At 48.3% G+C, this 248,514-nt stretch overlaps 2 protein-coding genes and 1 non-coding gene across 4 annotated transcripts in view; 2 read left to right on the forward strand and 1 right to left on the reverse strand.

The window, feature by feature from the left end:
- Window positions 1-65,853, forward strand: part of ESF1 (ESF1 nucleolar pre-rRNA processing protein homolog) — a 72,396-nt gene extending 6,543 nt beyond the window's left edge. Inside the window, exons 5-14 of the mRNA XM_060230831.1 lie at window positions 2,825-2,925; window positions 6,365-6,517; window positions 11,806-11,920; window positions 14,616-14,751; window positions 21,989-22,150; window positions 31,722-31,846; window positions 38,954-39,044; window positions 55,269-55,342; window positions 59,239-59,388; window positions 64,694-65,853. Coding sequence (XP_060086814.1) covers window positions 2,825-2,925; window positions 6,365-6,517; window positions 11,806-11,920; window positions 14,616-14,751; window positions 21,989-22,150; window positions 31,722-31,846; window positions 38,954-39,044; window positions 55,269-55,342; window positions 59,239-59,388; window positions 64,694-64,981 — 1,395 coding nt within the window. The 3' untranslated portion in view covers window positions 64,982-65,853. The remainder of the gene's footprint in view (window positions 1-2,824; window positions 2,926-6,364; window positions 6,518-11,805; window positions 11,921-14,615; window positions 14,752-21,988; window positions 22,151-31,721; window positions 31,847-38,953; window positions 39,045-55,268; window positions 55,343-59,238; window positions 59,389-64,693) is intronic.
- A 22,287-nt stretch (window positions 65,854-88,140) lies between these two features.
- Window positions 88,141-200,688, forward strand: TASP1 (taspase 1). 2 transcript variants are annotated; one of them, XM_060230890.1, is made up of 14 exons: window positions 88,141-88,269; window positions 97,782-97,998; window positions 101,236-101,303; window positions 105,263-105,331; window positions 110,991-111,111; window positions 112,847-112,931; window positions 116,609-116,688; window positions 135,938-136,044; window positions 141,945-142,064; window positions 142,907-142,985; window positions 165,890-166,000; window positions 182,218-182,328; window positions 187,389-187,462; window positions 199,667-200,688. In XM_060230890.1, exons 2-14 carry the CDS (start codon window positions 97,854-97,856, stop codon window positions 199,757-199,759), a joined length of 1,263 nt encoding a protein of 420 aa, XP_060086873.1. In that variant the 5' UTR covers window positions 88,141-88,269; window positions 97,782-97,853; the 3' UTR covers window positions 199,760-200,688. The 2 variants fall into 2 exon arrangements, with proteins under 2 accessions (XP_060086873.1, XP_060086864.1); XM_060230881.1 differs by lacking the exon at window positions 88,141-88,269 and adding an exon at window positions 88,494-88,563.
- Window positions 200,689-208,655: 7,967 nt separating this feature from the next.
- Window positions 208,656-208,722, reverse strand: TRNAT-AGU (transfer RNA threonine (anticodon AGU)). The gene has a single exon. It is a non-coding gene; the product is annotated as a tRNA-Thr (tRNA).
- Between the last annotated feature and the right edge of the window lie 39,792 nt (window positions 208,723-248,514).

The raw sequence follows: 248,514 nt of genomic DNA on the forward strand, positions 1-248,514 counted from the left end.
CTCCTCAGACCCTGAAGGTAAGCAGGGTTGGCCTTCGTTAGCGCTTGGGTGGGAGATCTCCAAGGAAGGCCAGGGTCACAGGCAGTGGCAGACCATCTCTGAACGTCTCTTGCCTTTGCGTGGAGCGCCCATCGTAGCCTGGTCTCCTCAGATTTCAGATGCTGAGTAGGGTTGGCCCCAGTTAGTACTTGGGTGGGAGACCGCTGAGGACGTCCAGGGTTGCTGTGCAGAGCAATGACAAACCACCTCTGAACCACCTCTGAACGTCTCTTGCTTTGAAAACCCTACAGGGCCAGTGTAAGTTAAAACAGAATAAGGACTGACTTGCCATTATCCTGCTTTCCTTAGCCTGGCTGGCCTTAAGGCCTGCCTGGTCACTTGTGCTGAGGACTGGGCCTGTGATGTCATAGAGAGCTTGTGTTGCCAGGGAGTGTCATTGGCTGTCGCTAGTGGGAGGGGGCAGGGGGGTCCTTTTTCCCTCTGACCTCCTTGCCTGCCTCATCTCCTTCGTGAGAGCTTGTGTTGCCAGGGAGCGTCATTGGCTGTCTCTAGTGGGAGGGGGCGGGGGGGGTCCTCTTCCCTTCTGACCTCCTTGCCTTCGTCACCTCTTTTGTGATGTCAACAGGGCCTGTGATGTCATAGAGAGCTTGTGTTGCCAGGGAGCCTCATTGGCTGTCGCTAGTGGGAGGGGGCGGGGGGGGTCCTCTTCCCTTCTGACCTCCTTGCCTGCCTCTTCTCCTTTGTGATGTCAACAGGGCCTGTGATGTCATAGAGAGCTTGTGTTGCCAGGGAGCGTCATTGGCTGTCTCTAGTGGGAGGGGGCGGGGGGGTCCTTTTCCCTTCTGACCTCCTTGCCTTCGTCACCTCTTTTGTGATGTCAACAGGGCCTGTGATGTCATAGAGAGCTTGTGTTGCCAGGGAGCCTCATTGGCTGTCGCTAGTGGGAGGGGGCGGGGGGGGTCCTCTTCCCTTCTGACCTCCTTGCCTGCCTCTTCTCCTTTGTGATGTCAACAGGGCCTGTGATGTCATAGAGAGCTTGTGTTGCCAGGGAGCGTCATTGGCTGTCTCTAGTGGGAGGGGGCGGGGGGGTCCTTTTCCCTTCTGACCTCCTTGCCTTCGTCACCTCTTTTGTGATGTCAACAGGGCCTGTGATGTCATAGAGAGCTTGTGTTGCCAGGGAGCCTCATTGGCTGTCGCTAGTGGGAGGGGGCGGGGGGGGTCCTCTTCCCTTCTGACCTCCTTGCCTGCCTCTTCTCCTTTGTGATGTCAACAGGGCCTGTGATGTCATAGAGAGCTTGTGTTGCCAGGGAGCGTCATTGGCTGTCTCTAGTGGGAGGGGGCGGGGGGGGTCCTTTTCCCTTCTGACCTCCTTGCCTTCGTCACCTCTTTTGTGATGTCAACAGGGCCTGTGATGTCATAGAGAGCTTGTGTTGCCAGGGAGCCTCATTGGCTGTCGCTAGTGGGAGGGGGCGGGGGGGTCCTCTTCCCTTCTGACCTCCTTGCCTGCCTCTTCTCCTTTGTGATGTCAACAGGGCCTCTGATGTCATAGAGAGCTTGTGTTGCCAGGGAGTCTCATTGGCTGTCGCTAGTGGGAGGGCGCAGGGGGGTCCTTTTCCCTTCTGACCTCCTTGCTTGCCTCATCTCCTTTGTGATGTCAGCAGGGCCTGTGATGTCCTAGAGTGCTTGTGTTGCCAGGGAGTGTCATTAGCTTAGTGGCTCTGCTTTTTTTTTTTAAGTTCATAACTTGGGGGCCACCTTGACCTGGATGGCCCAGGTTAGCCTGATCTTGTGAGATCGCAGAAGCTAAGCAGGGTCTGCCCTGGTCAGTATTTGAATGGGAGACCAGCAGGGACGTCCAGGGTTGCCACGCAGAGGCAGGCAACGGCCAACCACCTCTGCTCATCTCTTGCCTGGGGAAAGCCAAGGGATTGCCAGTAAGGCAGCGGGGACCTGAGAGCACTTTCCACCACCCCCTTCCTCCAAGGCTCTTCGCACCTTTGTTTTATCCTCAGAAAAACAACCCAAACACAGTTTGGCTCCCACCACCCTAGAGAGTGTGGTTTATCATCTCCATAGAGGCGCAAGAGAGCTTTGGATGCAGAGGATCAGCAGAAAAATGGCATTGTGACATTCCTGCTCTTAAGAGAGCATTCTTGTTCACTGCCCTCCGCTTTCAAGCACCTCCCTCCCTTCCTTGGGTAATCACTGCCCTTAGGTCAAGCCTAATTTCCATCGTTCCCTATGGGCAAAGCTGTACCAGTTTCGCACTAGAGCTTTAATCCTGGTTTAACTTTGTCCCCAAACTAACATCCCATACTAGAATCACAGAATCAGAGAAACCAACTTTATGACTGTATGATTCTATGACGTTAGTGTAGAATGTCAGCTTGGGGACAGAGTTAAACCAGGATTAAAAGTCTAGTGTGAAATTGGTCCTGGTCTCCATTAATCCTTATGGGGAAGCATGGATTCTCTATTAGCAGTCAAGTATAGTCTTATGGGCAATTGCTGTCCTTAGGTCAAGCCTAATTTCTAGCCCAGCATCCTGTCTCACACAGTGGTGAGGAAGCCACGCAACGAATTAAGTCTGCCCTAAAGACTCTCGTCAAAAGAAGAAAAGATGAACCAGTCCCTGCTAGTTTTTACAGTTTTGGGTTCGCAACGTTGGATTTTTCTGTGATTGTGTTCACATTGCTACGTGGGTAGCAGGTGCTGTATCATCGTGGTTTGGCGGCTCTGTGTGCGAGAGACGATCGAAGCCTTGCGCGGCTTCCGGGCCTCTTTGATGACGCAGCCAGTCTGAACCTCTTTCTGCGGCTTCTAGATTTATCCTTCCGAGTTTGGGAAAGAGAGGATGAAAGAAGAGGAGGTGAACGGGCCCACAGAACTGTTAAGCCTTCCCGCAGACATCACGGAGAAAGACAGGTATTTGATACAATTTGAGTTTCCATCCCTCTAAGCCTCCAATCTTGCACCTGCATGGGAGTAAGCTCTATTGGACTCCATGCAATTCACTTCTGAGAAAGTATGCACAAGCGTAGAACGTTGATCTATGAGGTTTAAGGCAAGGAACAGAGTAGTAAGCTGCAGTACTGCGGTCTGTTCATAACCTGAGTTCGATCCCCGGTGGACGCTGGGTTTTAAGGTAGCCAGCTCAGGTTGACTCAGCCTTCCACCCTTCCAAGTTCGGCAAAATGAGGACCCAGCTTGCTGGAGGGAAAGCATAGATGACTGGGGAAGGCAATTGCAAAGCACCCCATAAAAAGTCTGCCATGAAAACTTTGTGAAAGCAAGGTCACCCCAGAGTCAGAAACGACTAGTGCTTGCGCAGGGGACTGCCTTTACCTTTTTGCCTTAAGAATATTGTTAGAGTGATATCTCATTGTCATGATAAGTGTAGCATCTGAATTCCTAGCTTCCAAGAAACAAGCGAGTCTCTAGCCCTTTCCCATGTGAAGATATGCCTTTTCCCTTCTATCTCCACAAAGAAAGGGTCCAGAGAATTTATTTTAAAAGAGCTGGGAATTCAGAGCAACTGCTGCACCTATCATTACTACGGTGTATCGATATAATGGTAATGATATTCTAATGCCAACTTTTAAAGAAACGGCAGAAGCCTCAGATGCCCAGAGAAGGGGGGCAGAAGCCTCAGATACCCAGGGGGTTGGGTGGGGAGACTGCAAGGTAGCCTGCCATGTGAAACCCCCGTTACTGGTTTTGAGTCCAGTAGCACCTTTAAGACCGACAAAGTTTTATTCAAGGTGTCAAATGAGTCTGATTCCCCGCTCCTCCACTTGCAACTGCTGGAATGGCCTTGGGTCAGCCGTAGCTCTCATAGGAGTTGTCCTTGAAATGGCAGCTGCTGGGAGATCCCTCTCAGCACCCACCTCACAGGGTGTCTGTTGTGGGGGAAGAAGGTAAAGGAGATTGTGAGCCGCTCTGAGACTCTGATTCAGAGAGAAGGGCGGGGTATAAAACTGCAGTCTTCTTCTTCTTGTCTTCTTCGCTTTCTTGTGCCTGCACACCTCTTGTGCACAGAAGTCCATGCCTTAAAATAAAACTTTGTCTGTCCTAAAGATGCCACTGTGCTCGAAACTCAGACCAGGACGGCTGCCCTGCCCGAATCCATCTGCTGTTATTTTGCTGTGGGCTTATTGCCACTAGATGGCGCTTTCCTCCAGGTTTGGCTGTCCAGCGGTGCTTTCCCAGTGCCAAAATTGCTCGGTCTGTTCGACCTCGAAAATCCACAGAGGGGAAAACGTTTACTGGTTGAAGCACTTCTGCTGGTGGCTCGCTTAACGTCTTCCCCACGGCAGGCGATTTGGGGGGATCGAGTGGCGCTTGCCCAGAGAGCAAGGAATTCTCAGAGTAGCAACCTCTGCGGACAGGCTGTCGTTTGCCCGCAAAGCTGCGCTTCGAGGGAGAACGTGGAAGAAGTTATCGTTGCTTCTCGTTGAAGTGCTGCTTTCTTGGCTGGTCAATAAAACGGAGGGCACGTCCACCTGCAGAGGGCGGTTGGTCACTAGATTTGCACCATCGTGCAAGTGAGCACTCACCAGGAGGGACGCCCAAACAAGATTCCAGCAGCTGGATCCTAACATTTGGGAGCAGAGTTCTGTGTGTGGAACAGGGCCTCCCTGGTTCCTTTTCTGCTGCGGCACCTTGCATGCCATGAAGAGCAGTTTCTTTGTTTTTCCCATTTAAATTTGATTGAATTTTTTTAAAACTTAGCTTACATAACATGTCAGGCGAATGCAATTTTGGGCTGTATCAACAGAAGTCTAGTGTCCAGATCACGTGAAGCGATGGTATCGTTTTACTCACCTGGAGTCTTGTGTTCACTTTTGGGCACCACATTTTAAGAAAGATATAGACAAGCTGGAACGGGTCCAGAGGAGGGCAACGATGGTGAGGGGTCTGGAGACCAAGTCCTATGAGGAAAGGTTGAAGGAGCTGGCATGTTTAGCCTGGAGAGGAGGAGGCTGAGAGGTGATAGGATCACCATCTTCAAGTACTTGAAGGGTTGTCATATAGAGGATGGCATGGAATTGTTTTCTGTGGCCCCAGAAGGTAGGACCAGAACCAATGGGTTGAAATGAAATCAAAAGAGTTTCTGGCTCAACATTAGGAAGAATTTCCTGACCGTTAGAGTGGTTCCTCAGTGGAACAGGCTTCCTCAGGAGGTGGTGGGCTCTCCTTCCTTGGAGGTTTTTAAACAGAGGCTAGATGGCCATCTGACAGCAATGAAGATCCTGTGAATTTAGGGGGAGGTCTTTGTGAGTTTCCTGCATTGTGCAGGGGGTTGGACTAAATGACCTTAGAGGTCCCTTCCAACTCTAGGATTCTATAACAAACAAAACAAACACAGGGTTTCATTCCAAACATTCCAAACAATTAGTGTGTGATATCAACATATGCATCCATAAATCGACATGCAAACAAAGTTACAAAGGAAGTTACATATTAGTATATTGATCACTCAAAAAAAAAAATTTCCCCCCATAGCACCAAATACCTACTTTTAAAATTATTTGTACATGTTTTTATAATTTTAAAACTGTAATTCAGATTGTTTTTTACCATCGCTGTTGGCCGCCCGGAGTCCACTTGCGGAGTGGGCGGCATTTAAATCCAAAGTAAATAAAATCTTTTTCAAATTTATATTTTAGGTTTCCTGAATAGTTAATGAAAAGCTAATGATCCTTAGTCTTATATCAGTGTTTAAAATACTGATAAGAAATAGAATAAACGCATTTATGTAAACAGCCATATATTATAATCTGATTGATTTGGTAGAACATTGCTGGATTTAAGATAAACAATAACTGGATCCCAAAAGTATTGCATATCGTTAGTTGTTGATAACAAAGAGTCTCCTAAAAAGAATACATTTTGAGTAATTTGAGAAATAAGCCCCACTCTTCCACTTTCAGCTGCTGGAATGACCTTGGGTCAGCCATAGCTCTTGCAGGGTTGTCCTTGAAAGGGCAGCTTCCGGGAGAGCTCTCTCAGCCCCACTCACCTAAGAGGGTGTTTTGTGGGGAAAGAAAATACAGGAGATTGTAGCCCACTCTGAGACTCTGATCCAGAGAGAAGGGTGGAGTATAAATCTACGTTCTTCTTCTTCTATAGCCCATCTTTATCTTTCTTTAGGTAGGTTAGGTTGAGAATGTATGATTGACCTGAGGTCGCCCAATGAGCTTCCGTGGCAGGATAGGGATTTGAACCCGAGTCTCCCAGATTCCAGGCTGACACCCTAGCCTCTACGCCATATTGGCTATAATAAAGGAGTTAAATTTCTGGAGCATTCCTTTCCATCACCTTAATTCCTGTCACGTTGCCTTAACTCTCTCCGTTCTTGCAGCATTTATAAGGAGAACCTGAGAGACTATCAGTTCAAGCGACTGAAATATTTCTACGCTGTCGTGGAATGCGACTCTGCGGAAACGGCCAATAAAATCTACGAAGAATGCGACGGGCTGGAATTCGAAAGCAGCTGTTCGTTTGTGGACCTGAGGTATAGCAAACCAATTGTCCCTGTAATATTTGGAGAAACTTAGTTAAAAACGATTCGATTTAACCGTCTTCTGGAGCCGATGCTAGGGTTTAAAGTTTCCGGCACAACAGGGATCTTCAAGCATCTTCAGAGAACTCATATCTGAATTATAAGTACTCTTATTTATTTCATTTACCTTAGATTTATATCCTGTCCACTCTGCAAGCAGACTCAAGGCGGGTAACAGCCATGTTAAAACAACAGTTGCCATTGCAATTTTTAAAAGCGATAAAACTTGAACAAAGAACAATTTAAACTAAAGAAGTACTTTTCTCCCTTTCTCACAATACGAGAACTCGTGGGCATTTAATGAAATTGCTGAGCAGTCAGGGTAAAACGGACAAACGGAAGTACTTCTTCACCCAAAGAGTGATTAACATGTGGAATTCACTGCCACAGGAGGTGGTGGCAGCTAACAAGCATAGCCAGCTTCAAGAGGGGATTGGATAAAAATATGGAGCAGAGGTCCATCAGTGGCTATTAGCCACAGTATGTGTGTGTGTGCGCGCACACATATATTGGCCACTGTGTGACACAGAGCATTGAACTGGATGGGCCATTGGCGTGATCCAACAGGGCTTCTCTTATGTTCTTATGTGATACAGAGTGTTGGACTGGATGGGCCACTGGCCTGATCTAACATGGCTTCTCTTATGTTCTTATGTGACACAGAGTGTTGGACTGGATGGGCCATTGGCCTGATCCAACATAGTTTCTCTTATGTTCTTATGTGGCACAGAGTGTTGAACTGGATGGGCCATTGGCCTGATCCAACATGGCTTCTCTTATGTTCTTATGTGATACAGAGTGTTGGACTGGATGGGCCATTGGCCTGATCCAACATGGCTTCTCTTATGTTCTTATGTGATACAGAGTGTTGGACTGGATGGGCCATTGGCCTGATCCAACATGGCTTCTCTTATGTTCTTATGTGACACAGAGTGTTGGACTGGATAGGCCATTGGCCTGATCCAACATAGTTTCTCTTATGTTCTTATGTGGCACAGAGTGTTGAACTGGATGGGCCATTGGCCTGATCCAACATGGCTTCTCTTATGTTCTTATGTGACACAGAGTGTTGGACTGGATGGGCCATTGGCCTGATCCAACATGGCTTCTCTTATGTTCTTATGTGATACAGAGTGTTGGACTGGATGGGCCATTGGCCTGATCCAACATGGCTTCTCTTATGTTCTTATGTGGCACAGAGTGTTGGACTGGATGGGCCACTGGCCTGATTCAACATGGCTTCTCTTATGTTCTTATGTGACACAGAGTGTTGAACTGGATGGGCCATTGGCCTGATCCAACATGGCTTCTCTTATGTTCTTAAATATTTGGTGCTATTCAAGAATTTCAACATGGGTGGATCAGATTATATCGATGTCCTAAGTCTTCTGTTTATTGGTTAGTGATCCTTCTGATGGTATCGCTCAGCAGCACAGAGTGGCAGCCTTCTCCGACTTAGTTATTATAGGCCTGTCGGAAAAGTTCAATTTTACAGGCCCTGCGGAATTGGAAGAGATCCCTCAGGGCTCTTACGGCCTCTGGGAGAGCTTTCCACAGCATCGGTGCTGCCGCTGAGAAGACTCTGGCCCGTGTAGAGCTTCGTCTGGCCTCCCTTGGTCCAGGGATGGACAGCAGATTTTGAGCTCCTGAACGCAGCGCTCTTGTCGGAACATACGGGGAAAGGCAGTCCCGTAGCTAGGCAGGTCCTCGGCCATATAGGGCTGGAAGCTTGTACAACAGAATTTCATCCCCCCCCTTCAGAAAAAAGGGTATAACTTCAAAAAAACAGCACAGAGATGGAAATGTTGACCTTCTTGTGCATGTGTCTGAAATTCATTGGCTGTTTGGTTGGAGGAGGTAGGACGGAAAGAGCGGTATGACGGGTGAATTGTATACGTTCGTTTTAGAGGACTCTGGCCACAGATTTCTGCCATAACTTCCACGGTTAATATTTTGCACAAAGCTGCCATCCCGTGACACGAGAGCGAGAACCCCAGGGCATTTTCAGTATCCTTTTGTTTTAAAAGCATCATTAAAAGTCAGTGATATTTCATTACAAGTTAATGTAATCAGCAGCAGTCAAATATAGGAAGGCCCGAAGTCAGATCCGACAGCAAAGTCTGCATACAGGAGACACAGCCGTGGCCACGAGGATAGATAGCTTTAAAAACGAGAGTTTAGACAGACAACAGAGGAGAGGGGCCTCAGGGCTACTAGCTGCGGTGAGTAAAGGGAACCTCCACATTCTGGGGCAGCAAATCTCTGGATACCATTACTGGATTCCAGCAGTTTCTATATCTTATCTGTTTGGCCCTCCAGAGGAACTGGTTGGCCACTGGGTGAGACAGGAGGCTGGACTAGATGGACCCTCACTGGTCTGACACAGCAGGGCTCTTCTGATGTTCCTTTCAGGGGAAGGCCTCGGTCTCTGTGCCCTATTGTTGGCCCTCCAGAGGAAATCGTTGGCCACTGTGTGAGATAGGAGGCTGGACTAGGTGGACCCTCACTGGTCTGACCCAGCAGGGTTCTTCTCAGGGGAAGGCCTTGGCCTCTATGCCCTGTTGTTGGCCCTCCAGAGGAACTGGTTGGCCACTGTGTGAGACAGGAGGCTGGACCAGATGGACCACCGGTATGATCCAATAGGACTTACCTGAAGTTCTTATGAAGGCCTCAGCCTCTATGCTCTGTTGCTGGCCCTCCAGAGGAACTGATTGGCCACTGGGTGAGGCAGGATGCTGGACTAGATGGACCCTCACTGGTCTAATCCAGCAGGGTTCTTCTGATGTTCCTCTCAGGGGAAGGCCTCGGTCTCTATGCCCTGTTGATGGCCCTCCAGAGGAACTGATTGGCCACTGGGTGAGGCAGGATGCTGGACTAGATGGACCCTCACTGGTCTAATCCAGCAGGGTTCTTCTGATGTTCCTCTCAGGGGAAGGCCTCGGTCTCTATGCCCTGTTGATGGCCCTCCAGAGGAACTGATTGGCCACTGGGTGAGGCAGGATGCTGGACTAGATGGACCCTCACTGGTCTGATCCACCAAAGCTCTTCTGATGTTCTTACAAACCGCTGAATACCAGGGCTTTTTTTTTGTAGCAGGAACGCCTTTGCATATTAGGCCACACCCCCTGATGTAGCCAGTCCTCCAGGAGCTTACAGGGCTCTTCGTACAGGTCCTACTGTAAGCTCCAGGAGGATTGGCTACATCAGGGGGTATGTGGCCTAATATGCAAAGGAGTTCCTGCTACAAAAAAAGCCCTGCTGAATACCAGTATACCAGGTGGTAACATCAGAGAAAGACCTCAGCCTCAGTGCCCTGTTCTTGGATCGTCAGAGCAGCTGGTTGGCCCCTGTATGAGAGAGGATGCTGGACCAGATGGACCCTCACTGGTCTCATCCAGCAGATGTCCTTCTAATGTTCTTACGAGGGACTCGACCTTTCTGCCCTATTGTTGGCCCTCCAGAGGAAATGGTTGTCTGCTGTGTGAGGCGGGATGCTGGACTGGATGGATTACTGGTCGGTTCCAGCAGGGCTCTTCTTATCGTTCTAGAGTCCCCTCACCAGAATTACAACAGAAAAGAGAAGCCACGTCGGATCAAACTAGTGGCCCCTCTAGTCCAACACTCTGTGTCCCACAGTGGCCAAAAAAACCCCAGGTGCCATCAGGAGGTCTACCAGCAGGGCCAGCACTCTAGAAGCCCTCCCACTATGCCCCTCAAACACTCAGAACACAGAGCACCACTGCCCCCCAGACAGAGTGTTCCATCTATACCCTGTGGCTAATAGCCACTCATGGACCTCTGCTCCATCCGTTGCAGGCCTAGAATCCATGTAGTCAGTTGATCCTAAGTTAGATCTGGAGCATCATCAGCTGATTGAAGATGGTAGCCCCCTCTCCTCACTCCGCCTGCTGCCCTCCAGGAGATGCCAGGAACTGATGTTTCAGCTTCATCCCTACGAAGAAAAGGCCGAGCTCTGGCCTTTGTTCTCCAGGGCCTTATCACATGTTCCAGTTTGTGAAGGTTGCTCTCTGTATTCTTCGGTTCAGCACCAATAAAAAGAACATAACCAGGGCTTTTTTTTTTGTAGCAGGAGCTCCTTTGCATATTAGGCCACACACCCCTGATGTAGCCAGTCCTCCTGGAGCTTCCAGTAGACCCTGTATGAAGAGCCCTGTAAGCTCTTGGAGGATTGGCTACAGGGGTGGAATTCTAGCAGGAGCTCCTTTGCCTATTACGCCACACACCCCTGATGTAGCCATTCCTCCTGGAGCTTCCCATAGGCCCTGTACGAAGAGCCCTGTAAGCTCTTGGAGGATTGGCTACAGGGGTGGAATTCTAGCAGGAGCTCCTTTGCCTATTACGCCACACACCCCTGATGTAGCCATTCCTCCTGGAGCTTCCCATAGGCCCTGTACGAAGAGCCCTGTAAGCTCTTGGAGGATTGGCTACAGGGGTGGAATTTTAGCAGGAGCTCCTTTGCATATTAGGCCACACACCCCTGATGTAGCCAATCCTCCTGGAGCTTCCCATAGGCCCTGTACGAAGAGCCCTTTAAGCTCTTGGAGGATTGGCTACAGGGGTGGAATTCTAGCAGGAGCTCCTTTGCCTATTAGGCCACCCACCCCTGATGTAGCCAATCCTCCTGGAGCTTCCCATAGGCCCTGTACGAAGAGCCCTGTAAGCTCTTGGAGGATTGGCTACAGGGGTGGAATTTTAGCAGGAGCTCCTTTGCCTATTAGGCCACACACCCCTGATGTAGCCAATCCTCCTGGAGCTTCCCATAGGCCCTGTTCGAAGAGCCCTGTAAGCTCTTGGAGGATTGGCTACAGGGGTGGAATTTTAGCAGGAGCTCCTTTGCATATTAGGCCACATACCCCTGATGTAGCCAATCCTCCTGGAGCATCCAGTAGGCACTGTACTAAGAGCCCTGTAAGCTCTTGGAGTATTGGCTGCAACACAGGGGTGTGGCCTAATATGCAAAGGAGTTCCTGCTATCAAAAAAAGCCCTGAACGTAACAATTTACAGCGGAGGTTTTCTGGAGCCGGCCCGACATCCCCAGTGGTCAGCGAGAGGGTCACCGGTCCCTGCCTTACTTAGCCTGAACAACGAGTCTCCGTTTATCTGGCAGCTCATAGGTACAACCTTAATTGGAAAGAAACCAGGCCGATGGTCATTTTCTTCCTTGGAAGGCTCACGCCACGCCATTCGAATAACACTTCATTTTCTTTTGCCTTTCAAGATTTATACCAGATGACGTGACGTTTGACGGGGAGCCAAAGGACGCGGCCTCCGAAACGGACGGAGCGCCGTACAAACCCAAGTTCTTCACGTCTGCCGCCGTAGCAACATCAAAGGTGCCTTAACAGTGTTTTTCCAGCCCTTCGGGACAGCTCCGGCACTGCGTGTTCTTAATTTGTCGATTATGTAAATACAGCAGTGATTGCGCTCGAGACGGAAGGGGCGTTGGAGTTGTCAAAGGCCAGGAGTGAATTGTTTATAGTCCCCCGTCTTGGGGGGGGGGGGAAGGGCCTTGTGCCCGCAATTCCCCTGGGCCCATCTGGTCATCGCACCAGTGCCACGGTACAGTTGACAGCCCTGATTGGCTGTGGGAAGGACTGAAAATGTAACAAAGGGATTTTGTTTTGTCGCCCTGTTTCCTTTTTTGAAATGCGTGCTGAAGTACAGAACTCCAGAGGCATTTAGATGTTCAGCCGCGCCTCCTGGACTCACGATGAAGATGTTTCTGTGCCTGAAAACAAAATAATTTAATCCCCTTGTTTAAAAAAAAAAAAGAAAGGAAGGAAGGAATAGCAGTTTGATGTGGAACACATTCCGGAATTGGCTTCTTAAAGGCTCGCTTGCCGTTTACGGGTAGAGTTTATTTCCCTCCCAAAGAATTAAGTACCCCTGTCAGCGAAGGTGGCGTGTGCTCTTGAAATCTCTTGTCCCTTTTGGCGCAAGTCGTTTGTCACGCAATTTCGACCTTTAAATCTTGGAAATATGAAAAATCAAATAGAAACCCATAAGAGAAGATGCTCTTCAGTTGCTCTCGTGATGTCAGACAGCTGACGAATAAACAGAAACGAGTGTCCTAGACACATTTGGTATTTATCTAGCCAGCGTGGGAGGGTTGGATGAGGATGTGGGAGACCCAGGTTCGAAGGTGCACTCCATCACAGAAACTGGGTCAGTCGCCCAGTCTCAGCCTAACCTACCTCACAGGGTTGTTGTGGGGAACCCAGCCGAGGAAACGGCTGCAGCAGTGTCCTCGACAGAACAAGGGAAGAAAACAGCCCTGAACACCTAAGAATGTAAAAACATAATAACATGAGAGAAGCCATGTTGGATCAAGACAATGGCCCATCCAGTCCAACACTGTGGTAAGAACATAAGTCAAGCCATGTTGGATCAGGCCAGTGACCCATCCAGTCCAACACTCTGTGTCACACAGTGGCCAAAACCCAGGTGCCATCAGGAGGTCCATCAGTGAGGCCAGGACACCAGAAACCCTCCCACTGTTGCCTCCCCCTCTCAAGTGCCAAGAATACAGAGCATCACTGCCCCAGACATAAGAACAGAAGAGAAGCCATGTTGGATCAGGCCAATGACCCATCCAGTCCAACACTCTGTGTCACACAGTGGCCAAAACCCAGGTGCCATCAGGAGGTCCATCAGTGGGGCCAGGACACTAGAAGCCCTCCCACTATGCCCCCCCAAGCACCAGAAAGATACAGCATCCCTGCCACAGAGAGTTCCAATGATGAACTGTGGCTAATAGCCACTGATGAACCTCTGCTCCATATGCTTATCCAATCCCCTCTTGAAGCTGGCTATGCTTATAGCTGCCACCACCTCCAGTGGCAGTGAATTGCATGTGTTAATCACCCTTTGGGTGAAGAAGGACTTCCTTTTATCCGTTCTAACCAGACTCCTCAGCAATTTCATGGAGTGTCCACGAGTTCTCATATTGTGAGAAAGGGAGAAAAGGACTTCCTTCTCTTCTTTCTCCATCCCACGCATAATCCCGTAAACCTCTGTTACCCCCCAGTTGACGTTTCTCCAAGCTAAAGAGCCCCAAGTGCTTTAACCTTTCTTCATAGGGAAAGTGTTTCAACCCCTTAATTACTTCCTTTGCCAACTCCTGTGACCTCTTCCCACCCTGCAAGAGCAGCCTCGGGCCTTTTAGATTGTTCAGCTGGCAGCATCTTTTGCAGCACCCTAATTCTCATTGTTACGTTTGAATCTTTATGGCTCAGAATTAGAACTCTGAGGTGTGTGTGTGTGTGTGTGTGTGAGAGAGAGAGATTTCAAAGAGCACAAATATATAGCAGAGGTCCATCACTGGGTGTTAGCCACAAGGTGTAGATGGAACACTGTGACACAGAATGTTGGACTGGATGGACCATTGGCTTGATCTAGCATGGCTTCTGTCTGGGGCAGGGATGCTCTGTCTTCTTGGTGCTTGGGGAGGGCACAGTGAGAGGTCTTCTGGAGTTCTGGCCCCGCTTTTGGACCTCCTGATGGCACCTGGGTTTTGGCCGGTGTGTCACACAGGGTGTTGGACTGGATGGGCTATTGGCCTGATCCAACATGGCTTCTCTTATGTTCTTATGTCTGGGACAGTGATGCTCTGTCTTCTTGGTGCTTGTGGGACAAGGGTGGGAGGGCTTCTGGAGTTCTGGGCCCACTGGTAGACCTCCTGATAGTCCCTGGGTTTTGACCACTGTGCGAGACAGCATTGGATTAGATTAGATTAGATTAGATTAGATTAGATTAGATTAGATTAGATGGGCCATTGTCCTGATCAAACATGGCTTCTCTTATGTTCTTCATTGTATGTCACAGGTGGCCAATGGTAGCTCTCCAGATGTTTTTTTGCCCACAACTCCCATCAGCCCCAGCCAGCATGACCAATGGCTGGGGCTGATGGGAGTTGTAGGCAAAAAAACATCTGGAGAGCTACCGTTGGCCACACCTGTTGTATGTGATTTCAGAAGTGCGTATTGAGTGTGTGAGACCTCACAGAGTTCTTTTTTGCTTTTCCTTCAGGTAGACATCACATGGGATGAGACGGATCACGAAAGAGTTACATCCCTAAGCAGAACTTTCAAGAAAGACGAACTGCTGGACATGGACTTCCAGGCATACTTGGCTTCATCAAGTGAGGAAGAGGAGGGGGAACAAGGTACATCTAATTGTCCATGTTCTGTGTCATTCAGGAGCGAAAAGCTAGTCCACAAATTTGTTTCTTTGTCTTCCTCTCCCGAAAGAGAGAATTAAGTAATACTCTCTCTTTCAGTAATGAAACTTTTAGGGTTTTTAAAATCCCCCAATCTCTTGCTCAGTGCAATTGCAGTCCAGTTTGGCAAATCACACGGACAGATTTAAAACCTATAAAACAGAGGCCTTGGTTAAGGGACCAAGGCTTCCTGCTTCCCACGTAATCCTAAAAGAATGCGTGTCCTCTCGCCGTCAGTCTGAAGAAAACAACCTTTGCGAACATGCTAACATTCAAAGCAGTCAGGGATGCTACGATTACTGTCTTGTCTCCCTCACCTACCTCCGTTTTCTGCAAATCACTGCTGGGGTAATTTTGCATTTGGCTTTCGGGCGTTATTTGAATATACGATCTCAAGTTCTAACATAATAGAAAACCAAGCGGGCAGCCGTGTTGGTCTGAAGCAGTGGAACAAAGTAGGAGCCAAGGTGCTCTTTCAAGACCAACAAAGTTTTATTCAGAATGCAAGCTTTCGTGTGTGCGTGCACACTTCAGATGAGGGGTCAGGTGCAGGGAGAAGAACAACATATAGCTGGTAAGCAGTGGTTTAGAATGCAGAATGGTACACATTTAAAATCCAATGACAGCATTGCCAGTTTGGTGTAGTGGTTAAGTGTGAGTCAGTTTGGTGTAGTGGTTAAGTGTGCGGACTCTTATCTGGGAGAACCGGGTTTGATTCCCCACTCCTCCACTTGCACCTGCTGGCATGGCCTTGGGTCAGCCATAGCTCTAGCAGAGGTTGTCCTTGAAAGGGCAGCTGCTGTGAGAGCCCTCTCCAGCCCCACCCACCTCACAGGGTGTCTGTTGTGGGGGAGGAAGGGAAAGGAGATTGTGAGCTGCTCTTAGACTCTTCGGAGTGGAGGGCGGGATATAAATCCAATATCTTCATCTACCTCACAGGGTGTCTGTTGTGGGAGAGGAAGGGAAAGGAGATTGTGAGCCACTCTGAGACTCTTCGGAGTGGAGGGCGGGATATAAATCCAATATCTTCATCTACCTCACAGGGTGTCTGTTGGGGGGGAGGAAGGTAAAGGAGATTGTGAGCCGCTCTGAGACTCTTCGGAGTGGAGGGCGGGATATAAATCCAATATCTTCATCTACCTCACAGAGTGTCTGTTGTGGGGGAGGAAGGTAAAGGAGATTGTGAGCCGCTCTGAGACTCTTTGGAGTGGAGGGCGGGATATAAATCCAATATCTTCTTCATAGTTTGTTCAGTCTGTTAATTTTACTATTCTGTCATTGGATTTTAAATGTGTACCATTCTGCATTCTAAACCACTGCCTACCAGCTATATGTTGTTCTTCTCCCTGCGCCTGACCCCTCATCTGAAGTGTGCACGCACACACGAAAGCTTGCATTCTGAATAAAACTTTGTTGGTCTTGAAGGTGCAACTGGACTCTGTTATACTAGAAAGCCATGAGTTTTAAACTGTTGCAACTGGGATTAACATTTTTTTTTTTTAATTAAGCATCAAAACTCGGTCTTTTGTCGAAAATGCTCAGAACCTGCTTGTAACGGTTAGAGCAACAGAAGAAAATTACCTTAAATGTAGAGAAAACAGGTAGTATTTTGCAGAACCCACCAGTGTTCCCTCTAAACCAGGGGTGTCAAACATGCGGCCCATGGGCCAGATCAGGCCCTCACAGGGCTCCTGTCAGGCCCACGAAGAATTCACTGTCATCTGCTTCCTTCTCTCTCTGTCGCTTCCTTCTGCATCACAGCTTGCTTTGCCAGGCTGGCTCAATCGCACAGGAGCTACAGAGCAAAACCTCTGTTTTCTCCATCGGCTGACCAGCACATGAAGCAATTTATGTCCAAAAGCATCCATTGAAGCTGTTGGGCAGTAGGCTCAGGATGGACAAAAGAGAATACCTCTTCACACAGAGAGTGGTTACAATGTGGAATTCGCTGCCAGAGGGTGTAGTGATGGCCACGGGCATAAACAGCTGAAAAAGGGGACTAGATAGAGTCATAAAGGATAGGTCTGTCAGTAGCTACTAGCTATGTTGATTGAGTGGGAACCTCCACATCCAGAGGCAGGAGGCAACATCAGGGGAAGGCCTCAGCCTCTGTGCCCTGTTGTTGGCCGTCCAGAGGAACTGGATGGTTGATGTGTGAGATAGGAGGCTGGACTAGATGGACTATTGGGCTGATCTAGCAGGGTTCTTCTGATGTTCTTATGAAGGCCTTGGTCTCTATGCCTTCTCGATGACCCTCCAGAGGAAGTGGTTGGCCACCGTGTGAGATGGGATGCTGGACTAGATGGACCCACGCTGGTTTGATCCAGCAGAGCTCTGGTGCTTGGGGGGGCACAGTGGGAGGGCTTCTAGCCCCACTGGTGGACCTCCTAATGTCACTTGGTTTTTTTGGCCACTGTGTGACACAGAGTGTTGGACTGGATGGGCCATTGGCCTGATCCAACATGTTCTTCTTATGTCCTTATGAAGGCCTTGGCCTCTTTGCCTTGTTGTTGGCCCTCCAGAGGAACTGGTTGGCCACTATGTGAGACAGGATGCTGGACTGAATGGACCTTCACTGGTCTGATCCAGCAGGGCTCTTCTGATGTTCTTCTCAGGAGAAGGCCTCGGCCTCTCTGCCCTGTTGTTGGCCCTCCAGAGGAACTGGCTGGCCGCCATGTGAGATAGGATGGTGGGCTAGAGAGACCCTCAGTGGTCTGATCCCGCAGGGCTCTTCTGATGTTCTTATAGATAGATTCGTGGAAGATAAACCTATTAATGGCTACTACCCACGTTCAGAGACACTAATCCTCTGTATCCCAGAGCCAGGAGGCAACATCAGGGGAAGGCCTCGGCCTCCATGCCCTGTGGCTGGCCCTCCAGAGGAATTGGCTGGCCACTGGGTCGATCAGCCAAGTCACATAAATAAATATAATGCCATCCGGAACAGTTTCGATTATTGTTTTAAATGTTCCTCCAGCTCTCTAATACTGTGTTTGTTGGAGCGATAAGAGTGCATTTATTGAATGCTGTGAAATGCCCTGAGCCCTATTGGGCGAGGGAGTCTACAAAACAAACAAAATAAAATGAAATAAATTATGGTGACTTAAGAAATTCCATGCTGACCCGGAACATAGCAGCACCCACCCTCCTCCCGGCAACACTGCCCGTTTCCAGTTCCATTCGAACGAAGCTTGATAACTTAGCGCTCTTGTAAATTTGAGAAGTCTTGTAATTTCTCCTGTATTATTTTCACTGCGTTCCCGCGGGCGACACAAAAATGCCCAGTCAGCAGCAGTTAAAACTCCTGTTTTCAGCTGTGTCACCGGGCCAGACACAGGCTGTTGTGTTTTCAATCTGGAACGTTCTGGAATTTAACGTTTTTAAAAAAAGCTTTCAGCAGAACAATACTCAGCCGTTTCTTTAACAGATTCCTGATGTTTCATCCATGGAGCTATAACGCACACTACAGAATTCTGGGCAGTGTGTTTATTGTGACGTTGAGTAAAACGGGGCGGGCAGGGGAGGAACGACTCTTAGCCGTTTGACAAAAAATGTAAAAACTGTGACACATACTTGCATGTATGTGTAAAATACATGCAGCTATTGTACATAAAAATGGTAAATCTTTAATTTACTTCTTTTATGCCTCACCCCTGTGGGAACCCAAAGTGGGTTACATCATTTTAGTCTCCTTACAACATCCCTGTGAGGTGGGCTAGACTGAAACAGCGCAATGGCCCAAAGTCACTCAGTAAACTTTCACAACAGAGTGAGGATTCAAACTTGGGTCTCCTGGTTCCTAGTCCAGTAGTGTAACCACCACACCACCTGCAGCAGTCATTTCATGATTCTTCTATATCAGGGGTGGCCAGCAGTAGCTCTCCAGATGTTTTTTGCCTACAACTCCCATCAGCCCCAGCCATTGGCCATGCTGGCTGGGGCTAATGGAAGTTGTAGGCAAAAAAAAATCTTGAGAGCTACCGTTGGCCACCCCTGACATACAATGAAGAACATAAGAAAAGCCATGTTTGATCAGGACAACAGCCCATCTAAACTAATCCAATGCTGTCTCACATAGTGGTCAAAACCCAGAGGCCATCAAGAGATCTACCAGTGGGCCCAGAACTCCAGAAGCCCTCCCACTCTTGTCCCACAAGCACCCAGAAGACAGAGCATCACTGTCCCAGACATAAGAACATAAGAGAAGCCATGTTGGATCAGGCCAATAGCCCATCCAGTCCAACACCCTGTGTCACACACTGGCGAAAACCCAGGTGCCATCAGGAGGTCCACCAGCTGGGGCAGAACTCTAGAAGCCCTCCCACTGTGCTGATCCAACATGGCTTCTCTTATGTTCTTATGTTTGGGACAGTAATGCTCTGTATTCTTGCTTTGGGAGGGGCACAATAGGAGGACTTCTGGTTCTGCTGGTGGACCTCCTGATGGCACCTGGTTTTTGGCCACTGTGTGACATGGTGTTGGACTGGATGGGCCATTGGCCTGTGTGGAGAAACGCCATCTTAGTAAATGGTGGTGCTTGGTTGGGAGGGAACATGAAACTGCTAGGCAGGCTTTGGGGCCTAGCCTTCCCTTCACTCCCCCCCTTCCTTCCGGAGTTAAACCATCAACTCTAGGGGGAAAGCCTCCTAGAGGGGCAGGAAGTTCTTTTGTTTTATTGGAGTGAGGCGGGAAAAGTTCAGTTCTCAGCTGGCCCTCAAGGAGAGAGGTTGTCAGTCTGTGGACTCCTGACTGTGGGAGAGGCCTACTCAAGAGGAAGAGGACCCCAGGCAGTGAGACCGAGTAAGTCATCCACAAGGCAGGGCAAGTTTAGACCAGGGACGGGAGGATGCGTTTAAATCCACCTTTTATTTGTCATTCTGATTGCTCTTCGGGTGCTGTGCTGTGCTAAACTTTTACATGCAACTGCTTTTTTTTTCTTTTGTTTTTCTCTTCTAATTAAATATTTTTACTGTTTTGAATGCTGGCAGTCAAACTTTGTACCACATAGATCCCCAACCGCTTTAGACCACGCTTTATGAAGGGGGCCCTGGGGAAAGGGGGAAGGCCTGTGGTTGGATAAGGTGCCAATCCTCCAGGGGCTCCCCGAAGAAGTGCTGTGTGATACCCAAGTACAGGGTGGCAGAGGACCTTCAGGCCTGGCCTCAGAGCTGGAGAGGGGGATTGGGAGTCCTGCTCCTCTCAATCCGAACCCCTAGACTGAGCAGGTGGTGGCAGCGAGCCCAAGTGGCCGGAGGAGAAATAGCTCCCTCCAGGAGTTGGCGACTCAATAGGGAGTTGACGGGACCAGGTCTGAAGGCAGAATCGGGCCGGTTCCGCCACAGCCTGATTCAACATGGCTTCTCTTATATTCTTAAACATTTTTGTGGTTCCAGCCTATAATCACTAGCAAGAGCCGGTAAGCAGCTCCATTTTTAGCGTGATAGTTAAGGCATGTGAAAAATAAGTGTTACATCTCTGAAAGAAGGTTCACAGAAAGGGGTCCCTTATATTAATTCATTTCAAAGCATAAGATTTTGTCCGGGGAAGACTCTTGTTTGACCAAATTCTGTGCTTGCTTATGACTCCCTTACTATGCAGTCAGGAAACGGTTTTGTTATCATCTTGCTCTAATACAGAACAGAACCGGATCAGGCCCCCAGAGGGCTCCTATCAGGGCCGCAGGCAACTGGCTGTCATCTGCTTCCTTCTCCATCACAGCTTGCTTTGCCAGGCTCTCTCAATCGCACAGCAGAGCTACTGAGCCAAGCCTCTCTTCCTTCTATTGCCTGAGGCTCCTCCCGCTCCTGGTCCCCTGGGGAAGGAAGGAAAGCGCCAGTTCCCTGGATTGCACAGGAGAGATACAAAGAAAGTACTGCTAAGATCAGCAAGTGCTAATGTTTTAAAGATGTTTTATTTGTGTTTGTCTGTGTCCTTTATAAAGTTTATATCTCTGCTACTTGGTGTTACGTTTCATGACACATGTAGCCTGGCCTGACAGGGTCTCATTTATGTCATATCTGGACCTCGTGACAAATGAGTTTGACACCCCTGCTCTAGCCTGCTTCTTGGGTGTTTGTCTTCATCTGCCCCAGCCGTATTGCCTAAAATAGTGAAAGTTAAGAACATAAGAGAAGCCATGTTGGATCAGGCCAGTGGCCCATCAAGGCCAACACTCTGAGTCAACATAAGAGAAGTCATGCTGGATCAGGCCAATGGCCCCTCTAGTCCAACACTCTGAGTCACATAAGAACATAAGAGAAGCCATGCTGGATCAGGCCAGTGGCCCATCCAGTCCAACACTCTGTGTCACATAAGAACATAAGAGAAGCCATGTTGGATCAGGCCAGTGGCCTATTCAGTCCAACACTCTGAGTCACATAAGAACATAAGAGAAGCCATGCTGGATCAGGCCAGTGGCCCATCCAGTCCAACACTCTGTGTCACATAAGAACATAAGAGAAGCCATGTTGGATCAGGCCAGTGGCCCATCCAGTCCAACACTCTGTCACATAAGAACAGAAGAGAAGCCATCCTGGATCAGGCCAGTGGCCCATCCAGTCCAACACTCTGTGTCACATAAGAACATAAGAGAAGCCATGCTGGATCAGGCCAATGGCCCCTCCAGTCCAACACTCTGTGTCACATAAGAACAGAAGAGAAGCCATGTCGGATCAGGCTAATGGCCCATCCAGTCCAACGCTCTGTGTCACACAGTAGCCAAAAAAACCCAAGTGTCATCAGGAGGTCCACCAGTGGGGCCAGGACACTAGAAGCCCTCCCACTGTTGCCCCTCCAAGCACCAAGAATACAGAGCATCACTGCCCCAGACAGAGAGTTCCAACAATAAGCTGTGGCTTATAGCCACTGATGGACCTCTTCTCCATAGGTTTATCCAATCCCCTCTTGAAGCTGTGTATGCCTGTAGCTGCCGCCACCTCCTGTGGCAGTGAATTCCACGTGTTAATCACCCTTTGGGTGAAGAAGGACTTCCTTTTATCCGTTTTAACCTGACTGCTCAGCAATTTCATTGAGTGCCCACGAGTTCTTGTATTGTGAGAAATGGAGAAAAGTCCTTCTTTCTCTACCTTCTCATGCGTGATCTTGTAAACCTCTATCATGTCACCCCGCAGTCGACCTCGAGATTCTCATATTTTGGGGGGTTTCTTTCCCCCCTTCTTTACAGAGGAAGGTGTAACACCCTCATCAGACCTTGATGGGTGCAAACATCATCACAAGGATGAAGAAGAACAAATCGCCAAATACAGGGAACTCCTGCAGAGTATCCAGGAGAAAGAGAAGAAACATCAAGAAACTGATATGGGCATGGAGATCAAATGGGTTTCAGGTGGGTTGTTTTTCTTATTTGCTGTGCTAATTTTTCAAGTCCGTTCCCTTTCTAGCACCCGTCAGCGTCAGATCCTCTGTAGAAAAATACGCAGTCATTCCTCCACGGGAACTGGCGTCGCTTTATTTAATTCTCCATCCAAAAACATGCTAGCAAAAATACTGAAATAGCGGTCCAAGGCTAAGCTTTCACGCTCTGCATTTGCTAATATCATTCCACTGAGATTGAAATCACTGACATGTCTGAGTAAAAAGAAATTGAGACACGAGGTCTACCAAAGTTTGCTTTGAACAGAAACTAAGAGTACTTCTTGGCTATTAACATGCAGTTGAGATTATTCCCTCCCCTGGAAGTGAAATGGATTGCCAGCTACTGACTGACAGAGGTCTTTGTGTTTTCAATACGTGTGTGGAAGAGGTTCTCAATAAGTCTGGCTGTTCCCACAATGGTGCTGCACAAATAGTTAAACTTATCCTTCCTTGTATCCAGGGCTCACTTCGTAACAGCAGCTCCTTTGCATATTAGGCCACACACCCCTGATGGAGCCAATCCTCCTGGAGCTTACAGGGCCTTCTGTAACCTCTTGGAGGATTGGCTACATCATGGGGGCGTGGCCTAATATGCAAAAGAGCTCCTGCTACAAAGTGAGCCCTGCAACCTGTATCAATTAAGTAACCTTTCTTTCTTAGTAAGAGCCAGCATTCACTTGGGTCTTTTGTGTTAAACGGAGGAAAATACTTTTAAAGCAGACAGTGTAATAAAGTGGGAGACGTACAAAGACCTGGGGGGGGCGGGTATCTCATTTTGCTTGTAAATGCTTCCCGGCTATTTCTTCTTTCCCTCCTCCTGGCTGCTCCTATATCCTCTTCCGTCTCTTAGCTTCCTTCTCTCCTTCTCAACCACCAGCCAAACCTACCTTTTGTCAGTTCCCTCCATCTTCAGCTACATCAATTATTTATTTAGTTCATTTATACTCAACCTTTTCCCCAAAGGGGACCAAAGACTAGAGGGCTACACCGCTCTCCTCCATTTTATCCTCTCAACACTCTTGTTAAGTAGGTTACACTGACAGTAGATGACTGGCCCATGGTCACCCAGTGACCAAGTGAGGATTCGCACCTGAGTCTCCCAGTTTCTAGTCTGAACCTCTAATCACTACACAGCTCTGACTTTCATGAGGTGGCTACTGTTGAACAATAGTGAGCCAGCTGGGGCTGCCTGGCCGTAATGACTCTTCTCTCCAAGGCCAACACAGCCCTGAAAAGGGCCCTGCCTCCCTTTCCCCCAGCTTTTACTGACAGAAACCCAGGCATGCGTGCTGGCAATACTGCTGCGATTGCCTAGCAACTCCCACAGTGGCCACTGCTGAAGGTATTCATTTCTTAAAGGTACATGATGATGACATTGTATTTTGCCGCAAACCTTCTCTTGTGTTAATAGAAGGATTAATCTTGTCCGTCCATGGTCCCAGTCTTTGGATTATTCACCCTTGGGGCCACACTGAGAATTAGATATATTGCTGATTCCAAAGAGTCCTTTATCTCAACCCGTTTAAATTTGAGTCAGCCACTTCTTGACACCTCCGGGAAATGTCTTCTCGGATGAAAGAAGGACTAAACTTTTGAGGAAACTTCTGTCCTCCTGCTTGGGGTGGAACAAATTCCACCACACCTTTTGAGAAGGCCTAATTAGCGGGAAGAGTATGACCAGTCTGACTTTGGCAGAGAGGTGCATGCAAGGAAATTGACTATAATAATAATAATAATAATAATAATAATAATAAAGTGCTGTCAAATTGCAGCCAATTTATGACAATCCCTTGTAGGGTTCTGAAGGCAAGAGATGACATATGGACATATGAAGCTGCCTTATACTGAATCAGACCCTTGGTCCATCAAGTCAGTATTGTCTACTCAGACTGGCAGCAGCTCTCCAGGGTCTCGAGGGCATGAGCAGAAGGGCGTGGCAGGGAACAGGCTTGCTTGAGAATGTGTTGTGTTTGGGGTGTTTTTTTGGGGGAGGGGGAGCCCTTAAGACATGAAACCGATCAGTTTAAGTGGACCAGACGAGAAACAGCGTGCATAGCTTTTACGTTAATGTGTTAGAGGACCCCTGTTAAGAAACAAGTCATGTCACATATTCTTGAAGCTTGATAGATCACTTGAAAAGAGTAGGTTGCACTATTGGCAAAATACTGATATTAAAAATGGCACTGTGAGACCAAGGAGGGGGGAATGAGATGCGCACCACTTGTCTGGGATAATGATTGGTCCGTAACTCCATTTGTCATCTCAACCGAAAAGTTGGAAGTATTGAATTATGACACACGTTTGAAGGACAGGCGCAAGACTGGACAGTGATGTTGCCAATATCCAGGTGTGGGCAGGGGGTCCCCCAGTTTGGAGGACCTCCCCCCACTTCACAGTCATCAGTGGGGGGGGGGGGAGGAAATGTCTGCTGGGCAATCCAATTTTCCCTATGGAGAACGATTCCCATAGGGGATAATGGAGAATTGATCTGCAGGTATCTGGGGCTTGGGGGGCTGCTTTTTGCGGTAGAGGCACCAAATGTTCAGTATAGCATCCAGTGCCTCTCCTCAAAACATCCTCCAAGTTTCAAAAAGATTGGACCAGGGGGTCCAATTCTATGAGCCCCAAAAGAAGGTGCCCCTATAATTTATTATTTCCAATGGAAGGAAGGCATTTAAAAGGTGTGCTGTCCCTTTAAATGTGATGACCAGAACTCCCTTTGGAGTTCAGTGATGCTTTTTACAACCTTGCTTTTGGGGCTTCCCCCCCCCCCAACGTCTCCTGGCTCCACCCCCAAAGTCTCTTGGCTCCACCCCCAATGTCCCCAGATATTTCTTGAATTGAACCTGGCAACCCTATCGGACAGCCACATAATGGCTTTCGTGTGAGGTGGTAAAGGTTTAATATGATGTTACCACCTCAGTCTGATGTGGAGAACTATTTTTGTGAAATGCTCTCCATGTGGAAGAAAAATAATAGTAAACAGCACTTCCACCCACTCGCCCCAGTGTTATTTTTTTGCTCTGGAGTTCATGGCTCCCATTTCCCCCTAAAGTATCTTTCTCTTCTTTGTTAGGGGGAACAAAAATCCCAGTTCTTTGAGGGAAAAAAATAATTAAACCTTACATGTGTTAACGGACACACACACATTCTGAGGTGTTCATTATTGTTCTTTGGTGTGTTTGAACTTCCTCACAGATGAATAAGTGATTTTTTTTTATTGCGGGTTGTTTTTTTAATCAGCGAACATGTGCATTTTGTAACCATAAGCTTTGTTAAAAGCAAGCGGCTCCTTTTATTCCTTCAGCTCTGTGTTGCTCAGCCCTCCCCCTCAGACAAACCGTTTCATTACTTGGAAATGGTTTGGGCAGCAGTTTCTGAGAGAATCTAATCTTGGCGGGGGGAGTTGAATCCCTTTCTGGCTCTGTTATCCTTCAAGCCCAACTATTCCAGATGGAACAACTGATTTTATTTTCGACACAGCTGAATAAGAGATCTCGAAAACTAGTGGGTTTTTTTCTTTTTTAATACTCCCTCATGATCTAGTTCAGTGCATAAGAACATCGGAAAAGCCTTGTTGGGTCAGACCAGTGGTCCATCTAGTCCAGCATCCTGTCTCACACAGTGGCCAACCAGTTCCTTTGGATGGCCAACAACAGGGTATGGGTCAAGGCCTTCATAAGAACATCAGAAGAGCCCTGCTGGGTCAGACCAGTGGTCCATCTAGTCCAGCATCCTGTCTCACACAGTGGCCCACCAGTTCCTCTGGAGGGCCAACAACAGGGCAGAGAGGCTGAGGCCTTCATAAGAACATCAGAAGAGCCTTGTTGGGTCAGACCAGTGGTCCATCTACTCCAGCATCCTGTCTCACACAGTGGCCAACCAGTTCCTTTGGATGGCCAACAACTGGGCATAGAGGCCGAGGCTTTCCCCTGAGAAGATCAGAGCCCTGCTGAGTCAGACAAGTGGTCCATCTACTCCAGCATCCTGTCTCACAAAGTAGCCAGCTATTTCTTTTGGATGACCCACAACAGAACAGAGAGGCTGAAGCCTTCCCCTGACGTTAACTCCTGGTTCTGAGAGTCAGAGGATTAGTGCCCCCAGTCGCTATGACTAGTAGCCATTGATAGACATCTCCTCCCTCAGTCTGTCTATAACAGGGGTGGCCAAACTTGCTTAACGTAAGAGCCGCATACAATAAACATCAGATGTTTGAGAGCCACAATACATGAATGTCAGATTTTTGACAGCTGGAAGGAAGGAAAGTAGGTAGGTAGGTTGGTAGGTGAGGGGTCTGGAGACCAAGTCCTATGAAGAAAGGTTGAAGGAGCTGGACATGTTTAGCCTGGAGAGGAGGTGGCTGAGGGGTGATAGGATCACCATCTTCAAGTACTTGAAGGGCTGTCATCTAGAGGATGGTGTGGAATTGTTTTCTGTGGCCCCGGAAGGTAGGACCAGAACCAAGGGGTTGAAATTAAATCAAAAGAATTTCTAGCTCAACAATAGGAAGAACTTCCTGACTGTTAGAGAGGTTCCTCAGTGGAACAGGCTTCCTCCTTGGGAGGTGGTGGGCTCTCCTTCCTTGGAGGTTTTTAAACAGAGGCTAGATGTCCATCTGATAGCAATGAGGATCCTGTGAATTTAGGGGGGAGTGTTTGTGAGTTTCCTGCATTGTGCAGAGGGTTGGACTAGAAGACCCTGGAGGTCCCTTCCAACTCTATGATTCTACTCTGTGAGCTACTGGCATTAAATTTGCGAATTACTGGCTTTAAAGTTGTGAGCTGCTGCTTAAATTATTGTGCTCTGGGGCTATCCTTCCAGAGCGAAGACAAAAATGTGTGATCTGGAAGCTAAAAATCTGTGAGCTAGCTCACGCTAACTCAACTTAGAGGGAGCACTGCCCCAGATGTGTCTGGGTGTGTTTTAAGATTTCAGATTTTTTTTTAATGCAGACTTGGGGAATCACCCAAGTTTGCAGAAAAACCTGTTTTTTATAAATACGGTTCCGATCCACAGATTTAGGTATCCATAGATGGGGACCACGCTTGAGAAAAAGGATATATAGATGGTTTCTATTGAAGATATTGGATTTATATCCCGCCCTCCACTCCGAATCTCACAGTCTCAGAGCGGCTCACAATCTCCTTTACCTTCCTTCCCCACGACACCCTGTGAGGTGGGTGGGGCTGAGAGAGCTCTGACAGAAACTGCACTTTCAAGGACAGAGTCTCAGAGCCGCCTGCAATCTCCTTTCCATTCCTTCCCCACAACAAACACCCTGTGAGGTGGGTGGGGCTGAGAGGGCTCTCACAGCAGCTGCCCTTTCAAGGACAACCTCTGCCAGAGCTATGGCTGACCCAAGGCCATTCCAACAGGTGCAAGTGGAGGAGTGGGGAATCAAACCCGGTTCTCTCAGATAAGAGTCTGCTCACTTAACCACTGCACCAAACTGACTCTCTCTCTCTCTGTAATGTCTCACCCCCTCCCTCACCCCCAGCCCATTAACTTTAAGATGTCAATTGCTGTGGGAAAAGAGGATGTTTCTTTCAACCCGGTGCTTAACTTGATATCCAAGTTCTTCGGCCTGTTGACAGGCTGGGATACAGAAACTTTGACTGTTTCTTAGAATTCAAACATGACACAAAGGGGCACCACGCAGATGAGAATCTGCGTTAACAGTTTGATGCTTTCAGCTCCTTGCTAAGCATGCTGGGGTGGAGAAAAGCAACCGCACATCCTTTTGGTCTTTCCGTTCTTACAGCTGCTAAATATAAGCTGGCTTATGAATCAACTTGATAAATTCAAGCCAACGAGAAGATAATTGTTTGACTCGTTTAATTCTTTTCCCCACTTTTCCCTGGCCGCTCTAGAATGATTTATCTGTGTGGCGTTCTGCGATTTCCATAGTTATGCTAACAAATACATTTTATGGTCATCAGATTACTTTCGAAGCTTTGAATCTTGGGTTCCCTTTTCTTCCGGAAGTCCTCTGTTTCTAATTTGTGAAATGCTCTTCCGCAATCAAAGCAGCCGTTAAGGCCTTATAAATAACAATGTGTTATGAACTTGTCATCTTTTCCCCCAGCAAAATTGGTTGTTCACATGGGGGGGGAAAAGGGTGTACAGATAAGATTTATCTGGAGAAATTAAAGAAGTTTTGAAATGACTTATATATGCATAAAAAAGGTAAAGGTAGTCCCCTGTTCAAGCACCAGTCGTTTCCGACTCTGGGGTAACGTTGCTTTCACGACGTTTTCACGACAGACTTTTTACGGGGTGGTTTGCCATTGCCTTCCCCAGTCATCTACGCTTTCCCCCCAGCAAGCTGGGGACTCTTTTGACCAACCTCGGAAGGATGGAAGGCTGAGTCAACCTCGAGCCGGCTACCTGAACCCAGCATCTGCCGGGATCAAACTCAGGTCGTGAGCAGAGCTTAGGACTGCAGTACTGCAGCTTTACCACTCTGTGCCATGGGCTCTACATGTGCATACTGCCTTGTTTTTGCTTCCTGATCCCCTGTGGCGCATGGCATATCACCAGTTATTAAAACTCACTCTTTGTACCTGTCTTTGCTTCAGATGGATTAGAAACTTCTTAAAAGTATTGAGTAGTCCATTGATTCCAGCAAAATGCATTTAATTCATCTGTACCCTGCCATTCTCTCCGGTGGGAAGTAACTTAGATTGTTCTCTTCTCCGATTTATTCTCACAAGAACCCTGCGGAGTAGATTAGGCGGAGAGTGTGTGACTACCCCACGCTTATCCAGCAATCTTTCATGGCACGAGTTGGGATTGGAACGCAGCTCTCCCAGATACCGGTCTGACACGCTTAACCCCAGGATAAAATCTACCCTAGGTTTATTCATTGGCCACAGAGGAGATAAAAAACAAGAGAAGACCTGGGCAGGATTGGTCTAGAGGGAGAAGAGAACTTCGAGCTAACCATGTATTGGTCACCCCAAACTCCTGCTTGGCCTAATGGCCTCATGTATGTATTGAATAGGAAAGGTAGTAAGATGGAATTCTGCAGAATTCTGCAGATCAGGTTCTGGGGAGGTAATGAATCACAGAATCATTGAGTTGGAAGGGACCTCTAGGGTCATCTAGTCCAACCCCCTGCACAATGCAGGAACTCACAAACACCTCCCCCTAAATTCACAGACTCCTCATTGCTTTCAGATGGCCATCTAGCTTCTGTTGAAAAAACATCCCAGGAAGGAGAGCCCACCACCTCCTGAGTTGGAAGGGACCTCCAGGGTTACCTCGTCCAACTCCCTGCACCAATGCATGAAACTCACAAACATCTCCCCCTAAATTCACAGCATCTTCATTGCTGTCAGATGGCCATCTAGCCTCTGTTGAAAAACCTCCAGGAAGGAGAGCCCACCACCTCCTGAGTTGGAAGGGACCTCCAGGGTCACCTCGTCAACTCCCTGCACAATGCAGGAAACTCACAAACATCTCCCCTAAATTCACAGGATCTTCATTGCTGTCAGATGGCCATCTAGCCTCTGTTGAAAAACTTCCCAGGAAGGAGAGCCCACCACCTCCTGAGTTAGAAGGGACCTTCAGGGTCATCTAGTCCAACCCCCTGCACAATGCAGGAAACTCACAAACACCTCCCCCTAAATTCACAGGATCTTCATTGCTGTCAGATGGCCATCTAGCCTCTCTTGAAAAACCTCCAAGGTAGGAGAGCCCACCACCTCCCGAGGAAGCCTGTTTCACTGAGGAACAGTCATAGAATCCTAGAGTTGGAAGGGACCTCCAGGGTCACCTAGTTCAACTCCCTGCACAATGCAGGAAACTCACAAACACCTCCCCCTAAATTCACAGAATCCTCATTGCTTTCAGATGGCCATCTAGCCTCTGTTGAAAAACCTCCCAGGAAGGAGAGCCCACCCCCTCCTGAGTTGGAAGGGACCTCCAGGGTCACCTAGTCCAACCCCCTGTACAATGCAGGAAACTCACAAACACCTCCGCCTAAATTCACAAGATCTTCATTGCTGTCAGATGGCCATCTAGCCTCTGTTGAAAAACCTCCAAGGAAGGAGAGCCCACCACCTCCCGAGGAAGCCTGTTCCACTGAGGAACCGCTCTGACGGTCATAGAATCCTAGAGTGGGAAGGGACCTCCAGGGTCACCTCGTCCAACTCCCTGCACAATGCAGGAAACTCACAAACATCTCCCCCTAAATTCATAGGATCTTCATTGCTGTCAGATGGCCATCTAGCCTCTGTTGAAAAACCTCCCAGGAAGGAGAGCCCACCACCTTCCAAGAAGGAAGCCTGTTCCACTGAGGAACCGCTCTAATGGTTAGGAAGTTCTTCCTAATGTTGAGCCGGAAACGCTTTTGATTTAATTTCAACCCATTGGTTCTGGCCCTACCTTCTGGGGCCACAGAAAACAATTCTGCCCCATCCTCTATATGAAGAAGATATTGGATTTATATCCTGCCCTTCACTCCGAATCTCAGAGTCTCAAAGTGACACAATCTCCTTTACCTTCCTCCCCCACAACAGACACCCTGTGAGGTGGGTGGGGCTGAGAGGGCTGACACAGCAGCTGCCCTTTCAAGGACAAGCCCTACCAGAGCTATGATTGACGCAAGGCCATTCCAGTAGCTGCAGGAGGAAGAGTGGGGAATTAAATCCGGGTCTCCCAGATAAGAGTCCGCACCCTTAACCAGTGCCCCAAACTGACTTGCTTGACAGCTCTTCAAGGACTTGAAGATGGTGATCATATCACCTCTCAGCCACCTCCTCTCCAGGCTAAACATGAGGGGTGGACCATCTTTTGTTACCTCCCTGCCAGGTAAGTATGGAACCACTTAAGAGCAGGTCTGTCAAAGTTCGTTCGGCCCTATGCCTTTGAATCATCAATTAAAAAGGTAAAGGTCAAGGTAGTCCCCTGTGCAAGCACCAGTCGTTTCCGACTCGGGGGTGACGTTGATTTCACAATGTTTTCACGGCAGACTTTTTACAGGGTGGTTTGCCATTGCCTTCCCCCAGTCATCTCCGCTTTCCCCCCAGCAAGCTGGGGACTCATTTGACCGACCTCAGAAGGATGGAAGGCTGAGTCAACCTTGTATTCATATAATATTTTCCCCAATGTATTGTTGTTACAAGAGCCCCGTGGCGCAGAGTGGTAAAGCTGCAGTACTGCAGTCAAACTCTTTGCTCGTGACCTGAGTTCGATCCCAGTGGAAGCTGGGTTCAGGTGGCCAGCTCCAGGTTGACTCAGCCTTCCATCCTTCCGAGGTCGGTCAAATGAGGACCCAGCTTGCTGTGGGGGGAAGTGTAGATGACTGGGGAAGGCAGTGGCAAACCACCCCGCAAAAAGTCTGTTGTGAAAACGTTCTGAAAGCAATGTCACCCCAGAGTCGGAAACGACTGGTGCTTGCACAGGGGACTACCTTTACCTTTTTTTTTTATTGTTGCTACAGTGCTGTAATGCATCTCCTCTCCCAAACTTTTAAAAAGTACAGGTCTTAATTAATTGCTTTCTAGACTATGTTTTTTTTTCTTCCTGGTTGACCCTAGGACTTAAAGAAACCGCTGAGGAAATGGTAAGAAACAAACTGGAAGGAAAGGACCAGCTGACCCCATGGGAACAGTTTTTAGAAAAGAAGAAAGAGAAGAAGAAGATGAAGAAGAAAAAACAGAAGGTAGGGTATGTCGGGGTGAAACTTCCCAGCTTCGGGAAACTGTTGCCACATAAAAGTTGTCCCAACAAACAGCATATTTCATGGCTCACCCTGTTCATGCCACATTCTTGTTTCTGTTGGATAATTTATACCCCGCCTTTATACCTCCACTTGCACCTGCTTAGCATGGCCTTGGGTTAGCCATAGCTCTGGCAGAGGTTGTCCTTGAAAGGGCAGCTGCTGTGAGAGCCCTCTCCAGCCCCACCCACCTCACAGAGTGTCTGTTGTGGGGGAGGAAGGGAAAGGAGATTGTGAGCCGCTCTGAGACTCTTCGGAGTGGAGGGCGGGATATAAATCCAATATCTTCATCTACCTCACAGGGTGTCTGTTGTGGGGATGGAAGGGAAAGGAGATTGTGAGCCGCTCTGAGACTCTTTGGAGTGGAGGGCGGGATATAAATCCAATATCTTCATCTACCTCACAGGGTGTCTGTTGTGGGGATGGAAGGGAAAGGAGATTGTGAGCCGCTCTGAGACTCTTCGGAGTGGAGGGCGGGATATAAATCCAATATCTTCATCTACCTCACAGGGTGTCTGTTGTGGGGGTGGAAGGGAAAGGAGATTGTGAGCCGCTCTGAGACTCTTCGGAGTGGTGGGCAGGATATAAATCCAATATCTTCATCTACCTCACAGGGTGTCTGTTGGGGGGGAGGAAGGTAAAGGAGATTGTGAGCTGCTCTGAGACTCTTCAGAGTGGAGGGCGGGATATAAATCCAATATCTTCATCTACCTCACAGGGTGTCTGTTGTGGGGGAGGAAGGTAAAGGAGATTGTGAGACGCTCTGAGGCTCTTCGGAGTGGTGGGCGGGATATAAATCCAATATCTTCTTCTTTCTGCCCTCATAAGGGCCAAGAAATTGAAACATACATAACAAAACCACATCTGAAAAACGATAAAAGCAACAAAAAGCACGCCATTAAAACGATTAAAACTATGCATCCCAAACACTATGAAAACAACTGAAACGTCGGGTAGGAAGGAGGGATCGCTGAGGGAAGTGCCAAACTAAACGGGAAGAGTTGTCACCCGCTGGCAGAAGATGGCCGCGAAAGGGAGAGGCTTCCGGAATGGTAGGGCCACGCCCACGCAAGGCAGGCCATGCTCCACCTCGCCATCTCCTCACACTGAATCGGAGTGTGTTGCAGAACACAGCGGTCTTTCTTCTGCCACTGTGCTTTGGGTTGGATCCAGCAGAAAAGCTCACAGAACGGGCTTCAGGAGTGGATTTCTCCACTGCTGTTTGTCTCGAAAATCCTCTCCAAGGTTTGGGAGAGCCTCAAACCAAAGAGTCTTGACCTAGCTAGCTGGGAAGGGTTAGCCCTGATTAGTGTTCAGCTGGGAGACCACTGAGGAAGCACAGACACAGGCAACAGCAAACCACCTCTGGACATCTCTTGCCTCGAAAACCCCTTGATGGGCTGCCCAAAGCATTTGCGGATTGACGGCTCTTTCCACCACCAGAAACAAAACACACCACATCGGCTTTTTTTTTCTGTAGCAGGAACTAATTTGCATCTTGGGCCGCACCCTGTGATGTAGCCAATCCTCCTGGAGCTTAAAGTAGGCCCTGTACGAAGAGCCCTGTAAGCTCTTGGGGGATTCACTACTTCAGGGGGTGTAGCCTAAGATGCAAAGGAGCTCCTGCTACCAAAAAAGCCCTGCATCGCATTAACAAGGTTCTGCAGTGATGAGAGAGAAGTTGGGTAAAACCACCTCCTTGCTGCTCAGCTGATAACTTCCGTCAGCAGGCAAAAGCCCCATCTAACCCTGACCTATTTTCAATGAACACATGGCAGGCACCACGTTGGAGACGTCTTGTGCAGAGAACTTTAGAAACCCATGAATTCCCCAGTTTAAAAAAACCGTTCTGTTCCTTTAGGTCAGCAGTGTTGAACATGCGGCCCAGGGGCCGAATTAGGCCCCCAGAGGGCTCCTGTCAGGCCCCCGAGCAACTGGCTCTTGTCTGCTTCCTTCTCTCTCTCTCTTGCTTCCTTCTGCATCTCAGCTTGTTTTGCCAGGCTTGCTCAATTGCACAGGAGCTACAGAGCAAAACCTCTATTTTCTCCATTGGCTGAGGCTCCTCCCCCTCCTGGTTCCCTGGGGAAGGAAGGAAAGAGCCAGAGCTTCCTTTGCCCAGTTCCCTGGATCGCACAGGATAATTGCAAAGAAAGCACCTTGAAGACCAACAAGTGCTAATGTTTTAAGCATGTTTTGTTTTCAGTTTTTTTTAAAAAATAGCCGTGTTTGTCTGTGTTCTTTAAAAAGCTGACATCTCTGCTACCTAATCTTTAACAGGCGCACACATGGCCTGGCCGGACAGGGCCCAGCCGGCCCGACGAGGTCTCATTTATGTCAGATCCGGCCCTCATAACACATGAGTTCGACACCGCTGCTTTAGGTATCTGATTTTAAAGCTCCAAAGTTCTTGGCGCGTTTGCAGAAATCATCAAGGTGGCCAAACGATTGACCTGAAGTAGCTCTAGTCACATCCTGCCTGCCCACTTTTCATTTGCCTTTGGCAGCCAAGCTAAATGAAGGGGAAGGGAGACGGTTCCGATTAAAGGAAAATAAATGCATTCTCCAATCCAGGACAGAAAGAAAAAAAATCCTTCTTTGATCTTGTGTCCTTGATAATTTCTCCATTGCTCAAAGGAACGGCCGTTCGCGCTGCTGAAATATCATTTATATTGACTGCCAAGCCTTGGAAAGGGATTATAGCGTTGCGCGAATAATAGTAAAAAAAGATGAGCACATTTCGCCTGCAGAAATTTTAGAAGAGCTTTAAAAAAACAACAACAATGGGAAAGCCTTCAAAGAAATACTTGTTTTGGAGATTCTATTTTGGAAGGCCGATGCTGTTGTCTTCTGTAACGATTGGCTTTCTCCGTCGCTTAACATCAGCAATAGGGTTTCCAGACACTAACCATGTTAAAGGCTGCCTTTTTTGGTCTCTGTTGCATTTTGACTCCAGACAGGTGGCTCCTTTTCTCTCCCTCTCTCTCCTTCTCTCTCTCTCTCTCTCTCTCTCTCTCTCTCTCTTTTAAAGTTTATTGACGAAAGAATGTTATAATATAACAATACTAACATAATCTATAATAATAAGCATACTTTAACGAAAAGATTTCTCTTCATCTCTTCTTCGTCTTCTTTCTTCTCTCAAAAGCATCTTCACAGAGTTATAGTGTTATCAGACTTAACCTAGTCCGTTATAATAAATATACAATAAGTCATAAAATTAACCTTCAAACTGATTTAGTTTGCAATTGATTAAACTCCATTCTAGGAGACCACTGGGGTCCAGAGGGGAGTAAAACCCTGGCATCCAAAGAGTAACAAAACAATATTGGGGGAACGTATCCAAATGTCCGCCACCCACTGCTCTAGCCTAAAAAAAAAAAATCTATTATCCAGTTCCTATGTTATAAAGCAGGGGTGTCAAACATGCAGTTTTGGGGCCGAATCAGGCCCCCATAGGGCTCCTATAAGGCCCCCAAGCAACTGGCTGTCCTCTGCTTCCTTCTCCCTTTATCTTGCTTCCTTCTGCATCACAGTTTGCGTTGCAAGGCTTGCTCAATCGCACAGGAGCTACAGAGCAAAACCTCTATTTTCTCTATTGGCTGAGGCTCTTCCCTTGGGGAGGGAGGGGGGGAGGGAGGGAGAGCTTGCTTTGCCCGGCTCTCTCAATCGCACAGCAGAGCTACTGAGCCAAGCCTCTCTTCCTTCTATTGGCTGAGACTCCCCCCTCCCCCCCCCCCCGCAGTTCCTTGGATCCCATGAGAGAAATACAAAGAAAACATCTTTAAGACGAATGAGTGCTAATGTTTTAAGCATGTTTTAAGTTTTTAAAATATATATATTTGTGTTTGTCTGTTTTCTTTATAAAATTTATATCTCTGCTACCTAATCTTAAATAGGTACACTCATGGCCCGGCCCGACAAGGTCTCATTTATGTCAGATCCGGCCCTCATGGGTTTGATACCCCTGGTTTAGAGGCTGCCATCTTTGTTGCTTGTCCACTTCAAAGCAACTGTTGTGGCTCAAAAGGACAAAGTGTGGGAGGAGGAGGAGATCCAGTCTCGTTGGTAATAATTTTCCCCAAAGCTGAAAAAGCATCTGAAGGATTTGGGTTTTTGCACGTGCCGTTCTTACCAAGCCCATCCTGAAGCCTACTGTAGTTCCATCAACTTCAACGAACACGCTTACGGGAATCACTTTCCTCTCACGTTCTAGCTCGGAGCCCAGAGGTTACTGCTTCAAACTCATACGTGCAAACCAGCGGAGGAAACCGTGCAACTGGAAGCAGAAAACAATGCAAAAATGCTCCCGATCACAAAAGCTGAAAATGTAAAAAAACCAAAACCCTATTAAATGTGATAAAGAACTGCACATGGAGATCTAACACTGTCGGCAACGGGTTACAATTTCAATCCCATATGCACATTCCTCGACAAGGCTCATCAGAGAGACCATGTCCTTGTAGCAAATTTTTCTGTTTTGAGGGAACTCCCGTTCCTTTTCATACATTGGAATGGAACTGATGTCTTCAGATTCCATTGTTTCTGGTGGGTGAATTTGATTTCGAAGCCCAAGAAGAGAATAGCAGCTATCAAAATAAGGAACATTACCAGAGGGTGGAACAAAAGGAAACGGAAAAACGATGCAGAAGAACAGATCTCTGTAGAATTGGTTGACACCGGAGGAAGCACTGTAAGTTTGCTGTATCCTGGCCAAGCCGACGCTTGTTGGAACTTGAGGAGTGCTACAGTTGACTGTCCATTCTTCCACTTGGCAGTAGAATAGCCCAGAATCACCCATCTCCACTTCCTGTATTGTCAGATGAAAGTCACCATCTTCACATTGCCATACTCAATTATGCCATTGCACCTGCTGGAATGGCCTTGGGTCAGCCATAGCTCTGGCAGAGGTTGTCCTTGAAAGGGCAGCTGCTGTGGGAGCCTTCTCAGCCTCACTCACCTCACAGGGTGTCTGTTGTGGGGGGAGAAGCTAATTATTGTAAGCCGCTCTTGAGTCTCTGATTCAGAGGGGAGGGCGGGGTATAAATCTGCACTTCTTCTTCTTGATGAACTGCCTTCAACGATCCCCGCACGCAGGATTGCCGCGACGGAGGAGCTAGCAAAACCAAGCCGTTTCCCAGAAGGCTTCTTCAGGCGTGCACACTGTTGGGATGCATTTCTCAAAACCACAGTTGCTTCAAGTCATGCTGATTGCTATAAGGACATTGTCTCTCTGAGGAACCTTGTTGAGTCTGTGAGAAATGTGTATATGGGATTGAAATTGTAACCCATTGTCCGCAGCGTTAGATTTCCAGGTACAGTTCTTTATCACATTTATTAGATTTTTTTACATTTTCCACTTTTGGGACCGAGAGCATAAAACTCATATGTGGCACCCTTGTTCACTCAATGATATGTAATCTTTCATTGACATCTGCCTCCGTTCCTGAGGACTGGAAGGTAGCAAATGTCACCCCCATCTTTAAAAAGGGTTCCAGAGGAGATCCGGTTAACTACAGGCCAGTCAGTCTGACTTCAGTACCGGGAAAGTTGGTAGAAACCATTATCAAGACAGAGTGAGTAGGCACATTGATGAACACGAGTTATTGAGGAAGACTCAGCATGGGTTCTGTAAGGGAAGATCTTGCCTCACTAACCTGTTACATTTCTTTGAGGGGGTGAACAAACATGTGGACCCAATAGATATTGTTTACCTTGACTTCCAGAAAGCTTTTGATAAAGTTCCTCATCAAAGGCTCCTTAGTAAGCTCGAGAGCCATGGAATAAAAGGACAGGTCCTCTTGTGGATTAAAAACTGGCTAATTAATAGGAAGCAAAGAGTGAGTATAAATGGGCAGTTTTCGCAGTGGAGGACGGTAAGCAGTGGAATGCCGCAGGGCTCAGTACTGGGTCCCATGCTCTTTAACTTGTTCATAAGTGATTTGGAGTTGAGAGTAAGCAGTGAAGTGGCCAAGTTTGCGGATGACACTAAATTGTTCAGGGTGGTAAGAACCAGAGAGGATTGTGAGGAACTCCTAAGGGATCTGTTGAGGCTGGGTGAGTGGGCGTCAACGTGGCAGATGAGGTTCAATGTGGCCAAGTGCAAAGTAATGCACATTGGGGCCAAAAATCCCAGCTGCAAATACAAGTTGATGGGGTGTGAACTGGCAGAGACTGACCAAGAGAGAGATCTTGGGGTCGTGGTAGATAACTCACTGAAAATGTCAAGACAGTGTGCGATTGCAATAAAAAAGGCCATCGCCATGCTGGGTATTATTAGGAAGGAATTGAAAACAAATCAGCCAATATCATAATGCCCCTGTATAAATCGATGGTGCAGTCTCATTTGGAATACTGTGTGCAATTCTGGTCACCGCACCTCAAAAAGGATATTATAGCATTGGAAAAAGTGCAGAAAAGGGCAACTAGAATGATTACAGGTTTGGAACACTTTCCCTATGAAGAAAGGTTAAAACGCTTGGGGCTCTTTAGCTTGGAGAAAGGTCGACTGCGGGGTGACATGATAGAGGTTTACAAGATTATGCATGGGATGGAGAAGGTAGAGAAAGAAGTACTTTTCTCCCTTTCTCACAATACAAGAACCCGAGGGCATTCAATGAAATTGCTGAGCAGTCAGGTTAGAACGGATAAAAGGAGGTACTTCTTTACCCAAAGGGAATTCACTGCCACAGGAGGTGGTGGCGGCTACAGGCATAGGGGATTGGATAAAAATATGGAGGGGATTGGATAAAAATATGGAGCAGAGGTCCATCAGTGGCTGTTAGCCACAGTGTGTATATATATGTGTATATATATGTATATATATATGTGTATATATATCAATTTTTGGCCACTGTGTGATACAGAGTGTTGGACTGGATGGGCCGTTGGCCTGATCCAACATGGCTTCTCTTATGTTCTTATGTGACACAGAGTGTTGGACTGGATGGGCCGTTGGCCTGATCCAACATGGTTTCTCTTATGTTTTCTAATGAAGTTTTATTGGCATAACTAGTAATTGACGTTCACTTTGGGGGTTTTTTTTCTTTTCAGGCCACTGCTGAGGAAACACTGACTGACGATGAATGTCCTTCTGATGTTGATCTGAACGACCCATACTTCGCAGAGGAGATGGGGAAGCCAGGTTAGATGTAATTCTTTCTGTGCCTTCCACAGAAGGGCAATTCAGGAGAGCGGAGTTCTTTTTTGCAGAGACAACCGAGAAGGCTTTGTGGTCTCTTGAAAAGGCCCGTCTTAGTTTTTGGTGACTGGCTGAAAGAGTGGGAGACAATGGGGCAAAATTAAGAAAAAGTGGAGGCAGCACATGGGGGGTTTATTATCTGCGCAGCAAGAAAAACGTTTACGGGTATAAAAAAGGGTAAAGGTAGTCCCCTCTGCATGCAACAGTCGTTTTCGACTCTGGGGTGACGTCGCATTACTACATTTTCACGGCAGACTTTTTACGGGGTGGTTTGCTACTGCCTTCCCCAGTCATCTACACTTTCCCCCCAGCAAGCTGGGTACTCATTTTACCCACCTCGGAAGGATGGAAGGCTGAGTCAACCTTGAGCCAGCTACGTGAACCCAGTTTCGACTGGGATCAAACTCAGTTCGTGAGCAGAGAGCTCAGACTGCAGTACTGCAGCTTTAACACTCTGCGCTGCAGAGCTGCTGTTTTGCAGGTAAAGGAGAGTTTTAAAAAATGCCAGTGTTTCCTTCCCCTTGAGATGGTGGAAAGGGCAACAGAATTGAAGAAGTTGGTTCAAAATAAGCGTAAATTCATACCTCCTCAGACAAAACGTGGTTCTGATTTATGCCGATGGGAGTCCAAATTGGCGATATCTGGACAAGGGAGTTGTGGTGACTGCTGAAAGTGTGCTGAATGACGGCTCGGTTTATCCCAGTGGTGAAGGAACGCCGAGGAAAGAAGCCGCACACAAAATGGCAAAGGCGATATAAATTTGCGATGCGCCAACATGGGAATTGCTCCATGCAGTTCTGGTCATGAACAGACTAAAAAAAGATGAGCAGGGGTGGTTTGCCCTTGCCTGCCTCTGCGTTGCTACTCTAGACTTCCTTGGTGGTCTCCCATCCAAGTTCTAACCAGGGCTGACCCTGCTTAGCTTTCAGGATTTAACAAGATCAAGCTATCCTGGGCCATCCAGGTCAAGGCAAGAGACCTAGAGGTGGGTTGTCTTTGCCTGCCTCTGCGTAGCAATCCTGGACTTCTTCGGTGCTCTCTCATCCAAGTACTAACCAGGGCCAACCCCGTTGAGCTTCCAAGATCTGATGAGACTGGACGGGTTGAAGACACCTATGACGTGTCATCCCAAAAGATATGGGTGTTATTGACTTTCTGCAATAGTTTGATTGTGCTGGACGAATGTGTGCGTGGATTAAAAAAAAGCAGAAGTAAAAAATTAGAACGTATGAAAAATATACATAATGGCCCTGTATAAATCGATGGTGTGGGCTCATTTGGAATACTGTGTGCAGTTCTGGTCGCCGCACCTCAAAAAGGATATTATAGCATTGGAAAAAGTGCAGAAAAGGGCAACTAGAATGATTAAAGGTTTGGAACACTTTCCCTATGAAGAAAGGTTAAACTGCTTGGGCCTCTTTAGCTTGGAGAAACGTCGACTGCGGGGTGACGTGATAGAGGTTTACAAGATAATGCATGGGATGGAGAAAGTAGAGAAAGAAGTCCTTTTCTCCCTTTCTCACAATACAAGAACTCGTGGGCATTCGATGAAATTGCTGAGCAGTCAGGTTAAAACGGATAAAAGGAAGCACTTCTTCACCCAAAGGGTGATTAACATGTGGAATTCACTGCCACAGGAGGTGGCGGTGGCTACAAGCATAGCCAGCTTTAAGAGGGGATTGAATAAGCATATGGAGCAGAGGTCCATCCGTAGGTATTAGCCACAGTATATTTGTATATATGTGTGTGTGTGTGTGTGTGTATACACACACACACATATATTGGCCACTGTGTGACACAGAGTGTTGGACTGGATGGGTCATTGGCCTGATCCAATATGGCTTCTCTTATGTTCTTATATTCTTAGGCTCACAGCTGATTCCCTAAACAGATTATAAAGTCACTAGAAGTAAAGCCTGTTGTGGGAAGAAATACAATGGGCCGTAGAAAAATATTCAAGAGGGGTGTGATGAATGTGTAGGTGGCAGCACGGCTGGCTTGTGGGAGTAGGCCATGTAGGTGACTGCTAGGCACCCCCTCCCTACATGCTGCCTGGTGTCTTGCCTCCCGTTCTGCCCACCTGTCTTGGGTGGACAAAAGAGGCGGCGAGGCCTCATTCTGAGACTGCCTCCCCTGCAAGGGAAGGCAGCCTCAGAGCAAGGCAAAGGCGCCACACCGCCACTTTTGGGCACCCGGGAAGCGGGCAGATGAAAGAGGCAGCACGGCCTCGTTCTGAGACTTCCACCCCTGCAAGGAAAGGGAGACTGCCTAAAGGGAGGTTCACCGCTTCCTAACCAACGCCATGCAAAAAAAAAAAAGTGTAGAAAAATAAATCTGGGTCAAAAGAAGTCCCCTTCCCAAAGAAAACCCCACTTCCCAGCAGTCTGACTTCAGGCTTGGCTTTTGCCGCAAGCTTAAAAATATATCCTTCGACTCGCCTCTTGCACGGAGCTCCCACCGGCCTCCCGTCCAAGAGGCCGATCGTATCCGTGCCTGCTTAGTGTCAGCAGACCTGTTTCCGCAAGTGCTTCCTCAGCCATTCATGAGACCTTTAAACTTTAATCGTTCCAAATGTTCGGTTTCATTGAAAACCTAACGTTCTGAAACCAGGAAACTAGCAAAGCCAGACTCACAACAAGGGTGGGGGGGGGAGAGAGAGAGAGAGAGAGAGAGAGAAAATGGCTTATTAAAAGCCAAGAGACAGAAAAGGAGGAGCACCAGCATGCCATAGCAGGGCCTGAAACAAAATTCTGGAAGACCCCAGTTCAAATCCCACTGCTTCAGGGCCCCCCTCTGCCCTGAAGCTTGTTGGGCAACCTTGGAGCAGTCACTATCTGTTTGCCGGGATTCGGGAGGGTACAAAATGTACCGTCTTGGGCTTGCTGGAGAAAGAAGGGAGTAGAAACATGCTAGACAAATAGCCTTCGGGAAACAGTAAGTGTAGCCAAAAAAGTGGAACGGTTTGCCTTGCGTTGGAAAACGTGCAGAAAAGGGCTACTAGAACGATGAAAGGGTTCTAGTACACTTGCCCTATGAAGAAAGGTTAAAATGCTTGGGACTCTTTAGCTTAGAGAAACGTCGACTGCGGGGTGACACGATAGAGGTTTACAAGGTTATGCATGGGATGGAGAAGGTAGAGAAAGAAGTCCTTTTCTCCCTTTCTCACAATACAAGAACTCGTGGGCATTCAATGAAATTGCTGAGCAGTCGGGTTAGAATGGATAAAAGGAAAGTACTTCTTCACCCAAAGGGTGATTAACATGTGGAATTCACTGCCATAGGAGGTGGCGGCAGCTACAAGCATAGCTTCAAGAGAGGATTGGATATACATCTGGAGCAGAGGTCCATCAGAGGCTATTATCCACAGCGTATTGTTGGAATTCTCTGTCTGGGGCAGTGAAGCTCTGTATTCTTGATGCTTGGGAGGGGGGCAACAGTAGGAGGGCTTCTAGTACCCTGGTCCCGCTGATGGACCTCCTGATGGCAGCTGGGGGGGGGGGGGTTGGCCACAGTGTGACACAGAGTGTTGGACTGGATGGGCCATTGGCCTGATCCAACATGCCTTCTCTTATGTTCTTATGTGACACAAAATGTTGGACTGGATGAGAACATAAGAGAAGCCATGTTAGATCAGGCCAATGGCCCATCCAGTCCAACACTCTGTATCACACAGTGGACAAAAAAAATTATACCGGTGTGTGTGTGTGTGTGTGTGTATACACATACATACATACACACACACACACACACACACATACATACACACATACACACACACTGTGGCTAATAGCCACTGATGGACCTCTGTTCCATATTTTTATCTAAACCCCTCTTGAAGGTGGCTATGCTTGTGGCCGCCACCACCTCCTGTGGCAGTGAATTCCACATGTTAATCACCCTTTGGGTGAAGAAGTACTTCCTTTTATCCGTTTTAACCTGGCTGCTCAGCAATTTCATCGAATGCCCACGAGTTCTTGTATTGTGAGAAAGGGAGAAAAGTACTTCTTTCTCTACTTTCTCCATCCCATTCATTATCTTGCAAACCTCTATCATGTCACCCCGCAGTCGACGTTTCTCCAAGCTAAAGAGCCCCAAGCGTGTCAACCTTTTTTCATAGCGAAAGTGTTTCGAACCTTTAATCATTCTAGTTGCCCTTTTCTGCACTTTCTCCAATGCTATAATATCCTTTTTGAGGTGCGGCAACCAGAATTGCACACAGTACTCCAAATGAGACCTCACCATTGTTTTATACAGGGGCATTATGATACTGGCTGATTTGTTTTCAATTCCCTTCCTAATAATTCCCAGCATGGCGTTGGCCTTTTTTATTGCAAACGCACACTGTCTTGACATTTTCAGTGAGTTATCTACCACGACCCCAAGATCTCTCTCTTGGTCAGTCTCTGCCAGTTCACACCCCATCAACTTGTATTTGTAGCTGGGATTCTTGGCCCCAATGTGCATTACTTTGCACTTGGCCACATTGAACCGCATGAGCCATTGGCCTGATCCCAACATGGCTTCTCTTATGTTCTTATGATTGCGTGAGAAGAGAATTTGGGGGCACCTTCGAATATCTCATCTCCAAATGCTCTGTGGTGCTAGGATTTGGTGGAAATCAGAGCGCGAAGCCAGTGCCTCTTTGCCAGAGTGATGGAAGCCCGCTTCCTCTCATTCCCCGTCCTTAAGAAATAAAAGCCCAAGAAGGGCTGCAGTGAATTCAAATGACAACAGTGTGCCCTGACCTGTATAATCCAGGCAAGCCCAACCTCAGCAGATCTTGCAAGCTGAATAAGGTCTACTCTGGCAAGTCCTTGGATGAGAGACCTTCTTGGAATACCAGCAGTTGGGAGGGCAGGGCAGGCTTTATTCGGCCACCTCCCTGAATATCTTCCAGACCTCCAGTTGGGGTCACTCGCCAGAGGTTGCCGTGACTTCCAGGTGCACACACACTCGTACATGCACATATAAATACAAAGATTACCCCCCCCCCCCCAAATGACAACAGTGCAGATTTCTTTATTCCTCTGCTTGAAGGAGAAGATGAGTGGTCGTTATCCTGAGCTGCCGCTAACAGGACAAGTAGTTCATGTTCGTCTTCCTGTTCTTTTGACTCAAGGGTCTTTTTGTTTTAAACAATTTTATTGATAACATATGGTAACAATATCAAGTTATATCATTGCTATCCCTAACCCATATGATATTTTCCAATCCCTCCTCCCTCCGTTACTAGACTCCCGCCGAGGTTATATACTTAAATTCAGTTATAAAGGTACTCTTAACCAATCAAAGTTCAATATCTTTCTTTTCCCATATCCTTGTTAAAAAATTGTCCAATGTCTTTTTACATTCCACTCTTTCTCTATATATCCTCTAAATTTCTTCCACTCCTTTTTAAACACCTCCAAATCATAGTCTCTTAGAATTCTTGTTAACTTGTCCATTTCACTCCACGATAAAACTTTCACAATCCAATCCCATTTTTCTGGTATTTTTTCTTGCTTCCACAACCATGCATACAATGTCCTAGCAGCTGAGAGCAAGTACCAAATTAGAGTTCTATCTTCTTTTGGAAATTTTTCCATTTGTAATCCCAACAGAAAAGTCTCTGCAACTTTCTTAAAGTCGTATCCCAAAATTTTAGAGATTTCTTGTTGTATCATCTGCCAAAACTTTTTCGCTTTTCCACAAGTCCACCACATATGATAGAAAGAACCTTCATGTTTCTTACATTTCCAACATCTATCCGGCATCTTTTTACTCATCTTTGCCAATTTTTTCGGAGTCATATACCACCTGTACATCATCTTAAAACAGTTCTCTTTAATACTCTGACATATTTTCATCGAGTTCTTCCAAAGATACTCCCATGTATCCATTTGAATTTCCGTGTTCACATTAATTGCCCATTTAATCATTTGAGATTTTACTACTTCTTCTTCTGTAGACCATTTCAATAATAATTTATATACTTTCGAGATTAATTTTTCGTTATCTCCAAGCAGAACTCTTTCCAATTCCGTTTGCTCACGTCTTATTCCAACAGATTTAACATCATTTTCCATCAAGCTTTTTATTTGTTGCATTTGAAACCAGTCATATTTATTATTTAACCCTTCTGCAGATTTTAATTCAATTTTATCTCCTTGAATCTTTAGCAGTTGACTCAAGGGTCTTGAACAGATAGCGATCCAAGCACTTTATGGGCAATCCCTGCAGCTAAATATTCACTGACTGCTAGGGTGGTTTTCCAGTCCTCATTGACAAGGAACAACTGGATTTATTTATTTTTTTAGATGGTAAAGTCACACAGCCTGTTAAGAGGGAGGACAAATATCTTTCTCTCAAATCAAGAGTTTGTGTTTATAGATTTCAAGGGGGAGTGTACCTCCATTTCTTGGCCAGGCCAAGATTCTGTTGCTTCCGTGCTCATCGGTCCTACGCCCTGCGATTTGAACTTGCTGTCTCACTTAAGAGCTTTGCGAAATTCCTGGAAACACAATTACTTATTTTATTTATTTAAAACATCTGTTAGCTGCCTTTCTTCCTTCTGGGGCTCAAGGTGGCTTGTAAACATTGATGAAACACAGAACAAGCAAGATTATCGCATTTTAAAAAAGGTAAAAGTAGTCCCCTGTGCCAGCACCAGTCGTTTCCAACTCTGGGGTGACGTCCCATCACGACGTTTTCACGGCAGACTTTTTACAGGGTGGTTTGCCGTTGCCTTCCCCAGTCCTGTACACTTTCCTCCCAGCAAGCTGGGTGCTCCTTTTACCGACCTCGGAAGGATGGAAGGCTGAGTCAACCTTGAGCCGGCTACCTGAACCTCCCTAACCCTAACCCAGCTTCTACCGGGATCGAACTCAGGTCATGAGCAGAGAGCTCAGACTGCAGTACTGCAGCTTCACCACTCTGCGCCACAGGGCATAAAACCCGCATTTGAAATCATTACTCAGGACCCGAAACTTAGCCAAATACAGTCCTGAATAAAACCATCTTCAGCTGCCTTCAGCAGCAGTAATGGGGCCAGGTTCACCTCCCTGTGCAGGTTTTTCCTTGATCACGGGGCTGCCACCAAAAAGGCCCTCTCTCGTGTATCCATGAAATGAGCTTCTTTGATCGATGGTATAGTCAGGACAGCCCTGCTATCTTAATTCCCGGGCAGGAAGTGCAGCTCTCAAAGTCATAAACAAATGGAAAGAGAATATGTGGATCAGAAAGCAGACCCCCCCCCCCTGCATACACACTGTCCCCCCCCCCCCCTTAGAAATGGTGACATCTGAGCCCTGGTAGGCACGGGTCTTTTAACTTGCTGCTGAAAGTACCGAGACGTTGCGCAACACAGATCCGCATCCAGCCAGCTACCACTGCAATAAATGTGTCTTTCTTCCTAATAATGTCTGAAAAGGTTTCGTTCACATGTCGAAGGCACGTTTTTATGGTTTGGAGTAAGCAATCTGTTCTGTTCGAAATACCAAAGAAACACAAGAGAACGGCTGCAGCCAAACAATGCTCCAAGGCACTGCTATTTTAAAAAAAAAAAAATTCACGACTGTTCCAGCCTAGATTATTAACTTTTCAGTAGTAAATTTATTTTTTTTTGCCACAGAAGGCAGAATGGATATTTCCTACTGGCCGAGGACGACGGAAAACGAATTCAGATGAATGGGCCCTGGTGGGCTTATAAAAGAGTTCATACAAATTTAAGAGGGGAAAGGCGCACTGGAATTCTTACCCGTCGCTTAATATATATTCAGCTTTTTATCATACCCAAATGGTTGCTTTACAAGAGGGTGAATTTAATGGCTGTTCTTCTTTGATTCCTGGAAACGAGCATCTGCGTAGGAAGCCCACGCTGTGCTGGGGTTGGCGCGCTCCGAAACTTTTCTTACCGGGGCCGACTTTTATGTTGTTTTGATAGGCAAATGGGTTTCCCCGGGGGAATTTGCGACAATGAGTTCTGCTGGTGGGGCAAAAAGAATTGCTTTAAATACAACGAACCTTTAAAAACACAACAGCATCCGTGCTGGATCAGACCAGTGGTCCATCTGGTCCAGCATCCTCCTTCATGAGTGGCCAACCACTGGTTCAGTGGGCGGACTCTTATCTGGGAGAACCGGGTTTGATTCCGCACTCCTCCACTTGCAGCTGCTGGAATGGCCTTGGGGCAGGCATAGCTCTCTTATCTGGGAGAAGTGGGTTTGATTCCCCACTCCTCCACTTGCAGCTGCTGGAATGGCCTTGGGTCAGCCAGAGCTCTCTTATCTGGGAGAACGGGGTTTGATTCCCCACTCCTCCACTTGCACCTGCTGGAATGGCTTTGGGTCAGCCAGAGCTCTCTTATCTGGGAGAACGGGGTTTGATTCCCCACTCCTCCACTTGCAGCTGCTGGAATGGCCTTGGGTCAGCCATAGCTCTCTTATCTGGGAGAACCGGGTTTGATTCCGCACTCCTCCACTTGCAGCTGCTGGAATGGCCTTGGGGCAGCCAGAGCTCTCTTATCTGGGAGAACGGGGTTTGATTCCCCACTCCTCCACTTGCAGCTGCTGGAATGGCCTTGGGTCAGCCAGAGCTCTCTTATCTGGGAGAACCGGGTTTGATTCCCCACTCCTCCACTTGCAGCTGCTGGAATGGCCTTGGATCAGCCAGAGCTCTCTTATCTGGGAGAACCGGGTTTGATTCCCCACTCCTCCACTTGCAGCTGCTGGAATGGCCTTGGGTCAGCCAGAGCTCTCTTATCTGGGAGAACCGGGTTTGATTCCCCACTCCTCCACTTGCAGCTGCTGGAATGGCCTTGGGTCAGCCATAGCTCTCTTATCCGGGAGAACCGGGTTTGATTCCCCACTCCTCCACTTGCAGCTGCTGGAATGGCCTTGGGTCAGCCAGAGCTCTCTTATCCGGGAGAACGGGGTTTGATTCCCCACTCCTCCACTTGCACCTGCTGGAATGGCTTTGGGTCAGCCAGAGCTCTCTTATCTGGGAGAACGGGGTTTGATTCCCCACTCCTCCACTTGCAGCTGCTGGAATGGCCTTGGATCAGCCAGAGCTCTCTTATCTGGGAGAACCGGGTTTGATTCCCCACTCCTCCACTTGCAGCTGCTGGAATGGCCTTGGGTCAGCCAGAGCTCTCTTATCTGGGAGAACCGGGTTTGATTCCCCACTCCTCCACTTGCAGCTGCTGGAATGGCCTTGGGTCAGCCATAGCTCTCTTATCCGGGAGAACCGGGTTTGATTCCCCACTCCTCCACTTGCAGCTGCTGGAATGGCCTTGGGTCAGCCAGAGCTCTCTTATCCGGGAGAACGGGGTTTGATTCCCCACTCCTCCACTTGCACCTGCTGGAATGGCTTTGGGTCAGCCAGAGCTCTCTTATCTGGGAGAACGGGGTTTGATTCCCCACTCCTCCACTTGCAGCTGCTGGAATGGCCTTGGGTCAGCCAGAGCTCTCTTATCTGGGAGAACCGGGTTTGATTCCCCACTCCTCCACTTGCAGCTGCTGGAATGGCCTTGGGTCTGCCATAGCTCTCTTATCTGGGAGAACGGGGTTTGATTCCCCACTCCTCCACTTGCAGCTGCTGGAATGGCCTTGGGTCAGCCAGAGCTCTCTTATCTGGGAGAACGGGGTTTGATTCCCCACTCCTCCACTTGCAGCTGCTGGAATGGCCTTGGGGAAGCCGTAGCTCTGGCAGGAGATAAAACAGTGGCAGCACAGTATAGATGAGCAACCAAAAACCATGCCCAAAAAACCCTGAAATACTAATAAATTAGAAAAAAATGTTTCGTTCATTTATGAGGGGTTTTTTTCCTTTTTTTATTCTAATTTATTACTTTTTTCTAATTTTTTCTAATTTATTAGTTTTTCTGGGTTTTTTGGGCACAGTTGTTTTTGGTTGCATAGCTCTCGTAGGAGCAGAAGAAGAAGAAGGAAGATGATGATATTGGATTTATATTTATAAATAAAATATATATTATATCCCAACCTATACTCTGAGTCTCAGAGTCTCAGAACGGTCACAATCTCCTTTACCTTCCCCCCCCCCCCACCACAACAGACACCCCGTGAGGTGGGTGGGGCTGAGAGAGCTCTCCCAGAAGCTTCCCCTTCAAGGACAACTCCTACGAGAGCTGTGGCTAACCCAGGGCCGTTCCAGCAGCTGCAAGGGGAGGAGTGGGGAATCAAACCCTGTAAGGTGGGTGAGGCTGAGAGAGCTCTCACAGAAGTGGCCCTTTCAAGGACAGCTCTGCGAGAGCTATGGCTAACCCAAGGCCCTTCTAGCAGCTGCAAGTGGAGGAGAGGGGAATCAAACCCTGTGAGGTGGGTGGGGCTGAGAGAGCTCTTCCAGATGCTGCCCCTTCAAGCTCTCCCAGCAGCTGCAAGTGGAGGAGTGGGGAATCAAAGCCTGTGAGGTGGGGTGGGACTGAGAGAGCTCTCCCAGAAGCTGCCCCTTCAAGGACAGCTCCTACAAGAGCTATGACTGACCCAAGGCCGTTCCAGCAACTGCAAGTGGAGGAGTGGGGAATCAAACCCTGTGAGGTGGGTGGGGCTGAGAGAGCTCTCCCAGAAGCTGCCCCTTCAAGGACAGCTCCTACAAGAGCTATGACTGACCCAAGGCCGTTCCAGCAACTGCAAGTGGAGGAGTGGGGAATCAAACCCTATGAGGTGGGTGGGACTGAGAGAGCTCTCCCAGAAGCTGCCCCTTCAAGGACAGCTCCTACAAGAGCTATGACTGACCCAAGGCCGTTCCAGCAACTGCAAGTGGAGGAGTGGGGAATCAAACCCTGTGAGGTAGGTGGGGCTGAGAGAGCTCTTACAGAAGCTGCCCCTTCAAGGACAACTCCTGCGAGAGCTATGGCTGACTCAAGGCGATTCCAGCAGGTGTAAGGGGAGGAGTTGGGAACCAAGCCTGGTTCTCCCAGATAAGAGTCTGCACACTTAATCACTCGCTCTCCTCACCAAACTGGCAACCGGGGAATGCCTACCCCTAGTGAAGTGTGGGCTTCCCCGCTCCCCATATGAACAACTTCCCTCCGAGGACATAAAAATACTCCCTGTGAATGGCTGAAGCCACAGACTAGGAGGGCTCAGCAGAAAGATCTACAGATGTGGGTTTTCTGTGCACAAAGGACTCTGGATGTGGCTGCGAACACAGATGGGGTGGCAGATGGGGGTATAAAAATGGAGCTTAAATTAGAGTCTGCCTTACGGGAAACGGTCTGCGAAGGGGGGGAGGCCTGTCTTTAAAGAAGTATTTTTAGGCTTTTCAGCCCTGCTTCTCGTCTTCTCCCATTCACACTTGGCGTGCTCTAGGCCAGCTCTTAAAAAGATACGCTCTGCTGTGCGCTGAACCTTCACAGAGTGATGTGACCAAATGCAGAGCCCGTTCGGTGTAGCGGTTAAGGGTGCGGACTCTTATCTGGGAGAACCGGGTTTGATCCCCCACTCCTCCACTTGCACCTGCCGGAATGGCCTTGGGTCAGCCATAGCTCTGTCAGAGATTGTCCTCGAAAGGGCAGCTGCTGTGAGGGCCCTCTCAGCCCCTCCCGCCTCACAGGGTGCCTGTTGTGGGGGGAGAAGATATAGGAGATTGGAAGCCGCTCTGAGTCTCTGATTCAGAGAGAAGGGCAGAGTATAAATCTGCCATCTTCTTCTTCTATGCAACAGAGCTGCTGTGACCTGTGACCGTATTTGGATCGCGACAGTCTTTAAAATATCTGTGATCCGGGCATTTATACTTCCACTGGTTTCTGGTGCGATATTTCTGGTGCGACGGTGTAGAATTTATAAAAGAGCTTACAAGACGTTCTGGTGTACTTCTCCATTTGCTTCCTTCTGTTTTTCGTTTTGTCACATCGCTGAGAAACGTCTCTTCTCAGGCAGCCCTGTCTTTTCCTTCTGTACTGCTAATTTATTTCATCATTCGCCTCTGACTTCTCATAGGTAGTTTTATTCTTTAATTTTTCTGGCAGCTTGGATTCTCAAAAAATCCGAAAATCGTGGTTGTCGCTGAGTTGCTCCTGGGCTCAAATCTAGCTGGGTTTTTTCCCCCGTAGTTGTTCTCTGTCCCTGTATTTTCTCCCTCCCCTCCCCCCGGATTGCTGCATAGTGCAGAAATTTAGCAATGGGAATGGCATTATGGCAGGGATATCAAACATGTGGCCCCGAGGGCCGAATCAGGCCCTTGGAGGGCTCCTATGAGGCCCCTGAGCAACTGGCTGTCTTCTGCTTCCTTCTCCCTCTCTCTTGCTTCCTTCTGCATCACAATGAAAGAAACAAATACTGCGACGTGCTGGCTAACAATGTTTAATAAAACCATTTAAAAATCTTTTTCAATATTGTCGTATACCTCACTAGAAATATCCATTCACGTGACAGTATTATCACAAAGGTCCATTCTCACATTCCAATATTACAAGAAAGGCCCGGGTATAGGTTCATTTTGTCAGTGGACTTCCTCAGGAGTAATCCTTCCTATATTTTTTCCGAGGTTACCAGCCTCTTGTAACAACCCAATATTAATGCTCTTCTACGGTATTGGGAAAAGTGCAGAAAAGGGCAACTAGAATGATTAAAGGGTCGGAACACTTCCCCTATGAAGAAAGGTTAAAACGCTTAGGGCTCTTTAGCTTGGAGAAACGTCGCCTGCAGGGTGACATGATAGAGGTTGACAAGATTATGCATGGGATGAAGAAGGTAAAGAAAGAAGTACTTTTCTCCCTTTTTCACAATACGAGAACTCGTGGGCACTCAATGAAATTGCTGAGCAATCAGGTTAGAACTGATAAAAGGAAGTCCTTCACCCAAAGGATGATTAACAGTGGAATTCACTGCCACAGGAGGTGGTGGTGGCTATAAGCATAGCCAGCTTCAAGAGGGGATTGGATAAACATCTGGAGCAGAGGTCCAACAGTAGCTATTAGCCACAGCTTATTGTTGGAACTCTCTGTCTGGGGCAATGATGCTCTGTATTCTTGTGCTTGGGGGAGGGTAACAGTGGGAGGGCTTCTGGAGTCCTGACCCACTGACGGAGCTCCTTATGGCACCTGATTTTTTTGGCCACTGTGTTGACACAGAGTGTTGGACTGGAAGGGCCACTGGCCTGATCCAACATGGCTTCTTTTATGTTCTTATGTGACACAGAGTGTTGGACTGGATGGGCCATTGGCCTGATCCAACATGGCTTCTTTTATGTTCTTATGTGACACAGAGTGTTGGACTGGATGGGCCATTGGCCTGATCCAACATGGCTTCTTTTATGTTCTTATGTTCTGCAACGTATTGTATCTCAAGTTTTCTCATCCACTCAATAACACTCAAGGTCATATATTTATATTAAGGAGCTTAAGCCAGTACTAACTTATTTTTTTAACCAGATGCACAAGCCTTCTAGATTTTGCTGGTCAAGAGTTTGCTGGCTCTGCAATATTTTTTTTATTTCTCGTTTCCTTGACTGCAATGTTTGTCATGGGTGTTGCAGACTCTCTTAGATGCCATTGGCCAAGCAGATGAGCTTCTTTGTCATTGGCTGGGCTGCTCTGAGTCACGGAGGGACGTGTAATTGTTGTATTAGACAACTTAGGGACAGATGGTCAGTTGGATCCTCTCTGAATTCTGCACACAGAAGTGTTTCTGTGCCCCCCCAGCTCTATAGCCTGAAATGCCCCCTTCAAGTGTTGGTCCCAAAAAATTGGAGGAAAACTGGAGAAAATTGACTTCACTCCTGTGTGCCCTGATCTTTTTAACACTGGGAATACTGGGGGAAACATTTAATTTTCCGTTTCAAACCCCAATTTTAGGCTATGTATAATCTTTTACTGGTGTTTAGCTCATTGCTGTTTGTTGAGCTGCCTTTATGATGGAAATCGGTGGCACAGATTTTTCCAAATAATTGGAATCAGAAAAGTTTCTGGAAAAATTATCCACCATCCTAAATAGAAGGTGCTTGGGTCTAGCATGTTTGTTTTGACTTGTTTGTAGGAAAGAAACGTAAAAAGCGCCTCCTATTAATTTTATGGCTCAATAGCAACGAAGGCTTTTAACTGAAGCGTTTGATGGAGGGAAGAAAAAAACAACAACTCCGCTGTGTTTTCAACGTTCAAACAAACTCAGAGCCTTATATGGAAATTATTTTTTGTTAGAATAATACTTGTAAAAAATGATTTAGTCTTTTATTCACTGTGGCTGAGTGTAGAACATCTGCTTGGCATGTAGAAAGTCCCAGGTTCGATCCCCGGCATCTCCAGTTAAAAGGATGAAGTAGGAGATGACGGGAAAGATTTCAGCTTGAGACCCTGGAGGGCAGTTGCCGCTCTTGAGTAACACTTCTGACCTTGAACAAAGTTTTAGTTCAGTGTCACCTTTAGGACCAACAAAAACTTGGAAGAAGAAGAAGAAGTTGTTTGTTGTTGTTGTTGCTTGGAAGAAGAAGTTGTTGTTTGTTGTTATTGTTGTTGCTTGGAAGAAGAAGAAGTTGTTGTTATTAAATTTATATCCCGCCCTACCAGGGGTGGAATTCTAGTAGGAGCTCCTTTGCATATTAGGCCACACACCCCTGATGTAGCCAATCCTCCAAGAGCTTACAAAAAAAAGCCTTGCAAGCTCTTGGAGGCCTGGCTACCTCAGGGGGGTGTGGCCTAATGTGCAAAGGAGCTCCTGCTAGAATTCCACCCCTGCGCCCTACACTCCGAATCTCAGAGCGGTCCACAATCTTCTTTACTTTCTTCCCCCCACAACAGACACCCTATGAGGTAGGTGGGGCTGAGAGAGCTCTGACAGAAACTGCCCTTTCAAGGACAACTCTTGCAAGAGAGCTACGGCTGACCCAAGGCCATTCCAGCAGGTGCAAGTGGAGGAGTGGGGAATCAAACCCGGTTCTCCCAGATAACAGTCCACGCACTTAACTACGACACCAAAATGGCTCTCAGGATTATACCCAGAATTAAACTTTGTTGGGCTTAGAAGTGCAACTGGACTCCAACTTTGTTCTTTTACTTCAGGACAACATGGCTGCCCACCTGGATCTATCCCGACCTTGATGGACCAAGGGTCTAATTCTGTATAAGGCAGCTTAAAGATGCAGGAATTATTCTCCGTCATTAAACTAACAGTAATTCAAAGTCCTGAGAGAATATTTTAGATGACAAAAATCGGCAGCAATTGGCTGCAGTTTTGTTTTTTTTTTAAACCAAACCTTTAAGCGGTAAGAAATCGGTAAGACGGGAATAATTATAACTATGCACAGCCTCTTCTTTCATTTGATTTGTGAACTAGATGAGTTGTTTTCTCTGTATGCTAGTTCTGACAATGTACTGCTCAGCTTTAATAACCTTTTTAAAGGAAAAAATGAAGAAATGTCTAGTTGGTGGTGGAGAAAAGTTCTATTATGTCACTGCCGACTTAGGGCGACATCTGTTGGGGGAAGGGGTCCAGGCGAGAGACCAACAGAGGTGGTTTGCCATTGCTTCCCTCTGCAGAGTGTTCCTTGGTGGTCTCCCATCCAAGCACTAACCACAGCTTCCAAGAGCTAATGGGATCGGGCTAGCCCGGGCCATCCAGCTCACATGAAGTATCTAGGTACAATCCCTGGGGTCCCGCATCCATGCGTTCCCCCACCACATATGAGAACAGGCAGCAGACACGTGCGATGTTTCCTTTGAATTACAGTTTCTCACGCCCTACAGAATGCTGCTCTCGTGAGCCTCTGAATCTGAGCGGTGCTTTGGGGAGCCATAAGGGGGAGGCTTCCATTGGGTAGGGGAGCTGAAAGACCTCTGTACACAAATGGAATTCCACCTCTCTGGAGCTTGGCCAAGAAGTGGTGGATAGTCTAACGATTATTGCACTTTTGGTGGATCCCATACTCAGCCCCAGTGGCTGGATCTTACTAATAGTTGTCAGAGAACACTGGGGAAGATTTTCACGCTCTTCTGTTGTTGACACCTCCTCCTCCTTCCTTTTAGCTTGAATAGTTTTGCGGTTGAAGAATTTTCCATGAAGATGGGGCGCTTGATCTAGACGCCGTTTTTTTGTCACTGAAGTTGCCTTTGAGCCTCTGGCGTTGAGAGGAGGGAGGGAGAGAGAGAGCTTCGTGCTTTCTTATATTTTCCCACTGGGAAAAATTATCCTTGCACGTATTAATCCTCCTCCTTATCTGCTCTGTGTTTACGATCAGGTTTGAATAAGAAGTCGCAGAAGCTCAAGAGAGAAGAAGATGCCCAAGAAGAAGATGACACGGAAAAACATAAGGTAGAAGACCAAATCTGCTAAAGCGGGGACGGCCAAACTTGTTTAATGTAAGAGCCGCATAGAATAAATGTCAGATGTTTGAGAGCCGCAAGTCATGAACGCCAGATGTTTGGGAGCTGCAAGGAAGGAAGAAAAATAGATTGGAGGAGGGAGGGGTGGAAAGAAAGCAACTTTAACTTTAAATGCATTCTCCAAGCCAGCCAACGGAGCAGTGGGGGCTTCAAGAGCCACGCAATAGATGTGAAAGAGCCACATGCGACTTCTGAGCCTCAGTTTGCCCACCCTTGTGCTAAAGTTATGTTAAGAATTAGACATAGGAATGCAGCCCTGTGCTTACACATTTTGTGCACAGGAGTTTGGTGTCGTTCCTTTAAACCCGAAAGCATTATATTGGGCCCTCAGGTGTGCGGACTTGACGGTTGTATTGGGTGAAAAGTGCTTTGAATGTTTTTTCCCCCCATTTTGATTGCTATTCTTTTAAAACATGCCTGCCGTAACCTGCTTTTAGGAATCCGGGGATGGCGTGGAGATCTGATGAAAGCTGCAACTCTGGTTTTTACCATTGCTACAGAATTAGTTGATCCCATATCCCTGAAGATGGTTTCAGACGGCAGCCATGTTTGATTTTCAGTACAATAGCCAGATTTGAGTCCAGGACTACCTGAGAGACCGACGAGATGTATTTATTTCACCCAAAGGGTGATTAACATGTGGAATTTTTTTTGGCCACTGTGTGACACAGAGTGTTGGACTGGAGGGGCCATTTGCCTGATCCAACATGGCTTCTCTTTTGTTCTTATGTGACACAGAGTGTTGGACTGGATGGGCCACTGGCCTGATCCAACATGGCTTCTCTTCTGTTCTTATGTGACACACAGTGTTGGATTGATTGGGCCACTGCCCTGACCCAACATGGCTTCTCTTATGTTACGTTCTTATTTGCTTATTAGATTCAGGTCAGTTTAGTACAGTGGCTAAGGACGCAAACTCCCTTGATTGGCGAGCCCTTTAAATGGCACGGGAGGAGCAGCAGATGCTCCTGGGTATCCCTCCTGCACAATTTAAATCACGAGGGAGGGAGTGGACAGCCCCCGGCCTCTCAGTTTTAATCCCTGCAGCCCCTCAAACGCTGGTGTGGGGGCGGGAGGGAAGGCCAGGTGCTCTGAGTCATTGCAGTAGCGGCCAGGGAAGGGAACCGCTATGTGCTCTCCAAACTTTTTACGTGCCCCAGCTTGGCCAGTTTGGTGTAGTGGTTAAGTGTGTGGACTCTTATCTGGGAGAACCGGGTTTGATTCCCCACTCGTCCACTTGCACCTGCTGGAATGGCCTTGGGTCAGCCATAGCTCTGGCAGAGGTTGTCCTGGAAAGGGCAGCTGCTGTAAGAGCTCTCTTAGCCCCACCCACCTCACAGGGTGTCTGTTGTGGGGGAGGAAGGCAAAGGAGATTGTGAGCTGCTCTGAGACTCTTCGGAGTGGAGGGCGGGGGTATAAATCCAATATCTTCTTCTTCTTCTTTAAAAATCCTGGCTGCGGGCTTGGCCGAATGCATTTTTCGGCAGTCCGAAAATTCGGCAGCTAAATCTCAATATTCGGGGATCTGCGTACGCATTGACTTTAGCTCTGCAGTGGAGCCCTATTAACTCCCATTAATCTTTCTCGACGCAGTTCTGAAGAGCATTTGCGGAGACAAATGGGCTCCTGCTGTGACCATCCACAGCTCCCCGCCACTCATGTATGTTGTCTACTTCAAAAAAACCCACAAAATTGGCTGACCGTGTCTTTAAGACCTTGAGAATTAACGAGAGCCGACGTTTGACTAATCGAAGGAAATCCTGCTAAGAACACGTTGGAAAATAAGAGACTCGCTCAAAGCACACTGGAACCGTTGACTCAGTGTGGTGTAATTAGTTGCAGAAGAGGACAACCGAAGCTAAAGGGGATAGAACACCTTCCCTATGAAGAGAGGTTGAAGAGATTTGGCCTCGTTAGTGTGGAGAAATGACAATTGAGGTGTGACGTGATAGAGATTTACAAAATTATGCATGGGATAGAGAAAGCAGAGAAAGAAGTACTTTTCCTTTCTCACAATACAAGAACTCGTGGGAATGAAATTAATGAGCCAGTAGGCTTAGAACAGATAGAAGGAAGTACTTCACCCAAAGAGTAATTAAATTGTGGAATTCACTAACACAGGAAGTAATGCCAGTTACATGCATAGACAGCTTTAAGAGGGGGTTGGATAAACGTATGGAGCAGAGGTCCATCAGTGGCTGTTAGCCACAATGTATAGATGGAACGCTCTGTCTGGGGCAGTGATGCTCTGCCTTCTTGGTGCTTGGGGGTGGGGTCAAGATTGGGAGGGCTTCTGGAGTTCTGGCCCTCCTGATGGACCTCCTGATGGCCCCTGGGTTTGGGCCACTGTGTGACACAGAGTGCTGGGCCTGATAGGCCTTTGGCCTGATCTAACATGGCTTCTTTTATGTTCTTATGTCTGGGGCAGTGATGCTCTGTATTTTTGGTGCTTGCGGGGCTACAGTGGGAGGGTTTCCAGAGTTCTGGTCCCACTGGTGGACCTCCTGATGCCCCTGGGTTTTAGCCACTGTGTGACACAGAGTGTTGGACCGGATGGGCCATTGGCCTGATCCAACATGGCTTCTTTTATGTCCTTATGCCTGGGGCAGTGATAGTCTGTATTCTTGCTGCTTGAGGGGCAACTATGGGAGGGCTTCTGGAGTTCTGGCCTTGCTGGTGGACCTCCCGATGCCCCTGGGTTTTGGCCACTGTGTGACACAGAGTGTTGTACCAGTTGGGCCATTGGCCTGCTCCAACATGGCTCTTCTTACTTTCTTAATTGCTCCTCTGCCCAAATACTCCTAACCATACTTAATTGTTATTCATGAGGTCTCTGGATTGGCTCAAACTGGATGTGGACTCTGCACGCTGTGAGTCACAAGAACTAGTTCTGGCCTGTAACTGGAACCATTATGTAACTGTAACTGGAACCATTATGTTCCGACCCGGGACATCTGCACCATCCGGGTGAAGTTTAACCTTTTACATATGTAAGTCCCATGTGCCATCTTTTCCAATCCAAGCTACGTCATTCAGAACATGGCCTTAGGGGTGCACGATAACATCGTTAAAATTAACCAGATCTCCCACCTCGGCAGTGTCTGGTCCGAAAACGATCTGATAACCCTGGTGTTAAGGGCTCTTAAGCTTCCCCAAGGAAAAAAGAAGTGAAAATACACTAAATTACAGAAGGGTTAGGGTTGGGGTTAGGGTTAGGGTTGGGGTTAGGGTTAGGGTTGGGGTTAGGGGTTAGGGTTGGCCCGAGAATGATAATAATAATAATAACTTTTATTTCTTCCCCGCCTAGGCGGCTCAGGGCGGCTAACAACAACTTACATATTAACATAAATAATAAAACTTTAACAATTAAAATTAAACATAAAAACCAGTCAGTTAAATTAAAATACATGATTTTCATTAGACTAAATATATATGAGTATATCTGGCAGCGATAGAGCTGTTATGGCGCTGGTTCTGCCAGTTTAGGTAGTCTTATGGATGGCGGTTCTTACACCAGCAACTCAGCAGTCAGTGTCATTATAGGCTTGCCTAAAAAGGGCGGTCTTGCAGGCCCTGTGGAACTGGCCGAGGTCCCGCAGGGCCCGCACCTCCTCCGGAAGCTGGTTCCACAATGATGCTCTTAATTGCGCAATAAAGGGGTCTCATCCTTGTCAATAAAAATATTTGGTAAACAGATAGGCCCATCGTAGCGGTTCCTGTTACGCATTACTAACGTAGTCCTCCGACGGGACGTGGCAGCATCTGCAACCCGTATCCTACGAAACGTTGCGCTGACCGAACCCCGTCTCTTTCTGTCCGCCACAGGCCGAAATGGCTCTGCTGATGATGGAAGAGGAGGAAGAGGAGGGAAGGAGGCACTTCAATTACGACAAGATCGTGCAGCAGCAGAACCTGAGCAAGAAGAAGAAGAAGCTGTTAACGAAGAGGAAGGAACTGCTGGAGGACAACTTCCAGGTAACGCTAGGGTGACCATAATGTCTAAAGGCCAGCCAGGGACACCTTGGGTGTGGGGGGGAAGGTAGGGGTGTGCGCGCGCAAAGCGCGTGTGCGGTCGGAAACAGGAAGTGACGTCACTTCCAGTGACGTCACTTCCGGTGATGTCATGCCACCGCCGGGAACAGGAAGTGACACCACTTCCTGTGACATCATCCCCCCCCCCACGTCACCTGCCGGAAACGGGAAGTGACATCACTTCCTGTGACATCACTTCCCCCAAATGACATCATTTCCCCCAAATGCCACTGCCGGAAACAGGAAGTGACTTCACAGCACTTCCTGTGACGTCCCCAAAAATCCCCCAAATATCACCGCCGGAAACAATTTTGTTCTCAAATCCTGTATATACTTCATCAGTATATGGGATAAGGCACTTTCTCAACTGTGCTGCATAATGCAGCCTATTTATTTTGTCCTGTTTGCTCTGTTGGCTCTATCTGCGCCACCTTCATCACTTTCGGGGTGTGGATCCCCCAGTGGGGTGGTCTCCTGACTCCCTCCGCCGGCTATTTCTGATAGCCCTGCGCCCCCTCTTTCATTTGATATGTGTCCCGTGCGGGTGCCACCCTCCCGCCGGGAGATGCCGCAAAATGAGCCCCCTTGAGGCTTATGGCGGCAGGGCTCGGGGGAAGCGAGCTAGACTGCTGTTCTTTTGAGGGGTTATAGAGTGTTTCGAGCCCGTCCCTATGGCATCGGTCCCATCGTTGTGGGACCCAGGGGGCCGGCGCAGCGGCACGCCGAAGCAGCCTGTCACTAATAACACAGGTCGAGATGCAGGACAGGAACCCGGAAGTGACCGACAGGCTGCTTCAGCGTGCCGCTGCGCCGGCCCCTATGCCACAGGGACGGGCTCGAAACACTCTATAACCCCTCAAAAGAACAGCAGTCTAGCTCGCTTCCCCCGAGCCCTGCCGGGGGAAGGATGGAAGGGAGGGAGGGAAGGAAGGAAGGAAGGAAGGAAGGAAGGAAGGAAGGAAGGAAGGAAGGAAGGAAGGAAGGAAGGAAGGAAGGGAGGGAGGGGGGAGGGAAGGAAGGAAGGAAGGAAGGAAGGAAGGAAGGAAGGAAGGAAGGAAGGAAGGAAGGAAGGAAGGAAGGAAGGAAGGAAGGAAGGAAGGAAGGAAGGGAGGGAGGAGGTTGGGAGGGAAGGGAAGGAAGGGAGGAGGGAGGGAAGGAAGGAAGAAAGGAAGGGAGGGAAGGAAGAAAGGAGGGAAGGGAAGGAAGGCCGCCCCCTCCCGCCAGCCCCCCCCCGCTTTCGGCCCCCACCCTCCCAGCTTACCTTCTTCCAGGGGGGCGGGGGGCGGCCTCTCCTCCCGGCGTCTGGTGCTGCTGGCAAGGCTGGCGGCGGCTGCGGAGGCCGGGGAGGGCCTGCGCTGGTCTCTGGAGGGCCTCCAGGGACCAGCGCCGGCCTCTCCGTGGCCTCGGCTGGCCGGCGCTGATCGCTGGAGGCCCTCAAGAGTCTCTGGAGGGCCTCCAGGGACCAGCTGTTCGGCGCTGGTCGCTCCGCGGCATCTCCGCGGCCTCCGCTGTTCGGCGCTGGTCGCTGGAGGCCCTCCAGAGTCTCTGGAGGGCCTCCAGGGACCAGGGCCGGCCGCTCTGCGGCCTCTCCGCGGTCTCCGCTGGTCGCTGGAGGCCCTCCAGAGTCTCTGGAGGGCCTCCAGGGACCAGCGGAGGCCGTGGAGAGGCCTCAGCTGTTCGGCGCTGGTCGCTGGAGGCCCTCCAGAGTCTCTGGAGGGCCTCCAGGGACCAGCGGAGGCCGCGGAGAGACCTCCGCTGTTCGGCGCTGGTCTCTGGAGGCCCTCCAGAGTCTCTGGAGGGCCTCCAGGGACCAGCACCGGCCGCTCCGCGGCCTTTCCGTGGCCTCCGCTGGTCGCTGGAGGCCCTCCAGAGTCTCTGGAGGGCCTCCAGGGACCAGCGGAGGCCGCGGAGAGGAGAGGCGGAGGCCGCGGAGAGGCCTCACCTGTTGGGCGCTGGTCGCTGGAGGCCCTCCAGAGTCTCTGGAGGGCCTCCAGGGACCAGCGGAGGCCGCGGAGAGGCCTCCGCTGTTCGGCGCTGGTCGCTGAAGGCCCTCCAGAGTCTCTGGAGGGCCTCCAGGGAGCAGCGGAGGCCGCGGAGAGGCCTCAGCTGTTCGGCGCTGGTCGCTCCACGCCCTCCGCTGGTCGCTGGAGGCCCTCCAGAGTCTCTGGAGGGCCTCCAGCGACCAGCGGAGGCCGCGGAGAGGCCTCCGCCACCGCCGCCGGGCCCCGCGCGCGGGCGGGGAAGGCGGCGAGTAAGGGAGGGAGTGTCCCTGCGCGTACGCAGGGGCCCTGCGCACGCGCAGGGACGCTCCCTCCCTCACTCGCCGCCTTCCCCGCCGGCGCCCGCGGCCCACCGCCTCCGGGGCTGGCTAAACCGGGACCTTTAATGGTCCCGGTATAGGCAGCCTGGGAGGCGGGAATTGGTGGCCAGAACCGGGAAAGTCCCGGGAGACCGGGACGGTCTGGCCACCCTAGGTAACGCCGAGGGGGTTCCGGGTTTTTGGAACCCGACGAAAAACGCTGGTCGTTTTTAGTTGGCGGATCAACAGCTGCGGGATCGCGTACACGAAAACACTTTTTTTGGGGGGCCTATCTTTAGGGAAAGGGCTGGGAAACTTGGAGGACTGAATTTCATGTTATAACGCAAAGCGCTTTTGCTTCAAACCACCAGATTGGGAAAGTTAGAACTTGACGCCGTGCATCTAGTGTAGGGGCGGCCAGCGTTGCGGAACATAAGAGCCACATAGAATAAACGTCAGACGTTTGAGAGCCGCAAGGCAGGGAGGGAGGGAGGGAAGGATGCAGATAGAGGGGGGGGAGGGTGGAAAGAAAGCAACTTCAACTTAAAATGCATCCTTGAAGCCGCTGACTGGCTTGGCTTGGAGAAGCAATTTGAAGAAACAAATATCTTCTCCAGACTGGCCTGTGTGGTGCTGGGGGCTCCTGAACCACAGTTTGGCCACCCCCGATCTAGTGTGTTTCACTGGTGAGTCTTTTCCTCTTTCCTCTCCCACTGAGTCCCTGTGAGATTTGCCTGGAGTCAGCAAGAACAGCATGGGTTCCGCAGTGTCTGCAAACAGCTTTCCTGGCGCCCACCATGTATTTTTAGAAAGTGGATTTGGCCTCGTGGGCCTTTTGCCTGACAGAGCTGGCCACTGGAGATTTGAAACGCATTTTTTTTTAAACGCATTTTTTTTGAAACGTCGCTTCGGTCGCAGCAGCCACCGCAGCACAAGGGTATGAAATAAAACGAATCAATACATAAGTATTCCCTGGGCGAGTGGAGGTAAGCGACGACAGCCATTTTGCGGCTGGCCCCGCCTCCTGCGGCAGCCGTTTGAGACAGATGTTTTGTGACTGCCCACCACGCGGTGTCAGAATTCCAAAAGCCCCCACAGGCTCAAAAAGGTTGAGGGACCCTGTTAGAAACCGTATTTTTCATGTTGTATCTGATTTGAGCGTAGGAAAATACCCTGGGTAAGAGCGTGGTAAAGCTGCAGTACTGCGGTCTGAGCTCTCTGCTCACGGCCTGAGTTCGATCCCGGCAGAAGCTGGGTTCAGGTAGCTGGCTCGAGGTTGACTAAGCCTTCCATCCTTCCGAGGTCGGTCAAAGCTTGCTGAGGGGAAAGTGTAGAGGACTGGGGAAGGCAATGGGAAACCACCTCGTGAAAAGTCTGCCGTGAAAACATTGTGAAAGCAACATCAACCCAAAGTCAGAAATGACTGGTGCTTGCACAGGAGACTACCTTTTTTGCCTTTTAAATACGCTGGGGCTCCTTGGAGAATTGCGTGGGTGGAATAATATGATGGGCTCCCCCCCAAAAAAGAACTTTTTTCAAAGCTCTTAGGGGCTTGAGCAAACTAATTTTCCTTCCTCTGTTGTCTTCCTTAACCAACACTCATCTCACGCTCCTGAAGTATATTCCAATATTGTAAGACCAGTTTTGGGAAGGTTTTTTCCCCCGTCTCTCTAGCTAATTTACAAAGTTTATTGTCCTGCTTACCTGGGGAAACACGCCCCACCCCCACCCCACCCTCCCAAAATGTAAAGGTTTCTATTTTGTTTGAGAGCAGTCAAATCTTGCTGCTTTTATCCACATAAATGCCGGCCGGTTTACTATTAGGGATAAAAATATCAACCATCGTGTACAAACTGCTGGTGTGCAAATGTTTATTTTTCCGTGACTGTGAAGGTTGGAAGCCAACACAGCAAAATAAGCGCGTTTGCTGTGTTTCATCTCTGAGAACACGAATGCTGTTTCCTGCTACTGCGATTTCCTTCTTTCTCCAAGAATTAAGAAGTCCCAGTGTAACTAACACTCTTGGGTATAATCCTTGGGTATAAGAAGTTCCAACGTCATTGACACTCTTGGGTATAATCCTTGGGTATAAGAAATTCCAACGTAATTGACACCCTTGGATATAATCCTTAGGTATAAAAAGTTCCAACGTAATTGACACTCTTGAGTATAATCCTTGGGTATAAGAAGTTCCAACGTAATTGACACTCCTTGGGTATAATCCTTGGGTATAAGAAGTTTCAACGTAGTTGACACTCTGGGTTTAATCCTTGAGTATAAGAAGTTCTAACATAATTGACACTCTTGGGTATAATCTTCTATCTACTAATGGATTAGTGTAGTTCTGTATTGATACAGTCAGGGCTTTTTTTTGTAGCAGGAACTCCTTTGCCTATTAGGCCACACACCCCTGATGTAGCCAATCCTCCTGGAACTTCCAGTAGGTCCTGTACTAAGAGCCCTGTAAGCTCTTGGAGGATTGGCTACAGGGGTGGAATTTTAGCAGGAGCTCCTCTGCATAATAGGCCACACATCCCTGATGTAGCCAATCCTCCTGGAGCTTCCAGTAAGCCCTGTACTAAGAGCCCTGTAAGCTCTTGGAGGACTGGCTACAGGGGTGGAATTTTAGCAGGAGCTCCTCTACATAATAGGCCACACATCCCTGATGTAGCCAATCCTCCTGGAGCTTCCAGTAGGCCCTGTACTAAGAGCCCTGTAAGCTCTTGGAGGATTGGCTACATCGGGGTGGGGGTGGCCTAATATGCAAAGGAGTTCCTGTTGCAAAAAAAGCCCTGGACACAGTGCTTTATTTTACCTGAACTTCACCTGGCTGGAAACTGCTGCCTAAAGAAGGCAATTGAATTTAATTGTTAAGTTTGACATTGTCTAGTTTTCCCCTTTCCTCTAAATGCAGCAATTAAAAATAATCCTTTATTGTACTGTTCTTAGGTAAATGTTGCTGATGCCAGGTTCCAAGCCATGTATACTTCTCACTTGTTTAATTTGGATCCTTCCGATCCAAACTTTAAGAAAACAAAAGCCGTGGAAGAGATTTTGGAAGAGAAGGCTCGCCGGAGACAGCAGGGAAATGCAGAGGCGGCGAAAGGACGAGAGAGCATGGCAGAGAGGGACGCCGTCGCTAAGAACTCTGTCGATCCTGCGCTATTGATGCTGATAAAATCCGTGAAGAATAAAACTGAAGAGTTTCAAGCAAGGAAGAAACAGAAAGTCAAATAAATGGGACTTCATTTTTACTGACAATGCGGATGAAAGGCAGCTGTGAGTTTCTAAAGGAATCCAAGCTAATATTTCTGGGGTAAACACCGTTTTCATCCAGAACTCTTTATTTTTCCATCTTTTTTTTGCCAATTCAGACGGGGAAAAAATTAGTTGCCAAGTCGATCTCGACTGGGCTTACTCTAAAAACAGCGTAAGACTTCCTTAAAACAAACTCCCGCTGTTTGATTTTTTACAAATCGACGTTGTCGTTTCTATGTTATGCCTGACCATCTAGAGCGTCGGTGAGCTTCCAATAAGTTATTTTTTAAAAAATTTCTACTTAAGATTCAAGAGCTGAAAAGGTTGTAGGATTCCCTCAACGTGTGACTTCACCACGCTAAGGAGAAATACTGGATTATTACTTGAGTCCAGCGCACTTTTAAAACCTACAAAATATTATGCTGGGCATAAACTTTTGTGCGCGCGCATATATCTGAAGAGGCGTGCATGCACACGAAAGCTTACACCCGCAGCCTAAAACTTCGTTGGTCTTCAAGGTGCCACTGGACTCAAGCTGTGTTCTGCTGCTTCAGACCCACACGTCTAACCCCCGGATTATTATTGCTCACTTAGGCAGTTATATATATATATTTTTTAAAAACACAAATTCATCCCCAAGCTTCAAAATAATTTAATAATAATAAATGGCCTCCCCAAGCTTCGAAATAATTTAAATATAAAAACTAAAACAACCAAGTGAAATTCTATTATACGCTTTCCGGCTCATGTATATTCAGTGTCCTTTGCACTTGGAGGTTGATTGTCCTATTTTCATTGGCTGCACACTTAAAGTGGAGGGTGAAATGTGAAAATAAAAATATGAAAAATTAGACTTTTGACTAAGTTTCCCTCTTCTTTAAAAAATATAATAATCCAAGCTTTTCTTCTGTTTTTCCTAGAGGCTCTCAATGTACTGTTTGTTCTGCTTATTTATGCATGAGGCCAGTTGTTTGAAAGAAATGCACTGTTCTCCCTTTACTAGACATAAAGAACTTAAATACCAAATAGGCAAATAGGTGTGAAAAACCTCAGCTTGAGACCCTGGAGAGGCACTGCCAGTCTGAGTAGATAATACTGACTTTGACGGACCAAGGGTCTGATTCAGTGTAAGGCAGCTTCTTATGTCCACCAAGCTCTTCATATAGGCTGGACTACTTCATAAGAACATAAGAGAAGCCATGTTGGATCAGGCCAGTGGCCCATCTAGCCCGACACTCTGTCACACAGTGGCCAAAAGCACCAAGAATACAGAGCATCACTGCTCCAGACAGAGAGTTCTGAAAATACGCTGTGGCTAAATTTCCGGACACAAGTTTGTACAGCCAGGAGAGTTCCACGGGCCTGCTGTATTGGAGTCTTATTTTGGTGTGTTTGTTCATGAATATGTAGATTATGTTGCTAGAATATTTAGTCCCATGTATAGCTCTAGAGGAGAAGTGATAGGCTTAAAATGCAACTAGAAATTAGGTTGGCATGAAAGAAATGTCCAGATTTGGATGGCCCAGACTAGCCCGATTTCATCAGATCTCAGAAGCTCAGAGACCACCAAGGAAAAATGCCACTCAACGGCCATGTAAAATACCTCTCACATGAACGGCGAACCTATGTAAAATGAAACGGGATGATATTTGATTTGTAATATTAAATTTTATATTGAATATGTAAAGTTGAGGAATTACAGTGTGGGTTGGCATTTTGTCCTTTTGTTCATGAGATGGGAGGGAGGGAGGGAGAGCGAGGTGGAAAGAAAGCAACTTTAACTTTAAATGCATTCTCCAACCTGCCGGCTGGGTTGGCTTGGAAAAGCGATTTACAGAGAAGATTTGAATTTATATACCGCCCTATACTCTGAGTCTCTGAGCGGTCACAATCTCCTCTACTTTCCCCCCCCACACACACAACAAACACCCTGTGAGGTGGGTGTGGCTGAGAGGGCTTTCTCAGCAGCTGCCCTTTCAAGGACAGCTTCTGTGAAAGCTATGGCTGACCCAAGGCCATTCCAGCAGCTGCAAGTGGAGGAGTGGGGAATCAAACCAGGTTCTCCCAGATAAGAGAGCTATGGCTGACCCAAGGCCATTCCAGCAGGTGCAAGTGGAGGAGTGGGGAATCAAACCCCGTTCTCCCAGATAAGAGAGCTATGGCTGACCCCAGGCCATTCCAGCAGCTGCAAGTGGAGGAGTGGGGACTCAAACCCGGTTCTCCCACTACACCAAAATGCCTTCTCCAAGTTGGCTGTTGGGGTGGGGTTTTGAGAGCCACATAATATGCATGAAAGAGCCACAGTGTGGCCAACCTGGTTAAAGAATAACAAAATTTGGGGCAGGGGAGGAGGTTTTGTGGGTCTCTGCTGTCTTCTAATACAGCTAGAATGGGAATCCATCTGTCCTCACATCTTCAATCTGAAACCACTCCACTCTCCAAGATATGAGGACAGATGGACTCTCATTCTAGTTGTGGAAGAAGTCTCAACTGTACTCGGATTGGAGACCATCATGGAAGTCCAGGGTTGCTATACAGAGGCAGGCAATGGCAAACCACCTCTGAACATCTCTTGCCTTAAAAACCCTAGGACAGGGGTGTCAAATATGCGGCCTGGGGGCCAAATCAGGCCCCCCCCCCCGAGAGCTCCTATTAGGCCCCCGAGCAACTGGCTCTTGTCTGCTTCCTTCTCCCTCTCTCTTGCTTCCTTCTGCATCACAGGCTTGCTTTGCCAGGCTTGCTCAATCGCACGGGAGCTGCAGAGCAAAACCTTGATTTTCTCCCTTGGCTGAGACTCCTCCCTTGGGAGGAAGGGGGGAAGGAATAGCTCGCTTTGCCAGGCTCTCTCAATCGCACAGCACAGCTACTGAGCCAAACCTCTCTTCCTTCTATTGACTGAGGCTTCCCATCCACCCCTGTCCCTCGGGAAAGAAGGAAAGAGCCAGAGCTTCCTTTGCTCAGTTCCCCGGATCCCGTGGGAGAAATACAAAGAAAGCACCTTTAAGACCAATGAGTGCTAACGTTTTAAGTTAAAAAAAAATAGTCATGTTTGTGTCTTTTAAAAAGTTTATATCTCTGCTACCTATCTTAAAGCAGCCCCGTGGTGCAGAGTGGTAAAGCATTAGTAATGCAGTACTGTGGTCTGAACTCTCTGCTCATGACCTGAGTTCAATTCCGGCGGAAGCTGGATTTGGGTAGCCGGCTCGAGGTTGACTCAGCCTTCCATCCTTCCAAGGTCAGTAAAATGAGTCCCCAGCTTGCTGGGGAGGGGGGAGTGTAGATGACTGGGGAAGGCAATGGCAAACCACCCCGTAAAAAGTCTACCGTGAAAACATGGTGAAAGCAGTGTCGCCCCAGAATCAGAAATGACTGGTGCTTGCACAGGGGACCTTTCCTTTCCTACCTATCTTAAATAGGTACATACATGGCCTGGCCCGACAAGATCTCATTTATGTCAGATCTGGCCCTCATGAGTTTGACACCCCTGCCCTAGGGGGTTGTCATATGCAGGCTGAGTCCTGAAGGCACCACCGTTGAGTTTGTCCTGACATTAGACTGACCTTGTAAGATCTCAGAAGTGAAGTATGGTTGGCCTTTCTGATGTCCCCATCCTCATCCTGCCTCTTTAGCCTGGTTGGCCTTTTCCCTTCTGACCTCTTTCCCTGCCTCATCTCCTTTGTGATATCGACTGGGGCTGTGATATCATAGAGAGCTTGTGTTGCCAGGGAGTGTCATTGGCTGTCGCTAGTGGGAGGGGGCGGGGGGGTCCTTTCCCCTACTGACCTCCTTGCCTGCCTCATCTCATTTTGATGTCAGCAGGGCCTGTGATGTCATAGAGAGCTTGTGTTGCCAGGAAGTGTCATTGGCTGTCCCTAGTGGGAGGGGCAGGGGAAGTCCTTTTCCCTTCTGACCTCCTTGCCTGCCTCATCTCCTTTGTGATGTCAGCAGGGCCTGTGATGTCATAGAGAGTTTGTGTTGCCAGGGAGTGTCATTGGCTGTGGCTAGTGGGAGGGGCAGGGGAAGTCCTTTTCCCTTCTGACCTCCTTGCCTGCCTCATCTCCTTTGTGATGTCAGCAGGGCCTGTGATGTCATAGAGAGTTTGTGTTGCCAGGGAGTGTCATTGGCTGTGGCTAGTGGGAGGGGCAGGGGAAGTCCTTTTCCCTTCTGACCTCCTTGCCTGCCTCATCTCCTTTGTGATGTCAGCAGGGCCTGTGATGTCATAGAGAGTTTGTGTTGCCAGGGAGTGTCATTGGCTGTGGCTAGTGGGAGGGGCAGGGGAAGTCCTTTTCCCTTCTGGCTTCCTTGCTTGCCTCTTCTCCTTTGTGATGTCAACAGGGCCTGAGATGTCATAGAGAGCTTGTGTTGCCAGGGAGTGTCATTGGCTGTGGCTAGTGGGAGGGGCAGGGGAAGTCCTTTTCCCTTCTGGCTTCCTTGCCTGCCTCATCTCCTTGGTGATGTCGACTGGGGCTGTGATATCATAGAGAGCTTGTGTTGCCATGGAGTGTCATTGGCTGTCGCTAGTGGGAGGGGGCAGGGGGGTCCTTTTCCCTTCTGACCTCCTTGCCTGCCTCATGTCCTTTGTGATGTCATCGTGGCCTCTGATGTGATAGGAGTGTGTCTTGTCAGGGAATGTCGTTAGCTTAGTTGCCTTAGTTTTTTTTTTTTTTTTAACAACACTTTCTACCTTTAGGCCCAGTGTGGATGGCCTGGATGACCCAGGCTAGTGATCTCGTGAGATCTCAAAAACTAGTTTGGTGTAGTAGTTAAGTGTCTGGACTCTTATCTGGGAGAATCAGGTTTGATTCCCCACTGCTCCAGTTGCAGCTGTTGGAATGGCCTTGGGTCAGCCACACGTTCTTTCAGAGCAGTTATGGGAGAGCTCCCTCAGCCCCACACTGTTGGGGGGAAGGGAAGGAAAAAAAGGTTGTGAGTTGCTCTGAGACTCCACGCAAACGGCAAGGTATAAATCCAGTCTTCTTTGTCACCGTCTTCTTCCAGTCTTCTTTTTCCAGTCTTCCAGTCTTCTTCCAGTCTTCTTCTTCCAGTCTTCTTCTTCCAGTCCTCTTCTTCCAGTCCTCTTCCAGACTTCTTCTTCCAGTCCTCTTCTTCCAGTCCTCTTCCAGACTTCTTCTTCCAGTCTTCTTCTTCCAGTCCCCTTCTTCCAGTCCTCTTCCAGTCTTCTTCTTCCAGTCCTCTTCCAGTCTTCTTCTTCCAGTCTTCTTCTTCCAGTCCTCTTCTTCCAGTCCTCTTCTTCCAGTCCTCTTCCAGTCTTCTTCTTCCAGTCCTCTTCCAGACTTCTTCTTCCAGTCCTCTTCTTCCAGTCCTCTTCCAGTCTTCTTCTTCCAGTCCTCTTCCAGACTTCTTCCAGTCTTCTTTTTCTTCTTCCAACTGAATATCTGGCTATCCTTGATAGTTTGCAGGAAGGAGGGTCATAGACTACAAATTTAGAATGCCTTGGGGTGCCCAAACCTCTTTTCTGCCATGGCAGTATTTCTCTGAAGTCAAGAGTTTTCAAAATTCTCTGGGGAACCTTCCCAAATGCCAAGCCTGATTTAAATGCAAGGCAGAAAGTCCAAACCCGCCCCCACACCTCTGGGTGGGCTCTCCATCTCACTGAAAGCATGCTCCTTCAGAGCAACAGCGTGTACTTAGTTTGCACAGCAGAGAGCTTTCGTCCTTGCAGATGATGCCCCGGGTTGCTAACGAAGCGTGTGTTGTTATATAAAGTAGGGTTGCCAATCCCCAGGTGGGGGCAGGAGACCCCGGGGTTTGGAGGCCTCAGGGTCATCAGAAAGCAGGGGGAGGGGAATGTCTGCGGGGCATTCCTTGGGGATCTGGGGTGTGGCGAGGCTGTTTTTGAGGTAGAGGCACCAGATTTTCAGCATAGTATCCAGTGCCTCTCCTCCAAACACCCCCCCCCATGTTTCAAAAGAAGGTGAGCCCCAAAAGAAGGTGCCCCATCCCTCATTATTTCCAATGGCGAGAAGGGATTTAAAAGGAGTGATGTGATGGCCAGAACGCCCTTGGGAGTTCAATGATGCTTATCACAACCTTGCTTCTGGCTCCTCCCCCAATGTCTTCTGGCCCCACCTCAACGTTTCCTGGCTCCACCCCCAAAGTCCCCAGATATTTCTTGAATTGGACTTGGCCAGCCTACCCTAGAGGGGGATGCAGCCTATGCAGAAGGTCATATTTAAATCGGACAAGCGGAGTCTCGCCTGTGGTCAGTACTTGGACGGGAGTCCCCAAGGAGGACTAGGGTTGCTACGTAGAGGAAGGCAGTGGCAAACCACCTCTGCTCGGCTTTGGCCTGAATGCCCTGTGGAAGAAGTCCCAACGGTGATTCGGTGGCACTGAGAGCCAGTTTGGTGCAGTGGTTAAGTGTGTGGGCTCTAATCTGGGAGAACCGGGTTTGATTCCCCGCTCCTCCGCTTGCAGCTGCTGATGTGACTTTGGGTCAAGAGCAGTTCTGTCAGAGCTCTCTCTGTCTCACCTACCTCACAGGGTGTCTGCTGTGGAAAAGGGATTGTAAGCCGCTCTGAGACTCCTTTGGGAATTGAATTGAAAACAAATCAGCCAGTATCATAATGCCCCTGTATAAATCGATGGTGCGGTCTCATTTGGAGTACTGTGTGCAGTTCTGGTCGCCACACCTCAAAAAGGATATTATAGCATTGGAAAAAGTCCAGAAAAGGGCAACTAGAATGATTAAAGGTTCGAAACACTTTCCCTATGGGGAAAGGTTAAAACGCTTGGGGCTCTTTAGCTTGGAGAAACGTCGACTGCGGGGTGACATGATAGAGGTTTACAAGATTATGCATGGGATGGAGAAAGTAGAGAAAAAAGTCCTTTCCTCCCTTTCTCACAATACAAGAACTCGTGGGCATTCAATGAAATTGCTGAGCAGTCAGGTTAAAACAGATAAAAGGAAGTACTTCTTCACCCAAAGGGTGATTAACATGTGGAATTCACTGCCACAGGAGGTGGCGGCGGCTACAAGCATAGCCAGCTTCAAGAAGGGATTGGATAAAAATATGAAGCAGAGGTCCATCAGTGGCTATTAGCCACAGTGTGTGTGTGTGTGTATTGGCCACTGTGTGACACAGAGTGTTGGACTGGATGGGCCATTGGCCTGATCCGACATGGCTCCTCCTATGTTCTTATGGGTAGTGAAGGGTAGGGGATAAATTCAATCCCCCCCTCCTCCTCCCGGAGGCAACAATCCTTTCCACGAGGCTGTTCGATCCTCTGCTTTGCAGCTAACATAGTGACACATAGAGGATTGGGGCCAACGTTCACTCTAGGCTGCAGAGTCTTGTGAGCCTAAATTCTACGTTGTGAGCTCCGGGCATTAAAGTGGTGAGCTCCTGCATCAACGAGTGTGCTCTGGGGCCATTTTTCCTGAGCTGAGACAAAAATGTGTGAGCTGGAGGCTAAAAATCTGTGAGCTAGCTCACGCGAACTCAGCTTAGAGCAGGAGTGGCCAAAGTTGCTTAAAGTAAGAGCTGCGTAGAATAAATGTCAGATGTTTGAGAGCATTTGTGGCGCAGAGTGTTAAAGCTGCAGTACTGCAGTCCTAAGTTCTGCTCACGACCTGAGTTCGATCCCTGGTGGAAGCTGGGTTTTCAGGTAGCCGACTCGAGGTTGGCTCAGCCTTCCATCCTTCCGAGGTCGGTAAAATGAGTACTGGCCATGGTGACTGAAGGGAACCTCCACATTAGGGTTCATCCCAGCTTCAGGGTCATCAAAAAGGGTGGGGGATGTCTGCTGGGCACTATGGAGACCAATTCTCACAGGGTATAATAGTAATGTATGGCTGTGAGAACTGGACCGTAAGGAAGGCCGAGCGCAGAAGAATAGATGCTTTTGAGATGTGGTGCTGGAGAAAAACCTTGAGAGTCCTTTGGACTGCAAGAAGATCAAATCAGTCAGTCCTAAGGGAGATCAACCCGGACTGTTCCCTGGAAGATCAGATGCTGAAGCTGAAGCTCAAATCCTTTGGCCACCGAATGAGAAGGGAGCACTCCCTGGAGAAGACCCTGATGCTGGGAAAGACAGAAGGCAAAAGGAGAAGGGGACGGCAAAAGAGGAGATGGCTGGACAGCGTTACTAACACGAATTTGAGCAGACTTAGGAGGATGGGCCTGGCGTGACTTGGTCCATGGGGTCGCAAAGAGTCGGACAACAAACAACATAATGGAGAATTCATCTGTGGGTTTCTGAAGCTCTGGGGGGACTGTTTTTTGGGGTAGATACACCACTTTTTCAGCAAAACATCCAGTGCCTCTCCCCAAAACACCCTCCAGGTTTCAAAAAGATTGGACCAGGGGGTCCAATTCTATGAGCCCCAAAAGAAAGTGCCCCTATCCATTATTTCCAATGGAGGGAAGGCCGGAGTTTCCTTTGGAAATGTGATGGCCAGAACTCCCTTTGGAGTTCAGTTATGCTTGCCACAATCTTGCTCCACCCCTAATATTTCCTGGCTCCACCCCCAAAGACTTCTGGCCCCACCCTCAAAGTCTCATGGCTACACCCCAAAGTCCCCAGATATTTCTTGAACTGGACTTAGCAACCCAATTCAGAGGCAACCAACTCCCTCGGTTCCTCAGTGGAACAGGCTTCTTCCTTGGGAGGCGGTGGGCTCTCCTCCTTTGGATGTTTTTAAGCAGAGGCTCGATGGCCATCTGACAGCGATGAAGATCCCGTGAACTTGAGCAGACCACGAGAAGGAGAACAGGAAGGGTTGCATCAGTGCCTAGCTCTCATGGCCCTTTCTTACACGCTCAGGGAATTGCTGTTGGCCACGCTGGGTTGAGACGGCAATTTTTCTCAAGGGAATGGATCCTGCAGTGGTGTGTGGGGTAATTTTTTTTTTTGCCATTTCTGAGCTTGGAATGCCACACCCACAGGGAGGCTGTGTACAAAAGTACTACAAAAAGCCGAAAGGCACACGACCCACAGTCTGCTGCAAAATTATAGAACGATCAATAACAAAACTTAATAGTCATTGCGCATGCTGACTCACTAAGCAACCTCAGTTGAGTAATGAATACTGTGTGTGCAGCAAACGCTCTGTTGTTCTCTTGAATGAAGGCTCAACGAAGGCTCTATAACGTTCCACCATAGTCCAAATAAGATCCAAATGAAGTTTAAAGCAAGTCCGAAAGAGTCCCAAAGTCTACCATGGGACGTACCAGTACAACAGTACACCGGTAAGTATTTGTTTCTCGGTTCGCTTCGTCAGGCGTATGTGTACTTCGGGGACTTCCAAACCTAGTGATACAATCACAGAATTCTCAAGAGTCAAGCACAAATGGCTGGCGTTCCAAACCGCTCAGCTGATTTTGATCCCCAATGCCAGGAAGCCAAATTGGAGAAAGGCCTCGGCCTCTCTGCCCTGTGGTTGGCCCTCCAGAGGAATTGTCTGTCAACTGTGTGAGCCAGGATGCTGGACTAGGTGGACCCTCACTGGTCCAATCCAGCAAGACTCTTGTGATGTTCTTATGAAGGCCTCAGCCTCTCAACCCTGTTGTTGGCTCTCCAGAGGAATTTGATGCTGGACTAGATGGACCCTCACTGGTCTGACCCAGCAGGGCTCTTCTGATGTTCTTAGGAAGGCCTCAGCCTCTCTACCCTATTGTTTGCCCTTCAGAGGAACTGGTTGGCCACTGGGTGAGGCAGGAGGCTGGACTAGAAGGACCCTCACTGGTCTGATCCAGCAGAGCTCTTGTGATGTTCTTCTAGGGTTGCCAAGTCCAATTAAAGAAAAATCTGGGGACTTTGGGTGCGGAGCCAGGAGACATTGGGGGTGGAGCCAGGAACAAGGATGTGACAAGCATAATTGAACTCCAAGGGAGTTCTGGCCATCACATTTAAAGGGACAGCATGCCTTTTAAAATGCCTTTCTTCCATAGGAAATAATGAAGGATAGGGGCACCATCTTTTGGGGCTCATAGAATTGGACCCTCTGGTCCAATCGTTTTGAGACTTGGGGGGTATTTTGGGGAGAGGCACTAGATGCTATACTAAAAATCTGGTGCCTCTACCTCAAAAAATAGCCCCCCCAGAGCCCCCAATACCCATGGATCAATTCCCTATTATTCCCTATGGGAATCGTTCTCCATAGGGAATAATAGAGTGCCTAGTAGACATTTCCCTCCCCCCACGCTTTCTAAAGGGGGGGAGGGCCTCCATACCAGGGAATCCCCCCTCCCTGCCCCCTCCCTCTCTCTCACACACAAATACTTACTTGGTCTTCTTCCAGCAGAACTTTGCTTGCTGTGAAAACGAAAGCAAGGCTGCACAGGAAAAGAAAGGGAGGGGCCGTTCTCCATGGAAACTGTTACTGACCCTTTCCCATGAAGCCCTTCCTGTTTCCTGTGCAGCCTTAAAGGGGCACACATTTTAAAAACGGATCAGAAGCTCTACAACAACATGATGCCTACAGGTATGTTCTCTCTCCCCGCCCCCCGCTGCTTCCAGATTTTTTGAGAGCGGGGGAGGAGGCTACAGATTCGGGGGTCCCCCGCCAGGGCGGGGGGGGGGGTTGGGAATCCTATGTTCTTCTCAGGGAAGGCCTCTGCCTCTCTGCCCTGTGTGAGACAGGATGCTGGAGTAGATGGACCCTCACTGGGCTGATTCAGCAGGGCTCTTCTGATGTTCGTATCGCCTAATCAACGACACAGAAACTGGGGCTCAATTTGACAGTGCAGCATTGTTCTATTGATTCTCTCACATCCTGCCAATAAAGACCCAACTCCTATTTTGCAAGCCATCATTAAACAGAAACCGATGGGGTCCGCAGTGCTTTCTCCTTGCTATTCTAAAAATTGCTGTGCCGCTTTCACTCACAGCTTGGTTGGCTGGCTAACCTGGTTCTGGTAGCCCTCTCTCCTCTCCTCGTTGGTGTTGTTTTTTGGCATGAGGATTACGCGTGAAACAAATGGGTGCCGGGCCAAGGGACAGAAGGCCTTGATTCGGTTTCAAATATGTTCTGGGATGGCGTGCTTCGCAGCGCAGAATGGAGCGCTCAAAGGTTTCCCTTTGAAAGGAATTGGCTTCGGAAACCCGTGGGCCAGGTCAAATCATTAGTATCTGGAAACCCAATAGGGTTGGAGCGATCGCAGCTGTTTGGTTTGGGCCAGACCGACTTGCAGTGTCGTGGGTTGGAATGCTTTCGTGGCAGCGATTTAGGAAGAAAGTTGACTTTAAGGAAATGCATAAAACACACTTGAATCCATGTGCCTTTTTTTCTTTTTCTTTTGGAAGTCCCTTCCCTCATCAGAGTTTGATGGGATTCCTCCTGCAATTGTTCCGTGTTCATAATGTTAGCTATGTAGGGTCTTTGAAGAAGAAGAAGATATTGGATTTATATCCCGCCCTCCACTCCGAAGAGTCTCAGAGCGGCTCACAATCTCCTTTCCCTTCCTCCCCCACAACAGACACCCTGTGAGGTAGATGAAGATATTGGATTTATATCCCGCCCTCCACTCCGAAGAGTCTCAGAGCGGCTCACAATCTCCTTTACCTTCCTCCCCCACAACAGACACCCTGTGAGGTAGATGAAGATATTGGATTTATATCCCGCCCTCCACTCCGAATAGTCTCAGAGCGGCTCACAATCTCCTTTACCTTCCTCCCCCACAACTGACACCCTGTGGGGTGGGTGGGGCTGGAGAGTGCTCTCACAGCAGCTGCCCTTTCAAGGACAACCTCTGCCAGAGCTATGGCTGACCCAAGGCCATGCTAGCAGGTGCAAGTGGAGGAGTGGGGAATCAAACCCGGTTCTCCCAGATAAGAGTCGGCACACTTAACCACTACACCAAACCGGCTTTGCTTCTAGCATTCACCTGGAAGGAAACCGGAGTAAGAATGTCTTTATATAACCCTTGTTCTTCGGTTTCCTATTTGGTTCGGGGCTAGGCAGTGCCTCTGGGTGCCAAACTGAGACCCTCCAACAAACACAAAGGAAAAAAGCCCTGTATGTTGCTGTACCGTCTTTGGAGGAAGGGTGGAACAAAAATGTAATAGGTGCAGGAGTGGAATTCTAGCAGGAGCTCCTTTGCGTATTAGGCCTCACACCCCTGATGTAGCCAATCCTCTAAAAGCTTACAAAAAAGAGCCTTGTAAACTCTTGGAGGATTGGCTACATCATTGGGGTGTGGCCTAATATGCAAAGGAGCTCCTGCTAGAATTCCACCCCTGAATAGGTGGACAGTATCATCATCAGTTTAGAATTGGTTTAGAATAGGAAAAGGAGTTCGACAAGGATGTATATTGTCACACTGCTTATTTAATTTATATGCAGAGTACATCATGCGGAATGCTGACCTGGATGAAGCACAAGCCGGAATTAAGATTGCCGGGAAAAACATCAACAACCTCAGATATGCAGATGACACTACTTAACGGCAGAAAGTGAGGAGGACCTAAAGAACCTCTTGTTGAGGGTGAAAGAGGAGAACACAAAAGTAGGCTTGAAATTCAACATCAAAAAAACATCTGGCCCCATCACACCTTGGCAAATAGAAGGGGAAGACATGGAAATAGTGACAGATTTCACATTTCTGAGATCCAAGTTCACTGCAGATGGTGACTGTAGCCATGCAATTAAAAGACGTTTGCTCCTTGGGAGGACAGCTGTGGCGAACCTGGGCAGTATAATAAAAAGTAGAGACATCACCCTGCCAACAAAAGTCCATATAGTCAAAGCGATGGTTTTCCCAGTAGTAACGTATGGCTGTGAGAGCTGGACCATAAGGAAGGCTGAACGCAGAAGAATAGATGCTTTTGAGCTGTGGTGCTGGAGAAGACTCTTGAGAGTCCCTTGGACTGCAAGAAGATCCAGTCAGTCAGTCCTAAGGGGAATCAACCCTGACTGTTCCCTGGAAGGTCAGATGCTGAAGCTGAAGCTCATATACTCTGGCCACCAAATGAGAAGGTGTCATGGGTGCTGGGGACCCTGCAGAAGAAGCCGAGCCTGCAGAAGGAACTGTGCCCCTGCCACCTGCACCAGTGCCCCTGCCTCCTGCTGAAGAAGATCCAAGCCCCCCTGCCTCGCCCTCTCGGGTGGCTCGTGTGCGTGACCGCCTGCGTTGGGACCTCAGGGATCGGAGGAGGGCGGCACGCTCACAAGCAAGATGCTCCCTGAGCCCTGAGTGTTGAAAGGATTCTGGCCCTTCTAAGTGTGAGGATGCTTAAGTTTCGGCAGGATCCTGGCTGCTGCTCTGAGACAGCAATTAGCCCAAATGAGCAACAGGCAGCAGAGGGCTATATAGCTGTGGGCTTTGGGAGGAGGCTTTGTGGAAGCAACTAGTCACATACCTGACATCCTAGCATCCACTCCGGCTCTTGACTTTGGCTTTTGGATTCCTGACTTTGGCTTGGACCTCTGGACCCCCTGACTTCGGCTTCGGCACCTCTGACCTGTGATACCTGGATTACGATTCTGTTTTGGCGCCTTGGACCCACCTTGCTCACCAGTTGCAGACCCTGGACCGCCCCTGGACTTTGCCTGACTCAGCCCCAGCTCGTGACAGAAGGGAGCACTCCTTGGAGAAGATCCTGACGCTGGGAAAGACAGAAGGCAAAAGAAGAAGGGGACGGCAAAAGAGGAGATGGCTGGACAGCATTACTGATGTAACAAACACAAATTTGGGCAGTCTTCGAAGGATGGTGTAAGACAGGAGGGCCTGGCGTGACTTTGTCCATGGGGTCACAAAGAGTCGGACTCGACTGTGCGACTGAGCAACAACAAATCATCATTAGTAATAAATGAAAGCCCAACCGTGGTGGCCAATCTGAAATGTTCTTACGAAGGCCTCAGCCGCTGTGCCCTGTTGTTGGCCCTCCAGAGGAATTAGTTGGCCAGTGTCGCCGTCTTCCTTCTTGAAGCTGGCTATGTTTGCAGCAGCCACCACCTCCTGGTGCAGTGAATTCCATGTGGTAATCACCCTTTTGGTTGAGGAAGTATTTCCTTCTATCCGTTCTAACCCGACTGCTCTGCAATTTCATTGAGTGTCCACGAGTTCTTGTATTGTGAGAATAAAGTCGGAGTTACTGTTAGAGGAAAAGGAAATAAAATGAGCAGAAAAAGGCAACTGAAATGATTAAAGGGATGGAACATCTTCCCTAGGAAAAAAGGTTAAAGAGGTTAGGGCTCTTTAGCGTGGAGAAATGATGATTGAAGGGGCGACATGATAGAGATTCTTAAAATTAGGGCTAGAGAAGGTAGAGAAAGAAATACTTTTCTCCCTTTCTCACAATATGAGAACTCGTGGACATTCAATGAAGAAGACCGCAGATTTATACCCCGCCCTTTTCTCTGAATCAAGAGTCTCAGAGTGGCTTACAATCTCCTTTATCTCTTTCCCCCACAACAGACACCCTGAAAGGTAGGTGGGGCTGAGAGGGCTCTCACACCAGCTGCCCTTTCAAGGACAACTCCTACGACAGCTATGGCCAACCCAAGGCCATTCCAGCAGCTGCAAGTGGAGGAGTGGGGAATCAAAACCTGGTTCTCCCAGATAAGAGTCTGTGCACTTAACTACTACATGAAGAAGAAAAAGAAGACTGCAAATTTATACCCTGCCCTCCTCTCTGAATCAGAGACTCAGAGCAGCTTCCAATCTCCTATATCTTCTCCCCCCACAACAGACACCCTGTGAGGTGGGTGAGGCTGAGAGGGCTCTCACAGCAGCTGCCCTTTCAAGGACAACTCCTACGACAGCTATGGCCAACCCAAGGCCATTCCAGCAGCTGCAAGTGGAGGAGTGGCGAATCAAACCCCGTTCTTCCAGATAAGAGTCTGTGCACTTAACCACTACACCAAACTGGCTCACCCAAGGTCAATAACAAGTTACACAACGAGTTCATGTTGTGTAAGCCTGGGGGGGGGGGTAGGTTTAGGCAGAACCTCTGCACCCCCACATCATGGGATACTGTACTTTAGGCTATAGTGGTTACTTGCTACTGGACTGCCTTGTTTGCGAAGAATAACCAAGCAGTAAACGATCGCCACTGCTCAGCAACACTGTAATACCCAAGAATGTGCAGCTGCAAACTTCGTCTTGGTTCCCGGTAGCCTTTGGCCGCACGGTAAGGAATATAGTTTAAAGATGAAAGCCGTGCAAACTTCCCTCTGAAGCCATAAAGAAACAGGCTCTTTCCAAAGTCAGGAAACAGACCAAAAAAAAAAATGGCCGCCTAATAATAAATACCTGTTTAAAAACTCAGTAAAAAGCAACCTTGCAAATGTGAAATTGTATCTGTATGGCGTGTGGGTGTTTTAAAAGTGATTTGGTGCCCAGCCGTTTCCCTCCAAAGTTGGCGGCCGTCGTGGCTATTACTGAATGAGTGAGTCCGGCATGGAGACATCTAATGTTACTGGTTGGAACCCGCAAGAGGTTTTGATTTATTTAATAACACAAAGAGAAAGATCAGACGATCGGAGATAAACAGGGACGCATGTTTTCTATTATTTCTGCTCTCCAGAATTAAATTTATTATTTCCAATCAACAGCGACAGTTGGCTTTTATTCTTTTTCATATTCCTGCCGCCTCCAAAAACAACATTGCTAAGCCCTGCTGACACATAGTTTAAATAAATGGTGCTATTGAAGGATTTAAAAAACACACACACACACAGAGTAACTAAAAATGTTGCCGTACCTAGCAATCCGCATTTCACATTTAGTCACAGATTTACATCAGATTAATAGATACATGTTTCATGCTCAATTGAAGTCATTTTCAAAACTCTTCTTAACATTTATTTCAGATCTGTGATTCTAATATTTTGTATTGTAGAAGAAGAAGATGAAGATATTGGATTTATATCCCGCCCTCCACTCCGAAGAGTCTCAGAGCAGCTCACAATCTCCTTTACCTTCCTCCCCCACAACAGACACCCTGTGAGGTAGATGAAGATATTGGATTTATATCCCACCCTCCACTCCGAAGAGTCTCAGAGCGGCTCACAATCTCCTTTCCCTTCCTCCCCCACAACAGACACCCTGTGAGGTAGATGAAGATATTGGATTTATATCCCGCACTCCACTCCAAAGAGTCTCAGAGCGGCTCACAAACTCCTTTACCTTCCTCCCCCACAACAAACACCCTGTGAGGTAGATGAAGATATTGGATTTATATCCCACCCTCCACTCCGAAGAGTCTCAGAGTGGCTCACAATCTCCTTTACTTTCCTCCCCCACAACAGACACCCTGTGAGGTAGATGAAGATATTGGATTTATATCCCACCCTCTACTCCGAAGAGTCTCAGAGCGGCTCACAATCTCCTTTACCTTCCTCCCCCACAACAGACACCCTGTGAGGTGGGTGGGGCTGGAGAGGGCTCTCACAGCAGCTGCCCTTTCAAGGACAACCTCTGCCAGGGCTATGGTTGACCCAAGGCCATGCTAGCAGGTGCAAGTGGAGGAGTGGGGAATCAAACCCGGTTCTCCCAGATAAGAGTCCGCACACTTAACCACTACACCAAACTGGCTCTCTTGTAAGGTCTTTGGAGTAAAAAACTGTGGTTTTGTTCTTTCTGAAGGTCCATGAACAACGAAAATGTATGGTGGTGGTGGTAATGACGATGATGGTGATGATGGTGAATTGTCAGTCAGATATTTCACTGGTAGATGGTGTTCTGCAATTTGAGATCGAGCCAAGTTCTTGGGAATTGTAGATGTATCTTGGCAGAATTCTTGCTGTTCCAAGCAACACTGTTCTCTGGAGCTGAGTTGGTGTTTCCTCAATTTCCAGAATGTCATAGTGTTTCTTGAGGTTCCTGGGCACTGCTACAAGGACTCCAATGACAACTGGCACACTGGCATTCTTCTACTCCCAGAGGCGCTCTAACTCTATTTGTAGGTCTTGGCACTTGGTGATCTTCTCCTGTTCTTTCTTTTCTGTTCTGCAGTTTCCTGGTAGTGCAGTGCCAAACCCTGTTTCTCATTTTGCCTACAATTGGGATATCAGGGGTGATATGCTCTACGTATTTATCTGTTTGTAATCAGAAGTTTTCATCATTCTCCATAATCTTGTCGGGTTTGCGCTTCCATGATAGACTTGTCAGTCCCCAGCTCCCAACGGGGATCCCATTTTTCTGGCTCCTCCCTGCCACCAGCTAATTGGCTAGTGGGGGAAGCCCCACCCCAGCAGCCACCATGTGCTTTTAAATTGGTAAGCTGTGTTTTGGAATGTGTGTGTGTCTTCAAATCTCAATAAATCTCTTCCTGGTGAATGGGTAAAACTGTGCGAAAGGAAGAGAGCACAGTCCCTATGTTGGTTTTGCATCCATTGATACCTCTGAGAATGCCGATCACAGCTGCTGGCGAAACGTCAGGTTCTACAATGCAAAGACCACGGCCACACAGCCCAGGAAAATCTACAACTAATTTCCCAAATCCTTTGAGTTGTGAGCTCTGGGCTGGCAAATACCTGGCGATTTTTTGGGTTGGTGCCAGAAGAGGGCAAGGTTTTGGGAGGGGAGGGTCTTCATTACGCCATAATGCCATAGAATCCACGCTCTAAAGCGGCCGTTTTCTCCAGGGGAGCTGATTCTCTGTCAATAGTGGGGGATCTCCAGCTAACCCCTGGAGGTTGGTACCCCTAGCAACTGGGGACCATGCTTTCATCAGGTGACTTATAGGAATGTTCACAGCAGGCCTGGGATTCATTGGGAGCTCACAGGAGCACAGCTCCTGAAGCTTTCTGAAAGTTCAACCTCCTCCTTCTGAGAGTCCCAGCTCCTGCTTCTGAGAGCTCCACCTCCTTGTCCATTGAATAGTAGGTGCAGCTGCATAACATTCCCTGGATGAGCTCCACCACCTATTTTCCTACAAAATGACCCCTGTTTCACAGGATGGAAAACCATAGCAAGTTCAAGACCTTTAATGGCATAATAAAATAATAAATAAAAATACAAACAGGGACTAAAATGAAAGAAGCAATTAAGACAATGTCACTGAGGGGAAAAAAAAACAGAATTAATCAAATACTCATTGCCTTTCCCTAGATATAGAGTAACCCTTATACTGGACAATAGCCAAACAGTAAAGGTAATAGTCCCCTGTGCAAGCACCAGTCGTTTCCGACTCTGGGGTGACGTTGCTTTCACAACGTTTTCACGGCAGACTTTTCATGGGGTGGTTTGCCATTGCCTTCCCCGGTCATCTACACTTTCACCCCAGTAAGCTGGGTACTCATTTTACCTACCTCAGAAGGATGAGTCAACCTGAAAACCCAGCTTCCACTGGGATTGAACTCAGGTCGTGAGCAGAGCTTGGACTGCAGTACTGCAGCCTTGAAACTCTACGCCATGAGCCAAATGTTGTTGTTCAGTCGCACAGTCGAGTCCGACTCTTTGCGACCCCATGGACAAAGTCACACCAGGCCCTCCTGTCTTCCACCATCCTCCGAAGACTGCCCAAATTCGTGTTTGTTACATCAGTAACACTGTCCAGCCATCTCATCTTTTGCCGTCCCCTTCTTCTTTTGCCTTCTGTCCTTCCCAGCATCAGGGTCTTCTCTGGTGACTGCTCCATTCTCATTGGGTGGCCAAAGTATTTGAGCTTCAGCTTCAGCATCTGACCTTCCAGGGTTGATTTCCCTTAGGACTGACTGATTGGATCTTCTTGCAGTCCAAGGGACTCTCAAGAATCTTCTCCAGCACCACATCTCAAAAGTGTCTATTCTTCTGCGCTCGACCTTCCTCATGGTCCAGCTCTCACAGCCATACATTACTACATACATTACGAGCCAAACACTCAGTCGCTATTGCAGTCAAACTGGCAGATTTATCAGCAAGTAAACACTGGGTAATTCTCTCTGGGGGGGGCCAGAGAGGTTCGAAATAACAGGATCAAGAAGTTGCTGGTGAATCTTACAGAACATGGGGCAACGGAGAAGAATATGGAGAATTGAATCTGCTTCCAGTAGACAATATTTACACGATCTGTTCTCGAAAGGGATATTATGGTATCTGCCAGAAAGAACAGATGAGGAAAACCGCAGCATGCAAAGCAGCCTACAGTGTTCCCCATTGGACTGCCAGGAGTTCAGCAATGTGTTCACATATACAGCCGTTTTGACTGAAGTAAGTGTAATGAAACAAAGCAGAACTCCAATCCGCAGTACATTGACCTTCCCCCCCCACCACACACACCTTGGTTTGGCCCACAGTGAACCAGGATTGCGAAAGCGAGGATAGAAAAAAGGCCCCATTTTAGTTAGGAACACGTTGCCCTGCTGTGGTTCGTGCCCTGGAAAGACTAGCGAGTGGGTGTTGAACCACTGGGAGTTATAAAGAATGCTCTTTAGTTTAGCAGGTCCAGGGAAGGGAACCAAAGCGTTTGGGTCCTGCCAAAAAGCTGATTAGCTGAAGGAAGCATTTCGGGTTGGCCGACAGAGTCTCGGGGCAGAAGCCTTTCGCGCTCCAGGGTGAGGAACGACTCCTAAATAGCAGAGCCCTTCGAAGTTGCTGCAAGGAGAGTGCGGCAAGAGGGCTGAATGGGACAACGACGTCACGGACAACGACCCGGTCAAAGCCTCAGTCCAAGAGGGAAGGGATTTTTCCAGAGGCTGCCAGCCTAGGGTTGCCAAGTCCAATTCAAGAAATATCAGGGGACTTTGGGGGTGGAGCCAGGAGACTTTTGGGGGTGGAGCCAGGAGCAAGGGTGTGACAAGCATCACTGAACTCCAAAGGGAGTTCTGGCTTCACATTTAAAGGAACCACTGCACACCTTTTAAATGCCTTTCCTCCATTGGAAATAATGAAGGATAGGGGTATCTTCTTTTGGGGCTCACAGAATTGGACCCCCTGGTCCAATCTTTTCGAAACTTGGAGGGTATTTTGGGGAGAGGCACTGGATGCTATGCTGAAAATTTGGTGCCTCTACCTAAAAAAAAAACAGCCTCCCCAGAGCCCCAGATACCTGTGGATCAATTCTCCCTTATACCCTATGGGAATCGATCCTCATAGGGAATAATGGAGTGCCCAGCAGACATCCCCCCGCCCCGCTTTCTGATGACCCTGAAGTGGGGGGAGAGCCTACAAACCGGAGGATCCCCTTCCCCCACCTGGGGATTAAGCACACAGAACCAAACACTGCGAATAATGCACTTCAACTATTTGTATTACAGCATTTGTTCACATACAACTCTTTACCAACACATTTGTGTCCTTATAAAATATTTCAGTGTCTCAAAGTCCATTTTAATCACAAAAAAAGTCCAAATAATCCAATCCTGGATGCTAAAATGATGAAAGGTACCAGCTCCTGCTGTTCAGTGAAGCTTCTAGCCTAGGGTGGCCAGACCGTCCCGGTCTCCCGGGACTTTCCCGGTTCTGGCCACCAATTCCCGCCTCCCGGGCTGCCTATACCGGGACCATTAAAGGTCCCGGTTTAGCCAGCCCCGGAGGCGGTGGGCTGTGGGCGCCGGCGGGGAAGGCGGCGAGTGAGGGAGGCGGGGAAGGCGGCGAGCGCGGGGCCCGGCGGCGGTGGCGGAGGCCTTTCCGCGGCCTCCGCTGGTCGCTGGAGGCCCTCCAGAGAATCTGGAGGGCCTCCAGCGACCAGCGGAGGCCGCGGAGCGACCAGCGCCGAACAGCTGAGGCCTCTCCGCGGCCTCCGCTGAAGCAGCCTGTCGGTCACTTCCGGGTTCCTGTCCTGCATCTCGACCTGTGTTATTAGTGACAGGCTGCTTCGGCGTGCCGCTGCGCCGGCCCCCTGGGTCCCACAACGATGGGACCGATGCCACAGGGACGGGCTTGAAACACTCTATAACCCCTCAAAAGAACAGCAGTCTAGCTCGCTTCCCCCGAGCCCTGCCGCCATAAGCCTCAAGGGGGCTCATTTTGCGGCATCTCCCGGCGGGAGGGTGGCACCCGCACGGGACACATATCAAATGAAAGAGGGGGCGCAGGGCTATCAGAAATAGCCGGCGGAGGGAGTCAGGAGACCACCCCACTGGGGGATCCACACCCCGAAAGTGATGAAGGTGGCGCAGATAGAGCCAACAGAGCAAACAGGACAAAATAAATAGGCTGCATTATGCAGCACAGTTGAGAAAGTGCCTTATCCCATATACTGATGAAGTATATACAGGATTTGAGAACAAAATTGTTTCCGGCGGTGATATTTGGGGGATTTTTGGGGACGTCACAGGAAGTGCTGTGAAGTCACTTCCTGTTTCCGGCAGTGGCATTTGGGGGAAATGATGTCATTTGGGGGAAGTGATGTCACAGGAAGTGATGTCACTTCCCGTTTCCGGCAGGTGACGTGGGGGAAATGATGTCACAGGAAGTGGCGTCACTTCCTGTTTCCAGCGGTGGCATGACATCACCGGAAGTGACGTCACCGGGAGTAACGTCACTTCCTGTTTCCGACCGTGCGCGCGATTTGCGCGCGCGCACCCCTACCTTCCCCCCCCCCCCAAGGTGTCCCTGGCTGGCCTTCAGACATTATGGTCACCCTATTCTAGCCGCAGAAAGTACCACGGATTCAAATTCCTTCAGGCAGAGAGATTGGTCCTACCAGCCAATGAGAGATATTTCTCATATTATTTCCGCTTTATCTATCTGTAGTACAAAAAGCGCACATGGTAAAAAACCGGGATTAGAAAAACAAAACAACTCTCCACCAATGTTCCCTCTAAGCTGCAGAGTCTTGTGAGCAAAAATTCTACTTTGTGAGCTCCTGGCATTAAAGCTTTGAGCTGCATAAATGAGTGTGCTCTGGGGTCATCCTTCCTGAAGAAAGACAAAAATGTGTCAGCTGGAGGCTAAAAAAACTATGAGCTAGCTCACGCTAACTCGGCTTAGAGGGAACACTGCTCTCCACAGCCTTGTTTTATTTCAAGTTACAGGCCTGCCGCTCTCCAAGAGGTTTGGCAAAACTTACAGAAAGCACTGTTACAAAATTACACTAATCAATAAATTCCAATTTTACAAAAGAAGAAAGAAAAAGTCATTTCCGTTACTTTCGTTTTTAAGTTTCACTGTATATTTTTGGCATCGCAAGTCCACCATTGGTGTTGTTCCCATTCCAAACTATAAAGTACAGCAGTCACCAGCCTGCTAAGATACACCATGCTGGTAGCAGATAGTTGCTGTCTGTTTCCAGTAAGGCAGGTGATGAGGCCAAAGATAAGTTAATTTCATTCATTCATATCTGTGAGCACATGTAGGAGTCCAGTGGCACCTTTAAGACCAACAAAGTTTTATTCAGAATGTCAGCTTTCGTGTGCACGCAGACTTCTTCAGACGAGGGGATGGGGTACAGTGGGCTGAAATACTTGTAGCTGGTGGGTTAGAGTGTAAACTGATGCACAGTTAGGATCAAATGGCCAAAGAGCTTAATAAATTGGAAGACCATTTGGTCTGGATAGCAATAAAAGGTAATAAAAGTTGCCTGTTAATTGCTGTTGCTGCAAGGACGTGTATTTCCTAGTGATGTTCTTGTCCACCTAAGCACAGAGTTGTGTAGACTTTTGCACTGTTAGACTTCTTCAGTGATTGCGTTTTGTAACCAGCTGCTTTTCTGGAAGCATGACTATACGTTTAAATGTTAACTCTTTGTCACTAAAATATATGTTTGTACACACTTTGGTGTGATAGTAAGTATATTTATATATTTCCAGTGTTGATTGTATTGTCCCCTGGAGAAAATGGTTGCTTGGAAGGGTGGACTCTATGGCATTGTACCATCCTGAGGCCCCTCACCTCTGCAAACCCCCCTTCTGCTAGGATTGCCAATCTCTAGGTGGGGCCTGGAGATCTCCTACTTTTCCAACTGTTCTCCAGCTGGCGGAGATCAGCTCCCCTGGAGGAAATGGCAGCTTTGATGGGTGGACTCAGAGTCTAGGGCATTGCACCATGCTGAGGCCCTTCCTCTCCCCAAACCCCACCCTCTGCTAGGGTTGCCAGCCTCCAGGTGGGGCCTGGAGATCTTCCACTCTCACAACTGATCTCCAGCTTGCACACCAAAACCCCAGGCATTTGCCACCCCGCAACCGGCTTCTCTCCATCGCGCCCTTCTTTGCCACTCTTTCCCCCCACAACCCCGTACATGGCGGCGGCGGTGTCCGAATGGCAACCAGAAGTGTGTCTTCTGCACCGCTCTGCTTCCGCCCCGTTCCTCTTTGCTCTCTTCCGCCCGGCCGGCCGCGGAGGGCGCCGCAGTGACGATGACGACGACAAACCCGCGGTGCGCGTGCGCGTGCCGGGCAGGACGCGCGCCCGCCCGCTAACGACGCGTGATCCCGCGTGAGTGAAAGGGCCGCCTCGGCTTTTTTCTTCCCACCCCCCCCCCCCCCGTCACCCGGGGAGGCGGTGGCACTGGGAATGGCGGTGACGTCACACGCGCGACGCGACGAGCGCGAGCGCGCCTTCCTTCCCTGTCGGTCGCCCCGGCAACGCCCTCCTGAGGCAGAGAGAGGGCGGAGCCTGGGCAGGTGGAGGAGGTGGGCGGGGCTTCCGTTCCTGCCCCTGGAGAGCGGAAGAGGAGGAGCTAGCGAGGCCAGGCCGGGGAGGCTGCTCCCTTCTGTGGGCCCCACCCAGGTTGGCTGTTCCTCCACCTGCCCGGGGGCAAAGGAGGGGGTTGCCAGCTCCAGGGCGGGGGACTCCTGGGGGATGGGGGGGCAGGGACCCAGAGCCCACCCTCCACAGCAGCCCTTTTCTCCAAGGATTCCAGGGTTGGGGGATGGGTTGCCAGCTCCAGGGCGGGGAACTCCTGGAGATTTGGGGGTGGAGCTTAGGGAGGACAGGGACCTCAGGGGGTGCGGGGGGAGAGAGCCCACCCTCCAAAGTATCCATTTTCTCCAAGGGGTCTAGGGTTGCAAAGTCCTCTCAGCCATTGATGAGGCTTTGCGGGGGTGGGTTGCCAGCTGCAGTTTGGGGAAGTCTTGGAAATTTGGGGGTGGAGCCTGGGGAGAACAGGTTGCTCAATGCAGGGAGGTGTGCAGTGACCCCAAACCCACCGTCCAGAGAAGCCATTTCCCCCAAGGGGTCTAGGGTTGCAAGCTCCCCTCAGCCATTGATGGGCGTTTGGGGGGCAGGGGTGCCACCTCCAGGTCAGGAAACTCCTGGGGATTTGGGGGTGGAGCCTGGGAGCGCAGGGACCTCAGTGGGGGACAAAGCCAGAGAGCCCACCCTGCAAAGACACCATTTCCCCCAAGGGGTGTAGGGCTGCTAGGTGCCTCCTAGCCTTTGGTGGGGGGGGGTAGGGGTGCCAGCTCCAGGGTGGGAAAGCCCTGGAGGTTTGGGGAGGGACCTGGGTGGGGGGCACAAGGGCACAGAGTCCCCCCTCCAAAGCCTCCCTTTTCTCTATAGGGTGTAGGGTCGCAAGGTCCTCTCAGCCAGTGATGAGGCTTTGGGGAGCTGGGGTGCCAGTTCCAGGTCGGGAAACTCTTGGAGATTTGGGGGTGGAGCCTGGGGAGACAGGGACCTCAGTGAGTGTGCAATGCCACAGAGAGCCCACCCTGCAAAGCAGCCATTTCCCCCAAGGAGTCTAGGGTTGGCAGGTCTCCCTTAGCCATTGATGGAGGGTAGGGGTGCCAGCTCCAGGGTGGGAAAGTCCTGGAGGTTTGGGGAGGAACTTGGGTGGGGGGGGCACAAGGGCACAGAGTTCCCCCTCCAAAGCCTCCCTTTTCTCCAGAAGAACTGATCTGTGTAGTCTGGAGATGAGCTGTAATTCCAGGGGATCCCCAAGTCCCACCTGAAGTCTCAAATCCCTATAACAGGGGTGGCCAACGGTAGCTCTCCAGATGTTTTTTTGCATACAGCTCCCATCAGCACCAGCCATTGGCCATGCTGGCTGGGGCTGATGGGAGTTGTAAGGCAAAAAACATCTGGAGAGCTACCGTTGGCCACCCCTGCCCTATAAAATCAACCTGATACCCAGCAAAAGGGTGATTCAGGTGGGAATGTTCTGATCTTCGCTCCTAGAGAGCCAGTTTGGTGTAGTGGTTAAGTGTGCGGACTCTTATCTGGGAGAGCCGGGTTTGATTCCTCGCTCCTCCACTTGCACCGTCTGGAATGGCCTTTGGTCAGCCATAGTTCTCATAGGAGTTGTCCTTGAAAGGACAGCTTCTGGGAGTGCTCTCTCAGCCCCACCTACCTCCCAGGGTGTCTGTTGTGGGGGGAGAAGACATAGGAGATTGTAAGCCGCTCTGAGTCTCAGATTCAGAGAGAAGGGCAGGGTATAAATCTGCAGTTCTTCTTCTTCCTTTCTTGGTTTCTGTGAGCATTAAATTGAATTATGTACTCTCCCCCCCCTCCCCGTTTACTGTTTACTGGTTTTAACGTGGATTGCAATTCTGTGTCACCAGTATGCGGGTATTGTAAGGGTGGGGGAAGTTAACATTTTAATCTTGAGCGTGACAGTTCTTTTAGAGGGAGGTGCACCTGTGGTTGGATGTTGTGCAGTCATCAGAAAAAACACTTTTGCCTTCTGGGTTGTCTTGTACGCACAGCTGAAACTGGGACCAAGCTATGTGATTTCTCCATCGTTTAATGTGTTGTGGTAAAGCTTACACTTTGTTTCAGTTCGGTTTTTAAACTTGTGGTTGGTTCCACCACCTTAATTCTTACTGGGTCGTGTACGGAATGTCCCGTTTTGTGAATGGCACTGACTTACTCTGTGCAATCCTTTTTGAGTCTGTGTAGGGATGCCAGCCTCCAGTTGGGACCTGGGGATCTCCTAGAATTACAGCCCATCTCCAGATTACAGAATAAAGAAAGATGCTTTGAAGGGTGGGATCTATGGCCTTGTCCCCCACTGGAGCCCCTGTCCTCCTCGGGCTCCAGCCCCAAATCTCTAGGCGTTTCCCAGCCTGGATGTGGCAAAACCACCCCTCAGTTTCCTGCCATTGACCATGGGGGACCGGGGCAACTCTAAATCCAAGTGAGAAAGACAGGATATAAATAATGCAAAGAAAATAAATTTTAAAAGTTGTGAGCACTGCCGCAGGAGGTGGTGACGGCTTCCAGCATAGACAGCTTCAAGAGGGGATTGGATAAACATCTGGAGAAGAGGTCCATCAGTGGCTATTAGCCACAGCATATTGTTGGAACTCTCTGTCTGGGGCAGTGATGCTCTGTATTCTTGGTGCTTGTGGGGGGGCACAGTAGGAGGGTTTCTAGTATCACCTGGTTTTTTTGGCCACTGTGTGACACAGAGTGTTGGGCTGGATGGGCCATTGGCCTGATCCAACATGGCTTCTCTTACGTTCTTATGTCTGGGGCAAAGGATGCTCTGTATTCTTGGTGCTTGTGGGGGGCAACAGTGGGAGGGCTTCTAGTGTCCTGGCCCCGCTGGTGGACCTCCTGATGGCACATGGTTTTTAGCCACTACGTGACATGGAGTGTCGAACTGGATGGGCCTTTGGCCTGATCCAACGTGGTTTCTGTTATGTGACACAGAGTGTTGGACTGGATGGGCCATTGGCCTGATCCAACATGTCTTCTCTTATGTTCTTATGACACAGAGTGTTGGACTGGGTGGGCCATTGGCCTGATCGAACAGGGCTTCTCTTCTGTTCTTATGTGACATAGAGTATTGGACTAGATGGGCCACTGGCCTGATCCAACATGGCTTTTCTTATGTTCTTATGTGACACAGCGTGTTGGACTGGGTGGGCCATTGGCCTGATCCAACATGGCTTCTCTTATGTTCTTCTGTGACAAAGAGTGTTGGACTGGATGGGCCACTGGCCTGATTCAACAGGGCTTCTCTTATGTGACACAGAGTGTTGGATTCGATGGGCCACTGGCCTGATCCAACATGGCTTCTCTTATGTTCTTCTGTGACACAGAGTGTTGGACTGGATGGGCCACTGGCCTGATTCAACAGGGCTTCTCTTATGTGACACAGAGTGTTGGACTGGATGGGCCTTTGGCCTGATCCAACATGGCTTCTCTTATGTTCTTATGTGACACAGAGTGTTGGACTGGATGGGCCACTGGCCTGATCCAACAGGGCTTCTCTTATGTTCTTATGTGACACAGAGTGTTGGACTGGATGGGCCACTGGCCTGATCCAACATGGTTTCTCTTATGTTCTTATGTGACACAGAGTGTTGGACTGGATGGGGCATTGGCCTGATCCAACATGGCTTCTCATATGTTCTTATGTGACACAGAGTGCTGGACTGGATGGGCCACTGGCTTTATCCAACATGGCTTCTCTTATGTTCTTATGTGACACAAAGGGTTGGATTGGATGGGCCATTGGCCTGATCCAACATGGCTTCTCTTATGTGACACAGAATGTTGGACTGGATGGGCCACTGGCCTGATCTAACATGGCTTCTCTTATGTTCTTATGCGACACAGAGTGTTGGACTGGATGGGCCACTGGCCTGATCCAACAGGGCTTCTCTTATGTTCTTATGACGCAGAGTGTTGGACTGGGTGGGCCACTGGCCTGATCCAACAGGGCTTCTCTTATGTTCTTATGACGCAGAGTGTTGGACTGGGTGGGCCACTGGCCTGATCCAACAGGGCTTCTCTTATGTTCTTATGTGACACAGAGTGTTGGACTGGATGGGGCATTGGCCTGATCCAACATGGCTTCTCTTATGTTCTTATGTGACACAAAGGGTTGGACTGGATGGGCCATTGGCCTGATCCAACATGGCTTCTCTTATGTGACACAGAATGTTGGACTGGATGGGCCACTGGCCTGATCCAACATGGCTTCTCTTATGTTCTTATGTGACACAGAGTGTTGGACTGGATGGGCCACTGGCCTGATCCAACAGGGCTTCTCTTATGTTCTTATGTGACACAGAGTGCTGGACGGGATGAGCCACTGGCTTTATCCAACATGGCTTCTCTTATGTTCTTATGTGACACAAAGGGTTGGACTGGATTGGCCACTGGCCTGATCCAACATGGCTTCTCTTGTGTTCTTCTGTGACACAGAGTGTTGGACTGGATGGGCCATTGGCCTGATCCAACATGGCTTCTCTTATGTTCTTATGTGACACAGAGTGTTGAACTGGATGGGCCTTTGGCCTGATCCAACATGGTTTCTCTTATGCCATCGTGCTCATCCCCAGAATTAAACTTGGCTGGTCTTAAAGGTGCTGCTGGACTCAGCCTTGATGATATCGAGTGGTGTGTGACTGCAGCCGAAGTCATCTGCTGCCTCTCCACCGTCCTCTTTGACCTATACATGCCAACTCTGTAGGGTTGTTGTGATGTAAATACAGCCTCACACTCAGTTATAGTTGCGGTGGGCACAAATATGTTGCAGTTCTTGAACAGTTCTGCTGACTGACCAAACTCCTGGATTGTTGTTTGAAGTCATAGAATAGAACCATAGAATCCTAGAGTTGGAAGGTACCGCCAGGGTCATCTAGTCCAACCCCCGCACAATGCAGGAAACTCACAAACACCTCCCACTAAATTCACAGGATCTTCATTGCTGTCAGAGGGCCATCTAGCCTCTGTTGAAAAACCTCCAAGGAAGGGGAGCCCACCACCTCCCGAGGAAGCCTGTTCCACTGAGGAACCGCTCTAACTGTCAGGAAGTTCTTCCTAATGTTGAGCCGGAAACTCTTTTGGTTTAATTTCAACCCGTTGGTTCTGGTCCGACCTTCTGGGGCCACAGAAAACAATTCCACACCATCCTCTCTAGGACAGCCCTTCAAGTATTTGAAGATGGCGATCCTATCACCTCTCAGCCGCCTTTCAGTCGTACGGGCTGAAAGTAATTGCAAATAAGCTGTAGAAGGAATAGGAGAGATACGATGTTCTGTCTCCAAAATGCATTCTTTTTCTATGAATTGTCAGGGATTTTTGAGGCTAGCCTATTGAGATTTTTCTAAATGACTGTTCCCTGTTGGCTCTTAGTCGCCTCGTTTTGTGTGCTGTTCCTTTTTCCCTGCAGAGCAGTTCCCCTTGATGTGTTTTGCTTCCATAATATGGACCTGTGCACACTGCAGAGCTATTATTCGTTCTGGCCTTGATCACAGGTATGCAGGGACAGCAGCAATCTGAAAAGTGATTTCTGAGATGCATAAGTAACTCAACGGTAAATCGTAGCTGTTTTTATTTATATTTATTGCTCAGTGATCTTTCTCGTTCCTGGCGACACCCCCTTCTCCCTCTACCCATATGGAATGGTTGGTGACTTCTATCTCAGTGTGTCTGAAGTTGTGTCCATGCGCACAAAAGCATATACCCACAATTACACTTCAAGTAAAAGTGTCTTGTCAGCTCCCCCCCCCCCCATCTTTGAACTTTATTGAATAGATTCAGTCTTACAAATACCACTTCAATCATTGGTGGTAGCAAAGTACAATAAACATAGAGCTCTTCGTTTAGAAAAACAATATAGGGTAGGTCATTCTTGGCAATAATGTATATGCATATACTTAAAAACAGCTTTAAAAAAAACCCCATTTCGCTATGTTATATCCTTTTTCAATAAATAGCATCGATAGCTTCGAAGGAACTACTGTGTTCTGCTTCGTTGGCTAAAAAATCCAAAAAAGGATACCAGACAGCCATGAGTTTTGATTCATAATGATCTCAGTCTTGTTTTGTCAAGGAAAAAGTGATTTTATCCAAAATGCATATTTCTTGTACCTTCTAAAGCCAATCTAGGGTCTTGAAGAAGACCACAGATTTATACCCTGCCCTTCTCTCTGAATCAAAGTCTCAGAACAACTAACAATCTCCTTTATCTTCTTCCCCCACAACAGATACCCTGTGAGGTGGGTGGGGCTGAGAGAGCTCTCCCAGAGGCTGCCCTTGCAAGGACAACTCTGCGAGAGCTATAGCTGACCTAAGAGAATTTCCAGTGTTTGGCTTAAAAACTGTCACTTGACGCAGACTTTGTTTTGCAGTGCATTCAAGCATTGTTAATTTAACAAAGCTTTGATCCACTGGAATTTATTTTGTTACTAGGATTTCTAAAAACCTCTTTTGCTTGCCTCTTTTGAATAAACCTGGACTGCATGGATATCGCGCTATCATTGGACTACAGCAATCCCTTTGAAACCTGATTATCCTGCATAGACAAGCCAGTCCAGTTGCAAACAACTGCTGTAGCTTTACTGGAGATCAAGTGCTGTGAGGAAAGGTTGAGGGAGCTGGGTAAGCTTAACGTGGAGAGCAGACGACTAAGAGGTGATATAATCACCATCTTGAAGTACTTGAAGGGCTGTCCAGGGTAATTCTCTTGGGACAGAATCAAATGCGCCCTTAAGGCCGCAAATTGTTCAGAGCCCTGTGCTTTTTTATACTTACTGACAAGATGATCAAGAATTATGCAATGGTCTAATGATCGAATTATGCAATACTTCTTGGAAGAGTCCATAAAACTCCCTATACTAACAGACTGTGCACTTGTGCATGTCCAGAGACAGAATCTTTAGAACATGTACTTTTTAAAACTGTACTTTTTACTCTGACCTGCACGCCATACTCCCTGACCCCCGTTTGAGCAAACAGCGAAGCCCGACAAATATAAAATTGTCTTCTTGTTGTCAACTCGGAACCAATTGGTAATTGAAACCAACGTCGCAATGTTTTTATATCTAGGAGGTGCTTAATGGATTTGCAATTTGCCATTTGATGGATGGATTGGTTCCCTGTTATGTTCGATATCATGCCAGTAAAGGTTATTGTATTGTGTTGAAGGGCTGGCATATCGATGATGGTGCAGAGTTGTTTTCCATTGCTCTAAAAGGGCGGACCAGAACCAATCACTTGCAATTAAATCAAAAGAGATTAACGTGGAGAGGAGGCGGCTGAGAGGTGATAGGATCACCATCTTCAAGTCCTTGAAGGACTGTCATATAGAGGATGGTGTGGAATTGTTTTCTGTGGCCCCGGAAGGTAAGACCAGAACCAGTGGGTTGAAATTAAATCAAAAGAGTTTCCAGCTCGTCATTAGGAAGAACTTCCAGACCGTAAGAGTGATTCCTCAGTGGGAAAATTCTGGGACTACCCAACTGTGTTCCTTATGCTGCAATTTGCATGGAAACTGGACTGTTGCTGCTGGAAACTCGCGCCTGGCTTTTGACCTTTAAGTTTTGGCTGCGCCTTTTATTTAATTCTGATCAGAATTCTTTCACCTTTTTGATGCTGATGGACCATCATGCATCCAAATGGTTGACCCTGATCCAAAAGAAAATCACATCCATAGGAATTTCCTTGGATGCATTTTATCTATCCTCTGCTTCTGCGGTATTTCAATCCATCAAACGTAGACTACTAGATATCCAGTTGCAACGTCTAACTGAGGCAGCTTGGAAAACTTGCTCCCCAAGCTATCTGGGTTTATCCCAGATTCCTGGGCTTTTAGCTCCCTATTTCCTCTTTTTAACTGATCCTCCCCAAAGAAGAGCATTCATGCTGGCTAGATTTAATGCATTACCATCGGCCATCCTTTTCAGAAGATACCACAGAATCCCCCGCAATCTTAGACGATGCCCTTGTAGTCAAGGAGTCATCGAAACGGTCCCTCATGTTCTTTTGGACTGCCCTTTTTATAGCAGTCCACGTGCAAGATATCTAGATGCACTGCTCTCTGACCATCAAGGCCTTTCTGACAATGCCAAGGTTCGTTTTTTACTCCACGGGAAACACAACTTTGTCACTACTCACGTTGCTTGCTTTTTACAGGTTGCGATCCAAATCAGAGAGGCTTTTACTCATGCATAGCCCACAGCTATTTTATGTCATTTAACTTTTGCTGGTTTTTAAAGGTTTTATTATATTCTATAGTGTCACTGTTGGTTTTAAAGTATACTGTATTCTTGTGTTAATGCCAATAAAGGTCTATGGTATGGTATGGATTCCTCAGTGGAACAGGCTTCCTCTTTGGGAGGCGGTGGGCTCTCCTTCCTTGGAGGCTTTTCAGCAGAGGCTAGATGGCCATCTGACAGCAATGAGGATCCTGTGAACTTGGGCAGATCATGAGAAGAAGGGCAGGGGGGAGGTACTTGTGAGTTTCCTGCATTGTGCAGGGGGTTGGACTCAATGACCCTGGAGGTCCCTTCCAACTTTATTCTACTTTAGCACAATATCTAATGAAGCATGAATGCATCTTCTTTCATCTACAGCAGCTTGGTGTAGTGGTTAAGTATGTGGATTCTTATCTGGGAGAACCGGGTTTGATTCCCCACTCCTCTATTAGCACCTGCTGGAATGGCCTCGGGTAGCTCTCGTAGGAGTTGTCCTTGAAAGGGCAGCTGCTGTGAGAGCCCTCTCAGCCCCACCGACCTCACAGGGTGTCTGTTGTTGGGGGAGAAGATGTGGGAGATTGGAAGCCGCTCTGAGTCTCTGATTCAGAGAGAAGGGCGGGGTATAAATCTGCAGTCTTCTCCTCCTCCACTTGGACCTTCTGGAATGGCCTTGGGTCAGCCATAGCTCTCTTATCTGGGAGAACCGGGTTTGAGTCCCCACTCCTCCACTTGCAGCTGCTGGAATGGCCTTGGGTTAGCCATAGCTCTGGCAGGGGTTGTCCTTGAAAGAGCAGCTGCTGTGAGAGCCCTCTCAGCCCCAACCCACCTCACAGGGTGTCTGTTGTGGGGGGAGAAGATATAGGAGATTGGAAGCCGCTTTGAGTCTCTGATTCAGAGAGAATGGCGGGGGTATAAATTTGCAATTCTTCTTCTTCCTAAATAATAACAACAATAATATGTAGTCAAGTGACTTTCCTGAGAAGGACAGGCATGCTCGTGCATTCCTAAAATTATTTTCATGAAGAAATCTCCACTTGACAATCATTGTTTTGTATCTGCTTATGGTTCTTCTTCCAGGGAGAGTGCAATACCGTTTCTTCCTCTGGATGGGAGCATGCTCTCTTCCTCAGAAGATGGTCACCTTGAAGTATGATCATGGAGAAGGGGATAAGCTCGGTGGACGTTTTACCCTCCCGGTCCTCCCCGGCTGCCTCAGTCCGGGCCCTGGTGAAAGAACACGAAGCGAAGCAAGCCCAGAAAGTGAGGCGGGTCGGATTTGTACTTGTACACGCAGGTGAGACTGAACGAGCCAAGCGGGGCAGGTGGAGGTCTCGGTAACGTAGCGATCGATTTGGCGAGTGCCTTTGCCGCTTCAGCGGAGAGCTGCTGGAGGCAACGGACAGCTAAAGCAGCAAAACAAAACGGTTATAGCTCAGCCGCTAAGAAAGGAATCAGAGCCGAGTAAAACAATCTGGGGCACAGTAACAGCATAAAGCACACGTCGCTCAGCCCAAAGCGATATTGATAAAGCATTTCTCGGGCCGGGAGCAGACTGTAAAACAGCTAAAAGAGATAAAATCTCCTTACAGCTAAAAGAAGTGAAAAGCTGGAGAGTGAGTTTGGGGTCGTAGTTAAGAGCGGCAGACTCTAATCTGCAGAACCGGGTTTGATTCCCCGCTCCTCCTCCTCCACGTGCAGCCAGCTGGGTGATCTTGGGTCAGCAGGGAGGGACCCGCTTGAGACCCGAGTAGACAGTACTAACAAGGGGAGGGACGGTGGCTGAGTGGTAGAGCATCTGCGTGGTAAGCAGAAGGTCCCAGGTTCAATCCCCGGCATCTCCAACTCAAAAGGGTCCGGGCAAGTAGGCATGGAAAACCTCCGCTTGAGACCCTGGAGAGCCACTGCCAGTCTGAGTGGACAGTACTGGCTTGATGGACCCAAGAGGGTCTGATTCAGTAGAAGGCAGCTTCATATGTGTTCATATATATATGTCCACAGTTCTCTCCGGGCTCTCTCAGCCCCACCTACCTCACAGGCGAACAAAATAAGCAAACCGAGTGTCTGCTGTGGGAAGAAGTAAGGGAAGGTGATTGTAAGACGCTTCGAGACTCCTTTGGGTAGCGAAGGGCAAGCTATAAAACCAACTCCTCCTCTTCCTCGTCTTACTTATTCTGTGATGGCAGAAAGTGCCGTCATGTCACAGCTGCCTTACGGTGACCCTGTGGGGTTTTCAAGGCAAGAGACGTTCAGAGGTGGTTGGCCTTTGCCTTGCTCCATGTCATGATTCTGGAGGTCTCCCATCCAGTATTAGCCAGGGCCAGCCGTGCTCTGAGATCTGATGAGATTGGGCTGTCTACCCTGGACCACCCAAGTCACGGATGGTGCTTCCGGGTCACAGCTGGTTTATGGGGTTTTCAAGGTAAGAGGTGTTCAGAGGTGGCTGGCCATTGCCTGTCTCTGCCTAGCAACTGCTTAGCTCCCCAGATCTGAGAGGACGGGGTTAGCTTTGACTGTGCAGGTCGGGACAATCTATAGCAGGGATGTCAAACTCATTTTGTTGTGAGGGCCGAATCTGACATAAATGAGACCTTGTCGGGCCAGGCTGGGCCATATCAGGCCGGGCCTTCTGCATACCTATTTAAGATCAGGTAGCAGAGAAGCTCAGATACTTTGGCCACCCAATGAGAAGGGAGCACTCCCCGGAGAAGACCCTGATGCTGGGAAAGACAGAAGGCAAAAGAAGAAGGGGACGGCAAAAGAAGAAGGGGACGGCAAAAGATGAGATGGCTGGACATTGTCACTGATGTGACTAACATGAAATTAACCCAGACTGTTCCCTGGAAGGTCAGATGCTGAAGCTGAAGCTCAGATACTTTGGCCACCCAATGAGAAGGGAGCACTCCCTGGAGAAGACCCTGATGCTGGGGAAGACAGAGGGCAAAAGAAGAAGGGGACGGCAAAAGAGGAGATGGCTGGACATTGTCACTGATGTGACTAACATGAAATTAACCCAGACTGTTCCCTGGAAGGTCAGATGCTGAAGCTGAAGCTCAAATACTTTGGCCACCCAATGAGAAGGGGGAACTCACTGGAGAAGACCCTGATGCTGGGAAAGACAGAAGGCAAAAGAAGAAGGGGACGGCAAAAGAGGAGATGGCTGGACATTGTCACTGATGTGACTAACATGAAATTAACCCAGACTGTTCCCTGGAAGGTCAGATGCTGAAGCTGAAGCTCAAATACTTTGGCCACCCAATGAGAAGGGGGAACTCACTGGAGAAGATCCTGATGCTGGGAAAGACAGAAGGCAAAAGAAGAAGGGGACAGCAAAAGATGAGATGGCTGGACAGCGTTACTGATGTAACAAACACGAATTTGAGCAGACTTTGGAGGATGGTGGAAGACAGGAGGGCCTGGCGTGACTTTGTCCATGAGGTTGCAAAGAGTAGGACTCCACTGTGCGGCTGAACAACAACAAAGCAGAGATATAAGCTTTATAAAGGACACAGACAAACAATAATTTTTTTAAAAAACCCTTAAAACACGCTTAAAACTTTAGCACTTGTTGGTCTTAAAAGTGTTTTTGTATTTCTTCCGTGGGATCCAGGGAACTGAGCAAAGGAAGCTCTGGCTCTTTCCTTCCTTCCCCTGGGGACCGGGGAGGGAGGAACCTCAGCCAATAGAAGGGAGAAAGGCTTGGCTCAATAGCTCTGCTGTGCAATTGAGAGAGCCTGGGAAAACAAGCTCTTCCTCACCCCCCTTCCTCCCTAAGGGAGGAGCCTCAGCCAATGGAGAAAATCGAGGTTTTGCTCTGTAGCTCCTGTGCAACTGAGCAAACCTGGCAAAGCAAGCTGTGGTGCAGAAGGAAGCAAAAGAGAGGGAGGAGGAAGCAGACAAGAGCCAGTTGCTCGGGGGCCTGATAGGAGCCCTCCGGGGGCCTGATTCAGCCCCTGGGCTGCATGTTTGGCACCCCTGAGCTATAGCATACTTCAAAGGGGAAAACTATTTTAGTACAGTGCTAAACTGAGCAACCCCCTCTTTGTTGTCCACATCATAACTCTGCATACAACTAACACTGTCATTCCAATTTGGTGTGGAGAGCCAGTTTGGTGTAGTGGTTAAGTGTGCGGACTCTTATCTGGGAGAACCGGGTTTGATTCCCCACTCCTCCACTTGCACCTGCTGGAATGGCCTTGGGTCAGCCATAGCTCTCTTATCTCGGAGAACCGGGTTTGATTCCCCACTCCTCCATTTGCAGCTGCTGGAATGGCCTTGGGTCAGCCATAGCTCTGGCAGAGGTTGTCCTTGAAAGGGCAGCTGCTGTGAGAGCCCTCTCAGTCCCACCCACCTCACAGGGTGTCTGTTGTGGGGGAGGAAGGGAAAGGAGATTGTGAGCTGCTCTGAGACTCTTCGGAGTGGAGGGCGGGATATAAATCCAATATCTTCTTCTTCTTCTTCATTAACTTTGGGGAGGGATAATTCTAAACGCCGGCGTTGATTTTCTTTCCCTCTGAATCTCTTTTATTCTTAGGCGCAGGGTATCATTCTGAATCCAAAGCCAAAGAATATAAGCATGTGTGCAAACGAGCTTGTCGGAAGGTAAGAGCTGGTCTGTTTCTGATTATTTTGATTGGGGGGCTTTTTATTACTTAAATAAAAAACCCCGATTTTTCTGTGTGCCCCTCCTCCCCCAGTTAACAATAAATGTGAAGTGTTCAGACTTTGGGGGACAGATGGATGTTGTTAAAGCATGGACACTGAAATACATCATTGGTAAGTATTGGTATATACAGGGCTTACTTGGTAGCAGGAACTCTTTTGCCTGTTAGGCCACACCGGCCTGACGTAGCCAGTCCTCTAGAAGCTTCCGGTAGGCCCTGTAAGAAGAGCCCTGTAAGCTCCAAGAGGATTGGCTACATAAGAGGGGCGTGACCTAAGATGCAAAGGAGGTTCTGCTGCTGCTGCTGCTGCAAAAAAAGCCCTGCTTACACGGCTCTTCGTGCAGGACCTACTGTAAGCTCCAGGAGGACTGGCGACATCAGGGGGTTGTGGCCTAATAGGCAAAGGAGTTCCTGCTAAAATTCCACCCTGTAGCCAATCCCCCAAGAGCTTTCAGGGCTCTTCGTGCAGGGCCTACTGTAAGCTCCAAGAGGATTGGCTGCATCAGGGGGGCGTGGCCTAAGATGCAAAGGAGCTTCTGCTAGAATTCCACCCCGGCTTACAGGACTTTTCGTACAGGGCCTACTGGAAGCTCCAGGAGGATTGGCTCCATCAGGGGTGTGTGGCCTGATATGCAAAGGAGCTCCTGCTACAACAAAAAGCCCTAGGGAAATACAAGCGCGGCATTGATCTGCTGCGGCAAGGGTGGAAAGGGCTGTCAAGTCGCGGCTGACATACGGCAGCCCCATTAGGTTTTGAAAGCAAGAGATGTTCAGAGGTGGTTGGCCACCGCCTGCCGCTGTGTGGGGACGCTGGACTTCCTTGATGGTCTCCCATCCAAGTACGGATCAGGGCTGACCCAGCATCGCTTCCCAGAGCTGATGAGATCAGACCAGCCCGGGCTATCCAGGGCAGGAGGCCCGACTTAAGTCGACCAGAGACAGGGCCTTTTCAATCACAGCCCCTTGCTGGTGGAACCAGCTACCGGAAGAGGTGAGGGCCCTGCGGGACCTTGGGCAGATCCGCAGGGCCTGTAAGACAGTTGGCATACAACTGACCGGTACTTGAAAATTTCGAATAGAAGGCTGTAGTATGGTACTTTGGTAAATGGCTTTGTTTTACTGTTTTGACTGGTTTGTTGTTTAAACGTTGTAAATTGATGTATTCTAAAACTTAATCCTATGTTAGAACTTTTGTGTTGTGAGCCGCCCTGAGCCGTTTTGGTGGGAAGGGCGGGATATAAACTAAATAAAATGAAAATGAAATGAAAAAATGGAAGTGTCCTCCCTCAGTGCAAAAATGCATTGCATTCTCAGCATAAAGGCACGCTGGAACGCTTGTAGGAGAGGGCGCCTCGCATTTCTGGATAGGATGTTAGATTTATGGCGGAGCTCGTCAGGAATTCGTCATCTTGCCTGGTCGTTCTGGTGCCGAGGTCAAGAAAATGCTGAATTTATTCAGAAATTAACTCTTTTGATTTGTCATTTTCTGGCCGTAGTTGGGAGCAGGGTGGATTGGGGTGCGCCTGTCATAGAGTGTGTCTGTACAGTGGCCTCTTAGCAAGCGGCTGCGAGTTGGGTAATTATTTCATTATATATTACAATGTAGTAAGAAGAAGAAAAAGGAAGACAACGACGTTAGATTTATACCCTTCCCCTCCACTCTGAATCTCAGAGTGGCTCACAATCTCCTTTATCTTCTTCCCCCACAACAGACACCCTGAAAGGTAGGCGGGGCTGAGAGGGCTCTCCCAGAAGCTGCCCTTTCAAGGACAACTCCTACGAGAGCTATGGCTGACCCAAGGCCATCCCAGCAGCTGCTAGTAGAGGAGTGGGGAATCGAACCTGATTCTCCCAGGTAAGAGTCCTCACACTTAACCACCGCACCCAAATAAAGTGCAGAATTGTATCATCCCGACACCATCGTCCCCTGCCCAGGTCCATGGAAAAATCATCTTCCACAAAACTGGTCCCTGGTACGGATAAGGTTGGGGACCGCTGATACAGAGGAGGGTGTGGAATTGTTTTTTGTGGCCCCAGAAGGTCGGACCAGAACCAATGAGATTAAATGAAAAGAGTTTTTGGCTCAACATTAGAAAGAACTTTCCAACCGTTAGAGCGGTTCCTTAGTGGAACAGGCTTCCTCCTCGGGAGGTGGTGGGCTGTCCTTCCTTGGAGGTTTTTCAACAGAGGCTAGATGGCCATCTGACAGCAATGAAGATGCTGTGAATTTAGGGGGAGGTGCTTGTGAGTTTCCTGCATTGTGCAGGGGGTTGGACTAGAAGACCCTGGAGGTCCCTTCCATCTCTGTTATTCTATGACTGTTAGAGTGGTTCCTCAGTGGAACAGTCTTCCTCTTTGGGAGGTGGTGGGCTCTTCTTCCTTGGAGGTTTTTCAACAGAGGCTAGATGGCCATCTGACAACAACGAAGATCCTGTGAATTTAGGGGGAGGTGTTTGTGAGTTTCCTGCATTGTGCAGGGGGTTGGACTGGATGACCCTGGAGGTCCCTTCCAACTCTATGATTCTGTGCTTCTAAGTAAGTAACCTCCCATTCTGCCTTGACCTGGGTAAGCCAGGCTAGCCTGATCTCGTCAGATCTCAGAAGCTAAGCAGGGCTGCCCTGGTTAGTCTTTGGAGGGGGGACCACCCAGGAAGTCCAGGGTCGCTACGCAGAGGCAGGCAAGGGCAAACCAGCTCTGACCATCTCTGTCAGGCTTCCCCCCCTCCCCCCCGAGTACTCAATAAACAGTCTGTTCGGTTCCAAAAGGCTCCATTTATTAAGAATTCCAGGTAAGTTTAGCCTCAGACGGGGCCTGAGTCAGAACTGCCATGCATCACTAGGTCAAGCAATAATATAGGTTCAGCAAAAGGCATAGCAGGCAATGATAAACCCAGTTTGGTGTAGTGGTTAAGTGCGCGGACTCTTATCTGGGAGAACCCGGTTTGATTCCCCACTCCTCCACTTGCGGCTGCTGGAATGGCCTTGGGTCAGCCATAGTTCTCGTAGGAGTTGTCCTTGAAAGGGCAGCTGCTGTAAGAGCCCTCTCAGCCCCACCTACCTCACAGGGTTTCTGTTGTGGGGGAGGGAAGGGAAAGAAGATTGTAGGCCGCTCTGAGACTCTGTCCTTGAAAGGGCAACTCCTGTGAGAGTTCTCTCAGCCCCACCCTCCTCACAGGGTATCTTGTGGGGGAGGAAGATAAAGGAAATTGTAAGCCAATCTGAGGCTCTGATTCAGAGAGAAGGGTGGGGGTATAAATCTGCAATTCTTCTTCTTCTTCTTCTTCTTTTACCCATAGCATTTCTTTGGCACTTAGGTTTCTCTTCCCACCATTCCCAAGGTCAGGGTTGGGATGATACCATTGTGCACTTTATTTCTGCTAGTTTGGTGTAGTGGTTGAGTGTGCGGGCTCTTATCTGGGAGAACCGGGTTTGATTCCCCACTCCTCCACTTGCACCTGCTGGAATGGCCTTGGGTCAGCCAGAGCTCTGGCAGAGGTTGTCCTTGAAAGGGCAGCTGCTGTGAGAGCTCTCTCAGCCCCACCCACCTCACAGGGTGTCTGTTGTGGGGGAGGAAGGGAAAGGACATTGTGAGAAAGTCTGAGACTCTGAAATTTGGAGTGGAGGGCAGGATATAAATCCAATGTCGTTGTCTTATTATTATTACTACATTGCAATATATAATGAAATAATTATACAACTCAAGGCCCGGTTGCTAGCAGGCCACGTACCGGTACCGGTCAACGGACCGGAGGTTGGGGACCCCTGCTGTAGAGAATGGCACCCTCTTAAGTCCATTGAAGTCCATGGACTTAGAAGGGCATGGCTCTGTTTAGGACTGCGCCATCAGCGGGCACGTATCTTACAGAAGGTTAATCCCATGGAAATTCTGTCTCCTAGGCGATCGAAAAGCTACAAGCTGGTGCCCTCGTAACGGACGCAGTGACCGCCGCGCTGGTTGAACTAGAGGTACTTCCAGTGATTCAGAAATTCACTCTTTTGATTGTCATTTCCTGGCCGTCGTTGGGGGCGGGGTTGACTGGGGTGTGTCTGTCCAGTATTGGATGCAGTAATCGAGGAAGCTGATTTAGATATCTTCCATATGTTCAGAGAGCGTTTCACAACTTAGCAAACTCCAGAGCTGTTCTTTTATTATCGCCATGTGACTTTTTTCCGAGCAGTGCAGATACGTGCTTTTGTGGAGATAGTTCTCTGGTCCTTTCACACAGGAGGTTTTTGAATAGGCTCCACGCTGATAGAATCTGCCCTTGTGGCCTTAAGAGCATGGATACATCCTTTCACAAACATATTAAAATTAAATATATAAAAAAACATTTCCGTGCGTATTAAAAATCCGAGACGGCAAGCTTCTGATTTCCATTATATTCGTTCAGTGAGATTGTCCATGCTGATGGGGGAGGGACGGTGGCTCAGTGGTAGAGCACCTGCTTGGGAAGCAGAAGGTCCCAGGTTCAATCCCTGGCATCTCCAAAAAAGGGTCCAGGCAAATAGGTGTGAAAAGCCTCAGCTTGAGACCCTGGAGAGCAGGGGAGGGATGGTGGCTCAGTGGTAGAACATCTGCTTGGGAAGCAGAAGGTCCCAGGTTCAATCCCTGGCATCTCCAAAAAAGGGTCCAGGCAAATAGGTGTGAAAAGCCTCAGCTTGAGAAACTGGAGAGCAGGGGAGGGATGGTGGCTCAGTGGTAGAACATCTGCTTGGGAAGCAGAAGGTCCCAGGTTCAATCCCTGGCATCTCCAAAAAAGGGTCCAGGCAAATAGGTGTGAAAAGCCTCAGCTTGAGACCCTGGAGAGCAGGGGAGGGATGGTGGCTCAGTGGTAGAACATCTGCTTGGGAAGCAGAAGGTCCCAGGTTCAATCCCCAGCATCTCCAACTAAAAAGGGTCCGGGCAAGTAGGCATGAAAAACCTCAGCTTGAGACCCTGGAGAGCCGCTGCCCGTCTGAGAAGACAAGACTGACTTTGATGGACCGAGGGTCTGGTTCAGTAGAAGGCAGCTTCATATGAATAAGGTAATAGCCGCCTCCCCCTAACAGTTAAAGGCAAGTTTGAATAGTTCGGTCTTACAGGCCCTGCGGAACCGTGGCAGGTCCCGCAGGGCCCCGATGTTTTCGGGGAGGGCATTCCACAAAGTGGGGGCTATTACCGAGAACTTTCTGACTGTCGTGCTGGTCAGTCGAGCTTCTTTCGGTCCAGGGAAGGAGATTTGGAGACCCTGAACGTAGTGCTCTCTGGGGTATGTATGGGGAAAGGCGGTCCCGAAGGTAAGACGGGTTCCAGGCCATATAGGTACGGAGAAAAGGAATGGAAGTTCAGCTAGTAGCTACTGGTGACGCTGTCCTCCATCACTTCCCTCAAATTCCCTACGTTTTGCAGCGTTCCTTGTAGCCATGGATAGAACAGGGTTTACTTTTCTCCCTTTCTCACAATACAAGAACTCGTAGGAATTCGATGAAATTGCTGAGCAGTCAGGTTAGAACGGATAAAAGGAAGTCCTCCTTCACCCATAAGGTAATTAACAGATGGAACGCACTGCCACAGGAGGTGGTGGCGGCTACAAGCATAGACAGCTTCAAGAGGGGTTTGGATAAGCATATGGAGCAGAGGTCCATCAGTGGCTCTTAGCCACAGGGTATCTGGGGCAGTGATGCTCTGTATTCTTGGTGCTTGGGAGGGGCAACAGTGGGAGGACTTCTAGTGTCCTGGCTCCACTGGTGGACCTCCTGATGGCGCCTGGTCTTTTGGCCACTGTGTGAAACAGAGTGTTGGACTGGATGGGCCATTGGCCTGATCCAACAGGGCTTCTCTTATGTGACACAGAGTGTTGGACTGGATGGGCCATTGGCCTGATCCAACAGGGCTTCTCTTATGTTCTTATGTGAAACAGAGTGTTGGACTGGATGGGCCATTGGTCTGATCCAACATGGCTTCTCTTATGTTCTTATGTTCTTACTGCTGGTAGGAAAAAGCATATCAGCTAGAACGGAAAGAGAATTTGCGATTTGATCCCCTCTGTAACGGAGCTGAGTCAGAAAGATTCTCTAGATAAAAGCAGACTGGTCTCTAGATAAAAGCAGATCTTTTGCAAGGAGAGAGCTTTCTGGTCACACAAATGCTGTGGATAAGGGAGCCATTGTACACTGTGAAACCCATTAAGATGTTTCTGTACAGGCCTGAAATATCTGAATACTTTTAACTGAGAGCCAGTTTGGTGTAGTGGTTAAGTGCTCGGACTTTATTCTGGGGGAACCGGGTTTGATTCCCCACTCCTCCACTTGCAGCTGCTGGAATGGCCTTGGGTCAGGCATAGCTCTCGCAGAGTTGTCCTTGAAAGGACAGCTTCTGGGAGAGCTCTCTCAGCCCCACTGACCTCACACGGTTTCTGTTGGGGGAGAAGGTATAAGAGTTTGTATGCCGCTCTGAATCTCGGATTCAGAGAGAGGGGCATGGTATAAATCTGCAGTCGTCTTCTTCTCCTCCTTTAGAGCAAATTACCAAAACGTCTTTCTGGAAACCTGTACCGTGTTGCACCAGCCTAAACCCATCCATTTCAGTAGCCTTGGATTGGCATAACTGCATAGGATTGCGTTGTTTGGACTGTCCAGAAAAGTTGTTCAGAATTTTAAAACGACTCCATTTCACCTAGTTGGATACAAGACGACAGGAGAGAACAATCGTTTCTCCCTCGTCTGGTCTGCAAACTCTCCCCCCCTCACCCACCCACCGCATCCTTTCATTTCTGCTTAGTTTACACATTGCCAATTACAGCATCGCAGCTAGTCCAAGAGGCAGAACTTCAAAGACGTGTCAGAGAGCAGGGCTTTCCATTGATCTTTTATGAGCCGACTGACAAGTTTGCTTGTGTGATACGCTGGCTGTTCGTCCTTCATCTTCTGCATGGAAAGAACACTCGCTTCTCCTGCCAGAGGGGGTGGACTTCACAGAGGGGTCCGCCAGCTGCTACCATGCCTCGGAGAGCGCAGAGAGCGGTTGTTGCGTATGTCAAGGAAACATGTTGCAGCACTTAAGCCGCTCTATCCCTTGCCGCTAACGCCGCCGCTCCCAGGGCAGCAGGTGTCGGCCAGATGGGAGCGCAGTTTAAATAAATCTCTCCCCCCCCCCCCCCGAAGATTGCGTGAACAGAAGGTGGGAGAGCTGTTTGGTAAATACGGCTTTAAGAAAGCTTGAACCCAACCGATAGGTCAGGCAGATCAAACAGAAAACGTGAGTCTGGTGAGTGTGGAGAACCCCTCTGCGCCCAGAGTGCCAGAAATCTGAATGAAGCACGAGTCAGTGTGAAGATTTGTATCAGGCGTGCCCTAAAATCTGGTTCTTTCCAGAGAAAGTTCCTTTGGAAAAGCACTTAGAAGAAGAAGAAGAAGACTGCAGATTTATACCCCGCCCTTTTCCCTGAATCAGAGACTCAGAGCGACTCACAATCTCCTATATCTTCTCCCCCCACAACAGACACCCTGTGAGGTGGGTGGGGCTTGGAGGGCTCTCAGAGCAGCTCCCTTTCAAGGACAACTCCTACGAGAGCTGTGGCTCACCCAAGGCCATTCCAGCAGCTGCAAGTGGAAGAGTGGGGAATCAAACCCGGTTCTCCCAGATAAAAGTTCTCTTCCCAGCAGCACAGAAGGCTCTGACAGTCGCCATCATGAGGCTTGATGAGGTGTCCTTTCCTCCTTCAGTGCCTGGGAGGAGGAGAGGAGACGACTCCTTACGTCTTGCCTAAAGTCCTCGAGGCTTGAATGCATCAGTAAGAGCATCAAAAGAGCCCTGCTAGGTCAGACCAGTGGGCCATCTAGTCCAGCATCCCATCTCACATAGTGGCCAGTCTGGAGAGCCAACAGCAGGGCATAAAGGCTGAGCCTTCATAAGAACATCAGAAGAGAACTGCTGGATCAGACCAGGGAGGGTCCATCTAGTCCAGCATCCTCTCACACAGTGGCCAACCAGTTCTTCTGGAGGGCCAACAACAAGGTAGAGAGGCTGAGGCTTTCGTAAGAACTTAAGAGAACTGCTGGATCAGACCAGTGATCCATCTAGTCCAACATCATAACATCAAAGAAGCTGTGTTGGATCAGGCCAGTGGTCCATCCAGTCCAACACTCTGTGTCACACAGTGGCCAAAAAACCCAGGTGCCATCAGGAGGTCCATCAGTGAGGCCAAAAGGTCCATCAGAGGCCCTCCCACTGTGCCCCCCCAAGCACCAAGAAGACAGAGCATCACTGCTCCAGACATAAGAACATAAGAGAAACCATGTTGGATCAGGCCAATGGCCCATCCAGTCCAACACCCTGTGTCACACAGTGGCCAAAAACCCCTGGTGCCATCATGAGGTCCATCAGTGTGGCCAAGAGGTCCATCAGAGGCCCTCCCACTGTGCCCCCTCAAGCACCAAGAAGACAGAGCATCATTGCTCCAGACATAAGAACATAAGAGAAGCTGTGTTGGATCAGGCCAATGGCCCATCCAGTCCAGCACTCTGTCAGACAGTTGCCAAAAAACCCAAGCATCATCATGAGGTCTACCAGTGGGGCCAGGACACTAGAACATCCTCTCACACAGTGACCAACCAGTTCTTCTAGAGGACCAGAAATAGGGCATAGAGGCCAAGGCCTTCCCCTGATAAGAGCATCAGAAGAACCCAGCCAGATAATTGTTCCGGAGTAGTCTTCTGTTAAATTGACATTGTGATTCTAGAATTCTCTTGACTCCCTGGGGTTTTTTTTACCCCTCTGTACCTTTCAAGTACTCCTCCAATTTTAATGTCAGTCATTACTGAGTAAAACATGGGGAGAGGCTGTGGCTCAGTGGTAAAGCATTTGCTTGGCATGCAGAAAGTCCCAGGTTCAGTTCTTATCTGGAAGAACTGGGTTTGATTCCCCACTCCTCCACTTGCACCTGTTGGAATGGCCTTGGGTCAGCCATAGCTCTCTTATCTGGGAGAACCGGGTTTGATTCCCCACTCCTCCACTTGCACCTGCTGGAATGGCCTTGGGTCAGCCATAGCTCTGGCAGAGGTTGTCCTTGAAAGGGCAGCTGCTGTGAGAGCCCTCTCCAGCCCCACCCACCTCACAGGGTGTCTGTTGTGGGAAGGAAGGTAAAGGAGATTGTGAGCCACTCTGAGATTCTTCAGAGTGGAGGCCGGGATATAAATCCAATATCTTCTTCTACCTCACAGGGTGTCTGTTGTGGGGGAGGAAGGGAAAGGAGATTGTGAGCCGCTCTGAGACTCTTTGGAGTGGAGGGCAGGATATAAATCCAATATCTTTTTTCTTCTTCTTGCTCACAGGCCTGATCCGGCTCCTGTGCCGCGTACTTGACACCCCTGATCTAAGCTGTGGTGTCTTGTGAGCAAAAATTCTACTTTGAGAGCTACTGGCATTAAAGTTGTGAGCGAGCGATTTGGCTGCTGCGTAACTTTGTTTGCTCTGGGGCTGCGTTTCCTGAGCAAAGACAAAAATGTGCGAGCCAGAGACTAAAAACCTGTGAGCTAGCTCACACTAACTGAGCTTAGAGGAAACGGTGCCCCTGTCGAATGCTATTGCAATCGTGGATGTTTGGTTTTTAGATCTGTTCTTTTTTTTTTTTTAATTTCTTTGTAGGATTCACCCTTTACAAATGCAGGAATGGGGTCTAACCTGAACCTTCTGGGCGAGATAGAATGCGATGCCAGCATTATGGACGGGAAGTCGCTAAATTTTGGAGCGGTCGGAGCGCTCAGCGGTACGTTGATCATGCTCCGAAAAGCAGAAATGTTGAAACGGAAGGCGGTATTTTAGAGTGTCTTCTTAGACTCACGACCCGTTGAAACGCTATCAGTAATGGTGTGCAGCAGTATCTTAGATCTTCTTAAGGTGGGCAGGACGCAGTTCATGACAAGCACATGCTTCTTATATGCCTTGGAAATGAAAGTTTATGGGTTGGATTCCATTACTCTTATGGCAAGCCTTCTCTTAAGCCTTGTTTCAAGGGGGGAAAGGCCCTGCGATGCAGAGTGCCTAATTCCAACGGTGAAAGACTTTTGATGAAGAAAAGACTTTGTTGAAGTCTTCCTCTCCTCCCCTGATGGTGGAAGATTTGGTGGCAGGGTTTTGCAGGATCCAGCGTAGCTGAAAAGAATAACTGGATCCGGCGCTACGTCTGCTTGAACCATCCTTCCTTTGTCTACAGCTCTTCCAGCTATTTAATTCTTGAACTTTGTGCCTCCATTTCTTTAGCATCTGTTTAGTCTGAGCGACTTTGGCTTCCCTGAAGTTGGAACGAAACAATATAGCTTATTTTGAGATGCTGATTGAAAAACCAGGAACCAAGAAAGCATCCCCCCCCCCCCCCGCTTATTGGTAATTGGATCATATTCTTAACAGCGCACTGCTGGCTTGCCGTACGGGTGGTTTCTCCGCCCCTCCTCAATCAGTCTTAAACCTTTATGAAGTCAGTTTCACAGCACAGACGGGGGAAGCGGAGCTCGAATGCCCCAAACCGTTATGTGGGTTCAGGGAAAAGGCAGGTTTTCGGTCAAGACGTCCAGTGTCCAGAGGAGGGGCGGCCAAACTGTGACTCAGAAGCCACATGTGGCTTTTTCATGCATATTGTGTGGCTCTTGAGGTCCCCGCCACCCCCACTGGAGAAGGCATTTGTCTCTTCAAATGCATCCTCCCAAGCCAGCTGGTGGCTTGGAGAATGCATTTAAAGTTAAAGTTGCTTTCTTTCCACCCCTCCCTCCTCTTGCGGTTCTCAAACATCTGGCACTCATGTCTTGTGGCTCTCAAACATCGGACGTTTATTCTATGTGGCCTATGGGAACCAGTCTCCAGTGAGTACAATGAAGCGACCAGCAGCTATTTCCTTCCCTCCCTCCCCCCGCCCCACACTTTCTGATAGCTCTGAAGCTGGGGGAGGGGCTCCAAACCAGGGGATCCCCTGCCCCCAACTGGGGATTGGCAACACTATTAATCAGGCCTCATATTCAGCAGGAGCTCACAGGGGCACAGCTCCTGAACCTTTCTGACAGCCCCCCTCCTCCCTACCTACCTTGTCCATTGAATAGGAGGTGCAACTGCATGACAATCCCTGGATGAGGAGAGCGGGCAGCCAGCCAGCCAGCCACCAGGGACTTTGCCACACCCCCAGCAGCCCTCATTAACCCCTGAAGCAGCCCACACCACCTTTTCTCCACTTCTTACGTGATTTTGGGCAGTGGGTGGCTTGCTGGCCTTTTGACTGTGGGGGGGGGGTGCCCAGGAGAGCCCCAGACGAGCGAAGCCTGCTTGTGCTGGCTGAATCTCCAGCCAGCCCAAGCAGGCTTCACTCGCCCGGGGCTCTCCTTTCTTGCATTGGGTTGCTTTTGGCTGGTGTGTGTGGGGGGGCGGCATATGCTAATGAGCTCCACCATCTATTTTTCTACAAAACAACCCCTGTACGTCGTCGTAGCATTCCTAAACATCTCTCCTCTTTTCAGGAATCAAGAATCCTGTTTCCGTCGCGAACCAATTGCTGTGTGAAGGACAGAAGGGGAAACTCTCAGCTGGCCGGATTCCACCTTGGTATTTGCTTTTGCTCTTGTTTGTTTTTCCCCTTTTTAACCTTTTAGTCTTATCAGAAGGAGCCCTGTGCTACTTGTCGCTAATCCGCCCCAACCCTGCTTTTAAGGAGGAAGGCTTTGTTCGTTGACTTTGGAACATCCCGCGCACTTAATCACAGATATAAATAGATGGAGTGTTGAAGATAAAAAAAGGTTTCTTCCGTTGCGTTTCAGCTTCTTTCTTTGCGGTTGTTTGTATAAATATTTACTCTCTCGCTAAGCTTTCGTTTCTGATGTTTTGGCTGGAAGTATAAAAGTCTGATAAATCAGACTTCAGAGCTAAACATAAGTTGTTGTTGAGAAATGTTCCATTTGTACTCTTCTTTTAAACTTTGAGTAACGGGTTGGATCCAGCCGGTTTTTGCCCTGTTGGAAAACAGTGGAGGTTTTCCTGGTGGAAAACAGCGGAGGAGAGCCAGTTTGGTGTAGTGGTTAAGTGTGCCGACTCTTATCTGGGAGAACCGGGTTTGATTCCGGGTTTGAACCGGGTTTGAGGGGAGGGACGGTGGCTCAGTGGTAGAGCATCTGCTTGGGAAGCAGAAGGTCCCAGGTTCAATCCCTGGCATCTCCAAAAAGGGTCCAGGCAAGTAGGCGTGGAAATCCTCAGCTTGAGACCCTGGAGAGCCGCTGCCAGTCTGAGAAGACAATACTGACTTTGATGGACCGAGGGTCTGATTCAGCAGAAGGCAGCTTCATATGTTCTTCATATGTTCCCCACTCCTCCACTTGCACCTGCTGTAATGGCCTTGGGTCAGCCATAGCTCTGGCAGAGGTTGTCCTTGAAAGGGCAGCTGCTGTGAGAGCCCTCTCAGCCCCACTCCCCTCACAGGGTGTCTGTTGTGGGGGAGGAAGGTAGAGGAGATTGTGAGCCGCTCTGAGACTCTTTGGAGTGGAGGGCGGGATATAAATCCAATATCTTCATCTGCTTCTCTTGATCACACAAAAAAAGGCTAAGCTAGGGATCATGGGACCTCTCTGGACGTTGGAAGAAGTGCAGAAAAGGACAACTAGAATGATTCAAGGTTTGGAACACTTTCCCTATGAAGAAAGGTTAAAGCGCTTGGGACTCTTTAGCTTGGAGAAACGTCGACTGCGGAGTGCCATGATAGAGGTTTACAAGATTATGCCTGGGATGGAGAAAGTAGAGAAAGAAGTCCTTTTCTCCCTTTTCAATGAAATTGCTGCTCAGTCGGGTTAGAACGGATAAAAGGAAGTCCTTCTTCACCCCAAGGGTGATTAAAACATGGAATTCACTGCCAAGTAGGTGGTGGCAGCTACAAGCATAGCCAGCTTCAAGAGGGGATTGGATAAGCATATGGAGCAGAGGTCCATCAGTGGCTATTAACCACAGTGTATTGTTGGAACCCTCTTTTCTGGGGCAAGTGATGCTCTGTATTCTTGGTGCTTAGGGGGGCACAGTGGGAGGGCTTCTAGCCCCACTGGTGGACCTCTTGATAGCACTTGGTTTTTTTGACCACTGTGTGACACAGAGTGTTGGACTGGATGGGCCATTGGCCTGATCCAACATGGCTTCTCTTATGTTCTTAAGACAAAAGGCAAGTGGTACAGGGAATGGACTAAAGGACCTCCCTCCCCCACTGTTTCTTCTTTCCCTTTGCAGAAAACCCCCATAGCCTCTCCCCTTTTCCTGTTCCCATTTGTCCTTCCTTCCCACCCACCCACCAGCCAACACGCTTTTATCTGCTCCCCTGTCTTCATCTTCCCCTCCTTTCCTATGCTTGGCAACTGTTCCCCAGAAAAACTCCGGCCCAGTAGTGCAGTACTGCTTATTGGGGAAATTGCTCATCAAGTGCTTTTGAGGAGACATTGTGTTTTGGTATAAGAAGTTGGTTCCTGGGGGTCCCCACCTGCGAGGGTCCCAGCTCCCACCTCCCACTGCCTCCAGAGGCTTCTTAGCAGCCATCTTGCCCCAAGGGAGATCAGAAACAGGGCGGAACAGCCTGTCAGATAATTTGCTTGGAAGAATAGAAGAGTTGGCTGGTAGCAAGCGTGGAAGCGCACACTGGCCAATGAGGTTTCTTAGCCCCTATGGTAAATCCTAGTATGTCTCTTGAAATACACTCTGGGCACTTTTCTAGAGAAGAACTAATTTGCAACTAGGGATGCCAGCCTCCAGATCAGAACTGGGGACCCCCCTGGAATTACAACTCATCTCCAGATTGCAGAGATCAGTTCCCCTGGAGAAAAGGGATGCTTCGGAGGTCCCTGTTCTCCCCAGGCTCCATCCAATAAGAACATAAGAGAAGCCATGTTGGATGAGGCCAGTGGCCCATCCAGTCCAACACTCTGAGTCACATAAGAACATAAGAGAAGCCATGTTGGATCAGGCCAGTGGCCCATCCAGTCCAACACTCTGAGTCACATAAGGACATGAGAGAAGCCATGTTAGATCAGGCCAGTGGCCCATCCAGTCCACACTCTGTGTCACATAAGAGAAGCCATGTTGGATCAGGCCAATGGCCCATCCAGTCCAACACTCTGTGTCACATAAGAACATAAGAGAAGCCATGTTGGATCCAGTCCAATACTGTGTCACGTAAGAACATAAGAGAAGCCATGTTGGATCAGGCCAATGGCCCATCCTGTTCAACACTGAGTCACATGAGAAGTGGTGTTGGATCAGGTCAATGGCCCATCCAGTCCAACTCTCTGAGTCACATAAGGACATAAGAGAAGCCATGTTGGATCAGACCAATAGCCCATCCAGTCCAACACTCTTTGTCACACAGTGGCCAAAACCCAGGGGCCATCAGGAGCTCCACCAGAGGTGCCAGAACTCCAGAAGCCCTCCCACTCTTGTCCCCCAAGCATCAAGAATACTGATTATCACTGTCCCAGACATGAGAGAATCCATGTTGGATCAGGCCAGTGGCTCATCCTGTCCAGTGCTCTGTGTCACACAGTGGCCAAAACCCAGGTGCCGTCAGGAGGTCCACCAGCCGGGAAATTACAAAATCACTTCTTATGTGATTTTGGGCAGCGGGTGGCTTGTTGGCCTTTTGATTGTGAAAGAGGGGGGTGGATAAGGAGAGCCCCAGGCGAGCGAGGCCTGCTTGGGCTGGCTGGATCTCTAGCCAGCCCAAGCAGACCTCACTTGCCCGGGGCTCTCGTTTCTTGCATTGGGTTGCTTTTGGCGGGGGTGGGTGACATACGCTAATGAGTTATGCTAATGAGCTCCACCGCCTATTTTTCTACAAAACAACCCTTGCTTGTTAGCTTTCTTCTAAGAAGCAGTTCTCCGGTGTGCCCTGAGAAATAGTTGATTAGGATCGATTTCCTTAATTGTAAGTGCCTGCCTGACTTAAGTATTTTAGAAAGGCCAGCCGGAATCCAGCTTCTCTTCCCCCACTGAAAAGTGCGGCGCTTCTGTTTTCCCAGTCCTGGATTATTCATTTCACTCAAACTTGTAAAACTCCATTACGTGTGGCGTAGTTTCCTACCGCGTTGCCTTAATTGCAGTGCAAATTCCTCCCGCCGCGTTCCGTTTTTTATAAGCCCTTCCTTTCATAAAACAAATGGCTCGCCATTAATTCTTTTTAAAAAAAAACGTTTTGAGTAGAAAAGGCAGTGATTTAAAATGCTCTTTCCTCCTCCTCCTCCTCCTCCTCGTTTCTCTAGTTTTTTGGTTGGCGAAGGAGCGTTCCGATGGGCAGTCGATCACGGGATCCCAGCCTGTCCCCCAGGTGTCATGGCTACACGTGAGTAAATTTGTTGCCAAGAACCAAGCAACTGATTTTTACATTTTTCTGGATGCGTGAGGGGTGCATTCCAGCGTGGCCGTCAGCCGTGCCTAAACCTTATTCAGATCACTGGTATTTAAATGTACAATTAAATGCTGTAGAAGTCCTCGGTTCATAGCCGCGAGTTGTTTCCTGCAGCTGGCATTTGAAATATCTGCAGCTGTGTTTGGTCAGCAACGAGGCCTTAAACACTGGCTGGGCACACCACTGTAACAGATTTCCTACTTTGGGGTGGTTGTTTTTTTTAGCTCTATTTTTCGATGCCTACTGCAAGCGGGTTGTGCGCAGGAATCTAGTATTCCGGTTCAAGAAGCGATTGATATAGCGGGTGGGAGGGGGGGAGGACAAACAGGGTTTGCGTTCAGATGTCACGTTTCATGTGCACAAACCCGGCCGGTGGCCTGGCTTGTGTACCCACCCCGTTCCCCTTCCCCCTGCAAATCCCAGAAGGCTTCATTCTAGGAACAAGCTTTTGTGTGCATGCACACTTCTTCGAGGATTTGAGTAAGTGTGCATGGCACATGAAAGCTTATACCAGGGGTGGTCAAACTGTGGCTCCTTCACACCTATTGGGTGGCTCTCGAAGGCCCCACTGCCCCACAGACCAGCATGGAGAAGTCATTTCTCTCTTTAAATCACTTCGCCAAGCCAGCCAGCAGCTTGGAGAATACTTTTAAAAGTTGCTTTCTTTCCACATCTACCTCCCTCTAATCCCTTCCTTCCTTCCTTCCTTCCTTCCTTCCTTCCTTCCTTCCTTCCTTCCTTCCTTCCTTCCTTCCTTCCTTCCTTCCTTCCTTCCTTCCTTCCTTCCTTCCTTCCTTCCTTCCTTCCTTCCTTCCTTCCTCCCTCCCTCCCTCCCTCCCTCCCTCCCTCCCTCCCTCCCTCCCTCCCTCCCTCCCTTCCTTCCTTCCTTCCTTCCTTCCTTCCTTCCTTCCTTCCTTCCTTCCTTCCTTCCTTCCTTCCTTCCTTCCTTCCTTCCTTCCTTCCTTCCTTCCTTCTCTCAAACATCTGACATTTATTCTGTGTGGCTCTTACATTAAGCAACTTTGGCCATGACTGGCTTATACCTATTGGGTGGCTCTCGAAGCACCCACTGCTCCATAGACCAGCATGGAGAAGTCATTTCTCTCTTTAAATCACTTCTCCAAGCCAAGCCGGCCAGCAGCTTGGAGAATACTTTTAAAAGTTGCTTTCTTTCCACATCTACCTCCCTCTAATTCCCTCCCTCCCTCCCTCCCTTCCTCCTTCCTTCCTTCCTTCCTTCCTTCCTTCCTTCCTTCCTTCCTTCCTTCCTTCCTTCCTTCCTTCCTTCCTTCCTTCCTTCCTTCCTTCCTTCCTTCCTTCCTTCCTTCCTTCCTTCCTTCCTTCCTTCCTTCCTTCCTTCCTTCCTTCCTTCCTGTTTTCTGGCTCTCAAGCATCTGACATTTATTCTGTGTGGCTCTTATGTTAAGCAGCTTTGGCCTTGCCTGGGTTATGCCTTGAAAAAAAAGCTTTGTTTGTTTTCAAGGTGCCTCGAACAGTGTTTTGCTGCTTTCAGACGAAGACCTGCGTCTGGGCCAGATTTGACATAAATGCAGGTGCCAGATTTATGGACAGTGGCAAGAATTATTTTGGCTGGGCGTTGGAAGACTCAGTTACTCCCCCGATGGCTTTTAAAAATTTACGATGCTCTGCAAATGGTAAAATTAACTGCTCTGTGACATTTTGGGAACATAAATTAGGAAGGAGAAAGTTGGCACCTTTAATTAGGTATTTAAATTTAGCGGTAGAGCAGTGCATAAAACAGTGCGATTTGTTAGATTCAGACACGGGTGGCCATGTTGGTCTGAAGCAGCAGACAAAGTTTGAGTCCAGTGGAGCTTTTAGAGAGCCAGTTCGGTGTAGTGGTTAAGTGTACGGACTCTTATCTGGGAGAATCGGGTTTGATTCCCCACTCCTCCACTTGCACCTGCTGGAATGGCCTTGGGTTAGCCATAGCTCTCTTCTCTAGGAGAGCTGGGTTTGATTCCCCACTCCTCCACTTACAGCTGCTGGAATGGCCTTGGGTCAGCCATCACTCTTGCAGGAGTTGTCCTTGAAAGGGCAGCTTCTGGGAGAGCTCTCTCAGCCCCACCCACTTCACGGGGTGTCTGTTGTGGAAGATAAGGAGACTGTAAGCCGCGCTGAGATTCAGAGTGAAGGGTGGGGTATAAATCCAATATCTCCTCCTTAAGGCCAACCAAGTTTTATCCAGTGTTTGAACTTTTGTGTGCACGCGCACTTCTTCAGATACATTGAAATGGAAGTTGCCGGGCCACACATATAGATAGAGGGAGAGCAGCAAATTAGCATAAGCATAAGTGATTAAATAACGGCGGAGAACCGTATATGTCCTTGAGCTCGTTGGAGTAAGATTGTAATATAATAAATATTGTCAAAAATAGTTGAAGTAAAGTTGAGGTGAGGGCTTTTTATTATGTTGTATGCAGTGTTCCCTCTAAGCCGGGGGTGTCGAACTCATTTGTCACGAGGGCCAGATTTGACATAAATGAGACCTTCTCAGGCCGGGCCGTGTCGGGCTGGACCATGTGTGTACCAATGTTCCCTCTAAGCTGCAGAGTCATGTGAGCAAAAATTCTACTTTGTGAGCCACTGGCATGAAAGTTGTGAGCTACTGGCATTAAAGTGTGAGCGACTGCATAAATGAGTGTGCTCCGGGGCCATCCTTCCTGAGCTAAGACAAAACTGTGTGAGCTGGAGGCTAAAAATCTGTGAGCTAAGCTCGCACTAACTCAGCTTAGAGGGAACATTGGTGTGTACCTATTTAAAATTAGGTAGCAGAGATATAAAGAGCCCCGTGGCGCAGAGTGATAAAGTTGCAGTACTGCCGTCGGAGGTCTCTTCTCACGACCTGAGTTCGATCCCGGCGGAAGCTGGGTTCAGGTAGCCGGCTCCAGGTTGATTCAGCCTCCCATCCTTCCGAGGTCGGTCAAAGGAGTTCCCAGCTTGCTGGGGGGAAAGCGTAGATGACTGGGGAAGGTGATGGCAAACCACCCTGTAAAAAGTCTGTCGTGAAAACGCTGTGAAAGCAACGTCACCCCAGAGTCGAAAACAACTGGTGCTTGCACAGGGGACTATCTTTACATATTACAATGGATAAAATGTGATTTTCCTTTTACCTTTTTTTAGCAGAGATATAAACTTTTTAAAGGACACAGACAAGCACAATTAAAGATTTTTTTAACAGAAACCTTAAACCGTGGTTAAAACATTAGCACTTGTTGGTCTTAAAGGTGCTGTGCTTTCGTTGTATCTCTCCCATGGGATCCAGGGAACTGGGCAAAGGAAGCTCTGGTTCTTTCCCTCCCCCGCAGAGGTCCAGGAGGGGGAGGAGCCTCAACTAATAGAGAAAATAGAGGCTTTGCTCTGTAGCTCTTCTGTGTGATTGAGCAAGCCTCGCAAAGCAAGCTGAGATGCAGAAGGAAGCAAGAGAGAGGGAGAAGGAAGCAGAGGACAACCAGTTGCTGGGGGGGCTGATAGGAGCCCTCTGGGGGCATGAATCGCCCCCCGGGCTGCGTGTTTGACACCCTTGCTCTTAGCCGTGGAGTCTTGTGTGCAAGAATTTTACTTTGTGAGCAATTGGCATTATTGTGAGCTACTAGCATTAAAATGGTGAGCTACTGCATAAATTAGTTTGGTCTGAAGCCAAGTCAAAGCCAAGTCAAAGATGTGTGAGCTGGAGGCCAAAAATCTGTGAGCTAGCTGACTCTAACTCAGCTTAGAGGGAACACTGGCTGTATGGTTAATTTGCTGGTCATCCTTACCTATATGTATGGACGGGCTACTTACATTTCAAGGTATCTGAAGAAGAAGAAGAGGAAGACGACAACATTGGATTTATATTCCGCCCTCCACTCAGAGCGGCTCACAATCTCCTTTACCTTCCTCCCCCACAACAGACACCCTGTGAGGTGGGTGGGGCTGAGAGAGCTCTCACCACAGCTGCCCTTTCAAGGACAACTCCTGCGATAGCTACGGCTGACCCAAGGCCATTCCAGCAGGTGCAAGGGGAGGAGTGGGGAATCAAACCCCGTTCTCCCAGATAAGAGTCCGCACACTTAACCGCTACACCAAACCGGCTCTCAATTATAATTTCTAAAAGAGTGCCTGAAAGTAAAAGCTTATGCCTTCACCTAAACTTTGTTGGGTTTGAAGGTGCCACTGGGTTTGAAGGGGCTTTGTTAGTCAAAAGTGAATATAGGTCTGCTGATTGTCAGACTGAATATTATGTTGTCGGAGGCTTTCATGGCCAGAGTGCATTAGTTGTAGATTTTCCAGGCTGTATGGCCGTTGTCTTGGCATTGTAGGACCTGACGTTTCGCCAGCAGCTGTGGCCGGCATCCTCTGTGTTATACCTCTGAGGATGCGGGTCCCAGCCGCTTGCAAAACATCAGGTACTACTATGCCAAGACCACAGCCGTGCAGCCCAGAAAACCTACAACAATTAACAGAGGAAATATCGTTTGGCACAATTATAATTTATGTAACGATATTACAGTGGATGAGCCCCGTGGCGCAGAGTGGTAACGCTGCAGTACTGCAGTCGGAGCTCTCTGCTCGCGACCTGAGTTCAATCAAGGGCGGAGCTGGGTTCAGGTATCCAGCTCCAGGTTGACCTCAGCCTTCCATCCTTCCGAGGTCGGTCAAATGAGTACCCAGCTTGCTGGGGGGGGGGGGGAAGCGTAGATGACTGGGGAAGGCAATGGCAAACCACCCCGTAAAAAGTCTGCTGTGAAAACGTTGCGAAAGCAACGTCACCCCAGAGTCGGAAACGACTGGTGCTTGCTCAGGGGATCTTTCCTTTCCTTTCTCTAGACTCCGCCTTCCATCCTTCCGAGGTTGGTAAAATGAGTCCCCAGCTTGCTGGGGGGAAAGCGTAGATAACTGGGGAAGGCAATGGCAAACCACCCTGTAAAAAGTCTGCTGTGAAAACATTGTGAAAGCAACGTCACCGAGTCGGAAACGACTGGTGCTTGCACTATTACAATGGATAAGATGTGATTTTCCTTTTCTTTTGTACCCTTAGATGCTCTTTGATTCATAAATGTGATTTTCAAGTATATATGTTTACATGTATATGTGTGTGTATATTTAAAAACAACTGCTGCTAAAACACCCTCCCCCCCCCAAAAAAACCCCCAGAAAACAAATATAGGTGCATGAATTAACCGGGGCTATTCCCTTCTGGTCTGCAATTCGAAACCTGGTTTAAACACTAATTTAAAGTACTTGTTTATAGTGTGTGTCAGCATAGAGCTGTGCTTGTCTGTAGCAGCACGATAAAACAAGACTCCGGTGGAACGATAAAGACTTAAGAACCCATTTTTCAAGCTGAACTTTTTGTGAGTCAGAGCTAGCTTCATCAGATGTATTGGAGTAGGTTAATCTTGACACCTGTGTCCGTACAGTGTTGGGTTTCTAACAGGGATTTCTTCGTCATGTTCTGCGTAAGGAGGGAGGAGGGGAGTTATGTGTATGCACTCAGCAACGGTTTAAATTCATGCACGTGCTGGTTTAAATTTTAGTCCGTCGTGTCATCGGAATACAACCATGCACGGTTTCCATTATGAAATGAATGTGCTGTTATAGCTAACTTTTCCGCTCCTCCATGTTTCACCAGATTGGAACTATAGTGCATATTGTCACCTGCACAACCTTGCAGTGGACATCTAAGCCAGCCGTAGTAAAACTATCAAAGACTTCAGGTTTTCACGGCTGGTAACATCATTAGGGTTTGTAGAATCTTTCGGGCTCAAGTGCCGTGTTCTACTGGAGAAAGTTTTCCTTCCAGACGTTTCGTTCTCAGCTGCGGAGAACATCCTCAGTGGCGTTGCAGCCGGAGCAGGCGCTCAGACCTTCTTGGCTGCTGTGCATTGAGTGGGTAGTAAAACTGTTAGTAGTTAACTAGCGCTAGTAGTTAGTAGTTAACTGTTAGTAGTTAACTAGCGCCCTTACTGTCTCATATATGTTAACGTTTTTCTGTGCCGTGGTCGCGTATCTCTTCCTGCCCTTTGTTTAGAGAAACAGTGGGGTAGAGTGGTTATAGTTTTAGGTTAGGAACTGGAAGATCCAGGTTCGAATTCCCACTCTGCTGCGGAAGTTTACGTGCCCACACATACATACACACACACTCTCACACACTCAGCCTGGCCCATCCCACGAGGGCTACTGTGTGGATAACCTGGCAGAGAAAAGAATGATCTAAGCTGCTTTAGGTGCAAAGGAAGTAAATCAATAATCCAGTTGGCTGTATGGTTCTAAATGTCCCTACGGACCTAATAGCGATGCATGGAGTTGTCTTTGAACATAAGAGAAGCCATGTTGGATCAGGCTAGTGGTCCATTCAGTCCAACATTTTGTGTCACATAGTGGCCAAAACCCAGGGGCCATCAGGAGGTCCACCAGTGAGGCCAGAACTCCAGAAGCTCCTCCCCCTGTTGCCCCCAAAGCACCAAGAAGACAGAGCATCGCCGCCCCAGGCATAAGAACATAAGAGAAGCCGTGTTGGATCAGGCCAGTGGCCCATCCAATCCAATACTCCGTATCACACAGTGGCCAAAATGCAGGGACCATCAGAAGTTCTACTAACGGGGCCAGAACTCCATAAGTCCTCCCACTGCTGCCCCCCCCAAGTATTAAGAAGACCGATCTTCACTGCCCCAGACAGAGCGTTCCATCTCTACCTTGAGGCTAATAGCCACTGATGGACTTCTGCTCCATGAGTTTATCTGATTCCCTCCTTGAAGCTGTCTACGCATGTGTGTGTTTTTTGGCACCTCAGTTTCTGTTCCAAATAATACCTGACCCGGGACAGAGATCCTACAAGAAGTTATTCAAGTGCCACTGGAAATGTTAGCCATCCTCCTCAATAACATAAAATCTCCCCCTTTGGCTGATGGCTTTATGCAGCTCTGTGTCTTCAGGGGACTGCAAGATAAGGTTCGCACGTGTAGATTGACCATTCCGACTGACCTCTTAAGAACTACGCAGTGCCTCGATGGGAGACTCTGTAGGAAAGCATTACGAACATCTAAAATTTAGGTTCGAGTCCAGTAGCGCCTTAGCGACCGACGGAATTTTCGGGGTGTAAGCTTTCGGGAGTCAAAGCTCTCATCATCTGATTGACTTTTCAAGAGCTCCTCCCCTCAAATCTCTCTAAAATGCTTGTGGACTCGAACGTGGCTGTTCTACAGCCGACCAACCCGGCTGCCTTCCGAAACTGTTGAAAACGCAGACGCTGTGCAGATCAGGAGGCCTGTAGAGATCAGTATGATTTCATTTCCAGACACTTAAGTTATTTTCCATGCTCTGCATTTGATCTAAAGTGTAGTTAATTGAGAGGCTGAGCTGGCTCCCTTCCCTTGGGCTTCTCGCAGGGGCCTTCGCTGTTCTGCTTTTGCCAGTAACATTCCACCCCCCCCACCCCCCCTCCCCCACCCCCGGCTTTGCAATCTGATTCAGAAAAGAAACTGCAATTAGCGTTTTGTCTTCGGAGCCAGTTTCAGTTCCACTCCGAGGTACGGCTGCCAGGGGGTGCTGCGCGATTGGCCAGAGTTCGGTCGTTTCCTCCTAAAGACTGGGAAACGTGTGCTTCTCCTTCTTTTTGTACTTAACGCTGTCTTCTGGATCTCGTGACCTGCTTTTCGCTAGCGTCTTGTTATATTGTATGGTGACTCCAAAAGGACTGTTGCTTTAAGGCTGTGGGTAAAGTAGACATACCCTGACCGGGGTGGCCCCGACTAGCCCAGTCTTGTCAGGTCACAGAAACTAGGCAGGTCAGCCCCGATTAATATTTGGGTGGGAGACCCCCAAGGAAGCCCAGGGGCGCTATGCAGAGGCAAGCAGTGGCAAACCACCTCTGAACGGCCTCTTGCCTTAAAAACCCTACGGCAGGGGAGCCGAACTCATGAACATATGAAGCTGCCTTCTACTGAATCAGACCCCCCCTTGGTCCATCAAAGTCAGTCTTGTCTACTCAGACTGGCAGCGGCTCTCCAGGGTCTCAAGCGGAGGTTTTTCACGCCTACTTGCCTGGATCCTTTTTAGTTGGAGATGCCGGGGATTGAACCTGGGACCTTCTGCTTACCAAGCAGGGGCTCTACCGCTGAGCCACCGTCCCTCCCATATATATGAACATATGAAGCTGCCTTCTACTGAATCAGACCCCCCTGGGTCCATCAAAGTCAGTCTTGTCTACTCAGACTGGCAGCAGCTCTCCAGGGTCTCAAGCTGAGGTTTTTCACACCTACTTGCCTGGACCCTTTTTAGTCGAGATGCCGGGGATTGAACCTGGGACCTTCTTCTTAGGAAGCAGACGCTCTACCACTGAGCCACCGTCCCTTCCATATATATGAACATATGAAGCTGCCTTCTACTGAATCAGACCTTCGGTCCGTCAAAGTCAGTCTTGTCTACTCAGACTGGTAGCGGTTCTCCAGGGTCTCCAGCAGAGGTTTTTCACACCTACTCGCCTAGACCCTTTTTAGCTGGAGATGCTGGGGATTGAACCTTAGTTAGTGCAAGGTAGTCTCTGTCTGTCTCTCTCTCTCTCTCAACAGTTCAAGTTCTCAATTCCATCGTGTCCATAGTTTAACCCTTTCAGATACTTCATAGCATAGGTATTTATTTAATCAAATTTATATCCCGCCCTCCCCTGACAGGCTCAGGGCTGCTAACAACAAATAAAAACAACATCAAATATTAAAAACAAATATACAATAAAATCATTTCCGTTATATAATCATTAAAAGTCCGAGATGCAGGTTGATGTTCTAGTTATTCCGATGTTTCTTGTTTCAGTTATATTTGTTCAGTGAGATTGTCGGTGCTGCGGAATAACAGCCACCTCCACTTAAACCGTTAAAAGCAAGTTTGAACAATTCAGTCTTACAGGCCCTGTGGAACAGTGGCAGGTCCCACAGGGCCCTGATGTTTCCAGGGAGGGCATTCCACAGAGCGGGGGCTACTACGGAGAATGCTCTGACTCTGGTGGTCAACAATTGAACTTCTTTCGGTCTGGGGGGTCTTAAGATTTTGGGAGCCTGAATGTAGTGCTCTCTGGGTATGTATGGGGAGAGGCGGTCCCGAAGGTAGACAGGTCCCAGACCGTATAGGCCATGTTAAAATGAATTTTAACAGGGATAAATGTAAAGTTCTGCATTTAGGTAGGAAAAATCCAATGCATGGTTATAGGATGGGGGAGACTTGTCAGCAGTAGTATGTGCGAAAAGGATCTAGGGGTCTTAGTGGATCATACGCTGAACATGAGTCATGAGTGTGATGCGGTGGCTAAAAAGGCAAATGCAGTTTTGGGCTGTATCAACAGAAGTCTAGTGTCCAGATCATGTGATGTGATGGTATCGCTTTACTCTGCTCTGGTAAGGCCTCACCTAGAGTATTGTGTTCAGTTTTGGGCATCACATTTTAAGAAGGATATAGACAAGCTGGAACAGGTCCAGAGGAGGGCGATGAAGATGGTGAGAGATCTGGAGACCAAGTCCTATAGGAAAGGTTGAAGGAGCTGAGGATGTTTAGCCTGGAGAGGAGGCAGCTGAGAGGTGATATGATCACCATCTTCAAGTACATGAAGGGCTGTCATATAGAGAATGACGTGGAATTGTTTTCTGTGTCCCCGGAAGGTAGGACCAGAACCAGTGGGTTGAACTTAAATCAAAAGAGTTTCCGGCTCACCCTTAGGAAGAACTTCCTGACCGTTAGAGTGATTCCTCAGTGGAACAGGCTTCCTTGGGAGGTGGTGGGCTCTCCTTCCTTGGAGGTTTTTCAACAGAGGCTAGATGGCCACCTGACAGCAATGAGGATCCTGTGAATTTAGGGGGAAGTGTTTGTGAGTTTCCTGCATTGTGCAGGGGGTTGGACTAGATGACCCTGGAGGTCCCTTCCAACTCTAGGATTCTATGATCTTTTTGTTTTGTTTTTGTATCTTTGTGTGTCTCCGCCCCTGGAAGTGATGTCAGCCTTCGATGTCACAGCACCGACATCTTGATCCCTGAGCTGGCTGGCCCAGGCTAGCCTGATCTCATCAGATCTTGGAAGCTAAACAGGCTCAGGCCTGTTTGATACTTGGTCAGTGGGAGACCACCCGGGATGTCCAGGGTTGCTACGCAGAGGCAGGCAGCAACCCACCACCTAGGGTGGCCAGACCGTCCCGGTCTCCCGGGACATTCCCGGTCTGGCCACCCTAATCCCGGCTCCCGGGCTGCCTATACCGGGACCATTAAAGGTCCCGGTTTAGGCAGCCCCGGAGGCGGTGGGCCGCGGGCGCCGGCGGGGAAGGCGGCGAGTGAGGGAGGGAGCGTCCCTGCGCCTGCGCAGGGACGCTCCCTCCCTCACTCGCCGCCTTCCCCGCCCGCGCGCGGGGCCGGCAGCGGTGGCGGAGGCCTCCCCGCGGCCTCCGCTGGTCCCTGGAGGCCCTCCAGAGTCTCTGGAGGGCCTCCAGGGACCAGCGGAGGCCGCTGGGAAGCCGCGGAGCACCCGGCGCTGGTCTCGGAAGGCCTTCCAGAGCCTCTGGAAGGCCTTCCGGGACCAGCGCCGGCCAGCGAAGGCCTCCCCGCGGCCTCCGCTGGTCCCTGGAGGCCCTCCAGAGTCTCTGGAGGGCCTCCAGGGACCAGCGGAGGCCGCGGGGAAGCCGCGGAGCACCCGGCGCTGGTCCCGGAAGGCCTTCCAGAGCCTCTGGAAGGCCTTCCGGGACCAGCGCCGGCCAGCGAAGGCCTCCCCGCGGCCTCCGCTTGTCCCTGGAGGCCCTCCAGAGTCTCTGGAGGGCCTCCAGGGACCAGCGGAGGCCGCGGGGAAGCCGCGGAGCACCCGGCGCTGGTCCCGGAAGGCCTTCCAGAGCCTCTGGAAGGCCTTCCGGGACCAGCGCCGGCCAGCGAAGGCCTCCCCGCGGCCTCCGCTGGTCCCTGGAGGCCCTCCAGAATCTCTGGAGGGCCTCCAGGGACCAGCGGAGGCCGCGGGGAAGCCGCGGAGCAGCCGGCGCTGGTCCCTGGAGGCCTCCAGAGGCCAGCGCCGGTAGCGGAGAGGCCCGGCGCTGGTCCCTGGAGGCCTCCAGAGGCCAGCGCCGGCAGCTCCCTCCCTCCCTCGCCGCGAGGCCGCCGCCGCAGGACTCCCCGCCGCCGCCGCCGCTGGATGCCGCCCTGGAATCAGGTAAGGGGGCCGAAAGCGGGGGGGGGGGGCGGGGGGCGGCCTTCCTTTCTTCCCTCCCTCCTCCCTCCCTCCCTCCCTCCCTCCCTTCCTTCCTTCCTTCCTTCCTTCCTTCCTTCCTTCCTTCCTTCCTTCCTTCCTTCCTTCCTTCCTTCCTTCCTTCCCTCCCTCCCTTCCCTCCCTTCCCTTCCTTCCTTCCTTCCCTCCCTCCTCCCTTCCTTCCTTTCTTTCTTCCTTCCTTCCTTCCCTCCCTTCCTTCCTTCCCTCACTCCCTTCCCTTCCTTCCTTCCCTCCCTCCTCCCTTCCTTCCTTTCTTCCTTCCTTCCTTCCCTCCCTCCCTCCCTCCCCCTTCCTTCCTTCCTTCCTTCCTTCCTTCCCTCCCTCCCTCCCCCTTCCTTCCTTCCTTCCTTCCTTCCTTCCTTCCTTCCTTCCTTCCTTCCTTCCTTCCTTCCTTCCTTCCTTCCTTCCTTCCTTCCTTCCTTCCTTCCTTCCTTCCTTCCTCCTCCCTCCCTCCCTCCCTTCCTCCCTTCCTCCCTTCCTCCCTTCCTCCCTCCCTTCCCTTCCCTTCCCTTCCCTTCCCTTCCCTTCCCTTCCCTTCCCTTCCCTTCCCTTCCCTTCCCTTCCCTTCCCTTCCCTTCCCTCCCTCCTTATGTTCTTATGTGACACAGAGTGTTGGACTGGAGGGGCCACTGGCCTGATCCAACAGGGCTTCTCTTATGTTCTTATGTGACACAGAGTGTTGGACTGGAGGGGCCACTGGCCTGATGCAACAGGGCTTCTCTTATATTTTTATGTGACACAGAGTGTTGGACTGGAGGGGCCACTGGCCTGATCCAACAGGGCTTCTGTTATGTTCTTATGTGACGCAGAGTGTTGGACTGGATGGGCCACTGGCCTGATCCAACAGGGCTTCTCTTATGTTCTTATGTGATGCAGAGTGTTGGACTGGATGGGCCACTGGCCTGATCCAACAGGGCTTCTGTTATGTTCTTATGTGACGCAGAGTGTTGGACTGGATGGGCCATTGGCCTGATCCAACATGGCTTCTCTTATGTTCTTATGTGACAATACTGACTTTGGTGGACCCAAGCACTTATTCAGTGTAAGGGAGCTTTGTGTTTGTGACTGGAGTGGACAATACTGACTTTGGTGGACCCAAGCACTGATTCAGTGTAAGGGAGCTTTGTGTTTGTGTCTTCTGGTGCAATTTTGTTCTCAGATCCTGTATTTACTTCATCAGTATATGGGATAAGGCACTTTCTCAACTGTGCTGCATAATGCAGCCTATTTATTTTGTCCTGTTTGCTCTGTTGGCTCTATCTGCGCCACCTTCATCACTTTCGGGGTGCGGATCCCCCAGTGGGGTGGTCTCCCGACTCCCTCCGCCGGCTGTTTCTGATAGCCCTGCGCCCCCCCTTTCATTTGATATGTGTCCCGTGCGGGTGCCACCCTCCCGCCGGGAGATGCCGCAAAATGAGCCCCCTTGAGGCTTATGGCGGCAGGGCTCGGGGGAAGCGAGCTAGACTGCTGTTCTTTTGAGGGGTTATAGAGTGTTTCGAGCCCATCCCTGTGGCATCGGTCCCATCGTTGTGGGGCCCAGGGGGCCGGCGCAGCGGCCTGCTGAAGCAGCCTGTCGGTCACTTCCGGGTTCCTGTCCTGCATCTCGACCTGTGTTATTAGTGACAGGCTGCTTCGGCGGGCCGCTGCGCCGGCCCCCTGGGTCCCACAACGATGAGACCGATGCCACAGGGACGGGCTCGAAACACTCTATAACCCCTCAAAAGAACAGCAGTCTAGCTCGCTTCCCCCGAAAAAAGGCTTCGGGGAAAAAAGGGGGGGGAATGGTTTTCCCCCTAATTTTTCCGGTTTTTTTTCCGGGACTTCACATTGCTAAATGATACACAGGTAGAATTACTTTAAATATTCTTTTGAAAGACAGAAAGATTGTCTTTTGAAAAGTGCAAATAAACTAGGTTGACTAAATTTAGACAATAAAACTCAGAAGACTGGATTGGATTTATTTTTATTTATTTATAAAATAAATAAAAAGGTGGATTCCGAGGTAGATCTCTACTGAAAGGAGTGGGGTGATTGTGGACACCTTCCTTGCTACACACAAGTGACTGTTCAATGTTGCCACCCCTCTTTTTCCTAAATGAAGTATGGCAGGTCCAAACCAAGCAAGCAGGAGATTTGCATGTGGAGAGTCCTTAAACTAAAATGTGGCAAGTCCTGAAATAAAAGAGATTTATTCAGAACAAGATGTGACTTCAGGCATATTGAAACAAACATAAAGAATTCACTGCAGCAGGAAGTGGCGGCAGTTACAAGCACAGGCAGCTTTAAGAGGGGACTGGATAATCATATGGAGCAGAGGACCATCAGTGGCTATTAGCCACAAAGTATAGATGGAACTCTGTCTGGGGCAGTGATGCTCTGTATTCTTGCTGCTTGGGGGGGCACAGTGGAGGGGCTTCTAGTGTCCTGGCCCCACTAGTGGACCTCCTAATGGCATCTGGGTTTTATTGGCCACTGTGTGACACAGAGTGTTGGACTGGATGGGCCATTGGCTTGATCCAACGTGGCTTCTCTTCTGTTCCTTTGTGACACAGAGTGTTGGACTGGATGGGCCATTGGCCTGATCCAACATGGCTTCTCTTATGTTCTTATGTGACACAGAGTGTTGGACTGGATGGGCCACTGGCCTGATCCAACATGGCTTTTCTTATGTTCTTATGTGACACAGAGTGTTGGACTGGATGGGCCTCTGGCCTGATCCAACATGGCTTCTCTTCTGTTCTTATGTGACACAGAGTGTTGGACTGGATGGGCCTTTGGCCTGATCCAATGTGGCTTCTCTTCTGTTCTTATGTGACACAGAGTGTTGGACTGGATGGGCCATTGGCCTGATCCAACATAACATATGAACATGAACATATGAAGCTGCCTTATACTGAATCAGACCTTTGGTCTATCAAAGTCAGTATTGTCTTCTCAGACTGGCAGCAGCTCTCCAGGGTCTCAAGCTGAGGTTTTTCACACCTATTTGCCTGGACCCTTTTTTAGAGATGCCAGGGATTGAACCTGGGATCTTCTGCTTCCCAAGCAGATGCTCTACCACTGAGCCACCGTCCCTCCCCAATATACATGGCTTCTCTTATGTTCTTATGTGACACAGAATGTTGGGCTGGATGGGCCATTGGCCTGATCCAACAGCGCTTCTCTTACGTTCTTATGTGACACAGAGTGTGGGACTGGATGGGCCATTGGCTTGATCCAATGTGGCTTCTCTTCTGTTCTTACGTGACACAGAGTGTTGGACTGGATGGGCCATTGGCCTGATCCAACATGGCTTCTCTTATGTTCTTATATGACACAGAGTGTTGGACTGGATGGGCCATTGGCCTGATCCAACATGGCTTCTCTTATGTTCTTATGTGACACAGAGTGTTGGACTGCATGGGCCATTGGCCTGATCCAACGTGGCTTCTCTTACGTTCTTATGTGACACATAGTGTTGGACTGGATGGGCCATTGGCTTGATCCAACGTTCTGTTCTTATGTGACACAGAGTGTTGGACTGGATGGGCCATTGGCCTGATCCAACATGGCTTCTCTTATGTTCTTATGTGACACAGAGTGTTGGACTGGATGGGCCACTGGCCTGATCCAACATGGCTTCTTTTATGTTCTTACATCTGGGACAGTGATGCTTTGTCTTCTTGGTGCTTGGGGGGCAGGAGTGGGGGGGGGGGCTTCTGGAGTTCTGACCCCGCTGGTGGACCTCCTGACGGCACCTGCGTTTTGGCCACTGTGACAGAGTGTTGGACTGGATGGGCCATCGGCCTGATCCAACATGGCTTCTCTTATGTTCTTACAGTCTTCTCTCTTACGCTGTGAATTTAGCGTAGTGCTCAGATGACTTTGGCTACCTTGCCTTACAACCGAAGACTCCAGTTGCCTTTCCCACTGCGGAGAACAAAAAGATTGCTCTGCCTGACTTGTCAGATGTATCTGCAAAGCAGTCAGGGGAACACCTGACTTCAAACAGAGCAACCTCTCTCTTCAGGAGCACCACTCCTTTGAAAGTGGCAGGACCTCACGCAACTCGGGCAGGAAGCGTTCTTATGTTTCTTTGAAGTCTTCATTGTTTTAGGAATGTTCTTGCTGCAAATTTGATAGGGCATAAGCCTCTTCATTTCTAGAAAAGGCAAGGTAAAAGTTCTTTAAATATTAACAACGGTTCTTTAAACATTTCTAGAAAAGGCAAGGTAAAAGTTCTTTAAATATTAGCAACGGTTCTTTAAATATTTCTAGAAAAGGCAAGGTAAAAGTTCTTTAAATATTAACAACGGTTCTTTAAATATTTCTAGAAAAGGCAAGGTAAAAGTTCTTTAAATATTAACAACGGTTCTTTAAACATTTCTAGAAAAGGCAAGGTAAAAGTTCTTTAAATATTAGCAACGGTTCTTTAAATATTTCTAGAAAAGGCAAGGTAAAAGTTCTTTAAATATTAACAACGGTTCTTTAAATATTTCTAGAAAAGGCAAGGTAATAGTTCTTTAAATATTAACAACGGTTCTTTAAATATTTCTAGAAAAGGCAAGGTAATAGTTCTTTAAATATTAACAACGGTTCTTTAAATATTTCTAGAAAAGGCAAGGTAAAAGTTCTTTAAATATTAACAGCGGTTCTTTAAATATTTCTAGAAAAGGCAAGGTAATAGTTCTTTAAATATTAACAACGGTTCTTTAAATATTTCTAGAAAAGGCAAGGTAAAAGTTCTTTAAATATTAACAACAGTTCTTTAAATATTATTTAATTATATTTAAAGAACAGTTCTTTTATGTTCTTACAGTCTTCTCTGTTACAGTTCTTTAAATATTTCCAGAAAAGGCAAGGTAAAAGTTCTTTAAATATTAATAAAAGTTCTTTAAATATTAACAACAGCGCACTTGTTAGCATGACATTTTTTCAACTGGTGAATTTATCTCCCAAAAGAAAATTTTAATAAAAATCATACCTAATCAGGGTAAAATGTGGTTTGCTGACCTAGATATTTCTGAAGAGAAAGCAGTGATTATGTGGAGATTAGAAGATGGAATTTTTTTATTCATTGAAAAAGAGTAATACCGTTGGGAAGATGTACAGATGTCAACAACCTGCAGAGAAAAATATTCAGCCCTTTTAAAGAGACTTTATATGGAGAAATGGGCAGCTGAAACTTTCCACGGCACAAAGGTAGAAAACATCAGTTACGCTTTCACGCACACTAAATAACTCCACTTTCAATGCTCGTTGCAACTGGATTTTTCTGCGTGAAATGGCAAAATCCACTTGCAAATCGTTGTTGAAGTGGCTTAAAACTGCATTATTTGTCAGACAGGGTGGCCAAAGTTGCTTAACACAGGAGCCACACAGAATGAACGTCAGATGTTTGAGAGCCACAAGACATGAACCTCAGATGTTTGAGAGCCACAAGGGAAGGGAGGAAGGCAAATAGTTGGAGGGGAGGGAGGAAGAGGTGGAAAGAGAGCAACTTTAACTTTAAATGCGTTCTGATACGGTGACGGGGGCTTTGAGAGCCACGCAATATGTGTAAAAGAGCCACATGTGGTTTTCCAGGTTGTCAGCAACCCCAGCAACATGGAAGACTTTTAGTTACAAGTTAAATACAAAAAAGTGCACCGTACTTGGATACTTATTCATGTGATGATAAGTCTAACCGGTTGTACTGACCTGTGCGAAATCCAAAACACCGACTCTGTGTAACACTGTTTATTAGGCCCAACCTAAAATGTATTACAGTAATTTTGTGTTTTATTTATGGGACAAATTGGATTTAACAGGTCCCCTTGAATATAGTTTCGGAGAGTAACCGCGTCGGCCTGCCGCACAACAGGTAGATTGGAATCAAGTAGAACCTTAAAAGCCCAAGAAGATTTTGAGGTTCTTAGCTTTTTAAGAGTCAAAGCCCCTTACATCAGTTCCTCGAATATATCTTACGAGTGGGCGGCTTTTTCTGTTTTAAAATATATATTGTGGTTGAAGGATTGATGTCGGATAGTAACTTTATATGCTGTTTTGAGTTTCTGGGGAGCAAAACTAGTGAATAGTCTCAAATCAGCAACTCATCCGTTACTATTGACTGAGGAACAGATTTTGAGTCAGCGGCGCCTTTAAGATCACCAGACGTTTATTCAAGGTACGAGCTTTTGTGCGCACGCGCACTTCCTCAGATGCATAGAAACGGAAGCTAAGCGTGCGCTGCGCGCAAAAAGCTCCTACCTTGAATAAACTTCAGGTAGTCTTAAAGGTGCCGCTGGGCTCCAGATCTGTTCTACCGCTTCGGACCAACGGGGCTGCCCACCTGGAACTATCGACTAAGGAGTTCTGATCACAGATTCATTCTTATTCATATCGCTATAGAACAGGGGCGGCCCAACTGTGGCTCAGGAGCCACATGTGTCTCTTTCATAAATATTTATGCGGCTCTCGAAGCTCATGTCACCCTGTGTCAGCCGGCTTGGAGAAGGCATTTCTCTCTTTAAATCACTTCTCTAAGGAAAGCCAGCTGGGAACTTGGAGAATACGTTTAAAGCTTGCGTTGCTTTCTTTCCACCTCTCCTTCCTCCCTCTCCTCCATCTTCCTCCCTCCCTCCCTCCCTCCCTCTTGCGGCTCTCAAACGTCTGACATTCATGTATTGTGGCTCTCAGACATCTGACATTTATTTTATGTGGCTTTTGCATTAAGCACATCATGTCACCCTGCGTCAGGCGGTTTGGAGAAGGCATTTCTCTCTTTAAATCACTTCTCTAAGGAAAGCCAGCTGGGAACTTGGAGAACACATTTAAAGTTTGCATTGCTTTCTTTCCACCTCTCCTTCCTCCCTCTCCTCCATCTCCCTCCCTCCCTCTTGCGGCTCTCAAACGTCTGACATTCATGTATTGTGGCTCTCAGACATCGTTTATTTTATGTGGCTTTTGCGTTAAGCACATCATGTCACCCTGCGTCAGCCAGCTTGGAGAAGGCATTTCTCTCTTTAAATCACTTCTCGAAGGAAAGCCAGCTGGGAACTTGGAGAATACATTTGAAGTTTGCGTTGCTTTCTTTCCACCTCTCCTTCCTCCCTCTCCTCCATCTCCCTCCCTCCCTCTTGCGGCTCTCAAACGTCTGACATTCATGTATTGTGGCTCTCAGACATCTGACGTTTATTTTATGTGGTTTTTGCATTAAGCACATCATGTCACCCTGCGTCAGCCAGTTTGGAGAAGGCATTTCTCTCTTTAAATCACTTCTCTAAGGAAAGCCAGCTGGGAACTTGGAGAATACATTTGAAGTTTGCGTTGCTTTCTTTCCACCTCTCCTTCCTCCATCTTCCTCCCTCCCTCCCTCCCTCTTGCGGCTCTCAAACGTCTGACATTCATGTATTGTGGCTCTCAGACATCTGACGTTTATTCTATGTGGCTTTTGCATTAAGCAGCTTTGGCCACCTCTGCTATAGAAAATAGAATGTACGGAACCAGCTGATCCTAGGCAATCACGTAGGGCGCCATTGCTGGAGGGGCGTCAAAGGCTTCAATGCCTGTTAGGCAAGCCTCCCTCCTACAGCTTTGGGTGCCACCTTTCCTTGGCCGGGTGCCACTTACTCAGGCCAGGTAGGACCACAACTCTAACTTTGGTATCCCCACTAGTGCCATACTGTTGAATGGGGAGACTGGGTGCTTTCACACAGACTGAATAATGCACATTCAATTCATTTTCAATGCACTTTGCAGCAGATTTGTAATATGTAGACTGCCCAAACTTGCAAACAATCGCTAACATGGATTGAAAGCATTTATTCTGCATATGCGAGGGTGCCCTCATAATTTGTCTCAGGCACCAAAAACCCTTGGAACCGACCCTGAGAATATAGCCAGTTTAAGTTAGTTTGGATGCAGGTAACCCAGTGTAGCGTTGAATGACATTGTTGCTTCTGTATGGATTTAAATCTTTGATGTTTTATAGGACTTAGCTTAGCAGCGTTCAAGAGGAACAAGAGGAAACTGGAACTGGCTGAAAAGGTGGAAACGGATCTTTTTCAGCTGAAGAAAAGACGACAATCAAGTGAAAAGGTCAGTAACTGTTCAGAAAATGGCGGGTTGCTCTTTTTTTTTTTAAATCGTGTTTTATTAGGATTGTAAGGGAAGAAGGGGAGTAGGAAGAATATATTTATATTCCCTGTATACTACTCTTCTCTGAGTAATCCTTACCCTGCCAGAATTTTAAAATTCCAAAAACTACGGGAATCTTTTCTATTCCATTAACATTTCCAGATCTCTATATTTACTTTTTAACCAATTATAAAAAGCCTTCCAGGGTCCAAAAAAATGTCTTCTTCCTTTTGTCCTTTCAACAATAGGGTCAGTTTGTCAAAGAAAATGGCTAGTGGCTCTTAAACCACCACAGCCTAACAATTCAAAGGTAAAAATCTGAGCGCATCAGAAGATCTTACCTCTCATGTAAATCGATAACCTGATGAGCTGCGATGTTCTTTGAAGCTTAACAGCCATGATCAAAAAGGACTTGTGTCTGCCACATGCGTCTGCCACGTGGGTGTATAGATACATGTGTGTGTTTGTTTGTGTGTGTGTGTGTCGAGGGACAGTGGCTCAGTGGTAGAGCATCTGCTTGGTAAGCAGAAGGTCCCAGGTTCAATCCCCAGCATCTCCAACTAAAAAGGGTCCAGGCAAGTAGGCGTGAAAAACCTCTGCTTGAGACCCTGGAGAGGCACTTCCAGTCTGAGTAGACAATACTGTTTAGGGGAGGGACGGTGGCTCAGTGGTAGAGCATCTGCTTGGTAAGCAGAAGGTCCCAGGTTCAATCCCCAGCATCTCCAACTAAAAAGGGTCCAGGCAAGTAGGCGTGAAAAACCTCCGCTTGAGACCCTGGAGAGGCACTTCCAGTCTGAGTAGACAATACTGTTTAGGGGAGGGACGGTGGCTCAGTGGTAGAGCATCTGCTTGGTAAGCAGAAGGTCCCAGGTTCAATCCCCGGCATCTCCAACTAAAAAGGGTCCAGGCAAGTAGGCGTGAAAAACCTCTGCTTGAGACCCTGGAGAAGCACTTCCAATCTGAGTAGACAATACTGTTTAGGGGAAGGACGGTGGCTCAGTGGTAGAGCATCTGCTTGATAAGCAGAAGGTCCCAGGTTCATTCCCTGGCATCTCCACCTAAAAAGGATCCAGGCAAGTAGGTGTGAAAAACCTCTGCTTGAGACCCTGGAGAGCTGCTGCCAGTCTGAGTAGACAGTACGGACTTTGATGGACCGAGGGTCTGATTCAGTAGAAGGCAGCTTCAAATGTTCATGTGTGTGCGTGCGTTATTGTTTGTTTTCTAGTACCAGCTCCTTCCTTTTTAACAGAATTCAATTCCGGCACTTGGTGGTTGTGGGGAGACAGCCAGAAGCGAAGGCTAACCAAAGTCCCTGAACATGTAGGGTAGACTATGGATTGTTCTTTGGGCACAGGCTGTCTGTTTAAAGGCTTGGATCCTACACAGGCCCATAACCAGGATTTTTTTTCCCTGGGGGGGGGGGGTGCCAGAAGGGCACCAATTAAACAAATTTAATTAGATTGAAATTTATTTAAATTAAAATGTTAATTAGATTGAAATTTAATCAAATCAAAATTTCATTAGTTCGAAATTTAATCAAGTCGAAATTTAATCAGATTAAAATTTCACTAAATGGAGAGCTGAAATACCAAGCACGGCTCAAGCTCTCTGTCCCTCGTAGAACAGCAACACCCCCAAAGCCCCAAGCACATAAAAAGGAGTGATAGATGGACAGCGAAAGGTCTGTGCTTGTAGAACAAATGAATCTCTCCTACTGTTGCGGTTTGATTTATCTCTCTTACTATTCGTTTTCACTTTCAGAATGTGCCTAGCCAAAGGGCAAACATGAAAAGATAAAATCTTTTCCTCCCGTGTAAGATTTTGGTGAACCTTTCTCACTTTAGAACCCTTTCTGTGGCATCTGGAGCGGGAATGAGTTTTTGAAATACCAGGTAGGTAAAAACGTGTCTGCGCATTTACCTAGCATTGACCTGGCCCATATTGCTTCCTGCTTCTTTACTGGGGAAGAGGAAAAGATCACATCTTGTCGATACTTCACTATATGTGTCATTTCTGTCACTTAGTATTTTATTTTTTCAATCTCTGCTGCCAGTATAGTTTGAGTGCAGTTTTAGCTATCAAGAATTAAAAGGGGAAATATCTGTGGTCAGTGGAACTTTGGTTTTGTTTTTCTCTCCTTCCAGAGAGAAGATCGCACTGTAGGGGGGGAAAAAAGACTCGTTGATGAAGTTGCAATAGATTCTATACAATGCATCCCTCCTGCTTAACGTTTGATAATTGGGGTTTTTTTTTTGGGGGGGGGGGGAGTGAGGGTTCCTCCCAAAAGTTAAGAGAGCCAGTTTGGTGTAGTGGTTAAGTGCGCGGACGCTTATCTGGGAGAACTGGGTTTGATTCCCCACTCCTCCACTTGCAGCTGCTGGAATGGCCTTGGGTCAGCCGTAACTCTGGCAGAATTGTCCTTGAAAGGACAGCTCTCTATGAGAGCTTTCTCAGCCCCACCCACCTCACAGGGTGTCTGTTGTGGGGGGAGAAGATATAGGAGATTGTGAGCCGCTCTGAGTCTCTGATTCAGAGAGAAGGGAAGAGTATAAATCTACAGTCTTCTCTCAGCCCCACCCACCTCGCAGGGTGTCTGTTGTGGGGGAAGAAGATAAAGGAGATTGTGTCTGAGTCTCTGATTCAGGGAGAAGGGCGGAGTATAAATCTGCAGTCTTCTTCTTCTTCTCTCAGCCCCACCCACCTCACAGGGTGTCTGTTGTGGGGGAAGAAGATAAAGGAGATTGTGTCTGAGTCTCTGATTCAGGGAGAAGGGCGGAGTATAAATCTGCAGTCTTCTTCTTCTTCTCTCAGCCCCACCCACCTCACAGGGTGTCTGTTGTGGGGGGGAAGGAGAAGATATAGGTGATTGTAAGTCGCTTTGAGTCTCTGATTCAGAGACAAGGGTGGGGTACGATCTTCTTCTTCTTAAAGGCAGGTCTTGTTTTGGGTAGGAGCTCTGGAACATCTAAATTTTATCATGCTCTTTCTTTCTCTCCCCCCCCCCCCAAAATGGGAAAATAACCAAAACATATAAATCAGACATATGGAGATCTTCATCATGCCACTGTGGCCACAGAGGAGAAAGTCATTTTAAAAATACGATGGGAGCAGTGTTCCCTCTAAGCTGAGTTAGTGTGAGCTAGCTCACAGATTTTTAGCCTCCAGCTCACCCATTTCTGCCTTAGCTCAGGAAGAATGACCAGAGCACACTAGTTGATGCAGTAGCTCACAACGCCAGGAGCGCACAACTTTCGTGCCAGTAGCTCACAAAGTAGAATTTTTGCTCGCAAGACTCTGCAGCTTAGAGGGAACGTTGCATGGGAGTAAGGTTTTAGTAGGACAATGATAATTCAAGAAGCGTTTTAAGGAAGCTGCTGAGCTGCTATAATTCAGTACCCCTTCCGGCGATGTCAGGGGTGTGTGGCATATGCAAAGGAGTTGTGTCATTTCCTGCAAAATGGCCCCTGGTTAAAGGGTGTCTAAAGGGAGGAGAGAGGCTGTTGCTGGTATTTATTCATGTAATAAGGGGCAAGTCAATGCTTAGCACATGCCAGAACATGGGCTTACCAACCTGCTATTTGAAATATTGAAGCTCCCGAGTAGCGCTTTGAGGATCAGCTAAAGACCCCAAGAGGTATTAGGTAGAGGAGTTTTCTTACTGCTCATCTCCACCGAACGGTAAGTCAGTGCTCCGGAGCTGCTTTCGTACTGTTTAGAAAATCAATACTTCTGTCTTGACCATGCGCAGTTGTTTACATTCTGGACCTGAGCTTTATTTGGGGGGTCTCCGGTGTGGTGGCCCCGGATGCCATAGCGCCCATCAACATCTTTTCAGGTGCCTGCAAACTGCTTTTAGGAAGTGAGTGGAGCCAGGTAGGGCTTTCGCCCAGCAAGGTTTCAGATTGGCTAGTGAAGATTTGACTGGCTGTGCAGGTTTTTGTTTTTTAAAAAAACATTGCTCCGACTGCAGCTGCCACCACAGCACAAGTTTCTGTACTGTGTGATGGAAATTAAGCTGTGGTAGCCGTTTTATGACTGGCTCCACCTCTCATGGCAGCCATTTTGTGGCTGGCTCCACCTCCCGTGGCCGCCATTTTGTGGCTGACTCCACCTCTCGTGGCAGCTATTTTGTGACTGGCTCCGCCTCCTATGGCAGCCATTTTGTGGCTGGCTCCACCTCCCGTGGCAACCATTTTGTGGCTGGCTCCGCCTCCTATGGCAGCCATTTGGGGCTGCACCCACCCTGCCGTGTCAGACATCCAGATGTGTCCACAGGTTCAAAAAGGTTGAGGATTTATTTTATTTTTATTAGATTTATAAGCCACTCTCTATGAGCCAGCTGAGAGTGGGTAGCATCAATTTATACGACACATCGTAAAACATCAATAAATTAAAATTATAATGTGCAGTATATACCAATAAAAGCCATAACACACTTCCAGCATACAGCTAAAAGATGGCATAATAGCCTATGGAGGGGTGCTTTATAATCACTTGATAAGAAGGGCAGGGAAGGGGGAGGAGAAGAGAAGGCCAACTGTAGTTGAAACCCATTAGAACAGAACCTGATGCTGCCCTCAACTATAAGCCTGTTGGAACTGCAATAAGTTCTACAGGGCCCTGTTCTCTTCTGGAAGGGCATTCCACCAGGCTGGAAGTCAAGGACATCCCCAGATGGTACTTTGATCAGGAGCTCAAAATCTGTTTTTGATCCCCGGGCCGCGAGAGGGAAGGCTTAATGTGCGTAAGAGCCTTCTCCATTGCCGCCCTTATTGGCGGATTCAACTCTCAGAAGACACCAGATCTTTGGGGATATACCAGGATCCCTGCATCATTGTGCGTATCGCAGTATAACCTTGTACAACAGGGGTGGCCAAACTTGCTTAACGTAAGAGCCGCATAGAATAAACGTCAGATGTTTGAGAGCCGCAAGACATGAACATCAGACATTTGAGAGCTGCAAGACAGATGGGAAGGGAGGGAGGGAATAGATGGAGAGGGGGAGGGAGGCAGAGGTGGAAAGAAAGCAACTTTAACTTTGGATGCATTCTTCAAGCAGCTGGCTGGCTTGGCTTGGAGAAGTGATCTAAACAAACATTTGTCCTCTCCAAGCTGGCCGATGGGGTGGTAGGGGCTTTGAGAGCCGCACAAGATGTGTGAAAGAGCCACATGCGGCTTCCGAGCCACAGTTTGGCCACCCCTGCACTACACCAAACTGTCTCTCGTTAAGCTTATAGCTGATAAGACAACCTTTCCTCCAGCCGGTGAGTGAAGGCAGTAGCTCTTGGGCGTGAAACATGGTTGTCTTCTGCATTGTGAGCTGGTAGAAGGGGGTCCTCAGCACCTCCGACCCTGTGGGCACCTCTGGAATCCTGTCACAAGATGGTAAGCGTAATTACAAAATGGCTGCAAAATGAGGCGTGGCCAAGCCCAAAATGTCAGGGATCGGGGTCATGCATCACTCTTAACGGCAGTTCTTCAGGATTACAGGCAGAAGATCCATTTAACGGATTTAATGCCATTTAAAATGAACGCTATCGGTGAAAAATATTTCCTTGCCTACGTCTTCAGTCACGCTGTAAAGATCTTTGTGCTGCAGTGGCTGCTGCTGTTGAAGCAGCTTTTGAAATGTCCGCGCCGCAGTCAGATCTCCAGAGGCCGATGAGAAGCCCTCAAAACTCCATCTGGCTCCACCCACTTTCCACAAACGGTTGGCGGATGCCGGGCAAGGCATCGGTGGGCCCCACATTGACGACTCCGGTAGTAGACTCTGAAGACCGATTTGGCTGGCCTCCTTTGAAGCCCAATGTGACGCCCACCTTACGCATATGTCTTCAGCGCCCCGTCTCTCTGTCGCCTAGGAGAATAACTCAGGAACCCTGGACACCGTTGGGGCAGTCGTGGTGGACCAAGAGGGAAACGTTGCTGCTGCGGTTTCCAGCGGGGGCTTAGCCTTGAAGCATCCCGGAAGAGTTGGTCAGGTGGGTGGAATCATGGGATCATGAGCGTCTCGGCCTCCTCCTAGCAAACCTGTCGGTTGAAAAGAAAAAGTCCCGCTATCTCATCTTGCTGTCGATTTAAAGACCTCGGGTTGGAAGCGACCTCCAGGGTCATCTAGTCCAACCCCCTCTGCACAATGCGGGGAATTCACAAATACCTCCCCACCCCTATACCCCAGTGATCTGATCCCTTCACGCCAGGGCCGGGGTGGCCAAACTCGCTTAACGTAAGAGCCGCATAAAACCAACGTCAGATGTTTGAGAGCCTCAAGACGTCAGCGTCAGACATTTGAGGGGCGCAGGGCGGAAGGAAGGAGAGGGAAGGAGGGAGGAAGGAAAGCAAATATGGGGGAGAGGAAAGGAGATGGGAAGAGAGAAGGAGAGGTGGAAAGAAAGCAAGTATGATTTCCAGAGTATTCTCCAAGCCACCAGCTGGCTTGGCTTGGAGACGTGATTTAAAGAGAGAAATGTATTTATTTTTTTTATTTTGGTAAATTTGTATTCCGCCCTTTCCCAAGCGGGCTCAATGCCTTTCCCAATGCCTTCTCCAGGCTGGCTATGGGGGCAATGGAGGTTTTGTGAGCCACACAATATGTGCAAAAGAGCCACGTGTGGTTCCCGAGCCCCAGTTTGGCCACCCCTGTGCTAGGGGTAAAGGTATTTTTTTTTCCCATTGGCAAAGAAGAAAGTAAATATTCCTTGAAAAATCCACCATTGTTTTCAGAAGTAGGGGTTTGTTGTCAGGGTTTTTTTTCCCTTAAACCACATTAGTTTGTTTGTAGTAAATACATTTGTAGTAAATATATTTGCTTTTTTCGGAACAGGCGGCTCTTTACGGATGCGGCTGCTGGGCTGAAAATACGGGAATCCAGAACCCTTATTCTACAGCTGTGAGTACCTCAGGTATTTGCTGTTCTTATAAATATTTGAGCCATAATCTATGCATGGTGACCAGGGGCGCGTTGTTGATGTGCATAAATACGTTAAGAAGGCCTTCGTTTCAGCATGAATTAGTCCCACCCGTGACCAATGTTCTCTCTAAGCTGTAGAGTCTTGTGAGCAAAAATTCTGTTTTGTGAGCTACTGGCATTAAAGTTGTGAGGTACTGGCATTAAAGTTGCGAGGTATTGCATAAATTAGTGTGCTCTGGGGCTGTTTTTTTCTGAACGAGGACAAAAAATGTGTGAGCCGGAGGCCAAAAATCTGTGAGCTAGCTCACACTAACTCCCCTCAGAGGGAACCGTGCTCGTGACCATTGCAAAATATCCAGGCGGGCAGCCATGTTGGTCCGAAGCAGTAGAACAAAGTAGGAGTCAAGCAGAATCTTGTGTACCTGATTGTACAGAAGTGTACCTGATTCCTCGTCTGAAGAAGTGTGCACGCGCACGTGAAAGCTTTCATTCTGAATAAAACTTGGTTGGTCTTAAAGGTTCGACTTGACTCCTACTTTGTTCCGTTGTGAAATATGTTATATTCAGGAAGAACTGAGCAAAAGAATTGCTGTTTTAATGGCTGTGTTTTTTAATTGCAAGCCGCCTCAAGGAAAACTCTGAAGAGGCAGCGCAGAAATATTCTAAATAGAGTAATAATTTGGATAGCGGATAGATACGGCAAGTATTATTTCACGGCAAGCTGCAATTAGCGTTTTTGACGTCTGTAGATGAGTGCTGCAGTATGTATGCCACAGGCTGCATGATAGTTTTAGTCTGCTCGATAGTCTTGCAGAGAAAAGGCGGAAGTGCATTTGTGTGAGGTGCAACAATGCCAGATGTGCTCCCCTCATCTGTGCAAGTTCAGTCCTCGTAAAAGCCACACAGAGAACAGTCGTAGCTCTGCTCAGAATCCTACTCAGGTCTGTTCAGTGCGGCTTATTTGCAGAAAAGTCTTCTTCGGATCACACCGATGGAGTCTGGTAGTTGTAAAGATAGCTGTGGGAGGAGCCTTAAACCCTTCTCTGGGGTCATGCCGCAGCGGTGGCCCAATCTCTCCGTTGTATCCTGGGGGCCCATAGGAGAGAATGGAAGAAGCAGGCCGCAGCGACCTCAGAGAAGGGGTTGCCTTGCTGTCCGTGCCTCTCAGAGTCTCCTTTCCCTGCTTTTGCACCCCAAGGGTGCATTGGTGAACATAGGCGATGTCTGTACAGAGGTGAAAAGCAGTGTGTGGCTTAATGAAGATGCTTTGACATATGCAAAGACTAAACAGCAATAACAAGCTAAGTTTATAGGTCACAATTTGTTTGGATTTAATTACGTGGGGTGGGGGAAACGCAGTGGAGCAGTGAATATGTCAACATATGCTAGGGCATCCTTTTAAAACTCTGCACAACCAATCAGATCACCAATGGCCAGTTTGGAGAGTCCTCCCTGTTGGACAGAAGCCCTGTCTAGCTTTGCCTCCTTTTTGAAATACTTGATGGATACCATAGAAGATTCCAGATATACCATGTTAGAGACTCCTGACCCAAACCATTGGGTCATAGAAGATTCCAGATGTACTATGTTGGGGACTCCTGACCCAAGCCATTGAGTCAGAAGATTCCGGATGTACCATGTTGAGGGACTTCTGACCCAAGCCCTTGGGTCATAGAAGATTCTGGATGTACCATGTTGGGGACTCCTGACCCAAGCCATTGAGTCATAGAAGATTCCGGATGTACCATGTTGGGGGACTCCTGACTCAAGCCATTGAGTCATAGAAGATTCCGGATGTACCATGTTGGGGGACTCCTGACCCAAGCCCTTGGATCATAGAAGATTCTGGATGTACCATGTTGGGTACTCCTGGCCCAAGTCTTTGGGTCATAGATGATTCTGAATGTACCATGTTGGGACCCCTGACCCTTTTGGTCATAAAAGATTCTGGATGTACCATGTTGGGGTCTCTTGACCCAAGCCATCAGGTCATAGAAGATTCTGGATGTACCATGTTGGAAACTCCTGATTTAAGCCCTTGGGTTATAGAAGATTCCGGATGTACCATGTTAGGAACTCCTGACCTAAGCTATTGGGTCATAGAAGATTCCGGATGTACCATGTTGGGGGACTCCTGACCCAAGCCATTGAGTCATAGAAGGTTCTGGATGTACCATGTTGGGGGACTGCTGACCCAAGCCCTTGGGTCATAGAAGATTCTGGATGTACCATGTTGGGGACTCCTGACTCAAGCCATTGAGTCATAGAAGATTCCGGATGTACCATGTTGGGGGACTCCTGACCCAAGCCCTTGGATCATAGAAGATTCTGGATGTACCATGTTGGGTACTCCTGGCCCAAGTCTTTGGGTCATAGATGATTCTGAATGTACCATGTTGGGACCCCTGACCCTTTTGGTCATAAAAGATTCTGGATGTACCATGTTGGGGTCTCTTGACCCAAGCCATCAGGTCATAGAAGATTCTGGATGTACCATGTTGGAAACTCCTGATTTAAGCCCTTGGGTTATAGAAGATTCCGGATGTACCATGTTAGGAACTCCTGACCTAAGCTATTGGGTCATAGAAGATTCCGGATGTACCATGTTGGGGACCCCTGACCCAAGCCCTTGGATCATAGAAGATTCTGGATGTACCATGTTGGGGACCCCCGATCCAAATCATTGGATCTTCTTTGGTTCTGAGAAGAAGAAAAAGCGCAGGAAGCATAAACTGTCACGCAGCTGGTCATCAGTAGACAAAGTTGTTGCTGCCGGGTCCCAGATGTTTTGGTGTTGTACTGTGAGTTTCTTGCTCTGATGTGGTGGCATTTCTTCACGCCTTCATATTTGAGGAAAAGACCTTCCTTAGAACGGGTGCTATAATCTTCTCCAACTCTGACTCAGTTTATCTCCTTGCTTTATATTCTGGTCACTAAGACTCTCTTTTTTCACAGCAAGAATCCAGTAACATCTTAAGGAATAACAAAGTTTGTGTCTTTGTGAGTCACTGCTCACGTCTTCAGGTATCTTTACCACACCAGTTTGGTCGCGTGAAGCAATAAAGTTGTGGTGATTTATGAGGGATTTGTTACTGCCTTGAAGAAAAGTTAAAAATCTTTTAAAAACTTTTTTAAAAGTTTGATATTTAGGAGACAGCTTTTTAAAAACACCGGATGATCACCCTGTCCGTTTCCCCACTCCTTAATTCACATAAAGGGTTTGGAGGCTACCAAATTAATTATGAAGTCTGGATCCAATAAAGAGCTGTTAAAAAATATTCCTGTGGTCTTCCATAAGCTTTTATAGTACAGGCTTTTAAATTTGACTTTATTCTTGCATTTCATCTGGCTGAGAGTTGTAAATTTGGCAGATGGTTCCTTTTTGATTTTTCCTTTCCAAATAAGACAAGAATAGAAAGTTGGCGATTGCTTAGTTTACATATTGTAACTGTGCTACGGCGAATGGCTGTTTATCGTGGATTCCAGAAGAAGAGTTGAAGGACTGAAGCGCTGGTTTTTATACCCCGATTTGCTCTACCTGAAGGAGTCTCAAAGCAGCGTACAATTGACTTCCTGTCCTCTCCCCACAGCAGGCGCCCTGTGAGGTAGCGAATGGCTATTTATCATGGATTCCAGACGAAGAGTTGAAGGACTGAAGCGCTGGTTTTTATACCCCGATTTGCTCTATCTGAAGGAGTCTCAAAGCAGCGTACAATTGACTTCCCGTCCTCTCCCCACAACAGGCGCCCTGTGAGGTAGCGAATGGCTATTTATCATGGATTCCAGAAGAAGAGTTGAAGGACTGAAGCGTTGGTTTTTTATACCCCGATTTGCTCTACCTGAAGGAGTCTCAAAGCAGCGTACAATTGACTTCCCGTCCTCTCCCCACAACAGGCGCCCTGTGAGGTAGCGAATGGCTATTTATCATGGATTCCAGAAGAAGAGTTGAAGGACTGAAGCGTTGGTTTTTATACCCCGATTTGCTCTACCTGAAGGAGTCTCAAAGCAGCGTACAATTGACTTCCCGTCCTCTCCCCACAGCAGGCGCCCTGTGTGGCAGGTGGACTTGAGAGAACTCTGCAAGAATCGGGACTGGTGCAAGATCACCCAGCTGGCTTCATGTGGAGGAGTGAGAGAATCAAACTGAGTTTCCTGGATTAGGAGCCACGGCTGTTCACCGCTATACCATGCTGATGTCCGTCCCTCCCCGACTTAAGCTGATACCCGTGGCTCATTTTGAAACGTTTCCCGAATTCGTAGCTGAAAAATGATTTAAACTCCGAATGCTAGCATGCACGCAGCTGCCAAACAATACTCCCTCCAAGCTGTGGAGTCTCGTGAGCAAAAATTCTACTTTGCGAGCCGCTGGCATTGACGTCGTGAGCTACTGCATAATTTAGTTTGCTCTGGGGCCATTTTTCCTGAGCGAAGAGAAAAAAATTTGTGAGCTGGGGGCTAAAAATCTGTACGTTAGCTCGCACTAACTCAGCTTAGGGGGAACACTGTTGCCAAACCATTTCTTGAAACCATGAATCCTAGAGTTGGAAGGGAACGCCAGGTCATCTAGTCCAACCCCTTGCACAATGCAGGACATTCAGAAATACCTCCCCCTAAATTCACAGGATCAGCACGAGAGCTATTCTTGTTGAGTGCTAAGTGCCATCTGGTCGCTTCCAGCTTACGGCGACCCTATGAATTAATGACTTCCAAAACGACCTCTCTTTAACAGCCCGACTCCGGTCTTGCAAACGGAGGGCTGTGGCTTCCTTGCCTGTCTCATGTTGGCTCTTCCTCTTTTCCTGTGGCCTTTGACTCTTCCAAGCGTTGATGCCCTTCAGTCTTCCCCTAGCAAGAATTGTCGCATTGGGGTTGTCAAAGGCAGCCGTAGTACCGTTTTGGACTATCCCAACAGATAATTTGGTTTGGTTAAATTCGTAGAGGCTCACTGAAATTAACGTCATGCTGATAAAAAAGAAGAAGCTTTTGGGGCGAGGGCAGCCAGGGAAAATTCGCCCGGACGCACTTTTTGTTCCTTCCATTCACCCCGTCCCCTGCTTCAACTACAACGAGAGTCTGCTTTGATTACCGGAGAAGGGAAGGAGCCACAGAGCTGCGCCCGTCACTGCTGTTAGAGCTGGAAATGTGGGAAAGGAGTTCAAAAGGAGGCTGTTTGGTTTCCGCCTGGGAAAGGACAGTTGTGGTCTCTCTGTGATGGACCAAATGCTCTTTTAAGCACGTTCGCAGTGTTGCGCTCAGAGGAAGGGCTTTGCATCAAACCTTCCTTGGCCGATTTGACATTTGTCTCTTATGTAGTGCTAATTTTTAAAATTTGGGCTCTGGTTTCCCTATACTCTCCTGGAACTGTTCGCAAGAAGTGCGCCTGCGATCCCTAGTGACTTTTTAATCATCTTAATTAATTCCCTGTGCGTTAAAAGGACCGGGGTAGGCACTGATGTGGGATACGTGGTCGCAAACAACGGTCCGCGTTCCGCCGTTTTCGTCACTTAAGAGCTGTCCAGATTTTCCAACGGCCAGATCCCAGCGCCTGCCGAATTTGAGTTTTGCCGCCTGCTGTAATAATTTGAGTTTTGCCGCCTGCTGTTTTGCCGCCTTTAAAGCCCTATATGGCCTGGGACCTGCCTACCTGAGGGACCGTCTCTCCCCACACGTTCCCCAGAGTGTACTGAGGTCTGGCACTCAAAAACTGCTCACCATCCCCGGGCCCAAGGAAGTGCGTCTCAAGGCAACTAGAGACAGGGCCTTTTCCACAATGGCCCCTATGTGGTGGAACCAGCTACCGGAAGAGGTGAGGGCCCTGCGGGACCTTGCTCAGTTCCGCAGGGCCTGTAAGACAACCCTCTTCCGGTTAGCCTATGCCTGATTAGATAATGTAGCTACCAGATTTTTGTGTTTATACTGTATAGTTTAATGTTTAATTTTAAGGTTTTTAGGTTTTAATTGTCTGATTTTAGAGGTAATAACTTGCTCTGATTTTACTGTTTTATTGTTTTATTGTTGTTGTAAGCCGCCCTGAGCCACTTGTGGGAAGGGCGGGATAGAAGTCACCAAATAAATAAATAAATAAATAAAGGTTGTAGAACACAACTGGGATCGTGCAGTTGCAGCTTGTTGTGTTTCAGCTTTGGAGGTCTAATATGCAGAAGCTGGCAAATCGGTGGGTTAGGAGCAAACAACAGGGGTAGGTTGTTGCTTGGATGGCGTTCATCTTCCCAGGAACATCTCGCCCAGATGGTGTGGGGAACGCAGCAGTGGGTCTGGAGTTCCTTGGGTCTGGTCCAGCAAGCCTTGATGGTGGTGATATTGGATTTATATCCCGCCCTATACTCTGAGTCTCAGAACGGCTCACGATCTCCTTTACCTTCCTCCCCACAACAGGCACCCTGTGAGGTGGATGGGGCTGAGAGAGCTCTCCCAGAAGCTGCCCTTTCAAGGACAACTCCTACAAGAGCTGTGGCTGACCCAAGGCCATTTCAGCAGGTGCAAGTGGAGGAGTGGGGAATCAAACCCGGTTCCCCCAGATTAGAGTCTGCGCAGTTAACCACTGCACCAAACTGGCTCTCTTTTGTTGCCTTCTCTTTTGTTGTTCTGTTGTCTTCTGTCCGATGCTGGGACAGATACATGCCTTTTTTAATATGGCTAAACAAACACTAGATGAAACGCAGTATCCGGTTTGGCAGACACTAACACAATGCAGCATGGTCTATTTAAAGGAATGTTGTTGTTGTTCAGTCGCACAGTTGAGTCCGACTTTTTGCGACTCCATGGATAAATTCATGCCAGGCCCTCCTGTCTTCCACCATCCTCTGAAGTTTGCTCAAATCTGTGTTTGTTACATCAGTAACGCTGTCCAGCCATCTCTTTTGCTGTCCCCTTTTTCTTTTGCCTTCTCTTTCCCAGCATCAGAGTCTTCTCCAGGGAGTGCTCCCTTCTCATTTGGTGGCCAAAGTATTTGAACTTCAGCTTCAGCACCTGACCTTCCAGGGAACAGTCTGGGTTGATCTCCCTTAGGACTGACTGATTGGATCTTCTTGCAGTCCAAGGGACTCTCAAGAGTCTTCTCCAGTGAGTGCTCCCTTCTCATTGGGTGACCAAAGGATTTGAGCTTCAGCATCTGACCTTCCAGGGAACAGTCTGGGTTGATCTCCCTTAGGACTGACTGATTGGATCTTCTTGCAGTCCAAGGGACTCTCAAAAGTCTTCTCCAGGGAGTGCTCCCTTCTCATTGGGTGGCCAAAGTATTTGAACTTCAGCTTCAGCACCTGACCTTCCAGGGAACAGTCTGGGTTGATCTCCTTAGCACTGACTGATTGGATCTTCTCGCAGTCAAGGGATTCTCAAGAGTCTTCTCCAGGGAGTGCTCCCTTCTCATTGGGTGACCAAAGGATTTGAGCTTCAGCATCTGACCTTCCAGGAACAGTCTGGGTTGATCTCCCTTAGGACTGACTGATTGGATCTTCTTGCAGTCCAAGGACTCTCAAAAGTCTTCTCCAGGAGTGCTCCCTTCTCATTGGGTGACCAAAGGATTTGAGCTTCAGCATCTGACCCTCCAGGGAACAGTCTGGGTTGATCTCCCTGAGGACTGACTGATTGGATCTTCTCGCAGTCCAAGGGACTCTCAAGAGTCTTCTCCAGCACTGCAGCTCGAAAGCATCTATTTTTCTGCGCTCATTTAAAGGAGTAGCCACATGTTTTTGCAATGCTCGAAAAGCTCTTTATGCAGTAGTTTTATATTATTCTTTTTAAAATATAATATCTTCGATTATTCAACAGCTATTAAGCACAATGACTTGCAAGCGTTGGCTCACACAGTCTTTTTTCAAAAAAAAGAATAAATCATAAGTAATAAATAATAGGCCTCCTGTGCTGCGTTCCTTGCTTGCTTGACTCTGTTGGAGATTGGCTCGCTATATGAAGATTCCTCTTCAGTTTAATAGAAGGACAAAAGTCCAAGCACCCCTGGATATTAATACAATGCATGTTTCAATAACACTCTGACTGGTCGCCTTCTTTCCTGGAACCACTGCTCTTCAAGTTTCAGTATGTGCTGAACAGGCACAAGATTCTCCTCACAACGGTACAGGAAGCAGTCTCCTGTTCGTTTAGCCATATTTTAAAATCCCTGCTCCTAAGTCATCTGTCTTTTTAATCCGGAGACCCTAGAGAGCAGCTGCCAGTCCAAGTAGACCAGGGTGTCAAACATGTGGCCTGGAGGCCAAATCGGGCCCCCCCTCCCAGGGCTCCTATCAGGCCCCCGAGCAACTGGCTGTCATCTGTTTCCTTCTCCCTCTCTCTTGCTTCCTTCTGCATCACGGCTTGCTTTGCAAGACTTGCTCAATCGCACAGGAGCTAAGCTACAGAGCAAAACTATTTTCTCCATTGGCTGAGGAGAAAAAGAGGGAGGGGAGAGCTTGTTTTGCCAGGCTCTCTCAATTGCACAGCAGAGTTACTGAGCCAAGCCTCTCTTCCTTCTATTGGCTGAGGCTCCTCCCCCTCCTGGTCCCCTGGGGAAGGAAGGAAAGAACTAGAGATTCCTTTGCCCTGTTCCCTGGATCCCATGGGAGAAACACAAAGAATGTTCCTTTAAGACCAATGAGTGCTATTGTTTTAAGGTTTGCTTTTTCTTTTTAAACCTTTGTGTTTATCTGTGTCCTTTATAAAGTTTCTATCTCTGCTACCTTATCTTAAATAGGTACGCACATGGCCTGGACCGACAAGGTCTCATTTATGTCAGATCTGGCCCTCATAACTAATGAGTTTGACACCCCTGAGTAGACAGTACTGCCTTTAATGGACCAAGGCCTCCCTCCCTCCCTCCAACACCTGATGTTCATGTCCTGTGACTCTTAAACATCTTACCTTTATTCTTTGCGGCTCTTACGTTAAGCAAGTTTGGCCACAGCTGGGAATCAGAACTGCTCCTTGTACGTTTTCTTTTAAACGTTAAAAACGGTTAACGCCTAGCTTTGGAGAGCTGTCCTTGAGAAACAGCCCAAACCCCGACTCCTGACGGACCCAGTGGGCAAAGCGCTTGGTTGGATGGTTACCATCGTTTTCCTGGGAGGGACGTGTGAGAGCGGCAGGGTAAAAGAGAAGAGTGTGTAAAGGCCACTCCAGTTCAGCCTGATCCATGGTAGTCTTGAGGGCAGGAGGCTGAGGTTAACCCAAGATTTCCATTCCCACACCTTTTTCTGACCGACCAAGGTGAGAAGATCTGCCTTTGTGGAGTTGGCCGTGCCAGAAGCGTGCAAAAGCAATTCTGCCGGAATCTATACGTATTCCAGATGGATTTTGGCACAAAGGCCGCAGCTTGGCTGTTGGATGGGCAGGCGGGGGGAGGGGGAGACGACATTGGTCTGGGCTGCAGCTGGAGGTGAAGGCTGAAGGGCTGGGCTGACTTAGAGCCTACACCTGCAGAACGGGATTTGTTTGCATGCACCCGTTGCAACATTTCCCTTCTCCTATTATTCCCTCCTCACCTTCAGACTGTAGATCAGGGGTGTCGAGCATGTGACCTGGGTGCCAAATCAGGCCCCCGGAGGGCTCCTATCAGGCCCCTGAGCATCTCGCTGTCATCTGCTTCCTTCTCCCTCTCTCTTGCTTCCTTCTGCATCACAGCTTGCTTTGCAAGGCTTGCTCAATCGCACAGGAGCTACAGAGCAAAACCCCTGTTTTCTCCATTGGCTGAGGATCCTCCCTTGGAGAGGAAGGGGGGGGGGATGCAGAGTTTGTTTTTCCAGGCTCTCTCAATCGCACAGCAGACTTACTGAACCAAGCCTCTCTCTCATCTATTGGCTGAGGCTCCTCCCCCTCCTGGCCCCCTGGGGAAAGAAGGAAAGAGCCAGAGCTTCCTTTGCCCAGTTCCCTGGATCCCATGGGAGAGATACAAAGAAAGCACCTATAAGACTATTGGGTGCTAACGTTTTAAGCATGCTTTAAGGTTTTTTTTTTTAAACTTGTGTTTGTCTTTGTCCTTTATAAAGTTTCTATCTCTGCTACCTAATCTTAAATAGTTACACACATGGCCTAGCATGACATGGCTCGGCCCGACAAGGTCTCGTTTATGTCAGATCCGGCCCTCATAACGAATGAGTTGGACACCCTTGCTTGTAGATATTAACGCTTTTTTTTTTTTTTTTGCTGTAGCACTTTTTTGTCATCTAAAATAACGATAAACAATTAATAGTAATAATAACAATTTAAAAAAACCGTCAGTAGTAAACTCTAAACTTTAGAGAGCGGTATTTTGTTTTGTTCTTCCCTTAACATTCTGCATCGGGTAGCTCAGGTTTTTTTTTAAAAAAAAAACATTTCTAACGTCTACATGTAAATTCCCATCTTTGTTCGCAGATCCCCGTGGCGTGGCCTCGTGGCCCGCGATCCAACGACGGCTTGTAGGGTTTAACGTGGGGCCCTACTTTCTCCCTCGGAGGCGTTCTGCATATGGCTCGCAGAGAGCGGACGGGGTTGTTGGTTTTTTTTCTTTCATTTCTCCACCGTTCAATGGGAGAGTCACTTTCATGTTTGAAAATTGAAAACGCGTGCTTCCCCTCCCCTCTTTCTTTTTCAGCGGGGGTGTATGAATGTGGATGCCCTCTGATACACCTGCTTCCAATTTCCTGACTTGAAAGGGAAAAGCCCATCAAAAGAAGCGAAAAAAAAACCCATCCCAATTTCTTTGACACGCTGCTCTGAAGCCCCTTGTTTGCGGCAGTCCTTTGCTATGCCGTTATTGATAGATGACTCGAAGATGTCAGGCTTGAATAAGAAGCGATGTTTTCAGTTTATCCTGCGCTGAGGTTTCTTCTTTCTTTCTCTTTTTTTTACGGCTCTTGTTGTGGTCGCTTTTAATCTTCGGAAATCTGCTTGTAAAGTTCTTTTTACGTAGGGGAGACCGTGGTGCACTTCCTGGGTTTGGCGACCCGCTCAGCTGAAAAACGATACTTACGCTAATAAAGTTTACGTTCATTGATGGAACAAACAGGGATGCTGGAAGGTCGGCAAACTTTGCAGGGAATCCACAACAGAGTTGCACTCTTCTGAGTCCGTTGGAAGTCAGCAGGCTTTAGGGTCTGCTAAGGACTGCGCTCACATTATTTTCCTAAAATGTGGAGGTGGTGGCAGCTACAAGCATAGCCAGCTTTAAGAGGGGATTGGATAAAAATATGGAGCAGAGGTCCATCACTGGCTATTAGCCACAGTATGTATGTATGTGTATATATATGTATATATGTGTGTATGTGTGTATATACACACACACACATATATTGGTCACTTTGTAACACAGAGTGTTGGACTGGATGGGCCATTGACCTGATCCAACATGGCTTCTCTTCTGTGACACAGAGTGTTGGACTGGATGGGCCACTGGCCTGATCCAACATGGCTTCTCTTATGTGACACAGAGTGTTGGACTGTATGCGCCACTGGCCTGATCCAACAGGGCTTCTCTTATGTTCTTATGTGACATAGAGTGTTGGACTGGACGGGCCACTGACCTGATCCAACAGGGCTTCTCTTATGTGACACAGAGTGTTGGACTGGATGGGCCACTGGCCTGATCCAACAGGGCTTCTCTTATGTTCTTATGTGACACAGAGTGTTGGACTGGATGGGCCATTGGCCTGACCCAACATGTCTTCTCTTATGTGACACAGAGTGTTGGACTGGATGGGCCATTGGCCTGATCCAACATGGCTTCTCTTATGTTCTTAATGTGCAATATGTTGGCATGAGAAAAGAATTGCGGGCAATCTCTAAAGGCGTTCCAGGCTTAAAAGAAAAGAAGATACTTAACATTTTTCACGAAGCACCCCGTTCTTGTGAATGCTGTGCCTAGCTTTGGAAATTGAAGAAGATGTTGAATTTATATCCCACCCTGTACTCTGAATCTCAGAGTCTCAGAGCGGTCACAATCTCCTTTACCTTCCCCCTTTCCCACAACAGAAATCCTGTGAGGTAGTTGGAGCTGAGAGAGCTCTCACAGCAGCTGCCCTTTGAAGGGCAAATCCTACGAGAGCTATGGCTGACCCAAGACCATTCCAGCAGGTGCAAGTGGAGGAGCGGGGAATCAAACCTGATTCTCCCAGATAAGAGTCTGCGGACTTAACTACTACACCAAACTGGCTCTCACCAAATTGTCCATTGTGATGTCAGTGGTGGCTGAAGGGGAGGGGCTGTGGCTCAGTGGTAGAATATCTTCTTGGCATGTGGAAGGTCCCAGGTTCAATCCCCGATGATTGCATTTAAAAGGATCTGGAAGTAACTGTAGCCATGAAATTAAAAGACGTTTGCTCCTTGGGAGGACAGCTATAGGGAACCTGGGCAGTATAATAAAAAGCAGAGACATCACCCTGCCAACAAAAGTCCATATCGTCAAAGCAATGGTATTCCCATTAGTAATGTATGGCTGTGAGAGTTGGACCATAAGGAAGGCCGAGCTCAGAAAAATAGATGCTTTTGAGCTGTGGTGCTGGAGAAGACTCTTGAGAGTCCCTTGGACTGCAAGAAGACCAAATCAGTCAGTACTAAGGGAAATCAACCTGGACTGTTCCCTGGAAGGTCAGATGCTGAAGCTGAAGCTCAGATACTTTGGCCACCCAATGAGAAGGGAGCACTCCCTGGAGAAGAATCTTGAGAGTCCCTTGGACTGCAAGAAGATCCAGTCAGTAAGTCCTAAGGGAAATCAACCCAGACTGTTCCCTGGAAGGTCAGATGCTAAAACTGAAGCTCAAATACTTTGGCCATTAAATGAGAAGGGAGCACTCACTGGAGAAGACCCTGACGCTGGGAAAGACAGAAGGCGACGGCAAAAGATGAGTTGGCTGGACAGCGTTACTGATGTAACAAACACGAATTTGAGCAGACTTTGGAGGATGGTGGAGGACAGGAGGGCCAGGCTGTGCGACTGAACAACAAGAACAGTAAATCATGCGGAAGGCCATTGCCTGCGTGCCTGTCCAGCTGCCTACTTCCTCGTACCTAGCTACTATCTATCATCCTGCGAGAATGGTTGTTTCCGGCTCCTCAGAATACTTAACTGAATCAGCATTCCCCAGTTTTTGGGTTAGGGTCGCAAAATCTCTAATAATGGGTCATGGGCCAGCCCTCCCTACTCTCTTCTGTGCTTTGGAAACCACGATCTGACCCTTGGCTCTTCTGTGTCGTTCATTGATTTGTTAGTTCTTCTTCACCGCATGTACGTGTGGCTCAAGCAAATTGTGTCCTGATGGTTACTAGAGTGGGTCCCCTGGAATCTGAGATTCGGTTAGAGCAGGGCTGGCCGAATTGTGGCTTGGGAGCCCCATGTGGCTCTTTCACATATATCGTGTGGCTCTCAAAGCCCCCACGACCCTTTCAGCTGGCTTGGAGAAGGCCAAGTTCTCCAAACCAAGCCAGCGAGTGGCTTGGAGAATGCCTTTAATGTTAAAGTTGCTTTCTTTCCCCCTCTCCCTTCCTCCCTTTATCTATTTGCCTTCCTTCCTGTCTTGTGGCGTGTGCCCATGTACGCACCTCACTGTGCCCAAGGACCTCCTGATCCCCCCCCCCCCCGAGCTTGGTGTTTGTTTCCTACAGAGGACGAAAATTCATCTGAGGAATTTCTGCTCGTGACTTGGTTTGCAAAGTAAACCTAGAACTCTGTACGTCGCTTTACCAATACGAGTCGCTTCCAGGTGATGTCGGAGAATGTGCGTAAATACGTAGCAGCTGTGGAGACTACATCAAAGCATGTCAGAGTCTGTATACTGTCGTCTGCTTGAAATCAGACTGGTTTCGTGCGGCCACGGGATAACAGCAAGCCTGCCTTCTGGGACTGGAGCATAGAGGGGATCCCCCAAGGCGTGCTGAGGTCACCTGGGGCCTCCTCTTGCCCCCCCCCCCGTTTATATTTTTCAGCTGTCATAATGGTTTAAAACCTCAAAGGCTGCTTATAGGATCTGATGCTACCTAGAAACGCTTTTAAAAACGAGCACTTTGCAGAAAGCAGCGGAGGAAACTGAGGTGGGGGGCGGGCAGCTGTTCTTTTGCCCTCCTGCCTAGTCTGTGGTTCTTGTTCCTGCACTACATATTTCCTGAACTGGGTGATAGATCCAAATCTAGCTGTCTATCATCTGTCTATCCATTATCATCTTCCATCCATCTATCCGTCCATCTGTCTATCATCTGTCTGTCTGCTATCTATCCATCCATCTGTCCATCCATCATCTGTCATTATCTATCTATCCACCCACTCATCCATTCTCCATCAACCCATCTACCCATCATCCATCTATCTGTCTGTCATCTATCATCCATCCATCCATCCATCCATCCATCCATCATCCATCTATCTATCTATCTATCTATCTATCTATCTATCTATCTATCTATCTATCTATCTATCTATCTATCTATCTATCTATCCATCCATCCATCCATCCATCCATCCATCCATCCATCCTCTCTCTCTCTCTCTCTCTCTCTCCCTCTCTCTCTCCCTCTCCCTCTCTCTCCCTCTCTCTCCCTCTCTCTCCCTCTCTCTCCCTCCCCCTGCCTGCCTGCCTGCCTGCAGTCATGTTGCAACTGATTTTGGCAATCTCAGCCAGAGACTTTCAAGGCAGAGACTTCCAAGGCAGGTGAGAAGCAGAGGTGGTTTGCCGTTGGCCGCCTCTGCAGAGCCTTCCTTGGTGGTCTCCCGTCTAAGCACTGACCCTGCTTAGCTTCCGAGTTGCGACGAGATGGGTCTGTACCAAGCCGCCTTCGCTCCGTGGCGCAGCCTGAAACCGCTCGAAGATTTGCCCGCCGAAAAGAGCATGTTCTTCAACATAAGCAGTAAAAAGTATTGGTCGTCGAGAGAAAATGAAGGGCAGCTGGCTTTCCTTTTATGACCTGCTCACATGTCTTCGAGAAAGTTATTTCTTTTACAAAACGGTGAAAGGGATAACACCAAAGAAAGATTTTATAAGGAACTAAGCCAAATGAACACGGGCAGATGCTTGAACAGTGGTTCTCCTTCAAAGGCTTACTGTAGTAAACGACTGCTAGAAGTTAAAGGTGGCCAATCAGAAGTTGTTAAGAAGAACCAGGGGTTACAGATATCAGAAGGACATGCAATGTTTGACTGTAAGAGAAGCGCAGAAACTCTGCTCTCCAGGATTTCAGGGGGCACCAGGAGGATGTAATATAGAAGAAAGACCTTTTTTTTCCACCAATCCAGTCTATCTTATCTATCCGTCTGTCTATCTGTCTGTCTGTCTGTCCGTCCCTCGGTCTGTCTGTCCGTCCGTCCCTCGGTCTGTCTGTCTGTCTGTCTGTCCGTCCGTCCGTCCGTCCGTCCGTCCGTCCGTCTGTCTATCTATCTATCTATCTATCTATCTATCTATCTATCTATCTATCTATCTATCTATCTATCTATCATCTATCTATCTATCTATCTATCTATCTATCTATCTATCTATCTATCTATCTATCTACCTATCCGTCTATCTATCCGTCTATCCGTCTGTCTATCCGTCTGTCCGTCTGTCTGTCTGTCTGTCTATCTATCTATCTATCTATCTATCTATCTATCTATCTATCTATCTATCTATCTATCTATCATCCACCCACCCACCCACCCACCCACCATCTACCTGCCTGCCTACCTGCAGTCATGATGTAACTGATTTTGGCAATCTCAGCCAGAGACTTTCAAGGCAGAGACTTTCAAGGCAGGTGAGAAGCAGAGGTGGTTTGCCATTGGCCGCCTCTGCAGAGCCTTCCTTGGTGGTCTCCCGTCTAATCCATCCATATCTATCTATCTATCTATCTATCTATCTATCTATCTATCTATCTATCTATCTATCTATCTATCTATCTATCTATCTAATCTATCTACCCAGTATATCTACCCAGTCTATCTGTCTTATCTATCTATCTTGTCTATCTATCTTGTCTCTTAACTCTCTCTTTTATCTCTATCATCCTATCTATCATTTATCTATTATCTATCTGATCGCCACTTTGGGGTCAGTCAGCAATTTTTTTTCTCCCGGCCAGTTTGACCAGGGATCCTGGAGGTTTTCCCATCTTCTGGTCATGGAGCAGGGTTCACTGGGGATATATGTGTGGGGGAGAGATATTTGTGAAGCCCCTGCATTGTTCAGGTGGTAGACCTCGATGACCCCAGAGGTCCCTTCCAACTCTACGATTCTGTAATTCTATGATTTATTTTTTGCTTAGTCCTTACTAAGAAGGAGGACTGCACGTTAGATTTCAAGAGCCGGAAACATTCTTGGACTCTTTGCCTCTCTCAGCGCTTGACTCACACTTCCCCTTTCTCTACACCCTGTCGCTTGGCACCAGTGCCCCCATTCCTGCAAGAGGATTTGGGCCACTGTCACTGGAAGGTATCTTTCTATTCCTGGAGGAGGGCGTGTGCCTTGCATCGCAGGACGCTGGTTTCCATGGTACTGTAAAACCCTAGCGTGGGAGACAACAAGGTTTCATTCATTTAAAGCACTGTGTGTTGCTGTTTGGTCTTTCCACAGTTGTACAGATGCACTGGATGATGATCTGCTTCTACCATTACGCCCCACCCCTTTCCTTCACCAAGGAGATGTCATTTTTTTCCCTCCAACAACAGGTTACTTATTATAAATGCCAGGGGTGTCAAATGTGTGGTCTGGGGGCCAAATCAGGCCCCCGGAAGGCTCCTATCTGGCCTGCAAGGAACTCACCATCATCTGCTCCCTTCTCTCCCTCTTGCTTCCTTCTGCATCACAGCTTGTTTTGCCAGGCTTGCTCAATCGCACAGGAGTTACAGAGCGAAGCCTTTATACTCTCCATCTGCTGACCAGCACATGGAGCAACTTAACGCCCAAAAGCTTGCAACGCTCAGCCATTTCATGTTTTCCCCTAGGTCTTAGGCTCAAAGCATTGCCCATGAGATTTCTGTAGTCAAACGTAGGTTTGCAACTTACACACACACACACCTGAACAGCATACTCACGATTGCTACAGCACAGACATTGTCTCCGGATTTTGATGGAGTAATTCAGAGAAAGAGGCGCCAGTTGTCAGAAACTGTTAAATAAACGAAATATTGCAAGAGTGCTGATCTTTTAAGCCTATTTTAAGTTTTTAAAAAATCTGTGTGTTTGTCTGTGTCCTTTACAAAGTTTGTATCTCCACTACCTGACATTGCATTTTATGACACACATGGCCCAGCCTGACAAAGTCTCATTTATGTCAGATTTGGCCCTTGTAACAAATGAGTTCAACACCTTTGCCCTAGACAGCTCTTCCGTCTTGTCTTGCTGGGATCACTAGGCCTCACCACCAGCGGGGCTGGAATCTCACCTGGGAACCACTCAAAGCATTCAGTCTATTGAGCCAGTTCGGTGTCGTGGTTAAGTGTGCGGACTCTTATCTGGGAGAACCGGGTTTGATTCCCCACTCCTCCCCTTGCACCTGCTGGCATGGCCTTGGGTCAGCCATAGCTCTCACAGAGTTGTCCTTGAAAGGGCAGCTTCTGTGAGAGCTCTCTCAGCCCCACCCACCTCACAGGGTGTCTGTTGTCGGGGGAGAAGGTAAAGGAGATTGTAAGCCGCTCTGAGTCTCTGATTCAGTGAGAAGGGCGGGGTATAAATCTGCAGACTTCTTCTTCTTCAGTCTTCTTCTGTATGGGACTTGCCTCAGAAAGATGGTGCTTCCTTCTTTGTTAAACATTTCTCTCCCTGAAGTTTATAATAGAGGCTTAGCTATTGAACCATTTTGTAGAAATCAAAAGCGTTTTGGTGTTTTAGCTTTCCTTCTAGTTTTGTGTTAGATTCACGAGTGTGTTTGTTTTTGTATATTCCCTGGGGCCTTCCTGCGTCACTATACACTGGCTGTTGTGGTGCTTTGGGATTTACTCACTCTAAAAGGGGCTGCAGTGACTCCTGTGTAGTGCTTAAATGTGCAGACTCTTATCTGGAAGAACCGGGTTTGATTCCCCACTCCTCCACTTGCAGCTGCCAGAATGGCCTTGGGTCAGCCAAAGCTCTCTTATCTGGGAGAACGGGGTTTGATTCCCCACTCCTTCACTTGCAGCTGCTGGAATGGCCTTGGGTCAACCATAGCTCTCGTAGGAGTTGTCCTTGAAAGGGCAGCTGCTGTAAGAGCTCTCTCAGCCCCACCCACCTCGCAGGGTGTCTGTTGGGGGGGGGTGACCACTCCGAGACTCTGAGATTCAGAGTATAGGGCAGGATATAAATCCAATGTCATCTTCTTCTTCTTCATCTTTGTTGTCTTCTTCGTCGTCATCGTCTTCAGGTTATAAGTATCTTCTCTTCGTTTTCTTTTTTCTCGTCTTTTTCGTCTTCCACCCTGCTCTAAACTCACAGAAACAAGAGAGAATGGTAGAGTCCCCAGGAAATACGGTAGACAACCATTTTAAGGCTAGCTAAATATCCTCATTCTGGTGCAATTCCAAAAAGCATCTGTTACCTTTTAGAACAGGATGGCTTCGTTCTGGTCACTTCTTCACATGCCCGGGCGTACCACGATCCTTCTGTTGGAGAACTGCCAAACTGTTCTCTGGAAATGTGTCTGACCTTCTCATTTGAGCTACTTTTAATGGCTAGAATTAAGTTGGGACTCTGAAGTTTGAGCTGGGTTTTGTGTAGATTAAGCAGGCTCGGTGTCTCTTAAGATCTTAGTTTTGCGCAGAGTTCAGTATGTTGTGATAACGATGAACTGGAGGACAGCAGTGGACTAGTAATTCCTCCCCCTACCCCCCAGCTTGTCCCCCAGCTAAAAAAAGGCTTAACAAGTTTCCATACATGCTACTGCACGGGTGTCTAACTCATTTGTTATGAGGGCCGGATCTGACATAAATGAGACCCTTGTTGGGTTGGGCAAAGTGTGCATCTTTTGAAGATTAGGTAGCAGAGATTTAAACTTTATAAAGGCCGCAGACGCAATTAAAGAATTAAAACAATTAAAGAATCTTTCTTAGCAGCCCTGTGGCGCAGAGCGGCACAGAGCGCTGCAGTCCGAGCTCTCTGCTCGCGACCTGAGTTGGATCCTGGCGGAAGCTGGGTTCAGGTAGCCGGCTCCACGTTGACTCAGCCTTCCATCCTTCCGAGGTTGGTGCAATGAGGACCCAGCTTGCTGGAGGGAAAGCGTAGACGGCCGGGGAAGGCAATGGCAAACCACCCCGTAAAAAGTCTGCCGTGAAAACGTCACGATGCGACGTCATCCCATGGGTCTGTAATGACTGTGCTTGCACAGGGGACTACCTTTACCTTTTAGAATCTTCCTGCCACCTTGTTTTATATGTATAGGGGCTTCCCCCCTCCCCAAGAACTGTGCCCCCCACGCCCTGGTGTCAGAAATAGGGCAGCCCACACACAGGTTTGCCATCCCAGCGGGCACCGGACCAACGCTTGTCTCGTAATTAGTATTACTGCGCTCTCGTCTCTCAGTATGTATGTATTTATAGCGTGCAGTTTTTATTTACGGCGGGAATGTTTTCAAAAATTAAAAAACGAACGGCCCAGCAACGCAAACCGGCCGCCGCTACAGTCAGAAGGGTGTGCCTCCTTTGCCCAGCTGGGTTCTGTATTCCCCAAGAGGTGCCAACAAGCACTGGGTGTGTCACAGCTGGCCAGCTCGAAGTGCTGAGCTCACAGATCTTGACATTGGCTGGATTTTTGGGAGCTTGGCTTCGTAGCCTTAACTTCCAGAAAGAGTCGTTGAGTGGGTTTGAAGGCGGTCCTTCCCCAGGTCTGGCGACTTGCGTTCCTACGGGAAACGTCCCCCTTTTTGACTGTTGTATTTTAGGAAAAGAACCAGTGACCACCTTACAGACTAGCAGAATTTGTGGTAGAATAGGAGCAGGCCTCAGATTCAGCAGGAGCTCACAGGAGCACAGCTCCTGAACCTTTCTGTGGGTTCCCTCTCCTCCTCCCACAGAACCAGTTTGGTGTAGCGGTTAAGTGCGCGGACTCTTATCTGGGAGAACCGGGTTTGATTCCCCACTCGTCCACTTGCACCTGCTGGAATGGCCTTGGGTCAGCCATAGCGCTCGTAGGAGTTGTCCTTGAAAGGGCAGCTGCCGTGATAGCTCTCTCAGCCCCACCCACCTCACAGGGTGTCTGTTGTGGGGGGAGAAGAAGTAGGAGATTGTAAGCTGCTCTGAGTCTCTGATTCAGAGAGAAGGGCGGGGTATAAATCTGCAGTCTTCTTCTTCTCCCCACCTACCTTGTCCATTGAAAAGTAGGTGCAGCTGCATAACAATCCCTGGATTAGGATAGCGGGAAGCCAGCCAGCCCCCAGCAGCCCTCATTAACCCCTGGAGAAGCCCATGCCACCCTTTCTCCACTTCTTAGGTGATTTTGGGCAGTGGGTGGCTTGCTGTTCTTTTGACTGGGAGGGGACGGTCCAGGAGAGCCCCAGGTGAGCGAGGCCTGCTTGGGCTGGCTGGACCTCGCTTGCCCGGGGCTCTTTTTTCTTGCATCAGGTTGCTTTTTGGCTGGTGGGGGTGGTGGCAGCCTATGCTAACAAGTTATGCTAATGAGCCCCACCACCTATTTTTCTACACAACGACCCCTGGATAGGAGCTCTTGTGGTTCACTGCACTCCTCTTCAGATACCTGATGTATCTGAAGATGTGAGGCGTGACTCTCAGAAGCTCCTCCCCTGCAACCAGAAGCTCCTCCCCTGCAGACAGACCAGCATGGCTGCCCCTCTTGATCTCTCTTGTATTTTAGAACGGCATCAGGAGTGACGTTGACGGAAGAGTGTCTGTGCAATAAGCCTTCAAGATGCAGTGGTAGCAACAAAACATTAAAAAGGAAGAACAGATTCTGTTCTTCTTTCACTTATGTGAAAGGGTGATTAACATGTGGAATTCACTGCCACAGGAGGTAGCGGCGGCTACAAGCATAGCCAGCTTTAAGAGGGGATTGGATAAAAATATGGAGCAGAGGTCCATCAGCGGCTATTAGCTACAGTATATATATGTGTGTGTGTGTGTGTATGTATACACAGACACATATATTGGCCACTTCGTGACACAGAGTGTTGGACTGGATGGGCCACTGGCCTGATCCAACATGGCTTCACTTATGTTCTTATGTGACACAGAGTGTTGGACTGGATGGGCCACTGGCCTGATCCAACATGGCTTCTCTTATGTTCTTATGTGACACAGAGTGTTGGACTGGATGGGCCACTGGCCTGATCCAACATGGCTTCACTTATGTTCTTATGTGACACAGAGTGTTGGACTGGATGGGCCATTGGCTTGATCCAACATGGCTTCTCTTATGTTCTTATGTGACACAGAGTGTTGGACTGGATGGGCCATTGGCCTGATCCAACATGGCTTCTCTTATGTGACACAGAGTGTTGGACTGGATGGGCCATTGGCCTGATCCAACATAGCTTCTCTTATGTTCTTATGTGACTCAGAGTGTTGGACTGAATGGGCCATTGGCCTTATCCAACATGGCTTCTCTTATGTTCTTATGTGACACAGAGTGTTGGACTGGATGGGCCATTGGCCTGATCCAACGTGGCTTCTCTTATGTTCTTATGTGACACAGAGTGTTGGACTGAATGGGCCATTGGCCTGATCCAACATGGCTTCTCTTATGTTCTTATGTGACACAGAGTGTTGGACTGAATGGGCCATTGGCCTGATCCAACATGGCTTCTCTTATGTTCTTATGTGACACAGAGTGTTGGACTGAATGGGCCGTTGGCCTTATCCAACATGGCTTCTCTTATGTTCTTATGTGACACAGAGTGTTGGACTGAATGGGCCATTGGCCTTATCCAATATGGCTTCTCTTATGTGTAATCCTGGGGTAACTTTTAAGCCTTTTAAAGCAGATGACCAAGGTGGCTGTTATCAATCTTCTCTAGTTGCCGCCATCTTGACCAAGGATGTATCTAAACCAGGGGTGGCCGAACCATGGCTTGGGAGCCACATGTGACTCTTTCACACATATTGTGTGGCTCTCAAAGCCCCCACGACCCTTTCAGCTGGCTTGGAGAAGGCTTCTTTAAATTAATTCTGCAAGCCAAGCTAGCAGGCAGCTTGGAGAACGCATTTAAAGTTGCTTTTTTTCCACCTCTCCCTCTCTCCAACCTCTGCCATTTATTCTATGAGGCTCTAACGTTAAGCAAGTCCTCCCCCCCCCCTCCCGGATCTAGACAATAGCTGTATATCTATTGATAGCCCTTTCTAAGAATTTCTGTTCTTAGAGATCAGTCTGTGATCTCTTGGTGGACTGACTAACCAGAGCATTCTAAAAAATGTTAGAAACTCAGGAATATTTGACAAAATAGTAGATTTTTTGGCGGGGGGGCAAAGGAAAATGGAATAGAAGATCAAGCACAGAAGAAAACCCACAGAAGTTACAAAATGCACAAAAGAAGGCTTGTTCTAGACTTCAGTATGGATCTGGGAGTTTTTTTTCTATCAAGAAAAGTCCACTTTGATTTGTGCCGTTTGTGTGTGTGATATCTACCAGTCCCACTGACTGCGAATCTTGCATCTCTTCTCATGGTGTCCATGATGGTCCCCTCAGAACCCTTAGTCCATGATGGTCTCTCAGAAGCCTTAGTATGTTGGCCATCTAGTCCTAAATATGTTTGCAAGTAAAGCCCACTTACAATCTATGAATAACAGCCTTTGCGTTCCATATGTATCTTGGAAGACAAAGTTAATACAAGGTGGAAATGTCTGCATTTATTTAAGACCCCCCTCCCCGCTTTTGGCCTTATACTTTTGTCTATCTTACTGAAACCTTTGGAGGGAGAAAGCAATGCTATCGCTGAGTTTTCTCAACATGCTGTTTCAGGGTACTGTTTTTTGGTTGCGGGCCCATTTGTTCACCGTTCCTGCCGATTCTTGTGTTTTCCTAGGTTGTGGAGAGCACCTTGTACGGACCTTGCTGGCCAGAGAATGTTCGTGCGCTTTGCAAAACGAAGACGCTCACCAGGCTCTGCTCGAAACTATGCAAAACAAGTTTATTAGTAAGTACGCCTTTCGCCTGCAGATCTCGCGATGCTTCCGTGACTGTGTTGGAGAGGCTGCTCCGGTCTCCTCTTTCTTGCTTACCAACAGTTCGGCAGTCTACCTCCCAAGCACCCCTCGTCTTGTTTCCAGTGGACGTTTTTGGAACAGGCGTGTGGTCAGGGCCGTGGCTCGATGGTAGAGCATCTGCATGGCATGCAGAAAGTCCCCAGTTCAATCCCCAGCATCTCCAGTTAAAAAGGACCAGGCAGCAGGTGATGTGAAAGACCTCGGCCTGAGACCCATGGAGAGCTGCTGCCAGAAGGGAGGGACGGTGGCTCAGTGGTACAGCATCTGTTTGGTAAGCAGAAGGTCCCAGGTTCAGTCCCCGGCATCTCCAACTAAAAAGGGTCCAGGCAAAGAGGTGTGAAAAACCTCAGCTTGAGACCCTGGAGAGCCCCTGCCAGTTAGGGGAGGGATGGTGGCTCAGTGGTACAGCATCTGCTTGGTAAGCAGAAGGTCCCAGGTTCAGTCCCCGGCATCTCCAGCTAAAAAGAGTCCAGGCAAAGAGGTGTGAAAAACCTCAGCTTGAGACCCTGGAGAGCCCCTGCCAGTTAGGGGAGGGGCGGCAGCTCAGTGGTACAGCATCTGCTTGGTAAGCAGAAGGTCCCAGGTTCAATCCCCGGCATCTCCAACTAAAAAGGGTCCAGGTAAGTAAGTGTGAAAAACCTCCGCTTGAGACCCTGGAGAGCCACTGCCAGTCTGAGGAGACAAGACTGACTTGGATGGACTGAGGGTCTGGTTCAGTAGAAGGCAGCTTCATAGGTTCATATATGTTCATATGTGTTCGTTTCAACACTAAAGCCAATGCCATGCATCTTATTTGCCACTAGTGAAGAAGATTTGTGTGTCGTCTTGGGGGCAGGCATTTCTCAGTCTGTTTTTTTTCCTTCTACGCTACGATAGAAAGGCATCTTGTTTAACAGAGCTTCTATCTGAAACGTTGGAGAGTTACTATTGGAGTTATGCATAACCTCGCTCTGGCCGCAGTCACGCACCCTAAATAATCCACTTCCAATCTGCTTTCCAACTGGATTTGGCCGGTTCACACAGTAAAATCCAGCTGGAAAGAGCGCTGAAAGCGGATTTACTTTTTTGTGGTTGATGCCGCTGCCTTTAGCAGTCATTTAGTGCTTGGCCATTTTGTTCTTGCGCCCACCACCCTGCGTCAGAATTCCACCCTGCGTCAGAATGTGACGGGTGGCAAAATTGCTCTTTGAAATAGATTAAGACTTTGATAGTCATTTTAACTACATCCTTGATGTATATTCCCCCGTAACGGGTGTCTCGCAGAATACAGCAGTCTTTTTCAAAGATTTTAAAAGGTCAAGTCAAGTTAAGTTAGCCTTTATTGGCATAAGATAGATAGATAGATAGACAGACAGACAGACAGACGGACGGATAGATAGATCAGAGCAAATTGGTTAAAAAAAAAAGATAAAACGGAACAATTGCATACATACACATCAGGAAAAGCATAAGCATAAACTGTTTTTATGAGATCTTTAAAACAGAATAAAGAAACTTAGCTGCTTTCTCAGTGACACTAGATGAGTTCAAAAGACTATAGACCTTAAGTGCATCAGAACAATCCACCATGCTAACTAAAAGAGGATGTAAATACTTGTGATGAAGATCTGTATACAAATTGCAATAAAGAAGAATATGAGTAACTGACTGCACACATTTTTGCTTACAGAGACAGTATCTGACTGAGTAGGCTGTCTTGTGAAATCTGCCATAAAGAACGGCGGAGGGCATGGCATTGCATCTGGCAAGGGAAAAAGCTCTACGCTGCTGTGGCACCTGCGAGACGGATAGATATGAGGCCATTTTCCCAGTACTAAGAGAGATCTCAAAACTCGGTGGGGAACAAGTTTTCTTAGTCAGGCTGTATAGGTCTTAGCGCTCAATATCTAGCAAATATCTGTTTTTAATTTGTTGGACTGTGGTGGTGAAGGACAGCATGGACAACAGTTCTAGGGATAAACCCATTGCTTTTATTTCTCTCTCAATTTGTGCTGACCAATTTGAAAAATTAAAAGGTGTGCACTGTAGTCCAAGCTCTGCTTACAATCTGAGTTTGATCTCGGCGGAAGCTGGGTTTTCAGGTAGCAGGCTCGAGGTTGGCTCAGCCTTCCATTATTCCGAGGTCGGTAAAATTAGTTCCCAGCTTGCTGGGGTTAAAGTATAGATGACTGGGGAAGGAGATGGCAAACCACCCCGTAAAAAATCTGCTGAGAAAACATCTTGATGTGACGTTGCACAGGGAACTACTGTGTTTCACTCCCAAAATTGAAAAGGAACTATTTGGGGACAGGATAGTTCAATATTAGTACCAATGGAAGCATTCCACCGGACCCGAAGAAGCCTGAAATCCACACGTAGGGTTTGGTAAAAAGCTGCCGTTTCTCGGAATCTATTCTTTTTCTCTCTTCTTCTTTTTTTTTTTTGCAAAAATACACCTTCAGAGGGTTATGCAGAAAGACTGGGCATCTGCTGAATAGCTCTTTTCTTAGCAATGCCCCTGCTGTTGATTTTAAGCGATACAAAAGTTCGCTTGAGCTTGTAACTGCGTGATGCAGGTTTTCCCTCTTTTCGTGGAAGAACCGCAGATAAACTAGGTTAATGGCCTGCCGATGACAGGACGACTTGTTCTCTTGATCTTTTCGTAAAGAGCAGCCTGCTTTGTGGGCGCGTTAAAACTTCTCGTCCCTGGATCTTTCTGGAAAATAATGGCTTGGCAAGAAAGAACCCACAGGAACGGTCCAAACCGAAAATGTCTCTTCGTTACTTTCACCTCCAGAACAGATGGACTTGGTGTCTGCCATCTGATTCTTGCGTCTATTTTATAGGTTTCAAGTTTCCATTGAGATTTGGGAACACTTTTTCTTACCAAGGAACGTCCAGCTTGGCCACTTGCGGTCGTTTTACAGAACAGGTCGATGGGCAGAACTTCGCAGCAGATCATGTGCTTTCCCACAGTCTCTTTTTTTTAAGAGCAAAACTTCATGGAGGATGCATGAAAGATGGTTAAGTTAGAACTTTGCAGAGTGGAGTGAGCTCAAGAAAAGGTTAGGGCAATATACACTGCAGCAGGGGTGTCAAAACATGCAGCCCGGGGGCCGAATCAGGCCCCCCGAGGGCTCCTATCAGGCCCCGAGCAACTGGCTGTCATCTGCTTCCTTCTTCCTCTCTCTCGCTTCCTTCTGCATCACGGCTTGCTTTGCCAGGCTTGCTCAATCACACAGGAGCTACAGAGCAGACTGTTTTTTCCCCATTGACTGAGGTTTCTCCCTTGGGGAGGGAGAGCTTGCTTTTCCAGGCTCTCTCAATCGCACCGCAGAGCTACTAAGCCAAGCCTCTCTTCCTTCTATTGTCTGAGGCTTCCCCCCCCTCCTAGTCCCCTGGGGAAGAAAGGAAAGAGCCAGAGCTCCTTTTCCCAGTTCCCTGGATCCCATGGGAGAGATACAAAGAAAGCACCTTTAAGACCTACAAGTGCTAGGGTGCGGCCAGATGTACCATTAGTGGCGACACAGCTCCGTCTCGCTGACGGATTAAATGTGTTCATTCAGACATCCACATCTGGCAATCGAGCGTGATCCAGCGTCATTCCGACTTGCTGCAGATCAGTGCTGCATTAATTTGACACCACAGAAAGTCCGGCCCTTTTTCAAAACAGCGACACAAGATCGGCTTTTTGTTGTTTGGACAGCTCACGCGCGATACTGCCTCCCACCTTGTTTTTGAAAAAAAGCCCCAGCAGACATGCGCATTGCCAGATCATCCGGGAATCTGAGATGACGCTTCTGCTTCTCCAATCAACACAGGATCGGAGGGGGGGAAAACATTATCCCACTTTTCAGAACAGGAAAAAAATCTTTCTTTTCAATGTGAGGATTTCAAGATATCATTGCCACTGCCAATTTCTAGGAAAATAATTCCTGCCAGTGCCTTGGTTTGGATCGGCAAAGTTAATTCCAGAAACTTTCCCCTTTCCCCCCTGCCGCTGAAGCAATGTTTGATTTCCCAGCTCCAAGCAGTTGGGCGCATGTTCAATGGACCCCCCCCCCCTTCCCAGAAATCACCATCACCGTGTGATAGATCAACTGCTTTTCACTAACGGGACCAACTCTTTATACGACCATTGTGAACACCGCCACGTCAGATTTTTCTGCCCCGGTCCAGAAAAAGGCTCTTCCGTCTCGCTTTAAGTGGTCCGTCTGGCCGCACCCCTAATGTTTTAAGCATGTTTTATTTTAAGGGTTTTTTAAAAAAATCTTTAATTGTGTTTGTCTGTGTCCTTTATAAAGTTTATATCTCTGCTACCTAATCTTAAATAGGTACACACTTGATCCGGCCCAACACAGCTTGGCCCATCCCGACATGGCCCGGCCCAAGAAGGTCTCATTTACGTCAACTCCGGCCCTCATAACAAATGAATTCGACATCCCTGCACTACAGGCTGACATGGAGTGTGAACACAACTGTAAACACAAGCACCTTTCCTACAGAACACTGGGTTTTTAGAAGTCGTCTTCCCCTTTCAAATTCAGCCAAGTTTATGGAGCACAGACTTCACAGTAAATGTTTATCCTGTTATTCAGGCCGGCAGATCTGGGAAGCGAACAATGGAAATACATGTTGCGCTCCAGAATTTTGTTGTGTAGAGTACTGTTAATCTCACAAACCACAGAGACTTCTTTAAAGACGAGCATTGGTGTACAAAGAGTATTCTGCTCATTCATCACCTTGCAGTTTTGCATCTCGGAATGTACGCGCCCGCATCACAATGTGAAATTTTCTAGATCTTTGTGGGAACAGAGAATGTCTGTTCTCTGACCCCCTTGCTCTGATATGTTTCTTTGTTGGATTGTGAACCAGAAGTTGAGGCAAGACCCTTCCGACTCGGCTTTCTTTCAGCTGCTGCGGAGTTCACCAGCAGGGAACGTCTTCTCTCGGAATCGCTTCACGCTAGCACAGTGGGCCTTGAGAAATTAATGTCTCTTCTGATGTACCTCTCTTGCCTCGGAGAGGCCCATCCCACAGATACCTCTCAAGGGTTTGTCAAGGGTTTGTTGCGAGGACGCAGCAAAATAGATCCTTGCCTCTGTGGGTGGAACTCTGGGGGATAGAAATCAGCTGTCGAACCTGGGAACTTCCGCACGCGTTTCAGACGTTCTACCACTGACTAACCAAGAGTAGAGCCGCCTTCGCTCCTATTTTTGTGACCGACTTTGACTAGAGTAGAAGCGGTGGGGAGAAAAGGCATTCTAATCATCAGTGTGTGCGTTCAGCGCTTCGTACTCTTCCGGTCCACTGTTCGTGCAGCGCTTTTCCAAGTTGAAATCGGGAGGTCACTACCTTGGGAACGTTCAGGCGACACAGTTTTATCATTCTCCCAAGTAAGGGACTAATCTCAAGGGCAAGAGACAGAAAGCAAGGATCTTGGCTTCTAGTGGTTATTCTTCAGGATGTGCCGTTCCCAAACCCGGTCCTCTTTCCTTGCCTTAGAAGTCTGACTTGCTGTCTTCTGCTGCATGTTGCCACGCGAGTTAACGACTCTTCTCAGTTGTCGCCCGATGTCATCCTGAAGGAGATGAGCTGGAAAGCGCTCGCCCGGTCATCTCTGTCCAACCCACCTCCTGGATAAAGCGCAAAGGAATAAATGTGAACAAGGGTAAGGAAAAGGGATGTTTCCAGGTACTGCGGGAGACAACTGGAGAACAATAGGAAACAAACGAGGACCCCTGGCTTCCCCCCTCCCCACCGAAAAAGCTTCCATAGAGAGGCAGTTTGGTGTAGTGGTGAAGTGTGCGGACTCTTATATGGGAGAACCGGGTTTGATTCCCCACTCCTCCACTTGCACCTGCTAGCATGGTCTTGGGTCAGCCATAGCTCTCATAGACCTTCTTCCCCTGTAGTGGTTAAGTGTGCAGACTCTGGGAGAACCAGATTTGATTCCCTACTCCTCCACTTGCACCTGCTAGCTTGGCCTTGGGTCAGCCATAGCTCTCATAGACCTTCTTCCCCTGTAGTGGTTAAGTGTGCAGACTCTGGGAGAACCAGATTTGATTCCCTACTCCTCCACTTGCACCTGCTAGCTTGGCCTTGGGTCAGCCATAGCTCTCATAGACCTTCTTCCCCTGTAGTGGTTAAGTGTGCAGACTCTGGGAGAACCAGATTTGATTCCCTACTTCTCCACTTGCACCTGCTAGCTTGGCCTTGGGTCAGCCATAGCTCTCATAGGACCTTCTTCCCCTGTAGTGGTTAAGTGTGCAGACTCTGGGAGAACCAGATTTGATTCCCCACTCCTCCACTTGCACCTGCTAGCTTGGCCTTGGGTCAGCCATCGCTCTGGCAGAGGTTGTCCTTGAAAGGGCAGCTGCTGTGAGAGCCCTCTCCAGCCCCACCCACCTCACAGAGTGCCTGTTGTGGGGGGAGAAGATGTAGGAGATTCTAAGCCGCTCTGAGTTTCTGATTCAGAGAGAAGGGTGGGGTATAAATCTGCAGTCTTCTTCTTCTTCTATCATTCAGTGTACATCTAGGGCCTGAAGTGGATGGCCCAGGCTAGCCTGATCTCATCAGATCTCAGAAGCTAAGAAGGGTTGGACAGGCAAGCTCCAAGATAGGCCAGGTACGCTACGCTGAAACAGGCAATGGCAAACGGGAAATGGCAAACCGTCTCTGAATGTCTTTTGCCTTGAAAACCCTACGGGATCACCATAAGCGGGCAGCAATTTGATGCCACTTTCCACCACTTCTACAGCCAGAGTACATGCAAATACTATATATATAAAATTCCAAATATAGAACCTCGGCTATATTGAAATATATGCATAGAACCAGGCACCGTCTCTAATGCTGTTGTGGGGGGGGGGGTGCAAGCGAATTGATTATTATTTTTAAACAGGATGGAAATCCCTCCCTCATTTTCTCCACGAGACTCATTAGCCAGTTTGAAGTCTTTTGATTATGGTTAATTTTTAGAGCCCCCCCCCTCCCCCCAAAAGCCCAACAACAACAAAACCCACTTTGTTTTCAGTTACGGCCTTGAATCTGCTTGAGTGTGCATGTGCATCATTAATATGGAAAGGGGAAACCTTCGAGTAGAGACCCCGCCAGCCCCCGCCCACCCATGCACCCTGCTCCGTATACTGGTAAGGAGATCTCGAAACGTCCCACCAGACTTGTTTGCTGTCTTCTGGTGCATGTTGCCATGCGAGTTAACGAGCCAAAGGCCTTGGACGAATCCCAACACGCTGGGTTTTAAAGGCTGTTTTTTTTAAAAGCTTAGAATCTGATTAATGCACTTAACTATATAATTGGCAGTGAAGAATTATTGGCAGGATGGTCTGCCTGCCTCGAGCGTACGCCATCAAAACAGTGCATTGTTGGGCTAAATATTTCTGTTGCATAAAGACTTCTTGTGTGGATACTTCTGTATGTGTGATGAGAGATAACGCTCCGCCAACAAGGTTTCTTCTTTAAATGAAGCGTTTGTTTATTCAGTTCTACTAGTGGAAATTAAATTATTGATCCATCCTTGTTTGCTTACGTGTTTTTCCCCCCTTAGGGACTGTACTATTACTGATTTGCCCTTTACATGAAAGGGGCAGGCAGAGAGGAGAATTTTAGCACGGAACCTTTCGTACGACATGCCTTCCTTGGTTTGAAGACTGTTACGGAGAACAAAAAACCTAGAACTTGTAGCTGTTGGGTTTATTAGTAGTGAAGGAGGTAGATTTAGGGATGCATTTTGAAAATATATGGAAAACAGAGGCAGATTAAGTTTATCTTCTGTTACCTGAACAGTGTGTGTGAGTGTGTGTGTGAGAGAGAAGATGATATTGGATTTATATCCCGCCCTCCACTCCGAAGAGTCTCAGAGCGGCTCACATTCTTCTTTACCCACCCCCCACAACAGACACCCTGTGAGGTAGATGAAGATACTGGATTTATATCCTGCCCTCCACTCCGAAGAGTCTCAGAGCGGCTCACAATCTCCTTTCCCTTCCTCCCCCACAACAGACACCCTGTGAGGTGGATGAAGATATTGGATTTATATCCCGCCCTCCACTCCGAAGAGTCTCAGAGCAGCTCACAATCTCCTTTCCCTTCCTCCCCCACAACAGACACCCTGTGAGGTAGATGAAGATATTGGATTTATATCCCGCCCTCCACTCCGAAGAGTCTCAGAGCGGCTCACAATCTCCTTTCCCTTCCTCCCCCACAACAGACACCCTGTGAAGTGGGTGGGGCTGGAGAGGGCTCTCACAGCAGCTGCCCTTTCAAGGACAACCTCTGCCAGAGCTATGGCTGACCCAAGGCCATGCTAGCAGGTGCAAGTGGAGGAGTGGGGAATCAAACCCAGTTCTCCCAGATAAGAGTCCGCACACTTAACCACTACACCAAACTGGCTCTCTAGAGAGGGAGAGAGAGAGAGAATCACAAAGCTGAGAAGTCCTGAAGTGTAAGTGAATAATGTTTCCATGGGTACAAAGATTTCTGCTCATGAAGTACGTCCTCCCCCTAAAAAAATTTTTTTTGTGTCATCTTGAGAGTCAGTTTGGTATACTGGTTAAGTGTTTGCACTCTTATCTGGGAGAACCGGGTTTGATTCTCCACTCCCCTGCTTGCACCTGCTGGAAAGGCCTTGGATCAGCCGTAGCTCTCGTAGGAGTTGTCCTTGAAAAGGCAGCTGCTGGGAGAGCCCTCTCAGCCCCCCCACCTCACAGGGTGTCTGTTGTGGGGGAAGGAGATAAAGGAGATCGTAAGCCACTCTGAGACTCTGATTCAGAGAGAAGGGCGGGGTCTTCCTCCTCCTCCTCCAAGAACAGGATTTCAGGGAAGATTTTAGACTGACGCAGAAGTGGGGGAGACAGGAAAAGCACATTTAATGAGTGAAAATCCTTGTATCCATGAAAACATCTCGCCTGGATCCAGCCCTGTATATCTTCATGTGTTTCTTGGCTGAATTTATTAGTGAGTCAAAAAGAACAGTGAATTGATAACAATTTAATTTGTGCATCAACTGATAAAGATGTCATTGATATATATTCAAAATACGAGGATTCACAGTCAAGTTTCCTTTCAACCATGGTTTCATGTTGATAGACCATGTTGATAGACCTGGTATTCAAGATGAGCTGGTTCTTGTGAAGTAAGCTTTGTTTCTGGGAAAATTCGAGAAAGAAAAAAAAAACTCTGGTTCCAGAGGTGTCTTTACTACTGCATTGCATGTGTGCAAATTGTTTCCCGTCTTTGCTAGAAAATAGATTCAGGCGGTCAGCCGTGTTGAAGCGGCAAAACAAAATTTGAGTCCAGTGGTGCTGACTGGCTGACTGACTGACTGACATTTTGATGGGAATGAAATACCGGCTCGTAGCGTATAAATTTATAAAGTTTTATTCTGGGCATAACCTTTCTTGAAAAAGTGTGCATGCACACGAAAGCTTATGCCCGGAATAAAACTTTGTTGGTCTTAAAGGTGCCATGGGTTTCAGATTTTACTAGAATTTATTTGCCAAAGAATTGTACACCCAATAATTAACATGTGTTTCTTTTGAAGTTGTATCACATCGTAATTTATGGGGTGAACTAGTATCATAAGCTTTTTTTGTCCTTGCTTGTTTCTATCTTGATTTTTTTTTTTAAATGTTGGTTGGTCCTCAAATCCACATTTTGGTAGCAGCAACTATGTCAGATTTGAGGTAATCTATCTCCTCTCAGATGCCAGTCAGAATATCACAAAACAGGTAGCTAAGTTTTGTAATGCTGGACTCTGTATTAGAAAGACATATATCTCTTGATTTTATCAATAATCTTATTAATGTTACTATTCTGTTTTAACCACGGATAATTTTGCCATTCAATGTTTAAATTTGTTTAATTATTAGGCTTGGTGCCGTATAAATAAACTGACTGACATTTTGATGGGAACGAAATAATACCGGCTCATAGCGTATAAATTTATAAAGTTGTGCAGTTGATTCCGCCATAATTTTTCCAGTGGGTTTTTTTTGTGTGTGTGTGTGTGTGTGTGTTTAAAAAAAAATTCTCACGATTCTCGTCAACATGCTACTTCTTTCCTCTCCTGTACACTAATAAAATGGTGAATTGAATAAGCCCCCATGACTGATCCGCAAGGAACTCTGCTGATTGCTTCTCTCCAGGCTCAAAGCTGGCTTTTGACCAAAACCTTTAATCAGGCTTTGGCCAGCCTGAAGTATTTGGGCTCAGATCCAGCGAGCGACGTGAGACTGGGTCAAGGGCTTCCATAGACCCTTCAGGATATGGTGTGCTTTCCCATCAACAGACACCCTCCCCGTTCGTAAACATACTGGAAACTGTTTTTGCAGTTCTTGGTTTGGGGCTGTTGCCAGCCTCCTTGCTAGGATGGTGGGCCTTAAAAGACTTGCATGTATAAGCAGTGGTTTCCTCTTAGCCAATGCGCATTTCTGGATCAGAGACGGGAAAGGGGGTGAATTGCGAACACAGAACATTCAGCTGCCTTATACTGAATCGGACCCTTGGTCCATCGGAGTCCGTGTTAGCTGCTCGGATATTCTCTAGGGTCTCAGGCAGAGGTCACCTACTGCCAAGTTGGGGGTTGAAAGTGGGACCTCCTACATGCCAAGCAGATGCTCTTCCAAGGGGCCTTGGCCCCTCCCCGCTTCCTCCTCTGTCAACATCCTCCCGCCCCATACTGCAGACCAGTGACCTGCCAAGACCATCAAAGTCCCTGACACTGGGAATGAATTCTCCCGGATCGAAAGGAAGTGTGGTGGAGGGAAAAATGCAGGGGAACCCCACGTCCCTTTCTGTTGATGCTTTGTCGAATACAGGGCTCTGTGTCAGGTAGGGCGAGGCACCAAATGGTTCTGTCCAGGCTATAGAGCTGACTTGGTATGAAATCTTTTTTTGCAGTGTGGCTTTGGGGGAGAAGCAGGGGTGGAATTCTAGCAGGAGCTCCTTTGTATATTAGGCCACACCCCCTGATGTAGCCAATCATCCAAGAGCTTACAAGGCTCTTTTTTGGTAAGCTCTTGGAGGATTGGCTACATCAGGGGTGGGTGGCCTAATATGCAAAGGAGCTCCTGTTAGAATTCCACCCCTGGGGAGATGGAATTCCTTTTCAAGGAACCCAGGCCCCAAAGCACCTTTGGCCTTGTTGGCTGATCTTTGATTCAAGGCTTGCATCCAACTTCACGCTTTTAATACTCCGGTCTTACTCTTTGAGTCAGTTTCCTATGAAGCTTTCTTTCCAGTGTTCCAAATAGACTATAGAGAAATGAAAAAACGAAAAATTGAGAGCTGAGCATTCTAGCCCTAATATTTCTTGAAAGTTTTTTAGCGTGGGGCTACTGAAGAGTCAGGCCTCCTTTGCAGCTTGAACAGTGGCTTGTCTCTTCGGTAATCTCAGCTATTATGGTGGAAGCTGTCGTGGAAGTAGATTTGTGCACGCTTCTTGGCCCTTGCGAATTTTCCACCTTATTTAGTTCAAAACCTGTATCAGAAAACGAGGTGTTGCTTTTGTTAGGGATTATTATTTTATTTTTATAAGTTGTTTGATTTCTCCAAGGACATCACACACACTTAAAGCAATATGTCTGGGTGGTGGGGGGGGGGGCAGTTCGCCAAGCTAAATATGCGAGTTGCAGCACAATCCTCAAGAGAGTTACACCGTTCTAACCCCATGGATTTAGCCAGTTGTAACTCTGTTTGGGATTGCACTGTTAAGGAAGTACACCGCCTGAGTATATCTTTGAGTAATTTATGAACCCGCTCATCTGTACTTGACAGTTTACAAATGTATTAAAAATATTTACATTTCAGGCTTCAAAGTCTCAAAATACCGCTAGTAAAAACTGAGAGAAATTGAAAAATGGAGTGTCAAGTACCCTTGAACGGCTGTTCATTTTCTAAATGACATCCTTTTTTTTCTTTTTTTCTTTTGGTCTTGAATTTTCCCTCGTGTCATGGTTACACTTCATTCCGTTTTCACAATTAATGCTAGATAAATATTTGAATATATATAGTTCAATAAGAACAAGGGCCAGTTCCCGACTCTTGAGAAAGCACACTTAACACCCTTCTGGTGGTGATTTCTAGATGCCTCCCTTTCAATGCTAGGCCCAGATCACAAACGTCGCCAGAGTGGCATTTCCACATCTCTGCCAGATCAGGCCACTAACCCTCTTCCTGTCTCGTCATGACTTAGCCACAGCGGGTCCATGCAAACGTCGCCACCAGAATTACTAATTTTTATGGTTGTTACCAAAGTATAGGTCTCACTTCATTGAGTGTTCAGAACACATTTCAGAAGAAATTCAACATTCTATTTGGGTAATGGGAAGAACCCGGAGGAGATAACGTTCCGTTTGGGTAAATTAAAACCTTAGGAAAAGAATTATATGTTGTGAATGTGGACAGATGTATTTATTTATTGGATTTATATCCCGCCCTCCCCACTGAAGCAGGCTCAGGGCAGCTCAGATCAAATGGAAAGAATGCCATCCACTGGCCTTCTACTTCATCTTTTGAAGTGGCTGTCCTGTTCCACCTAGATTTTTTTAAAAAAATAGATTTTATTTTATTGAATCTAATCCACTACAAGGGGATCGTAGGGAAAATAAATAACAAAAATATAACTCTAACGTACAAGAAACGAGCCCCGTGTTAAAGCTGCAGCACTGCAGTCCTAAGCTCTGCTCACGACCTGAGTTCGATCCCCGGCGGGAGCTGGGTTTTCAGGTAGCCGGCTCGACGTTGACTCAGCCTTCCATCCTTCCGAGGTTGATCAAACGAGTCCCCAGCTTGCTGGGGGGGGGGGGGGAGTGGAGATGACTGAGGAAAGCAATGGCAAACCGTAAAAAGTTTGCCGTGAAAACGTTGCGAAAGCAACGTCACCCCAGAGTTGGAAATGATTGGTGCTTGCACAGGGGACCTTTCCTTTTCCCAACATACAGAAGTCCTGTTGGACTTTAATAGGGTTTGCATGACAGCAATGGTCCGTGTTTTGAACCTTCTTTTCTACAAAATTGTCAGAGCCCTTAGGATGCAAAAATACATCTTCTGGTCTAAGGTCAAAAATGTCATATATATATATATTCTCATGTAAAATAAATGAAATGGTTGTCTTCCAGTACTTGATATGTAGGGTAATAAAGAGTGAGCAAATGTGGGATCAAAGACTTCTTGCCCTTAGCTAACACGTTACATTTGCGTTTAATCTTGTAGCTTAAGATGTTTAGGTCATATTTAAACCATAAAATACTTTCCACATTTCAAAACTTATGACATTAATTTTGAGGCACACAAGAAAGGGAATGCTGAAGTTTTATTTGGCTAATTTAAAAATAATTACAGCTTCTGGTGTAGCACCTTTTTTTTTTGTGGGGGGGGGGATGTTTCAAATGTGAAAGGAAGCAATTGACAGAGAGCTATTTTCAACTCCTTTATTAGGCTGCCATTTTAGAGAAACCTCAACACGACAGAGAGGACAGACAAACTGAAACGGCTTTTGTCAGCTCTCCTCAGTAGTGGATACTACCTCTAACTAGAAGTCCGTTTGTGGAGATCTGTATCCAGGCCTCAGATTCAGCAGGAGCTCACAGGAGCGCAGCTCCTGAACCTTTCTGACGGCCCCCTTCCTCCTCACTTACCCACTTTGTCCCTTGAATAGTAGGTGCAGCTGCATAACAATCCCTGGATTAGGAGAGCGGGCAGCCAGCCAGCCAACGGGGGCTTTGCCACACCCCCAGCAGCCCTCATAAACTCATGGAGAAGCCCACGCCACCCTTTCTCCACTTCTTATGTGATTTTGGGCGGCAGGTGGCTTGCTGGCCTTTTGACTGGGGGGATGGTGGCTCAGGAGAGCCCCAGGTGAGCGAGGCCTGCTTGGGCTGGCTGGATCTCTAGCCAGCCCAAGCGGGCCTTGCTCGCCCGGGGCTCTCCTTTATTGCGTCAGGTCACTTTTGGCTGGGGGGGCCATATGCTAATGTTATGCTAATGAGTTCCACCACCTATTTTTCTACAAAATGACCTCTGTCTGTATCTGTTATACCTTTCAAGCGCAGGTCCTGAACCTTTTCTGATGGCCCCCCTCCTCCCCACCTACCTACCTTGTCCATTGAGTAGTAGGTGCAGCTGCATAACAATCCTTGTATTAAGAGAGCGGGCTTTGCCACGCCCCCAGCAGCCTTCATTAACCTCTGAAGAAGCCCACGCCACCCTTTCTCTACTTATGTGATTTTGGGGTGGCAGGTGGCTTGCTGGCCTTTTGACTGGGGGGCGGCGACACAGGAGAGCCCCAGGTGAACGAGGCCTGCTTGGTCTAGCTGGATCTCTACCCAGTCCAAGCAGGCCTCACTCTCCTGGGACTCTCTTTTCTTGCATCGGGTTGCTTTTGGCTGGGGGGGGGGTGGCATTGCTAATGAGTTATGCTAATGAGCTCCACCATCTATTTTTCTACAAAATGACCCCTGTCTGTATCTATTATACCTTTCAAGCTCTCTCTTGGTAACCGATATACTAGGACACGTTTCTCACTAGCATTGTTCTGCCCGCAGGCTTCTGTTTTTCCCCTGGGCGCAAGCGATTGATTTCCCGCTAGTTCTTGCAAAGCATTGTGGTCCTTAAAAAGACAGCGTCGCAAAACCGTGCGGGGAACCCTGCGTCAAAATGCGCCCACGGAGCAACTGGTGGGAATTCAGTCAGTCGTGCCGGGGGAACCAGAAGCCCAGGGGCAGAGCAACGCTAGTGAGAAATCGGTCTAGGTGTCTGTTGTTGAAACAGCATATATGTAGTATGTTCATGATGTAATCTTTCTTTTGGATACCTTTATCTAGTTCAGAAGGAGGCAACAGTAGACTTTAAACCAGGGGTGTCAAACATGGAACCCAGGGGGTGAATTAGGCCCCTGGAGGGCTCCTATCAGGTCTCAAGCAACTGGCTGTTGTCTGCTTCCTTCTCCCTCTCTCCTGCTTCCTTCTGCATCACAGCTTGCTTTGCCAGGCTTGCTCAATCACACAGCAGAGACACAGAGCAAAACCTCTGTTTTCTCCATTGGTTGAGGCTCCTCCTTTGGGGAGTAATAGCTTGCTTTGCCGGGCTCTCTCAATCGCACAGAAGCTACAAAGCAAAGCCTCTATTTTCTCCATTGCTTGAGGTTCTTCCCTTGGGGAGTAATAACTTGCTTTTCCAGGCTCTCTCAATTGCACAGAAGCTACAAAGCAAAGCCTCTATTTTCTCCATTGGCTGAGGCTCCTCCCTTGGGGAGTAATAGTTTGCTTTGCCAGGCTATCTCAATCGCTCAGCAGCTACAAAGCAAAGCCTCCATTTTCTCCATTGGCTGAGGCTCCTCCCTTGGGGAGTAATAGTTTGCGTTGCCAGGCTCTCTCAGTCGCACAGAAGCTACGAAGCAAAGCCTCTATTTTCTCCATTGGTTGAGGCTCCTCCCTTGGGGAGTAATAGCTTGCTTTCCCGGGCTCTCTCAATCGCACAGAAGCTACAAAGCAAAGCCTCTATTTTCTCCATTGGTTGAGGTTCTTCCCTTGGGGAGTAATAACTTGCTTTTCCAGGCTCTCTCAATTGCACAGAAGCTACAAAGCAAAGCCTCTATTTTCTCCATTGGCTGAGGCTCCTCCCTTGGGGAGTAATAGTTTGCTTTGCCAGGCTCTCTCAATCGCTCAGCAGCTACAAAGCAAAGCCTCTATTTTCTCCATTGGCTGAGGCTCCTCCCTTGGGGAGTAATAGCTTTCTTTGCCAGGCTCTCTCAGTTGCACAGCAGAGCTATTGAGCCATGCCTCTCTCCCTTCTATTGGCTGAGGCTCCTACCTCTCCTGGTCCCCTGGGGAAGGAGGGAAAGAGCTGGAGCTTCTTTTGCCCAGTTCCCTGGATCCCACAGGAGAAATACAAAGAAAGCACCTTTAAGACAAACTAGTGCTAATGTTTTAATCATGTTTTACTTTATGTTTTTTTTTTTAAATCTTTAATTGTATTTGTCCATGTCCTTTATAGAGTTTATATCTCCGCTACCTGGCATTACATTTTATGGCCCACATGGCCCAGCCTGGATATGTCAGATCCGGCCCTCATAACAAATGAGTTCGACGCCCCTGCTTTGAACATTCCAATTGTGAACTCATTTCCTCATGTTCTTGCTTCACCTCAGGTTCACCTTTTCTAGCCAATGAGGACGGCGTTCTTGGAGGAGTGATAGTCCTTCGATCTTGTCGCTGCTCGGCGGAAGCTACCTCCTCCCCGGATAAGCAGTCCCTGCTGGGTAAGAAGGTGACGAAAACCCCACATAAACAGACCGTGGGGAAGCGTGGGTTGACATCCAGCTTTTGACAAGCAAGCCAGTTTGGTGTAGTGGTTAAGTGCTCCTCACCAATTGACTCTTACCTGGGAAAACCGGGTTTGATTCCCATCTCCTCCACTTGCAGCTGCAGGAATGGCCTTAGATCAGACATAGCTCTTGTAGGAGTTGTCCTTGAAAGGGCAGCTTCTGGGAGAGCTCTCTCAGCCCCACCTACCTCACAGGGTACCTTTTGGGGGGGGGCGGGGTAAAGGAGATTGTGACCGCTCTGCGATTCAGAGTGAAGGGAGGGATATAAATCCAATATATTCTTCTTACAGAACCAGTTTGGTATAGCAGTTAAGTGCATGAACTCTTCTCTGGGAGAACCGGGTTTGATTCCCCACTCCTCCACTAGCAGCTGCAGGAATGGCCTTGGGTCAGCCATAGCTATCGCTGGAGTTGTCCTTGGAAGGGGCAGCTTCTGGGTGAGCTCTCTCAGCCCCACCCACATCGCAGGGTGTCTGTTGTGGGGGGAGAAGACATAGGAGATTGTAGGCCGCTTTGAGACTCTGTCCTTGAAAGGGCAGCTTCTGTGAGAGCCCTCTCCAGCCCCACCTACCTCACAGGGGTGTCTGTTGTGGGGGAAGAAGATATAGGAGATTGTGAGCCGCTCTGAGTCTCTGATTCAGAGAGAAGGGCAGGGTATAAATCTGCAGTCTTCTTCTTTTCTTTGTTAACTCTCTCCATGCATAATTTTATCAACCTCTTATATTGTCCACCCTTAAGTCATCTGTTTTCTCAACTGAAAAGGCTGAGACTCTTCAGCCTTTCCTCCTAGTGAAGGTGCTCCAGCCCACCTAATCATCTGGCTTGCGCCCTCCTCTGTACTTTTCCCAGCTCGTTAAGACAAATTGAAAACAGTTTAAATCCACGCAAAGACGCCAAAGCAGCAATGCGAGCGTGTAGTTGGGAAGGTGGCGGGATCACCGAACGACTGCCAAACAAAACAAAGAAGTCTTCTCTCTCTGGCAGAAGACAGCAACAGAGGGGGACAGAGCTCTGGAGCTCAGTAATATCATTTCCTTTTTACACAGAACATTCCCTTGCAATATGTCTTTGCAGAGAGGTGCTGACATGTAAATCTGCCCCTGCCCTTCTGCTCAGGCTGACATTATTCTCAGTGGCTTGGCTTTCCCCTCTTAGCTGATCCCCAAATACGATTGTCTGTTATGGTCCCACTCAGGGGTCATTTTGTGGGAAATTAGTTCGCGGAGCCCATTAGCGTAACTCATTAGCATATGCCCCTCCCCCAGCCAAAAGCAACCCGATGAAAGAAAGGAGAGCCCTGGGCAAGCGAGGCCTGCTCGGGCTGGCTAGAGATCCAGCCAGGCCTCGCTCACCTGGGGCTCTCCTGGGCCGCCTCCCCAGTCAAAAGGCCAGCAAGGCACCCACCACCCAAAATCACATAAGAAGTGGAGAAAAAGTGGAGTGGGCTTCTCCAGGGGTTGATGAGGGCTGCTGGGGGCGTGGCAGAGCCCCTGGTGGCTGGCTGGCTGCCCGCTCTCCTAATCCAGGGGTTGTTATGCAGCTGCACCTGCTATATTATTGACAAGGTAGGTGGGGAACCCTCAGAAAGGGTCAGGATGAATCTGAGGCCTGGTCCTACTGTTCTGGAAACATATGCAGATCCCGGCACACATTTTCACATGTCACGGGCTAGTGTGAGGACAGCTAATGTGCCAGGCTGACCACTGGGCATTAGCCAGTTTTGGTTTGGAGAAACTTCTGGTCCAAGAAGCTGTCTTCAAGCCCTAAGTGGCTATTTGGTTGCGGGGGGAAGAAAAACATGGGGTGAAGAAAAGCTGGGTGAAGGCTCCTTAGGCTCAGGTGGGCAGCTGTGTTGGTCTGAAGCAACAGAATGAAGTTTTGAGTCCAGGGGCACCTTTAAGACCAACAAAGTTTGTGTCTGGGGGCCCAAACTTGCTTAACATAAGAAGAAGACGACTGCAGATTTATACCCCGCCCTTCTCTCTGAATCAGAGACTCAGAGCGGCTTACAATCTCCTATATCTTCTCCCCCCACAACAGACACCCTGTGAGGCAGGTGGGGCTGAGAGAGCTCACCCAGAAGCTGCCCTTTCAAGGACAACTCCTGCGATAGCTATGGCTGACCCAAGGCCATTCCAGCAGCTGCAAGTGGAGGAGTGGGGAATCAAACCCGGTTCTCCCAGATAAGAGTGGGGAATTAAACCTGGTTCTCCCAGATAAGAGTGGGGAATTAAACCTGGTTCTCCCAGATAAGAGTGGGGAATTAAACCTGGTTCTCCCAGATAAGAGTGGGGAATTAAACCTGGTTCTCCCAGATAAGAGTGGGGAATTAAACCTGGTTCTCTCAGATAAGAGTGGGGAATTAAACCTGGTTCTCCCAGATAAGAGTGGGGAATTAAACCTGGTTCTCCCAGATAAGAGTGGGGAATTAAACCTGGTTCTCTCAGATAAGAGTGGGAAATTAAACCTGGTTCTCCCAGATAAGAGTGGGGAATTAAACCTGGTTCTCCCAGATAAGAGTGGGGAATTAAACCTGGTTCTCCCAGATAAGAGTGGGGAATTAAACCTGGTTCTCTCAGATAAGAGTGGGGAATTAAACCTGGTTCTCTCAGATAAGAGTGGGGAATTAAACCTTGTTCTCCTAGATAAGAGTGGGGAATTAAACCTGGTTCTCCCAGATAAGAGTGGGGAATTAAACCTGGTTCTGTCAGATAAGAGTGGGGAATTAAACCTTGTTCTCCCAGATAAGAGTGGGGAATTAAACCTGGTTCTCCCAGGTAAGAGTGGGGAATTAAACCTGGTTCTCCCAGGTAAGAGTGGGGAATTAAACCTGGTTCTCCCAGTTAAGAGTCCAGGCACTTAAGCACTACACCAAACTGGCTCTGCACATAGAATAAATGTCAGATGTTTGAGAGCTGCAAGACATGAATGTCAGGTGTTTGAGAACCGCAAGATGGAGGGAAGGAAAGAAGGAAGATGGAGTGAGAGAGATGGGAAGAAAGCAACTTTAAATGGCTTGGATCGGAGAAGTGGTTTAAAGAGAGAAATGCCTTCTCCAAGCTGGCAAGTGGGGCAGCGGGGGTTTCAAAAGCTACACAACATGTGTGAAAGAAACTTGTGTGGCTCCCGATCTGCAGCTTGGCCACCCCAGCGTTATACCCTGCTTGGGTCCCTCCCCGTCTTCTGCCACGGAAATCTCCACGTATCTTCCCATCCATCGCTGAGAGCCCTGTTTTAGAGTGAAATAGTCATTTTAGGTGGCCTTTTCCATAAAAGAGGGAAGGTTTTTAACGTTAGCCGAACCTCTCGTGATGGGCCACAAGCAAGTACGCCACCTTATGATTAATTCAGTGTGCATTTTTGACGGTGCGCCACTGACAACGGCGCCCAGGGTCAGAAGCTTATTATTTATTATTATTATTATTTATTACCTTTGATTTGTACCCCGCCCTCTCCGCAAGCGGACTCAGGGCGGCTAACGGCCACTTCCAAATTTCGGAGAATAAATACAAATTAAGCAATCAAACTTCAAACAATAAACACTATTAAAACATTTTAAAACCATTTTATGGCGCTGTTAAATAACTGCCTAGGCGGGATTGTCCTATCCCAGGGGTGGCCAACGGTAGCTCTTCAGATGTTTTTTTTTTTGCCTACAACTCCCATCAGCCCCAGCCAGCATGGCCAATGGCTGGGGCTGATGGGAGTTGTAGGCAAAAAAACATCTGGAGAGCTACCGTTGACCACCCTTGTCCTATACTAACAGTTAAACCCGTAGTAAACCCGGAAACTGCAGCTAGTGCAGAACACGGTGGCCAGGCTGTTAGTGGGCCTTCCTAGATGGGAGCACAACATAGTAGTGTAAGTGGCAGTCCTCTCCCGGTTTAAGTGCCAAAAGCCTGTCTGAATAACTCGGTTTTGGAGGCCCTGCGGAATTGAGAGAGCTCCCGCAGGGCCCTTATGGCCTCCGGGAGTGCATTCCACATTTCAGGTGCTACCACCGAGAAGGCCCTGGACCGTATAGAACACAGCCTGGCCTCCCTTGCTCCAGGGATGGAGAGTTGATGTTGCGTCCCTGAATGCAGTGCTCTCTGGGGAACATGTGGAGAAAGGCGGTCCCGAAGATAGATAGGCCCCTGATCGGATAGGGCTTTAAAGGTCAATACCAACACCTTGAAACGGACTTGAAACACAATAGGTTGCCAATGCAGTTCTTTCAGCACCGGCTGAATGTGCTCCCATCTAGGAAATCTCATTAACAGAAGCTTGGGGGTACTACCAGAGCGTTCCTTGACAACGGAGGCCCAGATAGCAGCCACTGCTAAATCCGCCTTCTCCCATCTCAGGTGGGTGAGGCTATCGGCCCCCTTCCTGAAGCGCAACGACCTGGCAGCTGTGATCCACGCGACGGTCACCTCGAGACTGGACTACTGTAACGCCCTTCACTTGGGGCTGCCTTTGTCTCGAATCCGGAAACTGCAGCTGGTGCAGAACATGGCGGGCAGGCTGTTAGTGGGCCTTCCTAGGTGGGAGCACATTCAGCCGGGACTGCAGGAACAGCACCGGCTGCCAATAGTATACCGGGTTCACTACAAGGTGCTGGTTATGACCTTTAAAGCACTATATGGCCGAGGACCTGTCTACCTTAGGTACCGTCTCCTCCCACATGTTCCCCAGAGGGTACTTCGATCCGGTACGCAAAATCCATTAAATCCCCAGGACGAGGGAGGCTAGACCAAAATCTACCAGGGGAAGAGCCTTTTCATTCACTGCCCCCTATTGCGTTTTAGAGTGTTTTAAGTAACGGCTGACTTGAACCTGTTCAAATGTGATTGTTAGCTATATTGTTACTGTGACTTTGTAGGTTGTGAGCCGCCCTGAGTCTGCCCTGGTGGGGAGGGCGGGATGTAAATCTAATAAATAAATAAAATTTTAATCAAGACGACGTCCGTACTCTCTTTGGCACTCAGCGTCGTTTGTGTTCACCTCCACAGTAGAATTCCTGTGGAGCCACACGACCGAGAGCATGTGTGTGGGCTACATGTCAGCACAGGATGGGAAAGCTAAGGTAAGTCGTAAATGTGTCGATTGTTTTGCCTTTGCCTGCACGGCCGGCGTCACCTCGTCTTCAAAGACCAAACTGGAGAGCCAGTTTGGTGTAGTGGTGAAGTGTGCGGACTCTTATCTGGGAGAACCAGGTTTGGTTTCTCACTCCTCCATTTGCACCTGCTGGAATGGCCTTGGGTCAGCCATAGCTCTGGCAGAGGTTGTCCTTGAAAGGGCAGCTGCTGTGAGAGCCCTCTCCAGCCCCACCCACCTCACAGGGTGTCTGTTGTGGGGGGAGAAGATAAAGGAGATTGTAGGCCGCTCTGAGCCTCTGTCCTTGAAAAGTCAGCTTCTGTGAGAGCCCTCTCTGCCTCACCCACCTCACAGAGTATCTGTTGTGGGGGGGAGAAGACATAGGAGATTGCAGGCCGCTCTGAGACTCTGTCCTTGAAAGGGCAGCTTCTGTGAGAGCCCTCTCTGCCTCACCCACCTCACAGGGTATCTGTTGTGGGGGGGAGAAGACATAGGAGATTGTAGGCCGCTCTGAGACTCTGTCCTTGAAAGGGCAGCTGCTGTGAGAGCCCTCTCAGTCTCACCCACCTCACAGGGTGTCTGTTGTGGGGGAGGAAGGTAAAGGAGATTGTGAGCTGCTCTGAGACTCTTTGGAGTGGAGGGCGGGATATAAATCCAATATCTTCTTCTTCTAAAAAGGTGCAAGCGCCTGTCATTTCTGACTCTGGGGTGATGGCGCATCACGATGTTTTCACTGCAGACTTTTTACGGGGTGGTTTGCCATTGTCTCCCCCGGCAAGCTGGGTACTCATTTTACCGACCTCGGAAGGGTGAAAGGCTGAGTCAACCTTGATCCGGCTGCCTGAACCCAGCTTCCGCCGGGATCGAACTCAGGTTGTGAGCAGAGTTCAGACTGCAGCTCTGCAGCTTTACCACTCTGTGCCACGGGGCTCCTGTTAAAGGTAGTCCCCTGTGCAAGCACCAATCATTTCTGACTCTGGGGTGACGTCGCATCACGTTTTCACGGCAGACTTTTAATGGGGTGGCTTGCCATTGCCTTCCCCAGTCATCTACACTTACCGCCCCCCCCCCCCCCCCCCCGCAGCAAGCTGGGTACTCCTTTCACCAACCTCGGAAGGATGGAATGCTGAGTCAACCTGAAGCTAGCTACCTGAACCCAGCTTCTGCCGGGATCGAACTCAGGTCGTGAGCAGAGCTTGGACTGCAGTACTGCGTCCTATTTCCCCTCCTCCCTTCCCCAGTTTGCTCCAACTTTCATTTCTTCTCATGGGGCGAAATATGGATACTAACTGCGAGGAATGATCTCCAAATCATTCCTTACGAAGCCACTTCTGGCCACCGTTTTGGGGATTTGAAACATTTCTTGCTTAGCAATAAAATTGCCGGACCTTTCAAGGCCTCCAATCCACCACCAGCCAACTGGCCAGAGGGAGAAGCCCCACCCCCCAAAACAGCCCCCTCCCTTGTTGACATCATAGGTGTGATGGTGTCACACAAAAATGAGGTCATCACACCAGGCACGCCGTAACAAGCAGAGATCCATCAGTGGCTATTAGCCACAGTGTATTAATAGAACTCTGTCTGGGGCAGTGATGCTCTGTATTCTTGGTGATTGTGGGGGAGCACAGTGGGAGGGTTGCTAGTGTCCTGGCCCCACTGATGGGCCTCCTGATGGCCCCTGGGTTTTTTGGCGATTGTGTGACACAGAGTCTCAGACTGGTTGGGCCGTTGGCCTGATCCAACACGGCTTCTCTTACGTTCTTATGTGACACAGAGTGTTGGACTGGATGGGCCATTGGCCTGATCCAACATGGCTTCTCTTATGTTCTTATGTGACACAGAGTGTTGGACTGGATGGGCCACTGGCCTGATCCTACATGGCTTCTCTTATGTTCTTATGTGACACAGAGTGTTGGACTGGAGGGGCCATTGGCCTGATCCAACATGGCTTCTCTTATGTTCTTATGTGACACAGAGTGTTGGACTGGAGGGGCCATTGGCCTGATCCAACATGGCTTCTCTTATGTGACACAGAGTGTTGGACTGGAGGGGCCATTGGCCTGATCCTACATGGCTTCTCTTATGTTCTTATGTGACACAGAGTGTTGGACTGGAGGGGCCATTGGCCTGATCCTACATGGCTTCTCTTATGTTCTTATGTGACACAGAGTGTTGGACTGGAGGGGCCATTGGCCTGATCCTACATGGCTTCTCTTATGTTCTTATGTGACACAGAGTGTTGGACTGGAGGGGCCATTGGCCTGATCCTACATGGCTTCTCTTATGTTCTTATGTGGCACAGAGTGTTGGACTGGAGGGGCCACTGGCCTGATCCAACAGGGCTTCTCTTATGTTCTTATGTGACACAGAGTGTTGGACTGGAGGGGCCACTGGCCTGATCCAACAGGGCTTCTCTTATGTTCTTATGTGACACAGAGTGTTGGACTGGATGGGCCACTGGCCTGATCCTACATGGCTTCTCTTCTGTTCTCAAAGGGTGGGGACCCCTGCTATGTACTCTACCATCCTTCTTGCCATCTAGTTTCCTGTATCCAAGTTCTTCAAAATGCGGCTATATGATTATTTGTCTGAGGTGCTTTAGGCCGATCCTGCATGGAGCAGGGAGTTGGACTAGATGGTCTGTATGGCCCCTTCCAACTCTTACGATTCTGTGATTCACATCAGGGAGAAGAAAGGTTTAATTTGCTGCACAGGGTATGTGTCTTTGGGGTGGGGAGGGGAGTGCTCCTGCTATAGTTCTAGGCCAAGTAGCCAAGTAGCTGTTAGATTAGGCAAAATGCAACCTCAGAGGTCAGAGTAACAAGAATTCTGCATCTGGCTTCAGTGTGGCCTTGGAGACCCGGAGGCACAGAAGGTGAACAGTTCAGCGGCCTGGCCAGCGATCTGTTCCTCCTTGCAGTTCTGTCCTCAGACATATGGTGCGCATTGTTCCGTGCTGCTGGAAAAATTCTCAGACTGGCAGCCTTCAGCGGGCCAAGGGACACAGCTGCTCTTCTCCGCGAACTTTAAATTATCTTTGTGGCCTCTCTTGTGCTGAGTTAATCTCTCTCCCCTCCTCTTCCCCTTGGAGCCGATGGCTTCTAATGTTTTCCGAAGAGCGTGTGTAAATGCCCCACGCGACGGCTCAGCTCAAGAAATGAGGTGTTCTCGTAAAGGAAGAGCGTTTTGTTCTCCAGAGGCGAGGCTGTCTCGTAAGCGGCGAACGGGGCACGAAACTAGAAAACAGAGAATAAAGTGTACCAAACTAATTTTTTTTTCTTCTTGGGCTGAGTAGTCTAGTTAGGACGGATAAAAGGAAGTCCTTCTTCACCCAAAGGGTGATGAATGCGTGGAATTCACTGCCATAGGAGGTGGCGGCGGCTACAAGCATAGACAATTTCAGGAGGGGATTGGATAAACATATGGAGCAGGGGTCCATTTTTAGCCACAGGGTATTGTTGGAACTCTCCATCCGGGGCAGTAATGCTCTGTATTTTTCGTGCTTGGGGGGAGCACAGTGGGAGGGCTTCTAGTGTCCTGGCCCCACTGATGGACCTCCTGATGGCACCTGGGTTTTTTGGCCACTGTGGGACACAGAGTGTTGGACTGGATGGGCCATTGGCCTGATCCAACATGGCTTCTCTTATGTTTTTATGTCCTGGCCCCACTGATGAACCTCCTGATGGCACCTGGGTTTTTTGGCCACTGTGTGACACAGAGTGTTGGACTGGATGGGCCATTGGCCTGATCCAACGTAGCTTCCCTTATGTTGTTATGTCTGAGGCAGTGATGCTCTGTCTTCTTGGTGCTTGGGGGGGTGCAACAGTGGGAGGATTTATAGTTTCCTGGCCCCACTGATGGACCTTCTGATGACGCCTGGTTTTTTTGGCCACTGTGTGACACAGAGTGTTGGACTGGATGGGCCACTGGCCTGATCCAACATGGCTTCTCTTATGTTCTTAACAGGAACAGTCTTGATTGGTAGGATTAATAGTTGTGCAGGCATCAGAAGGGTCAAGTCAATAGCAACTTCATGCACGCTTCTCTAAAGTTTAGTGACAAATAATTAGTACAGACTATGTTCTATGGGTATGAAGTCTACTCAGAAACAACACCTTTCATCCATTACTACAAAGAGGCTCTTTGATCTGATCCCCCTGTGGGAGTTGATAATTAAATTTGAGAAGTCTTAGAATGTCGAGAGATGGCCCCGTCTACCCTAAGAAACTAAGCAGGGTCAGTACTTCGATGGAAGACCACCTCTTGCCTACAGGGCCACCATAAGAACTCCTCCTCATCCCGCCCTCCTTAGATTGGCTGTCCTTTTACCTTCTGACCTCCTTGCCTGCCTCCTCTCCTTTGTGAAGTTAGACTGGGCCTGTGATGTCACAGAGAGCTTGTGTTGCCAGGGAGTGTCATTGGCTGTCGCTAGTGGGCGGGCGCAGGGGTGTCCTTTTCCCTTCTGACCTCCTTGCCTGCCTCATCTCCTTTGTGAAGTTAGACTGGGCCTGTGATGTCACAGAGAGCTTGTGTTGCCAGGGAGTGTCATTGGCTGTCGCTAGTGGGCGGGCGCAGGGGGGTCCTTTTCCCTTCTGACCTCCTTGCCTGCCTCATCTCCTTTGTGATGTCAACTGGGGCTGTGATGTCATAGAGAGCTTGTGTTGCCAGGGAGTGTCATTGGCTGTCGCTAGTGGGAAGGGCAGGGGGGTCCTTTTCCCTTCTGACCTCCTTGCCTGCCTCATCTCCTTTGTGATGTCAACAGGGCCTGTGATGTCATAGAGAGCTTGTGTTGCCAGGGAGTGTCATTGGCTGTCGCTAGTGGGAGGGGCAGGGGGGTCCTTTTCCCTTCTGACCTCCTTGCCTGCCTCATCTCCTTTGTGATGTCAACAGGGCCTGTGATGTCATAGAGAGCTTGTGATGCCAGGGAGTGTCATTGGCTGTCACTAGTGGGCGGGCGCAGGGGGGTCCTTTTCCCTTCTGACCTCCTTGCCTGCCTCATCTCCTTTGTGATGACAACTAGGCCTGTGATGTCATAGAGAGCTTGTGTTGCCAGGGAGTGTCATTGGCTGTCGCTAGCGGGAGGGGCAGGGGGGTTCTTTTCCCTTCTGACCTCCTTGCCTGCCTCATCTCCTTTGTGATGTCAACTGGGGCTGTGATGTCATAGAGAGCTTGTGTTGTCAGGGAGTGCCATTGGCTGTCGCTAGCGGGAGGGGCAGGGGGGTCCTTTTCCCTTCTGACCTCCTTGCCTGCCTCATCTCCTTTGTGATGTCAACTGGGGCTGTGATGTCATAGAGAGCTTGTGTTGCCAGGGAGTGTCATTGGCTGTGGGAGGGGGCAGGGGGGTCCTTTTCCCTTCTGACCTCCTTGCCTGCCTCATCTCCTTTGTGATGTCAACAGGGCCTGTAATGTCATAGAGAGCTTGTGTTGCCAGGGCACCTCATTGACTGTCGCTAGTGGGAGGGGGCAGGGGGGTCCCTTTCCCTAGTTCTGGCCTCTTTGCCTGCCTCATCTGCTTTGTGATGTTGACTGGGCCTGTGATGTCCTAGGGAGCTTGTGTTGCCAGGAATTGTCACTAGCCTAGTTGCCTTGCTTTTAGAAGAAATACACTGCATAATGTTGGGGCCTTCTTAACCTGGATGGCCCAGGGGCTAGCCTGACCTTGTCATCTCTTTGGCAGCCCCAGATCTGAGAGCCAGTTTGGTGTAGTAGTTAAGTGTGCGGACTCATATCTCGGAGAACTGGGTTTGATCCCCCACTCCTCCACTTACAGCTGCTGGAATGGCCTTGGGTCAGCCATAACTCTCGCAGAGTTGTCCTTGAAAGGGCAGCTTCCGGGAGAGCTCTCTCAGCGCCACCTGCCTCACAGGATGTCTGTTGTGGGGGAAGAAGATAAAGGCGATTGTGAGCCACTCTGAGCGGAGGGCGGGATATAAATCCAATATCATCATCATCAAATTTTCCTTTCAGTCCCTCTGCAGCCGGTATGAACGACTTGTCTCTGGTTCTGCCGGGCTCTATTATCTTAACCCAGTTCACCCATCAGTTCAGTGTTGGATTCTTTTAGAACTGAATTCTGGTCCTCTAAGAACATAAGAATATAAGAGAAGCCATGTTAGATCGGGCCAATGGCCCATCCAGTCCAACATTCTGTGTCACACAGCGGCCAAAAATATATATATATATACACACACACACACTGTGGCTAATAGCCACTGATGGACCTCTGCTCCATATTTTTATCTAACCCCCTCTTGAAGGTGGCTATGCTTGTGGCTGCCACCACCTCCTGTGGCAGTGAATTCCACATGTTAATCACCCTTTGGGTGAAGAAGGACTTCCTTTTATCCGTTTTAACCTGTCTGCTCAGCAATTTCATCGAATGCCCACGAATTCTTGTATTGTGAGAAAGGGAGAAAAGTACTTCTTTCTCTACTTTCTCCATCCCACGCATAATCTTGTAAACCTCTATCATGTCACCCCGCAGTCGACGTTTCTCCAGGCTCTGTTACCTTTCAGCCAGGCTTTAGTTTGGAGACTTGGCAAGACGCCTGCCCTTAACAAAATATTTTGCATCGCAGCTCATTCTGTGCAGTTTGCTTAGTGTGCAGTACCAGCTGGCACCAGCTGCTGCCGTCTTCTCACTTCTGAAAGACGCAGTCGAAAAAGGACAAATTGCTCTGCGAGAGCTTGTGGATGGATATTTCCTTCTTTTAAAAAAACGGACGTTTGCCTGCAAGAACAGCGTGCTTTTTTTTGGTGAGACTTGTTCTCTGCAGGTCTTCGTGTGCCCGCTGCATGTTCTGTTGATAGTTGACAACCTTTCTAACATCATGAGCTGTCTGAACTGCCAGTTTACCCTTCTTGGGAAGTCTAAATAGAGTTGTAGGTGAGCCATTTGGCTCTACGTGGCTCCGGATCAAATCTCCGGTTAAAAAATAGTCGCTCGCCGAGCTTCGAACGCCTCTCTCTTTTCCACCAGCCGTATTTAGTCTGTCTTAAAATACACATTTGAAGAGGAAGGTGGGGAATTGATTGGTTGGTAGGAAACAACCCATTTGCCTCGGGAAATGTTATTTTGGGCCTCCACGCAGCACAACTCCTGTCCGTGCCGTTTGTGTTGTCTTCCTAAAATTAGCCCTGCGTCCCTTTGAAAACAACACTGAAATAGACAAGTACAGAGAGGTTTGATTCTGTTCTCGGAGATTATAGAGAGCCGTCAGAGGAGCCCCTGATAGAACACAATTGCAGTGCAGTTTCGTTGTGGGTTTGTGCGTGGGTGGTAGGAATGCAAGCGCTTGTTATTGTGGGGTGGGCTTTTTTGTGTGTGTGTTCTTAAATACGTGACATGGCATTTAAGAAACGCAGGAGAAACACAGTCCAACCTTTTTACAGGATGTGACGGATCATAAACCGCGCCGCTGATTCAGCTCGGTCCAAGCTTGAATCACTGTCGGTTTGATCCTAATTACGCTTGACCTTTTCCACGTGCCCGAGTTACTCCTGATTTGACTTGGGAGTCAATCCACAAGCACTGGAATTGATTTGGGCAGGCTCCTTCTGCACGCCGGTCCCTCCTATGCATTTTCACCATCGTGGAGTCAGTTTAATTTCTTCCATACATGGCTTAAACAATGAGGATTTTCAAGAGAGGGGCGCTGTCACCATTGGTGTCAGAAACGGCCCTAAAATAACGATACAATGCTATAGTGTCGAAACAAGAGTTTCAGCAGGTTCTCTGAATTCCAAGCTTTCATTTTTAAACAGAATCTCTAACTCTTTCTCTTGTGGAGATAATGACTTTTCCTTAGATTTCCATGAGTGAAGGGGATAGAGACTTACTTTAAAAAAAATATATATATGAAAGCTAGGAATTCAGAGAAACCGCTGAAAATATTGTTGCAACACTACAGCATCATATCACTGTTTTAGGGCTTTTTAAAATTTGAAACCACTTGTCGGGGAAGGAGAGGTTGAATGATGACAGTAGTCCAGTCATTAAAAAGTGGACTGGAGGTGAGCGGGATAAAGAAAACCAATAGAAACATGACGTACTAGAAAAAAGGCAACACAAAATTTTCTTCTTCTCCTTCTTTGATGAAAGTGGTCTCAAAAGAACTGGGGGAAGAGGGAGGAGTGAAATTTAAAGGGAGAAATGCATGCCGAAACCAGGAGATAAACCAAAGTGGTATGGGACCAGATCCAACAATAATAAACAGCAACAAACCCATGTAAAAAAAGCACCTTTTTGAAGGCCATCGAAATGAGGTGTATTTTTTTCAAAAGCATAACAAATGAAGTATTGATCTTGGGAATTCCCTTCCAGAGACCATATATCTCCACTCCCTTTAGGTTACGGCACGGTTGGCTACTGCAATCCAACAGGTTTTATGTCTGTGTGCTACAAATGCAGTAGATTAAGTGTTGGGTCGATGAAGCAAATGTTGCCATTGCGAACAGTTTGCCAAACCGAACATTTAAGATCCTCGGCAGAATTCTCTGAAATTCTTCAAATGCAAGATGTTTTTGTTTGTTTTCTGTCCTCTTTGTTTGCTGATGTTTATGCATGTCTTTTTTTTTTTTTTTTAAAAAGCACTTTTTGGTATATAAAATACCATGCTTTTCTTCTCTTTCTGGTTTCTCGTTTGTTGTCGTTCTGCTAGCCTTCGGAAACGCGCTGGGTTTCGTTTGTCCAGAATTGTTTTGTTCTTATGCTATAAACGTCTGCGTTTTTGTAAGCCGATGTAAGAAAGTGCGGGACAGAGGGAGGAGTTGGGAGTAGGACTTGCCGGAATGCACTTTTCGTTCCTGCAGCCCACTTTTTATTAGCGTGTTGTTTCAACAGTGTTTGTGACTTCAGTCCACAAGGCAGTGTTCCTTTTTGGCGCATAGAACTATCTCAGAGATTTCCAGGAGTCGGATCTCGCTCGGGAAACGTCGTGCAGAGCCTTGGATGCTCGCCACGACCCGTTGGACGTTATCTCGTTAAAACCATTGCCGATAAATAAATACATGAACAAAAAATTCTTTGTCTCGATATCGATCCCAGCTTTAAAGCGATAGAACAGATTTTGTCAGTTCAGTGGCATTCTGTCCTGCAAATCCAATTGTGCTGTGAAACTAAGCACAGTCTTAGCAACACCACCCCTACCTTGAATTTTTTTCCAGGATGGGATGTGTCACTCCATAATGAAACGTGATGAAGCAGAGGTCCGTCCGTGGTTATTAGCCACAGGGTATAGATGGAACACTCTGTCTGGGGCAGTGATGCTCTGGATTTGTCTTGTATTTCTCAAGTGATGCTCTGGATTTGTAATTGCTTGGGAGGGGCAACAGTGTGAAGACTTCTAGTGTCCTGGCCCCACTGATGGATCTCCTGATGGCACCTGGGTTTTTGGGCCACTGTGTGACACAGAGTGTTGGACTGGATGGGCCATTGGCCTTATCCAACATGGCTTCTCTTATGTTCTTATGTGACACCGAGTGTTGGACTGGATGGGCCATTGGCCTGATCCAACATGGCTTCTCTTATGCTCTTATGTGACACAGAGTGTTGGACTGGATGGGCCATTGGCCTGATCCAACGTGGCTCCTCTTATGTTCTTATGTGAAACCAAGTGTTGGACTGGACGGGCCATTGGCCTGATCCAACATGGCTTCTCTTATGTGACACACAGTGTTGGAATGGATGGACCATTGGCCTGATCCAACATGGCTTCTCTTATGTTCTTATGTGACACAGAGTGTTGGACTGGATGGGCCACTGGCCTGATCCAACATGGCTTCTCTTATGTTCTTATGTGACATAAGAACATAAGAGAAGCCATGTTGGATCAGGCCAACGGCCCATCCAGTCCAACACTCTGTGTCACACAGTGGCAAAAATTTTTATATATACACAGACGCTGTGGCTAATAGCCACTGATGGACCTCTGCTCCATATTTTTATCTAAACCCCTCTTGAAGGTGGCTATGCTTGTGGCCGCCACCACCTCCTGTGGCAGTGAATTCCACATGTTAATCACCCTTTGGGTGAAGAAGGACTTCCTTTTATCCGTTTTAACCTGTCTGCTCAGCAATTTCATCGAATGCCCACGAGTTCTTGTATTGTGAGAAAGGGAGAAAAGGACTTCTTTCTCTACTTTCTCCATACCATGCATTATCTTGTAAACCTCTATCATGTCACCCCGCAGTCGATGTTTCTCCAAGCTAAAGAGTCCCAAGCGTTTCAACCTTTCTTCATAAGGAAAGTTCTCCAGCCCTTTAATCATTCTAGTTGCCCTTTTCTGGACTTTCTCCAATGCTATAATATCCTTTTTGAGGCGCGGCGAGCAGAACTGCACACAGTACTCAAAATGAGACCGCACCATCGATTTATACAGGGGCATTATGATACTGGCTGATTTGTTTTCAATTCCCTTCCTAATAATTCCCAGCATGGAGTTGGCCTTTTTTATTGCAAACGCACACTGTCTTGACATTTTCAGTGAGTTATCTACCATGACCCCTAGATCTCTCTCTTGGTCAGTCTCTGCCAGTTCACACCCCATCAACTTGTATTTGTAGCTGGGATTCTTGGCCCCAATGTGCATTACTTTGCACTTGGCCACATTGAACCGCATCTGCCACGTCGACGCCCACTCACCCAGCCTCAACAGATCCCTTTGGAGTTCCTCACAATCCTCTCTGGTTCTCACCACCCTGAACAATTTAGTGTCATCCGCAAACTTGGCCACTTCACTGCTCACTCCCAACTCTAAATCATTTATGAACAAGTTAAAGAGCATGGAACCCAGTACCGAGCCCTGTGGCACCCCACTGCTTACCGTCCTCCACTGCGAAGTCTGCCCATTTATACTCACTCTCTGCTTCCTATTACTCAGCCAGTTTTTGATCCACAAGAGGACCTGTCCTTTTACTCCATGACTCTCAAGCTTTCTAAGGAGCCTTTGATGAGGAACTTTATCAAAAGCTTTCTGGAAGTCAAGGTAAACAACATCTATCGGGTCTCCTTTGTCCACATGTTTGTTCACCCCCTCAAAGAAATGCAACAGGTTAGTGAGGCAAGATCTTCCCTTGCAGAACCCATGCTGAGTCTTCCTCAATAACCCGTGTTCATCAATGTGCCTACTCATTCTGTCCTTGATAAGGGTTTCTACCAACTTTCCCGGTATTGAAGTCAGACTGACTGGCCTGTAATTACCTGGATCTCCTCTGGAACCCTTTTTAAAGATGGGGGTGACATTTGCTACCTTCCAGTCCTCAGGAACGGAGGCAGAGTTCAATGAAAGATTACAGATTTTTGTTAGAAGATCCACAAGTTCAACTTTGAGTTCTTTCAGAACTCTTGGATGTATGCCATCCGGACCCGGTGACATTAGTTTTTAATTCGTCTATCAGTTGTAGGACCTCCTCTTTTGTCACCTCAATCTGACTCAGGTCTTTCAACGCCCGTTCCAAAATTAGTGGTTCTGGGGTGGTGACACAGAGTGTTGGACTGGATGGGCCATTGGCCTGATCCAACATGGCTTCTCTTATGTTCTTATGTCTGAGGCAGTGATGCTTTGTATTCTTGGTGCTTGGGGGGGGGGGGGCACAGTGGGAGGGCTTCTAGTGTCCTGGCCCCACTGGTGGACCTCCTGATGGCGCCTGGGTTTTTTGGCTACTGTGTGACAGTGTTGGACTGGATGGGCCAGTGGCCTAACCCAACATGGCTTCTCTTATGTTCTTAAGTTTGGGGCAGTGATGCTCTGTATTCTTGGTGCTGGGGGGGGACAGTGTGAGAGTTTCTGGAGTTCTGGCTCCACCGGTGGGCCTCTTGATGACACCTGGGTTTTTGGCCCCTGTGTGACATAACGTTGGCTGGATGGGCCACTGACCTGATCCAAACATGGCTTCTCTTATGTTCTCTTCAAAGTAGCATTCCTCAACATGGCACCTGTCCCACGTTCTTTTTGGGGAGGAACTGTGACTTGCCGTTGGTTCCCACTTTGAAAAGGCCACCACCAGAGGAACAGTTAAGCGGTGAGCCTTTCCGAAGTGCAGGGCTCACTCCAGGAATGAAAGAAAAGGTGGCTCTTTTGGTGGACGGCAGTTGTGAACGCGACGGTCTATGATCCACAGAACGAGGACCGCTATGTTAACGGGAACTCTATCCTCCTCCTTTCTCTTAAATTCTCCCAATTTCCCCCCACAGACTCACATTTCAAGACTTCCGCCGGGAGCCGTGGCAGGGCAGTCCGTGGCAATCGAAGGAGGGGTATGTCGGCTGGAGAGCCCGGCGAGCTGAGGCGTACTTCACCTGCGCAACCGAGAGAGAGAGAGCGCACGCAATGCCGTTTTGTATAATAAGCTCCTTTTTTGGTGTGTTTTAACAGATGTCGAGGATTTCACTCTCGTTTTATACTCCTTATTGCAACCCACGTGCGCCCTTACCTTTGAACCATGTGCTGCTTTAGCTTTATATCCTAACACCTCCATGTGAATGTATGCAAATTCGTCTTATCGGTGGAATCGATTACTGCTTTGCCTGGCTGGTAGGGATAATTTAAACGTTTAAGAAAATATTTTTATGTCTTAATCGGTGAGCATATAAGACGACGGTGCCCTGAGATCAGGGGAAATGGTTTTTAAAATGTGCGGTCGTCGATGTTGCTTTTACCTTTGGGGGAAATGCAAACTTCCGAGCGAGGTGGAATACACAAGTGATCGAACGTGCTTTTTGTTATTTTACGGTTTTGGAGGGGCCAGCAGCAACTAATAGTACAATCCTAAAGAGATTTACTCCAGTCTAAGCCCATTAAAATGAATAGGCTTAGAGTGGTGTAGCTCTCTTTAGGATTGCACTGTAAAACACATTTTTCTTTCCCAAACTACTTTTTTAAAAGTGTTTTTTTTGTTTGTGTTTTTGGACAAAGCGGTTGGTTTCAGTGAAACAATTTAGTTATGACCTGGCCTTTTAATTTTATTTTTTTTTGCTTTATAATTAGTTGGTGGTACTTTTGCAGCTTCAATGTTCCATAGCTTCAAGCTGTTACGTATTATGAATGGCTCTGTAAAGATAACGTGCAGTCATAAAAGTCTTTTACTTTGTGTATAATGGGATATTGGAATGTAAATAAGAAGAAAGTTTATGGAAAAAGTCAATATTATTCTTTGGTTTAAATATATTTTTGAGAGAATGGTGCCGAAATAAACACGCTATTGCTGGATGAATAATGCAATGTGTATATCAAGGATCCTAAATTCTGGTGTTTTTTTTCCTTCTTCTTTGTATTTCACATTTGTTGCAAATGTGTGTAGTGGTTTGCAACTATATTTGCATATTATGCAAGGAGACATATTAAGTGGTCTTTTAAAACTAAGTATAGAGCCCAGACTCATGATACTTCACAATTCAGAGAGCCAGTTTGGCGTAGTTACGTGTGCAGACTCTTATCTGGGAGAACCGGGTTTGATTCCCCACTCCTCCACTTGCACCTGCTGGAATGGCCTTGGGTCAGCCATAGCTCTGGCAGAGGTTGTCCTTGAAAGGGCTAAGACTCTTATCTGGGAAAACGGGGTTTGATTCCCCACTCCTCCGCTTGCACCTGCTGGAATGGCCTTGAGTCAGCCACAGCTCTCTTGTAGGAATTGTCCTTGAAAGGGCAACTTCTGTCAGAGCTCTCTCAGCCCCACCCACCTCACAGGGTGTCTGTTGTGGGAGAGGAAGATAAAGGAGATTGTGAGCCGCTCTGAGACTCAGAGTGGAGGGTGGGATATAAATCCAATATCTTCTTCTTATCTTCTTAAATGTACAGCCTTCCTAAGCACACTTTCACCCTTCTAAGTCCATTGAAGTCAATGATTCTTGATGTCAGATTTGTGTCCAACGGTCATTTTGTAGAAAAAGAGGTGCCAGAGCTCATTAGCACAACTCATTTGCATGTCCCACATACCTCTGACATCACCACAAGGTGCACTAAATTATGTCAGCTCAGCACCTGTCTTAAAATACTTCTTGAATTATAATTGTCATGATCAGGGGTGGAATTTTAGCAGGAGATCCTTTGCATGTTAGGCCACACCCCCTGATGTAGCCAATCCTTCGTGAGTTTACAAGGCTCTTTTTTGTAAGCTCTTGGAGGATTGGCTACATTAGGGGTCCGTGGCCTAATATTCAAAGGCGCTCCTGCTAGAATTCTACTCCTGGTCATAATAGAACCTTACTCCCATCATACTTTTAAATTACTTTCTCTTATGTGGCCGCAGTGGCATGATGAAGATTTCTGTCTGCTTCATATGTGTTGACTCTTTTCTCATTTTTTGTGGGGGGGGGGAATATTAGAAAGTTTGTCAGATCTTAGTTCTGCGAAATTCTTAAAGGGGGGATGAACCGTGGAGCCCAGAAGCAAGTTTTTCTTGGGGGGGGGAGGGGGGGAGGGTTAAGAAAGACAGAGAGCACAATAAAATTTATTGGTTCTGGAGCTCTGCTCCTGTGAGCTCCTGCCCAAAATGAGGCCTGTTTGTGTCCATTTATTCTTTTTCTTATGGTTTGACCTGTTTGTGGTATAATCAGGCAGAACTAATAATAATAATAATAATAATAATAATAATAATAATAATAATAATAAAATTTTATTTATATCCCGCCCTCCCCGCCAAGGCAGGCTCAGGGCGGCTAACAACATCTATATAATAGTTATACAGCAATAGTTATACAAAGCTTTAAAATCAACATTATCTTAGAACCATACTAATTCACATTTAACATAGATTAACAATAACAATAACAATGATGTTCCTGGCGCTATTCTGTCAGTTTGTGTGATGGCGAAGATCACTGAGGTAAAATCACTTTGGTGGATCCATTAATCAGCGATCCTTGATCAGCAGTCTGCAAAGGCCAACCTAAAGAGGATGGTCTTGCAGGCCCTGCGGAATTGGTCAAGGCTCCGTGGGGCCCGCACTTCTTCCGGGAGCTGGTTCCATAGGCATGGAGCTGCGATGGAGAAGGCCCGTGCGCGGGTGTTCTGCAATCTCGCCTCCTTTGGCCCAGGGATAGTCAGCTTGTTCTTCCCCGCTGACCTCAGTGCTCTCTGGGGCTCATATGGGGAGAGACGGTCCGTCAGGTAGGCAGGTCCTCGACCATATAGGGCTTTAAAGGTAATAACTAGCACTTTGTAGCGAACCCGGTATGTAACTGGCAGCCAGTGCAGTTCGTGCAGCCCTGGCTGTATGTGCTCCCACTTTGGGAGTCCTAGTAACAGCCTAGCCGCCGCGTTCTGCACCAGCTGCAGCTTCCGGGTTCGACACAAAGGCAGCCCCATGTAGAAGGCATTACAGTAGTCCAATCTTGAGGTGACCGTCGCATGAATCACTGTTGCTAGGTCCCGACGCTCCAGGAAAGGGGCCAACTGCCTTGCCCGCTTCAGATGAAAAAACGCCGACTTGGCAGTGGCTGCTATCTGGGCCTCCATTGATAATGAAGGCTCCAGTAGAACTCCCAAGCTCCTGACTTGGCGCCAAGCTCCTGACTTGGCGTCAAAAACCGGGAGAGGTATTTCCCTCCCTAGAGCGCCGCGGCCCATGCAAAGGACCTCTGTCTTCGTTGGGTTCAGCTTCAGCTCACTCAGCCTAAGCCAGGTTGCCATGGCCTGCAGTGCCCGGTCCAAATTCCCTGGGACATAGTCAGGCCGGCCGTCCATTAGCAGATAGAGCTGGGTGTCATCTGCATATTGATGACAGCCAAGCCCGAACCTCTGGGCAAGGGGGCGCATGTAGATGTTAAATAACATCGAGGAGAGAACTGCTCCCTGGGGCACACCACAGTCTAGTGTGCGCCTCTGGGACAGCTCGCCCCCAATTGCCACCCTTTGTCCCCGACCCTTGAGGAAGGAGGAAAGCCATTGTAAGGCCAACCCCCTGACCGCTATGTCGGCGAGGCGGCGGGTCAGTAGCTGATGGTCGACTGTATCGAACGCCGCCGACAGATCTAACAGCATCAACATCGCCATGCTACCTCAATCCAGTTGCCGCTGGAGGTCATCTACCAAGGCGACCGGCACTGCCTCCGTCCCATGGCCCGGGCGAAAGCCGGACTGGCAAGGGTCTAGGACGAAAGCGTCATCCAGAAAACTCTGTAGTTGCAATGCCACCTCCCTCTCAATTTTACATAAAAACGGTAAATTAGAGACCGGTCGATAATTTGCCAATTCGGCCGGGTCTGCTGTACATTTTTTCAGGAGGGGACGGACCAAGGCCTCTTTCAGGGGTGTTGGAAAACATCCCTCCAGGAGGGATCTATTTATGATGTCCCGTAAAGGACATCTAAGCTCCCTCTGGCAAGATTTAATCAGCCAGGAGGGGCAAGGGTCCAAATCACAAGTTGTTGGGCGTGCAACAGAGAGAATTCCGTCGACTTCCTCCAGGCTGAGCGGGTCGAAGTGTTCCAACACTGAACCAGAAGACAGGCATGGAGCCTCAAGTTCCCGTACTGTATCCAATGTGATAGGCAGGTCTTGGCGGAGCGACGTGATTTTATCTGCAAAATATTTCGCAAGAGCCTCACAGCCTATCTCTAATTCCCTAACATTTGGTTTGCCTTGTGGCAATGTAGTAAGATTTCCAATTATTCTAAACAATTGTGCCGGGCGCGAATTTGCAGATGCAATCTTGGCTGCAAAGTACTCTTTCTTTGCGGCCTTGACTGCCATCTCATAAGACTTCATAAACGTTCTATAAGATGTTCTCGTCGCTTCGTCCCGAGTGTGCCGCCACTGCCTCTCTAGTCGTCTGAGCCCTTGCTTCAGCTGACGTAGCTCCAACCATGGAGCCAGCCTCACACGAGGGCGACGAGGTGCGATCTCATTGATAGCCCTGGATAGCCGGCCTTGCCAGGCCTCCACTAGGTCATCAAGGGAATCGTCAGGGGGCCAGGGATCCCTCAGAGCTGCATTTTTGTTGGTGGGGGAGGGGGTTAAAGGTTAAAAAAAGAGATAAAGTTAGTCCCCTGTGCAAGCACCAGTCGTTTTCCGACTCTGGGGTGACGTCGCTTTCACAACGTTTTCACGGCAGACATTTTACGGGGTGGTTTGCCCTTGCCTTCCCCAGTCATCTACACTTTCCCCCCAGCAAGCTGGGTCCTCATTTGACCGACCTCGGAAAGATGGAAGGCTGAGTCAACCTGGAGCTGGCTACCTGAACCCAGCTTCCGTCGGGATCGAACTCAGGTCGTGAGCAGAGGCTCCGACTGCAGTACTGCAGCTTTACCACTCTGCGCCACGGGGCTCTATGGGGGAGGGGGTTATATCTGCCGATTCCTGCCTCCCACTGCACTCTCTGTGGTGGTTTCCTGGCCTCCAATAACAGAATAGGGTGGGGCTTAGCGGGTTGAACGAGGGGGCTTGAGGTGGGAAAGTCTCCTTTCTGCACGTTTTCCTAATGATACTTTGGATGCAACCCAAGATGCACCTTTTGGTTGGGCCAAAAAGGAAGGGACGCTTTCATAGGTGAACTATAAGATGGAGCTTCAAGACATACCACTTTTCAAAGACGGCAGCTACCACCTACCATCCCACCCCTTTGTCTGGGAATCGTCGTCTATCCGAACCACCCAGGGCTTTTTTTGTAGCAGGAGCTGCTTCGCATATTAGGCCACACAGCCCTGATGTAGCCAATCCTCCAAGAGCTTGCAAGGCGCCTTTTTGCAAACTCTTGGGAGGATTGGCTGCATCAGGGGTGTGTGGCCTAATATGCAAAGCAATTCCTGCTACAAAAAAAAAGGGAACTACCTAACATATTACTGAAGGTCAACAAAATACATTTGGTGGTGGTTTGATCTCTGTCCAGTATCATCTAACCCATTTGTTCTCACCTGGTGAGACACGTATCACCCGTGGGACACAACTCAGTATTTCTCACTTCTTGTGCAGTGTCATGCAATAGTCCCTCTAAGCTATGGAGTCTTGTGAGCAAAAAATCTTCCTTGTGAGCTGCTGGCATTAAAGTTACGCAACAAAAAATGCAAGCTTGTGACCTATTTACTAAGTATATAGAAATCAATCCAAATGTCCAAAACATGTATATTCAAGTCCCAAAGTAGTGTGGTGACAAGCCAATCGGTTAAGTACTTGTTTCTTTCCAGTCTTCATCAGACCTGGGACCAATATTGATTCAATGATATAGATTCTTTACACAATTTTCAAAAAAGAGGGACGCAGAGCGTCTCCCGCAGCAATTTCACATCGGCTGCAGCTCAGTATGTGGCTTCTTGCGCATTAAAGTTACGAGCTACGACATAAATTAGTTTGCTCTGGGACCATCTTTCCTGAGCTAGGACAAAAATGTGTGAACTGGGGGGGCTAAAAAAACCTGTAAGCTAGCTCACACTAACTTCGCTTAGAGGGAACACCGGTATGTGGTATTCCCTGCTGACCCAACTTGCCTAAGATTATTCATAGTGCTTCTGCAATAGTTTATGCCCTTAAAACTTAATGTAGATGACAAATACAATAACAGTATACCTGCAAACGTCTAAATGTTCTTCCTGGGAAAAGTAGGCTTTTTGTAACTATGACAATATCACCTGGGTTCTTCAGTAGAATGACTGGTAAGATGCAAAAGGCTGAGCACCAACAATTTAAGCAGTGTAAACGATACACAGAAGACAAGTTGAGACAGAGTGAAGTTAACCTAATCTAGACTTAGTAGTGTCCAGGGCTTTTCTTTTGTAGCAGGAACTCCTTTGCATATTAGGCCACACACCCCTGATGTAGCCGATCCTCCAAGAGCATACAGGGCTTTTCTTACAGGGCCTACTCTAAGCTCCAGGAGGATTGGCTGCATCAGGGTGTGTGGCTTAATAATGCAAAGGAGTCCTGATTAAAAAAAAACCCTGGTGTACATTGGTGTGTCCTTTGTGGTCTCGGCTGTTCATAGAAGACCTGAAACTGGTAATCAAAATGACTCTCCAGCCGAAGCCAGTAAGCAATCCGCTTTAGCCTGAAAAGAGTGGCGTATGCAGCCTTCTCGAAATGTAAAAGTTTATCCGCAGAGCGTCACTTTTAACGCCTAAGATCTTGCTGACTTCTTTGCAGCCGGTGCAGATTTCATGCCTACTTTCAGGATGCTAAATGGGGGTACGGAGCTGAAGTTAAATGCACAGGCCAAGCTTCTTCACTTCCCGTTCCAACTCAAAGTATGTGGTAAATTGCCGTTGGCTTTGCTTCCACGAAGAAATGGACCCCGGAGAGCATGCCTTTTAATTTTAGAAACAAGACAGGGTTATCAAAGATAAGTGAAGTTCAACAGAAGCGAGTCCCTGGCACCGCAGAACGTTTGGCTGTAGGCAGCGACTGATACAGTCCAAGGAGAAATTATATACTTGATGGCTGAAATGATAAAGGAAGCGTCATAGACGAAGTGCACATAAATACAAATTACTGGTCGACTCTTGCTTTATGTTTAATCAAACACACAATTAACACTAGTTAGGCTTATTTTGCCGCAGACAAGTTGGAGCCGTAATATCCACCTTTCTTCTACTCGACGACGAGACCGGCTGCGCTCTGCGTACTATTGCATTTTGAGCAATACCGTCGACATGATTAAAATGGGACAACGCTAAGAGAAACCTGGAGTTTAATATTGAATTGTTTACAATGTGGATGAATACAGCAGTTAAGACGTTCCAGCTGGGGTCGTGTAGGGATTTTGGGGAGAAACTTCAGGGGCTTGATTTTGAGGTGTATTTTGTCTGGTATGAAGGATCCACAGAAGTTATACATATATAGCAGGAATCCTGTAAATGGTATTTTCAGAGGATGGCAAGGTATTCTGTATAGCGGATGGATAGCTTCTTTTGCAACTTCATTTAGGGCCAGTTCATATAACCAGAATCAAGGTAAAATTTTCTCCAGACTGTACAGCTTCACCCCACAGGAGATTTTTTTAAAGAAACATTGCTCGCTTGTTGAAAATGTACCTGGACAAATGATGCATTTTAGCATTTAGCCTCATCTAGAGAAGAGAAGAAAAAAGAGATTGGATTTATACCCCGCCTTTCACTACCCAAAGGAGTCTCAGAGCGACTTACAATCTCCTTTTCCTTCCCCTCCCCACAACAAACACCCTGGGAGGCAGATGGAGCTGAGAGAACTCTGACAGAAACTGCTCTTGAGAGGAACAGCTCTGCAAGAACCTGTGGACTCAAGGTCACGTCAGCAGGTGCAAGTGGAGGAGTGGGGCATCAAACCCGGTTCTCCCAGATAAGAGTCCACGCACTTAACCACTACACCAAACTGGATTTCCTAATGCCCCACCAACCAAAATATTCTGGCTATGCCCCTGCTGAGGAGGTGGATTGTGTTTCACAAACGTTTTGCTGCAATAAAACTTTATATTTTTATAAACCAATCTCCTTTTGGCTTAAACTTTATTTTTTTCTTTATTGACCTACAAGTTGCTGATTTTAAAAATGGTTTCTTTTCATTGAAAAAGATTTTCTTGTGGAAATAGGTACCTCGAAATGCACTTAGAATATAAGACAATATGCCGCTTATTCTTTCCTGCATAGTTGTTTCGGTTCCCTCTGCATTTTTTTTCTGCCGCTTTCGTCTTCTTCCCCACCCCCATAACCATACGTGCCACTTTTCCTTTTGGTTCATTGCAGGATGCTGACCAAAAATGGGCAGCTGGTTGGCAGGAAGGATCTCTGAACCAGGCTGTGTTCGAAAAGCCATTTGCTCTGGATTTAATGGGTTGGTGGTCTTGGTGTATACATGTCATGAGAACGCGACTATACATATATGAACATATGAATCTGCCTTATACTGAATCAGACCCTTGGTCCATCAAAGTTAGTATTGTCTTCTCAGACTGGCAGCGGCTCTCCAGGGTCTCAAGCTGAGGTTTTTCACACCTATTTGCCTGGACCCTTTTTTGGAGATGCCAGGGATTGAACCTGGGACCTTCTGCTTCCCAAGCAGATGCTCTACCACTTAGCCACCATCCCTCCCGTGCTCTCCAGGGTCTCAAGCTGAGGTTTTTCACGCCTACTTGCCTGGACCCTTTTTTGGAGATGCCGGGGACTGAACCTGGGACCTTCTGCTTCCCAAGCAGATGCTCTACCACTGAGCCACCATCCCTCCCGTGCTCTCCAGGGTCTCAAGCTGAGGATTTTCACACCTACTTGCCTGGACCCTTTTTGGAGATGCCAGGGATTGAACCTGGGACCTTCTGCTTACTAAGCAGATGCTCTACCACTGAGCCACCGTCCCTCCCCTAAAAAGCTGGGTCAGCTTCTACAAACCTTCCTAGTACACCTTGATATGAACATATGAAGGTGCCTTATACTGAATCAGACCCTCAGTCCATCAAAATCAGTATTGTCTACTCAGACTGGCAGCGGCTCTCCAGAGTCTCGAGGTTTTTCACACCTATTTGCCAGGGCCGTTTTTAGTTGGAGATTCCAGGGATTGAACCTAGGACCTTCTGCTTACCATGCAGATGCTCTACCACTGAGCCACCATCCCTCCCCTTGGGACACAGACCTCCTTGACGTAGCATTTCCACTGGGCGGAAGTGAACAAGATGTAATTTAACAAGGGTAGGTGCCGAGTTTTACTTCTGGGTATCACAAATGAGGAACATGCATACTGGATGAGGGATATACTTCTGGGTAGCAGCATATGCGAACAAGATCTTGGGGTACGGGTGGGACCGTACGTTACATCTGAGCAGCCAGTGTGATGCAGCGGCAAAAAAGGCAAATGCCATCTTGGGGTGTATCAACAGAGGCACAACATCCAAATGGCAAGGTGTCCTAGTCCTGCTGTACACTGCATTGGTCAGGCTGCCCCTGGGGTCTTGTGTGCAGTTCAGGAAGGATGTCGACAGAATGCAGCAGGTCAGAGGAGAACAACGAGGATGAATGGGATGGAATCAGCAACCAAGGGAGGTGGTGAGCTCACTGTCACTGGAAGTGGAAGAAGAAGAAGAAGAAGAAGAAGATGATACTGGATTTATATCCCGCCCTCCACTCCAAAGAGTCTCAGAGCGGCTCACAATCTCCTTTCCCTTCCTCCCCCACAACAGACGCCCTGTGAGGTGGGTGGGACTGGAGAGGGCTCTCACAGCAGCTGCCCTTTCAAGGACAACCTCTGCCAGAGCTATGGCTGACCCAAGGCCATTCCAGCAGGTGCAAGTGGAGGAGTGGGGAATCAAACCCAGTTCTCCCAGATAAGAGAGCTATGGCTGACCCAAGGCCATTCCAGCAGGTGCAAGTGGAGGAGTGGGGAATCAAACCCAGTTCTCCCAGATAAGAGTCCGCGCACTTAACCACTACACCAAACTGGCTCTCCAGAAGATGATGTAGATATTGGATTTTTACCCCACCCTACATTCCAAATCTCAGAGTCTCAGAGCAGATTACAATCTTCTTTATCTTCCTTCCCCACAACAGACACCTTGTGAGGTAGGTGGGGCTGAGAGGGCTCTCCCAGAAGTTGCCCTTTCAAGGACAGTTCCGTGAGAGCTATGGCTAACCCAAGGCCATTCCAGCAGCTGCAAGTGGAGGAGTGGGGAACCAAACCCGGTTCTCTCAGATAAGAGTCCACGCATTTAACCACTGCACCAAACTGGCTCTCTGACAGCCCCTCCCCAAGGGGGAAGAAAATTCCTGTTCAAGCATAAGGCCTCTTTTTATCAGTATCGTTCCTGTTGGTTTCATCCATCAGTACAACCATCAGAGTGGTGGGGCAGAAAGTGGGGATGCGTTTGTGCTCAGGGCTAAATAGAGAACATCTTCACGCACTCCCTGTATTCCATACGACTTTGCTCCTGTTAAAGCCTAACCAATGCAAGAATATGTTTAAATACCCTGTGACTGAGCTTTTCCCTGGAGCCGTCGCATTCGGAGAGAAAGTCTTGCAAGTTACAACGAAACCAACGTTGACGGAGGCAAGAATCAGAGGGCTAATTTGTTTGGATCCGGGAGAGTTTCAGATATACGTTTCCCATATTCTTTCCCTCCTGCCTTTTAAAAATAGACTCGCTTTAATTGCAGCAGGACTGAATCAGAATTACAAGCGTCCCAGCGCCTCCCGCATCTTCCACGGAGGGAACGTAAAATCGATTTGCAAACTTTGATCCAAACGGAAACGTGGGTTTTACCTCATTCTTTAAGTGGAAAGCGTCAGAGCTCTAATCAGCGCCATTATTGTTCAAAATGCATTTAACCTTAATGTGCAGCAGAAGATAATTTGAGGTTCTGAATCTGTAGATGTATCTCTCAGGCAAGTGACGAATCCCAGGGCAACCGTGTTAAGTCTAATGAGGTTGAGGCAACTGAAAACTCTCCTTCTGCTTTCACCGGAAGAACAGAGATACAGAGGACAGCAGTTCTACACTGCTCCTATAATGCAGGTTTCTTGACATCAAATGCATTTCTCCTGTAACAAAATGGGGGGTGGGAGAGACATTGCAAAGATATAGTCTTGTATGTTCAGGAGAGCCAATTTGGCGTAGTGGTTAAGTGCACTCACTCCTATCTGGGAGAACCGGGTTTGATTCCCCGCTCCTCCACGTGCGGCTGCTGATGTGACCTTGAATCAGTCACGAGTTCTCACAGAGCGGTTCCTCTCAAGAGCAGTTTCTGTCAGCGCTCTCTCAGCTCCATCTACCGCACAGGCAGCATTCCCTCTAAGCTGAGTCAGCGTGAGCTAGCTCACAGATTTTTAGCCTCCAGCTCACGCCTTTTTTGTCTGAGCTCAGGAAGGATGACCCCAGAGCACACTCATTTATGCAGTGGCCCACAACTTTAATGCCAGTTGCTCACAGAGTAGAATTTGTGCTCACGAGACTCTGCAGCTTAGAGGGAACGTTGCTCACCGAGTGTCTGTTGTGGGGAAGGGAGGGGAAAGGAGATTGTAAGCTGCTCTTGAGACTCCTTCAGGTAGTGAAGGGAGGGGTATACATCCAGTTTCCTCCTCCTCTTCCTCCCTGCACCTCCAGCGCTCCTCTGACGTTTCTGTTTCCAAACAAATGCCAAGAGCTACAAAACCGGCCTGCCAGTCGTGAATTTGTGCAAGTCCGCAGAAATCCTACTTAGGAAATCTATAAAAGTTTTCATATGGGTTAAAAATGTAACCCGATGTATATTTTCCAGGTGGGGAGCAGCCAGCGGCTTTGCAGAGCGTGTCACGTTTGAAAATGTAGGTTGCGGCAGCATTATAGTCCGCGAAACACATGCCTTTGGCAAAGAAGATGGTTTGAGAGGTGATGGAATGCCTGCCCTGGAACTCATTTTTTTTTTAATTTAGTTTCTCAACATGTTCATCAGGTAGTGGGCCAAAATTGCCCGCTGAGGAAATATTTATACCGCACTACGTTCAGGAGGGACAAAAAGAAATACTGTTTTACACAGAGAATGATTAATAGGTGGAATTTGCTACCAGAGGATATAGTGATGGCCACAGAAATACACAGTTTAGAAAGGGGATGAGATAGAGGCATAGAGGAGAAGTCTATTGGTGGCTGCTAGCCGTGGTGACTGAGGGGAACCTCCACATTCAGAGGCAGTCAACCTCTGAAACCCTGAGCCAGGAGGCAACATGGGAGAAATCTCTGCCTTGTGGTTGGCCCTCCAGAGGAACTGGCTGGCTACTGTGTGAGATAGGATGCTGGACCAGATGGACCCTCACTGGTCTGATCCAGCTGGGCTCTTCTGATGTTCTTATGAAGGCCTCAGCCTCTATGTCCTGTTGTTAGCTATCCAGTGGAAATGGCTGGCTACTGTGTGAGACAGGATGCTGGGCCAGATGGACCCTTACTGGTCTGATCCAGCTGGGCCCTTCTGATGTTCTTATGAAGGCCTCAGCCTCTATGTCCTGTAGTTGGCCATCCAGTGAAACTGACTGGCCACTGTGTGAGACAGGAGGCTGGACCAGATGGACCCTCACTGGTCTGATCCAGCAGGCCTCTTCTGATGTTCTTATGAAGGCCTCAGCCTCTATGTCCTGTTGCTGACCCTCCAGTGGAACTGGTTGGCTGCTGTGTGTGGCAGGAAGCTGGACAAGAAGGACCACTGGTCTGATCCAACTGGTTGGCTGCCGTGTGAGACAGGAAGCTGGACTAGAAGGACCACTGGTCTGATCCAGCAGGGCTCTTCTGATGTTCTTATAAAGGCCTCAGCCTCTCTGCCCTATTGTTGGCCCTCCAGAGGAACTGGTTGGACGCTGTGTGAGACAGGAGGCTAGACGAGATGGACCCTCACTGGTCTAATCCAGCAGGACTTTTCTGATGGGTTTTTTTTTTAGTAGGAGAAAAAGATTTCTACATTGTTGGCCCTCCAGAGGAACTGGTTGGCCCTGTGAGACAGGACGCTGGACTAGATGGACCCTCACTGGCCTGATCCAGCAGGGCTCTTCTGATGGTCTTATGAAGGCCTCAGCCTCTCTGCCCTGTTGTTGACCCTCCAGAGGAACTGGTTGACCACTGTGTGAGACAGGAGGCTAGACTAGATGGACCCTCACTGGTCTGATCCAGCAGGGCTCTTCTGATGTTCTTATAAAGGCCTCAGCCTCTCTGCCCTATTGTTGGCCCTCCAGAGGAACTGGTTGGCCCTGTGTGAGACAGGATGCTGGACTAGATGGACCTCTGGCCTGATCCAGCAGGGCTTTTCTGATGGTCTTATGAAGGCCTCGGCCTCTCTGCCCTGTTGTTGACCCTCCAGAGGAACTGGTTGACCACTGTGTGAGACTGAGACAGGAGGCTAGACTAGATGGACCCTCACTGGTCTGATCCAGCAGGGCTTTTCTGATGGCTTGGGGGGTTTTTTTGAGCAGGAGAAAAAGATTTCTACATAAAGTTATCCCAAAATACCACTAAGAGAAGTACAGTGCTTTATAAGTGTGAGCAAGCGTGAACTTGCTTGGCTTGTAATGCGTTTTGCATCAAAGCTATGTTTAAACAAATTGTAGTGGTATATATATATTTCCCCCTTTTTATATTTAGCCCTAAATTAGCTAGTTAAAAACTCTCTGGCATTTTGCGCTACCTTGTTTTCTCATGCCCTGCTACCTGTGCTATAGCTGTGTACAACAGCTGCCCTGATTCCTTATTACGGGATGCCACCCCCCCCCTCCAGTTACAAAGAGAGAAAGAAAATGAGATTATTTAAAATTTTGCAGCTGCATAGCTCATAAATCCAGGAGAGCAGTTTCTGTGGTTCCCAGATAAAATTGCGTTCAGGTGTGGATTTCTGCCACTTTGATGCAGTTGTACTTCCTATAGGACAAAAGGTTGTAAAGTGTAATTGTGTTTGCTTTTTTCCTTAAGTACCCGGGATTAATCTTTTTGAGGAAGGTGATATGAATTTTCATTATTTCTTTATTTTGAGAGCCAGTTTGGTGTAATGGTTAAGCGTGCGGACACTTATCTGGGAGAACCGGGTTTGATTTGCCACTTCTCCACTTGCAGCTGCTGGAATGGCCTTGGGTCAGCCATAGCTCTGGCAGAGTTGTCCTTGAAAGGGCAGCTGCTGTGAGAGCTCTCTCAGCCCCACCCACCTCACAGGGGAGAAGATATAGGAGATTGTAAGCCGCTCTGAGTCTCTGATTCAGAGAGAAGGGCGGGGTATAAATTTTCATTCGTTGTCGTCTTCTTCGTTAGCTTGGTATTTGAGACGTTTTGCTTTTTTATATAATAAATCCAAAACGCTAATGGATCTGAAAGTACTACTTTGACTAATATTTTAGCCAAAATACTATTCAAGTCCTGAAATTATATAAAATATATTTGACCTGAAGAGGTGCTATAGGTTTAAATATCTAGCAAAGCCATAAAATGCTTATCAACTCCTGCTTCAAGGTATTCCATCTGTCACAAGAAGCCATTGTTACAAAAATTAGAGCCGAACTCAGATTTTTAAAAGAATATGTCAGAATGTGGAGAAGAACATGAGAGCCTGAATCAGGCCGGTGGTCCATCTGGTCCAGCATCCGGTCTCACACAGTGACCAACCAGTCCCTCTGGAAGGCCAACAACAAGGCAAAGAGGCTGAGGCCTTCATAAGAACATCAGAAGAGCCCTTCTGGGTCAGACCAGTGAGGGTCCGCTGCTCTGAGATTCGGAGTGGAGGGAGGGATATAAATCTAATGTCTTCTTCTTCCCATTGGTGTTAGGTGTGCGTGTGTGTTTGTGTCAAGGGCCATCAAGTAGCAGCCAACTCATGGTTAAATCGGATAAAAGGAAGTACTTCTTCACCCAAAGGGTGATTAACATGTGGAATTCACTGCCACAGGAGGTGGCGGTGGCTACAAGCATAGCCAGCTTCAAGAGGGGATTAGATAAAAATATGGAGCAGAGGTCCATCAGTGGCTATTAGCCACAGTGTGCATATATATGTGTGTGTGTATACACACACATATTGGCCACTGTGTGACACAGAGTGTTGGACTGGATGGGCCATTGGCCTGATCCAACATGGCTTCTCTTATGTTCTTACGTGACACAGAGTGTTGGACTGGGTGGGCCACTGGCCTGATCCAACATGGCTTCTCTTATGTGACACAGAGTGTTGGACTGGGTGGGCCATTGGCCTGATCCAACATGGCTTTTCTTATGTTCTTATGTGACACAGAGTGTTGGACTGGATGGGCCACTGGCCTGATCCAACATGGCTTCTCTTCTGTTCTTATGTGACACAGAGTGTTGGACTGGATGGGCCATTGGCCTGATCCAACATGGCTTCTCTTATGTTCTTATGGTGACCTTGTAGGGTTCTCAAGGTGAGAGACATTCAGAGGTGGTTTGCCTTTACCTGCCTCTGCACAGCAACCCTGGGTTTCCTTGGGGGACTCCTCTCCAAGTACGGACCAGGGGTGACTCTGCTGAGCTTTTATGCAGACTCTGCCCCTTGCAGCGGCCATTTTGTGACATCATACTGTGTCGGAATCCCGAACGTCCGTGATGGCCTAAAAGGGTTGGGGACCCCTGCTCTACAGAATGGGTTGGGATTATCGCTCAGCAAGAGACACCCGCTGGCTGCAGCTTTCTCCTCCGAACGCGTGATATCTTTTTCCAAAACAGCCATGGAAGCCGCAGTCCTCTCCATTAACGTCTCTGGCACGGTTTTTGGAGCGCATCGCATTAAAACCCCCAGAATGAGTCAGTTCATTCATATGCAGCAAGGAGAGCTGGAGGCTGTATTTATTTTGTTCATTTAGATTTTAATCTTCAGCAAGCCGCATGAGATGGCACTCGGCCAAGGCTCCAACTACCCTCGGAGCGAATTTGTAGATTTTAGAAGGATGGCTCATAAAAATGGCTAAACAGTGTAGTATATCGTACAGAGTAAACCTCCTCCCCTGCCAGCATTTCTTACTTGGAAGAAACTTTAAACCCGTGCCCTTCGGTGCCCTCTAGCAACACCATTTTAAAACATCCACCATTTCAGGACTGGCTGTTTGCAATATGGACGCTGATGTGTCTTGTGGACACATTCAGACAGTCGCAGCAACATTTCTTACCTGGGAACTAAGAGTTTAGGAAACAGTACAGACCTGTGGTGCATAAGTGTGGAACAAACTGTCTAGTCCAGGGGTGTCAAACATGCAGCCCAGAGGCCGAATCAGGCCCCCGGAAGGCTCCTATCAGGCCCCCAAGCAACTGGTTGTCATCTGCTTCCTTCTCTCTCTCTCTTGCTTCCTTCTGCACAACAGCTTGCTTTGCTAGGCTTGCTGAATCACACAGGAGCTACAGAGCAAAATCTCCATTGGATCCAGGGAACTCTTTCCTTCCTTCCCTTGGGGACTAGGAGGGGGAGGAGCCTCAGCTAATAGAAGGAAGAGAGGCTTGGCTCAGGAGCTCTGCTGTGCGATTGAGAGCGCCTGGCAAAGCAAGCTCTGCCTTCCCCCCTTCCTCTCCAAGGGAGGAGCCTCAGCCAATGGAGAAAATAGAGGTTTTGCTCTGTAGCTCCTGTGCAATTGTGCAAGCCTTGCAAAGCAAACTGTTATGCAAAAGGAAGGAAGCAGATGACAGCCAGTTGCTCGGAGACCTGATAGGAGCCTTCCAGGGGCCTAATTCGGCCCCCGAACCACATGCATGACAGCCCTCTCTTAAAGCTACAGTGCTGCTTCTATTATTTTGAAGTTTTTTAACCCACGATGTATTTTTTTAAGGTTTCAGATTTTTCTGCAAACCTGGAGCTTTTCTCTGCTTTGTAGAAATATATATTTATCTGTTCACATCTCCAATTTCTAGATGTAAGTATCCACAGATGGGACCCTGTTAAGAATTAATGTGGGATGCAATCATATATCGGATTTCTTCTTCCAATTTACACCCCTTTTGTCTGCCAAGAAAGAACTCATGCCTAGTAAACTACTTGCCCCCAGTTTCTGTGCAGTCTTCAAGACTGTACAACAGGTACATCGGGTGAGAAATCGTGATGCAAATATGTTTGCGTCTAAAATTTTTGCAGGTAGAAGGGTTTCCTATAGTACCTTGATTTGACTTCATTACTGCCTCCTGTTTGTTGCCATCTGGGGTCGCTGTATTTTGAGGTAGAAGCACCAAATTTGCGGCATAGCATCCGATGCCTCTCCTCAAAACACCCACCAAGTTTCAAAAAGATTGGATTAGGAAGTCCAATTCAATGAGCCCCCAAAGAAGGGGCCTCTATCCTTCATTATTTCCAATGAAGGGAAGACATTTTAAAAGGAATGCGGTCCCTTTAAATGTGATGGCCAGAACTCCCTTTGGAATTCAGTTATGCTTGTCACAACCTTGCTTTTGGCTCCACCTCAATGTCTCCTGGCTCCACCCCCAAAGTCCCCAGATATTTCTTGAATTGTACTTCGTAACCCGGGGTGGGGGGACACAATAAAGGGACTGAGAGACGTACTTCACAATGGAATGTCCATTCTTGAGTGGTATTTTTCATCTGTCGTGTGTTTCAATTTGTAAGCACTGAAGACTACAGCTGTAATGGAAATCCGGGACGCTCTGAGAACACGGAGTTCTCTGTAGCTCAGGCTGCGGCCTGCGCTTTTCTGATCGCTCAAAAGAAAATCCGAAACTATTTATGCCTCACTCTTGCCTCTCCCCCCCTTCTCGTACAGGCTCAAATATAGAAACAAGAAAATGCCACATAACTCATGAAGTAAAAACTGGTCTGTGCCAAGGGTAATATTTGCGTTTGGGAAACATGACCCATATTGTATGAAGCACCAGTCTCCGAACTGCCTCCAAGGTTTCTTTTGGCGGGATATGTATGTGGGCGGTCTGTGCTCTCCATTCATTTAACGGCAGCGGAGAGTTTTTACGTGGAAGGACTGGAATACCTTGGTTTTTACTCTTTTTTGGAACCGCTCTGAAAGCAGTCTTCACTGTCGCGCGGAGGATGGGGGATGTGGCAAAGTAGACCCAGGCGTCAAACATATCGAAACAGTAGAGGTGATGTGTTCATTACAGACCAACAACCGATCCTTGTGTTCTGTGGTTCCTGGACCGGTTTCCCCGTGGTTTGGGCCCCACTGAAGACTCTATTTTGCCATCCCAGATGCATTTGTTTACTCTGGGTACTGCTGAAATCTAGATGACAGAGGAGAGATGTAGTATGGCCCCGGTCTTTGACGTTTCAATGATGCAGTGCCTTCTGATGAGAAACTGAGGGGCATCCTGAGAACGCAGCCATGCGAGAGAAGGGACAGAGCAATCGTTGGTGAATGTCTGGAAAAGAGATCTGCGGGGAGAGAAACTTACCCAAAGAGACAGTCTCCTAATTAGTTGGGGGAAATTAGCATAAAAGGAGACAGAGCGAGAAGGGGTAACTTGGATTCTCCATCAATGTTTATGGAGATTTTTCCCTTAACAGAACTCTCACATGAACCAATCAGATGTTCAGCCAGAAGTGTTTTTATTCAATGAAAATAAAAAGGTGAAACAGACATGCAAACACACTGAAATATGCGCAAAGCTAGCTGGGGGAAATCAGGGAGAAAAGTGGGAAAGGAATTTTGGGAGAGGCTATAATCACCAGTCTCGAAGACAGAGGTTCATGGAGGCAGCAGCAGAACAAACAGTGTTTTACTGAGAGAAGGGATGGCCGAAATTGATTTGAGGGTGTGATGTACAGCTCCAGGAACACACACCACTGGTGGCTAAGGACTTCAGATATAGGGTAACACCTATGTGCTGCTCCTGTTTTGTAATGTCTGTTTTTATGATATTATTTTAACTGTTGTTTTATTGTTGTAAGCCCGCCCTGAGCTCGCTTGTGGGATAAGGCGGGATATAAATCTAAAAATTAAATTAAATTAAAATGCTTCCTGGGGCAAGCTGTTGTATTTGCTCCCAAAACAATAACTTGATGGGTTTTTCAGAGGTGGACAATGATTTGGGACAAACTTGATGGGTTTGTCTGAGGTGTACTATAGGTCAGGGGTGGCCAATGGTAGCTCTCCAGATGTTTTTTGCCTACAACTCCCATCAGCCCCAGCCAGCATGGCCAATGGAATCAGATGGGGAAAGCTCCCAGGTTTGGTGAATAGAGCTGAGTGTTGCTTAATTAGGGCAAATGGGTGAGGGGAAGTGAGGCTGGGTATGAATGAGATTAATCCAAGGTTCTTGGATGATCCATTGGGCGTTTTCCCACAGAGCTTACCGCGGAGCAACGTCCCTCTTCACCACGCAGCGTCTGCGCGGATTTCCCACCAACTGCTCCGCAGAACCAGGAAGTGCCGGGCCTTTTGCGTCGCAAATGTAAACCGCTAAAAACCAGTTTACGTTAGCGATGCAAAAGCCGCGGCTCTTCCTGGTTCTGCGGAGCAGTTGGTGGGAAATCCGTGCAGACGTTGCGCGGTGAAGAGGGACGTCGCTCCGCGGTAAGCTCTGTGGGCAAACGCCCATAGTCTCTAAATTATGCATCTCTCCAGGATGGGGAGGAGGTTAGCGGCTAGCCAGCCACTCTAACTCACACATCCAAACTGCAAGTCCAGACTTGCTTCTGGCTGGCATCCATTTTGTGTCATATTGGGCCAGGCAATGTATTGCATTTATGATATTTGAGATGATTTGTTTTTTTTTGAGGAAGGGTGTTTATGGTTTTCTAGCTATAAACTGCCCCTCAGCGAGAGGAGGGGTCTGACTGCTAACAAAACATAAGAACGTAAGAGGAGTTCTGCTGGATCAGATCAGTGGTCCACCTATCCCAGCATCCTGTCTCATACAGTGGCCAATCAGTTCCTCTGGAGGGCCTACAACAGGGCATAGAAGCCAAGGCCTTCATAAGAACATGAGAAGAGCCCTGCTGGATCAGACCAGTGAGGGTCCATCTAGTCCAACCTCCTGTCTCACACAGGGACCAACCAGTTCCCTTTGGAGGGTCAACAGCAAGACATAAGAGGCCAAAGCCTTCTCCTGATGTTGCCTCCTGCCTCTGGGATTCAGAGGATTAGTGCCTCTGAATGTGGAGGTTTCCCTCAGCCACCATGGCTAGTAGCTCCTGACAGACTCATCCTCCATGAATCAGTCTGTCTATCTATCTATCTATCTATCTATCTATCTATCTATCTATCTATCTATCTATCTATCTATCTATCTATCTATCATCTCTCTCTCTCTCTCTCTCTCTCTCTATCTATCTATCTATCTATCATCTATCTATCTATCTATCTATCTATCCATCCATCTATCTATCCATCCATCCATCCTCCATCGTCCGTCTCTCTCTCCATCTCTCTCTCTCTCTCTCTATCCATCCATCCTCCATCGTCCGTCTCTCTCTCTCTCTCTCTCTCTCTCTCTATCTATCCATCCATCCTCCATCGTCCGTCTCTCTCTCTCTCTCTCTATCTGTCTATCCATCCATCCATCCATCCTCCATCGTCCGTCTCTCTCTCTCTCTCTCTATCCATCCATCCTCCATCATCCGTCTCTCTCTCTCTCTCTCTATCTCTCTATCTATCCATCCATCCATCCTCCATCGTCCATCTCTCTCTCCATCTCTCTCTCTCTCTCTATCTATCCATCCATCCTCCATCGTCCGTCTCTCTCTCTCTCTCTCTATCCATCCATCCATCCTCCATCTCTCTCTCCATATCTCTCTCCATCTCTCTCTCTCTCTCTCTCTATCCATCCATCCATCCTCCATCGTCCGTCTCTCTCTCTCTCTCTCTCTATCCATCCATCCTCCATCGTCCGTCTCTCTCTCTCTCTCTATCCATCCATCCATCCATCCATCCATCCATCCATCCATCCATCCATCGTCCGTCTCTCTCTCCATCTCTCTCTCTCTCTCTCTCTCTCTCTCTCTCTCTCTCTCTATCATCTATCTATCTATCTATCTATCTATCTATCTATCTATCTATCATCTATCTATCTATCTATCATCTATCTATCTATCTATCTATCTATCTATCTATCTATCTATCTATCTATCTATCTATCTATCATCTATCTATCTTCATCATCATCATCTGTCATCTATCTATATCTATCTACTGTATCTATCTATCCATCCATCCGTCCATCCATCATCCGTCCATCTCTGTCTAATCTCTGAGGTGAGAGTGGTAGAAATTTGGACTGAACCTCTTCAAACTGCAAGTAGGGAGAGATTGCATTTGTTCAGAATGTTCTCCTGTGTGACTAACTCCTCCTAGGTTGCAAACCCATGTACCAAAAGAAAGGTTTATCGAGGCTTTCTTCTTTGCTTTGGTGTTACTAGATCACTGCGGCTTGTGAGCTTCATGCGTAAGGAAGCATTCAAAAACATTGTGTAACCCCCCCCTCCTTCTTCAGAGGCATAGTCCAGATGTTTAACATCTTCCTGCTACCTCGTTCTGCATTTGGGATTCTGCCGATGGAGGGATCCAATTCCTCCCGACCAATAGCGCCTTGTCTTTTCATATGTTTCGACTCAATTTAAATCAATCCTTCTCCACTTGATCTGACAGGGCAATGACAGTTTGGGGGTGTTTCATCTCCAGCTGAAAAGTTGACATCAACAGAAAAAACAAGACTCCATGAGCTCTCGTCCGTGGTGAAGCTGGGGAAATGAACAGTCATAATTATTCGGACTATCATAGGGCTTGGCAAACCAACAATCGTAGCGATTCTTGTTCCTGAAAACATTACACATCCATAGGAACAAAAAACAAATAGACTTGGCTTCTGGTTTGTTCTCTGGGCGCATCAAAATCAGTTAATCCCATGTTGTGCGTGTGTCTTTTGCCTAATGGTTGAAGGGAAGAAGAACTGTGTGTTCCATGACACCAGTTGTTGTCTTCTCCACTGCATAATTGCACAACAGAGAGCATTCATTCCCCCCCCCCCCGAGTGGAGTTGAGGTGTTGTGTAGGGTGGTCTTTACTTCCTGACCGGTTATCTCCCACCACTTCCTACTGACTTCTTTCACCTTGCATAGGAGACAGACCTGGGTTTCAACGTGGCGTATAGGTGTAGGAGGAAATGATAAGAGAGGAAGAAGTCATGGGAGAAGGATTAAGACCCTTCCATCCAGTGGCGATAGTCTTCTCCTTCCACGGATGACTCTGGAAGATGCGGAGTTACACTGATTGATCTATCCCAGGGGTGGCCAACGGTAGTTCTCCAGATGTTTTTTGCCAGTATGGCCAATGGCTGGGACTGATGGGAATTGTAGGCAAAAAAACATCTGGAGAGCTACCGTTGGCCACCCCGATCTATACAGTCAGAGAGCCAGTTTGGTGTAGTGGTTAAGTGTGCGGACACTTATCTGGGAGAACTGGGTTTGATTCGTCACTCCTCCCCCTGCAGCTGCTGGAATGGCTTTGGGTCGGCCATAGCTCTTGCAGAGTGGTTCTTGAAAGGGCAGCTTCTGGGAGAGCTCTCTCAGCTCCACCCACCTCACCGTGTGTCTGTTGTGGGGAGGGGAAGGGAAAGGAGATTGTGACTGCTCAGAGACTCTGAGATTCAGAGTGGAGGGTGGGATAGAAATACAATGTCTTCTTCTTCGTCGTCGTCGTCTTCTTCTCTCTTCTGGATTATCCTCCTGTATGCAGAAGGTTATCTGCAACCTCCCAGTGGCTTTTGTTGAAAACCAGGGTCAATAAGCAAACAAATGTGTTAGTCGATTCTGCGGATAGCCCTGCGGACCTGCTAGCACCAGGCCTTGAATTCAGCAGGAGCTCACAGGAGCACAGCTCCTGAACCTTTCTGAGGGTTCCCTCTCCTCCTCCCTACCTACTTTGTCCATTGACTAGTAGGTGCAGCTGCATAACAATCCCTGGATTAGGAGAGCGGGCAGCCAACCAGCCACCAGGAGCGTTTCCACACACTCAGGAACCCTCATTAAACCCTGGAGAAGCCCATGCCACCCTTTCTCCATTTCTCATGTGATTTTGGGCAGTGGGTGGCTTGCAGGCCTTTTGACTGGGGGGGTGGGGATGGCCAAGGAGAGCCCCTGGTGAGTGAAGACTGCTTGGGCTGGCTGGATCTGTAGCCAGCCCAAGCAGGCCTCCCTCGCCCGGGGCTCTCCTTTCTTGCGTCAGGTTGCTTTTGGCTGGTGGGGGGCAGCGTATACTAACGAGTTATGCTAATGAGCACCACCTATTTTTCTACAAAACAATCCCTGGCTAGCACAATTCCACTTTGTGCCTTCCAAAAGCTCAAGAGACCCAGCAGCCATTTTGGATCTGGAGGGGTTTCTTGCTTCACAATGGGCAAAAAGCTGCTGCCAGGTAGTTGATTAGAGTATTTCCCATTAAGAGGGCCCACCCTTGGAACAGTCCTTCTACATAGCCATTTACTGTTTCTCCTGCTTTTGATCCAACTAGAGTCTGCAAGAACACGTTAACCATACTTACTCACTCCTGGGGAATCTTGCAATCTTGACCAACCACCTCCTTTCCCCTGGCATCTTGTTAGTAACGTAGAATCACAGAATCATAAAATCATAGAGTTGAAAGGTATCTCCAGGGTCATCTAGTCCAACCCCCTACACAATGCAGGAAACCCACAAATACCCCAAATTCACAGGATCTTCATCGCTGTCAGATGGCCACTTTGCTTCTGTTTAAAAACCTCCAAGGAAGGAGAGCCCACCACCTCCCGAGGAAGCCTGTTCCACTGAGGAACCGCTCTAACAGTCAGGAAGTTCTTCCTAATGTTGATCTGGAAACTCTTTTGATTTAATTTCAATCCATTGGTCTGGTCCTACCTTCTGGGGCAACAGAAAACAATTCCACACCATCCTCTCGATGACAGCCCTTCAAGTACTTGAAGATGGTGATCATATCACCTCTCAGCCGCCTCCTCTCCAGGCTAAACATCCCCAGCTCCTTCAACCTTTCCTCATAGGACTTGAGTGGGCCTTACCGTGGTTTGGAGAACCAGCTTCCAGCATTCAAAACAATAATAAATGTATTAAATGAAAATGTCCACATACATGTTCAAGCAAGGAATATAAGGAAGTAGTGGAAACACACAGTACTCTGTCCCTCAGACCCCCCCCATGCATGCCCTAGCTGGTCTTGTTCTAAGGCAGGCTCTTTAAACTTAAAACTCACAGCTATCATTCAACCACTGCTTTGAATATTTGTCTGGGTTGCCTGCCCTTTGTTAGCTCCACATGGAAATGCTAGCCATCAAGTCCGAGCCCAGGTACAAGAGCTGCTTCCTGGAAGTGGTCTCAGAAGGACAAACCAGAATGGACCCCTTTCCTTTCCTTTCCTTGGAATTTATCACCTCTTTCTGTCCATCCACTTCCCACCCAGATCCAGTTTGGTGTAGTGGTTAAGTGCACAGATTCTTATCTGGAAGAACCGGGTTTGATTCCCCACTCCTCCACTTGCAACTGCTGGAATGGCTGTGGATCAGCTGTAGCTCTCACAGAGATTGTCCTCAAAAGGGCAGCTTCTGGGAGAGCTCTCAGACCCACCCTCATCACTGGGTGCCTGTTGTGGGGGAAGAAGATAAAGGAGATTGTAAGCCACACTCTGTTTCAGAGAGAAGGACAGGGTATCTACGGTCTTCTTCTTCTTCTTTTAGTTCTTCTGTTCCTGCCCTTCCATGGAATAGATATTGTCTAGGTCGGGTGTGTGTGTGTCTCCAACCCTTTTGAGCCTAGGAATACCGTTGAAAGTCTGACCCAGAGGTGGCCCTTTGATTGTTTCCCCATTGGCTAGACACATGTGCATAATAAAACCTTCAGTGCTGTGTGCTTGTACGAGCAATCAATGGGATGGGGGCCTTTGAAAGCAATTACCCTCCATTGGGGCTTCTTTGGATATTAGGCCACACCCTCTCATGTCACCATTGTTTCGCACAGGGCTTTTTTTTGTAGAAGCCCAGCAGAAACTCATTTGCATATTAGGCCATACCTCCTGACACCATGACAGCTGGAACTGTGTTCCTGTGCATTCCTGCTCCAAAAAAGCCCTGGTCATTAAAACATATTTAAAAAGCAAATACATGTCACTGAATCAACACCGTATCTCACTAAACAAGCCGCTGTGAAATGGCTCAGACAAAGTCGACTGAAATTGAATCCAGCAAAGACGGAGGTTCTGTACCTAAGCCGAGGCGGCCTGGGAAGAGAGATCCCTTTACCGACCTTCAATGGGGCGCCTTTAGTGCCAACTTCGAAGGTCAAGAGTTTAGGGGTTCTCCTGGAGCCTTCATTATCTATGGAGGCCCAGGTGGCAGCCACTGCCAGATCTGCATTCTATCATCTTAGGATAAGACAGTTGGCTCCATACCTGGAGCGCAGCGAATTGGCTACAGCATTCTACGCAACGGTCACCTCGAGAATAGACTACTGCAACATTCTCTACATGGGGCTGCCCTTGACTCGGACTCGGAAGCTGCAACTGGTGCAGAATGCTGCAGGCTGGGTTGGTATCGGAGCTGCCTTTGCGGGTGCACATCCAACCTGCACTGGAGACGCTGCACTGGTTGCCTGTGGTGTTCCAAGCCCAGTTCAAATTGCTGGTCATGACCTTTAAAGCCCTATGTGGCTTGGGACCTGTCTACCTCCGGGACCGCCTTTCCCCACACGAGCCCCAGAGAACACTACGATGAAGTTCGTTAAAGGATGCCCGTCGGACCACTATGAGGGCAAGAGCCTTCTCCGCGGCTGCGCCTGCCCTCTGGAATGCCTCGTCTATCCCACAGTTATCGACATAAATTATTTTAAACCAAACAGAACGCCATCTGAATTGTATTTAAATTGTTTTAATATTTTAATAACGTTTTATTGGTATAAGCGAATCTGCGATCAAGTTGTGACTGCCGTTAGCCGCCCTCAGCCCATTTGGGGAGGGCAGGATATAAGTGCAATAAATAGATAAATAAATAAACTCACTAGACTAAAAAGCCCTGCACAGTATTAAGAACATAAGAGAAGCCATGTTGCATCAGGCCAATGGCCCATCCAGTCCAACACTCTGTGTCACACAGTGGCAAAAAAATTTTATATATACACACACACTGTGGCTAATAGCCACTGATGGACCTCTGCTCCAAATTTTTATCTAAACCCCTCTTGAAGGTGGCAGGCCTTAGACTGTCTGGCACCCTAGGCAAGGTTACCTCTAGCACCTCCCCCCACACTGATAGTGTCACCGGGTCACATGGGGGGCACCCAGTTTGCCACCCCAGAAGGCTGTCGCCCTAGCCAGTCACCTAGTTTGCCTAGCGGCAGGACCAGCCGTGATTATAATTCCTTCTACGGCAGCCCGGCTATTCTCTTGATGGACAGTAGACCTAGGATAGCTTTCTACCCTATCCTTCTAGCACCCTGTCATCTGCTTCCTATTTGGGTTTTTTTTTTTTTAAATGTAAGCATCGATGGTATTCCCGTGCTGAAAAAGAGGGCGCCGCTAAGCACTTCAGCAGGAGTTCAATGCGCAGGAATTTTGCCACGGCCGCTGCGTTGTCTGAAGAGCTGAGCGGTGTCGCAACACGACTCGGGCAGAGATTGTATTGTTTCCCCTGCTCTCTCTCGCCAGAGCCTTGAATGGAGAAGTCTCTTGCTTCCTTAAAGAAATTCCATTCCGTCGTGGTGCCAGCTTCGGTCTCCTCACGTTCTTTTGTGCGTTTACTTGGCTCCTTTCGCTCCAGATGGGTTTCTGCGCGCTGCCGTGACCCTTTGCCAAGACAGCATCCGAAGACGCAGGCCCTCAGAATGCCTGAGCCCTCAAGAATGCGGCCCTTGGGGCCAGGGATGATTTCATCAAAAGCGACTTTCCAGCCCCTCCGAAAGCTTTCATGTCTCTTGCGAAATCGGCTGTCTTCAGGCAAACAAAGCCGAGTGCCAGACAATTGTCATAAACGTTCCGCTATTTCCGTAGCTTAACAGGCCCGTGATATTTATCAAAGCGGGCAATGCGCTTTTACCACACTTACTGGGTACGAAGCTGCTAGACGTACACGAGAAACTTTGCTGTGTCATTAATAATAATATATATATATAAGAAAAAGAAGCACTCAGAATTATGGCGACAAATGAACTTTGTGTTCAGAAATTTTTTTAGCAGGAGCTCCTTTGCATATTAGGCCACACCCCCTGATGTAGCCAATCCCCCAAGAGCTTACAGTAGGCCCTGTAAGAAGAGCCCTGTAAGCTCTGGGAGGATTGGCTACATCAGGGGGTGTGGCCTAATATGCAAAGTTCATCATACAAAAAAATCCCTGTTTGTGTTCCTGAAAAGCTTTGGGTAAACGCTGTTCTTTGTGTCATGGGCAGAAGCTGGCATTAGAATTTCTTCCACATGGAAGAAGAAGAAGGTGATGATGATATTGGATTTATATCCCACCCTCCACTCCGAATCTCAGAGCGACTCACAATCTCCTTTATCTCCCTCCCCCACAACAGACACCCTGTGAGGTGTGTGGGGCTGAGAGGGCTCTCAAAGCAGCTGCCCTTTCAAGGACAACCCCTGCCAGAGCTATGGCTGACCCAAGGCCATTCCAGCAGGTGCAAGTGGAGGAGTGGGGATTCAAACCCGGTTCTCCCAGATAAGAGTCCGCTCACTTAACCATTGCACCAAACTGGTGACTTTGACTCACTGTGAAGGTGTTAATTCAACATACCTTTGCTTTCTGCAAGTAGGGGGAAAGGACAAGGGAAATCACTGGATAAGCCTTTAAAGTTATCAGAAATGAAGGATTCGAATCCAACTGACTTTTCCACAGGTGAAAATGAAAAGTGGGATCCCCTTTGAAGAAGAAGAAGACTGCAGATTTATACCCTGCCCTTCTCTCTAAATCAGAGACTCAGAGTGGCTTGCAATCTCCTTTATCTTCCTACCTCACAGCAGACACCCTGTGAGGTGCGTGGGGCTTAAGAGAGCTCTGACAGAAGCTGCCCTTTGAAGGACAACTCAGTGAGAGCTATGGCTGGCCCAAAGCCATTCCAGCAGCTGCAAGTGGAGGAGTGGGGAATCAAACCCGGTTCTCTCAGATAAGAGTCTGCACACTTAACCACTACACCAAACCACCTACCCAAAAAGTTGTGCTGGAGGCCACATAAGAATGGCATAGATAAAGGCAGCGTGGACCAGAGGTTGTTGTAAGGAGTGGGCATTTGGCAAGGTTGAATTAAATAGTTGGCCAGATCCAACAGAAGAAGAAGAGGAAGAAGAGAAAGAGGAAGAGGAAGAAGAGGAGGAGGAGGAAGAGATTGGATTTATACCCCGCCCTTCACTTGGAGTCTCAGATCACCTTACAATCTCTTTTCCTTTTCTCTCCCCACAATAGACACCCCGTGAGGTTGGTGGGGCTAAGAGAGCTCTTTTCAGAACTGCTCTTGAGGGAGCAGCTCTTTCAAGGCCTGTGGTTGACCCAAGGCCATTCCAGCAGGTGCAAGTGGAGGAGTGGGGAGTCAAACCTGGTTCTCCCAGATTAGAGTCTGCACACTTAACCACTACGTCAAACTTGCCACTAGGGAGTGAAATTCAGCCTATTGGCTAGATGGGGGTGGTGGAAGTCCCTGATATTTCAGGAGATCCTGGAAATTAAGTTGAGGTCCCATGAAAGAGGTTTTGCTGCTCTAGAGTTCTTTAAGGTATAAAATATGTGGAGCCATATCGATGGGGGAGATCTTTGGTTGTTTTGCACAGAGATGGAAGGATAAGTCCCAGCATATACTCTGCCAACTGTCTGTGCAGAAGGGGGGGGGAACCCCACTCTCTAGCTACCGTGTTGGATCCTTAATATAGACCTTTGTTAATTGGCCAATCAGGTTGGCTGGAGTCTGCTTGAAGCTGATGTCTGCAACAGCTGTGCAGCCGTGGGAAGTTTCCTGGGCTTGAGGGCTTTCTCTGCTAGCAAGGCTACAATCGTTTTAAAAACTTCAGCCGCCAAACAGGATCGCCAGTTGGCTAAGCTTTTCTTTTTAAAAATTCACTGCCACAGGAGGTGGTGGAATTCACTGCCACAGGAGGTGGTGGTGGCTACAAGCATAGCCAGCTTCAAGAGGGGATTGGATAAAAATATGGAGCTGAGGTCCATCAGTGGCTGTTAGCCACAGTATATTACTGGAACTGTCTGGGGCAGTGATGCTCTGTATTCTTGGTGCTTGCGGGGGGGGCGGGGGGGAGCAAAGTGAAAGGGCTTCTAGACCCACTTGTGAACCTCCTGATGGCACTTGGGTTTGGGGTTTTTTGGCCACTGTGTGACACAGAGTGTTGGACTGCATGGGCCGTTGGCCTGATCCAACATGATATCTCTTATGTTCTTAAAAAGTATTTGGCTCATTGCTAGAACAACAAGAAGCTCTGATAAAAGTTGTTGAAAGCTGATCAAAGCTTCTTGTGAAACGAGCTGGGTGTTTTTTGTAGCAGGAACTCCTTTGCATAGTAGGCCACGCCCCCTGATGTAGCCAATCCTCCTGGAGCTTGCAGTAGGCCCTGTACGAAGAGCCCTGTAAGCTCTTGGGGGATTGGCTACATCAGGGGTGTGTGGCCTAATATGCAAAGGAGTCCCTGCTACAAGAAAAGCTCTGGAAATGAGGGAATATAAACTACTAGCTACAAGAAAAGCTCTGGAAATGAGGGAATATAAACTACTACCTTGTCACTGTGTGATGCTGTGTACTTAATCCATTTGGAATCGAAACCCTTCAGATACACTACGGGGTCTCCTCAGGAGCAACTGTACCGAGGATTCCTTTGAATGTGGTAGGACTTGTTATTGTCTACGTGGAGCTGTTTATCATGAACTTTCAAAGACGATGCTCTTCCTTTGTTTTCACTTTAGGTGTTCTGTATATCAGGGTATGTTTATAAGTGGGTTTGTCTGAGAGTGTTTTGAGTATTATAGAAGTATGTTTTGTAAATTTGTATCATTGTCTTATTGCTTCTTTGGAGGCTGGTTATCACGGAACTTCAGGGTTTTCTGCTGTCACTCTCTGCTATGATTCTCTGTCTGTTGCACGCACTCACCCAAGTTCTAGCATTGTTGATTTTATGGTCTCATACCGTTATTATAGAGGGATGGTGGCTCAGTGGCAGAGCATCTGCTTGGTAAGCAGAAGGTCCAAGGTTCAATCCCCGGCATCTCCAACTAAAAAGGGTCCAGGCAAAGAGGTGTGAAAAACCTCAGCTTGAGACCCTGGAGAGCAGCTGCCAGTCTGAGTAGACAAGACTGATTTTGATGGACCCAGGGGGTTCTGATTCAGTAGAAGGCAGCTTCATAGGTTCATATATATGGGAGGGATGGTGGCTCATCTACTTGGAAAGCAGAAGGTCCCAGGTTCAATACCCAGCATCTCCAACTAAAAAGGGTCCAGGCAAGCAGGCGTGAAAAACTTCAGCTTGAGATCCTGGAGAACAGCTGCCAGTCTGAGACAACAAGACTGACTTTGATGGACTGAGGGGGGTCTGATTCAGTAGAAGGCAGCTTCATATGGTCATGTGTTCAAAATCTTATTTTAAACACCTCCTTCCCCAGGCTCAACCCTCAAATCTCCAGGGATTTCCCAACCCAGAGGTGGAAACCTTCTGCTTCCATCACCTGCCAATGAGTCTCATAGAATTATAGAGGTGGAAGGAATCTCCAGGGTCATCTCGTCCAACCCTCTGCACAATGCAGGAAACACCTTCCCCTAAATTCACAGGATCTTCATTGCTGTCAGAGGGCCATCTAGCCTCTGTTTAAAACCTCCAAGGAAGGAGAGCCCACCACCCCCCGAGGAAGCCTGTTTTACTGAGGAACCGCTCTAACGGTCAGAAAGTTCTTCCTAATGTTGAGCCGCAAACTCTTTTTATTTAATTTCATCCCACTGGTTCTGGTCCTACTTTCCGGGGCCACAGAAAACAATTCCACACCATCCTCTCTATGGCAGCCCTTCAAGTCCTTGAAGATGGTGATCCTATCACCTCTCAGCCGTCTCCTCTCCAGGCTAAGCATCCCCAGCTCCTTCAACCTTTCCTCATAGGACTTGGTCTCCAGACCCCTCACCATCTTCGTCACCCTCCTCTGGAACCGTTCCAGCTTGTCTATATCCTTCTTAAAATGTGGTGCCCAAAACTGAACACAATACTCCAGGTGAGGCCTTACCAGAACAGAGTAAAGTGATACCATCACATCACATGATCTGGACACTATACTTATGTTGATACAGCCCAAAATTGCATTTGCCTTTTTAGCCACCGCATCACACTGTTGACTCATGTTCAGTGTATGATCCATACCCACAGATCAATACCCACAGAGCTCCAGATACCCACAGATGCGGGGCTTTTTTTGTAGCAGGAGCTCTTTTGCATATTAGGCCACACACCCCTGATGTAGCCAATCCTCCAAGAGCTTACAGGGCTCTTGGTGCAGTGCCTCCTGTAAGCTCCAGGAGGATTGGCTACACTGGGGGTGTGTGGCCTAATATGCAAAAGAGTTCCTGCTACAAAAAAAGCCTTGGTCTCATGATTTTGAAGGTTCGGTCTGGGCCCAATGTATTGTTTTTTTGGGGAAATGTCATCGACTGAACAAGAAAAAAAAGTGAGCATTTTCCATTCTGTCCCTCCTGGAAAGAGCATTTGCAAATTATTTCCAGGGATGACACATCTGTCTGTTTTGGAGGAATCAAGGAACGGAACAATCGTCCTCAATAAAAAGAGGCAGGAGATCGACATGGTGCAGAAAGAGAAGAAAGGAGAGGAAAGCTCTGCCTTTTGAAGCAAGGTGGCTTTAAAATGGAAATAATCATCAACCAGGAGCAAGGGTGTGACAAGCACGATTGAACTCCACAGGGAGTTCTGGCCATCACATTTAAAGGGACCGCACGTCTATTAAATGGCTTCCCTCCTTTGGAAATCATGAAGGATAGAGGCACCTTCTTTGTGGGCTCATAGAATTGGACCCCCTGGTCCAATCCTTTTGAAACTTGGAGAGTGTTCTTGAGGAGAGGCACCAGATGTTATGCTGTATATTTGGTGCTTCTACCTCAAAAAATCACCCCCCTTCAGAGCCCCAGATACCCACAGATCAATTCAGCATTATACCCTACAGGAATCGGTCTCCATAGGGAATAATGGAGTGCCCAGCAGATACTTCCTCCCCCTCTTCCGCTTTCTGGTGACCCTGAAGTGGGAAGACAGCCTCCAAACTGGGGGATCCCCTGCCCCCTCCTGAGAGCCAGTTTGATGTAGTGGTTAAGTGAGCGAACTCTTACCTGGGAGAACTGGGTTTGATTCCCCACTCCTCCACTTGCCCCTGCTGGAATGGCCTTGGGTCAGCCATAGCTCTCTTATCTGGGAGAACCGGGTTTGATTCCCCACTCCTCCACTTGCCCCTGCTGAAATGGCCTTGGGTCAGCCATAGCTCTCACAGGAGTTGTCCTTGAAAGGGCAGCTGCTGTGAGAGCCCTCTCCAGCCCCACCTACCTCAAAGGGTGTCTGTAATGGGGGGAAAAGATATAGGAGATTGTAAGCCGCTCTGAGTCTCTAATCCAGAGAGAAGGGCAGGATATAAATCTGCAATTCTTAAAATGAATCCATTAAGTAAGTGTAGTGTCCTATTTTCTACACACGACAGGTGTTTGTCTCCCCCGCCCCTCAGTTCAGATAGCACAGGTTGGTAGTTTTTTTCATATTTCCAAATGCAAGATATTTCAGGGAAGCAGAGTTGGAAAACATGCTGTGGTCTCAGGGGCAAATCTGCTGTCCTGGACGCTAGACTACACGTTGAGAAAAGAGGTACAGTCTGAAGAAGATATGGTTCAGAGCAAGAATAAAAGGTATGGGAACCTGGGTGTTAAAACAAAGGACATTTGGCAATAAATACTTGTCAAGGGTGTGGAATAAAGTCTTCCACAAGGAATGCTGTAGACAGCAGAGCTGTTTGTGGCATCAGATTTGGCCCAGTTTACACACACATACTGAGGGCTCGTGTAGAAAAAGATGGACTGTCAAATTCTCAGTCCTGGAAATTCTAGTCCCAGTTTGCTCTGCTGAAAATGGCGACAGCACTGTCACATCCCAAATACGACACTCCGAAGCTCTTATGAAACTGTCTTTCTGAGGGGATATTTTTATTCAGAGTTACAACCGCATACGCCTCGGAAGAAAAAGAAGCACACCTTTCAGTCTTCTGCGACCGGCTTGAAAGCTGTGAGTCAGCTAGAAAGTTACTTGGGGAGTTTTTCAAATAAAAGATTCAAAGGAGTGTTTCTTGCACGTTCCGGTCACCATTTCGGGCTCTGTGACAGGATTTGAGAAATCGTCAAAACTGTGGCTCAACGTGGGCTCTTCTGAGAGGAACAAAAAGAGAGCCAACGGCCTTTCCTTCTGCCTCCCCCGTGGATTTCTCCTCATGTGGCTAACAATAGTGCTGTCTGGGAGGGAGGTTAAGGGACTGAAGGGGAAATTTCCTGCCTTTATTTATTTATGGGCGCAGGAAGGCACGACCAATTACCCAGCCAGCCCCTTCATTTGCCTCATTCCGTGTGGAGCCCGGAATAATGGGAACTGCCCAGACAACTTTCCACAGAAAATTATAACCAGACACTAATTTACGAGAGAGAGTATGACACATGTTTTGTACCCTCTTCAGTACAAAAGGCAGAGGAGTGCAACTCATGTGGCGGAGAGAATAGCTTTATTCACTTTGACACGGAGAGAATGCCATCTTTCTGTGTTATACCCAGGCCATGAATTCAGCAGGAGCTCACAGGAGCACAGCTCCTGAACCTTTCTGATGGCCTCCCTCCTCCTCCCCACCTACCTACCTACCTTGTCCCTTGAATAGTAGGTGCAGCTGCATAACAATCCCTGGATGAGGAGAGCGGGCAGCCAGCCAGCCACCAGCAGCCCTCATAAACTCATGGAGAAGCCCACACCACCCTTTCTCTACTTCTTATGTGATTTTGGACAGCAGGTGGCTTGCTAGCCTTTTGACTGGTGTGTGTGTGGCCCAAGAGAGCCCCAGGCAAGCGAGGCCTGCTTGGGCTGGCTGGATCTCTAGCCAGCCCAAGCAGGCCTCGCTCGCCTGGGGCTCTCCTTTCTTGCATCGGGTTGATTTGGGCTGGTGGGGGGGGGGTGCCATATGCTAATGAGTTGTGCTAATGAGCTCCAACAGCTATTTTCTAGTTATACTTCTGAGGATGCCGGTCACAGTTGCTGGCGAAACATCAGGTACTGCTGTGCCAAGACCACGGGCACATAGCCCAGAAAAATCTACAACAACTAAAGCTCTGTGAAAACTTGTGACTGATCCAAGGGTTGCCCAGTCTGGCCTGAGAAATTCCTGGCAGTCTGGGGGAATTCCACCTAGAATCTATGGTGTCTCCTGGAGTTTGCCCTCTGAAGAGGCTATTTCCTCTCGGGGAACTGATCTCTGTCGCACTTGGAAGTTGGCAGGCCTGTATGGTATGCCATATCGAAGAACATCTCCTCGCAAACACCTCCTTTCCCTGTTCAGCTGGCGTGATGCTGACTTGCAACTACAAATGGGATGTTGCCATTTGAGTAGAGCACGCCTTCCCCTTCTCGATTGACTTTGGCATTTTAAGCATGTTTGTTATGTGACTAACAACCCAAAGGTGCAATCTTAAAATAGTGCGAAAATGGGTATGCTGGAAATCAATGCTCCCTCTAAGCTGGGGGTGTCAAACTCATTTGTTACGAGGGCCGGATCTGACATAAATGAGACCTTTTGGGGCCGGGCCAGGCCAGGCCATGTCAGGTTGGGTGGTGTCTGTACCTATTTAAGATTAGGTAGCAGAGATATAAACTTTATGAAGGACACAGACAAACACAATTAAAGATTTAAAAAAACCCACTTAGAAGAGCACTTGGTCTTAAAGGCACTTTCTTTATATTTGTCCCATGGGATTTGGGGAACTGGGCAAAGGAAGCTCTGGCTCTTTCCTTCCTTCCTCAGGGGGCCGGGAGGGGGAGGAGCCTCAGTCAATAGAAGGAAGAGGGGCTTGGCTCAGTAGCTCTGCTGTGCGATTGAGAGAGCCTGGCAAAGCAAGCTATCCCTCCTCCCCTTCCTTCGCAAGGAAGGAGCCTCAGCTAATGGAGAAAATAGAGGCTTTGCTCTGTAGCTCCTGCACGATTGAGCAAGCCTTGCAAAGCAGAAGGAAGCAAGAGAGAGGGAGAAGGAAGCAGATGACAGCCAGTTGCTCGGGGGCCTCTGGGGGACCTGTGCGAGCACCAGTCGTTTCCGACTCTGGGTTGACATTGCTTTCACAAGGTTTTCGTGGCAGACTTTTTATGGGGTGGTTTGCCATTGCCTTCCCCAGCAAGCTGGGTACTCATTTTACTGACCTCAGGAGAATGGAAGGCTGAGTCAACCTTGAGCCGGCGACCTGAACCCGGCTTCTGCTGGGATCGAACTGCAGTACTGCAACTTACCACTCTGCGCCACGGGACTCCTTATTGTTGGAATAAAGGTCAAGGTCGTCCCCTGCGCAAGCACCAGTCGTTTCCGACTCTGGGGTGACGTTGCTTTCACGACGTTTTCACGGCAGACGTTTTACAGGGTGATTTGCCCTTGCCTTCCTCAGTCATCTCCACTTTCCCCCCAGCAAGCTGGGAACTCATTTGACCGACCTCGGAAGGATGGAAGGCTGAGTCAACCTGGAGCTGGCTACCTGAACCAGCTTCTGCTGGGATCGAACTCAAGTCGTGAGCAGAGGGCTCCGACTGCAGTACTGCAGCTTTACCACTCTACGCCACTGTATTAATACAATAAACTGTATTAATTTGTAATTGTAGCACAGTGGAGAAAAACAGGTTTTGGGATGTGTGAAGTCCCAGACACGATCCACAGCAGGTAGGAGCCGTCTCCATTCGATTCTTTCTTGTCGAAGTTCTGGAGGTGGTGAACCATTGGTATGAACATTTATCACTCTTAGACACTTTTAAAGAGATGTGAAACCGTCCCATTTAGGGGAAGGGGGAATTTGGCCTGAACTGACTGATCTGGGCACCAGAATTTTAAGGACATCTGAGAGTTAAGTTCGGACACAGAGGAAGTCGTGAGGTAATTGCTGGAGCCATTCATTGACTTGGTTGCCAGGCCAGATCCCTTCATCGCTTGACAAATCACTTGCTAAATTAGTGTAGGCTGAAACGCAGTTGGTATGCTTTGGCTGCTGGAGTGGGAGGGGGTACTTCTATGCCAAATTCTATGTGAATCATGAAGGAACACATTTTTTTCCCTGAGTGGTTTGAGATGAGCAAAGCCTCCACTTTGTATTTTAACAGTCCCGCCCCCCCTGGGAGGAGAACCAGCAAGGGAAGTCAGTGCAACTAGTTTCCAGCTTCCCTTCATACAAATGATAAATAGATCTAGCGAGAGAGACAATGGGTGGGTCAAAAGCTTCCCCTTCTCCAAGCAGGGAACAGAGTTGTGGAGGGATGGAATGCTAGAAAGTCTCCAGGAAAGATTCCTGGAGATCGCCAGGAAAAAACTTCCTTTGACCTGGCAAAACAGAGATGCCACAGGAAGGAGATCTCTTTTCTTTGGATGCTGTGGCCAGTGTTCCCTCTAAGATTTATAATATGTATGTAAGTATAATATGTATTATTTTAATTGTTGAAGTGCCTGTGCTGTGAGCCACCCTGAGCCTGCTTTGGCGGGGAAGGCGGGATACAAATTACATATTATTATTATTATAAGCTGAGTTAGCGTGAGCTAGCTCACAGTTTTTTAGCCTCTGGCTCACACATGTTTGTCTCAGCTCAAGGAAAACAGCCCCAGAGCAAACTAATTGATGCAGCAGCTCGCATCTTTAATGCCAGTGGCTCAAGAAGTAAAAAGTTGGCTCTCCACAGCTTAGAAGGTGTATTGGCTGTGTCCCTGAGAATACGAAGACCTCTTCACTAAAAGGGCAACCCCTGACCAAGTGCTCCCCTCAAGAGCTGGAGCAATCCTCAAGGTAATGGTAACGCTATACGGATCTGTGACGTCCTATGCAAAAGGAGCCTGTCCTATATTTTAACGTCTGATAGGGCATGGAGAGAGAGAGAGGATTTGCATTTTATCCATTTAGGTTCTTTGCTCTATCTGGTGCTGTGCTAAAAGTAGGCTTCTGAACCTTTTCTTTTTAAATAAAGACTTCAAAACTATTGGTGCTGGAAAAGGTTCTCTGTACCAAATAGACCGCCACCATCTTGGACATGCTATTTAAAATGGAGTGGCAGGGGGAAGGCAGGCAGCTGGCAAGCGGATATTCTTCCAGGGGTGCTTGAGCCAGTTTGGTGTAGTGGTGAAGTGTGCGGACTCTTATCAGGGAGAACCAGGTTTGATTCCCCACTCCTCCACTTGCAGCTGCTGGAATGGCCTTGGGTCAGCCATAGCTCTTGCAGGAGTTGTCCTTGAAAGGGCAGCTTCTCGGAGAGTTCTCTCAGCCCCACCTACCTCACAGTGTTGTGGAGGAGGAAGGTATTGTAAGCTGCTCTGAGATTCTGATTCAAAGAAAAGGGTGGAGTATAAATCTATGGTCTTCTTCTTCTAAACTGTTCCTGCGGTGACCAGGCACTGGGCAGTGGGAGACACAGAGGCCAGGCTACGGATCTTGGAAGGGAAGCCAGGAGTTCTGACCCTTCCAGGGGGCAATTCCATACAAAAGTCTAGTGGCAGTGGCAGTCTATCTGGAAGAAAAATCCCTCCAGGAGTTGAGAAACAGCTAGGAGGGGAGGCTGAAATAGGGCCAGCTGGTCATAAGAACATAAGAGAAGCCATGTTGAATCAAGCCCATGGCCCATCCAGTCCAACACTCTTTGTCACATAAGAGAAGCTATGTTGGATCAGGCCAATGGCCCATCCAGTCCAACACTCTGTGTCACATAAGAGAAGCCATGTTGGATCAGGCCAATGGCCCATCCAGTCCAACACTCTGTGTCACATAAGAACACAAGAGAAGCCATGTTGGATCAGGCCAATGGCCCATCCAGTCCAACACTCTGTGTCACATAAGAGAAGCTATGTTGGATCAGGCCAATGGCCCATCCAGTCCAACACTCTGTGTCACATAAGAGAAGCCATGTTGGATCAGGCCAATGGCCCATCCAGTCCAACACTCTGTGTCACATAAGAACACAAGAGAAGCCATATTGGATCAGGCCAGTGGCCCATCCAGTCCAACACTCTGTGTCACATAAGGACATAAGAGAAGCCATGTTGGATCAGGCCAATGGTCCATCCAGTCCAACATTCTGTGTCACATAAGAACATAAGAGAAGCCATGTTGAATCAGGCCAATGGCCCATCCAGTCCAACACTCTGTGTCATACAGTGGCCAAAACCAAGGGGCCATAAGGAAGTCCACAAGTGGGGCCAGAACTCCAGATGTCCTCCCACTGTTGGTCTCCAAGCACCAAGAAGACAGAGCATCACTGCCCCAGACATAAGAACAGAAGAGAAGCCATGTTGAATCAGGCCAATTGCCCATCCAATCCAACACTCTGTATCCCACACTGGCAAAAACCCAGGGGCCATTAGGCGATCCACCATTGGGCCAGAACTCCAGAGGTCCTCCCACTGTTGTCCCCCAAGCACCAAAAAGACAGAGCATTACTGCCCAAACATAAGAACATAAGAGAAGCCAAGTTGGTCAGGCCAATGGCCCATCCAATGCAACACTCTGTGTCACACAGTGCCCAAAAAACCCCAGTTGCCATCAGGAGGTCCACCAGTGGGGCCAGGATACTAGAAGCCCTCCCACTGTTGACTCTCCCAAGCACCAAATAATAATCACCCCCTCTAGCCCTATGGCGAACGCAGTAAAAAGTGACGTCTACGCTACAAATTGCACTCGTAAATGTGCAATATCCTCATACTTCTTTTTACTTAGAACCAAATTCATTTTAGAACGTCTACACTTTGCTGTCCTGCTGGACTCAGGTTAACACATGCACGCACTGGCAGCATTTTTCAGAAGCTCTGTTGTAAAGGAAGGAAAATATAAGCCTTTTCTGCTTTTGTTTGGTTTGGATTTCTTTCAAAAGAAAGATAAGAGATCTGAGATGCATCTCAGTTCCGCATCCATTACGCTAGCCTTCTGAGATCTTCCTCACAGTCCAATATTATTGGGGGGGGGGGGGGAAGCTAGGCTTTTCATGACCCCGTAGCCTAAGAACATAAAAACATAAGAGAATCCATGTTGGATCAGGCCAATGGCCCATCCAGTCCCACACTCTGTGTCACATAAGAGAAGCCATGTTGGATCAGGCCAATGGCCCCTCCAGCCCAATATTCTGCATCACAAAAGAACATAAGAGAAGCCATGCTGGATCAGGCCAATGGACCATCCAGTCCAACACTTTGTGTCACATAAGTACATAAGAGAAGCCATGTTGGATCAGGCCAATGGCCCATAAAGTCCGACACTCTGTGTCACATAAGAACATAAGAGAAGCCATGTTGGATCAGGCCAATGGCCCATCCAGTCCAACACTCTGTGTCACATAAGAACATAAGAGAAGCCATGTTGGATCAGGCCAGTGGCCCATCCAGTCCAACACTCTGTGTCACATAAGAACATAAGAGAAGCCATGTTGGATCAGGCCAATGGCCCATCCAGTCCAACACTCTGTGTCACATAAGAACATAGGAGGAGCTATGTTGGATCAGGCCAATAGCCCATCCAGTCCAATACTGTGTCACATAAGGACATAAGAGAAGCCATGTTGGGTCAGGCCAATGGCCCATCCAGTCCAACACTCTGTGTCACATAAGAACATAGGAGGAGCTATGTTGGATCAGGCCAATGGCTCATCCAGTCCAATACTGTGTCACATAAGGACATAAGAGAAGCCATGTTGGGTCAGGCCAATGGCCCATCCAGTCCAACACTCTGTGTCACATAAGGACATAAGAGAAGCCCTGTTGGATCAGGCCAGTGGCCCATCCAGTCCAACACTCTGTCACATAAGAACATAAGAGAAGCCCTGTTGGATCAGGCCAATGGCCCCTCCAGTCCAACACTCTGTGTCACATAAGAACATAAGAGAAGCCATGTTGGATCAGGCCAATGGCCCGTCCAGTCCAACACTCTGTGTCACATAAGAACATAAGAGAAGCCATGTTGGATCAGGCCAATGGCGCATCCAGTCCAACACTCTGAGTCACATAAGAACATAAGAGAAGCCATGTTGGATCAGGCCAATGGCCCGTCCAGTCCAACACTCTGTGTCACATCAGAACATAAGAGAAGCCATGTTGGATCAGGCCAATGGCCCATCCAGTCCAACACTCTGTGTCACATAAGAACATAAGAGAAGCCCTGTTGGATCAGGCCAATGGCCCCTCCAGTCCAACACTCTGTGTCACATAAGAACATAAGAGAAGCCATGTTGGATCAGGCCAATGGCCCGTCCAGTCCAACACTCTGTGTCACATAAGAACATAAGAGAAGCCATGTTGGATCAGGCCAATGGCCCGTCCAGTCCAACACTCTGTGTCACATCAGAACATAAGAGAAGCCATGTTGGATCAGGCCAATGGCCCATCCAGTCCAACACTCTGTGTCACATAAGAACATAAGAGAAGCCCTGTTGGATCAGGCCAATGGCCCCTCCAGTCCAACACTCTGTGTCACATAAGAACATAAGAGAAGCCATGTTGGATCAGGCCAATGGCCCGTCCAGTCCAACACTCTGTGTCACATAAGAACATAAGAGAAGCCATGTTGGATTAGGCCAATGGCCCATCCAGTCCAACACTCTGTGTCACATAAGAACATAAGAGAAGCCATGCTGGATCAGGCCAATGGCCCATCCAGTGCAACACTCTGTGTCACACAGTGGCCAAAAACCCCCAGTTGCCATCAGGAGGTCCACCAGTGGAGCCAGGGGACTAGAAACCCTCCCAGTGTTGACCCCCGAAGCACCAAATAATAATCACCCCCTCTGACCCTAACCCTCTTCCTCTCCGCCACAATGCTATTTTTCAAGATGCGTTGAAAAGTCAACCTCTTATCGGTAGGCTACCAGTGGGGCTTCTTTTGAGCAGGGACGCACAGGAATGCTGTTCTGGCTGGCTTGGCATCAGGGGGTGTGGCCTCATATGCAAATGAATTCCTGCTGGGCTTTTTTTTGTAGAAAAAGCCCTGGGTGAAACAATGGTGATGTCAGGGGGTGTGGCCTAATACCCAAATGAGTTCCTGCTGGGATTTTTCCTACAAAAAAAGCCCTGGCTACTAGTAAGCCGTAGACCAGGGGTCCTCAACCTACGGCCCGCGGGCCAGATGCGGCCCGCTGAGGACGTTTATGCGGCCCGCCGGGTTATGGCAAAATCAGACCGGAAGTGACGTTCGACCTAAACTCGCGTTAGCAACGCACACTTCCAGCACTGGGCTGAGGCGGCGGAGACAGAGTGTGAGGTGATACCGAGGTGAGGTGAGTTCCCAGGCCGGGGTGTGTGGTGTGGGGAAGGGAGAGAGATGCAGAAGACGGAGAACTGACGGCCCGCGGCCTTGTACAGTAACGGCAGTCCGGCCCTCCAACAGTCTGAGGGACAGTGAACTGGCCCCCTATTTAAAAAGGTTGAGGACCCCTGCCGTAGACAGTGCAGTTCCCACTTGGGGTGGGGTTGGGGCCCTACTATAATTACAAAGGTCTTGTGGAGGAGGGTCTCAACCTGATGGTTTTCTGATCTCTGATGGGGGCCCTCCTAGTTAGAAATATTCCGACCGCCCACCCACTTCATTACTTACAAGGCGGATCCCCATCTAACAGCGTTCTCCGCACCGGAGCCAGAAGTAAAATTGGACCGGGTTCTTTCACAGTTGTCAATGGCACACTAAATCTAACGGGCCGTGAAAATCATTTTTCCAAGCAAAAACAATAACATTATTCTTACGTTTAAAACGCTATTACCGAGGACCACAGAGGAAGAATGGGTTCCCCTCCCTTTTCCTTACGCTCAGTTCCAGGACTGGGCCTGGGAAATAGCTTTAGCGAGCTCGAAAAAAAAACCCTCATATTGTTGTGGTCTGCCAAAGCGTTTCTAGCCTTGGCAGGTCGGGAGCAGAGAGATGGTGATAAATGAGGTGAGAGCCGAACTCTGAAATAATTTCCCCTCCTTCCAAACCTTGATGAGATTTCAGTTGGGATACTCCACATTAATGGTGTGTTACTTCAGCCATGCAGCACAAAACTAAATTTTGGTTCCCCGTTCCCCCCCCCCCCCTTATATCCCTCTGCTGTACAAAATCAAGGTGGTGCCTTTTGTAGGCACGAGGCTACCTTATTGAGACTATTAGCATGTAAAAAATAATCCTTAACTACTCTACCGAAAGGTATTGGCATCGAGTGGGCTTCGAGGTACTCATGTTCGGTCCTCGTCCTTCCTTCACCTGCTCTGGCTTTCTTCACTGAGCTACGCTCCCCGTTCTATATTTCTTCCATGTTTCATTTCTTCCATCTAATGAGAATGTATCCGAGCAGATGTTTTGTCCTGGCTTTATTTATAAACCTACGTCGGGGCTTCTTTGTTCCTTCTCCATGGAACGCGCCCGGGCCTTTATAGAAGACCATCTTCCCCTCTTGCGTGCCGTTGAAACTTTCCAGAGCCTCATCGTTATCTTCGCTTTCGATAAACACACCACAAAAACACGATGAGATTCAGTTTAAAGAACATGTAAACTCCCTGTGACTCCCCCCCCCCACACACTTTCCTTATGCAGAGACGCTTTCCTACGAAACAGGTTTTCTTTCCTGTTATTTGGGGTACAGGCCTGGTGGGAGGCAGAATTCGTAATAGGAGCATTTGAAAAAAACCACCCAGATTTCTTTAAGCAGGGGTCCTCAACCCACGGTCCGTGGTCCTTGGGTTGTTAGCAACCGGAGCTTAAGTTGTATAATTATTTCATTATATATTACAGGAAAGGAAAGGAAAGGTCCCCTGTGCAAGCACCAGTCGTTTCCGTCTCTGGGGTGACGTTGCTCTCACAACATTTTCACGGCAGACTTTTTTACAATGTAGTAGTAAGTCGATGACATTGGATTTATATCCTGCCCTCCATTCCGAATCTCAGAGTGGCTCACAATCTCCTTTATTTCCCCCCCCCCCCCACAGCTGACCACCTGTGAGGTGGGTGGGGCTGAGAGAGCTCTCCCAGCAGCTGCCCTTTCGAGGACAACGTTTGCGACTGCAATGGCTGACCCAAGGCCATTCCAGCAGCTGCAAGTGGAGTGAAAACCCGGTTCCCACAGATAAGAGTCTGCACGCTTAACCCCCGCACCAAAATAAAGTGCACAAATGTATCATCCTGAAATCATCGCCCCACCCCCCGCCCCGGTCCATGAAAAAATTGTCTTTTACAAAACCGGTCCCTGATGCCAAAAAGGTTGGGGACTGCTGTTTTAGTTTATTCTTCTAGGCAGAAACTCCTTTGCCTATTGATCCACACACCCCTGATGTAGCCAATCCTCCTGGAGCTTCCAGTAGGCCCTGCACGAAGAGCCCTGTAAGGAATTCTAGCAGGACCTCCTTTGCATATTAGGCCATGCCCCCCTGATGTAGCCAATCCTCCTGGAGCTTACAGGGCTCTTAGTACAGGGCCTACAGTAAGCTCTTGGAGGATTGGCTACCTCAGGGGTGCGTGGTCTAATAGGCAAAGGAGTTCCTGCTACAAAAAAAGCCCTGTTTCTAGGTAAGAGCTGATACTGGCAGCTCACGGAGTCTACTTTAAAACGTTCCCTATGACTGAACTCTATAGCACTGCTGTGCGTTTGGCGCCAGATGCAACCGTTTTCTCATCCTGTTGCAGACATGAGCTTCAAGACAACACAGAGTTCAGAGCACTTCGCCCAGGGGTGTCAAACACATTTGGATCTGATATGAGACCTTGTCGGGCCGGGCCATGTTGGGCGGGACCATGTGTGTACCTATTTAAGCTTAGATAGCAGAGATAGGAACTTTATAAAGGACACAAAAACAATTAACGATTAAAAAACCCAAAAAAACTTTAAACATGCTTAAAACATTAGCACTCATTGGTCTTAAAGGTGCTTTCTTTGTATTTCTCCCATGGGATCCAGGGAACTGGATAAAGGAAGCTCTGGCTCGTTCCTGCCTTCGCCAGGGGACCAGGAAGGGGAGGAGCCTCAGCCAATAGAAGGAAGAGAGGTTGGCTCAGTAGCTCTGCTGTGCAATTGTGATAGTTTGGCAAAGCAAGCTCTTCCGCTCCCCTTCCTCCCCAAGGGAGGAGCCTCAGCCAATGGAGAAAATAGAGGTTTCGCTCTGTAGTTCCCATGTGATTGAGCAAGCCTGGCAGAGCAAGCTGTGATGCAGAAGGAAGCAAGAGAGGGAGAAGGAAGCAGATGACAGCCAGCTGTTCATGGGTCCGATAGGAGCTCTCCAGGGGCCTGATTCGGCCCCCAGGCCAGATGTTTGGTACCTCTGACATAGCCATTTCTGCATGGAGCTTTAAGTGCTTTGAGCCCTTGTTTTGCAATGCAAAGAGAATGCCCATCCTTCTACCCACGCAACCCCCATGGGGGAAGAATTCAGGGCTGCCACCGAAGAGAAGGCTACATTGCTTCAGCCAGAAATCAGAAGGCCGGTTCGGACATCCAAGAACTGAGGTTATTCATCGATAATCTAAGCCAGGCTTAGCCGCAGTGCAATTCTAAGTGGATCACGCCTGGCAACTACACACCGTTGCTTTGTAGTGGAGATGCCAGCCTCCAGGTGGGACCTGGAGATTCCCTGGAATTATGGCTCATCTCCGGATTACAGAGATCAGTTCCCCTGGAGAAAATGGATGCTTTGGAGGGTGGACTCTAGGGCAGGGGTGTCAAACATGCAGCCCCGGGGCCAAATCAGGCCCCCGAGGGCTCCTATCAGGCCCGAGAGCAACTCACTCACTGTTGTCTGCTTCCTTCTCCCTCTCTTGCTTCCTTCCGCATCACAACTTGTTTTGCCAGGCTTCACCAATCGCACAGGAGCTACAGAGCAAAGCTCCTCCCTTGGGGAGGAAGTGGGGGAAGGAGAGCTTGTTTTGCCAAGCTCTCTCAATCACACAGCAGAGCTACTGAGCCAAGCCTCTCTTCCTTCTGTTGGTTGAGGCTCAACAAGCTAGTAAAGTGGATTAGGCTGAGTGTGTGTGTTTGTCTGCGTCCTTTATTAAGTTGATATCTCTCTCCATAACACGTGGAATTCACTGCCACAGGAGGTGGTGGTGACTACAATCACTGGCAGCTTCAAGAGGGGATTGGATAAACATCTGGAGCAGAGGTCCATCAGTGGCTATAAGCCACAGGGTGTAGATGGAACATTCTGTCTGGGGCAAATGATGCTGTGTATTCTTGGTGCTTGGAGGGGCAACAGTGTGAGAACTTCTTGTGTCCTGGCCCCACTGATGGACCTCCTGATGGCACCTGGGGTTTTTTTGGCCAGTGTGACACAGAGCGTTGGACTGGATGGGCCATTGGCCTGATCCAACATGGCTTCTCTTATGTTCTTATGTGACACAGACTGTTGGACTGGATGGGCCATTGGCCTGATCCAACATGGCTTCTCTTATGTTCTTATGTGACACAGAGTGTTGGACTGGATGGGCCACTGGCCTGATCCAACATGGCTTCTCTTATGTTCTTATGTGACACAGAGTGTGGGACTGGATGGGCCACTGGCCTGATCCAACATGGCTTCTCTTATGTTCTTATGTGACACAGAGTGTGGGACTGGAGGGGCCACTGGCCTGATCCAACATGGCTTCTCTTATGTTCTTATGTGACACAGAGTGTGGGACTGGATGGGCCACTGGCCTGATCCAACATGGCTTCTCCTATCTGGCATTACATCTTATGACACACATGGCCCGGCCCCAAAAAGGTCACGCTTATGTCAGATCCAGCTCTCATAACAAATAAGTTCGACACCCTTGCTGTAGGGCATTGTACCCTGCTGAGGTCTCTGTTCTCCGCAGCCTCCATGCCCAAATCTCCAGGAGTTTCCGAACCCAAATCTGGCAACTCTACCCCCCAACCCCTGCCAGTGGCCGGGGGAGGGGGGGTGGGGAGTGGAACCTGGCAACCTTTATTGTGTAGGGTTCTGCCAAGGTTTGCTATCTGGTTCCTGGACAAAGGTAAATGAATAGTCCATGTTATTTATCAAAGGCACATCTACATTCTTAGAAGTTTGCCCAAAAATGTCCTGGGTGGGAATCCAACACCCCCCCCCCCCCGAATGCTTTCCTACATCCCAAGGGACTTGCCTTCAACTTAGAAGATAATATTGGATTTACGCTCCGCCCTCCACTCCGAACCTCAGAGCGGCTTACAATCTTCTTTATGTTCCTGGGTGGGGCTGAGAGAACTCTGACAGAAGCTGCCCTTTCAAGGACAACCTCTGCCAGAACTATGGCTGACCCAAGGCCGTTCGAGCAGCTGCAAGGGGAGGAGTGGGGAATCAAACCCGGTTCTCCCAGACAAGAGTCCGCACACTTCACCAGTACACCAAACTGGCGTTACAATCGCCTTTACCTTCCTCCCCCCACAACAGACACCCTGTGAGGTGGGTGGGATTGAGAGAGCTCTCACAGAAGCCACCCTTTCAAGGACAACTCCTGCCAGAGCTATGGCTGACCCAAGGCCATTCCAGCAGCTGCAAGGGAAGGAGTGGGGAATCAAACCCGTTTCTCCCAGATAAGAGTCCGCACACTTAACCACTGCACCAAACTGGCTCTTGACACCAAACTTGAGCAGCTCTTCAAGAGCAGGAGGAAGAGGGCTCCAAACTTCCCTCAGTGGAGTGGGGGGAAGCAGGGAATCGGATCCACTCCATCATAGAAACCAGCCCTTAGAATCCCTTTAAAACCACCCTGCCAAAAGAGCCTTCTGGCTTTCATCTTTGGTCGCTTCATTAAAAGACACACCCCCTCGTTCTGACCCTCTTCAACCTCTCTGACATCGTGAGTGCCAATGTTGGTGTCGTGTTTAAAAGCGGTGGACTCTAATTTGGAGAACCAGGTTCGATTCCCCAGTCCTCCACCACATGAAGTCAGCTGTGTGAACTTGGGTCCGTCACCGTTCTCTGAGCTCTCTCAGCCTTACATCCTCCGCAACGTGCCGGAGTTGAGGAGGGGAAGGTGATCGTAAGCGCCTCAGAGACTCCTTTCAGTAGTGTAATGCGGGTTCTAAAAACCGACTCTCATTCTTCCGTGGAATTCGGACACAGGGTGATGACGAGCCACGATGAACTAATTATTGCCTGGCAGTATGTGTAGTATGGCCAGGAGATCCTAAGATTGTGTGGCAGCCGGAAGTTCCAGCTTTCTTTAGGGTTGTGGTGAGCTAGACTTTGTTTTTTTAGAGCAAGAGACGTTTCAGAGGTGGTTCGTCACTCCCTGCCTCCGCGTATTCCACTGAAATACTCGCTGCAGCCGACCTCGCTTAGCTTCCAAGATCTGACGAGATTGGGCTAGCATGAGCTGTCCGCAGAACGACAGGGAACGAGGTTATGCATAACTCCCAACGTTTCCGACAGAAATTCCGTTTATTAGGATGCCTTTTAAAACGCACATTTCACTTAAAAAACATGATGTGGCGTAAGCGCAACTTACCTTTGGTCCTCGTGTGGAATTTTTGAAAAAAAATATCTTTTTTTAAAATCTGCACAGCCGATCAAATCTCTATTGACCAATCGGAAACCCTGGTGGGGCAAGAGTCCCACCCAGGGGTGGAATTCTAGCAGGAGCTCCTTTGCATATCAGGCCACACACCCCTGATGTAGCCAATCCTCCAAGAGCTTACAAAAAAGAGCCTTGTGAGCTCCAGGATTGGCTACGTCAGGGGGTGTGGCCTAATATGCAAAGGAGCTCCTGCTAGAATTCCACCCCTGGCTCCACCCGTTTCCTAAAAATCACCTTACCGCTACTCTGCACAACTAGCCGCCTGCCTGGTAAAAGGCAAAGCAAGTGTGTGATCCCCAAAAGCGAATGAAGAGAGCATCGTTTTAGCGGGTCTGCTCTATTCACCTGCCTCTTCTTCTTCCGCTCAAATAATTACTGCCCTCCCCACTCCCTTAAAAATAATTTTCTCTTAAATATGTCTATATATTTTCATTAATATATATATATATATAGATAATAGATATATCTCTAAAGAAATTATAAAAGGATTAACAGCGGCATTTGTATTCAATAACTTACGTTCAGAACCTCGCTTTGTAATATCCTGCCCTCTGTACAAGTATCTCGTGTACTTACAAGCAATGTTCCCTCTAAGCTGCAGAGTCTTGTGAGCAGAAATTCTGCTTTGTGAGCGACTGGCATTAAAGTTGTGTGCTACTGTTATTAAAGTTGTGAGGAAAGGAAAGGAAAGGTCCCCTGTGCAAGCACCAGTCATTTCCGACTCTGGGGTGACGTTGCTTTCACAATGTTTTCACAGCAGACTTTTTACGGGGTGGTTTGCCATTGCCTTTCCCAGCCATCTACGCTTTCCCCCCCAGCAAGCTGGGGACTCCTTTGACCGACCTCGAAAGGATGGAAGTCTGAGTCAACCTTGGCCCGGCTACCTGAAGCAGCTTCCGCCAGAATTGAACCCAGGTCGTGAGAGAGAGTTCAGACCACAGTACTGCAGTACCGCTGCTTTACCACTCTGCACCACGGGGCCGCATTAAAGT

This window comes from Heteronotia binoei, chromosome 1 (assembly GCF_032191835.1).
Source record: "Heteronotia binoei isolate CCM8104 ecotype False Entrance Well chromosome 1, APGP_CSIRO_Hbin_v1, whole genome shotgun sequence".
NCBI classification, from domain to species: domain Eukaryota; kingdom Metazoa; phylum Chordata; class Lepidosauria; order Squamata; family Gekkonidae; genus Heteronotia; species Heteronotia binoei.

Excerpts from the sequence above, each read along its gene's own strand:
- TASP1 (XM_060230890.1), top strand. The coding sequence starts at position 97,854 with ATGATCATGGAGAAGGGGATAAGCTCGGTGGACGTTTTACCCTCCCGG. Across the intron at positions 166,001-182,217 it reads TATGCAAAACAAGTTTATTA|GTTCACCTTTTCTAGCCAAT; the intron begins GTAAGTACGCCT and ends GCTTCACCTCAG. Across the intron at positions 187,463-199,666 it reads CACAGGATGGGAAAGCTAAG|ACTCACATTTCAAGACTTCC; the intron begins GTAAGTCGTAAA and ends TTCCCCCCACAG.